This window comes from Caloenas nicobarica, chromosome 23 (assembly GCF_036013445.1).
Source record: "Caloenas nicobarica isolate bCalNic1 chromosome 23, bCalNic1.hap1, whole genome shotgun sequence".
Lineage (NCBI taxonomy): Eukaryota > Metazoa > Chordata > Aves > Columbiformes > Columbidae > Caloenas > Caloenas nicobarica.
The window spans coordinates 3,397,893-3,674,260 of record NC_088267.1 but is presented as its reverse complement, the minus strand read 5'-3'; the positions used below and the strand labels follow the sequence as shown (position 1 = coordinate 3,674,260).

Sequence of the window (276,368 nt, the reverse complement as noted above, 5' to 3'; positions counted from 1 at the left end):
AGCTAAAATCACACCTTGCACACTGTGTAAGTCTTTGAGGTCTTCAGCCGAGATGGTAGAAAGCACAAACACCTTGGGAAAAACTGAACTGTTTTGCTCTGTTACCTGCTTGTCAGCATATAGAGTGAAAATGGTTACTTCTACAGGTAACTTTATCCTTTTACTTCTTCAGAAGCATAGTTTCATGTAGCTCATATCCAGACTTAATTTGTCATGAAAGTTAAAGCAAATATTCTTTTGCGGGGGTTGTAGGTGGAAAGTGACTTTTTTTTTTTATAAAGGGAGGTACTGAACATAAGGACTTCGTATCATAGATAAACCTAACAGTACAGCCGTTTCAGCTTTGTTTTTAGAGAGCGTAAACATGATAATAAACCTTAAATCTATTTTCTGCTCTTGCAAGTGCAGCTGGTGGGTTTCCCAGCTGGACAAATCCACTTCTGTGGACATATGCCATACCACCGCTGTGACATTTCTGCGCCTGTTCTCCAGGGTGATTGCCTTAGCTACCTCTGCCTAATGTTGCATTGAGCTAGGCAAACATATTCTCAGCTATTTTTCTTGTAAAACAGAAAAATGCTTACTGACATCCTAGGGATACTGGGAGATTAATGAAAGCATCTGGCAAGCAAGAGGCACCACAGCTGCAGTGGCTGCTTCTGAATCTGTAAAACTTTGTCTTGGGCTTCCGTGTGTGCCTTAGCTTGTCATTCAGATTCTCTGGTTTTGTATGCACAGTGCAAAATTACCTGCAGTACAACTTGATGCTGCATAAATCACTTTTTCTTCTCTGTTTCACTCTCAGGTGTTCAAGTTCAGTGCAACAGCTGTAAAACTTCAGCAAACCCTCAGTATCACTTGGCTATGTCAGATGGGAGCATACGCAATTTTTGCAGCTACAGTTGCGTAGTAGCTTTTCAGGTGTGACTTCTAGGATTTCTTCTTAGCTGAATTAATAGAATAATAAATCGATGGTGGGAATATCTGTGATATCGGGTAAAATATGTAATATTGTAAAATAAAGCCTCTTTCTCGATTTGCTTTCCTGCAGAATTTGTTCAACAAGCCCGCAGGAATGAACTCCGCAGTGGTACCACTGTCACAAGGTCAAGTTATTGTCAGCATTCCCTCGGGGGCAGCGGTTTCGGCAGGTGGCACCACCTCCACAGTGTCCCCCAGCTCCATGAGCAGCTCTGCTGCGGCCGGGCTCCAGAGACTGGCTGCCCAGTCCCAGCAAGTCACTTTTGCCCGCCCTGTTGTAAAACTCAGGTGTCAGCACTGCAACAGGTTGTTTGCAACCAAACCAGAACTGCTTGACTACAAGGTAATAAAGACTAGAGCTTTTCCAGCTCGTATTTCTCAACAGAAGCCTAAGAAACTGTAGCTTATCTGCAGTGGTCTCTCTGTACTGATCTGGTACTTACTGTGACCTGGTATGGAGGAGTTTGGAACTGATTCAGGTATCATTTAACCATTACCAAAATTAATACTGATACTAGCTCTTTGATCTTAAAATAGAAAACAAACAAACAAAAAAACCACTCCAAAAAACCAAAACCCTATGGTTGCCTAGCTAGGTAAGCACATACCTGATTCTTGGTCCCAGAAATAATCCTTTTAATTCCAGGACAAAGCACATTGGTGAGACCTTTCTGCAGAAATTTGTGCTTTGTTATAAAGCTAAATGGGGAGACTCATCGCTAGTGCTGCCAGTTGTTGGTTTCCAAAAGCGTGAACATCTTTCTGAGTTTTTATTAACAATAAAAACGTATTCTCTGGGACATGAAACACTGAAACCGAAACATTCTGGCTGTGTTGCAGGGTAAAATGTTCCAGTTTTGTGGGAAGACCTGCTGTGATGAATATAAGAAGAGGAGCAGTGTCATGGCGTTGTGTGAATACTGCAGAATTGAGAAAATTATGAAGGAGACAGTGCGATTCTCAGGCGTAGATAAGCCGTTCTGTAGCGAAGGTAAGAAAGGGCAAGACTGTGTCTGGGACAAATCGAGTCAGAAGTGTTTTGCCTTAAAATTATTTGTAATACTGAGAAAAACCTAATAGTTTTAGGTTAGAAAACCGGTTTTATGTTTAGAAACACAGAACTCTGTCCACACTTTACATCTTCATGGTATGTTTCAACAAATTATTACAGACATAACTAAATACAAGAACCAGAAGTGCTGAGCAAATGTCATTTTGATATTGAAGGTTGTATTTGGTTTTTTGCTATTTTCTCTTAGGTTGTAAACTGCTCTATAAACATGACTTGGCTAAGCGCTGGGGAAACCACTGTAAAATGTGCAGTTACTGTTTACAGACTTCCCCCAAACTGGTCCAGAATCACTTTGGGGGAAAAATGGAGGAGTTTTGCTCAGAGGAGTGCATGTCTAAATTCACGGTTTTGTTTTACCAGGTAAGCAATATTCTCACCCAGCATCCTCTAGAATATGAACGTGTTAACAAAGAACCTTTGTACGTTAGGAGCCAAGTGAACTACCTGTAGTTGACTTCTGTGTCATGGCACATATTGCATATGTGTGAGAGATGAGTACATCCCTCTTAACTTTTGAGTACCAGTTTTCTATATAAGGAAAACCTAATATGGGTTGTGGGAAGACAGACACAGTGTTCTGCTGCTTTGTGTTACAATGCAAAAATGATGCACTCTTGACAGATTTCTGTACACTATATTGGCTGCGTGGAGTGCAAAGAGGTTGCTTTTTACAAGTGTGTTTAATTTCTCCCTCGCTCTGTTTTCCTAGATGGCAAAGTGTGATGGTTGTAAGAGACAAGGTAAACTCAGTGAGTCCATGAAATGGCAAGGGGAGATCAAGCATTTTTGCAATCTGCTTTGTATTCTGTTGTTCTGTAATCAGCAAAGTGTTTCTGACCCTCCAGCCCCAAACAACACAGGTAAAACAAGCTGCGAGTAGTATCGCCTTTTGCTGTGCATGATAGCGATAGGAACTTCTATTTGGAAACTTGATTCAGTGAACTTTTTAGGATATATCTTCTGCTGGGGGGGTTGCCCATTGCCATTGAATAGGCTCAGTTTTAGATCTCTCTCTTCCTTTAGACAATTTCAGACTTCTGCAGGTATGAAATGAGATTGCTTCATATACCAAACCTAGATTGTGATTTTAAAGAAGAACAAACAAAAGCACTTGCTTTTCAATCGCTTTCAGAAAACAAAGGCCCGTCTTAGTGGGGTAAAATGTACTGATACCCATTAAAGACATGTTAAATACCTAGCTTGTCTCCTGTACTTCATAACACATAGCCAGACATGGTAGAATGTTCATGTTCATTTAAGAAAAAAAATCAAATGGTGAAATTAGTAGACTTAATGGTTGTAAATACAGACTTCCACATGTGCACTTAAAAGAGCCAGTTCCGTGTAGTCTGTAGGCAAATGAAGAGTTAGCATTTCTGTGTCGTTAAGTGTTGATTCTTGAAGTACCAATGCTGAGATCAATGTGCACTGTAGCTGTCTCCTTGTTTGTTATTTTAGCAGATGGAATGGGAAGGAGGGTGGGAATGAAGCCCACAGGAATAGGAACTGTGAGTTTCTGTAGGGAATGAAATGCAAAGGGAAGAAAGGAAGAAAGGCCCACAAAGACAGGAAGAGGAAGCGAGACAAAGGGCAGAAATAGCACTGATCCTAAAGAGGGGCATAATCTCCCACTGAGTGATGGTGACTGCAACAGTAAGGTACCCAACGAGCACTAAAGAATATTAACTGAAATTGTATAGTATGCGCCAGGCCACATTCAGCTCTGAACTTTGTGCGCATCTCCTGCTTACAGCAGGCTTTTTCATTTGGAGATAAATCGGGGGGGTGGGTGTCGCTTCAGAAATGCCGTTTTGTAAATTATCTTATTGCTTAATTTATTTTTCTTCTGTTCATTCTGTCCATCAAAACCTTTCTACGGCACCAGCTTCCTCCTCAGGCCCCCCTTCTTTGAGAAAGGACTCAACCCCTGTCATAGCAAACGTGGTGTCCCTTGCGAGCACCCCTGCCGCCCAGCCCACAGTTAACTCCAACAATGTTTTACAGGGTAAGACTGCTAAATACCATGTCTAGATTTATAAATCTCTGTTCTCGAACATTTATATTTGTTCAGGGACCTTTTCCACTGAGAACAGCCACTTCTTCATTACGCTTCACATCAATGCAGATGGTTATGGTTTTGTCCTTCCTTTACCTACGTATAAATAATGACTTAAATTTGTATACACACACCAGGGAATGGGATTTAATGGAAATTCTTCTTGACCTTGACAGAATATGGGTTATGTTCCTTGCTGGTAAATACACAGACTATTCCTGTATGTTTTTTTCTTTTACAGGTGCAGTCCCTACTGTGACAGCAAAAATAATAGGAGATGTAAGTTTTACGAGAGACTCTTTTTCTCACTTTCGCCCAGATTGTATCAATAACAAGTAAAGTATCCAAGAATTTTTGCACTGTCATTTTTGTAACTGCTTCTCCTGGTTGTTATTGGGATTTAAAATTCATCCAGCTTGCAGATGCTTTTTTAAAAATTATGGTATAAAAGTCTTTTCGTGTCCACTGACAGATCGATTAGATATGTTAAGACAATATGAAGATTTTATTATGTAGCTCTCACGTTCTGGAAGACTGACATTCTTGCTTTTAGCTGAAGTGTCATTTATGGATTAGAGTATGAATTTTCCCTAATGAAACAGATCCTTATATTTGAATGTGTTACTGGAAAGTACAGTTAGCAGGACTTGAAATTAGTACAAGCAGGAATAGTCAGTCTGTGTGTAATCAGGATGTGATACTGATATTGCCACCATTTGTGTTCATTTTCAGTGGTTTCACATCAGTTTACCATGGGTTTTGAGTATCTGTATCAGCCAGACTCTTAGTCATCAAAAGTGTCTTAACTCTTCTTTATATTCTTGCTGTCAGTAAGATTCCAAGGTCAAAAGTTTAGAGAGGTTATTTGACTACAGAAGCTAGCCATTCCTGCAGATTTGTTCACTGCACTGTTAACAAAAAGCCTATTGTTTGATTAAAATAGAGGTGAAGACACAAAATACATTAACAAGCTGGTTTTGCAGTAGTTTTAAAATTGTCATTTTTATCAGCAAAGAGAGTTTTAAATTCTTCAACGTCCCATAGTAGGGAAAAAGTACTGATCTTATTATATCCTTCAAACCAGTACTGATTTTGCACTCATTTGTATTTTTCCGAACAGGCTAGTACTCAGACAGATGCCCTAAAGCTGCCACCATCACAACCACCCAGGCTTCTGAAAAACAAAGCGTTGTTGTGCAAGCCAATCACACAGACTAAGGCCACCTCATGCAAACCTCACACACAAAACAAAGAATGCCAGACAGGTGCGGATCTCAACTCTTACCCATTTTATAAAATCCTCTATTGCAGTTGAGAGAGTAATGCATGATTTATGTATCAGAAGATATTTTTAATATACTTCAAAACCTTAAATAGTTTTGAGATTGTCATACAGCATTTTCCAAGTAGCAGTTTGCCTTGCAGATGTAAAACATTTGCTGTTCTTTGAAAGCCTTAGCGCTTCACGTATGATGAATCTTGAGATTTGCTTTAACTCATCTTCAGCATTCTGCAATTATCTTAACTGTGAAAATGAAGTGTAATAGTTAAGTGACATGCAAAAGGCTACAGAGGGAGCTTGTTTTCCTCAGGACAGGATTCATGAGTTCTTAGCTCTCATAGCACGAGGCACAAGAGCAGACTCATTTTAATAAAGTGCATTATTTCTCAAATACTGTTTCAACTCTCACTTTGCTTTAATTATTAGATATAGCTACTAAGAACCTCTGAAAATGAAGTCCCATTTTCTAAGTGCACACTGAATCACAAGCAGAAGTCCAAACAATTATCATGGACGCTCTGGAGTGTACTGGATAGTCATATGATTAAACGATTTTTGTTTTGCTCTATATTTGATAGAAAAAGAAGAAGTTCAACCCCAGATCATTGTGGTACCTGTTCCTGTACCTGTGTTTGTGCCAGTGCCCCTTCACCTCTACACCCAGTACACACCAGTTCCACTTGGGATGCCAGTACCTGTAAGTTATAGTTCTAGAGAACTGGTTTCCAGTCTTAGTTCTGGTTCTGCCAGTTTGTAGCATTGTTGCAGAAATGAAACAAATTGTCCAGTCTGGAGTTATTTTAAAATTAAATTTTGTAGTCCCAAAATATATGTAAGATTAAATGTATCTGCTGTTTCCCTTCATGTGTTCCATAGGTACCAGTTCCCATGCTCTTCCCAACTACCCTGGATAATGCTGATAAGATCATTGAAACTATTCAGGATATCAAGGAGAAGGTTCCTGCGAATCCATTTGAAGCTGATCTCCTTCAGATGGCAGAAATGATTGCAGAAGATGAGGAGAAAGAAAAAACACACTCTCATGGTGGTATGTAGTGTTTTTAAAAAGGAAACTAAATGCAGCGAGATGAAGGTTCTCTCATGGAAAACAGAGAGAAGTAGATGCAGGGCCTGTGCTGGCTGCTTCCCAAGTACACATGGCATGTTAAATGGTCCTGTTGTCTTACGAACATTTATTTTCCACAGTGGAAGTGTTCATGCAGGTAAAGTGCCCACCTAGACAGGACTATAACGCTTTTATCTTGTCTTAGCAATTTTGATGACTTATTCTTTTAAAACAAGGGGGCCTTCTGGGCCTACAGCTTACAGCTGAACTGCATATTCTGAGGTAATTTTGTTTCTGTGTACAATAGTCTCTGTTTTGAAAACATGTTTTCTTTTAAAAGTAATTTACTCTTCCTTCATAGCTCCCATCTCAGGTGCTGGTTGTACTTGCACCTTTCTGAAGCTTTTGTAATTTCACAGAGGTTTATCAGTCAATATTCAGTAGAGCTATGCTTCAGCACAGAAACCACGTTAGATGCTGAGCGCTCACAGTGCCTTAAATGTCTTTGCATTTCCTTTCCCTGATCCTAGGTGCTGATTTGACTTTTGTTGGCAGTAAAAGGTTGCTGGAGGTAGTAATCTCCAGATCAGCACATCATGCATTAGCAGAAGGAGTCAAAGTCAAGAAGACAGGGCTGCTGCTTTACAAGAATATTTTCCTGTCGGCTTTTTTCTGGTGGATTCTTGGAGGGTGGTGCAAGTTAGAGGGTGTTGGATAGTGATCATCCCATGAAGTGGAACAAGCTGAAAAGAAATGAACAAAACATCTTACTTGTTTACAGATGACCCAAATAACAAACACTGAGGGATGGAAATGTTTGGAAAAGCAAACATGGGTTAGTTCTGCGTTTCTGTTTCTGCTGTAACAGCATGACCAAGGTAGAAAGCTGTGAGGAGAGCTCTAGTGGAGGAGAAGACACATCATGTGTGTTAGTATTATGACCTAGTTACATAGTTTTTTGGTGTTCAAAGTATTTTGTATTAGTTGTGTAAGCTGTCAGTCATTTGTAGATACAGGTTTCTTTCTTTTTCTGTAGGATCTCAAACATCTGAGCATGAACTCTTCCTGGACCCCAAGACATTTGAGAAAGGTCGGTTAGATTTTTTTTTTTTTTTGGCAAATGGACTTTGATCCTGCTGTATCTTCTCTTGTGTACTCTTTTTGTTTGCCCTTTCCTATAGCACATGGTATATCTGATCACTCTCCTTTCAGACCAAGGCAGCACTTACAGTGGAGATCTCGAATCAGAAGCAGTGTCCACTCCACACAGCTGGGAGGATGAGTTAAATCACTACGCCTTGCGGTCGAACGCCCTGCCAGAGCCAGACCCTGAGCTGAAGCAGTTCTCCAAGGGTGACGTGGAACAGGACCTGGAGGCAGATTTTCCATCAGGTCAGTGTAATGTGAAGAAAAATGCGTTGTTGTATAAAAGTACACACAATTTTCTGAGTAAGCGTTGTACCTGGACAACTGTAAGGTGTTCCATAGTATCTAAGTGACACTTCTACCTGGGCTGTTAAATCATCTCAATAAACTCTTAATGGTGTTGATTTGACTTCAGACTCATTTGACCCTCTCAGTAAAGGACTGGGTTTGCAGTCACGTTCTCGAGCAAGACGGAGACACAGAGATGGCTTCCCACAGCCAAAGAGGCGGGTAAGAAAATGCTTCTGGAACGCAAGTTCCTTGCATTTGAAGCAATAACTTAATGTGCATGCTTATTCTCAGAAGAAAAAAATACTGCTCCAGGGTGAAAATGAGAATTCTATTTAACTATGCCGTGTATTTTTGCCCGTCCCGTTATAGGAGATAAGATTTTCTTTCCTCCCACTCTGCAACTAGGTAGAATAAATGCTCTTTTTAGCGCAGAACATTTCTCAAATGTGTATTGTTTCAAAAAAATGCGAAATAGATGTCGTTTAAGTAGTGTCATAATCTACAGGAAAGAATAAATTATTTTTCTTGTGTACCTAGAGAAGGATATATTTCCGTGCGTATTTATTGCAGGGAGAATTATTGTATTTTGTTGCACCTTTTCTGTAAATGTGGTTTTGTCCACATATTGAAGATGCATATATATTCATTCAGATCCTGTCATACGAGAGTAGGATGTTGTTATCATGTCAGCATAACGGCCTTCTTATGTGAGAGCAAGTTAAGCATCCCTAGATGAAGAGCCTATTAAATATTTATTTGTTTTGATTGGTTTGTTTGCCTGTAGGGACGGAAGAAGTCTGTAGTTTCTGTAGAGCCCCGGAATCTGATGCAGGGCTCCTACCCAGGATGCTCCGTTTCTGGGATGACCCTAAAATACATGTATGGGGTAAACGCCTGGAAAAACTGGGTCCAATGGAAAAACGCACAGGAGGACCAAGGGGACCTGAAGTTTTCAGGTGATTTTTTCTCTCTCGGTGGAAACAGAAGTACTTAGTTGAAGAGCACTAGGCGTGATATGTTATTCAAATAAAAATTAGGATTTGATATTACTGAGTTTTAAAATATTTTATGGAGAACCGTCTTAGGTGTTTTCATGCATTTAAAAATCATAGCTATTACATTCCGTTACCTATTAAAACGGGCTCTAAAATACCAGATTTCTTTTCAACATTAGAAATGTTAGTCTTTCAACCTCTGCTTGTGGTCATTTACATGTAGTAATTCACCTGTAGAAGAGATGCTTTACACAGCTGCAAAGCTTTACCAAACTATTACCTGGCCATAATTATAAGTTGGCAACACCAACTTGGCGCCATCTTTTTCATTTGTAGCTAACACATTCACAAAGTATTTCTTCGTCAGCATAACTGTTTGCTGTAAGAAACATTATGCGCTACAACATTAAGAACTTAACACCTTATTTCTAGGCTTCACAGCTGGAGAGAAACTTGCCAGAATTGTTAGCCAACAGATAGGAAATAGTTCACCAGTTTAGTCATACAGGGTACTCCATGGATGAGACAGAAGGTTTAATAGTTCTGCCCACATTAAATAATAAGGAATGTGTGAAGATTTGATCTGTTGAATCAAGTTAATTTTTCTAATAATTTTCTTGGCCACAGTTCGTCCTGTGAAGCTGAAGGAGGACATTCTCTCGTGCACTTTTGCTGAGCTGAGTTTTGGCTTGTGCCAGTTTATTCAGGAGGTGCGGAGACCAAATGGAGAGAAATATGATCCTGACAGCATCTTATACTTGTGCCTTGGAATTCAGCAGGTAACCCAGAGAATTAGTATATTGCTGAGGACATATAAAACTTGCTCTGCTATTTATGCTTTATATCCATAGTCCCATGTAGCTACTTGGATTTTGTAGAGGAGGCAAGAATGTCTTTTTTGTGCTTTACCTTTAGTCTGTCTTAATCCCATATTTGACTAATTTGTCTGGACCTTTTTATGATCAGAGTGAACAGGCTGCTTCTGTACTTGGGAGGAAGGTGGTGTGGAGGGCTCAGTGTTTCTACGTAGACACAAGTCTTTGGGTTTGGTACCTTTTTGATACTTTTTCATGTATAGGAAAGATTTGCTCTTCAGAAATATTTGGTTTATGATGGAATATTTTAGATCTAAGATAGTTGCACAATGTTCTTCTAAGATATGAATTTACATGGAAGAGGTTACCCAGCAAAGACTGAGCACCATCGGTGGCCAGGCAGATACCTGTTTTGTGGGCAATATTTACAGAAAAAAACTCAAACAATGGGAATAATAGCATTGTAGTTAAGAATGCTAAGCCTCTATCTGTTGCCAGGAGGTACTGACATGTGAAGTTTCTTACTCTGTCTTTTATAGACAGACTTTTTTCATGAATATTTAATACTTGGAGGATGATGATTTTCCAGAAAACCGCTGCCTAGATCTCTCATTTCATACTGGGGAGGTCCCAGTCCCTGCAGCAAATTTGATATCTTACTGAAGATTTCAACAAAGTGTTTTGGACCATAAGACACTGGGACATAAGGAAAGAAAAGAATCTGATGTCCTGTATCTTCTCTGCATTGTTATATAATCTCAAACTGTGTGTCTTCCTTTTTTTCTCTTGTAGTACCTGTTTGAGAATGGTAGAATAGATAACATTTTTACCGAGCCCTATTCCAGGTTTATGATTGAACTTACAAAACTTTTGAAAATCTGGGAACCTACAATTCTTCCAAATGGTAGGACAATTATTTTGTTTTGTGTAGCTGCATGACAAAGCCGTATTATAAATTAATATTTTCTCAATGCCGTGGAGAAGCACAGGATCTGAGGCATTCCCACTAGTCTCCTCTTTCTCCACCATGTCATTGTTTGTGCTAGACTAGCAGCATGGATTTCATGTCTGTCCCTCCCAGTTACAGATTACACTTCAATATATCTTTGCCTCTGATCAACCTCTCAGCTCCTTTGAAGGAAAAGCTTCCCATTCCATTAGTCAACATGCTAGTTCTTCTCTCACGTTTTAGCTAATCTTTTTGAATACAGGTAGCCAGAATTGTATATAGTATTTGAGATGAGTTACCGCAAATACCATGTACGGTTGCACTGGTATTTCATTTAGAAAATGAACTTGTTATTTAATACAGGACTAATCCAGTTACTTATAGGCTGCTGCATACAGTGATGGGGTTTTTTCACAACAAATCTCTTATAAACCTCCATATCTCCTTTTCCTGACTGACTTATGATAATCACAATTTGTATATAACGATAGTAGACTTTAAACTCATGCTCCATGTCTTAGGAATTATACATTTTTGCAGCTGGCTGACTGTGGTTTAATACAGTGAAATTAGAACGTAGTGAGATTCTGCTCGTGTCTACAATCTTCCTTTATATCCTTCTCTCCATTCTTCAGGTGTTGGAAGGTCACGCTGTTCCACAGCTTGGTTCTCCACGCTCCCTCTTATGTTTGTGCATGCAGTGTTCTTGTTTTTATCGGAATTAAAGTTTTTCATGATAGGTCTGAATTTGATCTGGTATGCAGTTCATTCATATAGAAGGTTAGCTGAAAGAGAACTTAAACGCATCTCTGGCAAAATCTGCCTAGTTAATTTTACTCATTTCTGCCTTCCCACCCTGCTCATGTACAATGTTTTCATTGTTTTGGGAAAATTCTGAAAATCTGCTGGATTAGACACAGTCTGTAAAAGCTGTTCATTTGTAACTGAGTGTGGGGACAGCCCTAAAATAGCATCGATAACTCTCTTCTTTTTTCTTTGCCCATTGTTTCTAGGTTATATGTTCTCAAGAATTGAAGAGGAGCACTTGTGGGAATGTAAACAGCTGGGTGCATATTCCCCTATTGTTTTATTGAACACACTTCTGTTCTTCAACACCAAATACTTCCAACTAAAGAATGTCAGTGAGCACCTGAAACTATCCTTTGCCCATGTTATGAGACGCACCCGAACTCTGAAGTATAATACTAAGATGACATATTTACGTTTTTTCCCACCCTTTCAAAAACAAGGGGTAGATTCAGGTAAGTGAGCACTTTCTGATCATCTGAATTTTGGCAATCATATTTGTACTGTCTGCTCCTTTCCTTTTAAAAAGAACTGGGGAATAAATATACAGTAAGCAGAGCTATGAATATTCTGCTTTGCCCAGAAAAATTATATCCTCCATATTTTTCTGCTAGATACTAGTCATTGTGATTTTCTAGAAGAGGAGTGGGCTGTGGACAGCCTGTAGCATATGTGACCTTTTGCCCATCCTGCAGATCAGAGCATTTGACCTGCGTGGGAGAAATAATCCGTTCAAGCCATGTGTTTCTGTGTCCCGACACTCGGTGCTGGGCTGGGGCTGATTCTCGAAGGGGCTGTTTTTCACTGAACTTCTGTGATGCCATTTTTGTGTATCCAGATAAATTATCTGTAGGCAAAAGGAAACGCGGCGAAGATGAGGAGATCGCAACAGCAGTGGAAATGGCTGAAAATACAGATAATCCCCTGCGATGTCCAGTCCGACTCTATGAATTTTACTTATCAAAATGGTAAGTGACAGAACTTGATTTTTGATCTGTATGTAGACTAGAGCAGGCATTTGGGCAAGGATCCTGCCCTGACATCATGTTCCTTGTGAAAGAGAGTAGGAAAAGTGTGAATTAGGTAAAACTGCTCATAGCTTCTGCCTGCTGAAATGTGAGGTTAACTTTTATTTGGGAGGTAGAAAGGAGACTGTTTAGCAAGGACATAGATATAAATCATTTTGTCTCTCCTGTTTCTATATAAACTTTAGTTAGTTCATTGAGCAGGTGTAATACGATGTTCTTCTCTCTTCAAAGAAAATACACATGCAAAATGAAACAGCATCTCATTAGTGTCAGCTAAAACTCAAATAAATCACCCTCAAAAATGCACCTACTGAGCTTACTACAAATAGCCTCATTACTTAGGGAAGGCATGCCTAGCAGCTGGCCTGGCTCTTTGTCTTCCTCTTCTTACCTTCTTGTCTTCATTTGCATATCATTAGAAGCTTTTAGCTGTCCTTGGGCTGGGAAAACATTTTCATGCTCCTCATCATATATCAGAGCTGAGCCCCTGCAGTGGTGCAAGCAGCAGTAAAAATTCAGTTTGCTGTTTAATGTGAATATTTCAAAGTCAGGCTTGCTTTGTTTCTTTATAAGCAACTGATGCTAAGTGACCTGGAAACAACTTAACTGTTCCTTGGGTTGGAGGAGGGGAAACCAACTCACTAACAAAAATATTTTAATTACGCTGTTTAAATTACTGCTATGTTGTCTCAGTGTAACTTTTGTTTTATTTGCTGTTTCTCCTTAACTTTTTTGTGAGTAGGACTGTTAACGCCGCCTCCTGATTACGTGCTCTTCCTTTCTTTCTGTTGACAGTTCTGAAAGTGTGAAGCAGAGAAGTGACGTGTTTTACCTTCAGCCTGAGCGCTCCTGCGTACCCAACAGCCCCATGTGGTATTCCACGTTGCCAATAGACCCGGGAACCTTGGACATCATGTTAACGCGGATTCTTATGGTGAGGGAGGTACACGAAGAACTTGCCAAAGTCAAATCAGAGGACTCTGATATTGAGTTATCAGACTAACTGAAGTGGGGTATTTTCCTTTGAATACACATCAGAAGCACCAAACTGTGAATACGTCCAGCCTTTGGAAAATGTGTAACAAATAAGCCAAGACAATGTCATGTGCAGGCGCATTTTGAACCACAGTAGATGTACAAACTGGAACTGGAAGGAAGCAAGTGTGTAAGCTGCAAGAAACAACGTCCCGTGGCACCAATAAATCCTCTGAACAAATTCAAGATGAACTCACCTATTTGAGTGGTGCATAAATCCTTTATCTGTTTGGGATTTTTAAAAGTCTTGAGATGTTTTTAAGGAAAACGGTTGTGTAAAATCTACCATAACACTGTTGGGCATGGAGAGCTACACTTTGGCTCCCGCGGCCTCTCAGCCCGTGCTGCCAAAGAACACGTGAAGATCCTAGAGCTCTTCATGGGGACAGGACAGAAAGTGGCGATATTTAGACAAGCAGACACCTTCCGTTTTAAATACGCGTACACGTGTGCTTTTATATTTTTTTTTTTTTTTTTAAACTGGGATCAAATGTTAGGAAGGCAGAGGCTGCGGCGTGTCTGCAGGGAAGCTTTGTGGAGGGACGGCTCTGGCTGCTGTTAGACGGGCACACAAAGCCAGAATCTAGCTCTCGGTCCAGGCTCACAGCAACGTCCACGCCGTCAGTCTCGCCGTGAAGAGGTGCTGTAGGTCAGAGTTCCGAGCGATCATGTTACAGGATGAACATTTCTGGGGTATGTACAGGAGGAGAGTGGCTGTTCTGGGGTACGTGCAGAAAATCCCTTCCCTAGCCCAGTAGCTCTGCAGTCCGTCAATATAATCTATCAAATACTGTGGTGCGCGGAAGTTTTTCTTTCCCTTAAGGCAGCTTTCCTTTCTCCTCTTCCCCTACTCCTATGGTTTGGGTTATTTTATAAGGCAAATCTGGAGGGCCTTGTCATTTCAAAAGATAAAGATCCATGCACTCTCTCTTACCACCTTTGCAACGTGTGCAGTGTTGGACAAAGGATGCAGTATTACTTCTGACAATGGAACTGTGGTAGAAAATTACCATGTTTTGTCCCACCCCACCCAAAGAGATTTAGTCATAGTGTTGGAAATCGGAAGAGAGATTTTTTTGGGGGGGGTTTTTTTGTTTGGTTGGTTGGGTTTTTTTGAGGCTTGGCTGTTACTGCATCTTTTTGAAGATAAAAGCTCCCACATTGAGTTTAAGGGACAGGACATTATCAGATACTGTCTGTATCTCCATTTTATCAAGCTATAGATGTGTGTTTCTGATGACCAGTGGTCACAAATCCATTTGAAACACAAACTATTTTTAAAGAAGAGAATTGTATGGTTTTTATCTAGCTCTGGTCAGTTATCCATCTTCTGTAACAGGGGTCTGATGTTTGATCTTGTCACTAAAATTTCAAGAGATGAAAATTAGCAGCCTTGAACTATATTTCCTTTTTTTTGTTTGTTTCGTTTGTGGGTTTTTTAATTATTTTTTTAGCAGTAACAAAAGTAATTTAACAAAAATAAAATCAGAAAGTAGTCTGTTGACGTTGTGTACTCGGTAGTCCTGTCCCTGCCTGTAACAGATTTCACTGATGTATTTTTTAATACAGAAAACTATGTGAAAAGTAAACCTGCCCCTGATTCTGTCTGATCAAAGCCCACCTGCGTCTGTCATTTCTGATCAAAGATGCTGCTTTGTCCGTGTCCTGGGAGACGTTCTGGCCGTAATACGGACCAGGGACCTGCCCAGGCTCAGTGCTGCTCCTTTGGGCTGGTTTCATGTTCTGTGAACACCGACCTGTCCCTCCCCAGAGTTATATTAAAATAGTGAAATAGCAGGCACGGTGCTTTGGATTGGGGTGGCTGATGGATCATTTCAGGGAAAATAAAAATCATTCTGGAAAGATGAGCATGTAGGGCTGTGGGGGATAAAAGAAGTCAGAGCTGTGTCGGTTGCGGGTGTGCCCAGAAGCTCCATGGCAGCAGGACTGGGGAGGAATCCAGGAATTTCTGTATTTCCAGGGCACAAGCTGTGGGGAGGGCAGCCTTTCCTTGGGGCTGAAATACAGCACCACAGCCGAGTTTGCCCTTCATGGACATTTACAGAAATATTCCCATAGAATAAAGTAGTGTATTTGCATCTTCTGAGCAACTTACTCATTTTTCTTTCTCTGAAGACCCTCAGTCTTTCTTGTCTCTGAACACTTTCACGTACATTAGGGTTTTTTTCCAGGTACTCGGAATGAAAGATATTTGCCTTTTGTATCCTCTCAGCAAGGAAAGTTAAATCACTCTAAGCTTGACTGGCTGAAAACAAAGTTGTTAATCATTGTGCAAACTTCTTTTACTTAGAGGCTCTGAGATAAGAAAGGTTCCAGTGCAGTTCAATGCTATAAGGAACAGAAGGAGTAGTTTTAGTTTCAGTTTCTTTGGTCAGATCTGTTGACTCGAGGAATTGCTGCTTGGCCTGGCTGGAGTTCACATGCACTTACCAGATGTATTACCTTGAAGGATTAAAGTGCGTTTATAGATTACACACACAGAGGATCAAAGTTCTGAACATGTAGACAAAGTTATTTATAATAAACATAATCTGAATTGTGCTGACCATGCAACAATGTTTATTACTTGAAATATTCTTTTGAGGAGAAAAATTGTGCTGTAGTCTTGGTGTGGACAGAGAAATGACAAAGATGAGCGTGAGGAAGAAAAACAGAAGATGGTGTTCCCTGGGAACAGGGTTTCCATGGTGGCTCCTTAGAGACTTGAAATGGAACAGCAGCAAAGTCCCTCGTTTGGCGTTTCCCCGGGTGTGCTCCCAGCACAGCACCAGAACTGCCTCTGAACCTGCAATAGAGTCTTTGGATTTTGGTAACAATCTCAGTAACTGTCCTCAGTTGCTTGAGCAATGGTTTCACTGTTGTCTTTAAAAAAAACCAAGGAAATAGAAAGAAACACTCACATATAAAATCCTCACAGTGCTCTTCTCAAAGCCCCGGCACCGTGCTCGCTGTCTGGGCTGCAGTTTTGCTCCCATCAGCACAACAGGTCCCCTCCCTCTTTTTCTTTCATCTACTTTAAACATTCCCAACTGAGCAGAGGCAAAATTAAGATTTGCTGTCTTCTGTTACACAGCTCTCACCTGCAGGGTGACCCTCAGTAACACCATCAGAGCTGAAAAAAAATCTGCAACGGCTTTTCTGTTTTTCGATTTTCACCAATAGATGCTGCTGCCATGGAGGTCATTAGTGCTGGTGCTGCTTCAGGGGGTGCTGTGGGGCTGTAGGATGGATTTGAGTAATAAAATCTCAAAGGAACTCAGGCACATTGGATTCCTCCAGCCACACTACTTAAAATTTCCACTGGCCATAACATTCACTAAGCTAATGGTTTTTTACCAGAGAGATGTTTTAAAGTAAAGAATCAAAACCTGAAATATCTTAGCTTGTCACTCACTTGGAGGGAAAGAGGGAGTTTATTACAATTGAACAGTCAAGCCTAACAAAGCATCGAACACCAAATCTCAAAATGCACCTCAAGTGCATGATTTAATTAACACAAACCTGGTCCAGCGCCCCACTGGTCAGACCGCGAGCCACGGCTGCTGAGCCTGGGGGTTTGTGGTTGACTGTGAGATACGCCAGCAAACCCTATACCAAGGGTCTTAGATCTACAAGCCGTGGACTTATTTATACTCTCTTCTACATATTTACACCACAAAAAAAAGCCAGGACAATTTGGAAAGGTGTTTTTGACCTGCTGGGAGTCTGACTTCTTCCTTTAAGAGAAGGGTGTGGTTGATAACTCTCAACTTTCTCCCCAATTAAGCATCTGACTCTATTATAGCCCAGGATGCAGCGTACATGTCATGTCACTGCTGTTGTATAGATGAAGCCTTATGTTTGTCCCTTGCCTGTCTGTACCTCGGTTGTACCCACCTGTAAATTGGCCAGACTTTCCTACCTCGTTTGGGCATTAAGAGGCTAAATTCTGTAGGATGCTTTGCAGCCCCATGATGAAAGGTGCTATATAACTGCAAAGTGTTACTTCAAAAGACTTAAATAGGTCACCAGTGCATCATAACCTATATTAAAAAGACTTTTTCTTATACGAGAATTTATAGAGTTCAATGTATGGTATTAATAAGTGAATTATTGAGACCCCCAAAATAGTTTTTGTTTGAATCGTATCTGTATTCTGGAAAAGTGATTAAAAACCTTTAACCTTAATAAAAGAGTACACCCTCATTGCCTGTATGATGTCTGTTCCCAGGCCACCGCGAATCCCAAAGCGCTTGACGGGTACGTGGGCCGCGACCGCGCACCAACCACCACAGCAGCCCCACCTGCAAAGCACCTTTATTGGCCTCAATGCATTCATTGCTCAAGCGGATCTGCAGCTCTTGGGAGGGTGGACGAGTCGTGGTGGGGGTCTGTGGGGGCTTCCCGGCTCCAGCCTGGCCTGGCAGGAGCTGCGAGCGCTGGCACCTCCTTGGCATCACTTGGGAGTGTTCCTCTTGAACAGGTTGGCACCGGCTACTGAACCGACTGTCCCCAGCCCAATTTTGGTACCAAGAGAGAGACCTGCAGCTCCTGCAAAGAAAGAAAGAGGCGTGATGCTCCAGGAGCATCGATGCTGCCTGCGGAGGGACTGAGCGCCGGGCAGCGACAGCCAAGGAGCTCTATGGGCTGTGCCGGCCTGGAGCGGCTCTGCTCCCCCAGCACAGCCCATCCCTCCTCGGCTCTGGCCAGCGGTGAACGCAGCCGTTGTTCTCGGCAGAAGAGCAGACACCCACCTACAGCCCCAGCATCCTCAGCCTTGTGTGCCCCACCCCAGCAAGTCCTGACTCTTCCCACCGCATTGTGGATTTATCCCTTGGCCACAGTTTTGGGTGATTCAGTCCAATGACCGGTTCAAGGGCTGGTTTGGCTCTACAGCACGCCCAGCATGTAACCCTGTGCAACCCCCTGGGGATGCATCCGGCACAGCTCAGCCCCCCAGCCATCCCCACTCACCAATGGACTGCAGCACGGCCACGGTGCTGCCGGCAGCCACTCCTCCGCCATTGGCGATGGCAGCTGCCGACATCATCTTGGCAGCCAAGGACCCAGCGGTAATGCCAGCTGAAGTAAAGCCCAGCGCACCGATGACTGCCGGGACGCCAACAAGTAGCACTCCTGCAGGGAGGACTGGCGGTGTCAGTGTGGTGTCTGGGACCCCCATGTCCCCCTAACACCAGCACCGGATCCAGCCTCCCAGAAAGGACAGAGGGATCGGAGTGGGGAGCAAGGGCTGTGGGGCGCAGGGACGGGGACACCCCATCCTCGGGAGGAGAGCCGAGCCGTGCAGGGCTGCAGCAGCAGGTGCAGATGGATTGCCAGGCACAGGCCAGCGCTACCCGCTCCCTCGCAGCCGCACCCAAAGTCTCCCCAGCACCCGCAACCCCCCAGGCTGGCCGGGTCCCCAGCTGCTGTCGGGGAAATGGGACCGCCAGACCCTCACCTCCTCCGACAGCCGCTCCAATGGCCACTCTTGCGATGTTTTCCATCCCTAAGAAGGAAAGCGGCAGGAGGGGGAGCGGGCAGGAAGGCCTCTCCCGGACGGCCGCGCTGCTCCCGGGGCCGGGAGGCGGGGGGAGAAGGGGCAGCCCCGGGGTGCCCAGCGCCCACCCTGCCCGCCCGAACCCGCCGGACCTACCGGCTGCGCTGCCCGTCCTGCCCGTCCTGCCCGCCGCCCCGAAATGATGCCGGAACCGAAACAGTCCCGCCCTGGGGCCGCCCCCGCTGGGCGCATCATCGATCGCGGAAGGAGGCGGAGCTCTGCTCTGGGGAGTCTTTATTTGCGGGGGTCAGATACAGTGCGGGGGAGGGAAGGGGTGCACGGGAGAGATGCAGGAGGTCCCAGCGCGGGGCTCGGCGGACAGCAGTGAAGGTCCCGGGGGGAATGCGGGGGCTCATTGCACGCCAGTCCCGGCGGGAGCCCCGATGGCAGCCCCGATGGCAGCCCCGATGGCAGCCCCGATGGCAGCCCCGAAGGCAGCCCACGCAGGTATGGGGAGTCCTTTCACCTCTGAGGAAGAGGAGCAGAAATCAGCCCGAGCGGCCCCAGCCCCCACGTGGGGCCCCCACTGCGCCCCATAGCCCGGGGGAGCACCCCAAGGATGAGCAGCCGCCCCACCGCACCTCCCCGTGGGGCCACACCGGGCACCCCAGAGCGGGGGGGACCCCGGGGATCCCCACTCCCATAGCCACCCCAGGCCCTCTCCTCGCTGCCGGTACCACCCAGGGAAACAGAAACATGGGGTGCGCGGGAGTGACCCATGGATCCCGCAGCACTGCACTGGAACCACTCACCGAGGAACTGGGCTAGGGCCACCAGGCCCTTGGTGATCATGTACACAGCCTTGGCAATGGCAGACGGAGATGCCATTATGGCGGCCAAGGATCCGGCTGCAATTCCTGTTTTGGTGAAGCCCGGAAGGTGCAGAGCTTCTGGCACAGCTGTAGTGATTTCTGCAGCGGAGAAAGGCAACAGTGATGCTTCTGTGGGCACACGCATGTCCCCAGGCTGCAAAACCCTCATTCCCGTGTCACTCTTCCGTCACACGTGTCCCCCAGCCCCGAAAGGGGGGTAGGTGGAGGTAGAGCTCCAGCTCGTCCGGCACAACCTGCAGCAGAGCGGGTGGTGCAGGGTCCTGGGGCCAAACCCATCCATGGGTCCTGCACACGGGTCTCCTGGGACAAGTTGAGGGGCAGCATTTTGGGGACGGGGCAGCACCCCCTGAGAGGGCTGTGTGTGTGCAGAGCAGCAGCGTGAAGCCCCAGGAAAGCGATTTATTTTCACGTGGTGTCAGCCATCCCCGTGCCCACCAGCACCTTACCGAGCACTACGGTCATGCCGACGGCAGTGCCAACAAACTCTGTAACAAAGGAGGGGTGGCGAGCGGCCAACCAGCTGAAAGCAAAGGTGGGCGGCTGTCCCTGGAGAGGCAGCACTGCGGGGGCTCCTCCAGCCCCTGCTGCACCCCCGGACCCCCCCGCCCGCTGCAGTGCCTGTGCCCCTTCCCCGGAGCGTCCCGATGCCTCACCCCCCTGGGACAGCGGCTGGAGCCTTCCCCGAAATGCCGGGGAAGTGAGTCCCTGCAGCACAGCCCTGCGGCTCCATCCCCGCGCCACGACAGGCCTGACCCCCCCAAACCTCTGCTCTAAAGCAGAGGGGCATTTGCTGCACACCCAGGGGCCAGTGCCCCGTGTGCCCCGTGCTGTTGTGCTTTGGGGTCTGTGTCCCCATTCCCGTGAGCTTACATATGGTGTGCTGGCTGGGGGGCAGCTGGAGCGAGAGGTGCCCTGGGTCCGCTCTGAGCCTGGTCCCTTGGGGAATAAGAACAACAGTTTCTTCGTAGGGCGGTGAGCAGCCCCTTGCTCTCCTGCCCAGGCACCCACAGCCGCCCCCCCTCCCACCCTATCCTGCCCCGCAAGACCCCCCGGCCACACCACAAAAGCAGAGACCCCCATTTCTTCCCAGCCCAGGGCTCCCCATCCCCTCTGCCAGCCCAGCGGGGTGAGCAGCCCCCGCTTTTGTCCCCGTCTCTGAAAAGGGGTGCTGTCCCCAAGCACGTGTCGTGGGGCCCCAGCCCGCCATGTTACCAACCTCTCCGTCCGCCGTCCACCAGGAAATCAGAGACGTTGGAATGCGACTGCCGCTGCTGGGTGGAGCATCAGATGATGTTGGGACAGCAAATTTCCGAGAAACAGCTCAGCTGAGTTTTGTTTTCCCCAGATTCCCAGTCCACGTCCCAGTGTTTACCCTTGGCTGCTTGGCTCCCCCGTCCCTGGCAGCTGCAGCTTTTTTGGGCATTTCCCAACCAGCTTTGGGGCTGGTGGAGCTCCACGGTTCTTGTCGAGGATTACGGGCAGCGCGGGCGGTCTGGGCAGCGCAGGGATTTCCCTGGCTGCCCCAACCCCCAGCCAGAGCTGTTTGACGAAGCCCCTTTCCCCGCTCCCATCCCTCACCCCAAGCCCCCTCGGGGCAGGACGCAGCTGGGGCCGTGGCACATGCGCCGCTGCAGCTGGTTGAAGGGGACCAAATCCAGTTGCAAGTTGATCTGGTTCCTTTTTACCAGCCCCAGGGACGCACCATCTCTCCGGAGGAGCTGCCTGGGCTGGTGCTGGTGGCAGGTGGGTCCGGGCGCAGGGGTCCCAGCCCAAAAATACATACTTCTTAACATTCCATAACGCCGGCCGACTCCATATGGGCATATGAAGAAGTATGTAGGGTTGGGAGGGAGAGGCGGGCGGCGCGGGGCTGGGCACACAGGGCAGGGGGGCACACAGGGCAGGGGGGCACACAGGGCAGGGGGGCACGCGCTGCTCCTGCCAGCGCTGGGCGGTGGGACCCTGGAAGGAGCTGGTGCAGCATTGCGGGGGCTGCTCCTCTGAGGAGACGGGGCCGTGGCCAAGTGCCGTGTCCCGAGAGCCCACGCGGATGGCAGAGACGGGTGCCTGCACTCGGAGCCGCTTCCATGGGGAGTCCCCATCAGCCCTGGCTCTTGACAGGGTCCCCACTGCTGCTGCGCTGGGTCGGGGGCTGGAGACCATAAGGGGGGTGCATGGGGACCCCCAGCTCTGGCACAGCATGGCCAGGGCAGGGTGACAGAGGAGGCGAGTGTCACCACAGCCAATCTGTGCCTTGACCCAGTGACCTTCCTACCCCTAAACTCACGGCTGGAGCGGTGACGGTGGGGCGCAGGGAGCCATCCCGGGGGTCCCAGCCCCGCACCCCCAGGGAGCGGGGAGCAAGGGGTGCGCAGGGGCTGGGCTGCGGGCAGGAGGGACGCGGGGCTGGCCGGGGCCGGCGTGGCCGTGACTCAGTGCCGAGAGCCGCGGCCACACACGCTGCAGCTCTCTGCAAGGAGCCGGTGGGTGCCAAGAACGCGCTCACGGCGCCGACCCTGCTCACAGCACCCACCGGCAGCAGAGATGCTGTGGGACGGTGCTGCACGGTTTTGCTGTCGGGGTACGGGGGACCCCAGGTCTGCCAGGGCTGTTGAGGTGCAGCAGGAGCCCAAAGTTTGTGGCTGTGCCCACCCCAAGCCCCCGGAGCCAGCGAACAGGGTCGGGGCGCTCACGTCCCAGCCCGGTTCGGCTCCAGCCACTCCGGCTGACCTCGGGCAGCCTCCCAGGACAGCAGTGCTGGGGGTACCCCAGCCCAGGGGGACACACACAGCCCCGTCCCAGGGCACAGGTCCCCTCAGCCCTGGGCTGGGCTCTCCCGGTGACCTTGGAGGGCCGTGCCAGCACCGCGGGATGCTCACGGCACCCAGGGCACCCCATGCTGCCCGACTCCAGCACCACCCTCGCCCCTGCCCGGCCCCACAGCCCGTCTCTGTGCCCGGACATTCCCGGTGACCAGTGCAAGCCCCTCTGCACCCCCGGGGTGCCCCCACCGCTGCAGCAGCCCCCAGCCCTCCCCAGCCCCAGCGCTGCCCTTGACGGCTGCAGATGCACCCCTGAGCTCAGCCCCCTCCCACGGCTCCTCTGTGCCCCCACACCACCCGGGACCCCCCAGTCTGGGCACCCCCGGGGACCCTGCCCCAAGAAGAGCTCCCTGCCCCGGGCAGAGTGGTTTGTGGGCACCAGGGACAAAGGGCCTGGCCGGGGGGAGCAGAGGAGCCGGGGGGTGCCGGGGCCGGCCGCAGTGGCACCCATGCACTCGCACAGCACCCAACGGCCCCAGCCTGGCTATAAAAGGAAGCATCTTTTTTCCCTGCTCCCCCCAGCACTGCGTGCCCGGCCGTGCTCTGCAGTCGCTGCCTCGCAGGGGCCTTTCCAAGTTTTACTATTCAGCGCTGCGTCCTCCCCATCTCCCCCTGGCTCATCCATCCCCGGCAAACCCACTGCAGCAGCCACTCCAGCTGCTGAGCGGCTTAAAAAATTTTAAAAAAAGAGGCCCAGCGAGGATTAGCAGGAGCAGCTTGGCCCCCATCCTGCCACCCCCTCACCTGTTTTGGGGCTGCAGGCGCATGGAGCCCTGGTGCCCCCAGCCGTGGGGCTCAGCGCTTCCCTCCACGCGTGGCCAAAACACGATGCCGAGGTGCCCAGGAGTTGGGGTCCCCTTCCTGCCCCATCCCGCGCCATGGGGTGTCCCCACTCCGCATGGCCAAAGACACCCCAGCTCCTGGGGAGGGGGCGACCGGCCCCACTGCGGGGCAACCCGTGGGCAGATGGGCCGGGCTGCGCGCTGCCCACGGACTGAACACCCACCACCCATGGCCCCCCTGCAGCCGGGACCTCCAGGGGTGCCCCAGTGCCCCCCTCAACCCTACCAAGGGTTTGCTGCTGCCCCCACTGCTCCGCCCGGGCTGGCCCAAGCCACCGTGACCCCCAGCCCCGGGGCTGCCCCCTCCCTGCCCATGCTGAGCCGCTGCTGGGGGCTGAGCATGAGGCTGCGGAGCAGCAGCATCCCCAGACCCAGCGGGGTCGGCACCGGCTGCGCTCGCTGAAGGTTAAACGCATCGGTGGGGAGAGCCCCACTGACCCCCGCAGCCCCTGCACGGCCACTCACCGTCCTGGAGGTGACACTGGCCGGCTGCAGGCTTGGCCGGTGGCAGCGGTGACACCCGGCACGAGCACGTCGCTTCTCCATTCGCCTTGACTTTGCCACAGGACTCCTCCGGCTCGTCCGCAGGAGCTTGCAGCATCCTCCAGCTCCGCGGGAGAAGTTCCTCGCCAGGGAGGAGGGAGGGAGGGATTTAAGGCAGCCCCTGCCTGGGATGCGACAGCTCCGGGCGCAGGTGAAGCCGCCCCGCTGGCAGGACACCCTGCAGCCCCCTCCTCGCGCGCCCCATCCCGGGTGGGTGCCCCGGCCCACGGCTCATGGTGTGCCCGGCTCCGGGGATGCTGCACAGCTCATCTCTGCCGAGAAACCCCCTCCCTCCCGGCCGAGGCAGCCGGAGCTGTCACCCGCACGCAGACAGTCGGGCACCTCCGTCCCGCGTCCTTTGGGTGCCCAGGGGGGTCCCGGAGCAGTGCCACAGGGAGAGCTGGCACTGCTGGGCCCAGCAGCTGACCAGGCAGCTCAGAGGGTGAAGTGGAGCCCGTGAGGCACTTGGGAGGGTGAAACCTGTCACCACTGCAGCCACAGGGGCTCCCCTGGGCCAGGGGGACCCCACAGAGATGGGGATCCCCAGGCCACCCCAAGACACCCGCTCTGGGTGTCCCCAGCACCCACGGGGCAGTTGTTCCAGCACCCGGAGCAGCAAAGCCGGGGGGACAGGGTGGCTCTGCACCCTGGGACCCCGCTGCCCCCCGGGCTCACACCCACCCTACCTCTGCCTGCGGAGGGCTGGGGGGGCGAGGGGAGCCCCTGCTCTGAGCTGTGGTGGGGGCAGGACGCTGGGAGACAGGAGGCTGCGGTTCCCAAAGCGAAAAGCCAGAAAAAGCAGCGTGGTGTCCCTGTCCCGGCGGTGTCCCTGTCCCGGCGGCTCCCTGCCTGCCACACCACCCTCCCCACCCCGGGTGCGCTCTGTTTGCCTGCTATTTTTGGCAGCCTCCTAAGAGCTCCTCTCAGGCTATTAATAATGAGAGTGCGAAATTCGTTTGGCCTCTCCTATATAAGGCAAGGTAGAGGCTCAGAGGCAGCTAAATATACTGGCGCGTGCGGGAGCGAGCGGGGAGGCTTTGGCACCGAGTGTGGAAAAGAGATTGTTTGAACAATGGAAAGACGGACTCACTCGGTGCACAGAGGCCGGAGGGATGGACGGAGGGTGACAGTGGCCATGGTCCGGTGCCACAGCACCCGCATCGCAGCCAGTGCCCCTCAGAGAGCGGAGCAGGCACCTGCAGCAGTGATGCTGGGCAGAGCCCCTGCTCCAAACCAGCCGTGCTCTCCCCTTAACCAGCACGTCATTTCTGTCACTGTGTCACCCCCATGGCCGCAGGGCCTGGCAGGTGTGGGAGCTGCTGTCCCTGCGGCCGCCAAGGCCGGGAGAGCCCAGTTGGAAGAGACGAAGCAGCAGTTCAGGGAATCCTGGTGACTGGAGGCGATGGGGAGCAGCACCAGATTCACATGGTCGGAGCAAGGACAGCGCAAGGGGAGGGTGAGAATGTGCGCGGAAAGAAAAAAACCTGCTCTCCCACCAGGCTCCAGCCAGAGCCTTTTGCTTTTTTAACTCCTCCTGGTCACGGGCGCTGCTCGGGGCGGGACAAGCGGAGCCGAGGAGCTCGGGGTTGGGTTTGCGGCTGCTCTGATCTCCCTGACTCGGTATCCTGGTCTCAGCCTTGGGCGGCTGCAGCATCACAGTGCTGGGGGCCACGTCCACGCAGCCCTTTCCCCAGGGGTCTCAGCCACCTCTGTCCCTCGCTGAGTTGTCCCATTAGGAACCATCCCACACGTGAAACTGGAGAAAGAAGCTGAGCAGCAGCAAAACATCTTCCCTGTTTATTTGCAAGAAACATTTTGTATAGAAAAATTACTTTTAGTCTTGATCCAAGTAACACCGCAATCAACAAACATTGTTAAACCAAAGTTCAGACAGGTTGGGCAGCCCCGCTACACAGAAGAATAAAGAAAGGATTGAAGAGCAAATTGTTTTAAAACTAGTTCGCAACATTTGCCGCAAACATCTTAACCAGTGTTTGAATACGTTAAAGAAAACAAAATCAAGTGAAGCTGATGGTTCGTCTAACAGATGTCTCAGCTTTTAACTTCCACACACGGGTAACCCGTAGCCAGTGTCTCTAATTGTGCAACCGCGATGCAGAGCAATGCAGAGACCGTCCCCAGCAAGGTCACTGTGCTCGGGGACACACCAGCGGTGACATTGATGACTCCACCAGGGAGGAGGAGAGGGTGGCGAGGGGCTTCAGCATCCTGCCTTTGCTCTATGCGCACACACCTTGGGAGAGCTGTGTGTCCACGGTGCGTTACAGCAGACAGTCCACCTGTCCCCCAGCTCGGGGGGTCTCTGTCCCAGCCTGGGGTGTCCCCTCGGCTCCCTCCTGCTCCCACATTGCTGCGGGTCCCCGCTCCCTGCAGCCCTGCGTGGCACTGAGGGTTAAACGTGGAGCGAGGAGGAGGAGGAGAACACAGCCAGGGAATGCTAATGGGAGCCAGGAGTCTAACGGGAGCTTGTGCTCTGCTGTCACAAACCTGCTGTCACAAACCTGCGCTCAGGGATGACAAATGACTAAGGAGCGAGGAAGCCGCCCTGACCGGGCTGCTCGGCGCAGGGGGAACGCCAGAGCTCACCGCAAAATGCAGCCTGGGCGGGCAGTGCTGCACCCCGACCCCGGCGTGTGGCACCCGCAGCCAGACGCGAGGATGGAGAAAAGAACCTCCGCTAAACAAAGGTGTGGGCGGTAACAGCTGCACAGATTTTAATTCTTCCCTCTTCCGTAATGAGAAGCCAGGCTTGTTTGAAAGCAGCATCTGCCTCTCCTGAGGGGTTCTGATCCCTGCAGCAACCAGCGCCCCATGGCCGAGCCCCCACCGGCTGCAGGGGGACTTCCCCAGATGGGCAGGGACAAGAGGCTCAAAAAGCACAAGCCCCAAGCACCAGAATGAGAGAGAATCCAACGTCTCTGCTCTAACAGCACAACCCGCTTCCAGGCACAGTCCCGGGACCACATCCGATCCCTCCCCGCACCTTCAAAACCGCATTTTCTCGCAGTTTGTTCAACTTACATCCAAACAAAGGGAAACGCATCAGAGTGGTGCCACCCAAGAGTTAAGCGTCCGGCCATCACTCAGCTGACAGCAGCGGCTGCAGCCGGCACTGGGCTGTGTCCCTTTGAGACCTCACGTCACATCGAAGGGAGCATCCCGGTGTCAGCCCCATCCGTGTGTGGTCCTGGGCGGGAAGGAGCTGTTGGGAGAGCGGTTGCAGGAGCAGCGGGAAGGGGACGCTGGCGCTGAGCCACACGGACAAGCCGCCGGGTGGCCCTGCCGTGATGATGACAAGCGAGAGGCAAGTCCTGCACCTGGTAGAGCCGGGAGGGCTCGAGGCTGATGCTCGGGAGAGCCGTGGGCTCCAGCACTGGTGCCCGAGGACGACAGCTGATGGCCGGGAAAATAAACTTAGCAGCAGCCATGACTACATTCAGCGAGGGAATGTTCCCTCCCATTTGGTAGTGTTTAATCTTCATCTAGCTCAACACAAATCAGTAGTGCAGCAATATAAATACAACCAAGGAAGTTAAAGCCTTTTGGCTTTCAGAGCTCAAAAAAAAAAAAAAATCCAGCAAAACAAGTTTCCAGTTTTTAAGTTAAACACAAAGAAAGGCAATGAACCACCCACCCATCCAGAGGAGCAGTGGCATCCTTCATGCCAGCAAGAGGCTGATTCCTGCCCGAGGACAGGGGTGCAACTCGTGAAAGCAGCACAGTGAGATAACGGAGGGGTACGGGAAAGGACCCCCCCGCCTGCCAGAGCCCAGACACGCGGCCAGCGCCGCCAGCACTCACCACACAATGGCCTCAGGTACTGAGTTCCCTTTTCCACCGACCAAAGGACACCAAGCGTGCACGTCCTGTTGCGTTAGGAGCACATGGGGCTCTTCAGTTGTAACGTGATGCCACTAAGCTGCCAGGCAGAGGGAGCAGCCAGTGGCTGGGGACCCAAGATAGCAACCCCTGTTTGCCTGGCTTGTGCAAATTTTCAGGTAAAACAAAACAAAAACGGACCACAGTACATGGCATTTCATAACTGAGATATGGTTGATGTCCAGACTCACGGATGGCTTGGCGACCCACAAAGTGCTGGGGCCGCTGAACATGTCACAGCTTTAGAATTCAGCCAGATGTTCGACACAGGTAGCACAGGGGGGTGTCCTCCCCCAGTGCAGGCTATCACCACAGACAGGTCAGCCTTCCACATCCCAACGGCCACCGTGTCACCAATGCTCCCGGTGAGAAGGGCCTGACGGTAATTTGGAACAGCTACAAACACCCCTCCTACCCGCGAGCTGACAGAGTGTGACCACAGTGTCTAGATTCCCCCTCCTCTACACTCCAAAAGCAGCCAAGTGCATGTGAAAGGGCAAGTGTAAATTAAAATAGTGCTTAAACCATTAGGGGAGGTGGGAGGAAAAGAAAAAAAGAGCCGTTCGACAGCAGAAGTAACCCGTGGTAGGCTGTAGGAGCCTGAAGGGAGCTCAGAGCACAGCTCGAAGCGCGGCCTCAACCTTCCTCCTCCGAGGAGCTGCCGTGGAGCCAAAATCCGAAGTCCCGGGTGTTTCCTCCGTGCAGTCCGAGTGGGCCAGGAGGGTCCTGCAGTCGCAGTCGCTCCAAGTGGTTCTGTCCTGCCACTCTCCAGACACCAGCTCTGTCCTTTTCCAACACTTCATCCGGAGTTCACAGTTGCTTTCTCCTCCCTTTGATTTCCCTTGAAGTTCAAATTCAAGTACAACCAGTTTTAACTGAATGAAAAGAAACCCACAAAAACAAAGTTATTTTCTGTGAAACAAGTTAGCAGCATTGTCCTCATCGAACCGGCCACCAAGGCCGGCGTAGGACGGGCACAGGAGCGACCTCTCCCGCCAAGCTCGGCGACGGCCGCCCCAGGGAGCTATAGGATTTCCTCCCTCTGGTTCTTGGCTTTGGGCGCCACTTGTCCGTTGCGCAAGGAGCCGTTCTGGCTGCGGAGCAGTCTCCCTTTCTCGCGGTCAGGCCAGGTGAAGATGGCTTCATCGCTGTCCAGTTCGGATTCCGAGTGCATCAGGCTGGTGTTGAGGACCTGGGCTTTCTGTCTGCCGCCTTTGAAGGAGACAGATTCCAGGGTTAAAAATAGTTTTAACACTGGTCAACAACCTCACCTTACTCCGTTCCCTCTTTAAGTCTCCTTTTCCTCTCACGCCAAAGGGGCAGCCTAATCAGACTTCCCTGTTTCTGTCACTTATTCCCTCAAACGCTGAAGCCAAAGCGAGTCTGTTTCAGACACCACAGAGGTCAGGACAACACTGGGAGAGAGTGCAAAGTCCAACAAACAGGTAGGAAAGAAAATGACATTATCAGAAAGGGCTGTGAGTACACATGGGAGCTCTGTCTCCCTGACCTTGCTCAGGGCACTGTCTAAAAAGCTCTCTGAGGGCTAACGGCTGTAGGAAAGAGAACAGGCAGGTGTGTGAGGGAAGATTGCTGCATTCTTACTGCCCTCCCTACTCTCATCTCTGCTTCTCCTGCCTGCAAGGGAGGAGAGATAAATTAGCGGGCTGCATTTAGATTAATGCACAAGGACAGGAGAGACACATTTACCGATATTGTCAGCAGAGGAAATATTTAAATTTAGCTTTTCCTTAATGGAGAAATGCAACATTTCCTCTGTTAGCAGAATGCTCCCTGGACATATCTAGCAGGGAAAAAGGCTTTAGTCAGCAGCCAGCCTCAGAAGAAGCAAGATGAGTTTAGTTACCAGAGAGCAAATGGTTGAGGCACATTTGCTACAGACTGCAGAACAACGAGCCCTTTATTTAACAGTGGGGCTCTTCCGTGCGAGGTGACAGATGGTCAGATTAAAGCAGAATTGGGTGCTGAGGGAGGAAAACACACCCTTTTCAAGGATATCTGTATTTGTGCAGTCGGGACAGGCGGGTTCTGGGAGGATCTGTCCAATCAGCTCTTGCTGCAGTGCCCTCCAACGCTGCTTTGGGCACTGTTCACTTCGCTGGATCACCAATAAATGGGATAGCACTAGGATGAGCAGTTATTTTCCACTAGCACACACGGATCAGGGACTATCTTCCCCACACAGTTACAACAGATTTTCCCACATTTCCCTCCTTCGCCAGTCAGTCAGCAGGTGACCGCAGCTCGGTTCAGGTATCAGATACAATCGCAGCAAAAACGCTCCAGCCTGAAATAACTCACTGATCTTTGCAAAGCCCCTGACGAGCAGTCTCTACGACAAAAATGCAGCCAGGAAAACACTGGTAAGAGCCCTGAGGACAAGTGCCCGGTGTGGGCCAACAGGCCTGTAGCCACACAGTTTGCTTCACCCTGGGATTTTAAGCCCACTGAGGAAGAGTGTTCTTAGTCAGCACTCTGGAAACGCTGAGCTGTTCCTTCTCATGTTTTACCTGCTTTGGGATTTGGTTTTAACTCCAGGCTTTCTTGATCCGTTGCATCCAAAATCTTGTATTTGCTTTTTCTTTTGGATTTTCCTTTTCGTCTAAAAGGTAAGAGAAGGAATTAAGAGGCAGTCCATTTCTAAAAAAGCCAGATGAAAAAACAACTCTGATTTTCAAAGCTTACTTGCTTATTTCAGATTATGTTCATATCACAAAGTAAAACATTAAAAACATTGCTTTAGTTGCACATTTAAGGGTCAATCCAAATCTTGCTTCTCAATTGAATCCAGAGTTCTAGGACTTCAATATTTCACGAGAAACACTGAGTAATGAAAACTAACATCACAGGGCCAAGCAGATGACCTGCTGGGACGATGGGTTCAAATCTTGCACCTCCTCATGCAGCTACTTGGCTCGGAAACACCGATACGGGGGATTTACAGCCTTGCTCCTACCTCTTACAACAGCAGATCACCATCCAGGACAGGATTCCAAAGGCAACCACAATGAGAAAACATGCGATGATCACATACAGCACGCTCCACTCTGAAAGCAAAACACGCCAGAGATAAATATGTTTGGGCACCTCAGAAAGCTGACAGCGTGTGCTTTAGGTGATATTCTTGGAAAGAGAAAGGTAGAATTCGAGCCTAGCATCCGTCACTGCCAGCAACACTGACTCACCTACGGAAGCCAGAGGCTCGAGATCGAGTGTGTGGACTCGCTGCACAAAGGCATTTTTCAATGTCTGTTGATTTATAAAACTTGCTTTTCCTGTGGCAGGTGTGACTTCTACACTAAGAATGGTCTCAACTCTCAGTGTGTGTTCACCAGGGGTCTGAAGGAGTCACTTCCCTATCAAATATCGCCTGCCTAGAAGGTAACGTGTAGCAAGCCCACGGCAGGGACTATCTCCTCGTGTCAGCATCGTGTCAGAGATACCGTGAGAAGGCAGGTACCCGTTACTCTGCCCCGCGGCTTTCAAACGCTGTTTGCTTTCCAAAGATGAACAGTTCCAGGGAGGCCGCACATACCGCAGTTACTTTCACCGTCCCCCATCTGCGCCCTGATGAAGTTCTCCATCCAGAAAGGGTCACAGACGCAGCGCTTGGTGAAGGAGTCACAGCGCCCATGCTCGGAGCAGTTCAGCTGACACGCTAGGGACCAAAACCAGTAAGGTCAACTGAATGGCTCGCACGTGAGGCAGAAATGGGACGGGACAGTTCAATACGGGCAGTCCCTGCAGAGCCCGTACCACAGCAACTTGTACTTACTGACTGTATTGATTTCTAATGCCCGGAAGATGAGGAAGTCTGACTGTTGTTTCCGTAGTTCGTTTTTTAGAGTCCAGGCTACCTCTCGTCCTTTGAATATCTGGTGTGGAGGCTGGTTCTGCACAAAAAACACCATCTTCGTGCTGCAAGTCAGACAAAAATGATTAATCTGCTGCTTCTCCAAACATCAGGCAGAGCGCCATTCTCCCCAATCTGTCACTAGAGGGGTTTATTCTGAATCTCATATTTATTTGAAGGCCAGACTCCTGGCTCCATCTTGAAAGCAATAATGGTAGAACTGGTCATCGCATTAACTTTATGATAGAACAACTTGCTCCACTACGCTTGCCAGGTTTGTAGAGTCCTGTATATCCTTCAGATTCACAAAGGGATGCATGGATGTTTGAGATTTTTTATTACCAGTGAGCCTATGAGTCAACGGGATATTAGTGAAGCTCTCAGAATATGTGGAAAAAAAAACCAAAAACACAAAAAAACCCAACAAACCAGCAGCTGGGCGAAAAAAAAGTCTTTTTTAAACAGTACAAGTTACTTTGATCATCAAGGCAAAAATGGGATCTTAAAGCCATCTGTCAGAAAATAATCTCTGCTCTTTTATAACACTTCCCTCTTGTCTGTCTACTTAATAAACATCTAAACAGATGAAGCATTCATTACAAGAATCCCTTACTTGCCTTACTCAGTCAAGAACAGTGGTAACTGGCCTGGTCATGGCAGGGATAGAAAAGTAATATTACAACAAAAAGTGCTGGCTCTTCTGTTCTGAGCTCTTTAGATTTGCACAGACAATGAATTCTGATTTTACTGCTACAGCAGGCAACTTAGACACAAAGGAATCGACACATTACTCAACTCAGGAAAATCCAAAGTGTAACTGCAGACTTTTTGCTGACTTGCTGCATGACTTTAAGCATGTCCCTTGAACCTTTTTCAGTGCTTTATCTACCCAAGACCTGCTTGGCAACACATACTGGCAGGAATATCCATGTTAAGCAGTATCTCTATATGTTCCGATTGCCCAATCTGCTTCCCAAGAGAAAACCCCCCTTGGTTTACTAAACCCTCAAGCGATTCCCCTCCATGTACCCCCTCAGATGAACCCTACCTTTGTTCCGTGTACGGCTGGATCTTCTGCACGGTAATGTCCGAGTCGAGGACCCCCAGCAGAACCCCGATCTGTCGGATGAACATACCCTTCTGCCTCTCGGTCAGTTGGCTCACATTAACATCCAGAATTATCTCCACAAGGTTATTTTTCCTAGGATCTAGTGAGAACACGCATCGTACAGATCTTTAGAACTTCTATTTAACAGTCTGGGTACAAGTCAGGTTTCTAAAATTACAGAATCACACTGTAGGAAGAGATAAAGTCGATGACTTTCACAAGTAACAACAAGCAGGAAGAGTCGGCCCCATAAAAACACAAGAAAATACAATCACATCCCCCAAAACTTTTGACTTTTACAGTTCTGAGCTGGACTAGACTACACATTTTAATCTCAGTACACCGTATCCAGACAGAGGGCTTGCTAGTGTGCTGTAGGCACACGTAGTACAGCACAAAACCCAGACTCACCAGGTTTCACTTCCACTGTGGTCCTTTCCACATCACTCTCTCCTTTGGCATCTGTTACTCTGAGGTGGAACGTGTAGGTCCCTTCTACCAGATTGGACAGGAGGAGGACGGGATGATGGTCTGAATTATTTAAGACTTCCTGGAAGGCAGCGCAAAATAAGCATCAGGAAACAAAGGATCAAACTAGCTCGATAGATCATCATACTTAAGGATATCACTACAAGGCAACAGGTGCCAACAATCAGCCTTGCGTTTCCTCAGGAGCTGCCAGCGCTACCTCTCACTGACTTTTGTGGTGCTGCCATTTAAGAAAGGAAAGCTCACCCCAGCGGCAGGGCTCCCCTCATCCCGGGTCCACAAGTAGCTGACAATTCCCTTATCGTCAGAGGACTTGGATCCATCCAGCTCAGCTGTGTTTGTGGGCAGGGTGATGACAACATTTCCAGAGATCTTTGCAACTGGCGGCTTGTTTATCTCTAAGCAAACAGAAAGAAAGCAGTTGGAGAAAAATCTGGTAATACCCAACCAAAAATTGCTGCATTAGATCTTTAGAAATCTCTGTCTAACCCTGGGGAAGAAGAAAGTAAATGATGTACTGCAGGATTCAGCTGAAGATACTGCTCCTCCAGAAAGGGCAGAGCCTTGGCTTAAAGACATTTCAGTGCTATCTGCAGTATTTTTTACCTATTTTTTATTTTGGCATGCTTCTGAACACAGGTTTTGCCGAACTGCTCAGAGCTAACCTGCGTCAGGCAGCTCAGCACATGGCTGGACGTACCTTCTTTGACAATGACGTTGACGGAGCTTTGGCTCTGCAAGTTCCTCTCATCTTTAACTGTCAGAGTAAACTCATATGTCCCAACTTGGAGGCCAGTTACAGTGGCAATGCTGCTGTTGGCGTTCTCCAGCTTGACGCCATCAGGGCCCCTGAGCAAAGCACAAGAGGATCTGTTTGAACTTGGCACAGGTCACGGGAGCTTGTGTCACACCAACCAGGAGGCTCAAGCTCAAGCAGAGTTTATGGGGATGCAAACCTACAGTTGCCTGGAAATACAGAGTCCACAACAAAATGCAAAATTGTTTTCTCCAGTTACAACAAGATAACCAAAAGCGAAAGCGCAACACTCAGAACAAAAACCAAGATTTCTGGCAGTTTAGTGTTTTGGTTATTTTTAAATCAGGAGAGCACTGATATCAGCATTTAAGTAAAGTTTACAAAAAGTGGTACTTTCAGCAAAATCGGCTTGTAAACTGCACAATGAGCCAATTTTTTTAAGGAAAGGTATAAAGAAAAATAGTTTCTTCATTTCTAAGAGCTGTGCACACTTTGCATTAGAAGACAGAAAAAGCTACCGCAAGTTGCTCATAGGCTTTTTCCTGAACTCCCTGAAGCACTTCAGGGAATTCAGAGTCTGAAGGGAAGCAGGACAACAAGAAGAGGAGAACACTGCCTCATCCAAACAACGAGCCAGAAGGCCCTGCTGTTATTTGATTACAGATGATACACACCGTGTTTTTTCCCAAAGAAAGGAGACAATCTTCTGGTCATCTGAGCTCTTGCTGCCATCTAGAGTGGTGCTGTCCACAGGAAGAGTTAATTCTTTATCAGGACCAGCATCCGCCTTTGGGGGCTTATTGTTCTCTGAAAAAAGATTACAATATTTTTCATACACATACCATAAAAAGTGGAGCTTAAAACCCCAGCATTAAGAAGTTTCTCCATGATCCCTAGTGTGCTTATTGCCTGTTATCTCAACCTTGTACTCAGAAAAAGTGAGGTTAAAAGCAGTTAAGAGTTCAGATCAGCGTTTCATTCACACATCTGCAATAAAATGAGAAGAAAATCTAGGAGTTCTGATTTTTGCTCTCATTCTCTAAGCATTGCTCCACTTTTCCTGCTCCTGTCCCAGGACCAAGCACTGTGGGCAGAGACAGCTGCTGAGAAATACGATCCTGCCATCACAGCGGGATAACTTCAATTAGACTACATTGTGTAAAATAAGCGAACAGCCTAGAAAGGCAATATTCCTAGAAACATTATTTTGTTCATTCATCAGCAACATACCAGTCCAGAATGGTCCTAAATTAAGCAGCTTTTCTGAAAGCAGCACAAAGCTCCCGTGAGACCTAGAGGATGCTGACAGATTGATGCTCGCCTCTAAGCCTGGAATGGAAGCAGCAAAAGCAGCAGCTCACCTGGCTGGACTATCACCGTGACCTCTGCAGTGGACTGGTGCCCAGCAGAATCCGTCACTATCAGCTGGTAAGTGTAATCACCTTCTTGCATCGCAGAGAGCTGTAAGACTGGTGTCCTCACCCCCTTCGAGAAAACATAATCATGTATTCAAAATAACCCCTACACGGATAATAGAGCAGAAGATTCTACTTCTAAAACAACTATCAGCAGCAGATCGAAGGGGCTTCAGTCTGGCTCCACACCTGGCAATTACACCATCATTGATTCCGCTACCACTGATGTTCTGAGAAGTCAGCAACCGAACAGAGAAAGAACACGCTTCCCTAGCAGGTTAAAGTGTGATCGAGTTGTGCTGAGAGCTGCTGTAAAAGGCATCAGAATCCAAAGCCATCAGGTTTCCATTTCTCTTCATCGTCCATTCTTGAGCAGTATTTAAAACCGCATTGCTCAAGGAAGGTAACAGGATACCAGTGAAAACCTGTGGCCAGACTGGCGCACCAGCTCAGGCACTAAGCCAATACCAGCTTCATGAGGATTTAGTTTTAAGTATATATTTAATCATAACCCTACAGAGCCAGCCTGTCATAAGTCATTTGCTAACAGTAATTTTAAAATTATTTGATTATAGAAAAAAAAGCCAGCTAGTGCAAGATCCAGCATGAGTATGGGAGACCCACACTGACCTGCATCTCCATCACCTTCCCTTTGCTGTTTGGGCTGAGCAGCCACTCGTAGCTGACGATGCTGTGATCATCGGTGCTCTGATTCCCGTAGAGGGTGATGGAGTTCTGAGGCAGGGTGATCACTTGGTTTGGGCCCGCGTTTGCCACTGGAGGATAATCCACTGCTTTGTTCACAGTCAGGTTTGCAGTGGTGGAGTTGCTGGCACCATCCGAGTCCACTACTGTTAGACTGAAAAAAACAACAAAAAAAAAAAAAAGCAGCGAAGACCCATGGTTATTGAGCTGAACACAAAACACTGGCTGAAGTTAACTGAAATGCAAAAGAAGAGTTAGAAACCTAAGACACTTTCAAGAATAGAAGAGTTATTTTTTTTAAGTGAAAAAACCCTATGGTTTGAGGCAACCATGCTTTTTCCAAATAGTAATTTCCCCCAAAGGCCCAATTATCAGCCTCAAAGTGATGCAAGAAATTCAGTCATGTCCACCTCTAACTTGAAATCTACCAACAAGTTTCAAAATAAAACCATCCTAGTGAAAGATCAGCAGCTTTTACACAGTTGTGATGGAAAAGACCTCCCTGAGCATGAGACCGCTTCCCAACGGGAGATGTTCGTTAACACGGACACAGAAGTTCATTAATAACCCACCAGTGCCCTGAACACCGTGTGCCTCTGCAGGTAGGCCGGCACCACAAAACAGAGCAGCTTTCTGCTAAATCTGGATCTGAGCATCAACCTGATTAGTTCATATACCAACTGCTTAGGAGGAAAACAGTGTCCAGTTATGGATACTCAGGTTTATTTTATTTTAACTAGATCTGCTGATGCAGCATGTGGACATCATACCAAAATGCAGAGCAAAGGAAAAACACAGAACAAACATTAAAGTAAAATCAGCTACTGTCTATTACTCAGGTATGTGCAGAAAACCATTAAGCCTCATTAACTTATCTGGGACAAACACATTGCATTTGAAAACTGGATTTAAAGACTGCATTTCTTCCTAAGCCTTTAACCAAACAGTTTAGATTTGACATTTCAAGAGACATTTTGTAGCGCTGGCAGACCATACGTTCCCTTCTGCCATCATCTTAGACCAGTGCTACAACTTAAGAATAAAAAGCAGCTGGATAGCTTATCTCTTCTGGAGTGAAGAGCTATGAAACTACCTGAAAGTGTAGGAGTGGAGAGAGAGAGAGAGAGAGAGAACATCACAAAACAGAGTTCTCTTCGTGATACACCTTTTCTTTTTTTTTTTTTTTTTTTTAAACCAGACTAACACTTTAGGAATCTTCTACATTTTAAGGGACGAGAATTGATCAACTCTTGCAGGTATAACCCACCTGAAGGTGTAATTCCCAGGTACCAGATTGGTCAGTGTCAGTATGGCAGTGTCACTAGAGACCTTTTCCTCCCGCAGAGGACCCTTCAGTTCTTCCCAGTGGTAGCTGACAATTTTATCATCATCAGTGCTTTCTGTTTCAGTTGCGGAAGAAAACAAACATACGAGGAGTTGGAAAATGCTTCACAAACCCCAGGTGTTCAGTCCCCTACTTCAGTCCTGGGCTTAGCAGCCAGAGGTGGGTTTGGTTCAAGCCCAGAGGTCTCTGTTGTGCCCAGATACCCAAACCGTATCCTCTTCTCTACCTTGTTTCACAGGGATACTCAAACACTCTTAATCCCAGGTTTGTATGTGTGCTGGGGAAAGACAAAAAGCCCAAACCAAAACACTAACAAAATACTAGTTGGGGTAAGACAACCTGAACGTATGCAAAGAAAGCCCTGAAAAGCTCTAGTGCAGGCTGGGATCAGGAAAGGTGGTGTGTTAGCTAATAATGTTTGAAGCTTAACACAAGAGGCCAGTAATTTTGACTGACAGTAGTTTTTCTTATTCTAAGCAGCAACCTCTAGAGGTTTTCCTTTTTTAGGAATTGGCTCAGGCCAGTGCCCTTCAAAAGGAAACAGGGAGAGATGCTGTCATGTGCGTATTCCCCTCTCCTGACAAGAGAGGCTGATTCTTTTCACTAAAGCATGTTTGACCGTGTCACAGCCAGTTCCTCTTCAACTTTATCCAAAGGGTCAGCCCAGAACCAAACATGCAGAAACTAGGCTTGCTAGACTACTGCTCTTTAAACTGCGGGTACTCACGGCTGCCATCAATAACCGTGGAAATGGTTGGCAGAGAAATCTCCTGGAACTGCGGGGACACGATGGCAACAGGAGGCTGATTCACCCGAGGCTCTGCAACAACAACCAAGCTGTTACAATGACATCTACAGGCAGATCGCAATAAGAAAACCCTGCCAAGGCACTCTGAAAAACCACTCTGCTGTTGTGCATCATGAGCAGCAAGCAGAATATACGTTGCACATCCTCTTCCCAGCTCTATTTACCCGTCAGTCCTGCAGTCAGTGAGTCCAGAGCGTGGAATTGCCGCGCCACCGATCAGACTGACTGCAGAGAATTGCACAATCAACCACAGCGACTCGTGCTATCAGCAAGTTGTACACCAGTGCGGGGAAACAGTGCTAACGAAAGGGATTTAAACAAGCAAGGAGGCGAACAGCCACACTAGTCCTCTGGAAATGGCTGCACTGCATCAGTTCTCCCATACTGGGGCAAGCATTCCAGCACAGACCATTCAAACAGAGCAGCACCTAGAGCTTCCTGCCAAAGTTTGGCTGCTGCTCTGAAAAATGAATGATTTTGATGCATGCTGCCAGCTGCAGATTCACTGCTTATAAGGAAATGATCAGCAACAGCATCCAGAAGGCCAGCCACACACTCTTGCTAACTTAGGGAGTGCAAGAGCACTTCTTTGCCCACAAAGCTTGTAGAAAAAGTCTTGCTGAAGTGTACAAAATTAAGGGGGTTTTTTGCATAAAAGGCAATGCAGAACCTGTGGTTGCCTCTTTACACAGGCCATCTAAAAACTGAGACGTGGTGATACATTGAGCTCAAGTTGCTGTATCTACACCAGCCCATCTGCAAACCACGTCTTAGAATGAGATTGGAGTTAACCTTCCTGGGGTTGGGAATGACATTCTTTACTGCACAGGGAAGAAAAGAACCTCCAAAGGAGCTTCAAAGCTCTGGCTTGCCTTCACTTTGTGTTCCTGCTGCTATATGCTTTTTACCTGGTTACAGCAAGTTTTTACTGAAGCAGTGGCATTTGCTAAGCACTTCTGTATCAGTGTTCCAGCTCTTTTAGTGAGCACCTGGCCTGTATGCAGTAGAGCAGAAATAGCTATGTGTATTAGCAATAGCTTCACATCTCAACAAATAACTTAATACATATATATACTGAGTTCACAGCACAACGAATTTTCACTGTGTTAAACCAGGGCCCAGTCAAATACGCAAAACACCGTGGTACAGGTATCGTGGTTTGTCAGGGAGAGATGAAGTTAAGAAAAGACAACCCCACCAACTCACTTGGATTCACCGTTACATTCACGTAACCCTCTCCACGGGCGTTTTCACCATCAACGACGACTTTGAATTCATACAGACCAACGGTAAGCTGGAAGCAAACATGAAAAATTATTTACCTTCAGGCCGGTACCACCTTCTCAGAAGCTGTGAGAAGGTCCAGTTACCACGCTTGGCACAGCAGCACATTAGACACTGGCAATTATGCTCCAACCTACACATAAACAGCAAGGGATGGTTTCCATGCCAAAACGTATTAGATATCTTTTAGTTTACAATGGCTATGCAGAAACCAAAGACTAGTAATTTTGTTCTACCACAGGTGACACAGGATTGCCAGTCAAGCTTTATTTTCTAACAACAATAGGCAAACAGAAGAGAGATAACGGAGATTAGTTCAGGTTGTCTGGGCACAGGAATCTGTACTAGCAGGTTGCTTTTGCGCTGAGAAAGGCTGCATGTAAGAGAAAAAAACCCCTCTCTTGTGTATTTTTACAAAGGGAAGTATTTCTTCCCTTCCTTCTTAAATCCTGAAATCAATTTCTTTTTTCCCTTGTGCCAGATCAATCTCCTTTTTCTAAGATACTCAGAAGAGCTTGCAGCCAAATGCTGGCTGCCTGCCCATCCTGCAATTTCCTGTTCATCCTGAAATCAGGTACAAGTCTTTCCTGGCTGCCAGGGACCCTGTCTTCTCCACTTGCCATTTAACACAACAGGATACAAAGCAGCAAAAGCTTTACCTTAGATAACTTAAGAGTCTGCGAGTGCTTCCCTTCCATTTCTCCACTGTAGTCTTTTGGATGAGTAATCAATTCCCACTCATAGGAATAAGTGGTTCCTTAAAAAAAAAAAAAAAAAGGTCCAGACATTAGTTTTTACAAGACTGCCTTTCTGCCATGCTAAAGAAAAGCAAAGGCATTAAACATTTACAAGGCACATTCTGCTGCACTATAGAGAAATGAGACAGCTTGGAATTTGAGTCACAGCTTTTTGGGAATATACCCAGGGAAAGCGACAATCTGTGCTTCTAAAAACACATTTACTCTGGAGCCAAACCCCATCTCTCAGCCTCTAAGGCATTAAAGAGCTTTGGAACAATCACAGCTCCAGGATAATAGGAGAGAAAAGCCTTATCACGCTCTCAAATCCTGCAGACACAACATAATGCCAGTTTTTGAACAGGAATGCATCTATCCCTGTTGCTGCACAACACATAACACACTTGCCTCTCCTCTGCAATCTCCCACTACCACTGTGGACAGAGCTCTAGAGAAGAACTTTACAAATATCTGTGAATGATTTGCATGATGAAACGAGGAGTGTTTAGAAATGTCTTCCTCAGCATACCAACCCCAAATCAGACTCCAACCCACCAAATGAGCGATCGCTTGCTAAAACAGCTTGTCGCCCATCGGTAAATATCACAAACAGATGCTGAGGATCCGCTCCTTCCTCACACACTCTTAGGGAATACGCTGTCTGCCAAATCTAATGACTGTGTAGCACTCTCAGGGCTTTTTGTGTCTTGCTGTTTTCTGTGAGAGGTAATAGCACAGGATGAAAAATTCCTACAGGAAAGTGTTCTCTGACAAAAGACATTTGCAAGACTATCCTTATTTAATGCTGTTTATAATGCCTACTCGCCATTGTCACAAGCCCTCAGCAAAACCCCCCGGGAAGCCTTACGAGGTGGTGGCTCAGGAAGCACAAACGCGTTCAGCTGAACTTCATTCTTTGGCAGGGTCACTTCAACGCTGTCTCCAGCAGAAACCACCAACTCCTTCATAACTGAGGGGGGAAAACACAAAATTGAAAGAGAAACAGGAAAAAAAAAATTAGATACGTACATAAAAACCACCTTGGCTTTGGAGCCTGTGGAATAAAAACAAAGGTATAAAGAAGCCACAATATTTCTTTTTTGAAAAACTGCTTGAGGTTGATTTTTTAAAAGTCTGCATAGCTACCACACCAAGTTTGGGAACTCAAAATACAAACCTGTTCCTTTTACTTATATTTTCTTTTCAATCCCTGCTTAGTTTTCTTGCCATCCCATTTCAAATAAATTGACAGGTAGTTTGTTTTTAAAGACTTTAGAACTATGGCCAGTGACATTGTTTTTCTGCCTGTTATTAGCATTAAGGTGACTAGAAAGTTTACCATATTTCTTACAAGTGCCTCTCACCCTCCTCTTCCCTTCCCATTTGCTTTATTTGTGCCTTTTTATTATTGGGCCTGGGAATTAAGCACAGAAAACAAGAATTAAAGTTGCTTTACCCTAGTTTGACCCTGGGAAAGACAATGTTTCAGAGATATGCACAAAAAATCCGAGTTAAAAAAGCTGGAAAAAATGTCATTAAACATTTAGCCTTTCTTCCATCCAGCTACTGGAATTAACCAGTTAACTAAAAGAAAACAAATTCATCAAATTCTTTTTTCCCCCCTTCTCAATTACTCCAGATCCTGGGATATAACAACTCCAGTCTTTCAGCTGAAAAGAGTTCCAAGGCACAAAGAAATCTGATCTCAATAGGAAAACACACAAACCAACCAGACAAAAAAACCCAACCAAAACCCTGTTTAGCAAAACTGCCTTTCACATCATCTTTGTATTACTTAGCAAAACGAGGAGGTTCTGGCTACATTACTTTTCCAACACAAGCCACTGAAGACATTTAAAATATATTTTGAAGTTTTAGCTGGAGTAAGCCCTTAAAAACAATACTAACTTGTCAGCACCAGCATCCAACAAGCTTCCTGCCAAAACCATCTCCGGATGCAGCACTTCCTTCACACTTTCCATTTGTTCCCTTGTAAGGGAAAGGAACTTGTGAGATTTACGGTGCCAAAGTCCCATTCTCAGACCTCACGAGTTAACGGGGTCCAACGACCACCTGCACTGAAGCACGTACCTCAGCGCTTTTTCAAAGGTACCGTGATTTCTGAAATTCTATTTTTCAATACCGCAATGGGTTGTCATCAAAGCCTGACCAGATGATGTTCTCACCTGGCGTGGTGGCCGTCGTACTCGGTGACGGTGACACAGCAGCGCTGCTCTGGGTTGTAGAAACACTGCCGTTTGTGGGGACACCACTTGGCACTGAAGTAGCCGTCTGCAGCTTCGGTGTGCTTTTTCCTGGCATGGGGCTGATCGTGGGCAACACGTCCGAGGCGTGAGGATGGAGCAAAGCGTCCTCTGGCTGCCCAGGCTTCTCGGTCTTCCCTGCGGCTGCCAAGCCCTGTGCCACAGGACTGGAGAATGCAGCCAGCACTGACTGGTCTGGTGCAGGTGTTCCTGTGGAGATCTGTAAAGGAAAAAGTTGGCTTAGTTTGACTTGAACATTGAATGGCACTTTTGTTTCACTGTGTTTAAGTTGCACTTCACCTCCACCAGTTCGGGAGGCTGTAAAGTCCCTGGTTTGTTTTTCCCAGAAGCAGGATGTTTTACTGCTCCCTCTTCTCTCTTTGGAATTGTTTCTCCATGTTCTTCCTCCACAGCTGATACGCCATCTCTACCTCAGCTGAACACCAGTTAATACTATACATTTAGTTACAGCATCTTAAGTCCCATGGCTATTGATGTGGCAAACCTGACAGAAGGTCTATGTTCAAAATTGCAGTGAGCGGAGCTAAAAGAACAGAGAGGTGGGTAAGACAGGAACAAGAAACAGGGACCAGGAACTGGGGTTCATTTGGACCATTTATTTTGGCCATATATTCCTTTTTCTAAAGCTGTGCAGTTGGCGAGCACAAAGCAGGAAGATTGCAATGGCATTTTTATGTAATAATCAAATCATCGCAGCAAGGGGAGTATTTATTTCAGAGCTACTCTTCAAAGCAAGGTGACCCGACGCAAACATCTCCCTGCGTGCGCGCCACGGGAGATGCTGCCGGGGCAGAGACCTGCGCTCGCGGGCAGAAAGTCCCCACACATCCATACACGACGAGCCACCTGATTGAAAATAATCAAAGTGGCAGGAACAATTTCCTTTCTTTCATCAGAAAATCCCTTTTATGGTACCTAGCCCCATTCCAGTTCTTAGCCTGCCAGGCAATACTCTTGACAATTTGCCTTCCACTGACTCTATTTTGAGAACATCTGCTAAATATTTTAAATGGAGCAAATTATCGTCTTTGGCTTGGGAAGTGTTTTGGAGCTGAATTGCCCACCACTGCTCCCCACTCAAAAGCTCATATTGGAGGAAATATTCTCAAGCTTTCATACTATGCTGTTGGCATTCAGTCCAGGAAACAGCAACTGGAAGAACGCTCTAGACCAGGGTGGACAACATCATGCTCAGTAGATGGCCTGGGCTTCAGAAAACATTAAATGCCAGTTGTAAAAATAAAGCCATCCTACACGTACTGCAACAGCAAGCCAGGCCAGGAGTAGCAATGAAGGCTTCTCTGCAAGAAGGTTGGGGTTTTTTTTCTTCGGTCTTTGGCAAATAATTTCTTAACTCTACCGTTAAGAGAGATCCTCTTCCTCCCAGAAGTCTTCAGGATGAATTGACAGCCAAATGTCTGCAGAGAGCTCGAATTAGATAAGCTTTGCCTGGGGCAACGTAACAGTCAAAAATGCCTCTAATGCTTGCAAGCTGAGACACTTCTTATCTTTACTCCATAACCCCAAATTCTTTAAAGCAAAGAACAGAAGATTTCATTCTTGGAGATAAATGAGGAGCAGATGAGAAGTTTGCCAGCTGTCCTATCTTATTAGCATAGGAAATCGAGAGAAGGGGCACATTGGCCTGAGTGAATGAAGGCAGAAGTGTCAGACACTTGATTCCCATCCCTGCTTGCCTTTGGCTGGGGATAAATGACCTGGTGCCCCTGAGAGTCCTGCGTCTGTCAGACAGAACTAGAGCAGCGGAATCTGCACTGAACCTGAGCTACTCCAAAATCCAGCCCAGGTGAAATTCTATTGATTTCAGCATATGTGTAACTCTACTTATTTTGGCCCAACCCAACTCCCTGCTGGAGCATCTCCCTCCTGCAAAGACTGGCCACCTCCCAACTCTACAGCCCTGGATGTTATATCCTTGGCCTAAATTAAACTGCTCGCAGATCAGCAGCACAAGGACAGCTGCATAGCTTGCCTTATATTTTCCCTGTGAAAGCTGGATGGTTCAATAACCAAGGAATTAGCCCAGGGCTGCATAGAACTAGCTTCAGCTCAATATGCCTGTTAAGGTGGATTTTTTAAAATTCTTTCTCCTCCTCAGAAACTCTATTCTAAACCTCAAAAATGTGACAGCCGGGAATTCCATCGCAGCAAATAGATTTTAGTAACAAGTTTTTATTTTTATGAACCTGCGTTCTGTCAAGAGATCTGGACCTTTATACTAGTAAAAAATCAGTCAGGAGAAGAAAAAGTTAATGACACTGGAGAGTGCTTCCTAAAGATGGGAAACCCTGGATACCCAGCAATATTCAGAAGCTGATTAATCCATGTTATTTAATATTTGCAACCAGTTTACTGGACAGGCACTGAGCAGTAATGATGTGACAACTCAGAACTCAACACTGCAAACTTAACAAGCAGGGAGATAGAATGGGGCCACTGTGTAAATATCAGATATCAAGAGGAGGAAAGAACAGGCAGGGTGGAAACGCTCAATACTGCAGGGGAGAGAGAAAGCCGAGATCTTGAGTCAGCCCTAAATGCTGCGGGGTTCTGGAAAAATCAAACATTTGCAAAGTTTTTGCGGGTGATTTCACAGGCCGGTCGGGCTGGCCTGGCGCACTCAGCCGTGTCCCTTGGCCGCTCTCCACATCCTGCTCTGCAGGGTGGGGGCTCCGGGCAGTCACAGCCCCGCCTGCAACCAAGGTTTGAACACAAGGGAAATACATATATATATTGAACACAAGACATTCACTCAAGTTCCCAGAAGGCGTCAGGCTTCAACAGCGCCAAATCCTAGAAACACGGCAAAATGTATTTAAGGAACAGCTTCACAAAGTAGAATTCTTTCTATTTCACCATCACAAGTGCATGGGCTTTCTGGTATGATAAGGCTCAAAACACTATTTGCAGATTTAAAAATAGAAAAATCATTTAACAATTGAAATGTGCCAGTTTATCTTTAAGACTAACATCTAGATTTACTAGATTAACATTGTACATGTTTGGAGTAGAGACTAACTGGTTTCACTCAACCAAGGCCAACGTAAGCTTTGTGGATTTGAGAAGCTGAAGTAGTCTTAAAAACTGAGCGAAAAAGTTGGCATTAAGATGCCACCTCAAGCAAGCAGGCTGACGTGGAAGTGCACTGGAAAGTCCATGCATGAGTCTATAAAATAACATATTTAACTGCCTCAATTCACCACTCAAAGGAAAACAGCTTATTTTATTTTGTGGATTACAGGTAACAGTTTTCAACTCCCAGGCACTTCCACTGACATCACATCTCACTCTTCTTCTCAGTTGGCAAGTACACTGTGCGATTACACAAAGGACAAGCATCATCATGACATCCATCTCCCCTCACCTTCCCAAAGACACTTTATCCCACCGAGGAAAAGGGAGGGAAAAACCTCCACCCCCCCAAAAAACCCAAACAAAAACCCCAACCCTTGGCCTTGCCACATTGACAGGAGGCTGAAAACAGAAATCCTGAAAGGTTGACTTAAATCTGCTGAAGCGATAGGAAAAGTCTACATAAAGCAGACTGAGCAGGAAGGCAAGAGCTGGCCAAGGCCGCCCCGTTTCTGCCCCAGCAATCCCACTTACCTGTGACAAACCAACAGCGTCTGCGTCGCTCGATCTATTCACATTATTGCTGGTAGGAGGGAACGGGCTTTTGGGTTTCTGCTCTCTTGGGTTCTGTCCATCTGTCAGCGAGTCCTCTTGATTTGGATGGCCTTCGGGAACAGGCTTGTCTGCCACTAAGCGCCTCAGTACCTGATCCTTCAAGCGCTCTGCTTCGCTTCGGCTGCTTCTGGATTTGCTGTGTGGTGTTCTGGCCGTGGCCTCAGCGCCGGAGCTCACTGCTCTGTCCCCTCTCAGGACTTCCACCCTATTCCCTGCCAAGCTCCACTTCTGCAATGACCTCCGCAGTCTTTTTCTCCTCTGGACAGGGATGTCCCAGTCCAACCGCTTGTGAAACCAGGTCTTCACATCACCTTCTGTCTGAAACTTTAAGGAGCGCTCCATGCTTTTTGATTTCTTTAAAAATACCAAAATAGAGTCAGAAGCACCAGTCCTGTTGGCCTGACACATGCCACGCATAGTGCAGTTCACCTGGACACACAGATTTTTCAAGAACCAAAAGGCATCACAGGTGGGGCTCTGGCAGCAAGCGCTCTGACAGGACCGGACGGTATGAAATCCTTCCAGAAGCTGTAAACGATGATCTTCCCACGATCTCAAACGGCCACCAAACAGGATCTTCCCCGGCTCGCATTTAGATCTGTTCCAGATTGCATCTGGGAAAGTGGAGGGAAAACGAATAAAGACAATTCTCAACCCTTTAAAGCATTGCACAATAGATCCTCATCACTATTGTTAAGATTAATTTAGAGCACAAAAGTAACACGTTTTCCTCTTCCATGCTGGCTGATGCTTGAAGTCAGCCACTTGACTGAAATTCTCCATTTGAGGTTACATCTCCTAGAACAGAGGTCTGTGAGGCCTGTCCTCACCACCTGCTCCACTGGAGGGCTTTCTATGACAGAAATTACCTGTCAAACACGTTTTTGAAGAGTCAAGTTACTTCAGATCTCAGATCGATGGTAAAGCAGCAACTGCTTTGCATATGGATTTGGGTTTTTTTGCATGAAAAATTAGAGTGCTTGCAGGGATCAACGGATTAAAGGCTTCCAAAATTCAGAGCTCTGCAGATTAAGGACTCCCTAAAAATAGACTAATGACCTATAGGACTGTTACACTGTGCTGTGTTCAGCATCCAAGGGATAACAGGTCACTGAAAGATTACTTTACGAACGATGTCGCTGGATGCTGAGTGGTGCAGCTGGAGGCTACGCTCCAGAGCTGGCTCCCTGCCTGGCAAGAATGGAGCTCCCGAACACAATGCAAACTGGAAACTTTTTTCTCCATTAAAATAAAGAAGTCTGAATTTAATTTAGAATACCTCAGTCCCCATTTCTTCACAGCATATAAAGAAAAGTTCGCAGCAGGCTCACAGAGTGGGATGTTTTGCCAGGGCCAACTGCGACACAGAGGCAAGGGGGAGGTATTTTTCTGTTCAAGCCTGGAGCTCACAAGCAGCGCTCAACCTCAGCCTCCTGAAGCAACAACCCTGGAAAACTCAGTGAGAGCAGAACAGCACAGATAGATGCAGGGGTCTTCCACTCCGGCTGCCTGAAATCTTTGACTTCAGGACTTTGACCTCCAGCCACAAGGACACTTAACTCCACACTACTGAGCTGACAAGGAACTCTGACCCTCCAAATCACAGCTGCTACCCAAAGCTGGTGACAAAGTGCTGCAACCTTCCCCTTCCTCCTGCACCTGGGGAAGAGTCATATGCGTGACATTCACACAATTCATTTAAGCACCACGGCAGCGAGCAGAGCTCCTCAGCCTACACTTGCAGTTCATCTCTGGAAAGATGTGTTTGTTTTTCTTGGCTTTTTTTTTTTCTTCCCAAGTTTGGCAGTACAAAAAACGCTGCTCTCCTCAGGAGTTCCCATCCTGACGATGCAGCTCAGGGCTCTGCTGAACAGCAGCGGAATGGAACGGACAAGAGCAGTTTCTATTAATAAGCTCAGGTTCACAGATTTGCCCAGGCACTTAATCCCTCCTGATATCGGATTAATGATTAAAGACTTGACTCCATGGACTTTTTAAATCTGTCACATGTAACCAATTATGTCAAAATAATTCCTCTTGCGTAATTCCGCATGATCACACCAATTTCTAGGCAGTCATAATTCCTCCTCAGTTTAACAAACGCTGCTGCCTAACTGACACAAACAAGACCAAAAGAACAAAAACTCCACAGTGGAAAAAGTGTCCACATCAGGATAACTATGTCACGTATAATTATATTTGTTTCCGCACATGCATCACCCTTTGAGGTTTAAGCTCTCCAAAGCAGATCAGCCCTCAAACACTCACTAGGCAGCAGCCTGGAGAACATGTCCACATAACCTAGAAGCAAACCTTCTGAACTAAGATCTGGTAAATGCTACATGCACACATGGGAAAAACACCACTTCTTGGTGAAGATGTGGCCTAAAAACACTCCCAGGACCTTAACGCATCTCTCTGAAAAGTCAGAATCCGAACTTCTTCAACTAAAAAAAACCCACAATCCATTATGTGAAAATTTCCATACAAGCCACCAACTTGGTTATTTACTTGAGCAGCAGGTTGGTTACTCAAGTTTGAACAGGAAATAAAAAACTCCATAACAATTGGCTGTACGCAAATACAGATTATTGACATACCGTGTTTAGGAACAGTCTTAACATTTGAGGGCTTAAAAAAAAAAAAATTCTTGCCTTCCCAACTTGCTTCAAGTATTCCTTAGATGAAATTATTTTCCCTCATGCCCCACATCCCTCCTGCCCTTTCGACAGCTCATTTAGCAACCATTAAGGGTGGGGCTTTGTTTGTTTTTTAAACCAGCTACAATGTCTACCAGTAAATAATTTCCCTTTCCTCTCAGAACATTTTAAACAAGTGAGAGGGATAAATAGCATAAAAAATACAGCTACGGTCCCAGAGACAACAAAAGAATCACCTGCTGAGGAGCACAAGGCACACAGGCAGGCGCACAGGCAGAACAGCTGCAGACCTCTCCGCTCCCTTGCTGGCTTCCCCAGGCAGTGTCGTGACAGGAATAGGGCACTAATGCTGAACTTGGCTTCCAGCCTCTTCTCCATGGCCTTTGTGAGCAGCAGTAGGGTTCTGGAAACAAATAAGATAAGAAGCACAAAACATTGACCGACAATTGATATGTTCTTGCACAGACCAAATCGACGCTCTGAAGAGTGCGGAGCATTTGTGGGGCTTATCTTATCTGCTGCGACTTAGTCCAGCTGCTGCTAAGTAACTATCGATGTACGACACTAAAACGAAATCCAAAGTAGCCAAGTTTCCCGTGTTGAACCACAGAGGACCGCCACGCTGGCCTTTCCCATTACCCTTGTGATTTCCTCATCCACCACTTTCAGTGGCAAAATACCTACTATCACAGCCTAATGGATTCAAAAGACATGTTTGGGGAAATTTCATTTTGAAATATGCCCCAGAGAACGGACACCCGGGCAGGACCACGAGCATAACAGAGGCTCCGATTGACTCCCACATCTGCCTGGCCGTGTCATCGCGGGCATGTTGGTGCTGGCTGGTACCAGCCAGGAACACAGAGACAAGACAACAGCAATACTGAGAAACATGGAGCTAAAGACTCGTTTTGCCTCGTATTTTGCTCTGCAAGGCACAGGTTATTAAAGCACTGATGCTCCTTCTCAGCCTTCCTAATGCTAAAGGCTCTTTTACAGCCTTGTGTGTTACTGAAATCAAAATTAGCTCTGGGCAATGCAACATCAAAACATGAATTATTTCATAAGTAATAAACGTGATCTGTTTCCAAAGGCTAATGAGCTACCATTAGACACAAGGAGTTAAATCTGCCATTTATGAAGACTCAGAAGGAACGTTATTTTAGATCAGTGCTTTGCTGAAACACTCAGCGCTTGTCAAAATCCGAGGGAATTCCACTCAACCGGCCGGCCGTGAAGGGCGAGGGGCAGGAGCCTGACAGGGGCGGACGCGGGAGCGAAACGGGGGATCCGAACCCCCGAACCCGCGGCGGGGGACGGAAACTTTCCACCTCCCGGCTCTCGGCCCCGCCGGCCGAGGACGGCTCGGTCCCCGCTGCCCCGGTGACTCAGGGCCGGGGCGCAGACACCGACCGGCCGGGCCGGCAGGACCCGCCGGGGGCGGAGGCCGCAGTACGGAGCCCCCGCAGCCCGACAGTGCCCCGGGGCCGCGACAGGGCCCCGCCGGGCGGGCGGGAGCGAGCAGGTACGTACCAGGGGGTCATGGCGAGGCGAGCTCGGCGGCTCCTCGGCGGGCTCAGGCGGGCGGCGGGGCCGGGCCGGGCCTCCAGCGCGGCGGGCCCGGGGGCAGCGCGGCCTCCTGCCCCGCGGCCATGGCGGCGGCGGGCGCCCGCTCACCCCTCACCCGGAAGCTGAACCGCCGCCTCCCGGAACGGGGAGCGCCTCAGCGAGCACCGTCCGGTGAGCGCCGGGACTGCCGGCTCGCATCGGCTCGGGGCGGGGCGGCGCCGCCCTCCCGCAGCCAGCGGGCCAGGACGCCGCGCAGCCACAGATGATTTGCCCGCAGGCCGCACGGAGGCGGTAGCTTCGGCGACTGGCCAACAAGGCGGCAGGCGATTGGTTAGCGGTGAGGAAGCGGCACGCGGATTGGCTGAGAGCCGGCACGTGGCCGCGGGCGGCCGGGCGGAACAGCGGGGAGGGCAGGGACTGAGAGACAGCGGGTGCCACGGGCCCACCTGGCCATGGCCGCGGACTGCGGAGACCGAACCGCGACGCTGAAGAGGTGTCTCGGTGTCCTCAGAGACGCGAGAAACGACAGCGAGCAGTTCGCAGCCCTGCTGCTGGTAAGGAAGTGCTGCGTGGCGGCGCCATCGCCTCGGAAACAGGCGGGGGAGGAGCGGGGGGAGCGGGGGTGGAGAAACCGGCCACTGGAAACGGGAAAGCTCTGGCGCTGGGGACTTGGGGACAAGGTGCTTCAGTGCCCTGTGTGTCCGTCAGCAAAGTGGAGGGAGCCCGGCCTTGGCTCGGGCCTGCTGAGGGCTGGTCAGCACGGCCACACTCCTGAAACAGCGTGGTAAAGCCCTGGATTAGCACTTAGACCAAGTGCCCAGCTCAGTGAGTCCTGCTCAGTACTAATGAAAGTTGTTTAAGGCTTCTAACCTGCCTGTTCAATCCTGTAGATTTAGCAGTGCTGTGCACTCACCCCTGGTTTGCCTTGCAGGTGACCAAAGCGGTCAGAGCTGGAGAAGTTGACGCCAAGACCCGTCGCCAGATCTTTAATGCAATTGGGTTCACGTTTCCGAATCGCCTGCTGGTCTCCGGGCAGCCCCCGGCCGGCTGCCCCCCACACACCTTCCGCGCGCTGGGCCTGACGCTATTGGCGTGTTTCTGCACCGACCCAGAGCTAGCTGGGCACTCCCAGATCCTGAACAAAATCCCGACCTTCAACGACATCCTGGTGTCCCCCTGTGATCCAGATGGCACGTCCATGATCGATGATGTGTACCAGTGCCTCAGTGCTGTCATGGCCACTGCCAGGGGCCCCAGAGAGCTGGTGACCAAAGGGACGGTGTGTGCCCTGTGCCAGGCCTATGTGAAGAGCAGTTATGGCTCCGACCGTGCTTTGACCCTGCTCTTGGGGCTGTTAGCCGTAGCAGAGGCGAAGTGCTGGCAGAGAGACACTCCACACCTCCTGGCCGTGCTGAGCAAGCTCTCCGACGATTTCCTCAAGGCTGAAGACATGACCAAATTTGAGCTGTGTGAGGTTCTGCCTCGCTTCGTCCCCCTGTCGCCGCCGCTCACGCAGGACCCACAGGGCCGCGAGTGCCTGCACAGGCTTTACAAAGGGCTGGCTGACATCTTGGGCAGTAAACTCAGCCAGTCGCAGCGGGACCCTGCTCTGAAGTTCGCTGCCTGCCTCGTGCAGGCCTGTGGGTCAGAGTGGATCCCAGCAGGGAGTGCTGGAAGCAAGTTCCTGGCCTTGCTGGTGAACTTGGCTTGTGTGGAGGTCCGCCTGACCCTGGAGGAGCCAGATCCCGTGGAGGCGGAGGGGAAAAAAGAAGTGGTAACAGCCTGCTATGTCCTTATTGAGATGGGGATCCAGGAGTGCCTGAGAGAAGAGAAACCACTGCTGGAAGAGGTGCAGAAAATACAGCTCATGAGGATCATGGAAGAGGCATTTGGAGCTGTAATATTCTACTTAAGACAGGTGATGCAGACTTTCGAGCAAAGAGCATGTTTTTGTGGGTTTCTCTGGGAGGCTTTGATAGCTGTTTGCTGGGACACTTCATGGGTGCTCAGCAGCTCACAGCCATGGCTCTGTAGAGAAAGATGCGCACATTGGCCCACTGTGGTTTTCATACCTGCGATGGCTCAATGGAACCGCAACCTTAATATGTTATTTTCCATCTGCTTTCTTCTTCATGCAGGTTAAACAGGAGGAGCTAGAAGATCCTTTCATATTTGCTTCTGTTCGAATCCTTGGAGCCTGGATGGCAGAAGAGACATCCTCCCTCAAGCAGGAAATCTGTGAGCTCTTGCCTTTCCTTGTTCATTATGCCAAGAAGCTTTTCCAAGAGGGCAGCACAGCTGTGAGTCTTCCCCAGCCAGAGCTGGTCAGCAGCGAGGGCTCTGAATTACCACGGGATGCTCTGAGGTGCATATTTTAAGCACAGAGTTGATGCGTTTTAGAACAAACTTGCTCAAATCTGTTTCTATTTTCCCTTCTCCCTGCAGTGCCTATTCTGTGACTTTTTCCCCCTAGCTGGATGTAAATGCAGAAATTAGACCCATTCTACCTCATGTTCCAAATTTCTTTCACCTTCCAGGTTTTTGCTACCTGGCTTTTGCCATTTAACAGTAGAGGACAGGCCCCGGGACATCCTCATCACAGCAGGGGCACCAGCACTGCTGTGCGAGTACTTCATCCATCAGTGGGAGCTGCTGACCTCCGAGCCCGGGTCCCCAGCTCCGCTGACAAGCGCCGAAATGAGTCTACAGACCCTGTGTGGGATTTTCCTTAACCTGGTTGTGACTGCACCAGATCTCATCAGGTAACAGAGCCACAGGAGCTGGCTTTAAGCTTCTCAGTGGGAAGAAAGAGGGAGTGTTGTGAAGTGAGCTTCAGGGGGACGTCCCTTTTTCAACACCAGCTACGTTACTTTTTTTGTCCTGTATTTAACCTCGATGTTTTCAGGTGCTTCTAGCTCTGCTCAGGAAATGCATCTCAGGGTTTGTTTTCTCTCTAGGCGAGACAAAACCTTTTCCTCCTTGATGGACATGTTGATGAGGTCTCTTCCCCTGCTGCTGCCCCAGAAAGATCACCTGGTTCTAGCAGCCAACTTCGCCACGCTGGGTCTGATGCTGGCCAGGATCCTCGCCAGTCCAGCAGGTAAGAAGAGTTCCCGCTGGCAAAGCTGCGTGTTGCTCTGCGTGGGCAGAGACCGGGTCTGGGTGGCTGGGCTGGAGAAAGCAAATACAAGGGGAACAAGGTCTAGTTTCTGTCATTGGAAAAGTACAAACCCAAAAATCTGGAGGAGCAAGGAATATACAGAAAATTCAGCAGGATGATGGGTTGGGATTAAGAGATTTCCAGCTCAAGAGGATGGTATTCCGCTCTCCCCGAAAGCCCTGCTGCAGACAGACCCACCGGAGAGTCCATCCTTTGGCCAAGCAAGCTTTGTATAGAGTCATCATTCCCTTTTTCTTGCAGTTCTCCAGGGGACCCAACCCGTCAAGGAGTTTTTCGGAGCCACCATTCGCTTCCTGTCACAGGCCCACACCACCCAAGCGGAGCCTGGCAGCGACGCCTTGGCCATGGCCGTGTCTCCCGCCTACGGCGGTGCCTGGGCCGAGCTCCGCGAGCTCTGGCTGCTGGGGACGCAGGCGCTGGCGGGCTGTGTGCCGCTGCTGCCCTGGCTGCCGCAGGCCGTGCTGGAGGCTCGGTGGCTGGAAGCCCTCGCAGACCTGCTGACCCGCGTCGATCCAGCCTCAGTGGATTTTGAACTCATCGCCGTGTTCCAGGGCATGTTGGTAGAGCTGGCCAGAGCCAGCAAGGCGTGCAGGGATGTCATCGCGTCACACCACGGTGGAGAATGGGCCAACCTTTACGGGATGGCAGCTTTGGAGCAGTGTCTGTCCGAGCAGTGAGGAGCCAGCAGCAGCCTGCTGTGGGAAAGGAAGCCGGATACCAGCGCGAGATCTGTTCAACACCCTTTGGTGCCAGATAGGGACAAAACAAAAAACATTTAACTGGCAAATCTTTATAAAACTGGAGTGATACAGCAGAGCTCAGCGGGATTTGTGCTGTCTGCAACCTGCTGCACAGAACCATTGCTGCCTCAGAACATTTCAACATGCACCTGGCTTGACCTGTAACATTTATTTTTGTAAACAGCCTAGTTTATTATTAAAGGTGTTTTCTGTTGACTGATTTTTTCAAACTCTGCAGTGTTGGGTTTATTTCTGCCCAGGGCCCTAGGAGCTTGCCTGCCTCTCCCTTTAACATGCTTCGGATTTTGTCATAATGAGCCCTTAAGGATGTCCCCTTATTTTCTGTCAGAGTCCTCCAGATATTGGTAACAGAAACCTGTCATTACACCTAGAGAGGTGCAAAAGGTGGGAACAGGAAGAACTTTAAAATTTACAGAGAGCAGTGAGAATAACTCTAGCCTGGCACAGACCTGTCCCCCTCAGGGTAAAGATACACCAAGGCCCTTTTGCCGTGGTGTGGGATGACCTCCCTGCTCTTATGGGCAACCAGTACCATCATCTCAAATTTATGCCTAGAAAACCGTCAACAGCACCGCTCACTGTCACCTGTTTTGCCCTGTAAAACACCTGCACAAGGTGCAGCCATGGGGATTTGTGTTTGCTCAGGCTCGCTCACTGCGCGGCTGGGGTGTACGTGGGGAGTTTTCCGCTCCTGCAAGGCAAGGGGTGTGACCCACAAAGGCCTTGGCTCTAGAGCCTTTGGCTATGGACTGTAAAAGCAGAAATGGGTGAATTACACATTGCCGACTCCCTGCAGACTGAGGAGTAGTTTGCTTTGTGGAACAGAAAGACCAGATGTAAGAATGTACATACATGTACGAGGGGGGACTCAATCACTGTGCAGCCTGGGCTGACAGCCCGGGAGCCTGAACATGTAAAAACCCCAGAAAGAGCAGTGAGGTGGTGTGGGCATTTCAGAGCTGGGCTGGTGGAGGATGGCTCGGCTGGGCCCGGGAGGATTTTCCACCAGGTGTCAGTCGAGGAGCAATTTGGGAGCTGCAGCCTCGCCAGGGACCAGCTCTGCGGGCAGACCACGGCACTGATCCCAGCTGCACCCAAAACTCAGGCTGGCAGGCTGTGAAATCGTCTGATTGAGACAAAAATCAAGCAAGGAGTTGTCTCAGAAAGAGGCCTGATTCTGGGTGCATTCCTGCTTTATACCATAGTTTTAGTCCGTTGCTTTATGAAAGCAAACACCTCACACAACTGGAGAGGGGGCGTCTGCTGTTGCTCAGGAAAAGTATCTTTCTGATCTTTCCAACTGAGCCCTGAAAAGTTAATGCAAGTTGGAACAAGGGTAGGTCCTACCAGAAGAAAGCGATGCGAGTCAAAGAGGCAAATGAGCCTCCTGGCCCTGGAAAAGAGCAGAGCTCTGCTGGAGCGTGGGCTGGGAGAGTGTCCCCAGCCTGCCAAGAACACCTCATTCTGCACCGCGGGGAAACAGCAGCACCTTGGAAGAGGCAGAAACACACTTCAGATTGTCAGAAAAAAACCCGTCCAAACCCTCAAACACTTTACCTTCCACTATTCCCAGTCCCGTATGTTCTTCTGCCTCTGGTCAAAGGGTGTGGGCTTCCCATTAATGAAAGGCTATCATTAGCGTTAATGAGCGATATGTGCCTGTATCAGCAGGACAGTGCTCACCTCTCTCCCCCAGGTGCTGTGCTGGGCTCGCTGTGGTTTGCAGCGCTGGCTTGAGTGTCGTTCATCCCTGTGGGCAGCAGTAGGAGCTTCCACAACACGCGAGCAGAGATCCTGGTCTGCAGGACCCTGCCCTAGCCCAGAGCTGTCCTAGACCAAGAGGCTTTGGGCTGCTGGCCTTTAATACCCAGGCAGGATTTCTGGGAGCAAACCAAGAGCCTAGGGAAGTCCTCCAATTTACCCTTCACCACATCCCAGTGGGCTTTGGCCACCAGCAGGTGTGTGGGGAAGAGCACCTGTCCCTCATTCTCATGGTCTTCAACGGGAAGTCCCATCAGATGTGGGAAGGACCACCCATGCCAGAGCTGGACCCTCCCAGAGACCCTGATGGCTCATCGTACACTTGTTTCTTTGCATAACACAAACCACACTCCTCCGGGTGGCTCAGCCTCGTGTGAGGGACATGGTGCCCCAGCAGCCTGGCCAAAGCTGCGAAGGCTATGGGGTCCCTCCTTGGTCACCCCCGACTTTGTGAGCCCAACCGCAGGTTCTTCCACCAGCACCTGGCACCTGAGGGCATTGATCCCCTAGTGCCAGAGAGGTGGATGATGGCATCACCTGATGTCCCTTCTCTGCCACAGCACTTTCAGATCCCGGCACAGAGCGGGATTTCAGCCAGCAAGGCCCAGAGCAAATTGTGCTTTATCTCCTGGTGCATTTTCAACACCAGGGTGAGCTCTCCAGGTTGATTGTTCACTGTGGCTTGGACAAGATGGATAAGACCCCAGAGGAGCAGATGCACATTCTGTTTCGCTTTGACAGCTTAAATGTCATAATGCCACTGCAAACCCGACCATGCCATACATTATCTTACAGTGTTTATTCATATCACCCCAAAAGCACCAGCAATAAAATTAAATATTTCATAAGGCTGTTGTTTGGCTGCTGCGTTGCAGAACCAAGCGCAGCCCCCTCCCACAAACCTCTTGCCACAAGATGTCACAAGGGTGCTGGGGGTGCGAGGGGGCTGCCCTGTTCCCTGCCCACCCATTGCCAGGGTCCCTGTGCATCTCCCCAAAGCCCTGCCTGGCTCTCCAGCCCCACGACAAGGAGCTTCCTTCCCCACCAAAAGTCCCATATGCGGGAAATCACAGGAGCAGCCCGCGTTTCTCTGAGGTGTTGATGGGAGCCGGGCTTCTGGGGAAGAACCAGTTTATCTCTAGCTGGGGCAGAAACCTGTGCTCACGTACTTTTGTCTCCATGCCCCTGCTGCCCTGCTCGGCAGGTATTTTGGCTGCTGACCCGCGAAAGCAGAGGTCACTGCCCCACACCCCTCACACACCACATTGCCACAAGCCCAATTTGCCTGACATCTTCAGTGGCAGCTTTGCCTTTTGTTTTTCCTTCCCTTTGTCTGTCAGTGTTGCGGGTTTTCTCTGCTCTGTCTCATTTTTGGGTGGAAACACGACTTCTCTCCAAGCTGCTGCTGGGGAGCACCCTCCTGGCCACCCCGTGGTCCCACGCACAGGCCAGCTCATGGCCCTTCCCGCCTGGATTTTTCACAGTTTCATCTCTTTCAAATGAATAAGGACTCAGCGTTATACGGACTAGACGAGCAAGAGATGTTAAGAATGAACTGGAACATAACTGCAAAATACAGCATGTCCAATCCAATTTTTCCTAGCAAATGAAACAGATCTGGTGGAAAATAAATACAGAACTTTCAGGAGCAGCGCCCTTGAACAGCATTTGAGGGGGGTTGAAGATATTTAAGTAGATCAGCCCTTTACACCTCTGCACATCCCTCCTCCCTCCCTTAAATGCCATCTTTAATAGAAATAAATTAGAATAAATGATCAGCCTTTGCCTCCTAAAGACAGGTGGCAGGATAATATTAAAAGAAATGAATAAAAATTCATTTAATGAGCATTGTTAATTAAACCTGGAAATCAAAGAGGTCTGAGTTGTGGGAATTCAGAGGAAAAATGAAAATGAAGGGAGCTGTAGCTCGGGGCAGGAAGAGTGGAATTAAATTAAATGCAATGTGGGATTGTGTTTGTTAATGTCTATCACACATCACGGTGTGTTACAGATGGGGGTAAAGGGTTTGTTCTCTGTTCACACACAAATTACACTCTGCCACCAATGGAAAGTCCCACGCAGCAATGGGCAGCCTGCGCCCCACGGGTGGCACGGCGAGATCGTGGGGACCCCGTGGGGACACGGTGGCCCCAGAGCAAGGACGTGGGGCCCGTGGGCTGCGGGGAGCATGTGCGAGTCTGCGAGTGAGTCCGTGAGTGCTGGGGTGCAGTGGGGTGTGTGTGGGCCAGGGCTGTTGTGCATCCTTCTGCATCCCCCCGCATCCCTGTGCGGGTGCATCACCGCACCGGCGGGGGCGTGGGCAGCCGCCTGCGTGTGCGAGTTACCGGTGGGGAGGTCAATGGGGATCATTCTGTGCTCGCCCCGCCAGTACCCGGTACCCGGTGCCCGGTGCCCGTTGCCGCGCTCAGTCACCCGGTGCTGCGGGCCCGCCTCACCCTGCCCCGGAGGGAGGGCCCGAACAGAGGGAGGGATGGAGAGAAGGGAGGGATGGAGAGGAGGCAGGGATGGAGGAGGGAGGGGAGGGCGGGGAGGCAGGCACGCTGCCTGTCGTTGCTCCCCCGTTTTCCCTCGCTCACTCTCACCCGGCGCCCGCCCTCCCGCCCGTCCCCTCGAGCCTAGAGCCAGGCCCGGAGCACCCCCAGACACTTTTCAATCTCCCCAGGCAGGGCCTGTGGCTTCGCGCTCCCCGTCGGGAGCCCCAGGCTCTCCCACCAGGCCCGGCCCCGGGCCCCGCTCTGGCCGCCGTCGGGCGGAGGTTGCAGCTGCAGCCGGGCCCTCGCTGTGCTCACAGCCAGGGCACCCGCTGCCTGCTCGGGCTAATAAAGTCAAACCGTAGAGCATCACCGCGGTCCCGAAGCCCGCCCGAACCCCCCGGGCCCTTCCGACCCTCGGGGCTCGGCCCCCGGTCCGGCCCGGGGCGCTCCCCGATAGGGCTCTCGGGCAGCGCCGTCCAGGGCGAGGGGAACGGAGGGTGGCACCTGGGGAGCGTGCGGCACCGTGCGACACGGGAGCAGCGGGAACGTAGCCACCCGACGGCAGGGGAGCGGGGCGTCTCTTGCCGCGCGCCCCGGCCGCCTCCCGCTGCGCCCGCCGTCGGGAGCCGCTGGGAGCTGTCGGGAGCCGTCGGGGCCCCGCGGGAGCGGGCGGCGCGTCCCCGGCCCCGCGCTCTGACGCGCGCTCCCGGGGCGGCAGGCGCGCCCCCGACGCTATAACTGGCGTGCATGGAGTCGGGGCCGGCGCAGAGGAGCGGGCGGGCGATGGGAGACGCCGCTCCGGCGGGATAGAGGGGCGGAGACGGGGGCACCCCCGGGGCCCGGCCCGCCCGGGGCTCGCCGCGGGCCCGCACAGATGCTAGTGCACAGCTACCCGGGCATGGTGAGTGCGGGACGGGGCGCGGCGGGGCGGGACGGGGGGTCGGGGCCGGGGGGTCAGGGTGGCGGGGTTCTGCACCCGCCTCACCACCGCTGTCTCCGCCGCCGCAGGACCGCGCCGAGGGGCTGCCCGGGGCACCGGCCGGGGCCCGCCTGCCGCAGCTGCCCGCGCTCAACCAGGCGCCCTACGGCTCGGCGCCGCCGCTTTGCCACACGCCCGCCGCCGACTTCCAGCCGCCCTACTTCCCCCCGCCGTACCCGCAGCCGCCGCTGCCCTACCCGCAGGGCCAGGAGCCCGGTTACCCGCACCTGGGGGACCCGTACGCGGCGCTCAGCCCGCTGCACCAGCACCAGCAGCCCGCCTGGCCCCCGCAGCGCGGCCGGCAAGACGACACGGGGCTGCTCTCGCAGACGCACCGCGCCCTGGGGCTCGACCCCCGCCGCGAGTACCCCACTGTGCCCCGCCTGCTCCACGGGCTGCCCGATGGCGGACACGGCCTCGCCGACGGCCCGCTGGGCCTCCACGGCCTCGGCCACCACGGCATCGAGGACATTCAGGTACCGGGGGATGGAGGGAGGCCGGGGAGGGTGCCCGACGGGGCGGGCGCGACACAGCGGGGACCGATCCCGCCACCGCCTGTGCGCCTGTGGGGGGGTCCCAGCAGGGGCAGGTCGGACCCTGCGGTGTCCGTACCCCCGGGCAAGGAGGACCTCCGGGGCGGGACCCCCGTCAGCGGGACTCATCCGTGACCGAGCGATCCCTCCTGGCTGGGGACAGCCGGTGAACCGGGCCTCGGCCACGCTGTCCCCCCACTCCGAGCGGTCGGTGCCCATCCGCACCGGGAGCCGCCGGCTGACGGCTCTTGCTTCGGTGCTTTCAGGCCGTGGACGACGGCGGGATGAACCTGCTCGATCAGTCCGTGATCAAGAAAGGTAAGAGTGCGGCGGCACCGCGGGATGCGGCACCGGGCCGGGCTCCGCTCCTGCCCTCGGGGCTCCCCCGCGTCGGGTTCCCCCCGCGACAACCGTTCCGCGGGGCCGCTCCCCCCGCGTCGGGAAGGGCTCGTTGCGGTCCCCGGCGAGACTGCAACGAAAGCGGCGGGTCCCGGCAGGCCAGCGTGGCCCTCCGTGCCCGGCCCGCCGGGCTCCCTCGGGCGGTACCGAGGCCGTGTCGCCTTCCCGTTACCGGAGACCGAGGGGCCCGCACGGACGGGCCCGGCTATCGGGACTCCCGGGGGCAGCCCCGGACGGTTTGCGTAGGAAGCCCGGGGATACCCCGGCGGGGCTCAGCAACGTCTCCCGGCGCTCCCGGTCCCGCCGCCCCGGACCGGAGCCCTGCGCCCGGCGGCGGGGGAGGCAGCCCCGGCCACGCACCGCTCCGCACCGCCTCTGGCGGGGAAGGCGCTGAGCCACGGCAAAGCGGGCTCGTTCGGTGGGGCTCTACCGTGGGGAAGGACGAGTTTAACGGGAGCGAGGAGGCGGCGCGGCCGTAGGAACCGGTGCTGCCCGTCCCTGTGGACCGGGGAGCATCCCGTAGACCCCCGGGTGGCCGCCCCCATCCTCGCTCCCCGCCTCGGCAGCAACCCGGGCCTGCGGGGACTCCTCGTCTGCGGCTTCAAAAACGGGGCTTTGTCCCGGGGACCGGCGGCGACACCGGCCGCTCCCTCCGGGGCCGGAGCGGGGAAGCCGGGCTGTGGGCAGGGGCACGGCACGGCCCCCGGTGTCTCCCGCCGCCTCTCCTAATTTCATGCCGATTCTCTCCGACCTGCTAAACAGCCCCTCTGCTTCCAAACAAAGCCCCGTGGTTAAAACAGCTCAACTTCGTAAAATATTTTTCTAATAAAAACTTCACCGGGGTATTGCTGGGAGCAGGGGGGACGTGAGCGATTTATGCTGCTGCTCGGAGCGATAACTCGTATGAAATATTCAAGCGCTGCTCTTGGCTTCTCTCTGCGATTTTTTACAAAAAGATGTGGATGGAGAGGATGTGTTTAACTGCTGCTCCGTGGTACGGAGCCCGGCATCCCCCGAGAATCCGGGAAAAATATCCCAATCGTGCGGGTCTTCCCCGCCGACATGGGCGATGGCGGTTGTTACACGGAGGGAGCAGCGTTCACGGTGCGTTACAGCCCCTTTGCCATGAAAATTGTTATTCTAAGAGCGCAACTTCATTACATGCGGCATTTCTGTGGAGCATTAATGACCGTAATTATTTTAGCTTTAATTAGAACACATGAGAGGCATTTCATTAAATATCCTTGCATGAGAAATGGTTGCAACAAGCTGCGGGGTGCGTGTGCGCTCTGGTCCGGCCGTGCCTTCGCTGTTTTGTGTGTCGGCAGCACTCGAGGTATCTTCAGAAAATACTCTGCAAAGAGAACATTTGTCTGCAAGTTCGGTTGAAGCTATAGTGGTTTGGGAGGCTCTTCCCTCCTTTTCAAAAGGCGCCATTACTTAGAAATTTTCGTCTCGCGTTGTTGTTCAGTGCCAGATTTGTGCCTGCAGTTTCTCTAGTCTCTCTTTCGAAATAAAAAGAAAATAACCCTGGCTGAAAAGTAGGGTTTGTGGGTGCAGGACATTTGCAGCTCCTACGTCTACGGACACTTGCTCTTCCCGCTCCGGTTCTCTTGTTTTCCCGCTGTTGTGTTTGGAATAAAGAGGCAAAGTATATTTTGGAGAATAATCGGATTCCGACGGCAGCTTTTGGGGACGATCCGCTGCCGGGGTGTCCCCGTCTCTACTCGGAGCTCAAAGCGCCGAGTTTGCTGGAGCAGCCTGAGAAATCGATAAATCCAAAGCAAAGCGTGTGTTTGTTGAGGAGCGCGGCGCGGCCCCCCAAAGCGGCCAGCAGCGATCCCGGGAGCCGCAGCACGGCCGGGACGGGGGCGCCGGGGGTGTTTCTTGTAGCGGAGCCGGAGTCCGGAACTCTCTGGCCCCGCTCCGGGCGGCGGCAGCACCGGGGACCGCCCGGGGCCGCATCGTGCACCGTGCCCCGGGCCCGGGACGGGTCCCCGTTCGTCCGTGTTTCCATGGCCGCGCTTCCCTTTCTCTGCCGGCGGTCCTGGAAGAGATGCCCTAAACCGGACAATTGGAGCTCAAAAGAAAGCTAGGGAATTAGGGAAGCTGAAGTCGGGGGCCGGGAGCCACGGGTAATGCTGCGCGGGTCCCCGAATCACCGGGAGGTTTGCTCCCCGCGGGAGCTGCCGGGCGATAGCGGCAAACGCTGCTGCCCTCCGCTCGAACCGGGCAAATTATTTATTTTGCAGTCTGGTTTATTTATTTATTTTAAAACATATGTATATATATATATACACACACACACACATATATATATATATATATATATATATATATATATATAATACGGGGTCGTTTCTACTTCGCTGTCTGCTTGGAGCTGACTCCCGAATCCACAACGGGGGATATGAGCCCAAGGAAAAACACCCTCGGAAAAAAATAAATAAAAATATCAGAGACAAATCCCGAGCGGTTTCCAGGCGGGCAGAGAAGGCGAGGAGGTGCGCGGACAGACAGCGGGTTTATCGCTGCCCTGCTCTCCGTGGGGAGTGAGGGGAAATGTTGAAAAGCACAGTTTTGTCATAAATCGTTCCGATATCTCAAATACCGCACCGGGGATGGTTAATCCTTGAATTCCTGACGGCATGGCCCTCGGACAAAAACCTGATATAAATCTGTGCATGTGAAAACAGATAAATCTCTCCTTAATTAGCTGCCGAGATACCGTTGTCCTGGTTCAACAAAATATTAATCACCTGCCCCAAAACCCTTTAAGCCACCTTTTAACTCTTGTTTCATTCGAGCCAAACCATTTCTCCCTGACTGCATGTTTGTTTTTTTCCTCCCCTTTCCTTCTTAAATAAACTTCAACGGTTTTAGCGGTTCATGTCATTACAGGCGATTTTGGGGGAGACCCGAGGGATGCAGCGCCCTGATACATCCCGGATGTGTTTTCCTGAGTCCACAGCTCTTTTTGCTGCAGGTGGCCCCGAATTTAGCAAGCGGCAGAGGGAGAGGAGAGGGGGACATATCGCCTCAGCAAGGGCTCGGGGGGTGGCCCCGGGGTCCCCGTCCCGCAGCCGCAGCGGTGGCTGCGCGGGTCCCGCATCGCCGTATCCCGTCGGAGGGGGCAGCGCCGGGAAGCAGATCCGGGCCGAAAATCCACGTTCAAAGCTCAATTTGCACCATCGCTCTCTGGCCTGGCTCTGGTTCGTTATTCCCGTGGGCAGCCCCCGGGCTGGAGACGCCGGGAGCAGCCCCGGGGATTCGCCGGTCCCGGGGGAAGCGGGGACGGGAGTTGCCGGTTCGGCTGCGCGGATGCGGGATGCCGGTTCGGATGCGGAATGTCGGTTCGGCTGCGGGGATGCTGCGTGTGCCGGAGGTAGAGCCGGGGATTTGATTTCGAGCACAGAGAGCTGTGAATAGCACTAAAAAAAAAACGGAGGCTGAGCTCCCCCGTACTGCCGTGACAAACGGGATAGATTTAGTTTTGAGAATTAAATGGATAAAATCCTGCACAGGGTAGAAGAGTTTTTGTGAATATTTTTTGCACACACGTTTTTTTGTTTTTCCTCCTTTTCAAAAGTATTTCAGAAATTATTTTCTGTCTCATTTTTATTGTTGTTGTATTTGTTCGTTTTGTTTTGTTTTTCCTTTGTTGTTGTTTTGTTTTTCCTCCCAAAAGTTTGTATAACACCAGGAATATATTTGACCTGAAAACAGTAACATTCACTCTGAAAAAGTTTAGTCCGTGGCTCTGGCTGCTTTATGCTACAGCAGCTACAGGCATTTTCTGCTCTCTTCACCTGATGCCTGGGACAGCTACTCCAACCCTGACCTGAAACCTCTCAGGAAAAAGGGCTGGAGACCCATCGATGCCCAAGCAGCCGCTGCTCCTGCTGCAGGTCCTTCCTGCCCCTGAGCGGGGACAGCCTGGTTTTCTGTTTATGAAATCCAGCATTATGCCATTGCATTTGGTAGCAAAAACCCCTGCAACTTGGTCATAAAATAAGGAGGAGGTTTATTGCTTCGGCATCTTTTAAGGATCAGCTGAAAGCTTCTGATGGAGCCTTTTTATTATAAAGAGAAATACAAATCTCTTTTGCTGGTACCTGGAAGGAGCCTGGGGGCTCAGCGGGGTTCAGGAGCAGGCCAGGGGCCCTGCGAGCAGCGGGAAGAGCTGCAGGGCCTGCACATCCCGCTCACGGGCAAGCGTTTTGGCCACAGCGTTTTACAACCTGGAGCAGAGCCGGAGCAGGGCGCGGCCCCCGGGGGCTCGCACCGGCACCCAGGGGTGCACGGTGCCCAGGCGCTGCATGGCTGGAAGGGATGGAGCTCTCCTGGCTTCACATTGAGGCAGCAGGATTCGGCCCCCGACCTCTCCTTCGTGTTTGTGACTCGTTTAAATTTCCGTCCGAGGCTTTTCAGCTGCTCCGGAGCAGCAGCACTAGTGTTTCTGCTCAGGAATGTGGACCTGTTTGGCTGGGTGTTGGACAGATGGACAGAGATCTGTGCCTCAGAGTGCTCCAAGCCCACATTCAGAAATATTGCAAGAAGTAGTTGTCAGTACTAAAGAATGCAGCAGAGGAGGGAGATAAAGACCGAGATCTTTAGATCCACTCGCCACCGCACACGGGCTCCAAAATCTCCCCGCAGGGTTTGCATGCGGGGCTGCCGTTGGGACCGGGCGCTGGCATGGTGGCAGCGGTGCCACCTCTCCTGCGTTTCAGCACAGACAGAAATTGAGCTGGAAGAACTGCCACGTGCAGCCAGATGTGGCAGGAAAAAAAAAAAAATCCTGAAAGAATGGTAGATTAGATAAACATCATTTCCTGTGACGAGCAAGGTAATAAATGAGGTCATCCTGTAAAACACCCGGGGCTGCAAAGACACGTCTTTTATAAGAGTGTCCCTGGCCGTGGGCGGAGGTGCTTGGACTCGGTGAGCTGCAGGGTGCTGAGCGCTCTGGCAGAGCCCTCCCAGCGCTCTGCAGCTTCATCTGCTGCCGTAGTTTGCCTGAGTGGGAAAAGGGGCTCAGCTGGGGCAAGCTGGGTCTTGACTGGAGGTTTTGCTGTCTTGGCGCTGCTCACGCAGGCTTTGCAGTTGAGACAAGCCCTCGCGCACACCACGAGATCCAGCGTTCATCAAAACAGTCACACCTCCCAGCCGGGCGCTTCTCCCTCCGCACACAGGCGTGCGTGGCAGGAACACCTACTAATCAAACAGTGAAACTTAAAAGAAAGTTTTTACTCTGAACTGCATCCAGATCACCATTCCTCCATTAAAATTATATTTTTAATGTCCTATAATTGCGCCAGGATAAAACCAGGTGTGTGTTCATGTAAGATAACACATGCGGGTACCGGTGAAGGCGCTGGGCTTTGTCTCAACCTCCCCAGTGCCTCCCAGGCGTGTGTTATCTCCAAGTTTCATGTACCTTGTAACGACTTACTGTTTAATTAGATGTTTTTAAATGAATTTTTTTCTTTATTAGAAGAGCAGTTCTTAAAGAGTAGGTTCAGAAAAGCCAGCTTGGGTTGCTTTTTGCCACAGCCTCAGCTCCCACGGGGGCTGATTTCTCCACCGGTGGGTTGACAGTGGGGCCAGTAGAAGCAGCCTCGGCCAGGTGACATACAGCCCATGGTGTTTGTCCCCACGTCAGCCCTGCAGAGGAGGTGGCACTGAGATCTCCAGTGTGCAGACGGTGCCACGCAGCAGGCGCGAGCCTCGCCGGGGCCCCACGGGGCACCCACCCACGGCAGCGCAGATACAGGCGGAGCCACGGGGACCCACGTGTGCCCCCAGCCCAGGGACACACCAAATCTGCAGTAGAGCAGAGGCAAATGTAGACCATTCCTCCCTCTTTCATAATACTCCAAAATATGTGATCTCAAAAAAAGAAAAAAAAAAAGTTTGTAATCTGTCCTAATTATTTGAAGAGCCTAAACAGGGTTCTCTGAAGTCCTAGACTAGCATCCTAACCAGTAAACCAACCCACCCTTTCCTGTGTGATCCTGGGGTATTACTCATTCTTGCTGTCCTTCCATTTGTTTGTTTATTTTAATTCTTAATGGAGGAACTAATTAGCAAATGTGGATATAGCGCTTGGAGCTGCTGCACGCTCAGCTCTCATCTCCGCGCCCTGTCCCATATCCAGCTCTGCCGTGTCCAGGTATCGCCTTTGGTTTGGCGAGAGGTTAATTGTTGTGGCTTGACGGAGAAGAACAGAGAAGCAGAATGGAGCAGGAAAGGATTGCTATAAATGAGCCCAAACTACCCATCGCAATTCAATATCCCAGAACATGGTGTGCCCGCGGCTCAGGAGCGAGGGGCTCTGGAGGGGGACGAGGGGACCTGTGAGCAGCTTCACCCCTGCAGCCTAAAAAGCCGTCGCAGCTTCTGCAGTGCCTGTGGTGCGTGTTTGGGATTCCAGCCCGGCCGAGTCTCCCCACCCTCTATCTCAGGCATTTATCTGGCATCAGTCACCCGAGTACCGAGGCGCCAGGCAGCAAGGGATGGGGTCAGGCCATATTCCCTCAGGACCGGTCGGACAGGTCTCGGGGAGCAAGTGGTGTCCCCAGCACGGAGGTGGCTTCATGGAGATGGCGCGTCCCCAGGGCTCCCTGGGAGCCCCGTGATGGCCTCGTGTGCCAGGCAAAGTGGGGCTGCAGCCCTGGGGCTGGCGGGGTGCAAGCAAAGGGTCTGAACAAGGGCAGCCAGGGTTGCTTAAAGCACAAGGTCCAAGGTAGCAAGAGATGGGGGCAGACATTAAAGAAACATCACCAGAGGGTTTGTACACGCAGCAAGAGCCGCGCTGCGGTCACCTATGTGCAGATGTGTCCCCTCCTGCACAGCTGGCTGGGCTCTCCTGATGCTGTTTCTGGGGCTGGTCAGAGTTGGTTTCCCCATAGGAAGACGTGGATGTTGCTCCTTCCCGAGGTTCCTCCCTGCACCGCGGTGGGTCCCCATCGCTGCACGGGGATTTCGCGGTGCGTCCCCCGGCAGCCCGGGACGGGACGCGTGTCCTGGCCAGGGCACAGTGCTCACCCAGCTGCAATGTCTGCTTTGCTGGACATCCCGCCAACGCACAGACATTAGAAACCCAGAGCATGTTCCGAGCAAGGAAAAGTAAAAGCATTCTGGCTGTGACAGTGGTCCCTGTCCCCAGGGTGATCTGGCAGCTCCAGAACTGCAGGCGAAGCTGCAGATTCAAACTGCTGCGCTCCGAGGCTCAGATCGAAACCCTCCCGCGTACTCTGCGGATTGGCAGCAAGTTCTATAAGAAGGGAAGTATTTTTCTATTATTATTCCTGTCTAATCTTTGCTGAAGGGTCTTTTGCCCTTCAATAATCTAAATACATTTTAACCAATTGAAGGCAACATTACGATGGCTTACATAGGATCCACCGCCGTTCGCAAAAGACACTACGTCTTTGTTCTCCCTTTTTAGATTATGTAGATCCAAGCCACACAAATTCAGGCACTTCTATAGGGAATACAGGGAAAACCTCTCAAGCATGTTACTGTAAAATGGATTATACTGTTTAAACACATAAAGATCCCGTAGACCGGTTGCCAAAACGTAATGGGGGTTTGTGCCGCTAAATGAATAAACCTGTGATGGTTAATGCCACAGGGCAGAGCTGGGGAGGGTGTGCGAGTCCGGGAGCACTCGCTGCCGCACGGCTGAGCTGGGCTGGGGGTGACATCAGATCAGAAACTTTCCTCGGTGTCAGCACGAAGCAGCACAGGGCTCCAGTGCCTCTGGCTTCAATCCTCGGGCTCTCCAGCCTCCTGTTTCGGTTTCGTGCCTTCCCGACACCTGCGCGTTCTGTGTGCTGTACAAGCGGAGACGGAGCGACTCGAGTCCCTCAGGAGCAGTTAATAATTTAAATGGATTTAAAACAGGTTTTTTCTAACATAGATGAGAAGGGGCTTAGCTGTATATTAACAATGACAAATCAGAGGGAGTGAAATAATCAATTACTGCACTAAACTAACTTTTTAAATGCAGTCGTGAAGGTAACGGGCATTCCTGAGGTTACTGTTCAGGCTGTTATGTCCAAGGCTCCCCAGGCAGCACAGCCCAATCTGTAAAATGAAGTACAGCAGGGAAATGTGTGGGAACTCACAAGAAGTTGTTATTTGTGAGCAGTTTCCAAAAAATTCACAAAATATTCTGAGCAAGCAGTACATTTGAGGCCAAGTCATTCCTATATGGTAAAGCAGCGAAACGCGTTAGCTGAAATTATTAATTGCAAACCGCTTACTAATCCCCTTCCCAGTCCTGAAGGAGCATGGGGTGCTTTTGCAGAGGTCTGAATAAATTTCGTTGTTTCATTGGATGTCTATTCCCACCAAGACACAATGCACTAGGCAGGTACCATCTGTAACAGATGTTGTATCTGCTGGTCTGGGGAGGCTGAACCCTCCTGCCCCATCGATGGTCCCGAAGCTCCCCAGGAGCAGAGACCCGCAGTGACACGCCGCAGGAACTTTGCTGGGTAAAACAGAGGCACAGAAAGAAAAATGCATCAAATATCACATGGCACCTTAGCATTCAGTTCACAACCTAATGTATTGATTTGCATTGGAAACAAAATGTTAAGTACAGAGCTTTGCATAGGCATGAGACCTCTCCTGATCAGCTTTCTCATGGGAATAGTTTGAGGCTGCTGAGTTGTATCCCTGTCCTCTCTTCTTCTGAGGGTCCCAGATCCATTTCCCTATCGGGACGCAGTGATCTGGAAAGCCCAGAGATAAAAAAACCCCAAGATTCCTTCCATCCTTCCATTTGAAAAGGCCTCTGAGCCGATTACGGGGCTTCCTAGCAAGGCTCTTTGACATGGGGACCTGCTTCAGGTTGTGCATTCGAGATAAAGAAAATACCTGTATAATCCCCTCTGGGAAGAAAGGATAATTACAGACTGCGGGTTTGAAATACAGCTGATGGCACTGACCTCCTTCCCTGGACCATCAATAAATACCTCTCTGCTGAAGCACCAGGAAATTGAAGCAGCTGAACTCCGCAGCACCTCCTCGCTGGAAAAAGGCTTTTAAAGCCATGGCAGGAGCAGCTGCCTCCGGCTCACACCCACATGCAGATACTTCTTTATGTATGTATCTCTGTCTTATAATTTACATCGGAGACATTCAAACGAAGGTTAGACGAGTGCACTGAAAGCTCTTCCTGAAGGAGCAGGAATCCCTCGCCTTTCTGGAGCGCCTTTCGTCGGGGGCCACGCACAAGCGTCCGTCAGCCAGAGCGGGACGGAGCTGCAGGACCCCAATCCGCTGCATGGGATAAAACCCGGGGGTCTCGGGGCTGTCGTCACCAGACCCGCAACACTGTGGAAGCAAAACCTCAGCAGCTGCAGTGAGGAACTTCTGAAACGTGCTTGCACTGTGCAGGCGTCCCCTTTGCAGGGCAGCACCGCCCGCAGCACTTTTTTTTGGGCTGCTCTGAATCTGCAGCGATGCTCAATGTGGCCAAACTGAGCGGTGCACGGCCCTGGGGAGGAGCTGGGGGGCTGAGATGCTTTTGGGGTGGCTGGGGACAGCACTGTGCCCAAAGATGAGAGATTGCTTTGTCCCAGGTGGTCTCCTAAAAGAATTAACTGATACCTCTTTAAAATGCCATCTAAGCTGTAGCACACTCCCACTTCTGAAAGAGATGCTGCAACAAAAGCTCCAATATCCAGGGATTCAGCACTGCTGAGGAGGAGGATTTACCTGTAATGTGTCTAAGGAGAGAAGAAAACAGACTTGTAAGACAGGCAGCAATTTGCATGTTCCCTCTGGACTTGTTTTTCCTCTTGCAGAACCCCGAGCTCCAGCTTGGAAATGCAACTGGACAAATAACACCACGATAAGCGACTCAGCTTCCAAGTCCCACACATTTTCCCGCTTACGAATAATTTTGCAAGCAGGAAACACATTTCTCATATGGAAATGAGTCAATACTTTTTCTTTTTGTAGGCAAAATCTATTTTTCTTTAAAAAACCAAAAAACCCAAAAGCTGCTGGTGTGCAGTCAGCCCCTGAGCACCACGATGCCCCAGCTCCCAGCAGTGCCCACATGCAGAACTCGGGCTGCAGATGTGCTTTTTGCACTGGATATTTGCATGTAAAAGTGACCATTTTCAGGAACTGTAGCGGTAGTTTCAGACACAAACGTTTGTGAACACAGATGAGGAAGGAGAGGGAGCGCAGGAGTTCAGGGCTGGAGCATCGTCAACCCAGACTGCGCTGGAGAGGGATGAGGAGGCAACAGAGGTGAGTCAGTCTGTGCTGAAATTCCTTTGGAGAACATGTTTCTCTTGCTCCTTTGTACCTGGAGTTTAAAAAGGGACTCACCTCTGGAAACCAGAACAAAAGCATCAGAAACTTCATGCTTTATCCTGGGACAATTGGAAGGCACCAAGCTCCTTCCTCCTACCTCCTGACAGCAGCAAGGCCATGGCATCCCATCACACCTGCAGCGTTGTTGGAGATACCAGGAGCTGGTGCTCACAGAATTGCTTTTCCACCCCATCTGCCTCTCCAGGGAGCATCATCCCATCCTGTGTCCGGTGCTGGACCAGCTCCTTCTGGCTACATTTACTACCCACAGACTTTTATAATGTATTGTGAATGGTACCTGCCTTGCAGTGTTAAAGGTGGCAGTGAGATGCTGAGCCTCATGGAAACGCTTCTTGGGACATTATGCAGAAGAAATGAGGGTAGTTTTCCTTCCCACATTCAGCAAGACACGTACGCTTATTATTGACACGCTGCCGTTCTCAGTGGCTAACTTCAAAATACAAGAGCATCAGGAGACAAGATGATGCAGTGACAAGTATTTCACAGCATTAAAAAGGCACTCTGTACTTAGAAAAGCAGAGGCCATACTTAATGGGTTTTTGATAGCTATTGCCCAAGTGTTAGGAAGTGCTGTAAAGCCCGAATTGCCTACAAAAGCACTCCCACAAACCAGAATTGCATGCAATCAGATCATGCCCATATGCCTGATGTTTGGTAAATCATTTAACTTATTCTGTGCCTCAGTTTTCCCCAGCTGCAATAATGATCCAGCTCACACATGCACTGGGAGCTGGTCCTGTACCAGTGCCGGGCTGGGGATTAGCAACCTGTGAAGCTCCCTGAAGTCTGTCAGCACAACCTTATTTTAAAATCAAATTTCCCTTTCAGACCAGAACCCTCCAACCCTCTTGCTGTGCAGTCCTGCAGTGCTCACCTGCATCCAGCATCCCCAGGACCAGGGATCCATCAGGGCAAAACCCTTCACTGGGGCTTTAGTTTGTGAAATCCGCAGCCGAGCTCGCCTCTGCATGAGGAGCTGAGTACCAGCAACACCAGTCGAGGCCTTTTGGATTTGCTGAATTAGAGGCAGCAGGATGAATGAACCAAGCAGCCCTCCCATGGGGGGAAAAAAAAAACCTCTCAGGAGAGCCTGGCAGCTAAAGGAAAGAGCAAACAAGCCTCAGGGGGACACAGCGGAGCAGCCAAGCCCCAGTGACCAAGGCGTTTCAGGGAGCAGACCAAGATTTTTTTGTAACTTTCCCCCATGTAGACACATCTACAGCCTCTCCAGCGACTCACCCCGCCAGGACTGTGCCCAGGGCAAGGATGGGCACAAGAAGAGAAAAACACTTTATACTCACCATGAGGTTCTGAGCAGTCACTAAAAGCCCGATGTTCCTTTCCTGCCCTTCCTTTGACTGAACCAACCCAACCAGAGCCCTGCAGAGGGAAATGCAGCCTCTGTCCTGCCCTTTGTAGCTCCCTGGCGGGGTGACCCCAGCTGAGCCCTGTCCCGCTCATCGGGAGGGGGCCGAGCACCTGGGCGCTGCAGCCGTTTGGGCACCAGCACCTGACCCTTTCCTCGGCAGCCTGTGTGCGACAGTGACAGTGATGTGACATTTCTATTCCCAGCTACAAAGCACCGTGTGGGGCTCGGCTCCGTGTCTTGTCCGGCGGCTGCCCCGCTTGGGTACAATGGCACCGAGTGCCTCCCACTCGCCTCGGCACCCAGAATCCCCATCATGAACCCTTGTCCCTGCTCGAGCGGTTGATTTCTCTGCCCCGTAGCGTGGATGAACCTCCGACACGATGCCATGCGAAGCAGCCGGCGGCATTTCCCCGCGGGGCCGGGCGCCCGTGCGTCCCCGTCTCGGTTCGGCGGGTCCCGCGGTGGCAGCGGTGCCGGGGGTCGGCTGTGTCCGTGCGCCGGGGTTCGGGCCGCGGCCGCGTCCCGCTCTGATGCTTCCTTCTTGTCTGCAGGCTGGCTCAGGTGCTCCGATCACCTGCTGCTTGCGGGAACAGGAAAGCAGCAACTGAAGATCGAGGGGGACTTTTGGTTTACTCAGATGACAAGAGACAATTTTGGTTCCCCAAAAGCCAAGGAAACAAAGCTGTCAGGCTTTAATGGTAGCTTGTCTCCCTCCTGCAGCATGTTTATGGGCAAACAAGCTGCAGATCAGACCAGGCAAACAGCAGCAGGTGAGGCCAAATAACAATAATTAATAATTAATGGCGAACGTGGCTGTGTTTATTCTTGTTGTGTTGAGGCAACGCTGTGTAATGGCTAAAGCACTGTTACAGGACTCAGCAGACCTCTAACCCCGCGCGATGCTGGGCCAGCCACCCGTCCTGGTCCTCCCTTCGCTCCCCGTGTGCCAAATGTGCCGGGGCCAATGCTCCTGTGCCGTGAGCGGTGCCTGCATGGTTTGCCTGCGGCACGGAGCGGGGCTGACGCGGCTGCTCTGGGCATCACCCATCACAGCGGCTGGTCTGGCTCACAGCTCTCAAGGGGATTTGTTTCTGAGAGTCGGATCATTTCTAAAAACGTGTTTCCAAAGCGTTGTGGTGTCTCCGTGCTGTGCATCGGCATCCATCCGCGCCTTCCCACAGCCTGGTTTTCTGTAGGCTCCGGTGTTAACCCGCACCGGTGCCGCAGGTTTGTCCCCTCCCCAGACGCCACGTTCCACGGACGCGTGGCGAGGCACGACCCCCCCGGCTCCTGCATGGCTGCTCGGTCCCTCCCGTGTGCCGGTCCCCAGCCACGCATGCGGCTCGGGCGCACGCCAGCGCATGATCTCAGGCATGCACAAATACGCGAGTGTGTGGATTGCGCAGAGCTCTTTCGCGGGCAGACAAAGCGTTTGACACCACAAGCAACACCAGCTCCCCGGCGGGGGCTGCTCCGGGGTGGCCCTCGCTGCAGCACAGACCCCTTGGCTGGGGACCCGGCCCTGACGTGACACACGCCTTGGCAGCAGTGCAGGGATATTTGTGAAACACGCCCTGACTTTTCATTTTGAGGGCGTCCCCTGGAGACGAATCTAACCTGTTCTGGGGCTGTGGAAGAAAGCTTTGAAGTTGCTGCTTCCTGGAAATAGCTCTGGCTTCCGACGGCTCGCGGTGACATTCCCGTGTTTGTCCCTCAGCCAGGCACCGTGGTGGCAAACGCCAGCACCGCCGCGGCTGACTCCAGCGGGCACCAGCGCATCCCACCCCTCGCTCCCTGGCTTTGTCCGAGTTTCACCCTGGGAGGAAACTCAATGTACCTCAGTTCCTTCCCATTCATCTTTTAGTCTGAAAACATTAGTCATTTTTATATAACATGTGGTACTTTTTTATCGCCACACTAACAAGCTGTTGAGCCGTATTTACAATATGTTGATTGTAAGCACCCCTAATAGGTCCAGTCTACATACCCTCCCCAGTTAATTTTCCGGTTTTCTGTTTCATTTTGGGCATGCGTATTTCCTTTATAAAACCTGCATCTTGCCCCGGTATTTGTTGCTGTGTTGCTTGCAGGAACCATCTGAATGTGCATGTGAAACAGTCATTGCCGAGGAACCACAAAGAATGCCAGGGCTGAAATGATCTGGAGAGATGGCTTTGCAGTCCTCTTTGGATTCTTTCAAAACCTATTCTTTTTCCAGAGTTAAACTGGTTCTTAATTTCAGAACATAAAAGCCAAAGAGATTTGGCACAGCTTTCAGCCACAGTTTTAAACTATAAACCTTTATTGCATCTAAGAACGTTTATACTGGAATGACATATGGGAAAACCGTGCCCACTTCACCTGGGTGCGATGCTGCAGCCCCCATTGCCTTTCCAACCTTTTGCATTAATTGACTTTTGCCCATGAAGTAAAAGGAAACCTGTGTTGGATTAATTGGATTTGATCTCCTCAAGCTCCTTTAAGCCAGGGATGATGGAGGTTTAGGGCTGCAGCTCGTTGTGGGGCTGATCCCAAAGTCAAAGAAACTCTTTCACGGGTTCCTGTGAGCACCCGCTGGCACCTGTGGCTCTCGGCCACCCCGGGGTTTATGGGGGTCACAGCTCAGCCCTGGCCGGCGGGACGTGACCGTGTGCCGCGGGATGTCATCAGGCCAGCGCCATGAGCCAGCGCCTCGCCCGGCCACCCCACCTGCCCGCGTGCCCAGAGGGGACAGGGAGGGGACACCAGTCACAGGTCCAGGTAGCGATGCTGCGGACAGCCCGTCCAGGAGACCAGCCCAAAACCCGGGGTTTAATTACGGTAGAGCTGGGCGGCGTGGGAAAGCAGGTGAGAGCAGCGTCCAGGCTTCCTCCTTTTTTTTTTTTTTTTTTTCCTTTATTTAATTCAGTTTCATCACCCCACCTCTCTTCTTGTATTGAGGAAAATATGAAACTACCTGAGCCATCTCAGCCACCGTCTCCTCTCTCCCCTCCTTGTCCCCCAGTGCCCATCCCCTCGAAGGCCAACGGCACCAGCATCCCCACCCTGGCCATGAACAAGGACGGCTTGATCGGAGGGGTGACGAATCCCAACGAGGTCTTCTGCTCCGTGCCCGGCCGCCTCTCGCTCCTCAGCTCCACCTCCAAGTACAAGGTGACAGTCGGGGAGGTGCAGCGGAGGCTTTCGCCCCCTGAGTGTCTCAACGCCTCCCTCCTCGGCGGAGTTCTCCGCAGGTGAGCTGCTCCCGCGCTCCCTGCTGAAGCGCAGGGGGTAACGCCGAAACAATATTTGTGTTCAGCACCAGCTCTTACCTCTCAGATTAACGGAGGTCAGAAGTTCTGGTGTGCGACATATCGGGGAAACAGCGTTTTTATTGCTTTTTCTTCCAAACCTAGTAGTTTAAACTGTGATTAACAATAGTTATTTTAACTTTTTTTTTTTTCTTCCCCCTCCTTGTTTTCTCTTTTCAGAGCAAAATCCAAAAATGGGGGTCGGTGTTTAAGGGAAAGGCTAGAGAAAATCGGACTAAACCTGCCTGCAGGAAGGCGCAAAGCTGCCAACGTCACCCTGCTGACATCCCTTGTGGAAGGTAAGAGCGGAGGACGGGAGTGCCGAAACTTCACTGCCCTTCGTTTGCAGCTTTCCACAAACAAGAACACTTAAGGTATGCAGCGGTCACCACTGACTGAGACTGGAAATATCCCCGTGTCAGCCTCCGTGCTGATTCAAGCACATCTGTCTTCCAAAACTCAGACATTTCTGTTGGACCAGTCCCAGCCCGTGGGGAAAAGCCGTCCGCAGGCTGGACGGGGCTGTGAGCTTCCCTTGGGCTGGATCCGAGTGTTCAGTCACTTCTGTGAACTAGTTCTGGTAATGCTTAGTCAGGCTCGCAGAAACCAAACACACACAAAAAAGCTTGAATAAAGCTGCCCAGAACTTAGCAGCCGTTCAGTAGCACCGTGCACCCGCTCAGGACACAACCCTGGCGCTGCCGACAGCGTCACCCCCGGGCAGCACCGGCCTCGTCTCTTGAGGCTCGATCGCCACGCTCGGCTCTGGGTCTCGTCTCCCGTAAGGAGATGCTCCATATCCAAGTGCTGCCCAACTCCCCTGGGACAGCAGGGGATGAGCGAGACCTCGCGGAGATGCCGCACAGCTCTGAGGACTTGCAGATGAAGGTCAAGTTCGCTGGCAATGGAGAACGTGCTGCGAGGTCCCTCTGCTTAAGGCCGCCTGTTTCTTTGCTCCCCTCCTACTTTTTGCACGATGGAAACGGTGATGTCGCCACCGCATCTCGGGAGAAAGGGCCACAGGATGCAGACAAATGTGATGACAGCACCGGCTCCCTTCGAGCTGCGGAATCCATTGTGTTTGCACCCAGCGTGTTGGAGGCAGCTGCCTGCAGGTTCTGAATAGAAAATCATCTCCATTGTTGCCAGCAAATTAAATGACCCGCTTCATTAGGCGGAGGTTGTTACTGAGGGCAGTTGGTTCGGGCTGAATGAAAGGCTGATTTCCATCAAAAGAAAGAAAAGAATGAAAGAAAGGAAGGAAGAAATGTCCATTTTGATTTCAGGTGGCTGCTGATGTTTTGGTTACCGCTTACCAGTTCATAGCAAATAAAAGAGTGGTGCCATGTGTGCTTGATGGATGTAATTTCCTCCTGCACATGGGTGTTGTGGTACTGGGAGACGTTTCACCCCGAGGAAGGTGCTGTGGCATTGTCATTACTCAGCACACAGGGACTGGCGTGTCCTCCTGAGCCCCAGGCACCTTCTTTCTGGGACATTTGCTGTCTTGGCTTCATTTGTTTTCTCCCCTCTGCCTTCCCAATGTCTGTTGATTTAAAAAAAAAAACCAAAACACGCTGGGGTTTGAGTGCTAATGATACAGTTTTTCTTTCCCTGCCCCACAGCTGTTCCTCTGGATGCAGAGGACAGATGCTGGGGAGCACTGCGGGGGCTGCAGGTAGAAATGCAGGTTCCTCTGGCCGCGTACACCCAGCGCTTGTCCTCTCTTGGGCACCTGCTCCATGGGATCAGTTCCCAAGTGGTCCCAGGGGAGCTGTGGGGCTGTAGTTCAGCCTCAGAACCATCCCCGAGCTCTCAGGAGGAGGTTGTGCACTCAGACAGGCTTCTGTGGCCCCTCACTCCGCTTCCCTGGGCTCTGAACCACTTCCCAATGCTGAACCGGCCTGTCCCCTGTGCTGAAACCCCTCTAAGGCAGCATCAAACTGCTTTTCACATGTTCAGCTGCGCAGCCACTCTCACTCGCTCAGGGAGGGAATAAATCCTGGCTCCAGCCTCGGCTCTCACCCTGAGGTCACACAGTCCTTTTGCATTGTCACAAGAACTGTTTTTCAGCAGCTACTACTTCCCGATCGTTTTTTAACACACAAACAACCACAGTTCTGATTCTCCAGGTTTACCTTATTTGCTCTTTCTTTGGAGGAGGAGATGAAGTGGAAATTATTATCATTAGATGGGCGGCACAGACACTTTCCCCGTAACGTGGCTTCGCGGACTGAGCTCGGGGCGCTGGGGAGCTGTGATGGGATCTGGGTTAATGCTGTTAGGATGGATGGTCTAATACGTACGAGCAGCGGGGGGGCAAGGCAAATTAGCTCTGCCTGCCCAACCAGGATTTCGGGTGTTGGGCATGATCAATCGCCATCAGTTCTGATTATTTCCATGGGGACGTCTGGAGATGGATCAATCCCATCCATGGGGGTCATGTCCACGGGGTGATGGATGCTCTGCCCCCGCGTCCAGCCCGAGGCCCCACTTGCTGCAGGAGGATGGAAACCCCTTCCGTCTGCCCCGTTCTCACATCCCCAGTTGGTCCAGCAGCCACTGGGCTAAAGTGGCTTTTTCACCCTCCAGCCCTGTTTAAATCTCTGCTCAATTTGGAGAGGTGAAGCAGGCAATTTTGGAAGAAGTAGGGAGAGGAGGATGCAGCAAAGGTCCAAGTGAGAAACACCTCAGTCACCCAGAGAGCTTTTGGGTGACAAATGAGAAAGGAGTGTTCCAGTCCCTGCAGGAATAACCCACATCAGTGAAATGCCTGAAGTTGCTACAGAACGTGCTCTCCTTTCACATGGGTTTTTAATCTGTCCTGCTCGTAGGTGAAGCCGTTCATCTGGCTCGGGATTTTGGGTACGTGTGTGAAACAGAATTCCCAGCCAAGGCAGCGGCAGAATACCTGTGCCGACAGCACTCCGACCCCACGGAGCTCCACACCAGGAAAAACATGCTGCTGGCTACCAAGTGAGTACAGCTGGCACCGGGCCACCGCTGCCTTCGGTCCCCGCAGCCCAGAAGGGCAGCGTTACCCCAAAAGCTTGTTCTTCGGCAGGAAGGAGATGACTTCATGCACTGCACACAGGTCTGAAAGATGTGCAGCAAGGGGAATAGCTGGAGTGAAGGGCTCGGTCAGAGAATCATAGAATCACTTTGGTTGGAAGAGACCCTCAAGATCATGGAGTCCAACCGTTACCCCAACCCTATCACTACCCCATGTCCCTGAGAACCTCATCTCCGTCTGTTCAACCCCTCCAGGGATGGTGACTCCACCACTGCCCTGGGCAGCCTGTTCCAATGCCCCACAGCCCTTTGGGGAAGAAATTGTTCCCCAGATCCAACCTCAACCTCCCCTGGTGCAACTTGAGGTCATTTCCTCTTGTCCTGTCGCTTGTTCCTTGGGAGCAGAGAACAAGGGCTTCCCCAGGCTGGAGCCCAAAACTTCCAGCAGGGAGGCAGCTGCTGGGGCAGGGAGCAGGAAAAGAAACCCCAAATACACCTATAGCATTATAGAACTCATAGAATCGCAGAACCCACATCCCTGCAGCTTTCCAACAGCATCTGTAGTAACCCAACCCTCTCTCTTTCAGGCAAATTTGTAAAGAGTTTGCAGACTTGATAGCCCAGGATCGCTCGCCACTGGGGAACAGCCGCCCCTCGCTCATCCTCGAGCCCGGTGTCCAGAGCTGTTTGACTCATTTCAGCTTGATCACCCACGGCTTCGGGGGCCCGGCCATCTGTGCTGCCCTCACCGCCTTCCAGAACTATCTGGTGGAGTCCCTCAAGGGGCTGGATAAAATGTTCCTGAACAGCACAGGGAATGGGCACACGGCCGGAGACTCCAAAGCGTCAGAAAAAGAAGCGAAGCATCGGAAATAACGCGCTGGAGGGGGAAAGATGACCCAAGGCACTGTTTTCTGAACTGCTACATTGGAACTTGGGATGAAACTCATACAGCAAATAAAGACAAAAAAAAAAAAAAAGGAAGATTTAAGGAATTTAAGAAAACAACTCTGATGGACATAGTAAGATTGAGAGAATAAGCCAAGGTGATGGCTTTTACCTTTTTTAAAAATTTTAAAATCGTGGATGCAGGAAGCCAAGTCATGTGCAATTTTGTTTTGTTTTGTTTTTTTTCAAAACCCATAGTGAAATCCTGACGTGCTCCAGGAATTTGTTCCAACTGAAAAGCTGAGAAGAAAGAGCAAAAGCCTCATCAATGCAAGAAGCAGAGGCTAGAGCAGCAGAGGGCAGGGAGTTGGGTCGCCAGCTGTACCTGGATTTATCAGTTGATTTTGACAGGCAAACACACAGAAAAACCTCCCTATATCCCCATGACCCAGCCCTGTCCTAGAGCCAGGCCAAGAGGAAATTGCCAGGAGAACTGCTTTGGATTGAAAGCAGCTTCAGACTTCGTTTACAGTTTTCAAATCGAGACTCAAGGCGGATTTTCCCCGATGGCTGCCAGGGCAGGAGCCCTCCCAACTGCTACAGGCACAGCCGGGGATAAAGCAGCTTCAGTTAAACCCAGGACTAATTCCAACTCCACAACCTACAGATAACAGCACACGAGTTTCTAAAATTAATGATAATTAATAAAAGCACAAGGAGCAGAACTTGAACCAGGCCAAACGGAACTGTTCTAAATCTGTATATATTTATTTATGTGTAATTAAAATCTGAAAGTTTTAAGATGTCCAGTGCAAGTTATTTATATAAAATTGAGTTGAGTTTTTTGGTTTGCCCTTTTTTTTTTTTTTAAAAGATGAAAGTCTTTGGATTTTCTGCCATTAGAAATGGGAATGAAGTTTTGGATACACAAAACTGTAGCATGGACAAGATAGGCTGTCATGATAATGACTATAGAAGTTCTGCAGGATTTTGTACTTGCTGTTGTTTCTCTTAATGCTGCAATAGATGTACAACACCCACACCACAATGTCATTCTCATTATCTTAATAAACCTCTTTTTATCTGAAGAAAGCACCTCCATCGTCTTTGTGAGCAAGGATCCTTCTGCCTCTGTGGTTCTATCTCGAAATATTATGTGGTTTTAAGAAACAACATCCTGCAGGTTTCCGGCTGATGTTTGCCCGATCAGTGACAAATGGAGAGTTCAGGGAACGGCAGGAGCTGGTGTTGATGCCCTGAGCTCACAGGCTCCGCTGATGCTGGAGGTGAAATGATGCGTTTGCAGCCATTCCTGAACTACCCCGGACAGTCAAATCTAAACCTGTCTGTGAAGAGCTGCAGAAGGACCTCACGGCATCAAGGCAACGAGTGATAAATTAGCAGATAAAATAACTCTACTAATCTACATGCAATGAAGCTCTAAATTAGCTGCTGTGTTTGTGTCATTAAGGACAGGACTCTGAAAACAGCCACCTTGTACTCAGAGGAGGTTGGAAATACAAACAAAATGATGGAAACGGTTAAAAAAGGATTAACAAACCAGAAAACAGATTATGCTGCATGACATACGTGTGCTTGCGTGGTGTTCCTCTGCCATGAACGCCTCTTGCAGATCTGGCCAGCCCCACTGGTAAAGCCGCAGAGAAAAGCAGCCAGGGAGATCTGGGGTGGGATTAGAATAAAAGAAAACGAACAGGGAATTACGACACTAAAACTAGGGACAGGACCCCAAATGATATAGTCAGGAAGCAGGTTTAAATAAATGAACAGGGGACAAGTAAGAAGCCGTGGCGTTTTGTGGAAGCAGATGGTTAAATGGCTTTTGACACAATGGAAAAGGGGTGATTTTAGAGAGGATGTTTGCAGCCTTCCCCACACATCCATTGCAGATGGACACAGGCCTGGGTCATCACAGCACTCGTTATATTGGACCTTTCTCAGAATTGTGCCCATCAGTTTTGTCCGGAGGTTGCAGAATAGGCTGATGATAATAAAGAAATAATCAAAGAGCCCCAGAAAGGACCACAGGATTCCACAGGGATCTCCCTTTTAGAAAAAGGTGAAAGGAAACATTTTATGTACTAACATAATTTGTGGGATGGCTCTGAGTCAGAAACTTGCATCTAAATAGTCCCTTCAAAGGCTTAGGGATGCATTTAAATTGGGAGTTGGATTGGAAATGTCCCTTGGTATGAAGTTCGTGAAAGCAAAGACCTAAATGACGGGCTCTGCAGGTCTGGTTTTGCTGTGGACCTTCCCAAAGGAAGAGTCAGGGAACAAGGAGGAGCCAGGGAGCAGAATGGAAATGCTACAGACACATTAGAGGCTTGTTTACACTTCAAAGCTATTTTGGATAATGCAGGGTGTGAGCCGAAAGCACAAGAACTACTCCTATTTAAAATTATTCCAAAATAGGAGTGTCCCGTTCTGCATCAGCATAATCCATGTTTAAAATGGATTATGATAAAGGAGAGTAAGGTGCTTTTGTGCTAAAATACAGGTTTCCCTCCATGGAGTTATTTAGGATAACTATCCTGGAATAATTCAATTTGTAGGCATTCTCTGGTGCATGGTATCAGAGAAGGGCAAACTACACTCCGATACGTGATGAAAGTGTATATGTGCACACTGTAATATACAGGCGCGAAAGATAATTGCATAACGTAATTGCATTATGAAAACCTGCCTTGGTTAGGGCACTCTTTGAATATCAAGGAATTCTTAGACACAGCAGCGATGAGCAACACAGACGAGGAATCAGGATATGCCCACAGTAATTACATGCCCCGTCCATCGGGTGGAAAAACACCTCCCTCCTCATTTTCCTTTTTGGGTGACTGCGAGGCTTTTGAATGTTTTATGAGGAACAGTCTGGTGCCTGACAGGCCAGGATGCCACCAATTACCTTGTAATTGCGAGGAAGTCAGATGATTTGGATTCACTTGTTGATTCCGCCACAGATGCTCGATACCACCCAAAATTTTGGACCCCTTCATTTATGCCGACCAAAGAGATACATGAGGAGAGTGGAGCTTTCTGAGGTTGTGCCAGGCCAGTTCTGGTTTGTAATGAGTTAGTACCGGAGTTCCCTTCCCAACTCACTGCCAAACGAGGCCATTCCCTGATGTGTTCTTTGCCTTTCCATCCTAAGAGAGAGAAAAAAAAAAAAACTTACACAATTCAGGGCTTAACTCTGGTATAAATTCCCACACTGATTACAAATATTATCGTGGGAAAAGACGTGGTATTTTGTCAGAGAGTAAAAATAGATTCAGGCTCATGGTTTCTATGCTTGTTATAAAACACTCTGGAATTTCAATCCTAAAAGGGAACTGAAAAAAAAAATATTTTTTGAATGAATTGACAAGTCCAGAGAAAGCACATGATAATCCCTGACGACTGAAAAAGAGACAGACCATTAACAGAAACTCTTCATTCCCCACCAGTCAGCTGTCCCAAGGGTAAACTGAGGTTAACACCGAACTGACTCTCTACTGCATCACCAACGTAAACAGGCAGAGGTTGTGTTCGCATTCTGCATGGCTTCGGACAGACTAAATCATTACCTTCCAGCAGGCTACCTTAAAAGCAACGGGGTAATAACAGCTCTCCGTACTAAAACAACACAATAAACAGACTTTGCTGACCTGTAGTTAATGCATTCTTTCATATATGAGAGAGTCCATTAAATTCCAGACTTTACATACAGAATCCGAGGAGCCACAGCATCAGTGAGCAGGGGAGGTTTTTCCTGTTAGTGCAGCTGAATCAAAACACCAAAACTGAAAACATTTTCAAATCAGACAGTAAAACAAACGTTATTTGCAAGATGCTTGCTTCAGAGATTACTGATTGAGCAGCCTAGACAGATAGCACAGCATCGTGTGCAGCCTTAATTATCCTAACAGACTTTGGGACAAACAGCCTAAACCCATCATTACACAGAACCTGGACATGCTGAGCCAGAAGGTGTCATTTTGGTCTTCCTGCCTGACCTCCTTTATATTGCAAAGAATTCCCACTGGGGCCACCTGAGCATCGCTGCATTTGCACCAGGATACCATAAACAGCGATAATAACTGCAGACAGCGGCTGCACACCCAGGCTTTGACCCCACGATGCTGAAGCATCCTGGGAATATCCCTGATGCAGGCAGCAAACGATGCCAGCGTTATTCCGGATGGCTCCTTTGAATGTTTTCATCCTGACACCTTCAGATGCTTCTCATTTGATCCTTCTCAGCAGAGAAAAGGCTAAAATTGTATCCTGAAATCCAGAAGTCTTTCCCATAAGGATAGCTTCATTTTAGTAGCAAAGGTTACAGCCAAAGAAGATTTGCTAAATGGAGACAACTCAGCTTTTTTGGGGGGTGTGAAGTGAGTTCAGAGAAAGATCAAGCTATTGCTCCAAGTCAAGGAGTCCTGCAGCGTGTCAGGATGTCTGGATGCTGCAGTCTTCTCACCTGATGATGGGTCTGTCGCTGCAGAAGTGCCTTGGGGTCCCCTCTGAGTTCTTCCACTCTACAGATCCCTAAACTGGTTACAGACTCCCCAAGAGGCGGCATTTTCTTGGTGTGAGCAGCACTCTACAAAAAATGATAACCAGTCCACCATCCTCCTCTGTCTGCACCCAAAATTTCATGTGTTCTGCGTGGATCTATTTATTACCTCACAGAACAGATAAGCTTCAGCTAATTCAGCAATGGTGTCTTGGACTTATTTGTTCTCAGGTGCATGCTGTAAGTAGTAAATCACATTCTTTCCAAAAGCCACTCTAGGTCCTCCATAGTCAGACTTGTACTGTGTTACAGACCTGACCAAGTGGATCCATGGAGGTTTTTACTCAAGTTTCAGAACATTGGTGGCTGAAATATAGCGGGCTTTTCTTCTGGAGTTCGTGAGAGCTTCGTCACGCCTTGGAGACTTTACTGTTTCTACAAAAAAAACCCCAAATCAGTATCAACGATCTGTTTCGGACAAAGTCTACAAGTTTATTATTTTATTTCCAATGATGAAAAGTCATGTCCTTTAACAATCCCTGTTCTACTTTGCTGCCTGTCGCTGGGTTGCAAAAACAAAGGCAAAAAGCATCAAACTAGGGAGGAACTCATCAGCTGGTTGTGCTAAGTAGGAGAATGGTGGCCAGGCCAGTTTGCTGGGTTCGGACAATGCAAACAGCTTTTCTCCACCCTCTTTGTAATGTGCTGCTGCTGCTTTGACTCTGAAATGGGCCCTGGCACCAGGGAACTGCTGCAGCCCCGACCTCCCACTCCTGACCCATTTCCATTTCATTTCCTCTCCCCCAGCCCTGTCATATGTCAGGAGCATATTATATATTATACCTTTTAGAGTTTCCTGCTCATTTGGTCATCACAGGCAGCCTCCAGGAGAACGCAGTAATTACCACGTTAAATCAGACGAGGCGTTTAGCGCAGATAACTCTGCGTCTGCCCCATCCAGGGGCTCTGCGAGGGAGACAGGGTTTGGTGCAGTCCTCTGGAGCCAGAATGGGAACAAGAGCATCTGCAGTCCCGCGTGGGACGGGGAGCCCATTAACGCTCTGGCATGGCGTGGCCATTTGGGTACAAAAACGCAGGTTTTGGGCAAACTGAGCATTTGGCTGTCCCCAGGAAAATGAGCAAGATGAAAGAGGTGGGGAACCTGTCCACCCCATGAAGCACCTTTCCTAACATTTGGAAGAAAGATGGACAGTTGAGAGAATCTCCACCATAGGTCTGGGCTACCCAGGGAGGTTGTGGAGTCTTCTTCTCTGGAGACATTCAAAACCCGCCTGGACACCTTCCTGGGTAACCTCATCCAGGTGTTCCTGCTCCAGTGCGGGGATTGGACTAGATGATCTTTTGAGGTCCCTTCCAATCCCTAACATTCTGTGATTCTATGTGGTTCTTACCTGGTAAAGTCTGAAGACTTTGATGAAAAGATAAAAAATAAATGAACATTCCTGTTTTAAAGTATTCTCCAATTGCTGTGAGGGAGTAGTATCTCTGTTCAGTTTAGTTTGGGACAAAGATTTTTTTTTTCTGTTAATGCCATGTGTTAATAAGCTTTTTCACAGCTTTAGAACATAGACAACCTCTTGGTTTAGTTCTCCACATTCCAAAAGGGTCATTTCAGACTTTTCCTGATTTTTTTAAGCGAATTCTGCTGTGGGATCACAGAAAGCTCTTTGAAAATAGCATCCCATGGTGCTGTAGCTTTTCCTCCCCAGCACAGTGTTGCTGATAAAACATTGTGAGCATCCTCACTTCAAGCACACAGTAAACATCAAGTGCACTTTTGCAAGGGAGAATGGCATTATCTTAAAAAAATTAAAGGTGTACTTTATGTCCTTGCTCATTAGCGCTTGGAGTAACTAGTAGAGGATGGACTCCAGTTACTCTTTTTGGCAAATCTCTGGCTGTCTTAGCCTTCACTTGTGAAAGCATCGATAAATACCTGTTTCATGGGACAAGTGACCAACACTTGTGAAAATGATTCTTCTGAGGGAAAAAACAACCTTGTACATCCGATGTGCCACTGCCGGGGAAGGCGTTAATCTCTCCTCCGTAACACCGAGGTTCTGCACCCATCGCACGATCCGCACGGGGATGAAGAGCCCAGACGGGTGTGGATGGAGGCGGCACATCCGCGTGTGTGCAGGATCACTGCCCTCTGCTGAGATGCGCAGGTCGCAGCGTTGGGGCATCGGCTGTGTTTCAAGTGCAACATTTAGCAAGAGATCAAGCATCGCGTAAGCCCGTGGGCATTTTGGTGGTGCTGTAATAGGATACTGTCAATAACCCTAAAAATACTGACACAAAATCTGACGGAGCCTGCTTTGTCTTTGGTAAATTAACTATTTCCATGTTTGTGCATAAAGGCTAGAAATATTTGACAACATCAAGGAAGCCTCTACTAAGCAAAGGGTACTTTACCCAAATCAAAATACACTTAGGCAAGTTGTCATTTCAGACAATTAGATTATTAGGTTGGCCTCACCTTGTATGATTAGAATTAATTTATAGACCCAAACTTAGACTACATTTGCTGGATCTATCCACATTTTAGCTTTACACCTCTATAGATTTGATCAGCAGAATTTAGTTTTTAATAAATCTTGCTAAACTTTAATGCTTTGCTCTACTACACAGGGAAAAGAACACTCTGGCAATTCTGAAACGGATCCTTTTGAACACCCTCTCACCATTCCTCAGCAGCAAAGGGTTTCTCTATTCCTGCCACAGCTGCCTTGAGTTAAACTACATGAAGAAGCTTATTGGATAACTACCTAATTGCACATTAGCACAGAAACAAAACGCTTAAACTGTCACTTCACATTTTCCAGACAAGTAACTTATTTTTAACATAGTCCTCAGCAAGTCAGGAGTACACAGAGATTCAAACCAATGTAGTCAAGAACATGGGAAAAAAGAAGTTACATGCTTTAATTCCACCATTTCCATTTGGCTTTTTAAAATCTGTTAAAACAACTTATGCCTGTTTAGTTTGATCAGTGCTCACATGAAAATTTCCTGCACTTAATTACTGCTGATGGCAGACTGATAACAACACATGGAAACTCCATGTAAGGCTAAACCTTTAAAGAAAAAAGAATTTTAAATGGTTTAAAGGATAAACTTTTTACAGGTAGGATAAATTTATGTTTCCTTACATACACAATATGCACAGTGCTTCACAGGTAGCAAAGTTAGGAGTTTTCCTTCATTAGACACCAAGCTATTTTATACAACAGGAATATTCTGTGCCTACTTCAGATTGGAAAAAGGAATTAACCCACTCCTAAACATGAACATAACCCATAATGTCAGCCCTGGCACTGGCTAATGCTTCTTGTAGGAATCTACTTTCAAGTGATTATTCTATTGTGTAGTCCCTACATTGGCTCACTGATTTCTGCGGGCGGAGCTGCCGAGGGCCTTGGGTTTGTGCAGCAAAAGCCATCCCTGCCCACGGCATTTCACCTCCCGTGGCTGAAGTGTCTCTTGGCTTCTTTAACCGAACAGGGTCACCGATTTCTTGGGCTGGAAAAAACCTTGGGGAAACATTCAGGTGAATGAACTTGGGGCGTTCTCCCCCACCAGCAGTCCCAGATAAAGGTCTACAACAAAATGCAGTTTTTCTTCCATGAAAAGGTGTAATTAAGACCAAGAAAATGAGCTACGAGCACCGCGCCTACACTCACAGGCTGCTTTCAGCACAGCACTCCCAACCGAACCTGGCCTCAGGCATGGAGACTGGTCCCTTGAAAACCGATCTGGGAGCAAACCCCAAGCTCTGGGATGAGCTGGTGCAATGATCTGTTGCACATAGGGCTCAGGAAAAGAGCAGCTTTAAACAGGAAACCTAAAACGAGAAAAAGTGCCTTGTTAACTCTTTAGGCCCTGAGGCTTTGGTAGTAAAACATATGGTCAGAATTACAAGCCAAAGCAAAGCAGAACAGCTCACTGAGGGTACAACGCCCCAGGAATATGTTACCTTGGTTTACAACATTAACTTTTTATAATATGAAGAACAAAAAAACCTCCACAATTTATTAGTAGAAAGCAGTACTTTCTTGCAGTGCTCAATTCTTTCAGAGATTTTTTTTTTATGAAAGAGAGGCCTGCCATGATAAACATAGATATTTTTCAAATGGAAAGGTGAATTCTTCCCAAAAGGTATTCCCAGATTCTAGGCAAAATGTGGTTTTCAAAAGCTTTAGCCCTAAAAGTTGAAGGAGGTAGGTTTTCTTCCCCTTAAGAAATGCAAATGGGAAACTTAAAACATTGATTTTTCAAACAGATTCCATGTATTACTGTTAAAAATGCAAGTTGAATGCTTCTGAACTTAAAGGTCAGCACCATAGACCTTTAAAACAATTTGAAATTACACAGTATCACACCTTTGCTTAGGGAGTGTAAATTATTGGAAAGTCCTCAAAACAACCTACTTCATTAGAGCCTGGAGTCCAGTCTCATCGTGGGCCAATTCTTTTGTTCTGCTGCTTTGCAATCAAGGTCTGGATTTATTCATTCCTAGAGGCTGCTGCTCCGCTGGCTCCTGCAGCCCCTTGTATCTCTCACTCACCAGGGGATTCAGATCCTGGGCCCTGCCCTGGGGCGAAACATATGTTCAACCTGCATCCAACACGGGGGCTTGCAAGGGAATAATTGTTTTATGTTTATTAATCACCTGCATGCAAATAGGTGCCAATAAAAACTCCAGGCAGATCCTCTGCCAGACTCACATGAGCTAATGGCACCACAGCCCAGTTTTGGTGCCTGCAATAACGAATCTCCCCAAGAAGGAGGAATTACTGCTTTGATATGCAGTGACAAAAATATCACATCAGCGCAGCCACTCTGCAGTGACGAGAAGAGACAAGAAACCTGCAAAAACATTCAACATCAGTGGTAAAATAAATTAGAGATGCTGCATATTAAGCTAAACAAATACATTAATGCAACATGAAGGGGTGAGATTTCAATTACAGAACTAGAACACAGACTCTACCCATGTTAACTGTGACCTGCCAAGAGAAAACAATCAGGCTGGGGGCTTCTTAGTGTAAAAAAGTTTGAAAAGGTTTTTAAAAGACAAAAAATTCAGCAAAATGTCTCAGAGAGTTGTTTGCCATTGGCCTTACATAAAAGCCGCTGCAGCCATTGACTACAACAAAACCAGCTGATAATTAAACCAATTCTGGAAAGAATTAAACTAAAAAGCCTGATGGGACTTCAGTTAAGAACTGGAATTCAAGGGCAGCCTTAAGAGGCAGGATGAGCTGCAAATCTCTTCTGTGACATTAAGCAAGTCTCAGTCTCTAATCCAGTCCTCACCCGCTCAAAAGATGGAAATACTTGGTCTCTAAGACTGACAAGTTTTTGGGGAAGAGACTGTCATTCTCAAACTATTATGGAATTGATAAATCAGTTTATATTTAAAATACTTAACATACTTATGAGCCTACTGTGCCAGCAGGATAATATTCTTTCCCAGTACCAGAACCACAGCCAGGTGAGTTAAAAGTGACATTAGCATCTTAAAATTCCATTCTATTTGAAAATCCTTTCTTTCACCTTTCACTTGGATTAGATTGAAACAAAGTATAACAAAAGCAAGTCTTTGAAAACTGATTATTATTGTTTTACAAAGCAAACAGCAGTACCATCTTCAGAAAAATAAAGTTGGTGCTGTATGTTTAGCATGAAACACCTGCCTGGTGGTTTTTGAGTTTGAATTATGAGAAGGGATGACAGCACACTGTCATCTAGAAAATATTGTACCAGCTTTCCCACACCTAAGAACACTTTGAGGGAGGTAGTAAAAATCTCAGAAGAGGAAAGAAAAGTAAGTAACCCAAATGTGCACCCATTAACAGTAAATCCAGGTTCACCTTCACTGTGGAACAGTTTACTTAAACACTCTCAGAAAGGATCAATGGAATAAAAAGATAAAACTGGCTATATAAATGTCAATCTTTATTTGATCTCCCAGTGCACTACATGACTTGTGTGCTTCAAATGAATAGAAAAAAAAAAGTGAACAAAAAAGACGACTGCTGAAGAAAGATCTCAGGGGTTAGGACGTTGCTTTTGATAGGGGTATATTCTCCACTTCATGGATGCCATCCTTGTCAATGAACCGGGCATTGAAAGAAGCCAGATTTAGGATGAAGCGTTTCTGAAGCTGTTCAACAAAAGACAAGACAAAAGAGATGAGATTCATTCAAAGGTCAAATACAAAACGAGAGCATTAATGTAAGGGATATGCTGTTGCACTTCTAAATTTCCATCCTGGTTCTAGCAACACGAAATATCAGGAACTAGAGTGTTTTTTCACTGCTCAGGAATCAGAGCAAGTTTGTTCTCTGCTATCCATGTTAGACAAGACGAGACTGGAGATGCAAAATAGACAAGCTTGTTAACAAGGAAGACATTGAAGCAGGAAGACCAGTCGGCTACAACGTAGGGCACAAAGTGTACGCATCCAAAAGATCCTTCAAGCAGAACCACTTTAGAGTATTTCTCCCTATGTTTCCCCAGATGTTTCTTCCCACTTACATTCAATCCAATCTCTTAAAGACAAGGATGAAGAATATTATCCTACAATAAAAGCCTTGAAGTATGAAAGGTTGTGTTTACACTAAAATTGATCCTGAACTTTAAGGTTAAATCTTTACCTCAGATATCACTTCACAAGCTGGAAGAGAAGTACGCTTGGAAGTGTATACACAATAACAGAAGGATGCTTGCATTATGTTCAGAAGAAACATAAAAGGAAAAAGTCAAAGGCTGGCTGTGTCAATATTATGCTAAGCATGGAAAAAGCAGAAGAAAAGCAATTAGGCTTCAAGTTTACGTTCTGGAGGACATGAACCATGCTAAGACAACGCAAGTGCCCACAAATCCTTTTCCTTAGTAGCTATTCCACATCTGGTCAACGTGCATTTATTGCCCCTTCTGGCAAAGACGGCAAAAAAAATGCGACAAGACGAACAGGAAAACATCAGCAAATGAATGCAAACAAATGTTCCTTTCTCAAGATCGTAAGGGCCTAAGTTTGGCAACTCACCTCTTCTAGACATTTTTTTAGGAGCTCCACAGCTTCCTCACGTGTGATACCTGAAAGAGAAAACATCCACAGATTGATTTAATTAGAGGCCATCTCACTCAACAGAAACTTTATTAAATTTAAACAACTTTTCAGCTGAGCACCAAACCCTCTCCTTCCCAGCTCACAGAAAACACTTTCCAGATGTACCGAGGACGCCCTGCACCGACGTGCTCACGCTGCAACAAGCCATTGAGAATCGATTTGTTCCACTGAATGGGAAGCATGACGGAATTCTGCCTCCCATGGCCAGGGACTGAGCTGCGCAGAGGTCCAGCCGTCTCTCTCTCCCCGAGTTTATTACAGTTTAAATCAGCTCCATCTGTCCACAGCCGGCTGCAAGTCAGCGACAGTAGGAGGAGACGGGTTTTAGTGCTACGTTCCCTGCTGGGTATTAGTTTTAAGAATGGGAAAGGCACGTGTGTGATGCCTTGGCTATTCTCACCCATTTGGATAAAATCCAGCACTCTATGGGGACAACCAGCCATGACAATATATTGTAGGTCACTATTTTCCTCTTTTCACAAGGAATGGTGAAAACGGAGCAGTATAATTTTCAAGGGACAGGGCAAGAAAACAACTAAGCTCTGTGGATCTCACAAAACTTATTTCTAGAGTTCATTCCAGCCCTGTGTCCACTGCTTGGGTAGAAGGCCCATTAGAATAAAACTGGCAGTTCACGGCTCTGTTTCTTGCAGGAGACAGATGAAAGGATTACTAAGCAAACATCTCTCTATGAGATTAAACTCAGCTTTGCACGCAGGAGTAAAGGAGTTTTGTAGCTAAAGCCAGAGATGCCAGATTAACAATATTCCAAGCTTTGAACATTACCTCATCTGTAAAGTGGGGATAGGGCCATGTTTATTCCTTGCCAGTGTAAGAACTGGATTATGATTCTAAAATTACAACTTTAGACAGGTACAGACATGTACAAGAATTACGATCAAGAGCTACCATGAGCATAAAGCTGTAAACCAAGCCAACCAATCTTCACCACCACCACTGCAGAGTACAGAAGGAAAACTTGCCAGGAATATCTTTTCACTTGTTCGCTTTTAATGTATCACACAGAGCCAATCCAAGATATGGAGCAACAGGATTTGGAACTGCCCTCCAAAAATGGATACTCTGGGAAAATGCACATGTCATAGCCAACAGACAAGCAAGAAGAAGGTAAAGTTATCAAAATGTTATTTATTAAAAACAGACTACTAGCAGCTAATGGTCCAGGAAAGTCTAGTCATGTTTTAGAATAAATTGAAACTTCCTCCACTTACAGTCTGTTATGCTTCAAACAGGAAAACACGTTAAGGAGTTGACTCGTTTCACATTACCCTTTCAGCAAAACCAGAAGGCAATCTTTAAAGCTACATTCATTCTAGCAAAAAGTCAAGTTCAAATCTGTAGCACCTCAGCGGTTGTGCTGGACCATCTGACTCAGCAAATGCCAATCTCTCAGTTTAAGCCTTTAATTTATTAACCAGTAACAGAAGAATTTTCTTCCCCATAGACTCCACTTACTTGGCTTGTAATAGCGGTCGAGAATGCTGAGGGTGAGGAATGCGCCGTACCCATGTGCTGCAAATGGAGCTTTCGCCAGAGCCGCCAGGTAATCCATGTAATAGAGCGCGGGCCCGTCGTGCTCATCGTAGCCGGCCAGGAGCAGGTTGACGTGGTAAGGGGTCTGCAGGCAGAACCGGGCGTTCGTTAGAGTCTGCAATCTTAATTCCCCTTGCCACCTCCAGACCCGCAACATCACCAGTTGCACAATCCTCTACCATAAAGCACTACTAGCAAATACATGAAGACTTGTCTTCTGGTAACATGCAATGCAGAAATGAAAACATAAAACTCTGATTCTCCTGAAAACTTTTTTTTTTTTTTTTTTAAGAAGCTTTCATGGCAGATTCAAACTTCAGGAAACTTTAATAATGTTTTCATACCAGATTCTTTCATCTCGACATACAACTTGTGGATTTTTACTGTCAACATGTGAGCACAATGTGAACATTTTGCAGTTTATAAGAACTTCTTTGCTCATTGAGCACAGTGTTACACTGCCTTGTTAATTGATAGTTAGATTTTTATTGCATGCACCAAGTTTAACCTTTAATATTAGGCTAACCTGACCAAGTGAATTAAGAAAATCCAAGGAATAGGTTTATTTCTGTCCAAAACTGACTAAGATACTGCTTTTATATGCTTCCAGGATTGTCATATTTACATAATGTTTCTTATTAATCATACTAAGAAGATATCTCTTAAAATGCTGGAAAGTCTGATCAACAAAGCAACAAAATAAAAAAAAAAATTATGCAACCAACAATAAATTAGAACAAGCAAACACAATTTCACCCTAAAGCCAAAATGTTATCATAGGAAAAAGTTAATTTTGATACTAAGCACAGTGGATTTGCACTCAAAAAATTATTACATGATACTATGTTTTGACTTTGACAAGATAGTGAGAAAGAATAAAACCAGCTACAGTTTTATATATATCAAACATCACTGTAAATTGTGTGATTTAATCTTCAAAGCATTCAAGACCATTTGGAACCAAGTTACCATGCAGCTGCATTAGTTTAATTAGTCTGTATTTCATAATTTATTTATTCTGAAACATCACACAAGTTGATATTTAAGCGCCATGACACAAGATCACTCAAATTACTGTGTGACTTTGAATTACCAACATTGGCATATGCGAGATACTCAACCATAAATAAATGGTGTTATACAGACTTGCACAGATCTCTAAGCTGTTCTTCAGCTGTAACTTCTACCGCTAATGGTCTTAGAAACAACTTCTTAAAACTCAAATATAAATAAAGTGTCCCTCACACCGCCTTATTATTCAAGAAAGGTAGGATTTAAGCACTAGAAAATATACATAATCTATTTAGTATTTCCATGATTACTAACTAAATTTGCAGACAGGACCTCTTAGGGCTCTTAGTGAGACCAACATCTCCATGCTGGACTGGTTATTCCTCGTACACCTCGATCCTTTAGTCCAGCCCAAAGGCAGCCCCTTGGCTTAACTAAATCCATCCCAACAGTTCAAAACTCTTTACAAGACTGGTGTGATTAAAGGGCTACCAAATGAGTGGATAACTGACACTCCAGGATAGATTAATTTTTGTTTTTTTTCCAAACTTGACCTCCCCGTTAGAGGCGACATTTCTCATCCCAAGCAGCTTTGCACTTTACGCTGTTTGATTTAAAATAACTACAGCGATTAAGAGATGTGTGAAATTCTTCAGAATTTACAGCTGAACAGTTGCGCTAAACACACTGAAGCAAGTGGCTCAGCAGCAGGAGGCCGGGCAGTGACAGCAGCGCTGTGACATCTGGCGGAAGCCAAAGTCACAGCAAGGGGGCAAGGTGGGCACGAGGAAGGTCCTGCCAGGCACGGGCCCAGGGCCAGAGCCCGTCACCTGGAATTAAACATGGCAGCACGACAAAAAACTCAACTTCGTCCTGTTTGGAGGGGCGTGGGGGGGTATTTTTCCTATTCCCCCCACCACACAACCTCAGTAGTGTGTGAATGTACCAAACCAGGCGCTTGATTGAGCAGGTGGATCCAGTGAGATGCTGGAGCAGGTCACGGTGGAAGGGGAACTACAGCACCGCTCACCTACGGGAAAACCAGCTGGCTCCAAAGCAGTTTCTAGGTTTGCCTCAATTGCAACAGATAAATGGAAATCAAAGATGCTTTTCAGACACTACTTCGCTTTTTAAGTGTTGTTACACTTGATATTTTCCACCAGAAGAACTTGGAGGCACTGCCTTACGAGACAGCCATCCCCAAGAGAGCAGGAGCTCGGACTGGAGGAGCCACAAGGTTCATAAAAGAAATCCAACTAGATAATACAGAGAAGAATCCACATGGTGATTAACACCACAGAACAAGCTCTATTAGGGGCTGGGCCACAACAACAGTATAATGCCTGAAAAAACTACTGTTTCAGTGTTAGAACTTTTTATTTCTAAACTATTTCCTGTTTCTAACAGGAGGTGGTGGCATGTTTTACCTTTTCATTTTTATCATCCATATAATTAAGTTAGTAGCCTCCAGGAATCCTATATACAATTTAAATAGCTACAGAGAGCTAGCGTTAATCCTTCTGGTATCCCACAAATTATGACAAAAATGTAACAAAAATTCACAGGGAGAAAAAAAAAATGATGATATGGTTTGGATCATCAATTTCTAAATCCCACAACCAGATCACAAAGGGCTGTGTTTAAATAAAAGGAGATGGCTGTGGTGTGACAGCAGTGTCAGAGTGCAGCGCTTGCTCCAGGGCATTGCCATCTGCAGCAGCACAACATCGTGTCTCCGGTAAATAAACACATCTGCCTTTGCCAGTGTCCTCCCCACTGTGCTGCCCATCTGGAGCAGGGGAGCTGGAAGGGAGGAGGGGACACATGGGGACGATTGGGGCTCAGGGGACACAGCACTGAGGAAGACGACAGTGCCACATCAGTGCCACATCCTGCTGGCCAAATTTAACAGGTAAATCACTCCTGTTAGTGGTACTTTAAATCGTACGTAAGAAATAGGTGCCTCTGCTTAAACAAGCAGGACTTTCAGTGTCAGCCTCACCTGCACCATCTGTGCAGGTCAGACACCCCTGGGACGAGGCACCAAACGCCATTGGCCCCTTCACACCAGCCCCAAAACTGCAGAGTTCCGCAAAACACACCCACTGGAAAACTCGCTACCTTCAGCTGTCACTTGTGTCAGAAATGGGATCAATGATCCTTCTAACCTTGGATCCTGAAAAGTCCATTTTCCCCTTCCTGACATCTTTTCATACTTCGAAAAAAATCACCATGAGAAAAATTAGTAACTGCACTTTAGTAACTTGAAAATACAGCTCAGACTTGGATTTGATATTTACTGAAAGCCTCGTGTCGCTGTTTACAAAAAGGACTTGTTTTGCTAAGTACATCAAACAGCTTTGCTCTACTAAACCATTCTCCAAGAAGATTAAACGGATTCAGCGCATTTGCATGAAAACTGACAACCTTATCTCAATGTTAAAGAGGCTTAACTGACTGAGCTGTCTGCAGTGCTGTGACAAAATGCTTTTTGGGCCTAAGGCTGGAATTTCAAGACCATAGTTGTATCAGTTATTGATAAGTGATAAGTTTTTTAAATATGCAAATCAAGTTATATTTTAATAAAACACCCTTTCAAAGTGAATTGACCACTAAAGACAGAAGCTGCCACCTTTTTCATCAGACTTCATTACTTGAAAATGTAAATTTTCCCCTGCAAACCTTTGCCAAAATCTTTCAGCTGTTACTCACTCGACTCCGAAGATAGTCGGCCAGGTTTCGGCGTGTAAAGTTTGCAGCTGCAGTAGGAGACAATTCATAACCTGGAGAAGGAACAAGACAAAGGAACAGGACAAATCCATACTCATGTTTCACTTCCCAACTTCCCATTCCTATTTTGAAATGACAAGATATTCTTTAATGACTAAGCGCCATTAGTCTAATTCCAGTTTATTAACGCTGCTTCCAGCCTGTCAGTGAGTAACCATTCTCCTTCACTCACCATTTCTCATTTTGTAGAGCTGAACATTTTTCTGGATGTATTCTGCGAACTGCACAGTGTCTCCAGCCTCCCCGACGCACAGGAGTAAGATCTTTTCACTCATCTTAAACATTTTGTCATGGTCTGGGCAAAGAAAAATAACATTAAGAGCCATGGTCATGAGAAAGAATAAACTGTTTTGCCAATATCATAACATATTATGATTTCTTTCAGAAGCAAGAAAGTTAAGAGACTTTGAGAACTACATTATGTCCTGGAACGTCACCAAAAGAAACAAAGCTGAGACACACAAAGTGCTTCCTTCGGGTGTTTCAGAAATACATTGTCTTTCTTACACAGCAATGGAGACTAAAACTTCACACAGAATATTGTGTTCAGACAAAGCTTAACATTATATGTGGTGCTTCCTGGGCTCAGGAATAAGAATTTGGTTCTGCGACCATTCTACTTTAAATATTCTACCACATCAAGCAACCAAAAACATGTTACAGTTTGGCTAATGTTCTTGTGCTACAAATTCCACTGAAGCTTTTACTTCCAATACTTCATTTTTTTCCCCATAAATTACCTTTTACCAATGAATCAGACACAACCAAGCATTTAATCTCACCCACTGCTATCTCTGTGCAGTTTTTTAACTCACCTACATTGCAGTACAGAGCACGGCTTGGCTTAACGAGCCAGTGCTGACCTGAACCGCTAAGTTAACGTGACAAACCAACTCCTATGGGCTCAGGTGTGCAAACTTCACACTCAGCAACCGGCCCTTTGAGCCCTCGGCTCACTCTGTGTGCAAGAGCCCGGCCAGCAGCACCCCCAACCAATAAAACCTCAACTGAAACATTTATCTCCACCCAAACCTGCCTATTTTAACCGCCGCAGTCAGAGCCAGAGCCAGAGCCTCGGAGCACCCTGACCACCCACTGGGAGCTCATCCCCGGTCCCCCGCAGCCCAAGGGCGGCCTGTCCGGCCTACCCGGGGCAGAGAGAACACCCGAGCCCCCCGGAGCAGCGGCGGGGCTGCCCGCGCAGGCCTCGCCTCTCACCGTGCTTCATCTGAACGATGCTGGAGGCCGCCACCGTGTCGGCGGCCACCAGGACGTAGTCGGGGCCCTGGATGCCGATCAGGTACTCCATGGCGGCCCGGCTGTCCCGTCCCCGCGGGCCGCGCCGTGACACAGCGAAGCGCCGCCGCCACTTCCCGCGCAGGCGCCGGCGCGCAGTGATGACGCCGGCGGGAGGGGCGGGGTCACGTGGCGCCGCGTCACGTGGCGCGGAGCGGCGGGGCGGGGGCCGCGCGGAGTCCCCCGGGTTGTGTCCCGGTCACCGGACCCCGACGAGCCCGGGACCGCACCAGGCCGGGCTGGGGGGGTCCCGCCGGCCCCGCGCACGCTCCGTGGGGACGGGGCTGCTCGGACACTCGGAGGTTTCAGGCAGTCCTGGGCGTTGGGTTTGGGACGGGCGTCCTGCGGGCCTGGGCGTTCGGTGCCGTTCTCGGCCAAAATGCACCGTGTGTGGTGTTAAAGAGCAGAGTCTCGGTGCGGGAAGTGGAGCGGTGACAGTGGCAATGACACGTCCCGCTTCTGCCCCGCGCTCTGGAATAAAACCAAACTGGAATAAAAGCGGAATAAAGCACTCAAATAAACCAAACTGGAATAAAAGTGGAATAAAGCACTCAAATAAACCAAACTAGAATAAAGCACTCAAATACACTGAGCTGGAATAAAGCACTCGAATAAACCGAGCTGGAATAAAGCACTCAAATAAACTAAGCTGGAATAAAGCACTGGAATAAACTGAGCTGGAATAAAGTACTGGAATAAACGGAGCTGGAATAAAGCACTCAAATAAACTAACCTGGAGTAAAGCACTCAAATAAACTGAGCAGGAATAAAGCACTCAAATAAACTGAGCTGGAATAAAGCACTCAAACTGAGCTGGAATAAAGGTGGAATGAAGCACTCAACTGAACAGAGCGGGCTGGGCAGTGCCAGCCCCAGCGAATGGCCGACTGCTGGATGGGCTGGTCTGTGGAGTCTGAGAGGAAAGAAAAACACGAAACCCTCCTTGTCTGGCAATTTCCTTGGGCACAAATTCTTCTGGAAATACAGGTCCGGCGCTCCTGCAGCCTCTGAGCTGTGCCGTCGAGGGGAACCGAGCTGTGAGAGGCAGCGAAACGCCAGAGCAATGGGTGCTGGGTTTGCTGCCCATCTCTCTGTTTGGGGGATTTCCAGCTGTTCCAGCTGTGTACGGAGCCAAACCCGAGCTGTGTGCCGGGCTCCCTGCAGCTCCTGCCGCCTCCGCAGCCGGGAACCACAACTGCGCCCTCAGGTCCAGAGTCCCTCCTGCTGCCCCGATCCCACCGATTGAGCCGAAACAGGATTTTTTTTGGTCCCCACCATGAGCTCAGGTACAGAGCTGGGGTGGCATCTCTGCTCATCCCCTGGCCAGACGTGGGTTCTGACAGCCGCTGAGCCACAAATCCTGTTCTCTGCTATTCCCTCCTTTTCCCCCCAACTCTCAATCTACTTAAATTTCTCAGCAAAAACTGCCTTGTCTTAGGGGGCTGTGCAACGCCCAGAAGCTTCCAGGTGTGTCCGTGATGTAGATAATTAATAACAAGAGAAACAAACCAAATACTCTTAATTGCCTGGACATTGTCTAACTGCTGGCGCCATCCTGACGAGCAGAGTGACTCCAACTGGCACTTGGTGTATTGATTACCCTCTGCCTGAGCCCCATCTAATACGTTCACTAAGTGCTGCTCCACAAAAGCCCAGCCCCGCGGTAATGAAAGGGGCCACCGAAGCATTAAGCCCCCCCGGCAGTTGCCGTGAAGGCAGCAGCCCCAGGAAATAAAACTCTGGATGCTCCAGCACCTGGCAAATGCCCAACTGCACCTACACCGAGAAAGTCACTGTGTAATTACAAGAGCTGGGCATAACCTTTGTGTGGTTTAAAAAATACTAAACGTGCCAAAAAGCAACAGCAAATTGTCTTCGGGAAACAGTATAAATGAGTGTAAGCAGCAAATTCACCATTTTGACTGTTTTCCAATTGCCTGTAGCTACACTTGTTAAATTGAGTGCTGCGTGCATAAATCAAAACAGGATGTTTTCTTTTACCTAACGATGGCCAAGTTCTGTGCCAGTGCTTCAGTATTTTCTATGTGGATCCAACCTGAAGTTTTAAACACATTTTTCCCTATGGATCTTTGTACATATTGCATGTGTATGTACAGCCAGCCGGTCTAACTCTGCAGTTATTTTTTGAGACCTTTTTAAGAGAAGGTTAATGAAAAATCAACAACTACCGTCCTTGTTGATTTTGATTGGGCCCCAGGGTGCAATTAAACGTTAAGGTTGTTATTGAATTTTCTTGACAGATTGAATTTCCCTGTTTAGGAAGCACGCGTACATCCAGAACACACCTACCGCTCTTCCCGGGGCGAAGGCGCTTCTGACATTATCACGTCGGAATAAGGATGGGAGGACATCTCTGCCTAGCAGGAATCGGGGAAGAGTTTCCACCATTGAAGGGAACCTGTCCTTATTCCTGCCAAACTTGTTGGGAAAGGTCAGTGCCCGGTGGTGTGGGTCCCCAGCAGCCCCCACCGCGCTGCTCCCCTGGTCCCAGACCATTGCAGAGTGTTTACCCTCCACCTGCGATGGCAAGAACGGGGTGTCCGCTGGAGTGTGCAGGTGCAAATGGATTGTAACCGGCCGTCTGGCGTGTCAATAGAGCTGATTAGCGCTTGTGTGCGGCTCTGGCGGGATTGATCTCGCAGGTGAGAACGTGGCGGAGACCAGCTGGGGCCCTGCTTGGCGCGGGATGCTCCTGCCCGAGTTGTTCTGCAGCGACCATCACTGTCTCCTTGTAGCGAGCAAGAGGATATTCACCCCAAGCAGCTGGGATGCCCAGGGACAGGGACTGTTATTTGTTATTTCCCGGTTTTCCCATTTCTGGAGCTCCCCAGCATCGTGGCTGCTTCCCACTGTGTTAACTTTTAGTTCCCTCTCCCAATTTGATTTGCTGCTCAAATCTTCTCGGTGAGGCGGGGAAGCAACAGGCAGATATTGCAAAAGCTCCGTGACACAAAACCAGGCTGAAGATCCCAGTACCGTGTGTGGCTTCGAGTGGTGTGTGACCCACAACTGTCCCGCTCCACGGGGTCCAGCGGGATGATCGTTGCATAACTGCTGCTAATTGTAAAATTAAACCATAAAAAGAAAAGCTGCTTCAAGTAATTGTTTTGTTTTGTTTTTCCCCGCTGAGGAGGCTCAAATCAAGGAATCAAAATGTTTAACAAAACAAACAGATTTCTGCAGCACTGTGGGAGATCTATAGACAGCAACATCTAGACAAAGCTCCCCCCCAGCTCCTCTAGCTCTGTCCTGTTTGAATTCCTCCTGGTCACTGAATTATTACTTTTCTTACTATTTCCTGTGCTTTAAAAGTGGGGAAAGCACAATCAAATTATCGTCATGCTCATTTGGTTAATTACCCATTTAGTTACTTATTCAGTTCATTAAAAAGACGCTGGCCACTGTCACTTTGGAGGAAATTCAGCGGGGCAGGCAGGATATAGGACGAAATAGGCCATTACTCCAGCCCAGTGAATGGCAATTTATATCCCTTCTTTTCTGCTACACCATTTCTGTGCACAGTTTGTTCTGGATTTTAATAAAAACAACAACCAGCAAACAAACAAAGCAAGCCGGAGATCACCGTTACTACTTGGAATCCTTTTTGGTTTAATCCAAAGCTCTGCAGAAGACCAAACCACCTATTTTAGGACTCCTTTTCTTTCAGTTGAGAAAAATGTGCTGCTCCACAGGTCATACGATGCCTGTAATTATGACCCTGAATAGATAGAAATGTTGCTTCTTGAGACAAATTCTATCTGACAGTTTTTACAGTACGTTCGTTCAGAGCAAAATGCCCTGTCCCCTGTCACCCGGATTGAAATTATTAAGAAAGACAGACATTTCACTGACAACTCTAGCCCCAGGGGGGAAAATATTCCTTCTGTTCCCCTCTGAAGGTCAGAGCTCACATAATGCAAAACACTTCGAACATGCGCGTACACATGCTCACGCACATGCGGAATAAAACTTGCTCTTCAGCGGAGCTCTGGATGGATTTTGTGGGAAAGAGGAACCCGCTCCGCATGCATCTCGGAGGATTTTGGCCAAAAAAAAGACGAGCCTTCAATTTTTAAGTTCTTATTGCTGTAAATTATCTCTTTGGTGTGAAGCACATCAGTGGATGGCCGTGTGTGCTCACATGTTCGCACTCCCCTTAAAAGATACGGACCCAGACGTGGCACATCAGGCGCTGGCAGCTCCGCTGAAAACGAGGGATCTGTGGGAAAGTCCCACTGCCCTGGCATCTGCTCATTCCTTCTGAGCGTCTCCTGCCTTCTCGTCCTTACCGATAAAAGCCCATTTGCAACTTGGGTGTCCCACTTCTCACTTAAACGGAGCCGTTTTTTGTGCGGGAGGAAGGGCACGGCCCGGCCCTGGGGTGCAGAGCGCACAGGGACGCTGCCGCACGGGCTGTCACTCGCCGGGTCTTGCCTGTGGGTCGCTGGGCTCGCTTAATCTCGGGCTGAAAATTGGACTTGAGCCAAGGTGAGCGGAGGTGGGAAACCAGCCTGCGGTTCATTAACCTCCCCGCCTTGCACAAGGGAAAGCGGCGGCTCCGTCTTCCCCGTCCTGCCGGTGATTTCGGTGTGATTTGTCCGCGACCTGGTGTCATTGGCACCCGGTTTCCCTTGGCCGGACGCAGCTCCCAAGCACCGACCCGGCCTTTTTTTTTTTTTGCTTTCTAAATCAGGGTGCTAATAGGCAGCTGGTTTGCAGGTCCCCTCCCAGCACCCCAAGACAGAGCCCTTCTGAGACACTGTCCTGCACCTGTCTTCCAGAAACCTCTGGATTAATGTCACCGTCTGCCTGGGGACCTGAGGGACCCCGATCGCACGGCCCAGCTTGTTTCTTTGCCTGGCCAAGTGACCTGCCCCAGCTCGCACGCTGGCATTGGTAGCAGAGCTGGAAACAGAGCTGGGGAGCCTTTGTTCCACATTCACTCACATTAAAAAGGGTGGAAATCCCGAATTCTGTACTGCCTGCTCCGAGCATCCTGTCCCAGCCAGACCCATCTCCCCATCCTTGCTCCATCCATCACACCCAAGAGCCTCGCAGGGGCTCTCGGGGCCACCAGCGCTGGCCTGTCCCCTGTCCCAGCACGTGTGCTGGTTCCTGTCCTTGCTTTTTGACACCGCATCTTCCCTCCGATCCGCAAGAACCTTAAAACTTTTCTTCCTTCTTTCTCTCATTCCCTCTTTTTCTAAGTTTAATTCTGAACAGCCGGCTGCGTTCAGCCTCACTGGTTTGTTATGGCTTATAATTTGTGTTAGGATTAATTAACTAATTACCGACAAATGTCCGTTGGCAAGATTCTGCTTCTGCTTGTCAACTTGAAGTATTTAATTATTTTAATCATTTACTTTCATCTTCAGAATTTATGCTCTTCCAAGAGCGTTTCTAGGCATCTTTTAATTATTATTCTGATTTTTTTTTTTTCAGAGGGGTGGTGAGCTGGGGGGAGAGAGGTGGGGGATGGTATAATTTCTTATTAACTATTTCAGTGAGGTAACTTCCTCAGAAACTCGTCCTCAGTTTTCAAACAGGGAAGGCAGGAGCACGTCAGGACAGATTTGAGCTGCGGACGGGGATGGGAAACCTGGGTCTGCCCAGGTCTGTGAGCCGTGGGCACAGGTTCACCGGGGAGCCGTGTCCTGGCAAGCCGGGCAGGTTTGGGGAACACCAGGAGATGAAATGGCAACTTGGTACCTTCCCATGCCTGGGCAGAGACCGGGAGTACAGCCTCTCACTCAGGGCCGAGCAGCCAAGAGATCTAACATCTCCTTGTCTTTCACACATCAGAGCTGCAGCACTTCTGTGGGATTAAAAGATGAGAAAAGAAAGCGCGATAAGCTGATAAAAGATAGCGAAACTCGGTGTCTTTCACTGACATTTTCCAGCAGACTTCCAGGGTTTGTTTTTTTTTGCTCGCCAAATGCTTTATGCTGCCAACAAATCAAATTCTGAGGTGCCTGCAAAACTCTTCGTTTGCTGGCCAGGTACCGGATGGGCACAGCCCCCCGGCTCCGAGGGGCACACGTACCCACCCACGGCAGCGAGAGTCTCTCTAGTAAAGACTAATGAAGGATTCAGCCCCGAGAATATTTCGTTCCTGAAACAAATGAATCCCTCGGACCAAAGCGCTGATGAGAGTGCACTATTTAAAAGGTTTCTTGAGGGTACAGAATTATATTGAAAATAATTAGGGGCAAGGCAGCAGTATAATTACTACTTATCATATCACTCTTAACTTGATCCACACTGATCTTTTGGAAGGGATCAGGAATGCAGAAGATGGACCTTTCTTAAGTAAGACGAGCCCTTAACGTTGCCGGTTTACTGGCTGATGTGGGGGGCAAGAGGCCGATTTCCCCGTAGGAGTCACCTATTGAGGCCAGTGGGTTGTACAACAACAGCGGGTCTGAGGGAGAAAAAGGCGTCGTTCTGCGTTGCTGAGTGTTGCAGAGCAAAGACATGGGTTTGTGTGACCCCATCGCGTTCACTCGCCGGCACTGCCCAGTGTCCCGGTGTTAAAAATACAGCTGGAGCACCAAGGCTGCTCTGAGGAGCGGGGCATGGCATGGCAAGAGGGGACGAGGATGTTTGGGAGAGGCTGTGGGACTGCGAGAGAGAGAAGACGGGACTAAAAACCCAGGAGAGCTGGGCTGGAGGGGCTGGGCGAGCCGGCAGATGGGGAAACTGAGGCAGGAGGGGAGCACAGGGGACAGAGGAAGGCGCTGCAGAGCTGTGCACGGCCTCTGCGCCCCCAGCTCCTGGGTACCCCCTGAGATCGGCCCTATGGGGGTACGGGGGCTGCCAGGGGTCCGGAGGGTCCCCCACTCCCCCCAGCCTACGGGAGCAGCTCCGGGGGCAGCGGGTGCAGCAGCCGGGTCCGAGGGTCCGTGCGGTGGCTGTGGGAAGGAGAACCTCGTCCTGTGCAGGGCTGATAGAATGAACTTCGGTTGATGCCCCTGGCAGTTTTTTACAGCTCAGCTATTCCGTTGAGGGGCTGGGGGCGGCGGGAGGAAGCCGGGATCGCTTCACTGACCAGCCGGAACATCCAGCCAGTACATTAACTGCCCTGCTGCCCTGATCTGATGTGGGTTTACAGACAATAGCTACCGGCTATTCAGGCAATGTATAAATTAACATATTCTGCACAAACTAGGAGCATATTTAAATTAAAGGAGGGTGCCCTTTATTTGTCAATCATTCAACATCCACATTTTTACATTCCTTTAAAAAGACAATTTCATCCTATTTAATCCTACCTCAAACCATTTGATTTTCGCAAGGGGAAAACGTCGTTTGATTGCTCGAGTGTTGCTTTGCCCCCCTTCCCCTGCCTCTCTCCTTTAATTAGAACAATCCCGATCTGCTCTCCTGGAATTTCTTTCCCAGTTCAGCTCAGTAACTTGTGACCTTCGAGTCAGAGCAGCTCGGTTTCTGGTCAGGCTGGCACGCAGGGCTCAGAGATGCAGAGATAAAGAAATCACCTGGCGAATGAGCCCCCAGCACATGGGTGCTGCCGCCGCGCATCGTGCAGAGGAGGTTGCCCGGGCTGTTGCACCAACAAACTTTATCTGCCGCTGTTCCGACATTGGTGTCTGACACTGCGGTAAAGCAAGAAACAAGCGTTGGAGGTGTATCAAACGGGCGGACTGGACAAAATGGTCCACAAAGGGGGAACAAAATGACTTGAGTGATATCTTGCAAACCTGCAGCAGCCTGAGTTCACTCATCTCTCATGTGCCATGTCCAATAATTGTAAGAACTACATGATGCTGGCGCAAAAGCCAGAGAGGAGTTTCCTTTTTTTGCATTTCTGAGAATCTCAGGGTTTCTTGGAGCTCTACGGCTCTTGCAGACATGAATTACGTAGCTCAGCAAATTATCAAAGGGCTTTTCTCTTGACAGCAACTGTCAACAATAAAGCACCTTTCCCTGCTGGATAGTCTGATCTAGTGATGCCTGACGGCTTTCGGCAGGACAATACTATTGGAATATTTGAACTCCATCTCAGTTATTTTTCTGTCCTCGAAAAACATAACTTAAAGGAGAAAAATGCAAAATAGCCTATGTCCTGAAACCTTCCTAACTGCCACATCCCAGCTTTTGCCACAATGCTGATAGCAAATAAAATATATTTGCAACGAAATGCCCGTTTGGCAAAGTTTGCCCTCTCTCTGCCTGTAAGCCAGATGCCGACACCTCGCTCTTCCCCGCCAAACGAGGGCCAATGTGTTTATTTAAGACCCAAATCAGCATCGATCAGAGTCTGTCAGTCACTCTCCTGGAATAAAACGCTGGGGCTGCGGGGGGGTTGGAGCAGGGACGGTAATGGACACACGCTTGAATGAGCTTGCAGCCATTTCACTAAATGCCCGAAGGCTGGAATGCTTTTTTTATTATTATTATTATTTAGAAAACAAACATTTCATTTGTTAAGAAACTGTATTTAAGGTGCTGAAATGGAGCTTTCTTCAGCACTGAGGGGACTTTCCCGTGACCTGGCTGGGCAGCTCGGGGAGGATTTGCAGCACTCGGTGCTGAGCCCGGTGCTGGTCCTGCGGCGGTACCGGGAGGAAGAGGAGGAAGAGGAGGGAGCAGAGCTGCTGTGGCCAGGCAGGACAGATCCTGCCCGGCTTCGTGGGATGAGACGCAGGGTCCGACGGCATCACGGTGGGACCTGCTGTGAACAACGTGCCCCGGAGGTGTGAACACTGCAGTGACCGACCGGGAGGCTCCACATCACCAACGACCCACCCGACTGCCCTCAAAATGGAGCTGGCTCCCCCCGGCTCCCCTCCCCTCCTCCTCCCACCTGCCTTTCATTTTTCCTCATGCATGGAAGGTATTAATTACCCAGCTTGCGCTAACGGCTCGCAGGAAGTGCCCTGCGGCAGTGCCGGTGCTGCAGCATCAGTCCCGGCGCGCACAGCCCCGGGGCTGCCGGCGAGGAAGAGGAGCACGGGATGAAGCTGCTGGGGCATAGGACATTTCCCGTGGCCCTGCGGAAGGGACCCCAGTTTTCCGAGCCCTCGAAGCAGCTCCTTTTATCTCTGGTGTCCAGCTAAAGAAGCTCCTGTGCCCTGGGGGTGGCTGCGTGGGGTTCATTAACCTCCAGGACACGAAACCACAACCTCTCACCTCCCCACAATGAGCACGGCTGCTTGCTCCCATTCACCAGCTTATTACGGGCTACCGCTGAGCTGTGCCTAACCTTGCTGAGCTGTGCCTAACCTTGTTAACCTGCCGGGAGAGCCTGGGGGATTAACTCATCCCAATAACACATCCCAGTAACTCATCCCACGATTTTAGTAAAGGATTTGGAAAGCAGACAGGTAGGGCAGCAAGTCAGAGGGGCATTTATCCCCAGCAACCTCTGCCTCGGGACTAAAACCTGGGGTGCAACTCCCTGGGGAGCTCCTGTGCTCAAATTTGGGCGCTCTCCTGTTCCCAGGCACCGCTTTATTTGCAGCAGCCTAAAACCAAAGACAATGTGCTCATCAAACTGGTCTGCAAACAGATCGATACGGGGCAGCTCCAGCCCGTCTGAGCAACGCGCATGTGGCAGGAGCCGGGTCTGAGCCTCAGCCCCGGGGATTCCTAAAACCCGCTGGCCCCGGTCGGCATACAGTGCTGGGATCCTTGGGGAAGGACAGTGACAAAAACCCCCTCTCCTGGGAATGGCCGTTAATGCATAGACCATTTCATGGCCACGGATGAGTCCCTGGGTCAGAGCCCTGGCTCTGCCCTGCCCTTTCCCTGCGCTGCCATCTCCATCCCTGCTGGCGGCACCAGAAAACTGAAGCGAAGCCGCTCACCGCGTGCCCACCGGCGCGGGACCTGCCGGGGCAGCAGGAGCAGCGAGGCGCGGGAGCAGAAGGGCATTAATCACCTCGCCATGACGAGGGGCTCACTGAGCACAGGCTGCCTCGGGGCCTTTCTGCTCCCGTACCTCCCGCGCCCCAGTTTGCAGCGCTCTCCGGCAGGCGCATGAGCCCTCGGTCCGGGGAGCGCTGGCTGGTTTGCATTTCCAGCTCCTTCCCACCCCCTGCCAATCGCCACGAGATGATGTGTCACCACGGTGGAAATGTTCGGTTTCTTAATTGCTTTTAGTGCTTTTGCTGCACAGGAGAGCCGTAAAAGCAGAGTCTGCCTCCCACGTTGCTCCCGGCTGTAAGTCACCTTTCTGGGGCTGAAACTTTAGCCTGACCCTGCGGACCGGAGCCTTCGGTCCGTCCCTCGGGGAGGATGGAGGTGGTGGTGGCCAAGGGCTGCCCAGAGGCTGAACCCCCAGGAAGGGCCATCGGAGGACGGGGCAGGGAGGCAAAGCTGCTGCAAGTGACAGGCAGAACATGGGGACAAGGGGACACTGCAAGGGAGAGGGTGGCCTGGGCCATGTTGTGCTGGGGAAGAGCTCCCACCTCAGTAAGTCAGGTGTCAGAAGATGCAGAGATGCTTTTTTTGCCATCTTGAAACAGGCAAATTTATTCACTTGGAGTCATCCTTTTATTGCGTGGAGATGGATGTGTACGCACGCGTTATTTTAACTTCACGGCTCTGCCATCCGTACATAAAACAGCCCAGGGAGCCGAAGTTGATTCATCTGTTTGCCACAGAAGATGGATCAGTTAGCAAATTATTTTATTGACCGGCAGCTCTGCTCAAGGTCATTTGTTTCGGTGGACAAGGCAGCATGGCTGGCATGGCAAACGGGGCTGAGGAGGGAACCTCCATATGGGAGAGGCACATCCAAGCCCCTGGGAAACTGGCCTTGGTGCAGCACCACGACAGAGCCCTCGCAGCCCGGCTGTGCTCGCTGGATAAGCTCGGCATCTGGGCTTTAATGCTGCAGCTTTCTCAGCTATCTGGAGGCTTTTATCCCTGGCTGCTGCTGGGAGAGAAAATCCCTCCTTCTTCACCAAAATGTGGTTTGAAATCTTTTTGCTTTGTTCTGAAAGGACAATGAAAATAATTTCTGATGGGGAAGGGAGGAAATAGAATTAAGTAGCTCAGTCCTCATCCAAACTTAACCCAGGTCCGTAGCCCATAGGGGTGAGGGGTGTGCGCAGAAAACCACGCTGCAGAAAATCCGGTCCCTGCCCAGAGCTGTTGATCTGCACCTAAAATGAGGCAGGGAGAAAAATGCCGACTTTCCTACAGCCTGGGGGTGCCCGAGGGCTTTCTCTGCAGGGAGCGGGTTTTGTGAGCATCCCTGCTGCCTTGTGAGGTCCCCGCAATGTGCAGGGACCCCCGGCTGCCCGGGCACATCCCTCCTTGCCCACTGTGTCCCGCACGTCTCCCAGAGCTGTCCCCTGCTCCGGAGCATCTCTGCTTCGTGCCGTCCTCCCTGAGCCTCCCGTGGAGCCGGGGCCTCGCTAACCCCGATCGACTTCGCCTAAACATTTATTAACTGATTGCTGCAGGGTTACCACAGGCTTCTGCTCACGTTTGGGGGAGAGATGTCCACGGCGTATCCTCGCATGAACTCCCGCCGTACCTCCATCTCCACGCGGTCGGTTCTGCATCTGCTGCTCTTGCTGCTGCTGTGGCTTTTAACCAAAGACATATGAGGCCCATTAACAGGGGTTTGCTTGTTTGCAGAGCCTGATCTTAGGAGGAACGGGCTGATTTCAGCTCATAGTTAAAAATCTCAAGCCTAGATACAACTGAGTGCAGAAGCAGAGACCGGGGAGCTGGTGCCAGCCTGGCTCATGGGCACACGCGGTTGCAACAAGTTCAAGACGAATGCGGAGGAGGTTGGATCTGCAGTGGACACAGAACGGATCAATTACAGCAAAGCTATGGATGTTTCCTTTTGTCTGACTTGATGCTGAGCCCCTCCTACGGGGGGTCTCATCCCACCTGCAGTTTGCTGGGCCGGAGGGAAGGGAGCCGAGAGGAATGGCCGGGCTGCAGGAAAAAGATCCCGATGAGCAGAACTTGGGTGGTACCTCTGCCCCTCGCCTCTGACTCAGGAAAGGGACCTAAAATAAAAGCTGAGCTTTTTCCAGCTGTAGCCCCACCCTGGTCTTCACGCTTTTTTCCAACTTTACAAATGTGCCAGATTAAAAAAAAAAAAAAAAAAAAGAAGAAGAAAAAAAGGGAAAGTAGCACATCCCTTTGTGCAAGGCTTTCTTAAAATCCCTGTTAAGTTCCTGTACATGCTGACAGTTTTACAATTTACATGACAGCTGGCTTGCTTGGAGGAGATCTCTGTTAATTAAAATAACACAAAGGGAAAGAAGCGAAATCGTGTCAGTGGATAATTAATTCGGAGCAGGGCACCAGGCTGCGCGCTGATCCCGCTAACAAAACTCTGCAGGAATTCACAGCTTTGCGGGGCCTGGCCCCGCTGAGCCTCCCGGAGCCGCGCTGGCTGCTCGGCCCCATCCTCGCACCGGGCTTGTCCCCTCCCGGTGGGACACGTGTCTCCGCATGGGACCCTCGGCCCCACCGTGCCCTGGTGTGAGGTGCAGCATCCCCGGGAGAGCTGGGATCTGGACAGGTGCTTTCCCGAGGTGTCTGGCTCTGCCTCTCTCAAAATGATGCTTTCTGCTCCTGCCCCTCGCTCTGCGCCCAGCATGAGCCCGTGAACATCCATCGCTCATCCCACGTGCAACGGGGGTGGCCAGAGCATCTCATCCCCCGCCAACCTCGACGCCGGGGCTCTCCAGGACCCCAACCCGTGGCCGAGGCAGCCAAGGCCAAACCCTTCCCGGCGGCAGCGGGGTGGGTGATCTCGCCCCTCCAGCCCCAATGTCCATCCCAGGGCTGCACCCAGCGCCCGATGCAAAACCGGCCACTCAGCAACTCACGGTTAAAGTTATGCTTAGTTAACTATTCTGCGGCTCGCTCTCGCTGCTTTAGTGTGCTGATCAGGCGGGCCTGGAGATGGGGAAAGGGAAAAAAAAAACACAGAAAGGAAAGAGAAAGAGCAGCCCAGGGCTCCAAAGCAGCTGAGGTGTCAAAGACAGAGATTTAATGAATGTGCCTGCGGTTCACCTGAACAGATGAGCACAAGCTAGAAGGAGAGAAGGAAGAAAATGGAAAAAAGAAAGGATCATTTTTCAGATTGGCAGTTCCCCTCCCAGACATCTTTTAACAAGAGAGGGAAAAAAAAAAAAAGGCTTTAAAGGGCCAGGCAGCTGCTTCCCTGCGCTGCAGCGGGGAGACACCCTGACACCCACCACAGGGGTCGGGCTGCGTTGGTGCGGGGGCTCCCAGACCCCCCGGCTCCCCTTGGGGACGGGGGTACCGGGGTTCTGGGGGCTGGTGGCACAGAAGGGGCTGGAGAGGTGTCCTGCAGCCGCGACAGTGAGTGCAGGCAAACCTGCCGGCTCATCCATCACCGGCGCTGGCCCCGGTTTGAAGGCAGCAATAAGCGTCTGCCTGCAAAATAAATCTGTGTGCTGAACATGTTAATAAACAGAGGGGGTCTGCAGCCGCCGGCCTGGCTCAGCGTGTCGCCACGCTGTCCAGAGCTGCCCCAGCAGAGCCGCGGGACGTCCCCGTCCCCACCGCCCCGCTGCTCCATCACTTGGTCCTGCCCCGGGGAGCTGTGCAGGGGACCTGGGCGAGCGTCAGCTCTCGAGTTTGTCTGCAGTTTACCGAAAGAGAGACTTTCTTCCTCTTTTCTGTTCTCCTTCATGACCATTCCCCGTGCATAAAATTACTCTAATCAGTGCCAAGTCCAAGCAGTTGGCCATGAGTTTTATCCAATGTTTCTTTTTCAGATGTCTAGAGGGAACGTGAAGCGTCCCGAGCCAGCAGCCTCCCTCTGCTCCTTCATCCAGCGAGGGAACAAGATTTGCACACTCCTCCCCAGCTCAACAGGCCTGTGGGAATGGGGCAGGAGTACTCCAAAATAAAAAACCATAAAGCAAAGTGGCACCGCCCTGGTGTTCCTGTCCCTCCTGGCTGGGTGCTGGGACCTCGGGGTCCCCCCGAGCCCGTCCCCCTGCACGGCCAGCACTCGCTCCTGCGCTGCGTGGCTCTGCAATTAGGGCTATCTGGATTTCTTCGTAGCTGCAGGACATTTTTGAAGCTGCAGGACTTTGATCTTATTTCCTAAGAGTTTCTCTTTCCCTTCCTTTTCATGTGCTTTTCCCCTGGTTTTTGTCTCATTACTCAGGTGAAGGCTGATGTTCCCCAAGGCGGCCGTGCCGGAGCCGCCGTCCCCGTCTCGCTGCGACCCGGAGGCAGCGGGATGGGGGACGGGGCAGCGTTTGGTCCTGGAGCAAGTTCATCTCTGGGCCTCTCCCGGGCAGAGGCTGCCAATTACGCTCAACACGCCGAGCGATGTCAGATCAGGTTCTTGTCAGGGAAAACACCGCACTGGGGTCCTTCTTCCCCCCTTTTTTTTTGTCCCTGGTTGCTTTTTTCTTGATGTTTTTAATGATTCTGCAAAGGAGCCCTAACGCTGGATCCCGCTGGGCAGGGACGGGGACAGCCCTGCATCCCAGGGGATGCGCCACCAAAGTCTGGGCAGCCAAGGGATGCTCCAGCCTCTCGGGATGTGCTGTTGGCTCAGACTATCAAAGTCAGGCCCCGATAAAGAAATAAATCTTGTCCCCTAAACATTAGCATTTCTTCTTAAAACAGGCCCAGCCTTCTCGTAGCTGTAATCCTCCCCAATGCCAATCTCTGATTAAAACTCCGGTGTTGAGTGAGTCGTAATCCTTCCTACCTCAGGGCTATTTTATTATTATTATTATTTTTTATCCATTAAAACCTGTTTTCTCTAAATGAAATAAAATAGGAGTAGAGATAACAAAACTCATTGCTTTTTCATATATATATATATAAAAGAAAGAAACATTTTGCGTTCAAATAAAAAGTTAATAAATGGCCGAGCCCCAACAGATGGGGGTGTGTGTGGAATTTGCATTTTTCAGATTAACATGCACGAGCGAAGATAGAAAACGCACTCGCCCCGGGGAAATAATTTGAGAAATCTTTGCATATTTTATTTAAAAGCATGCCGCGTTAGGCAGGGTAATAATGCAGAGCGATGGTGATTAGGTTAGGCCTGGAGGGATCGCAGCCTGGGACCCTCCCTCCTCTCTCGCTCTGGCTCTAGTCCCTCCAAGCCCCCCCAAACCTGGGGTGTCACCCCCAAACACCCACCCCCATTGCAGGGTTGGTGCATCGGTGGATTTAGTCCCGTGGAGTTGGGGTGGTCTGTGCAGCTCAGGGATGCTCCAGCCCCACGCGTGTCAGTGACTTGAGGAAATCCTCCCTCTGCGTTCAGCCCCCCAGGACTCTGCGAACCCCTTGGGATTTAAAGCATCCCCTTGGGGAACCAGCGCCCCGGTGCCGCAGGATGCTTGGGACATCCTGGCCACAGAGGTCAGGGCTGGCAGCACCAAGGTGCTTCTGCAAAAGCCAGCTGAGCTGGTGCAAAAGCATTTGTACCATCTGCCATTTGAAGCCAGGCAGTAAATCAAGGCTCATCCCTTAAAGTGCATCTCGGCCTGGGAACGCTGTACGTGGAAGGTGCTTTAAAAATGCATGGCCTTTGCTGTGGGGATTCGTGCAGCTTGAAAGAAATTGGGTGATCTCTCATAAACTGCTTCCACTGGAGCACTAACAGCCTGCTCATCACTTTTATAGGTCTTCAAACCCCCTGAAAGCGCTTGGCAAAGGTGTTTTGTCTCCCGTCGCACAGCGAGGGAAGGGGAAGGTGAAGGGAGCTGCACGGATCCGGGTGCCTGCAGTCCCCCCAGTCCCCAGAGCTGTGTCCCCGTCAGGATGAGCAGCCTTTGCCCCGGTCCGCGGTGTCACCCCTGCACGGCCACCAGCTCGCAGGGATCTTGGGCTTTCAGACCATCCTTTGGGTTCCTTCCCGTTAATTAATCCCTCGCCCTGGCACAAGCCCGGGCAGATGGAGGTGCCGCTCGAGGAGCCCACCCCTCGGCAGAGCAGGAGCTGAGCCTGGGAGGGCGGCTGATCCTCCAACTCCATTAACACTGGTGGTGTGAGGTTGGGTTAAATCCTGCGGTGCAGGAGTCTGAAGATGCAAGTCCCAGCAGCTGTGCAGTTTAACAGGGTGATAATTGGGCAGCAGGAGGGGAAGGAGCATAAATGGGAGGCACAGCAGGAGCAGGGGCTTTTACACTGAGCTGGAGGCTTCTTCCTTGGCATGGGGGGTGGGGCTTGGCAGCTGCCCCACAGTCTGGGGGTGTCTGCAGGGTGGATGCCTCCTCTGTCCTGGGTGAGGAATGGGTTAACGGTGCAGATCCTATGGGGCATCTTTCCCCAGGAGTCTCATCCCATTCCTGCTGATGGAGAGGTAAATGGAGGAAGAAGCCCAGAGGTCCGTCCAGCTCAGAGATGAGCAAAGTTTTGCTTTCCTGTCCAGCTGATGCATCCCAGCCCTGCAGCCTCCTCTGGGGTTGGGGATGCCGGGCGGGGGGCCATGCACCGCTGCCCTTGCTGGGGGATGCAGACAGAAGCTTCAGAGGTAGCAATGGGAGGAATTCTGCAATTCTACCTAAAAAGGATAAAAGCACCAAACCCAGGGCCACGATGCTGCTTTAGCCTTGAAAACCTTAATCTCTTCTTTAATGTGGGCCTCTTCATTCTGGCATTTAAAGCTTAAGGTCTTGTTTGTCAGGTCTTTTTCAAGGTGATGAGACCTTGCAATCGTTTAAGAAATTCTTCAGCTGGTGGCTGCAAGGAAGACAGTCCTGTGTGATGCAAGAAAAGAGGTTGGAGCAGCCAAACCAACGTGCCTGAGAGCTGGAGCGCTGCCCTTCCCTGCTCAGCCACATCTGGGGGGGCTCCCAGTGCCCCTCGAACCATCCCTGTCCCCTCGCTGCCCACCAGCACCTTCTGCAGCCACCAGACCCAGCTTAAAACATGGCAAAAACCCCTCCTCCTTGGCAAAAAACAGGCTCTTGGAAAGCTCCTGCCACTTCCCCGGCTTTGAAATCTGACCCAGAGCCTGGCTCTCTCCCTGTCTGCTCCCATTATTAATAAACTTTGAAGGGCTCCCTTCTGTCCTTAATGAGATTAGTGTTATTTTCATGCGTTGCTGCAGGGCAGAGGACTGAAAAAGTGGCTGATCTGTAAACTAAAGGGTGCTAATCTATAGAGGGTGGGTCCCCCGTTCTCATGGCCTCGGGGGCTGGGTGAGAGTAATCAATTAAAAGAGGGGATTAGAGGTGCCGTGGTCACCTACTTTATTGAGGTCACCCTGACACCCTCCCGAAAGCAGGCGGCCGTGGGCACGCTGTGCTGGGTCCAGCCCGGTCATTGAGGCTCTTAGAATTTAAAAAAAGCCTTAATCACCAGCCCCTGTTTACACTCTGGACCCAAAGGAGCAGTAGTGGAAAAGCTGTTGTTAATATATTAATGGGCACAATTTGCTTAGCGGGTCTGTCTGGGCTTTGTAAATTAATGCTAATTTAAAGCACAACCTCACTGTCTTTTTTTTTTTTTTTTCCCCCAACTTTATTCAAGCACTTTTGCTTTGCCTTGAACTTGGGAAGGAAAAAATACATGACTTGGCCAAGTATGGTATTGCTCCTTCTTTGGTTTCATAGAGGTTGTTTTAAACGTGGATTATTTTAAAGAACGAGAGGGTGGCCTGGCTCAGACTGTGTCAAAACACGATTCCAATGTCCACAACTGTGCATAGAAGAGATTTTCACTTTGAGTTTTTTCCTCTCCAGAAACACCTCGGGCAGCTTTGTGCAGGGGTTGAGTCGCTCGCTGCTCTCACGACCTGCCAGTTAAAAACGAGCCGTGCTGCACAGACACCAGCACCCGTGGCGCGTTCCCAGGGTCTCTGTCCTTCCCTCTGTATCTGAAAACAGCCCAAAGCCCTGACTTGCCCCCAGCACATCTTTGGGGAGTGGAGGGAGCAGTTTGCACGCAGTGGGACTTGGGCGCTGACAGTAATTAAAAGCCTCTTTGCAGTGAGCAGGAGCCATGGAGCATCCTGGGCCCTGGAGCATCTCGGGCTGTGAAGCATCCCGGGCTATGGAGCATCCCGGGTTATGAAGCATCCCGGGCCGTGGAGCATCCCGGTCCATGGAGCGTCCCGGTCCATGGAGCATCCCGGTCCATGGAGCATCCCAGCTGGGAGTGGGATGCAGCACATCCCTCACCTGTCCTCTAACATCCTTCACCCAGGATGTCCCAGCCGGTGTTTTTGCATCCTCAGATGGCTCCCAACGTCCCACCTCCAGCCTCTGTGGCGTCCTCACCAGTCGGAGAATCGGCGCTGCTCCCCCCGGGCAGCAGGTCCCGCTCTGTGCTTTCTTGTTTCCACCCCATCTCCTGCATCGCCCCTGGGAGGGGATGCCCGCTCCATGGGGCTCTTGCTGCAGAAAGGCCCTTCTGGTGGGCTCGAGGGGGGGACACTCCTCCACACCCCCTCCAGCCCCACCGCTAAACCCTCCCCTTGGCAGCGAGTTTAATCCTCGCAGGCAGAGGGTCCGGGCTGCATTGCCATGGGCGCTGGATTAGGGACCGGCCCCGCCACCCGCCTTTGTCCTCCCTATTGTGGAGCATTTTGCTCGCCTCTGCTTTAAACCTTGTAACCATTTTGCTGCCTTTTAAAACGGGCTTGAATAGGGGGTGGGATGGAGAGGGGTGAAGAGAAGCATTCAGGCTGCAGCTGCCCCGTCTCAGCACATTCCCCGTGACCCCCACGGGCACCACGGCGGCCACCGAGCATCATTGGCAGCTCGGCCGCCGCGGGACAATCCACCTGCTTGCTCAGGACAAGCACTTTCATGCCTATTGGGATTAGAGATTTTAAGTGTCGTTCCAAATTGTGCGGATAAACAGTCTTGTGAAAACTTGTTATCGTGGCGAAAAGGCCCCCGCCACCACCCTCAGTCCCCAGCCTTTTGTTTGGGCAATTTTTATTGCCGGATTGGATTTGATGAGGTTTAAGGTTTATTCTTAGGACTCCATTGAAGAGCTGATCCTTTGTCTCCTGCCGTGGAGCGTGAAGAATATGAAACGTAGGCAAAAGTAAATCTGCTTTTCACACGCATTAGCCCCCAGTACATGCGGGGACCACCAAACACAGCTGAGAGCAGCAGCATCCCCGTCCCTGCGCCCTGCGCCTGCTCGGGCTCTGCTCTGGGCTCGTGGGCTCCGCGCCCTCTCCCCGAATCCTCTTGGCTCCTCCAAGCTGGAGCAGACGGTGGCCGGTGGTGACTTTCTGCCAGGGCAGCCCGAACTGTGGGAGCCAGGCGAGGGCTGATGCGGTGATGAGGATTTAGGAGGTGTCAGCTCTGCAAAGAGCCCAAAACACGGCTGGGGGAGAGAGAGGAGAGCATCCCTCCCTGCCCACCCCCTCCAAAAAATCCAACCCCACTGGCAGGTCAGTCCCTTAATCGCTTCATTTATCACCAGTCGCTTTGGGAGAGATTAATCAGCAGGGTAATTCCTGGGGAAAGGTTGCTCCAGGGGCCGCCTTTCATTCTGGGAGAAGCTCCCTGCGAATCTCACCTTTATTGCTGGGAACCTGCTCCAACATGCTCCGCAGCCGCGCAGCCGCGGCCGCCCCAGCGCTGGGGACATGCCCGTGCCCCCAGCCCCCCCGCTGCGTCCCCCCCGTCCCCACGGCCGTGGGGCTGCTGCAGAGCACGGGGCGCAGCTCCTGCCTCGGCTTCCAGGCAGCCCTGGCAGCACCGGGAGCCGGCGGCGGGCGCCTGGCACAAGCCAAGAGGCTGAGTTTCTGGAGGGCCTGGAGCCAGAGGCAGAAAATCATGTAAAATTTGGTGGATTGGGCTTGTTCCAAGCTAAAAAAAACCCCTCAGGGTATGCCAAACCTGCTCAGAGCTGAGCCAGAGCAGTGCGGACCTGGAGGAGCACGGCCGGCTGTGGGAGACGCCTCTCCCAGTGGCTCCCAGTGTGGTACTGGGAGGTCTCTGACCCCCCATGGCCAGGAGGTGCTATGGCCTCGTCCCCTCGTGCTGCGGGGGGCGCACGAGTCTGTCCCCCATCCGTCGCGTCGCTTCCCACTGTGCATCCAGCACGATGATTCCCCAGATACCCGGTGATGTTCCAGCTCCTCCTGTTTGGATAAAATATCTGTAATTACACGCATGCCTAATTTGAATTATTTCCACAGTGCGATCCTCGCGCTTTGGACCCCACTAAGCAACTTGGCAGGAGGTTCCCCTGTCATCCAGGAGAAGGTGGGTGGTGGTGCTTCTGCCCCTTGGGTGGTGACCAGCACGGCCACCGGGTGACCCAGAGAGGCCCTTTTCTGGGGTCCGGCAGGTTCCCAAATGTACTTTAAATGTCCGATCCCATAAAGGGGAGGAGGGAGGGGGATGTCTACATTTGCTCTTAGCCCCACCATGGTCACCCCCATTTTGAACCCGGGAGGGTGTGGGACGTTAACTGATGTGCCCAAGGTCTGGTTTGTAGCTGTAGAGACGATGGATGCTTTCCCACGAGTGATGCTGCTGTCAGACATCGTGGGGCTGGTGGAGAAGGTGCTGAGTGAGTTTCTTTGGCCCGTGCCGGGTGAGACGTCACGTTCGATTCTCGTCACGGTCCCTTCTGGCCCTGCAGCCGGTGGGCTCAGAAGTGGGGCTGGCTGGGGTACAAGAACTGTTACATCAAATGTTCAAGGTTTTAAAATTTGGGTTTCTTCCAGTGTGCAGCCCAAGTGAGCCCTTTTGAAAGTTTTCCATGACGAGCCAACCCCGACACCAACGTGTCCCAAAGCACCGGGGGCTGCGGGCAGAGCCCGTGTGGGCAGCAGACACCTCCCCACCACGTTTTGGGGGGCTGGCTGCTCCCCAGAGGGTCAGTGTGTCCCGGCAATGAGCATGTCCAGCCCTGAGACGCCCCCGTCCGCTGCCCGGCCCCTGCCCGCCCGCTGCCCGCGCTGTCAGGCAGCATCGTCTCTGCATGGCGGGTTTCTTTCTGCGCGGGAGAGTCGAGCATCCCCTCCGAGCTGCGCTCAGCAGCCTCTCGCTGTCACATCGTGTTATTTGCTCCATGAGAAGTGACTGATGAACCTTCCCCCTGCCTGCAAAATTCCTGGTAGCCACCCGGCATCGCCGGGGCACAGGGGGGCGGCGGGCGAGGGGACCCCAGACCCCAGCGCCCATCGCTGCCCCATCGCCGCCCCCATCGCCAGCATCCACAGAGGTGGCCCGAGTGGCTCGGAGACTGGGGCGGGATGTTATTTGGGGACTGGGAGCTGGGTTTCAAAGCCATGTCCCTCCTGGGGATGGCGTGGGGTGGGCATCTCCCCCCCCGCACTCCTGCCTGTGCTGGGTTTGGGGGTGAAGGACTGGGCAGGGCTGAGCCCCTAATCCGGGGCACGGCATCCCCCCCACCGCATTGCCCCCAAATCTCCATTCGTTCTCCATTATTTTTGCCTCCCCCTCTTCCCCCTCTCTGTCTCAGCTGCCTGATGAATGAAGGATGGATTTTTAAGCCTTTTTTACCCCCAAGGCCCACAGCGCTGGCTGGGCTGCTATCGCGGGGATAAATGCAGCTTTTGGGCCCAGAGCGGCATCGGCAGCGCCGCTCCCCCCGCGCCGGGTTATCAATCCCCGCTCAGCATCACCAGTGCTGGGCTGGGTCCTCTCCACTGGGAGCCCTTTTTCTACCCTCTGGCCACAAGAAAGACCAGTGTGGCTTAATTCTGCACAGTATCAACACCAAACAGACTCAGACCAACGCTACTGGCTCCTCTTAATTCGTCTTTGTATTCCTCGTTTTTCATGAATTTTTAAAAAGTTTCCATTTCTCTCCGTGCCTCCGTCTTATCCGCTGGGTTTTGGTGGGTTTGCCGGGGTGTACGTGCCCTGGTGCCTGCTCATCCCCCCGGAGAAAACAAAGGAGAAGGAAAGTCAGCTGGGATCTCCACACCCTGGAAAGTTTTCGGATGGCTTGAGAAATAAACTCTCCCATAGCTCGGCAGATGAAAGGGCCGGCACGGTTATCAGATCCACGCCGCTCGGGCGCTGGCGCGGCGCGGTGACACGGTGCTCGCCCGCCAGCATTGCTGAAATGTAAAAATGCAGATGGTGCCACTTGCAGGGCAGGGCTGAAGCCGTGGGGTGGAAGGAGACTTTTGGAAGGCAAAACAAAATTATCTGAGCGCTGGACGGACTTAAAAAAAGCCAAATGCATGCACTTGTTGTTTCGCTCTGGTGCAAAACGCAGCTTCCATCCATGACTGGGAACTGGCAGCTGCCTTGTCCCTCCTGACCCTGTCCAGAGAGTGGAGAAATTACAGCAGAATAGAGAAAAACGGAGATTGCAAGATGGAAAGCACAGATAGAGTCCATGAATGCAGCCAAGCCAGGCTCGTTCAGCGCTGGCGTTTATGGTTTGACTCCAAACACAGATAAGACCGGAGCCTCCCTCCACCACCCTGACCTGAGCCTCCCTCTGCTTCCCACGGCACGCGGGGTCCCCGGGGTCCCCGGTGTCCCCAGGGAGCGCGGCGGCAGCTCCGGCCATCCCGGGGGCTGAGCCTGGCTCAGGCTCTGCAGCCCCAGAGTCCGTGCCGGCGGTGCCGCGGTCCCACACGTGTCACAGCTGAGCTGGGGCCCATCCCCAGCAGCCCCCAGCCCAACATGCAGCAGCCCCAGGGGTCGTCTCCCCCGTCCCGGAGCCAGCAGACGTTTGCAGCGAGCCCCATTTGGGGCTGGGTAGGTGTTTCTTGGCCATCCAAGCAGAACCTTTGTTTTTAAGCCCTCAATCAAATGCTCATAGACAGGCAGCTCGCGTGGCACTCGGGTTATTATCCCCTTGGAGGAATAAAGTGCAGCATCGAGGCTCCTGGGATTCAAACCGATGGTTGCAGGGCTCTAGATATTTCAGTGCTGCTGCTGAAACCCAGGCAGGCGTCCCCTCCAGCCAGACAGCCAGTGCATCGCACAGGGAGCGCGCCGTGAAATAATGATGTACAACTGGCCTTGGGGCACTCTCTGCAGCTTGATTGGCCTCAACGGCAGAAGAATAACCGAGAGTTTATTGCTTCTTTTCTCCTGATCTTCACTCCCAGCTGTTTTCTCGGGGAGGCCTGGATCCCCGTCCCGCACCCAAGGAGCCGCAGGTTGCCGGCGAGGCGCTGAGCGGGGCTGGTGCCCGGGATGGGGCTGTGCCAGCGTGGGGTGCATCCCTGCGGGAAAATCCCCCCAACCACCACCCGAGGCAAGCGATGAGACCCGGGCACCTCTGGGACCCCCGTCCCCCTCTCCTGCGGGTGCTGGGAGCCCCTGGAGCAGCACCCAGCACCCAACCCTACCGAGCAGAGAGCCCCCTTGCTCAGCCTTTCCCCAGCACCCAAACCCGCCCCGCGGTGCTGCACCCGGCGCTGGGCTCTGCCCGCTGCCATCCGGCTGCTGGGAAAAGGAAGCAAAGAGCATTTTCATGCACAAAGTTATTGGCGATCCCCAGCTCCCCGGTGCCATTTGCAGAGGGCAAAGGTGAGATGGTTGCAGATGATTTTTTTTTTCCCCTTTTGTTTTGAGGAGCCGTGCTACAAATAGCCTGATTTCTAAGATTTCTCTATCATTAAAATGTAAATGAAAACAGACGCGAAAACAATCTGAATTTCCAGCCGAGTTGCTCTTGCTTAATATTCTACCCCGAAGGGGGATGTGCGGAAGCAACAACATTTCAAAGGGAATCATTAAAGAAGGCAGGCTCAAACTGTGTTTTCATCAGATACCGCGGCAGAGCCGAGCACTCGGGGTCTTGCCCATCCCGCCGCTGCTGAAAGGACGAGCAACAGCTTTGGAAGAAAGAAACGTCCAAATGAGGGAAAGGAAAACGCGCAGGCCAAGCGAGGGGAGCAGCCCCGGCCGGTTTCTCCCTGCCCACCCGCGGCAAAGGGAAGAACTTCTGCTGTAAACCAAACACACGAGACCTGCAAGTTTCCGAGTCACAATAAACAGGGGATCCCGGGATGCTTTAAGTGTGTCCCAGTCTGGATCTCTGGATCTTAATGGCCTGAGATGATGAATTTTCTTTTGTGCTTTCATAGCGTCAGTTATCATGTTATTCAATTTTATTTTTAAAGACTTTTTTTTTTTAAGACCACAAAAACTGGAAAGAGTTAGATTGGATTCAAATTACAAGGTAAAGTATTTCCCTACAAAGCTTCATAAATACTTGATTTTTTTTTTTTTAATGCTCTTATTTTAACTTTCAAAGAAAGGCAACATTTGCCAAATCTTGCTTGGTGCAGTAAAACCAGTCCACTGTTACAGGGGTTTAATACAATAAAAACAATAAACTTTCAGAGGAGACTTAAAAACAAAGGGCCCTGTCTGCCGAGCAGGGAAATTCAAGCTCCCACGCCCCGGGCTCCGTCGCTTGTCGTCCCCCTCGTGCCGATCACGAGCCCCAACGTGGCTCCATCCAGCCCCCACAGCGATGCTCAGTGTCCCGCCGACCGGGCGTTTGAAGCCAGAGCATCTCTGAGCCCCCGCAAGCCGCGTTATCCATCTGCCAGCTGAGGATCCAACCCCTTATTTACTGAGGACTGGAAATCCCGGAGGTTGGGGACATCCCTGGGCTGGTCCTGGGGCGCATCCCTGTCCCCAGCCCCATTGCACCCACCCTGCGTGGGACCGGGGGGGGTTTGCAGGGTTACACTCCCCGGGGGGGGCTCTCCCCAAGTCTGGGCTCAGCCTGGCAGCTTTTTATCTCTTTATTGTTTCCCCCCACCCTGCAGTTGGTTGGGGTTTTAATTAATTCACAAATCTCATTTGGGCACCGGTGCTGGGGGTGGAAAAAAACCCCTCTGTCTGAAGCTGATTTTGCAAATCAGCACCGGCCATCGCGAAGCAGCTCTCGGGGCTCCCAATAACCCAGGAGGAAGCCTCGTGCTTGCGGAGCAGATCCGCCACTTTGATGTGCTCCCGCAGTTATTCTTTCATTTCTTGAGCAAATAATCCGGATTTTCACAATATTTACCTTGGAAATAATTATTTGTGTAAAGCATTTGACCAAGATAAACAGAGAAAGGCTGGGGCTCTGCAGGGCTGGGAGCGCAGGCGGCCCGAGGGCTCAGGTTCCCCTAAACCTGCCGGAGCCCAAGCTGCAAAATGGGACTTAAAACCGAGAACACGCGTGTCCTGAGGAACCGGTGGAGGGCTGGGGACAAACCTCCCCATAGCCCCAGCTGGAGGGCAGTCTAAGGACAGAAAAATACAGCTGCTCTGCCCTTCAGGAATTGCCAACCCTGAGTCTGTAAAAGGGGCTATAGCATCCCTGAGTTCCCACCGATTCGCGGGCTGTAAAGGAGAAGCAGAAAGAGAGGGGAGAAAAACAAAAAAAAGGTGAGGGAAGGTTCAAAGGCTGGCTACAGCTTCGGGTTTTCATCTCTAGTTAATCTCTGCAAGGCCCGAGGCAAAGTCACCTTTGGGTCAACACTCAGGTGTTTTTATCTGCGTCCCCATCTGCCCCAGCTGCCCCCCAGCCCCCCCATCTGTGGGGCCACAGGGCAGGGCGGGGGGGCTGCCCCGGGAACCTGGTCCCCCCACTTCACCCCACGCTGTCCCCGGGCAGGGGGTAAATCCTGCACCCACACTGCACCCCAGCACCTGCTCCCCACGGCAGGAGATGGCAGCGGTGTCCAGCCTGAGTTTCTGAAAGCAAAAAGACTTTTAAATTGAGAAATTAATTTAAATGAACTAAGTGCGGGTGTCGGTACAGCACGGCGTGTGCCCAGGGATGGGAGATGGTGCTGGGACCTGTGCCCCGACCTGCTGCTCCCGGCGCATCCCCGCTGCACGCCCAGGGAAATGAAGGAACAAATCGCAGCTCTCTCACCTCCAAGGCGTTTATTAAGGTGTGTGACATGCCCACGATCACACGTCTGGGACGCGAAACAGGCAGCAGGCGCTGGACACGAAGGAGCAGGACGTGGAGGCAGCCAGAGCAGCGCCAGCTTTCGGGGATGCTGCCGGACCCCTCTGGTGAGCCGAGTGTCCCCACGACTCTGGGCAGGATGGGGACCGCGGTCTCCTTGGTTCCCTCCCCGGCTGAGCCCTTGGCTGGCAGAGAAACCGCCCCGCTGCTGCTCCTTCCGCGTCAGCAACTTAAATAGAGTCATACATGTCATACTAACACTTAGCAAAATACAGCAAACAAACACAGCATCTCCTTTTTAATCCCTATTTGACGACTGCTCTTTGTATTCTGTATGCAGTCCTCACTGGATAAAATGTAGATTAGAAAAAAATATTCTCTTTGCTTTCAAGTGATAAATTAATACAAACACCAACAGCACGACTTTGCAAGCAGGTTCCTGATCATGCACCATGTTAAAACATCTCCCGCGACAGACAGATGTGCATATACACACACTGGCTGCAAGGAAAAACCTAAGTTAACTCTTCTCTAATACTGAACCTAAAAAAAAATACATATTGGATTTAAATCAGTTGACACTTAAATTTACTCTTCAGCATTCTGAGGTCACTTTTCAGAATGATTTTTATTTCCCTTTCTCTCCCCATCTCTCTGCATGAGTTTAGATCTTATCTGCAAAGCTTCTATATGTGCTTCATCAGGTCGTGCACCTGGGTGAGTCCCGAGAACGGCTCCGGACGCCTTGCTCCCACCGAAAGCACCAGCAATGTTTAAGGGCGGCTGGGTTGTTTCGGAACGGGCACACGGGCGGGGATGTGGGAGGTGAGCTGGGCTCGTGCCTGTGCCCCAGGACGCACTGAGGTGCTTTGCCAAGGTACATTTAAAAGCTTTGCTGCCCCGAGGCCCTCGCTGCCGCAGGGCTCGTCCCACCACAGCCTCACACAAAGGAGATAAATTAGATTTAAAAGATGTGCCTCGTCACCCCGGGCTCAGCAAACCCCAAAGTGCTGATGTCTGCCCAGCCCAACACCACAGCCCCCAGACCGGCAGGACATGGTGCAGCAGCAGAATTAATTCCCATGCAGAGGGAAAATTGAGATGATGCTTTGGGGACTCTCAGCTACGGTGGAGAGAGACGGGAAGGACAGGGTGGGCAGCAGGTGCCCGGTGAGCGCTCGGCACCGGCGTGCGGTGCAGAGATGCTGCTGACCAGCCCCGCGCCGGCCCAGGGGCACCTTAGGGGCTGGGGACGGCCGCGCCGGCGGGACACGCCGGGCCGTGCTGCATACAGCGGATGAGCTCCTTGCGGTTGTCCAGGATGGTGTCGAAACTCTCCTGCAGCCGGTTCTGCTGGTCCACGACTTTCTGCTGGAGGCCGTGGATCCAGCGCAGCAGGGCCAGGCGCCGGTACATCACCAGCTGGATGTGATGCTTCTCCTTCTCCCGCTCCTTGAAGCGCTCCTTGTCCTGGAGGTGCTGAACGGCCTCCGCCAGCGCCGGGAACAGGGTCCCGGGCTCAGCCGCCCCCGCCTGCGGTGGGCTCCCAGGGCGGGGGGCAGCGGCGGGAGGGTCCCAAGCGCTGCCGCAGGCGCTGTCGGGGCTGTCAATGCTGAGGGAGCTGCTGGCGTAGCCGTTGTCCTCCACGGGGGAGCTCGGCGCCTCGCCGCATCCCCCATCCGGCTCCTCGGCGGCGCTTTGGCCCCCCGCCCCGCCGACCTCCGCTCCCTCGAGGGGGCTGCGCACCCCCGGCTCGGGGAGACGCGGCCGCGCGGTGCCCGGGCTCGGGGCGGTGTCCCTAAGCCGGCCCTGGACCATCTGTCTCTGCGTTAATAACAGCAGATTATCGGATGGATTTGTGGTGTTTTCGCTCCGGCTGGAGCCCTCCTCCGGCGGGGTCCCCAGCGCTGCCCGGCTCCAGTTCTCGTTGCTGTCACACACCTCTCCCACGAAGTTGGAGTTGGAGTCCTGCCCGCAGCCGGTCCCCGGCACGGCCGTGCCCAGCGCCGGGTCCCCCCGGCCCTGCCGGAACGGGGCGTTCGCCGCGGCGCCGGGCACGCAGAAGGCGAACATCTCGCTGATCTCCTGCCTGCAAGAGAGAGGCAGAGCCATAACACGTCTGTTTGGCATGTGGGCCGGCACAACCAGAACTGCGATCGGCCACAGCGAGATAAAATACTACTTTATTTGCCTCTCCTTAAAACTGCTGAACCCCAGTCATGGGCCAGGCCAAAAGCCAACTGCCCGAGGCAGAAGGGCTCAACCTTTCCTGGTGTTTGGCCGCTGCTCTCAGTATGTCCCCAGGAAACATCGTCAAGGGGCAAGTCCTCACCCGAAGCAGAAGCTTGGGGCAAGCACCGCACCCATCTCTCCTCCCTGGGAGCTCTAGCCCAAAAACACCCTACACGGCTCCCCTTCGGTGCCTGTCGGAGGCCATCGCGGCATCGCAGGGCGCAGGCACGCAGCCAGCACGCTCTGCTCCAGCAGCGTTTGTGCTCATGGTAGATGCAATTAATTCGGTGCTGGTAAAGGTTTGCTTGGAAAGAGCTGCTTTTCCAGCAGCAATAAAATTCATTTAAGCAGGTGAGACTGCCTGGGCTCCCCTGCACAAACTGAGCCGTCTCCCTTAGGCTCGGCTGTGGGTCGGGTCTGGTCTCCGCCAGCACCCAAACCAGTAACCCCGCTAGGCAGCTGCCCTCTCTGCAAGATGGAGAGCAGAGAATGCCAGAAAAGGAAAGGTTAACCCAGCATTTCTTGCTGGGTCATTGGCAGCGAGAGCCGATCTCTGAGCTCTCTCCCAGCAAGGCCACGCTCACAAGAATCACACGAAGGAAAACCCATCGAGCGTTCCAGTTTCACCCCTGGAAAGCCGCCCAGAGGCAGGAACGGGTCTGGGGTGCAGCGTACCCAGCTTGGGGTGTGGGGCAGGGGCTGCACCAGTGCCGGGGTCCCAGGGCAGAGCCGTGAACATCCACTGTGTCACCGTGCAACCGTGGCCCCATCTCTCAGCACCGTGCCCCGCGGCTGGCGATACCGCACGGCATGCAGGACGCCCGGGGCAGAGGATGGGGAGCTCAGCCCCACAAGTGCTGTTTACCAGGGCAAGGATGGCACCCGAGGGAGGAGGGCGAGAGCCAGGGGCTCCCGAAGCCCTGAGGGTCCTCCCACCCCGACCCCGGCCCGCAGCCATCGGGCTGACATCCCCGTAAATCCGCCCCACCCGCCGGATGCGCCGTGCGAGGATGCGGCCCCGGGGGCACCGAGCCCAGGAGCATCCCCGCAGCCCCCGCGCCGCAGCCGCACTGCGCCGGGAAACCGCCGCGGGGAAAGGGGAGAAGGAGGAACCGGGGGCGGCTGCGACCCCCGAGCCCGGCCCGGCCCCGCCGCCCCCCGGCCCGGCCCCGCACTCACCGCGCCCCGGGCTCGGGCCGCCGCCGCCGCCGCGGGTGGGAGCGGAAGCGGCCCCGCGTGGGGAGGCGTCACGGCCGCACTTCCGAGCGCGGCTGCGGGGGGGCCGGGGCTGCGCGCCCGGGGAGCGGCCGCGCTGGGGCCAGATGTGGGGCTGAGCATCTCTGTGCGCGCCGTGCCGCTGGATGCAGCCACGGCATCCCGCGGGAAATCCCTGCGTGTCTGCCCGGCCTGGGAGGGGGAAAGGGGAAATTCCCACCCGTGTCAGCCCGCGCGTGGGAGAGGCTCCTGGGGGCAGGGGGCGTCGGGCGGGAGCCCCCCGTCAGCCACAGCCTGGCGCAGGGTGGGAGTGGGGCTGTGCACCGGGCTGGGATGCGTGTGGGTGCACCCCCCGTGGGTGTCACCCGGGGTCCAGACACCCCGGCTCCTTCCCAGCTCCGGCCCTGTCGGTCCCGTGAGCCTCAGCAGGTCCCCGCAGGGACGAGGGGGGCGGCGGGAACCCCACGCTCAACGGGGCCTTTATTCCCCTCACCCAGAGCCAGGGTGTCCGTGCGCTGGGAAAGGAAAAGGCTCAGCAACATCAAACGGCTCCCACGAGCGCCGCGGGTCACATGAAGCACCATGAGTGTTTTGGGAGATAAAGAGGCTTTGTGGGGCTGGGGGGGGATGCACGGCAATGAGGCCTGGGAGCCGGGGCGGGGGCAGCCGGGGTGCCGCAGACCCCCCGTTACTCGCAGAGCTGCCCTGGTCAGGGACGGTCTCATGTCCCGCTGAGTCCAGCTGATGTGGCCATCGCCAGCATCCCATGGGAGCTCGGGATGGACGTGGCATGAGCACAGCACCATCATCCCGCGGGCTCTGCCCCCCAACCCACCCTGCCCAAAGAGAGTCTCACCCATGGAGGACTCAGCACTGCCCGAAGGAAGAAGAGGGGATGAATGTGCTTTCGGAGTGGACAAAGATCCTCTCCAAAGCTCCAGACTGTGGGAGGTGGGATGGTGGGGAGAAATGCTGAGAGCAGATGTTCCCCCCTGATATTGCAAGGATTCAGAGCAGTGGAATAAGGCTAATAAGTGAAAAATAAGTTCTTTTAACTTCCCATCTGCCTGACAGGCCCCTAGGCAGCCTCTCCTGCTCCGGGCTGCTCCAGCCCCAAAGGCTTCGACACCTCCATCAAGAAGAAATCCATGAGGTGGGACCGAGAGCTGTACCCAGGGCGCTGCGACTGCAGCACTCCTCCTAGGAAAGCCTGAGATTAAAGAAACAAAACCTTCCTGTCACACAGGAAAGGCAGAAACCGGCTTAAGACATGTCGGGCAGGAAAGAAAAAAGTTTGTCCAAACAATGGGCTCAGCTCTGCTCTGCCCTGAGCTGAGTGTTTACTTGTTGGTGCTGCTTGTTAGCGCTCGAATTGAAACAAGATATTTGTGACCAAGAGCTAGGAGGAAAGTTTCATCCGTTCAGGGACCTTCTCCTCCCATTTACTGAGAGGAGGCGCATCTGAAAACAGGCCCTTTTCACCACTGGTTTACACTTCAACGAGCAAAAGCAAACTCCAAGCTCAGCCCAGGTTTGGCTGGCGGGGCAGGAGCAGGTTTGCTCCTCTCTGGGTTTACTCATCCCCAGCCCAGTGATGCCCGCGGGGCCGGTCGGGGTTGACGTGCTGGAGCAGCCACAGACCCGCTGCCTCGGCTCCGGCTCCGCTGGCGGGACCCTCCCCTGGATTTTGGGGGTTTCCTCCCCCAACCGGTGGGAGCCGGGTGGGTGCCGGCTTCCCGGAGGGAGCTGGGAGCAGCGGGTGCAGGGGTCGGTCTCGCTGGGGTTGGTTTTGCACAGGTTTAGCTCAGGTTCTGCCCAGCAGCCCTAGTCCTGGGATTATCTGTATCTGATGCGGACCAGAGGGATTTGCTGCTTGCAATGAAAACAGCCCCATTTCCCCGCAAAGTTGCGCCCCCTCAGCTGCTCCTCAGCCCAAAGACGCTGCCAGCAGGGACAGCTTGGGGTGCAGGAGAGGGGACGTGGGGACACGGGGATGGCTGCGCTGATCCCTTCAGGGACAGGGGGAAAGGCAAGGTTTGGAGGTGGAGGGGGGTTTGCAACGGATTTCAGAGTCATCTTCCCCTCCCCTTCCCCCACTTTGTTCCAGAAATAAATTAAAAGCTCTCTCTCCAGGAAATTAAAACTCATTTAAGAAGACTGAGTGCAGGATCTGATGCACTGGGGTTTCAGAGGTGGGTGTCCCGGTGCACCTCGGGGCTCAGAGGGGAGAAGGGTGCTGGGGTGACCCCTCAGAACCCCTCCAGAAGCCACCGCCGCCAAATTTCTCCACCAAAGCAGGTCCCTGGGACCCTGGGTGCAGCCTGGCTGTGGGACCCCCCTTGCACCCAAGATGGGGAACCCATCCTGAAAGAGTTAAGGGTGAAACATTGCAGAAATTAAAAAAAAAAAAAAAAAGGAAAAAAAATTACAAAAGAAAAAAATGCCATGAACCACATGCGACCTAACCTCCCCAGCGGCTCATCTGAGTTTAATAACGGAGAAGGGAAATCTCCCAAAAAGCTCTCAGAGAAATTAAAGTAAACAGCATGTTGACCCCCAAGCCCAGGCTGCCCCGCCGCTGACTCGGCCCGGCTGCGCGGCCACTGGCTCCTCGGCCATCGCCGTAATTGTAAACATGTTTGGGTAAATACGAGGGGGGGGTTCGGGGGGTCCCCGGGGAGCCTGTGGCCGGGCGGGAGCAGCTCTCAGCAGAAACCGGGGCCGAGCATCAAAGACGTGGCCACGGGGGATGCCGTGGACCGATGGCTCCGGGTGGCGTGGCCGTGCTGTGTCCCCAGATGTGACGGGCTTGGCACAGCTGCGGCTTGGGGACCGAGGTGGTCCGTGGGCCTAGGAGCCACCGGGACCGTCACACTGTGGGTTTGGGGCTGCAAAACCCAATGTCAAGAGCACTGGCAGGTCCTGCTGATGGAGGGAGGAGGAGGATGCTATAAAGGGTTTCTCCTCTTGGCCTCACAACATTTAAAAACAACACTCCTATTTTTGTAGATGTCGGTCATTTTTGTAGGCTGAGGGAAGAAAAAGCAACCCCGGGCTGTGCGAGTGCTGGGGCTCCTCGCCGGGGAGGGGACGGCAAAGCCACCAGCCTCCGAGGGGGTGGCGGAGCTGAGTGTCACTGACAGCCTGGCCCTGCTCTGTCCTCAGCCCTGTCCCCATCCCCATCCCCGTCCCCATCCCCATTCCCGTCCCCATCCCCATCCCCATCCCTATCCCCATCCCCGTCCCCATCCCCATCCCCATCCCTATCCCCATCCCCATCCCCATTCCCGTCCCCATCCCCATCCCCATCCCCATCCCCTTCCCCATCCCCATCCCCATCCCCGTCCCCATTCCCGTCCCCGTCCCCATTCCTGTCCCCGTCCCCATCCCCATCCCTGTCCCCATCCCCATCCCCGTCCCCATTCCCATCCCCGTTCCCATCCCCATCCCCGTCCCCATCCCCATCCCCGTCCCCATTCCCGTCCCCATCCCCATCCCCGTCCCCATCCCCATCCCCATTCCCGTCCCCATCCCCATCCCCATCCCCATCCCCATCCCCATTCCCATCCCCGTCCCCATCCCCATCCCCGTCCCCATTCCTGTCCCCGTCCCCATCCCCATCCCTGTCCCCATCCCCATCCCCATCCCCATCCCCATCCCCATCCCCGTCCCCATCCCCGTCCCCATCCCCGTCCCCATCCCCATCCCCATCCCCATTCCTGTCCCCGTCCCCATCCCCATCCCCATCCCTGTCCCCGTCCCCATCCCCTTCCCCGTCCCCATCCCTGTCCCCGTCCCCATCCCCATCCCCATCCCCATTCCCATCCCCGTCCCCATCCCCGTCCCCATCCCCATCCCCATCCCCATCCCCATCCCCGTCCCCATCCCCGTCCCCATCCCCGTCCCCATCCCCATCCCCATCCCCATTCCTGTCCCCATCCCCATCCCCATCCCCATCCCTGTCCCCGTCCCCATCCCCTTCCCCGTCCCCATCCCTGTCCCCGTCCCCATCCCCATCCCCATCCCCATTCCCATCCCCGTCCCCATCCCCGTCCCCATCCCCATCCCCATCCCCATCCCCATCCCCATTCCTGTCCTGCGGTGCCCTCACATGCAGCATCCCCGTCTGCATTTCCTATGGGGATTTTTGGGGAAAACTCCCCTCCAGGGCAGGGGAAGGGGTTGGAGGGGGCTGGATCCGGGTGCCCCGCAGCCCCGGCACCGGGCTGGTCCCCGCTCCCTGCCGTCTACCTGTAAAACAAACCATATTTCGATCAGACTCAAAGGCAGTGACGGATGCGCTGTATTTGGTGAAAAATGCCAGGAATCCACAGCCAGATTGGATTTCAGAGGAGCCAGGAATCCCATGGAGGCCAGAACATTTGCACGGGACTGGGGGGCAAAGCCCCCCCCAGGCCTGAGGGTCAACCCTGGGATGGTGCTGGGGGGAGGAGGAGGAGGAGGAGGAGGAAGGGGCTGCGCGGCCAGAGAGCCCAGCAGAGAAGGAAGGGACAAGGCATCGGTGACGGGGACCCAGCTCTGCCCCAGGGACACGCGGCCCCATCAGAGACCCCCCTCACCAAACCCCTGTGTCCGGGGAGAAACCTCCTGCCCAGACCTCCTTCCTTTTTGCTGTCCTGACTCCCAAACCTGGGGCTGATCTTGGTTTGGGAGAGGGGGCTCTGCCAAGAGAGCGAAGCTGGGGTCTCGCAGACGTTTCCTCTGGGGTTTATCGGCTGCAGAGCTACAAACGGGGAATATTGACGGCAGCTCCACCCCTTCCAGCAGCCCGGGACCCAAAAATCACCATTTCCTCTTGGCTTGTGAATCACTAATAAACTCCAGACAGAAAGCTCTGATTAGGAAATTGTTTGGGAACCGGAGAGGAAGGGGGAGGGATGGGCGCTCACCGCCTCGGCCGGGGGCTCGGGGCAGCCTTGTCGCTTGGTGTCACCTCCAGGTCCCCATTTCGGGGTCCCCACGGCTGCTCCGGCCACGAGCGACACCCCATGCCAAGCCTGGGGGCTCCCTGGGTCTGGCCGTAGCCAAAGCTCACCAGGGGGTGGAACTGTCTGTCTGCGAGGATTTGGGGATGAAAATCACTCTGTACATATTTTTTTCTTTGATGGGACCGTCCCCTCCCTCCCTGCAGATGAAAGGCTCAGGGCAGCTCCCTGCAGCCCCCCCAACTGCTGCGCACTTGTCCTGCAGCAGAAAGGCTCCACATTTGGACCTCATAACGCAGAAAACTTCAGGATTTTGAAATTTCAGTCTTGGACACAAATCTGATACATTCCATAAATGCTTTAATTTATCCCTTTGTCACAATATTCGATAAAAGGTTTCATTTCAGCTGCTCTGCTTTGATTAATAACTGTAACAGATTCTAACCTGAAGGAATCATCTTATATTGCGTTCGTGGAAATTAAATGTTTGATTGCACATAGTCAGGATTTTCTGATGTGGAAACTGCCCCACTGGAGAACTCTAATCAAAAAACACTTTTTTTTTTTTTTCTCAGTTCTCCCTTCAACTATAACAAGTCAAAACATCTGTTAAAATTCAACCGGAGCAAAATAGGCTGAAAAATTTAGAATTCTGAGTGTACAATTAACCGAGTGCCCACGTTGCAGCCAGGTGGGACGGGGGCCAAGGGCTCTGCACGCCGGGTGTGGGTCTGGCCGGGAGCGGGGTCCTGGGGGGGTCCCACTGCCCCGTCCCCCTGTCCTGGCCCGGTGTCACCGGGAGCTGTGCGGTGCCACCCACACCTGCCGGAGCTGCCACTGCTGGGGACGATGGTGACATCCCGCCAAGGCTTGGGGCATCGCTGGGTTTGTGCTGGTACTGGCCGGGATCCCCCCAGCAGAAAAGACCTTTGAAGCAGAAGGCGCCTTTTGAACCGAAAAGGACGCTTTCCTTATGTTTGACATCCTCTACTTTTTAATAAAAATAGAAACACTGGAATTCCAGGGTTGGGTTCCTTTTCCTTCCTCTTTTGTCCTTTTCCATGGCCGATGTGGGGTTTAAATGTCCCTAAGCCGTGAGAAAAGGCAGAGGGATGGAAAGCAAGAGGGAAAACCCAAACCCCAGAGCATTTGGGAACAGGAGCACTTGTCTGAGCGGCAGCTGCTGCTTGTCGGTGCCGATCCCCGCCATGCCGCAGGTGCCCCTGTGCTGGTCGGGGAGCGGTGGCACATTTTTGAGGTCAGAAAGCAGAGTTTTCAGCAATTAGAGCAGCATGCCAAGATAAAGCCCCGCTTCCTGGCAGGTCCGTTCCCATCAGCCGGTTTGGGTCCCGGCGAGACGGACCCCGGCGTGGGGCTGTCCTGGCGGGAGCAGCCCGGCAAATTCTCTCTGCATGGGTGAAATTCCCTCCGCTACCGAGGTTATTATCTCCCAACAGGAACCAACAATATCCTTTCATTTAGGCACTAATTTGAACAATGTGCGCGGCCCGGGGAGGAAGGGCACTCGCTGCTCCAGAGCCTTTGATAAATCCGGGCAGGAGCCAAACCAGAGGGAAAACCAAACCTCGTGGTGATGCGAGCGGCTCAGCAATGTGGGGCCACGGGCTGGTGCTGGTGCGCACACATCCCCAGCAGCTCCCCAGGGGCTGGTGACAGTGGCCACCTCGCCCTGTGCGGTTTGCCGTGGGATCAGCGCAGTCTGCAACTGATCCCAACGGGGATCTCCACTGCCACGTGGCCAGCAGCAGCACCCCCATTCCCATCCCAACCCATTCCCATTCCATCCCATTCCCATCCGATCCCACCCCATTCCATCCCACCCCATTCTTGTCTCCATTCTCATCTCCATTCCCATCCCATCCCCATCCGTATCCCCATCCCTTTCCCATTCCCATGCCTGTCCCATTCCATCCCATCCCACCCCATTCCCATCTACATCCCCATCCCATTCCCATCCCACCTCCATCCTCATCTCCATTCCATTCCCATTCCCATCCCATTCCCATCCATATCCCCATCCAATTCCATTCCCATTCCCATCCCACCCCATCCCATTCCCATCCATGTCCTCATCCCCATCCATATCCCCATCCAATCCCATTTCCATTCCAATCCCATCCCATCTGATTCCCACTGGCCACCCCAGTGCTGGTCCCTCCTGGGCAAACCCCGTGGGGGTTTGCAGGGGAATTTGGGGGGATTTCTACTGTATTTACTCTTTAAGGTGCAGCCGTGATGAATATTCACACCCATGTGGGGAGAACAGGCACGTTCCCCAACAGGGATATCGGTTGGAACATCATCTAATTGATTACGTGGAAATTGCTCCTGGTAGAAAGGGAAGCCCTCGCCTCGCTCTCGGTGAATTAATTTAGCTTTCGCCGTTCTTCGCTGTGTTCAATTAATCTTGTTAAAGTGATACAATTTTAGCTTGCACTTCACACACAGGGGTATGGGGAAGGCCCTGGCTGATAACGAGCGGAGGTTTGTTAATGAGGGGCTGACGGGGGCTCAGCCCCTTCGCACAGGGGGTCAGTGGTGGGACAGGGGCTCCTATCCCGATGTGTGGGATCAGACCGGGGACCGGTGGGACCCCGGGGTGCCGTCCCATGGCCACCGGGATGCAGGATGCTGGCTGCCGCGGCGGGTCGGGTCCCTGGGCTGCCCCCAGCCCCAGACAAAGAGCGTTGGCCCCCACGGCCCCCCGGCAGCTGGCGCGGGGGGACGTAATCCCACAAACGAGCTGCTGCGGGGGGCTCAGCGGGAGAGCAGGGGGACACGCCGCCGAGCCCCCGCCGCCCCTCTCCATCCCCGCTATTGACTGCCTAAACAGTTCTTTGGTGATTACAATGTAAATATAGCTTTTCATGGAGTAAAGGCCTTTTATGGGCTGCACACACACTTAACCACTTAACCCCGGCACAAAAAGAGCAGTGAATGAGCTGGTTAGAGGCTGCTCGTGCAGAAAAGCGGCCCCTGAATAGGATTTGGGGAGCTCTGTGTATCAATTGCTGCGCTCCGGGGGCCTCAATGGGGCTTCCCGCGTTCGAGCATGTGCCAAAGGGCTCGCGTGGGGATGGATGGAGCGTCAAAAAAAGAAAAAAAAAAAAAAAGAAAAAGAAGAAGAAGAAAAAAAGCATCTGCTTCTCCTTTATAAAACAATGATTTATTCATAGCGACTTGGGGAAGGGGCGGGGGGACACGGGGAAGTGCCAGAGTGATGCTCGCCCTGCTCCATGCCCGGGAGATGCTCGGGGTTGAGCACAGGGACCCCCGGGGACCCCGGACACCAGCAGGTCCCGTCCCCGCACCCGGGAAGGGGATGAGGAGCAGATCGAGTCCGGCTCTGGCCCTATTTTTAGGCCTGTGCAGCTGGAGGGATGAAAGGAGAGGGGAAGGCAGAGGAGCAGGAACGGGAACGAGAGACAAACAACGGCCCGGCAGATGTTGGGAGCGATGCTCTTCCCCCCGCAGGATGCGGCTCCTGGTGATGCTGGGTCTGATGGGGGCTTTTCTTCCTTCCTTTCTTTTCCCTTTCCAGCAAAAGGGGACGGGGCGACAAGTCAGGCTGGGGGCTGTTTGCAGCAGCACCTCGGGTGCCGTTATCAAACTTTGGGGCTCACGTTATCTCCTCTCCAAAGATCTCACACACTCACTGAGCCGCCCCACAACTGCCCCATCCAGCCTCACTAGGCTGGGGAGCAAGATGGAGAAAGGGAAAACTTTTTTTCGTTTCTCTAATCTGGTGTTTAGTTGCAAAAAATTGGGAAAAACGTGGCCTCGAGGATGCTGGGTGGCTGCAAGGACACGCGAACGCGTGCACGTCTTGCCCTCCAAAGGGAACACACCTCTCGGTTGCTGATCCTGCGGCACCACGTGCACGAACATCGTCAAATATTGAAAAATCACTGGGCCACTGTAAGGGAAGCAGCACAGAGTGTGTTGCGTGAGAACAGCCTTGAGGAGCAGGGAAAAAAACTTAGATAAAAATAAAATTAATCTCTTGCAAAGCTGTAAGATTTGCTTCTCACCCCTCCCCTCTGCTGCGCAATCTTTTATGGCATTTTCTTTAATTACAGCTGGTTTAGGTCTCTGCTGCCTGGAGAAGCATAGCTGGAGTTGGCCATAAATTTGGCTTCCGGATGATACGAGAGAAAATAATAACCCCCAAGGACTGAACATCTGTCCACACGGAGCACATGCAATGTTGTAATTAATATTAATGGCTAGTAAATATAGAGTGAGACTTGTGCTCTACAGGTCACCTAATAAACCCAGCCTTTGCACTATCAGTCCTATAAGGCTTTTTTTTCCCTCTCTCTGCTCTTGATTTTTGCTTCTCAGTGAGGAAAGCACTCACCTGTTAATAATAGTGGGCTCTTGTTTTCATTTTCCTATATTCTTATATAGTATTTCTATATTTTTTGGGTTACCTTCTCCATTTCAGTTAGGCTGGGGCCATTCCTGCCCGTTCCTGCTGCTCCGTCTTCTGCGTTTCCTTCTACGACAACGCAGAACCCAAACGAAAAGCAGCAGATGCTGCAAATGTCACCTGTGCTGTTCCAAAACCGAGCACGCGCTGGAGACATTTCCATGGGCCCAAACCTGAGAAAAGCCACCCCCGCTAACGAGGCGGGTAAAGAATTGTGACACGGCTGCTGGGGAGGACACTTGCCGGGGTGCCTGGGGGGCTTTTTGTCCTTTAACGCTCATGTCGGGTCTGGGACGACTGATGAAGGTTCCAGGACAGACGAGGTGCAGCCGCTCACACGAGCGGTGCACTGCAAACACACCGCACCGCAAACACACCGCACCGCAAACACACCGCACGCTTCTCGTGTGTCCACTCGGACAGAATTTTCCACATGCTGGAAATACAGATGATTTTAGCCTGGATCCATCTGGTTTCCCAAATAACCTGTCTGTTTGATAAATAACATAAATTAAATTAGACAAGACAAACAAATAGTTGTGGGGTTTTGTGTGTTTTGTTTTGTTTTTTTTTTCCTCGCTCCCTTTCAGTCTCTTGGCAAAAAGGGAAAAAAAAAAAAAAAAAGGGAAAAGAAAACATAATTCAGCGAGTACCTTGAGCCCCCGAGGAGGCGTGTGGTGGCGGAAGCTCCGATTCTGAACGTGTCTGCAATGCCAACCTTTCACACACACCCAGGGCCCTTCCTGACTCTGCTGCCAAGTTGTTCTTTAATTTCTTCACTGTCATTTATGTTCCTAAGAGCTCATTTTCTCTGCAAATCAGCAGGTGACATCACAGAGCTCCTCTCATGGAGGCTCCCGCAGTGCAGCCGAGGATCAGGTTTTATTCCTCCCGCCCCTCGTGCGGGTAGGGGAAACTGAGGCAGGGAGAGGGGCAGTTCTTACAGCTGCCCAACGGGGATGAAACCCCTGGTGTCTTACCAAGCTGCTGCCATTTTTGCGTCTCAGGCAAAGCCAAAACTGAACGTCACCAGCTGCAACTGCCAGGAGATCACCCAGGATGTGAGGAGTGGGGAGAAGCAGGGAGGGAAGGAGCTCAGAGCTCGTCCTCCAGCCCAGGACCCCCATTCCCACCCTGTCCCCCTTCCCTGTCACCAGCCGGGGCCAATCCCCCCTGCCAGACCCCTCCTGGCACCTCCAGCAGCAACCAGGGGGGCGGATTTTTCTCCCCGTTAGCACAGCAGCAGCATCTCAGTGCCAGGAGGGGCGAGCGGAATCGATAGGTGAAAATGAGAAGGCAAAACCGAGTTAATGTGCCAGACAGGAGGTGGGTGGGGGAGCCCTGGGGGGATGAAGAGGGGCTCAGTGAGCAGGGGCACCAGGGGGGGTCACCCCAAAGCCCAGCGGGGAATTTCCGGGGTGCAGCGCAGCGCTTACCAGCAGTATCCAGCAAACCCCGAGCTCCTGCAAGGTTCTAACAGAGGAAACATTTCCTCTGAACAACAGCAGCCAGAAATCTTCCCACTCTGAAGCATTTCAAATTATAAGCTCTTCAGGGCCAACAATATTTTTGCGCTCTTGGCTCTGGAACAAGCCAAATACATTTTGAAGGGAAAATTCTAAGGGGAAAAGCAAAACAAATGCCGTGGTTGTGGCTCGCAGATGCTGAGGAGAGGCCAGCGCGAGCACCAGGACAAAGCCACCCCTCCCAGGGTGCTCTCCGAGCCTTCTCATGCAAAAATATAGCAATTAGAGGTCTATATAAATTTAATCCTTTGCAATGCCAGAGAACATGGAAAACTGTAACAATTTCCTCTGAAGTCAAGAGTAGAGTTCAAGGTTTAATCATCCTTCCTGTCCCTTTTGCCAGAGGAAGAGCATTCTCTTGCTGCTCTCTAGTGGCAGCCGTTACTCACAAAATCGAGAAGATGCTGAAATTTTGCAGCTTTGAATGTTTTTGCCCAGTCAATCTGTGCTGAAGAAAAAAAAACCACCAAACAACCAACAACTAACACACATACACACAACTGAGTGAAACTAATTCCAACTACCTCCAAAATTAAAAACGTTTTATTGTAAAATTGCACTCCAGCTAGTACCATAATTCTTTATAAACATAATATACAGTAAAATATTTTACACGTGGCACACCAAGTGTATGCTTATGATGTTACAAAATGTACAGTTTAGAATAGTTCTCTGACAGAGTTGACAATCTAAGTAGGTGACATCGAGTCCCAGAAAGAGGTTTAATCTCACAGAGCTGGCCTGTCTTACCAGTACCCAGTCTCTAACACATTCAACGTGCAATCAGAAATGTCATGTATTCTGTCTTAAGTTCCTTTCACACTATTTAGAATACTTGTGAACGATGGCTCATTATCTAATTGCTGCATTCCAGAGAAGGCCTCTCACTACTGCTCACAAATGGATGGTTTCTCCTGGATGGACGCAGCTTGCATGAAAACAACGCAACAGATGATTTAAGAGTCTTTAGTAGGGGAAAACAAATCAAACAAGTCCCTCATCCAAACAACCAACCAGCCTGGACACATTTCTTTTTCCTCTCCCACATCTGTTATTCACATTCTTCCCTCTCCACACACCGACATTCATCTGGATGCATAAGAATATGAACGATAATAAAAAACATGGAAAGAAATCCTTATCATATTGCCTCATAAAAGACTGGGACTTTTTCAAAAGCATACATTTCAAATATAAATTAAAGCTCCTCAAAATGTCAAGCTAATAAATGCTTAACCTTAGAGAAAGACAGACATGGGGAGGAAAGCAGCGCTACCTTCATACTGCAAGTGTAAACAGCATGTCCCGGCACCGCTAACGCTGCCACCTTCTTCCCCAAAGCTGCAGAAATACCTTTGAGCTACCTGCAGTGTTTCTGCAGCACACCTGCCACACACACGGTGTTTTCAGGTGGAACCAGCACCACTGAAACACGCGAGATGCTGGGAGGACAGGGTTCCGTAGTGTGAGTTTCCTTAATGCCTGGGAAACACCAGGTTAGCGTTTCGTTCCAAACCAAGCACGGATTTTGTGCTCTCATTTGTCACGGAGCACTGAGAAAAAAAAACAAAGGGGAATAAACGAGACCATTGCCTGGAGATGCCTGGAACCTGTGAAAAAAGCGGCAGCAGAACGTACAGCGATTTGTTCGCCTTCCTGATGATCACTGGCAGATTTGCAAAACAAACCGCAACTGGCAAAAGACACGAGATAGAACCTCTGGCGCTAACCAGGGATATTCAGCTCTCCAGGTACTGGAATATGCTTCGGCTTTGACTCGTTTCCTCTGTGCTCTCCACCCTGGGCCGCTTGGCGAGAGATGTTATTGCTGCAGCAGGACCTCTTTTCTTCACCTGCAGGGGAGCAGGATACATTAGAATCCACAAAATCTCCACAAAGCTTAAATTCTGAATTACTGGAGAATTATTTGGTGCAAGAGCACATACTAGACAATCACAGAAAACACTTTAAGCAGCAATGCTCTTAACTACTTGGCAGTGCTTAGTGCCTGTACATTGAAATAATCTACACGTCAGCAGCACATTCCACACAAATCTTTACCTGAAGTTTTGATTTCTCCTTTGCCTCTTCACCCTTTTCTGGGGAAAGCGTGTGGAAGACAAAATTCCTTGAATTTCGAGGTGCGTTTGGATTCAGATCTGACATCGCTGCCAGTTTCTGAAGGACAGCTGTAGGTCTGTTCAAGAGAGACCCATTTTTGACCTGAAGAACAATGAAATGCTGTGTTAAACCACTCGCACAAACAAGACAGCTCTTTTATCAGTAGGTTACTCTTAACAGAAAAACTCCTCCCTACTAAAATGTTATTCACTCCCACACAAACCAGAAACGGCCAGAATCTGGGGTCAGTTGACCGAACAGACGCAGTTCGGAAATACCATTTTTCAGCCCCGTTCCTGACCTGGGCGTCACTGGTGGGTCTGAACGTCTCAAACGGGCTGCGGGGTAAGAGCGTTGTGTCTTGTACCACCACCGCTGGGCTGGCTGCAGACACAAAGCGGAACACGTCAGCCTCTGAACTTCATCGGAAATAATACAAATTTCATATCGAACTGAAGAACTTAGAATTGACAGCAGCCAACCTTTCTTGCTCTTGATTGTCACTTGAATAAAAAGTGAGCTTACCTTTTTTCTGCAGGGACTTGGCAGTTACTTTTTTTGCTAGTTTCATGAATTGGCTGTCTTCACCGATTTCTTCCTCCTCCTCCTGCTGTTTATTTTTTTCCTTCTGTAGCAGAGAGAAGGCACATTGTAAAATTGAAAACGTTCATATTAAGAAGGAACATTCCATTCGGTATTTTGAGTAGACAGAGTCCTTTCCTCTTCCTTCTGAATTAGCTCCTCTCTCTGTACAAAACTTGTAGAAGAGAAGGAGCAGAATTCACAATGAAAAATGAAGACATATTTATAAATTATATTTTTTCCAGAATTTAACTTCAGGAACTAACAATTTCACATCCAGCAATGGTAGAGACTGAGCAAGACGCCTTTCTTGAAGCTAATTAATACCTGCTCACGAAGCCACTGCTCTCGTTCAAAACGCTCTTTCCTCCATTTCACTTCTGTCTCGTCAAACTGTTCATTTTCATCATCATTATCTGAATCTCTCTGAAACAAGTCAACCTGTGAAGCATAATCTAGACAAAAAAAAAAGAGAAATAATTGGGTATCAATTTTTAAAAGAGGCATAAAATACAGACTAGTATATATACTATCCCATCTATTAAGCAGGGATCAGAAAGGCACCTATGTTTTTCCAGCGGAATCTCCTCGTCCTGCCAGGGCCGTCGCTGTGCAGGTCCCCGTCCAGCAGGTACCTTTCCTGGTACAAGCGTAACTGGCGCTTGTCGTCATCCAGCATCGCTTTCCTGCCGGCATGGGAGAGAGCAGGTTAGGCCAGCTTAGACCCCAGAGCCGCGGCTTCACATGCAAAAACATACACTAATACTGCCACTGACATGTGGAATTTCTGTATTTGATTTTCTAGTTCCACTTCATTAGGGAGCTCCTCGTCAATCATCTCTTCTTCGTATTCGTTCAGGTCTTCGCCATCATATTCATCCTCGCTTCCCACATCACTCCCAGACAGCTCTGCTTCATCTTCCATGAAATCCTGCAGTTTTCTGTAAAAGAATGTTAAAGAGTTCGGTTTGGTAGACCAATAATCACACAGACCTTCTGAAAGCAAGATTTCTCTTTTGACATAAAATTAACACCTATCCCAAATAAGAAGTGATGATTCATTTTTAATTTTTGAAAAGACTAAGTAATTTTGGTCAAAAAAACACCATGTTGCTGTCAGCCTGGCCTTTTGATTTCCACATACAATGGAAATTATAACGGAAATCCGCTATAGCTCAGCAGCAAAATAGTTAAATTCATGCAACCTGACAGCACCAAAGCAAAACAACAACCACCAGAGCCAACGCTGTATAAGCATTAGCTATTAATGCTGGGGAGGGAATAATAACAGACTAAATTTTTAGCACTGTTAATATTCTATTCTGTCTGGCAATCAAGATACAAAAAATATGTACTTACAGTTTTTTCTTCACACTCCATCTGTGTCTCAGCAGCTCCTCTTCTTCATCGCTAATTTCTACTTCTTCAGGATCACTGTGTCCACTTTTTTCATTCTGTCAAAGAGAAAGTTTTCAGAAATTAAGGGATTTCTGAAAGCGGATTGCTTTGTAAGGACAGCTTCTTCTGTTCTTCAATCAATAAGCACAGACTAAAACACCACAGGTTTTTCAGAGCATTTTCGACGCTAAGATGCCTTATCCAATTTATTATAATATTAAGTGGGCACTTTAAATGATCCAAGCACTGCTCTTCAAAATGTTTCAGTAACTTGTTCTGGAAATCACAATACTTTGCATTGATGGTTATATTAAAAAAAATCTAAGCAGATAAAGGGAGTTCTCATAGTCAGAATGCTGCAGCGGTTGCCTCGCTCCATCAGTTCATACCTCGTCACTGTCAAAGGCGTTGTCATCTGTTACAAGATGAAAATCACCAAATTCTTCTTGCTCCTCCTCATCTTCCTCTTCCCTATGGGAAAAGTGAATGAAAAAAATGCAAGTATCCAACTTCCACCTGGTATCGTTCCTGTAGTTTGGCAACAGCCCAGAACAGAACCCCGAAGTCCTACATTCTGACAATCTTTTCTCAGTTTGATGGCAGTTCTTCAACATTTCCTTCACTATCAGTGAAAGACAAAGAAGAATTTCCCTTCACAGTAGCTGTGGGAAACAGTACATGCTACCAGTTTGGAGTGATTGCTGAGCAGTCTGCAATATTCCTCTCCCTTCACCTCCAAAACAGGCCACGCTTTTGCTTACAGCACTTGGAATTGATGTCAAAGAAGAAAACACATTAAGAGTAAAACAAGACAAAACAAGCTTGTCACTACAAGCTTCTGCAAATTTTAGGAAGAATACTACTAACTTGTCTGTGGGAAAGGAGCCTGAACAAAGTGCCAGAGCTTCTGCCATCGGATCTTCTATGTCACTGTCTTTTTCTGCCTTGGAAGACACAGAAGATGCCCACGTTGGAGAACCTGCTACAAAAAGTAGTAAGATGGCAACTTAGGAGATAGAAATGACAGCCAGCATGCTAAAGTGTGAGAGCTCTCAGAAGTTCCATGTTCTGCATTAGTGCCCAGAACTAAATGGTTCCTTAGTGTAAAGCTTATAACTCAAGTAAGCAGCAAAGCTGACAACAGAATTCAGGACCTACTCTGAGACGTGAATTTTCCTGAGCAAAGATGAAGCAATTCTTCCATGTTCTGCTTTTTGTTGCTGCTGGTGTTTGGTGTGTGTTCAGCTTGACTGCTGAACTGCCCAGAACACAAGTCCAGCAATTCATCCATGTTGGCGTCCATCGCGTTCTCATCCATACTGGCCAGAGTCAGCTGGTGCTTTGAGGACTGGTATTTATTCCTGTGTTGTCCAACATTCAAGAACCTGAAAGAAAGGCTGTAGTTAGAAAAAGCTTGCTGATCTGTATGTCCTAGTTCTGTTAAAGGGCACAAACCACCATCCTTTACAACTACTACTTACCCATCTGCATCAAGCAGCTGGCTCTGAGTGTCATCTTCTAGAGAAAATTGAAACTGTGACTCCCCAGCCCCTGGAAATAAACTCTTCGGCTCAGGGGAGGCGTTATACAGGTCCTGGGAATCTTCTATGGGAAGAGAGGGCTCAGACGCCTTTCCTGAGCTCTAGCCAAAGGAATGCAAAAATATACAAGTTATTCATTTTGCAATTCTAGCAGCCAAAAGGAAGAACGGGATAAAACTATTTTAAAGGATTAACATGACGCAAGTGTCAAGTATGTCCCCACTGCCCTGATAAATCACAGGAGTTCACTGACATCAGACATTGTGTAGCCCACGTAACTACGCTTAAAAAAATATTTATGATGCACATATTTTAGATATCAAACCCAGATGACAGCATCTTTTCTTTGATGTTTTAGAATGTAAGTTTTTATCATGTCATTTTTATCGATTCCAATGTGGAGACATTTGAAACTCCAGGGACAGTTGGCTTTTCTGAAATCTTACTCGTACACAAGCACTTGGCTAGATGCTGCCTCTGGTATTATCTTTTTGATAGATATTACAGTCAGGACAAAACATACTTATTCACTACTGCTATTAACACAATTGTTAGTATGTGATGGGAACAGGACTGAGAACCTTACCTTGGAAGCCGAGCTGATAAAGCTTGTTTTGAAAAAACCTGGGGAAGGTGACCTGAAACCTCCTGCTGCAGATAAAAAGTTCCCTCCGCGTGACATCTGTTTGTTACAGGGTTGATAGGATGGAATCATGGAGCCGATCAGCTCAAAGCTGCTGTTATGGCTGTTGTCTTTTGCCAGCGTTGGCAGAGAAAATGAGTCATCATCCTCTGAAAAGAAAATAAATATTGAAATAGAGTGCACAACTTCTCTTTTGGTGATCCAGTAAAACCTCAAGATACTGTTCTGCAACACCAACGCCTTGCTAAGAATTCAATATTCTGTGCCCAGGCTGGATTTCATTCTTCACAGAGGCATATTGCACTTTTTTACTGAATTTCATCTTGATTTCTGACTGTTCCTGTATTTTTTCCAGTATCATTTTGAAGTTTATTTTCCCCTAGTTTTTTTCAAGCCCTCCCATTTCTTCCATCTATCTAAACTTCTATAGTCATACTGTACAACTATACAGATGATGAAATACCAAAAATATTGAATACCAAACCCAGACAGAAATGATAGCTACAATAATGGTTCTACTTTACCTAACTTGGTAGGTCCTTTGTCTGCAGCTTCTTCCATTTCAAGTTTCTCATCAGGAAGAGAATATCTGCAATTAATGACATAAAATGTATTTGCTAATATATACAAGATTAATTGCTATTTTCTGTCAAACCTAACTGCAAAAAACAAGGTAACATACAAAAATACATGTAATACGCTTTGATTAAGAAACAGATGATACCACTAAATAATTACAGTCATTAAGTTTTTTAAAGGAAATATATATGAATGCACATATAACTACTGGAACAAGACAGAAAAAAATACTTATAAAAAGTACTTTAAGTCAAAACATCTGAAAGTATTGATCAAATTTAAAATTGTCCAGGCACCATTTTTAAAACTTGGTTTATTTACCCCATTTTTGAGGAGCTGTCCTTAAAAAGCATCAATGTAGACTCTGTTGACGGTGGTTTGGGAACAGAATCACAGTGCCCAGGTTTCTCCAGCTTGTCCCCATCAACTGATTCTTTGTCGCTTTCTTTATCACCATCTTCAACTTGTTTCTCTTCTATATCTTCATTATCTTCCTCTGCTTCGCCAAGCAGAAATTCCACATTCTAAAAAGCATCCCCAAACATAGCAGATATGGTGATTATTGCTTTGATCCGTCAAATTCCTTGCATACTTCAAGAAAATATATGGAGGATGAAGCTGAGTGACATTCACTGTTCTTACACGCACCATTCCACTTTGAAGCAACCAACATAGGTGCTTGAAACTCGAACATGCTAACTGTAGCAATTTTTTAGCTTCTAGGAAGAATTCTTGGCAATTTTCCGAATATTAATAGTGTACAAAAGCCTAATTTCACTGAGGAGAGGCCACAGAATTGAGAAACTGGCTAGATTATGTAAAAATGTTGCATACAGACCTCATGATCACCTTCTTCCTCTTCCTCCGACTCATCCGTCATCTCTTCCTCCTCCTCCTCTTCATCTTCCTCCAACATTTCCTCGTTATCCAGTTTAAACAGCGCTTGCCGCTTCTGGCGTTCCTCCGTCCTGCGCAGCTTCATGGCCTCCTGGAGTTTCGCCTTCAGCGCCTGCAGCTTCTCACCTGGCCAGAAATGAACACGAGAATATCCGAGACGAACCACAGCGAATCCTTCACTTCATTGCCTTCAAGCATCCAACCCAACGTAACTACGCACTTTAAAAGGGAATTTAAAAATTACTTGGTTTGAATTTTTTTTTTTTTTAATTGATCTGCCAGCTGCGAGAGCTGCAGTTGGTTTCCAAGAGCTCGATTTAGAGAGAGCGCAGAGCCTCGTGAATTATCAAGATGCCTCATTATCCACCCAAGCAGCGCTCAGAATGCACACAGGGTCTGTCTCCGCCGCGCCTCTTGGGAACAAAAGCATCCAACTGCCAGGGGCAGACGCGCTACGACACATGAAATAATTAAAAAGCCGCTAAAAATAACGTGTGCCCATAGAACCAGATCTGACTAAGGCTGTTCTACACCGGCCAGTGCTATTTAAGAGGTTTATCGAGATTCTTTTGTAAAAACAGGGCTACCCGCTAGTGAGACCCTACTTTAGAGATGAAGATCCCTCGTGTGTGTTTTATCGGGCAGTGTGGGGAAAGGGAGAAATGAGAGAAAAAGCAGACAAAGTGTTTTCTGGTTCAACCATCGCTATTTCTCCTCCTGCACCCACCTGGCTTGGCGGGGCCGGTGTCGCCCAAGGTCTCCGCAGCCAACACCACGGGCACCACGTCAGCTCTCAGCTCCTCTTTGCCTTCGGACGTCGTCTCCTTACGAATAATGGGCATGTTTATGGTCCTTTCAGCTTTGGCTTTCGACGTTTGAAGAGTGTGCTTCAAGAAACGTTCTTTCAAGGCTTCTAATTCTTTAAAATACATATGAATTAAGTTTCAAAATGCAAATTAAATTCATTTGATAGCATTTAAAAGCATTGAGTGTTAAAGCTTTATCAAGAGTAGGTGATTTTTTGTCAAAGGAAAGAATCTGTGCGAGTAAGAGAACGCGCCTGACCGTTCTGTCACCCAAATGTCTCTCAGGGACTTTCCAGTCAAAGTCAGATGAACTCTGCTTACTCGGACAGCCCTGACAGGATGACAACAAGAAAAGCAATACCTTTATTTGATTCAGATTCATCGAGGTTAATGAAGGATTCATCACCAGAGCAGATCCTTGGCTTGATGGTCAGGTCTATTCCCAGTTCGCGGAGTTTCTCCAACTTGGATTTCCTCACTTTTTCAGGCTGTGCCACCGATCCAGCCCCCACTTGCCGACAGCTTTTTTCACATTCTGATTCTAGTGCCGTTTCATCTCTTTGCTCAAGGGCATCTCCTCCAGCTGCTGGAGGAATTTCATTCTCTTTTTGTTCCCCGCAATCAGCGCTTGGGAAGTCAGAGTGCTGCTGCTGTTCTGCGCTATTACCAGTCCCAATGGTGTGAGAATCATCGCTGTCGTCCCTGTGCTTTTCCGCACCGTTTTCTGCCAAGGTCTTCCCCACATCAACACGAGGCTCGTTTGCAGCAGATTCAACATCTCCACCAAGGCTCCTTTCTGGTTCATTAGCTGCTGGTTGATCACCTTCCGCTCGCCCATCTTTGCAATCCATGCTCACGTTCTTCGTGTCCGCAGATTCTTCATCTAGGGATAGCTGGTATTTAGTGGACCTAATGAAGGCAGAAAGAAATATATCAGCCGTGGCTGTTGTAGAAGGGGAGAAGAGGTTGAGAACAAACTCAGAGAGAAAGAAATAACTTTCTAGTTATTGTCATGAATGTGTAGGAAGAGGGGAAGAAGTCTTGAAAACTTCGTCTTGAGGAGATAAGGAAGCTGAAGCGTAGAGTGGTGTAGAGTTTGTACTAGTTGGTTACATTATCACAGTATAAAATTCCTGAGAGATTTTGTGACAACAGTAGCTGAAGTATTTCACTACACATCAGGCAAAAGAAGAAATAGCCCAAGTCCAATAGCCCAGTCTAAACCACATTAAAGTAACTTTGCATGAGCACGTTACTTCATCTGGGGAGCAGCACTGCCTCATGTTAACAGCGACACGCTCCAGGTGTTCACGGAATTAAAGAAGCCAAAGAAAGTTTCTTAATAAAACTTCCCAGCCCAAGCAACAGCTAAAATGAAACCAGAAATGGGATGTGACTGCACGCAGCACAGGCGCGTACATCATACAACGCCTGCAGCCTGCAAAAGTCTGCTTAGCCTCAAAAGCAAAACTGGGATATCCTTAGAATTTATGAAAAAATACAAGGAAGGTTTAAGTCCTTACTTCAGCAATGCCATCGCATTTCCTTGGCATATCGGTCGAGGTCTTCGCTTGAAGAAGTCATGAATGCTTTTGGTCTCAGGCACGTGATATGGGAGAGACACAGATGATTCTACCAGAGAAATGAGGTGAAAGAAAAACTAAAATGTCATCCGAGGCATGCATTTATTTTACTTGTATTTTATACAAAGAATTTAAGTTTTACCTCTAATAAGTCGTTGGGTCTCACTATGTAGTTGCTTAATGGCTTCTTTACTTAACCTTGCTGCTTTCCGCTCCTTAAGGAAAGAAAAGGAATCTGAAGTTAGAAAACAAAATATAGGACTCTATCTATACTTTCTAAACAGATTATTTTTCCCTTTTAAGCAGAAAGGAGCCAGAATAAAGCAGCCAGATTAAAAAAAAAAAAGATTAAAAATAGCAAATCAACAAAAACATTGGACAGTGTGCATACAAAAAACATTTGAGTCACTACAACAAACAACAGAGCTTTAAAAAGAATACTTCACCTTCCTTTTTGGTTCTTTTAATACAGGTTCCTCATTCTCATCATCAAATACACGTTTGTAGCCTTCTCCCTCAGAAAACCGTTCTTTGTTCTACAGTGCATCAAAAGAGATTCATTTATTTGTCTAGATACACAGACACTACCAAGGGCAAACAAAGCAAAGGGAAAAAATAATTGCACAAATCATCACTGGTCAGCAAAACCAGGAAATATTCTCATAAACCAACACAAATCCCGCATAATACTTATGGTAGATTTTCAAAGCTTCTACTGTAGCATTATCTTCACAACTTTCCAAACAACATCGCTCCATCCTTAAGAACAAAAAGCAGAGGAATATTCTCTCCTCTGTCACAGCAGTAGAAGCGCAACATGCTCAGGTACAATACTTCCCACTAATCACCAATAATCTTGCATCACTATCAAATGTTACCTTATATTCTTTTATTTTGTTTTTCACTGCCTCTCGTATTGATTCTATTGACTCTTCATCCTCTGGGGGGGAATCGTTTTCCTCTTCTAAGCCATTATCAAAAAGCTCTTTGTCATTGAGAAGACATCCGCTGTCATTAAACGGATACGTCTCGCCACCATCTACCTGCTTGCCATAAGAATAAAGTATTAGTGTGATTCATTCCAGATGCCATCTTTAATCCAGCTGCAACACCAATCGAAAACGTTTGTGCACGTAGCAAACCTCAAGGAACCCAAAAACTCAAACACTTTCCACCTGGGTTCCACACCTGCTACAGGAACGCAGGCACTGGGAGAGCCGAAGCACTGGAACATGACAACCACCTGCAGCAATAAATTTAACTTGGTGGAGAAAACATCTGTGATTTTGTGCCAAAATATATACCTCTGCTCTAGGCTTCTTTTCCTTTTTCAGCTCTTTAAGGGACTCAATTCTTCTCTCCTTCTCCTTTCTTCTTCTAGATTTTCCTACAGCTTTTTTTGCCGTCTCTTCTTCAAAATCCTCTTCATGTTGTTTATGTTTTCTGTACTTCTTCCCAGATTTTAGGGGTCTCTCTTCTTGCGGCTCATTCTCTAGCAAGCCAGACTTTTGGCTCGTTTCAAGGTTTTCAACCTGCAATTGGTCACCAGCGTCACTGTCATCACTATCTAGCAGACCCCGGCGAATCCGATGAGATTTCTTGTTCCTCTGAGTGGTAATATTCTCTTTTTCCTCCTCGTTTTCCTCGTCTCCACCCAATGCATCGTTCTGCACAAAAGAGCCACCATCCTCTCCATCTTCGCTCTCACTGTCTTGAAAGACCTTCTTGCTTTTTGCTTTTTTACGTACAAAAATCTCTTCCTCTGAATCTGACAAAACATATTAAAAGAAATTATGCATGCAATAGAGAGGAGATTTCCACAAGTTAATTAACAAACAGTCAAAGGTAAAATTACAAATCTGTTGAATTTTACAGATATCATCTATAGCAAATTAGCTTGCATTCATTTTCAAAATCCAGTTCTCCCTGTAGCACAATATATAATTGACCCAAATGGATGTTATAGGGTTTTAACCTTTAAAAAAAAAAAGGCAAACCAGAAAATCCTTTACCCATAGACAAGTGACTTGCCTTGGAATAATAAAAAAACCCACAGTAAGTAACTAAATATGTACATAAATTAAGCGAATCATAAAAAGACAGGAAATAAGCCATTAAGACACTCACATCCCACTTTTCCCTTTCTGTACCTCAAAAAAAAACCACCCCACGTGTCAGAGATTTACAAACGTCTACCCATGTTCTCAGCAACAAGAAAGGCAGTTTGGATTCATATAGGTCAAGCTATGTAAAAAGGTATTTATAAACAAGAAACGCGCTGCTCAGGGCAACACCCAGCACAACGCACCGACCTCTGTCCTCCAGCGCCGCTGTCCCCGGGGTGCAGTGCCCCGGAGAGGCCGTTTCGCAGCTGCCCTGCCCGCTGTCCGAGTCGCTGTCGGGGCTTTTCTGCGCCTCTGGATTCAAATCTTCTAACGGAAGCTACAAAGCAAAATCAAATTTTCCTCACTGTGATAAGCGTTGTTCACGTGGTAATGACTTTCAGCGTCTGGCTTCACTCCAGAAGCGCGGGTAACCCCTCGTACATGATTGATACACATCCATTGTCGTTATATTTTAAGAATTAACTGGTATTTATATAAAGTGAGATTACATCAACCTTTATTAGTATTTAAAGGTGAGTTTGCACGCGGAACAATCAGTATACGGACCAATCTCCAGTGATTATTATTCAAACCCATTAGAATGAAAAGGATAATTAGAAACATCAAACTTAATTCTCCCACATCTGCAGGTCGCCTAAATCAATTAAATTGGGACCCTTCCCGGCGTGCACCGCGCCCGCGCCCCCCAGCATGCACCGCGCGCACGGGGATAGGCCGCTGACAGCCTTCCCAGCATGCACCGCGGGCGCAAGGCGGAAGAACGGCCGCCAGGCACGCTGGGAAGTGTAGTCAGCACGGAGCGAGGCCGGTGACGGCGCGGTACTGCCCGGCCTCAGGGGCGGCCGAGGAGGCGCCGTTAGCACCGCCGCAGCCACCACCCTGCTCCCCGCTACCCTTCCCGACCCTCCGCCACACCACAGCCTGAGGAGATCCAAGGCCGCGAGCTGCCGCCGCCGCCGCCACCAGCCGGCTATGCAGAGCAGAACGACAAGGCTCACCTCAACAAGGGCCGCTGCCGCCGCCATGGCCCCGGCCGACACAGCCCGGCACAACCCCAGCGCTCCCGCCAGACAACCGCGTAGGAAACCGCTTCAAGTCTTCGCGCGCTGCCGCAGCCACGCCCAGCCCCGCAAACAGCCAACGGCTGCCCAGAGCTGCCCCGGAAGCCCCGCCTCTCGCCTCCATTGGGCTATTTTTTCCGCCTAGCCCCGCCCTCACCGCCTGACCCAATCATGACTCGCGCTTCGAGGCCACCCGCGCGCCTTATAAGGCCGCCCCTGTAGGAGCGCCCTCGTGTGGTTGGGGTGGTGCGGCTGCCGGGGGCGGGAAGCTGCTGGGGCGTTCGGCCTGGCCATGGCTCCGGTCGCCTGGTGGGCGTCAGCGGGTGTGCACAGCCCTCCCGGTGTGGCAGCAGGCTGCGTGGGTGCCTCGGGGATCTGTGGACCCTGGTGCCTCAGAGCTCAGATTGCGGCCTACAAGGTGCCTCAGTTGTGAGGGCAGCCTGGGCCTGTCCCCGGAGCCAGGGTGAGCCAACGCTTGCACCTGGTGCCGCTCCTGTATATCTTGCAAACATTTGGTAGTGGGAGTGCAAATTGGACCGGTGGGCGCAGATGAGTCTGAGTGCGACCGAGTCTCACACCTCAACTCGTTTCTCTGTCTGCTCTATGTAAAGTGCTGCCACCACATGCCACCACCGAGCCTGCAGGTCTTGGGCCTGGATACCACCGAAGAGCACAAAGGTTGAGCTCAACCCCGACGCTCAAGAGGCTTCTTCAGAGCTGTAGGAAGTCACAGGGCAGCATAGAACAGTTTGATCTAGCTTCGGTGGCAGCGAGGTGCGTGTCACCTTCTTCCCCTGCCCAGAACAGGGAACTTTGGGGTATTTGCAACTCGCTTCCTACTGCTGGCAGCCGGAGGGAGAGCAGCGAGCTGGGCTGGACATCGGGGGCCTTGTTCTGGACCAGAGTTTGGGATGTTTGGCACTCTTTCATCGTTACATTTGCTCTGTAGAACACACTTCTGCAGTTAATGTTTTTTTCTTCCAAGTCAAACAGCAGTAATATGCTGTCACTGAAGGCAAGCCCAGGAAAAATAATATTTATCAAGTTAATTGCTCTGCTGACTTTTTTTGAATTTATAACGCACTAAGTATAGGCTTGAATTGTACTCAGCATCTTACAGGACCAAGCCTTTGTATTGCAGATTTCTTCAGGCAGAGACTGTATCTTTGTTATTTTAAAGTACTGTTTGCGTAGCCCTACAGGGCAATTATATGAGAATCTCATGTTTCATTTAAAAATGTTTTTGATGTTTCAACTTGGAGAATATCAACCCTGCAGGTTAAAAAAGGCAAATAAAGGGGCCTCGGCATTTATTATTTATAAAATGTTCTGACTTCTGACCTTCTTGTGAGTCAGCTGAGACTTGTTGGCTGAAGAGAACATGAGGGGTGAGCGAGGGAGCAGCTCGTGGCAACGGCAAAGCTGCTTAAAAAGGCAAAAAGTCAAGAACCCCCTTATTTTGGGGCACTTGGCCTGAAACGTTGGCCGGACTGTAGTCACAGCCCTGAGGTGCTCGGTGCTTTGCCAGACTTCTCCAAATGCTGCTTTTTCGGGTGTTTTAGATCCCATCGGGGCTGTTTAGCTGGCCCGGGATGTTAATCAGGCTGTATTAACGAGGCTGGGCAAAGTTCCCCGTGGCGGGGCCGTGGAAGGCGCCGGCGGAGCCGCCCTCACGGAGCGCGCCCGAGTTTTCCGTGACCGTTCGGTTAATTATTAAACCTGCGAACAGGTGCCGGGCTCCGGGGGAAGGGGGGTGGGAATAAAGGCGGGAAGGGACGCGGGGACCGGGCCCTGAGGGGCGGGAGACGCCGCCGCCACCGTCACCTGTTGCCGCCGCGGGGCCGCGCCGGCGGCGAAAGGGTGCGGGCGGCGTGCGCGCCCCCGCCGGCAGGGGGCGGCGCGCGTGCGCGAGGCGGCGGCGCCGGGCGGCGTGGAGGGGCCTGGGCCGCTTCCTCCTCCTCCTCCTCCTCCTGTTCTTCCTCCTCCTCCTCCTCCTCCTCGCCCAGGGGGCGCGCGCGCGGTGGGGGCAGGCGGCGGCGCGTGCTGGCGGCGGCGGGGGCGCGCGCGGGCTCGGTCTCGGCGGCGGCGGCGGCGGCGCAGCGGGGGGATTGTTTGCGCCGCCGCTCGGGGAAGCGGAGCGCCAGGACCGCTCCCCGCCGCGCCCCCCCGCCCTCCTCCTCCCGGCGCCCCGCCGCCGCCGTTCCCACGCCGGGCACCCACTCCGGAGCCAATATTCCCGAGATCAAGCGCTACGCGGCGGCGGCGGGGCCGGCGGCGGGGCCCGGGGCGGGCGGCGGGGCCGGGGGAGACCGCAGCGAGGCCGCCGCCGCCGCCGCCATGGAAGCGCTGGGACCCGGTGAGAGCCGCGGAGGGGGCGAGGCGGCGGGGGCGGCGCGGGGGCCCGGCCGCGGCCTGGCGGGCAGCGGCGGCGCTGGCAGGCGGGGCCCGGCGGGCCGTGGCAGCGGCAGGAACGAGGCCGCGGGCCCCGGGGGCAGCCTGCGCCATCCCGGGCGTTCGCGGCCGGGCCGGGCCGGCAGCCACCGCGGCCTGGGGCGGGCGGGCCGGGCTGGGCCGCAGGCCGGGGCCGCCGGTGACCCGCAGCACGGCCCGGCGGCGGCTGACACGCGAGCGGGCTCGGAGGCGGCTTGGCAGCCGCTAAAGAGGAACTGCAGCAGGTCGCTGAACTTTCCCGGGAGGCTCGCAGGTGCCCCCGCTGCCACCTGCCCCGGCTGGCGGGGACTCACCCCGGTACCGGGGCCGGGGCGGCCGGGCGGTGGGTGCGATAGTGGCAGCGAGGGGCCGGGAGCGCACGCAGGTCGCTCAGCGCACACAGCGATGTGCTCCCTGTGCCGGGGACCTGGGAGCCGTGCAGTAACACGGTTTATTTTTGACATTGAGCCGTTGTTGAGAGTCTAAGATGATACTTTCTGAAATATGTCCCTCATTTTAAATTTTTTTAACAAGCTCTAGTGGTATTTTGCACGTGGCATTTTCCTACTTGTGTCTTATTCCGTAATTATTCTTCTGTCAAACGTCTCCAAGATGTATTTCTTGAGCTAAGTGGTCTGCGCGTCTTATCAGGTTCCCCTTCAAACTATTAGTGTAATCGAAGTAGTGTTAGTTTTGGTGTGATAGGAAGGATTTATTGACACAAAGGTGCAATTCCAGAAGAATGCAGATTTGAAGATAGCGGAGGGGTGACTTGGCGAGCCTGCTGTGTGTGTGTGATGTAGCACGGCCTCTCTGGAGATCCTCTTCTAGTTCTGTAAAACTGCTTCCTGTCTGAAGTAACTTGGTTGGGGGTGCTCAGTACAAAATTGACACAGAGTGGAAGAAATTAAAGGGCTAACAGCACATAGAACCCTATTCAGGTAAAAATCCTGGTAAAATCGGTGTGACTTGCAAGGGAGCCTGGCTTTCAAAGGGGAAACCAGTTCTTAGCTTATTCTCTGGAATCGTTGGGAGAATAACTTGAGAAAGGAGAAGGTGTTTTATCTCCTTTCATCAAAAGCCACTGAGGTCAGTGTTGCCATGCCTGTGTACAGAACTTGTCAATAGCGGGGGAGGAAAATGGGTAAATATAGTTGTCATTTAATCTCTTGCAGGAGGTCAGTGCCTGCACTTCAGACTAATTAGCACGGGATTAATGGATCATCTCTCTAGTATCCAGATAAGCACAGCAAACTTTGATTGCCCTTGATGATTCACGCTTGACCAGGCAGCTGTAGTTTTTTAAAGTAGTATCTGAACCCCAGGACGGGTGTCGTGGGGACATTGGTGCCCCCGGCAGCTCTGGAGAGCTCACGGGTCGAGTGGGCTACAGCTGCTTACATGCTCTAGGTGCTACTTCTGCTTAAAAACACTCTGGGGTTAGTGTCCTCAGATGGATAATTGTAATTGGTAGCGTAGTAGCCGCTGGACGGCCTGTAAGCCCAGTGTAGAAGGCTCCTGAGGCTGTGATAGATTTTTAAAGCCTCTTTTTAATGTTATCTTAACACTGTGAGGAAGACTTAACTAGTGACTAGCTTGTGTGTGGGTACTTTCTAAAGCCTCTAATAATTTCCTCCTTAGAACTGTTCCTGAAGCTCTTACTTTTGTATAAAGAAGTTATCTCTTCTGTTAGGAGTCTATAACTTTATGCTTTCTCCCTTATTCTTCTTTTTAGAAGAAAGCCTAAACCTTTCCTCACTCCTTTCTTCATATTGGAATTTTAAATTGGCTGAAATTGTGCTCTAGGGGAAAGTATTTAACTATTAACAAAAGCGATGTGTTCACGATGGAAAGGAAACGACAAAACTGTTTTAGCTTAGATCCAATATGGAAATATGGTTTTCATTTCGTTTAGAATAAAAATATCCCTTACTCATTTCCAGATAATATCAATTTTCAGATAAAAATTGAAGATGTATGTCCTACGTGTGCCAAGAGTGACAGCATTAATGTCTGAACTTTAAGCCTAGAGTGAAAACAATGAAAAAATGTGGCTTGTGTGGCTATTGGCTAGTTCTAGAAATGGTGGTAGGAATATATTTATCTTTACATTACATAGAAGTACATAATATGTAAATGGTTGCATTCCTTCTCAGCTCTCTGTGAAGTTCACAACCACAGTCATGAATGAATGTCACTAGAATTTTCAGAATGAATTATGGCACTAACCTATACATGCTTTGGGCAACGTGGTTTTTTTACCTGTAAGTTCCAAGCGACTGGAAGCCTGAGCCACTTGGAACGCTTCCATTTGCAGCCTCAGAGCGCTGCTTAAGGCTGCTGGAGCACACCTGAGCGGCTGCTGCGCACAGTGACATCTCAGACGTGTCCCCTTGCTGTCCCCAGGGCCCCCGGCCAGCCTGTTCCAGCCGCCGCGCCGCCCCGGCCTGGGAACCGTGGGGAAACCCATCCGCCTCCTGGCCAACCACTTCCAGGTGCAGATCCCCAAGATCGACGTTTATCACTACGATGTCGATATCAAACCGGAAAAACGCCCCCGAAGAGTGAACAGGTATGATGTGTGTTCTTTAAGAAAATGCAAAAAAGGAATTTTAAAGTGTATAAGATTTTCTGTTCTTCAACCAAACTCAAATTCCTCTGCAGAGAGGTGGTGGATACTATGGTGAGACACTTCAAGATGCAGATATTTGGTGATCGGCAGCCCGGATACGATGGCAAACGGAACATGTACACTGCGCACCCGTTACCTATTGGCCGGGACAGAGTGAGTGTTGCTGTTAGGACTGTTAAGTTTCTGTGGGAAAACTGCTACAGTGTCATTTGAAAAGTGACGTAAACCCAAATGCTGTCACGAGTGTTAGTGTCATCTCAGAAATGATAGACAGTGCCAGTCAGGGATTTCTGGGAACTTATTGGTGTTTTAGTGAAGTTTGGGTTTCTAATTCCCAGCTCTTCAGTTGGAGAATTTGTCAGTGATATTGTGAACTAATATGTTGTGCTCTTTTGGCTACGAATAGATTTTTTTTTTTTCCCACCCTGATAGAAACTTCCCGTTTCTCTGTTCTAACCCTTGTTCTGTTGCTAAATGATAAAGTAGTTGTCGATGACAAATATGCTCATTTGGTTTGGCTGTGCTGTTGAGATACGTCCTGCTGGTCCATAAGAACAACGAGATTGGCTGCACGGGCCCTTGGCGCTCATCAGCACCCTGGCTCTGACAGGCTGCGATTCAACCAGTCCTGCTACAAAACTTAACCTCCATCTACTCTCCTCCCTAGGGATGTGGTTCTTGCTGGTACAGTGCCATGGGAAATACACAGGATGAGTTCACATTTACTCTTTGGGCTGACCCTGTGTGAGAATCATCTCAAGTACTGTGCTACAACTCTGAGATTTGTGTTTCCCACTGAGTCTTTTTTTTGGACCAAAAGGTTTCCTTGCCTTCCCGTTTGGTTCACAAGACATCTTGCTGTTAATTGGCTGACTTAAAAAAAAAAATGACTCACAGTTTTCCAGAGCTTTGATGTCACCATACTAATTACTGCTTAAAATTTACACTTAAGGTTACCTCAGTGTGGTTTCTCAGATGAATAAATTACAAGCTTTCAAAATCCTAGGGAAACCAATTGTAATATTTTAAGAGAGCTACACAAACTAATTGTCAAAAATATAGATTCAAAGGATACCCTAGGAGAAAAACATAACATTGCTTAGTGTTGTGATAGTCTGCAATCTGTAACAAAAGCTTGTGCGTAATTCTCTTCTGTATCAGGTGGATATGGAGGTGACGCTTCCAGGAGAGGGGAAGGACCAGACGTTTAAAGTGTCAATTCAGTGGGTGTCTGTCGTCAGCCTCCAGCTGCTGCTGGAAGCTCTGGCTGGGCACTTGAATGAAGTTCCTGAAGATTCCGTGCAGGCGCTGGACGTGATCACTCGGCACCTGCCCTCCATGAGGTGGGTGCTCGCGGTGCATTCTGCCTGGCTTCATCTCCTATGTCTTACCGTTTGCATTAGTTATTACTTGCTGCTGTTCTGGTCTTGCACTTCCCTACAGTAGGAGGGATGAGGGATGCGGTTGTGTAATTCAACACCTGCCTTACAAATTTGCACTAGAAGAGGGAAATCTGATCTGAACTCAGGACTTGTATCTGCTGGTCATGTTTCTAACAGGAATTTGCTATAACCTTTCCAGCTGCGCTGGCGGTAGAGGCTTTGTGTGCGTACCATAAGTTACCTCAAACAGTTCTAACGTACTGTAGAAATGTGTTCTAAACACTGTAGGAAAAAGGTGTATCAAAAGGAATGATCAAAGTATAAATGTTCTTAATTTTTTCAGGTACACTCCTGTGGGTCGCTCCTTTTTCTCCCCCCCCGAAGGTTATTATCACCCCCTGGGCGGTGGCAGGGAGGTCTGGTTCGGTTTCCACCAGTCGGTCAGACCTGCCATGTGGAACATGATGCTCAACATTGACGGTATGTAGGAAATTCTGTCTCACTAATGTAAAGGAGTTCTTTCTGCTTCTAAATTAAATGTCTTCCTTTTTATCTTAGTGTCAGCAACTGCTTTCTATCGCGCCCAGCCTATCATTGAGTTCATGTGCGAGGTCTTGGACATTCAGAACATCAATGAACAAACCAAACCTCTTACAGACTCCCAGCGTGTCAAGTTTACCAAAGAAATCAGAGGTAAAGGCTTGTTCTAAAGCTGCTGCAACAAAATACTGGAAATCTGCTCATATTACATCGTAATGAAAATTTGCAAGGCACTTGGGAAACTGGCCTCTTCCTTTTTGCCTTCATCTTTTTCAAAGTTGACTCCTATGCTTGAATTTATTTAGATGACTTTTGTGTTGGCTTTTCAGGTCTAAAAGTAGAGGTTACCCATTGTGGCCAGATGAAGAGAAAATACCGGGTTTGCAATGTTACTCGGAGACCAGCCAGTCATCAAACGTACGTATATGAGCACTTTCTGAGAATCTTTTAAATCTTGGACATCTTAAACAATATACCTAGTATGTCTATGCAAGAATAGTTGATTCTGGAGGTGAAGCAGCTGTGTGGCTTTACTGGAATGTTTAGTCTTAGTGGAGTAGAGGAATAGTGTGGGTTTAGACCACTGCTTTATTTCCTTCAACACAGGAAAATGGACGCTGTATCCTGACTTTTAAATATAGTTATTGAAGGCTATAGTTTTTAAAATGGCTATGTAAAATTCAGTATATAGTCTAGAAAATATTTTCATAAAGAAGAGATCCAGTAGGTAAGGAAAATAAATGTTTCAAGTCTGGAACAGATTTTTTTTCCATACCATTTTTTCCTTTTAAAAAAAAATTCTTGAAAAGTCTAACCAGAACAAATATCCGTTGTAGGTTTCCTCTGCAGCTGGAAAATGGGCAGGCTATGGAGTGCACAGTAGCTCAATATTTTAAGCAGAAGTATAGTCTGCAGCTAAAATATCCTCACCTTCCCTGTCTCCAAGTAGGACAGGAACAGAAACACACATACTTACCGCTTGAGGTAAGAATCTAAACTTTCTCTTGCGCGTGGTATATCCTCTGTTAAACGGTATCAGGCCACCTCCTCTGTCCCCGTGCAGGTGTGTAACATCGTGGCCGGCCAGAGGTGCATCAAGAAGCTGACGGACAATCAGACATCCACTATGATCAAAGCAACTGCGAGATCTGCGCCCGACCGACAGGAAGAAATCAGCAGATTAGTAAGTGTGTTTTCCAGCTAAACAGTCTGTCGTTGTCATGTCTTACGGCTCTTCCAGAAGCATTGTAGTGTATGTAATGATAAGCAGAACGACCAAGAACTGCAGAAGTTAAAAAATCCGACTTCTTTCAAACAAGTCCGTTTCAATAGAAAGCCTATTCATGGCAAAGAGGACAGAGTCACCCGAAACATTCAGTGTAGTTACAGAAATACTTTTCTTCTCACCAGGTGAAAAGCAACAGTATGGTTGGTGGACCTGATCCGTATCTGAAGGAGTTTGGTATCGTTGTCCATAACGAAATGACGGAGTTAACAGGCAGAGTTTTGCCTGCACCAATGCTGCAATATGGAGGCAGGGTGAGTTTTCATGCTTTGTGAAATACCTCGTCCTGAGACTTTAAATTCACCAAGTGTTCTCTAGATCTTCGCATAAGATTTCGTTTCTATGAGCACTGTTCGGCTATAGTCAAGACAAAGCAGTATTTTATGTTTAATTTGCCTTTGGTTTCTACCTAGAACAAGACTGTGGCCACACCAAACCAAGGTGTGTGGGACATGAGAGGGAAACAGTTCTATGCTGGCATTGAGATTAAAGTTTGGGCTGTTGCCTGTTTTGCTCCTCAAAAACAATGCAGGGAAGACTTACTAAAGTAAGTATTTTCCTGTTAATTCCAGATACCTATTTCAACATTTATTCTCCTCATATTTCTGAAAGGTGATGTGCAGTACAAGTTGATTTTAATGCATCTAGTAGTAAAAAGAGGAAACAACAGTTCTGCAGCGTCTTAAATATTTAGAACTTGGGAGGAGGCTACAAAAAAGTTCATAACCTAATTGGCCAGCCAGGCAAAGCATTAATTCCCTTACGACCGATGCTGTGCTTCCTGCTCCGGAGGCTGCATTCCACTTGTATTCTGTTGTTTTGACAAATAACCAACGATAGTGTTTCATTCTAAAACCTGAACTACTCTTTTTTTTTCCCATGTATTTCATTTACAGGAGTTTCACAGACCAGCTGCGCAAGATCTCGAAGGACGCAGGGATGCCCATCCAAGGCCAGCCCTGTTTCTGCAAATACGCCCAGGGTGCGGACAGCGTGGAGCCCATGTTTAAACACTTAAAACTGACTTACGTTGGTCTGCAGCTGATCGTGGTGATTCTACCTGGCAAGACGCCTGTGTACGGTATGGAGAAGGGGCTGTAAAGTGTTAATTAGTGGCACAGCAAGTGGGCATCTTGTTAAGCACTTCAGCAGTAGGAAGGAGACAGAGCAGGCAACATGTTCTGTTTACAGGGGGGTTTTGGAGGTGGGTTTGTCAGGCCTGATGGGAGAGCTTGTGTATTACCAGAGAGCAAACAGAACCTGTGTCAGTAACTTCTAAGGATCTGAATTACAATAACGTGAAAAATATAAGAATAAGCAGATGGAACTACTGGCTGTTCAGGTAATTTAAAGCATAAACTTATTTTTCTGTCACAGCTGAAGTAAAGCGAGTTGGTGACACTCTTCTAGGAATGGCCACTCAGTGTGTTCAGGTAAAGAATGTGGTAAAAACCTCACCGCAAACGCTGTCCAACCTGTGTCTGAAGATAAATGCAAAGCTTGGAGGAATCAACAATGTGCTTGTGCCTCATCAAAGGTGAGATTAAATCTAAAGCTCTCCTTGAAGTCTGGATTGTCAAGCAAAATGGTGTAGTTAGTTTCGTTTGCTAAAATGGTATCTTTCAAAATACTGCGTGCTATAGAAATACCCACAGTCTGAAGTGGACAGAGGATGCTTCTGCATTCAGAACGTGCTGAGGAGCACCTGCTGCTAGAGCTGTCCGGCAGTGTGTGAAAACAAGCTCACACAGGCTTTTCTTTCCATGTCTCTTTTTCCTGCCTTTGGGTTCACTCAGTCTTACGTGTTCCCCTTGCCCCCGCCCCAAGCGTACTGTGTTTCCTTCCAGATGGAAAGAAATGAGTGAGGGGGAGTGACTTGTGATAAATGCTTGTAACTTTGCCTCTGCTGCTTCCCTTCTCACTTTCTGTTCTCTCTGGACTTTGAGAGGTGGAGGCAGACAACTTTGTCCTTAGACATTCCAACAGGATTTTAGTTCTGTCGAATGGTTTGGTTGTCACTTTTTTCCTTCCTCACCTGCCTTCTTTGTATTATTATTATTATTATTATTTATTTAATAAGCCTCAATCCTGTTGAACAGGCCCTCGGTGTTCCAGCAGCCGGTGATCTTTCTGGGCGCAGATGTCACTCACCCTCCCGCGGGGGACGGGAAGAAGCCGTCCATCGCCGCGGTGGTGGGCAGCATGGACGGGCACCCCAGCCGCTACTGCGCCACGGTCCGCGTGCAGACCTCGCGCCAGGAGACCTCCCAGGAGCTGCTCTACAGCCAGGAGGTCATACAGGACCTGACCAACATGGTGCGAGAATTACTGATCCAGTTCTACAAATCCACTCGTTTCAAGCCCACGAGGATCATTTACTACAGAGGGGGAGTATCAGAAGGACAGATGAAGCAGGTATTGCCTAACGGTTTCGTATTTGCTTGGGAAAAGGGATTCGCCCTTGAAAATATGTGTATTTATGTGGATTGCATTTGTTAAGGGGACAATTAGCAGTTTCATTGAGTTTTCCTGGGCAAGCACAATGTGCGGTTATCCTGTCTGATCATGTTCCTTGCAAAGCAGCATTTGTATGTGGAAAAAATGCAAATAATCTTATATGTACTGAATTTAGCACCTTACAGTGAAATATTCTACTTGTAGGTAGCTTGGCCAGAACTGATAGCAATCCGGAAGGCCTGTATTAGTTTGGAAGAAGATTATAGACCAGGAATAACCTACATTGTTGTGCAGAAAAGGCATCACACCCGACTATTCTGCGCTGACAAAACTGAAAGGGCAAGTAATGTTGACTACATAAGAAGGAGGTGATTGCAATAGGAAAGTAAGATTGTTGGTTAAGTGGGGTGGTGTCCATCTTGTTCACTGAAACCGAATTAATCTGTACAAGCAGTAGCGGTTTTGTGCAGTAACAGGCTTTCTCTACCAAAATAGCCCGTTCCTCACTTTTTTTATTGCTCTGGATCAAGCGGTCAGATGGAACAGTGAGTTCCCAGCCCCTTTTGGAGCAGGTGTTACTCTATCCCTGGAGCTGTGCCTTGGGTTTTTATAGCCTGGGATTCTTGACTAAAAACTGAATTAGTTGTTCAGTTTGTTGCATGTTCTGTCTCTAGATGCATCTGTAAGATTTGCCTATGGCACAAATGCACAAGCCAACTAAGAAACCTTTTTTTTTAGGAAAGTTCTTGATCTCGGGTTTGCTTGAAAAAAGCAGATCTCTGGGGTGTGAGTGCAAACAAGGTTATGAAATAAATTTATCTCAGAAAACCTGCGTTTTCAGATCACAAATGACTTGGCGTAGGCTTGATCCCACTCTGCAATTTTAATGGTACTGGCAAGTATTTTATTCTTCTCTGATGACGCACCAATTGGATTTGGTGAAGTTTCTAAAAATGAACTCGCAGAGAACATTTTCATTCCTCCTGTGTAAATGACCTTAATATTTTTCCACCTTTTTGAGCAGTAGATTCTGAAACAGCTTTGAGCAGAGCCTACCTTAGGAGCTATTTTTGGGTCACTTCCAAAAAAACCCATAGGCTAATAATAAACTTTCCTCGATAGGTGGGTAAGAGCGGCAATGTACCAGCGGGCACTACTGTGGACAGCACGATCACGCATCCTTCTGAGTTTGACTTTTACCTCTGTAGCCACGCAGGGATTCAGGTAACGGTTCAGCTCTGCTGTGCTCAGGCTGAGGGACTAAATCTTTATCGTCTTCCCCCTGTATAATGTTGCTTGGCAGCCGTACAGGTGCATCAGTTCAGTGCCCGCGTGGCACTCGCTCTTCAGGGCGCTGATGGAAGGTACAACCTTCAGGTGCCACCGCGGGTTTTGCCGATGCTCTGCAGCTCCTCTGTTCTCCGCAGGGAACCAGCCGGCCCTCCCACTACCAGGTCTTGTGGGATGACAACTGTTTTACCGCAGACGAACTCCAGCTGCTGACGTACCAGCTGTGTCACACCTACGTCCGCTGTACGCGGTCAGTCTCTATTCCGGCTCCCGCGTACTACGCCCGGCTGGTGGCGTTCAGGGCCAGGTACCATCTGGTGGACAAGGATCACGACAGGTAAGGAACCGCGCCTCGTCGTCTTGGTGGCCGGAAAACGGCCCTGAATTACTGCTCGGTTCACGGTTCTGTGCGTGTCTCTGCGTTTTTCAGCGCCGAAGGCAGCCATGTGTCGGGACAGAGCAACGGCCGCGATCCTCAGGCTCTGGCAAAGGCGGTGCAGATCCACCACGATACTCAGCATACCATGTATTTTGCCTGAGAGCGTCTGGGGAGATGGGGCAAAACCCCCAACCCGCGCGGTCCTGAAATGTTGCGAACGGCTCCTGCTGCAGCCGGGGCCCAGCTTGGCTCAGGCTGCCCAGTACCAGCAGCTCTGAACAGTCGCACTGAGTCTGTGCTTCACAGCGATGTCTGATGCACCAACACAATTGAGCCATTTGTTTCATTGTTTTATGTCGTAGAAATTCATAGACTGTCTTTTCTGATGCATTGGACTGAATTTTTACCTCAAAGCGCAAAAGGCCGATCATCCTGAAATTTTTAAAGGACTTGGCACGAAAGGTTTCTATTGAATATTTTGCTAGCTGTCGTTTTTAAGTTATCTTCTCATCCCATTAGTTTATCACGATGACCGATTCCCTGTCTTCATGCACTGCTTAGTGAGTATGCGTGTTCCGGCAAAACGTTTTACTCCAATGTAATTGTTCTATTGTGTGGGGCCATAGATTTTTTTAATGGAGATTTTAGACTTCACTACTGTAAATGCCTTTTAACAAACATAACTTTCACAGGTATTGCAGTTTTTTGTCGGTTTTACTAATTATCTTTTTAATCTCTGCAGACTTTGGCTGCAAAGCAATTGCACTATACTGCGAGTTCAAATAGGTGGTTCTTGTTCTGTGAATGTGTAATATAATCAGATAGTGATGCCTGTCAGTAGATTTTAATTATAATGGTTACAAATAATACTGCCATGGTATCGTAACAAGTTCTGAACCATCATTTCCCCCCTCTAAAACTGATAAAAAAACAACAAAAAAAAATTAGCTTTTAGGTATTTTGCAAACTTTTACAAAAGTGCCCACTTTATGCTGCTGTGTGGTTTGATAAATCTAAATGATTTTAAAACTTTTTTCTCATAGGAGGTTTAACTTTGGCAATAAGTATTTGTTTTTTAAGCCCCCCTGACAGTGTAGTTTTCTAGCTGAGGATTGTGCATGAGTTTAACCAACATTCTCGTGTCGTTTTCTGAACACGCAATTTGGCAGTTTCTGAAACGAATTAGAAAAGACACGCTTCCATGCTTTTTTTTTTTAAGAATTATTTTTAACTGTTTTATATTCACTGTTGGTTTCCTGTCTACAACATCTTTTTATAAGCTTGGAAACTGGGTGTTACGTGTAGGAAGGCTTGCCAACCTGTACAGTCTAAATGTATCGTGTGACAGGCAACCTAAGGACTTGTACCAGCATTTTAAACTTTTTCTTCTTTTTTTTTCTTCCCCCTGGGAATGGAGGTTGCGCACACAACTGCATTAATGTCTAACCAGCATACGGCTCATTTACTGATTACGTCCCAGCCGAGAAATTAGGGGATTTTTAATCTGCTTGGCTTTTTTCAGCTGTAATAGAGAACAGGGGCTTGGTTTCACGGAATTCTCCTGGAATCCACCAACATCGTATGTTAAGACTCGATTCCTCGTAGTGTAAACCTGAGTTAGCGCAGATGAAAAGCTTGTTCCTAAACCAATTAGAGCCAACGGCGCCGCTTTGGTAAGAGAATTTGGAGAACGCCAGGGTTGCACTGTGGTCTGTGCTACCCGTGCGGGGTTTGCTGCTGAGCTGTCTGCTGGTGCAGAACCGAGGAACCAGCCCCTCCGCATTTCAGCAATATAAAATGCTGTTTCCTTCAGTCTTTAAGCTTGTAAATAAATTCAAGTTTACATTTCTAAATGCTGGTTTTTTTCAGTTGTACCAGAGTACACTGAACTTAGTCTTCAAACAGTTTTATAACCTTCTATCAAGTAGTACGTCTCAGTTTAAACTTTTTTTCTTTTCTGCTGAAAATGGGACTGAAGTGAACTCTGCTCCTGGCACCTACTGTGGACAGGTTTAGATTGAAAAAGAAAAAAAAAAATATTCTTTTAAGTTTGTGGTTTTGTTTTTCTTTTTTTTAAAGAATACCTCACTTGTGTAATAAAATCAGGACATGTGGGTGAGAGACTGACCGCTGCTTCAGCTAGATGGCTGCTTTTCTCAGTACTCGTTCAGGGAGAACACAAAAAAACCCTTTTTAGAATGAACTCTGACTGACCCAACACACATGGAGAACTTTTGGCACCTTGAAAAGAAACTGCGCACCCTTTTTAGGTTCTAGGATCAAAGATCGCTATTTTGCATTTGTGCACTAGGCAAGAATGTGACTGGTTTAATCAAGGGTGCGTAAGAAATAACTTAATTTTATCACCGGTTTGTTAGTTGTCCAGTGCCAAGCACTCCCAGCTCAGATCGAGTGACGCGAGAGCCTCTCCTTTGTTTGCCTGTGACTGGACTGAGTATTTAACCTCAGACTAGGGGGCCGTTAGATCTCGACTAAGGCCAGGACCTGAGCTCAGTGAGGTGTTAACCCGCTGCGCCGCAGGGCTGTGGCTTTGGGGGCAGAACGCTCGAGTTCAGGCCCATGACGAGGCCGAGACTGGAGTTTGGGCAGCGCTGTCCTACGCAGGCCTGAGTCCAAGTCTGGAGGTTGGGCTGGGCGATCTGGATTAACCCCTTGGGACTGACTGAATCATGATGCATGTGTCAATCAATGGGAAGATGTGCATTCTGTAGCTGTAGTTCTTAGGGTGGTTTGGGTTTGGTTTTGTTTTTTTTTTTTAATAAATAACGCCTGTTGGCCACTGTTTAGCTCTGTGGTGTGAAAGGTTTTAAATGTAGCAAAGTTTAAAGAGTTGGGGAAGGGGGTGGTTGACGTAAGACGGAGGCAGAAAATCCCATTTTTCACCCCAGTTCTGCTTGCTTTGTGACCAGCTGGGCTCTGGCCATCGCTCGTTCGCCTCTCGCCGATCCGCCCTGGCCGTAAGTACCGCGGTGACGCGCGGGCAGAACGTGTCACCCGGCGCGGCGCTCACCCTGACACAGCGCCGGAGCCCTTAGATCTCCGGCTACAGCTTCGCCCCTCGGGCGGGGACGTGGGCACCTTAGTTCAGAGCCAGCGCTTAACAAAACCGACCCCCAAAGTACCTTCGTGGATGTGCTGTAGGATTTTTCTTGCTCAATAGCAAGGGAGTAGCTCTGCTTTCATTTTCGGAAGGCAGGGCGGGAGGGCATTGTATCAATACTGTCTCAACTGCAAGGTTTTTTCCTTGTGCACTGGAGGAAAGATCTTGTAATATCACGTACAGATTTTCTTATACCTTGCTATTGACATTTTCATATTTCTATGTCTAGAGGCTGAAACTTCAATGTAAAATGTTTGCATTTGTTCATTTTGACTTATGATGTAATTTTTGTTTCTATATTGTTAGACTTGTAATGTTTAAAATTGTATTTTATTAAATTTGGACTGGATGTATGTCTATAGCAATACGAGGTACTCTTTCTAAACTGTTATGGGTGGGTTGCAGCCCCATGTTGCGATAAGATGCTGGTTGTGTACAATTTGCAATGTATTTTTTTTTTTTTAGCCTGCAGGGATATTTTGTGTTCATGTGTCCAAAAATAAGAATAATAATAATAAAAATTGGCATTCTTGTGCCAAATGTTCTGTTTTTCCTCGTTGATGTCTATTAAATGCAATGTACAGAGTGAGCAACCGATACTGTTGCCTGTAAACAAATGTCTTAAATTATTTAACTTTTAATTAAAACTTGTACACCATGTGTAACCTGTGGAACTCATTGCCACAACATATTTATTTCTGATGTGCAAGGATTTAGAAGGTGTTAGAACTATGGATAACATCTCGTGGTACTAACGCGGGGTTGAATTCCTGTTTTCAGAGCCTGCGCCAACCACGGGATGTTCGCAACGGGCGTATTTTCTTTTTTATTTTGACGTTCTCGGAAATTCTATAGCAATGTCTAGAGAAAATATGGTGTCAATAGACTCTGTATCTGCCTGGGGATGTGATTCTATATTAGAGAGTCGCTAATTAATAAATGGAAGAGCTGTTTGCTTTATTCATCTTCTGTATTTCAGGCGAGGGTTTGTTGTTGTCTCAGACAACTGGACTTCACTGAAAATACTGGGGTAAGGATAGAAAAAGCTTTTGGATGAGGCTGTAAGGGAACTCGAGACACAATTGCTTAAAATAACCTGCTTTTCCAGCAGCTCCGCTCGGGGCTCTCAGTTATTTTTGCAGCGGAGATCCTGTGGGGTTGGGAACCAAGGTTGTTCAGCCCAAAAGCAAAGGCCGAGTTTATCCTCTTGCCTCCTGAAAATGACGTAAAATTATCCTGGACCAAACCCAGGAGCTTTAGTGACCTTGTCCTGAAGTAAGAAGTGAAAACATTTCACTAGTTTGAATTTCTGGGGTTTTCTTCTGTGACCTGACGCCGTCCAGAGCGGGATCACAAACCCCATCTCCTCAGCCCTGAACTGACTTGGTGCCCAAAGTTGCGCTGCGGGGTCGGTGTCTTCACCCTGCGCACTCACGGGGGAGGCCGAGTCCAACTTCTGTGGTGAAAACCACGATGTTTCTGCCCAGTTTTGCTGGGTTTGGGTGGAGTGGGGCCACAGGGCGCACCTGAGGAACCACAGAGCAGCTGCCAACCCCAGAGCTGGTTTGGCTGTTGCCTCCTCGGCGTGGCAGCAAAACGAGCCAGAAAAAAGAAAAATAACCCTGAAGCCCCTCTCTGGCGAGGCAGTGGAGCCCGGCGGGGCAGCGGAGCCCCCCGGGGCCGGTGTCCCGGTGCCACCCGCTGTCCCCGCCGGCAGCGGCCGCGCCGCCTCGCCCGGGCCCAAGATGGCGGCGGGGCGGGCGGGCGCCGCCTTTGTTGGGCGCGGGGCCGGGCGGCGGCGGCGGCGCCTGCGCGCTGGGGCGCGGCCAGAGGCGGCTGCGGCGGGCGGCGGAGCAGCCCCGGCCCCGGCCCTGCCCGGCCCTGCCCGGCCCCGGCCCGCGGCCCACGGCTCGGAGCGGCGCCCGCGTGGATGGGATGGAAGCGGGACCCTCGGGAGCAGGTTGGCGGGGGGCTGCGCACCGCGGGGCGACGAGCGGGGAGCGTGCGCCGGGGGCTGTGAGGGGAGGGAGGCTGCACCGGGGCCGCACAATGGGGCCGGGGGGGCTGTAACGGCGGGGGCGGGGGCCGTGCGGTGCAGGGGCTGTGCGGCGGGGACACGGGGCGGCAGGGGGCCCTGCGGGGGGGCCGAGCGGCCGGGGGTGTCTGTGCAATGGAGGTGCAGGGAGCGCTCCCGCCTGGGGGCCTTGGGGGGGGCCCGTGCGGGGCCGAACACCCGCAGGAGGGGGCACAGGGTGTGGGGACGCTTCTGGGTGTGGGGCTGAGAACGGGGGAACCCCCAAAGCGTGGGGACCCCCCCCAAGCACGGTGTGAGCCCTGTGCATGGGGCCTGTTGTGCACGGAGGAGCAGCAGCAGCGTCCCCCCCCCCCAGGTCCCCGTGTCCCCCCCCCAGGTCCCCGTGTCCCCCCCTCAGGTCCCCGTGTCCCCCCCCAGATTCCCGTGTCCCCCCACCAGGTCCCCGTGTCCCCCCCCAGATTCCCGTGTCCCCCCCCAGATTCCCGTGTCCCCCCAGGTCCCCGTGTCCCCCCCCCAGATCCCTAGCCCCCAGTGCGGTATTTTGAGTGTTTTGGGGGACAGGAGCAGCTGACGGTGCTTATGCCCCTTGGCAGCAGGATGCCCCCCGGGGTCTGAAGAGCCGCTCCCCAGAACTCGCCAGCCCGACTGTCACGTCGGCAGATGCTCCCTCCCGTGCCTGGCTGGGCATCGTGAACTCGCGCTGCTCTAATTCCCACAATTTTGGTGCCTAAAACAAGGCAGGAGCGGGAGGGACCGCTGGCCTTTCGCGGCTCTGGTGCTGGCAGGTTTGCTGCCCGCCGTAGCGCGGTGCCGCGGTGAGATTTTGACACAAAACTGCCGCACCTTCGCAGTCAAACTTTGGTCCTTCCTTGCTGTATTTCATTTTAAGCGTGGTACGGAGATCCCTTCGTGTGCGCGTTACCTTCTGGCTGCCAGCGCTTTGTGTTTGGGGCTGATTTATTGGCCTCTGTGATTTGGCGGCTGCGCGGGGGTGTCGGGGCTTTGCCGGCGCCTCGGGGCGACGCGGATCACGATAACGCCGCCGGGGCGCCCGCACCCTCCTGCGCCAGCCCCAGCTCCTGCTAAGCTGCTTTAAACCAATCTCTGGGATGGGGCTGTGCTCAGAGAGGCCAGTTTTGGGTTTCGGTCCCGCTGACGGCACGGGGGTCCCCAGGGTGGTGGGTGCTGCGCTGGGAGTGGGGCTCTGATGCTGAGCTCTTGGGATTTTCCCTTTTCCTCCCCAAATCTGGCTGGGGGACATCTGCTCCCGCCCGGGTCACCCCGTGTGCAGGGGAGGCGTTCACGCTGTGTCGCAGGAGCCGCTGCGAATCCCACCCTGCCCTAGTGTCCCTTTGCGGCCGGCGGAGCCCAGGGACGGGCCTGAGCCTCGTGTATGAGCTCTGGCGATGCCGGGCTGCGACCTGTCCGGGTGCTAATGCAGAAACCCAGCGTGTGCCTGGACGTGCCCGGTGAGAAGATGCCTGGAAAGGCGGTGGGGGAACCTGGGACATAGTCCGACCTGCAGGCGCTGCTTGGGGAGGCACGTGTGTGCTAGTTTTAAAAACTGAAGTCGTTTTCCCCCCATCTTTTAGTTTTCTTCATCCTTCGCAAACTTCCTAAATGCTGTTAATCTTTACCGTTGTCTTCCTGTGCTTAAACCCTGCAAAAACCCCAAAGCTGTTCCATCTGCTGGATCTCTTTATCTTCAGGAAACATGAAATCGCATGTGCCTGTTTCTGGGACAGGATTATACCAAGAAACAAAGCCGGGAGAAGCACCTTGTCTGGAGACATGGCACGTATGATTTATCTCTAACCGTTTTCTGCAGCCTCTCTCGAAACCCCAGGAAGAACAAAACGGGGACAAGTTATTAAGATGGTAGACATTAAAAGGAAGACAAATCAGGCAGAAAAGCTCCGTTCTTTCGGCAGAGTGATCTGTGGCGGAGCCATGTGCGGGTTTTAACCTCCCCACCGGGAGCTGGTGGCTCCGCAGGGCTGTCCTGGCGTGGTAGGATGCGGAGAGGAGCCGTTGTTGCCTTTGTCCTGTCCCCCCATCGCCAGGGCTGCCTTCGTCCGCGGCTCCCGGCCCCGCGCAGCCACCGGGACGGGGCGGGCAGGGGTGTCAGCCTTTGCCCACTCCCCAGGCCGTTCGCGGGGACCCCGGGTGAGCCCTTGGTGCATTTGGCAGAGGTGGTGGCACTGCTGGTGCCTGCCGCTTCTCACACCCCATCACAGGGACCGAAAAGGGGGATGCGGAGCCGCTGGGCGGCCAGAGCAGCTGGTCGCGGCCCCTGCAAGTGGGTGCGAAGGGGCTGGCGATGCTCTGGCTGTTTCTCGTGCTCCGTCGTAGCACCCGCAGCTTTGCTCCCCGGCGCAGCCCAGACCGCGGGACCGCGGGGACGCCGACCCCGGCTGTGGCGGTGTCCGGGCAGATTTTTGACTTGACGCTTTTGAGTTAGTCACCTGCGATTTCCACGTGGAAAGCTGAGGTTTGACGCGGCACAGCGCTTGGTGTTTGTCATCGAGGATACAAAGAAGTAAACAGCGTGCAGATGTAAATACCATAGTAAAACAGATTAGAGCCCGTTTTGGTGCATTTCTTGGATGCAGCCACCACAGCACCGGGCAGGAGCAGCTCAGACGTTCCCTTGGAAGGTGAACTCTGGTGCTCAGGACGGGTTTAACGCTGTGCATCAGATGTGGAGACTGGGAAAGCCAATTGCTCACCCTGCCAGTGCTGCCTTTCCTGCTGGTGCAGCTTCAGCTACTGATGGGGGGTTTTCCCTTCCCTGGGGGGTTTCTGGGGCTGCTTTAATGTGGGAGGTGGCTCAGGGCGAGGGTGGACCATGTGTCCTGTGCTGTTTGCTGTGCTGCGGCCCCACTCGCTCCTCTCCCATCCCTGGCTGTATTTCGGTGGGGACGGGGCCGTCGCAGACCCGCTGCCATAAAACTCCCTTTTGTCTCGGCCCTGTTCCCCTGGCCCCTCAGCTGAATGCAGCACTGGGGAGGTTTTAAATGACATGGTAATTTCATGCCGTCCCACTGGTGGCTTTGCCTGGGCGCAGGCAGCTGTTGGGCAGCGGGTCCTGTTCCCCAGCTGTTACAATAAATAATAGAAACAAAGCGTATTCCAGCACTGATTACCCCAAACAGACTTTCACCTGGCCAGCGGTGCCCTTGTCGCCGTCTCTGCCCGTTGCTGCTTCACGTGCCCCCGGCAAAGGGATGTTGGCGGCTGCGATGCTCCCGCCGCCGGCGTGTCCCCAGGGCACGGCTTTTGTGTGCGAAAGTCTGCGATTCCTCCCGGGCTGCTGAATTTATAATGGCCGGCGGATTTCATCCTGCTCACTGCCCGCATTGTGCTGCAGGAACAACGCTCGCCCCGCAGCCCCTGGCCCTGGCGCCCGCATTTACATGACAAAGTGCGAGCCTGCGCAGCTTCCATGGAGAGCCAAGGTATGCAGGGGATGCCGAGGATGCAGAAGGGCCCGTCTCCGTGGTTTGGGTCGCTTTTTAACGAGGCTTCTCCTGCTGAAGTGGAACCGGCACATCCAGGGCCGCGGGTACGAGGTGCCAGGGGTGCCGCATTGCGCTGCCCGGGGTTCCCTGGCCCAGGCGGCTTTTGGGAGGATTTGCACTGAGGGCAATCGTGGGGCACCCCAGGGCAGGGATGCGACGCTGGGAGGGGTGAGCCCAGGCTGGTGGGCACCGAAGGGCCGTGGGGTCTCTCCCAGCTGGACTGAAGCAGCCAAGGGAGGTGAGAGCCCATCTCACGCTGGAGCTGCTGGATGCCGCTGAGTGTCACCCTGGGTCCCCCTCCCTGTGCTGGCTGTCCCCATGTCACCCTCCTTATAAATAGCCGTGTCCCGGGTAGGCACTGCTGTGCCCGGCCATGCGCAGGCGCTGGGAGATAATGGCTGTTTGAAACTCCTTGAATCTCAAAGTAATTTAGAAGGGAAAAGTCATTATCGCTCCCCGCTCTGCTGGGTGCGCTCCGGATGGGCGATGTGTCTGCAGTCGCCAAAATAAACCCCTCCAAGTCAGCCCAGGGCTGGATTTTCCCATCCTCCTTGCTGGTCTGGTGTCCTGCCCTGGGTTTTGCGGAGCATCTCCCAGCTGCCACGGTGCTGCTCCCTCCAGCCCCTTTACATTATCTGGCGTTCGCAATATCCCAGGGCTTGCACCAAACTCCTGAGCCAAGTTTTGCGTTGCTGCCTCCTTCATCTGTGATTCATGATCCCAATTATGAGGCTTTGCATCCATAAAGCATCTGGTGGTCCTCTGGTGAGAGGGTTTGTGTGGCGTGGTGTTATTTTGGGGCTGACGGCTGCAGCGCTGGGGCTGTGGGATGGTTCAGCGCCACTTTGCAGCAAAGCTCCTGCTGACCCCAGATCTGCTCCAGCTCCTCTCCAGCTGCTGAGCTGCGGCTGCTGCCCTGTGTTCCCTGCATCCACGGGGACACCGTGAGCACCTGGAGATGCTGCCCTGCTCACGCACAGCTACCGGGATCATCTAGGGAGTGAGAAGGTCCCAAAGAGGAGAAGCCATGGGCGCCGGCCATGCCGTGAGTGCTGGTGGAGAGCCCCGTCCTGCGGCACATCCCACGGGTTGGCCGCGCGGTTCCTCTCTCGAGAGGCAGAGCGGGGAGCGGAGACTCCGGCAGCGCCGGCAAATACCTCTTTGATTGCGAACCGTGGTTGAAAAATGCATCAGCTTGCAGCCAGGGAGCCGGCGATTGCCAAGAAATGCTCGTCATGTGGAGACATGAATTACACCCTGAGTAGCTCATCTGAAAATCATGTTTTTAAGAGGAGCTGCCCCCGGCGCGCGGCGCAGCCGTTTGTCTCAGGGGTGCTGGCAACCAAGCGGCTCTGGAACAGCTGTGTCAGGGGGTCAGAGCCCCACGTCGGGCTCGGGGATCCCCGTCTTGTTCCAGGTCCTGTGCGACCTCATCCAGGAGGTGCTGGGGCCAGGTGAGCCGCAGGCTCAGGCTTCCGGCAGGTTCTGGAGCTCCCGGGTTGCTGCCTCAGGGCAGAAGCAAGAGCAGAGCTTGGCTTTGCAGGAGTTAATGCTGCGGTTCGGTCCCTGGACGCTCACAAGGGTCGTCCCGTCCCCTTGCTGTCCCGTGGCATGGTGGCCTTACATCAGCACAGATCAGCTGCAAAACCGAAGAGCAGATCTGAAGTCTGCTGCTCTTCTCTTTCTCTGCTTCTGATATTTTTAGCCTGGTATTGAAATTTGGGTTTCAAACCAAAGCGGCTGGGAGCGAGGGGTGCTAAGAGCACCATGTGTTCAGGAGCCTGAATTGGAGCCGGGACGCTGTTTGGGGGCTGACTGGGACATTTGGCCGCCCAGATGGAGCGTTCCGAACGTCCCCCGCGCTGCACTCCCGCAGCCGGCCCAGCTGCCGGCACCTCGCGGGCTCTGAGACACAGGAGCTGCAAACTAGGAAAAGTGTGGACGGGATGGGAAGGGCAGATCTCGCACATCGTGACGTTCCTTGCATGAAACATGAGCGCGGCTTGGAGGCGGCGCAGCTTTGAAGGCGCTTTTGGTGTGGACGTTTGGTACGACCTATCCCTTGGTGTCAGGAGAAGCGAATGTGGCCGCCTGTCCCCGCGTTGGGTCAGGGGATAGAGTGATGTGTGTCACAGATGCGGGTGTCCCCTGTCCCCCTGCTGTGTGTGGCCCCGACTGAGTCCCTGAGGCGAAGCAGAGCTGGGTTCTGTGCCGGCGGATGGCTTGGCGCTGTCACAGCTGGCGGAGCAGGGACTTGGCGCTGCCCTGCGGCTCGGCTGGTGCCGGCGCTTGCCGGATGGTGCCCGGGGAAGCTCCTTCCCCTTCCCGCCGCGCTGCTCCGAATTCTGCCACCGCTGCCATTCTTCCCACCGTGTCTGCACCATCTGCCTGTCTGTCTGTCCGTGGGGTTTTTGCAGCCCCGCTGACCCATGTTCTCCCCCGCAGCTGCAGGCGCGTACCTGCCCCCCTTGCAGCAGGTGTTCCAAGCGCCGCGTCGGCCCGGGATAGGAACCGTCGGGAAGCCCATCAAGCTCTTGGCCAACTACTTTGAGGTGGACATTCCCAAGATCGATGTGTATCACTATGAAGTGGATATCAAACCCGACAAATGTCCACGCAGAGTCAACAGGTAAGGCAAGTATTAGAGGTTTCGGCACTCGTTCCCTACTTCCAGTTCCCTCATGGAGGCTCCATAAGTGTCCGTCTCCCTCGTCACCATCAGGGTGACACGGTGGCAGGGGTGGCAGCGTTGCCTGGCACCCGTGGGTGGCTGGACCCATCAGCAGCGCCAGTTCCTGTCCCTGGAGGCCCTGAACCTCGGCACAGTCCCCTGCGTCTTCACGGCAGCTGCGCTATTTTGGCAACAATCCTGTATTTAAAAATAGCAAGGCCAGAGCTCAGGCCATCATGTACTTTTCTTTGTTTTCCTTTTTGACATCCTCTGCGCTGCCCATCCCCTCCTGCCCCGGCAGCCCGGGTGGTTCGTGCCCCGAAGCAGATGCTGTAGCTGCTGTTCCTTGTGCTCTCGCTCCCTCTCACTCTCCCAGCACACGGGTGGGTTTGCAGCAGCTCCGGTGGCTGCGCGTTCCTGCACGCCGGGTAAAGTCATTCTGCCAAAGCCAACGTACCATGCTGGGGCGAGGCTGCTTGTGTGGGGGGACTTGGCTCTGCTCTGGGGTGCCCTGCGGCTCCGAAGTGCCTCGAGTGGGGACACCCGGGACTGGGCAGGTCACAGAAGGTGTCGGGCTGTAAAGAAACCAGCAAAATGAACCTCACCCCTCCCTTCCCTTGCCCCTCTCTCTTGCCCTGCTCGCGCACGTAGGGAAGTCGTGGAGTACATGGTGCAGCACTTCAAACCGCAGATCTTCGGCGACCGAAAGCCGGTCTACGATGGGAAGAAGAACATCTACACGGTCACGGCCTTGCCCATTGGAAACGAGCGGGTAAGAGGCTGCGAGCCCCGTACAGGCAGCGCGAGCAGCTGGGAACAAGCTGTGCCCGTGGGGACGCCATCGTCACTTCCCTTCTGCACCCAGGTTGACTTTGAGGTGACGATCCCGGGGGAAGGCAAGGACAGGATCTTCAAGGTGTCCATCAAATGGATGGCCATCGTCAGCTGGCGCATGCTGCACGAGGCGCTGGTCAGCGGACAGATCCCAGTGCCGCTGGAGTCTGTCCAGGCGCTGGATGTGGCCATGAGGCACTTGGCTTCCATGAGGTACCTGCAGCAGGGGACATGGGGGGTGACACGGGCTGTGCTGGGAGGGGACCAGCTGCCCTTGGTGGGTGTCCATGGCTGGGATGGCCTCGAGGGTGTTTGGGAGGAGGCGGCCGTGGCTGCTCTGCTGCTTGGTGCCGTCACCCTGGGAGCTCCTGCAAAAGAAATAAATGGGGCGATGGGGCTGGTGGGGCAAGCTGCGGCTCGGCGGGGTTGGGGGTGCTGTTTGACGCCGTCTGTGCCTGTTCACAGGTACACTCCCGTCGGCCGCTCCTTCTTCTCCCCCCCCGAAGGTTATTACCACCCACTGGGCGGTGGCAGGGAGGTCTGGTTCGGTTTCCACCAGTCGGTCAGACCTGCCATGTGGAAGATGATGCTCAACATCGATGGTGATGTATTTTTCGTGCAGCGGTGGGGCTGGATGTGTGGGGGGGCTGGATCTGGCCAGTTCTCGGGCCAGGTCCATCTGCAGGGAGGGAGCAGAGACGCATCGTGGTGTCCATCCTGCAGTGTCAGCCACCGCCTTCTACAAAGCCCAGCCCGTCATTGAGTTCATGTGCGAGGTGCTGGACATCCGGAACATCGACGAGCAGCCCAAGCCCCTGACGGACTCGCAGCGAGTGCGTTTCACCAAGGAGATCAAAGGTAGAGGCCTGGGGACCATCCCCAGACACCGGCTGTGGCTACAGCGAGGTGGGGGTGCAGGGGCTTCACGTTTAAAATATCTCCTGGGTCACCATTGCCTCCCTCATGCACTCGCAGGATGTCTGCTCGCATCCCTGCTCTGCAAGCGGTTCATTATTGAAGGGAGGTGGCGGTGGCGTCCCGGGGAAGTCGGGCACGGGGGACTCACTCCCGCTGTTGCCAGTGACTCTGTGCTGTCTCACGGCAGGTCTGAAGGTGGAGGTGACCCACTGCGGGCAGATGAAGAGGAAATACCGCGTGTGTAACGTGACCAGGCGGCCGGCCAGCCACCAGACGTAAGGCTGGGGGGAAGATACCCTTGGAAAAACTGGAGCTGTTCTCCGTGCGAGCGGCCGCTGGGGTCGTTAGGGAGAGCCGGGTGGGAAGCAGCGGTGGCACAAGGGGCTGTGTTGGTGCTCTGCAGCAGTTTTGGGCGCAGCAGCTCCATGTCATGTGCGGTGGCGGCGAGCGGGATGCAGGGGAGGGCGGGAGCGCAGAGGATGCTGCGTCTGGCAGGCGGCGGCTGCGAACGCGCCAGGAATTGTCCTAGTTTTTACCTCCAGGTTTGGTTTTCTTCTTTCTTAAAATAGACACTGCCAAAGCAGGAATTTTGTCAGGGGATAAAGCGATTCCCTGCATTGAGATAACTTGCCTGCGCCTGGGAGCAGGCACCCCTCACCCGGGAAGTTGGGTTATTATTTTTTCCCTGTGGTTTTGAAGGGAGATGTGCCCTCCTGCCCTGCGCTCTGCCTGCCATGGAGCCGCTGCCTCAGACCCAGATAGGCTGGTTAAGCTTTGCCTGGAGCTCAGCTCGGCTCTGGGGAGAGCACCAAGCACAGAATCCTCCCGAGTGCCAGCGCACTGTATTTCCGTACCTGGCAGCGGCATGCGCGGCATGTCCCGCAATAAACATTTGCCTTGATGAGCTGGATTAGCAAGGGAAAGCTTTATTTAAGGACCTCAGTCCCACACTGAGGTCAGAGTATTTCTGACTCCATTTCTGAAAATACCGCTGTTGTGCTTTTTGTTTTCTTTGACGGGAGCTCGGGTGGGAGCCTGCCAGCTCCCTCTGCCCAGGCAGATCCCGCATGCGAGCTCCGGAGCTGTGTTCTGAGCAGGCGCATCCCTCGTGTGCCGCCCCTGCCAGGTTTCCACTACAGCTGGAGAGCGGTCAGACCGTGGAGTGCACCGTGGCTCAGTACTTCAAGCAGAAATACAACCTGCAGCTGAAGTACCCGCACCTGCCCTGTCTGCAGGTTGGCCAGGAGCAGAAGCACACGTACCTACCCCTGGAGGTGAGTGTTGGCTTGGCGCTGCTCGGCTTTTGGGCACCCTGCAAAGCGAAAGCAAAATGCATGGCAAGATTCTGTTATTAATATGTTGTGGGTGCTAATTGCCTCAATGTTGACCTGGTAAAAGCCATTTCTAGTAAGTGAGGAAGGAGACCACGCTGTAAAAATGCTGTTTTCCTGCAGCTGCAGGTTTGCGCCCTGTTCCTGTGGGCCAGCTCAGCCGTGTCCCCCGTGTCTTGCCTGTCCCTAACACGTGGCTGCCGTCTCTCCCCTCCCATACAGGTGTGCAACATCGTGGCAGGCCAGCGGTGCATCAAGAAGCTCACGGACAATCAGACGTCAACCATGATAAAAGCGACAGCCAGGTCTGCCCCAGACCGGCAGGAGGAAATCAGTCGCCTGGTAGGTGGCACGAGTCCCTGGGGAGGACGTTGGGGCTGCGGCTCTGGTGGTAGGTGTTGTGTCCGTGATGAACCTCGTTGTCCTGCTCCTCAACTGCTCCACACTGGGAGAGCTGCAACTTGCTGGGAGAATGCTGGAGGGGTCAATGGCTTGGGTTCATCCCCCTGCTCTCTCTGAATCCCTGGTCAGAGACACCTGCGTGTGTGTGAGGGACAGTTGGGCAAAGGAGCCCGGCTCAAAGTGACCGTGGAAACTTGTGTGCAGCAGATTCAGGTCCTTGTGCTGGTGGAACCTGACCCAAAGGGAGCTGGAACTGAAAATAGGAAAACAAATGAGAGAAATGACCCTGGCTCTGTGTGTACGTGGGGACTGAGCGGTGTGCGACTGCAGGTCAGGCTGGGCCGAGCCAGGAAACGGCAAACCCAGCTGGGCAGGAGCTGCTTAGTGGTGCTGCTGGGACCCAAACAGGCATCTCTGGGCTTTCAAAGCCACGGACGTTTGATTTTCCTTTTGGGGCTGCTAATAACAGTCTCTTGCCAGTGTGAACCTTCCTGTTGAAGCCTTAAATCCCTGCGCTCGGTTGCATTGGTCAGTGCGTTCAAAAATCGGGTCCCCCGTGAGTCAGTTTGGAGGACGGGGTTTGGCCCTTTGTGTTAAACTGCCTGCCCTCCCTGACGGAGGAGACTTCAGCTCTGCAGAGAACGGGACTTCGAGTGCCCGTGTCTCCCGGGCAGCCGAGGCTGCGCGGGACGCAGCCGTTGGTCTCGCTCCCTCCCACGGCCTTTCCTTCCCTCCGCAGATGAAGAACGCCAGCTACAACCTGGATCCGTACATTCAGGAGTTTGGGATCAAGGTGAAGGACGACATGACAGAGGTGACGGGGAGAGTCCTGCCGGCCCCCATCCTGCAGTACGGCGGCAGGGTAAGCGGGGCTGCCTTGTGCAAAGACGCTTTCACACCTGAAAACGCTGTTCCTGAATAAAACTTGTGCTGACTGCAGGTTTGTAGGTTAGAGCTGGGGTTTTTTATCAGAGCACCTTGGCTTTGGGTTTGGTGTGTTTTTTTTTTTTTTGCAACATAACTGTTCTGAAAGTGTAGCCAAGAGTCACTCAGTGACAATGAGTGTTTTGATCACGTTTAAGGAGCTGAGATTCCGAATTGCCCATTGCCACACAGAACCTGGCAGCGGCTTCGCTGCTTCGGCGAGGGCAGCGGGTTTGGTGCTGGGCAGCACAAGCCTGGCGCAGGGCCGGGGGCCGCAGCAGCGCTCTGACCATGTGTTTGCCTTGCAGAACCGCGCCATTGCGACCCCCAACCAGGGCGTATGGGACATGCGAGGGAAGCAGTTCTACAACGGCATTGAGATCAAAGTGTGGGCCATCGCCTGCTTTGCCCCGCAGAAGCAGTGCCGGGAGGAGGTGCTGAAGTAAGGAGGGGCAGATCTGACACTGCCTGCATTGAACCATACTGAACTCTTCTCAGCTGAATCTCCTCAGGGAGACAGAGTTGTGAGGGGTATTTAATTAACAGTTTCCCCAGTGCCCTATTTGAACTAATGTAATTCATGTATGGGATTTTATTACAGAGAAATCTTAGACTTTCTGAAAGCTTTGGTAGGTTAGAGATTCTCTGCTACATCATCAGCATGACACAGAGCAGGGACAGTTTATTTGATTTAGGGAAACGGTCACCTTGGTTTTGAATTCTGCTGGGGATTCAGGTTGCTCCTGACTGAGAGTGGATGCATCAAAGTGTGTTTTATGTGTCTGTTCTGGTGTTTGGCACGGTTCAGGTTTGGGCTGTGCCTGGAGCTGCTGTGCCGGGGGCTCGGGTCTCACAGCTTCTCCTCCCGTGCAGGAACTTCACAGACCAGCTGCGCAAGATCTCCAAAGACGCGGGGATGCCGATCCAAGGCCAGCCCTGTTTCTGTAAATACGCCCAGGGCGCGGACAGCGTGGAGCCCATGTTTCGACACCTCAAGAACACCTATTCGGGGCTTCAGCTCATCATTGTCATCCTGCCGGGGAAAACACCAGTGTACGGTGTGTCTGGGGCCGGGGCGAGGAGAGGGGCTTTGCTGCGGCTCGGCAGGGCTGGCTCTGCTCCTCCTGCCATGATTTCTCTCCCCGTTTCCGAGGATGCTGCATTGCTGATTGCCTGTGTGTTCATGTTCATCTGCTTCTGCCCGCAGCCGAGGTGAAGCGCGTTGGGGACACTCTCCTGGGAATGGCCACGCAGTGTGTCCAGGTCAAGAACGTGGTGAAAACCTCCCCGCAGACCCTTTCCAACCTCTGCCTCAAGATCAACGTCAAGCTTGGCGGGATCAACAACATCCTTGTGCCTCACCAGCGGTTTGTACAGCCTCTCACGTTTTTGGGGCTGGTTTCCTGAGTCCCTGGTGGTGCTGCCCACCTGGGCAGCCTATGGGCTGCTTGAAGTAGCTCTTCGAACTGTGGTTTTGCAGCCTGTCCCACCTTGTAGTGAGGTTTGGAGATGTCCCTTGTGTGATCTCGCCTTGGCTGGGCTGTGCATCACTCTGAGATGGCCCTAAGAGGTTCACGGCTGTTTTCTTTTCTCTCCCACCAGCTCTGCCGTCTTTCAGCAGCCAGTGATCTTCCTCGGGGCCGATGTCACTCACCCACCAGCGGGAGATGGGAAGAAACCCTCCATAACGGCTGTAAGTTCCCTGTTTGGGGCCAGGCCTGGTGCCCGCCGGCCCTGCGGGGACACAGGAGCAGGGACAGGACTCGTGTGTCACCACTGTCCCCATAGTGACACTTCTCAGGGTGGCCCTGTGCCCTGTGGGGTGTTTCAGTCCCACTCCTGGAGCGGTGGGTCCCCCATCTCCTCCTGCCTTGCTGCAGAGGGGCTACGGTTTTGGGGAGCAGCTGGGAGAGGTGGCAGCTGCCAGCAGATGGGGCTGGTGACCTGATGGACCCTGCAGCACAGCCGGACGGGGGTGCGGGGTCTCCAGAGTCATCCCTGGTGTGCGGGGAGCTCCAGAGATGTCCGCAGGTGTCCCCATCCTGCCAGGCAGCTCTCAGAGGGACCTGCCCCAGGCGGGAGAGCTGGGGTTTGGGAGACGGGCAAACAAGGGTGACGGGGCTTCTTCGGAGCCATTTGGGGAGGAAGGTTTCCCGTCATGCCAGGGGAACCAGGGGCGCCAATCGCTTGCGTGCGGTGGGGCTGGGTGGCTCTAAGACGCTGCCTCATGCTTGCTGCAGCCAGGACAGTGTCAGGTTCTCGTGGCGTCTGTTTTAATTAAGCATGTCAGCATTTTCCTATTAAGTTCTTAACTTTCCAGGACTCATAGCTCAGGTTTTCCTTGGCATGTAAATGTGGCTTTGCAGGAGTGTGTTTTTCTTAATTAGAAGGGGTTGGGAAATGCATTTGGCTGTTTGCTGTAGGTGTGGGTGGGACAGAACAGTCTGTTTCCTGGCGGCAGCACTTCCACTCTGAAAACACATTTTCTGGTTTTTTTTTGTACAGGACCACTGTGAGGTTTTTTTTTTTCCTTAATTTTTGTAAAAGGTTTTTTGAAGCTGCAGGGGCGGAGGAGGGTCGAGCCTTCAGATGGCCTTGATCTTGCCCTTTGTCTGTTGTTAACTAGACAGTAGAAGGTGGTGGGTGGCTGAGGCCAAAGGACACCGATAGCAGAGCTCGCGGTGCTGTGACAGAGCTCAGCAGGGACATCGTGACTGCTGGGGGGGCTTGTACGGGAGGTGTCATTGCCGTCGTGACACAGCAGAGTGGGGTTTGGGCTCGCACAGTCTGTCATGGAAGCCCGTGGGCTCGGCAGCTCTGCCCGCTGCGGGTTTGGAACGTCCCGCGTCTCCTCCGTCCTGCGGTAACGCGGCCTGGGGGGTGTCCCGCAGGTGGTGGGCAGCATGGACGCCCACCCCAGCCGGTACTGTGCCACCGTGCGTGTGCAGCGGCCGCGCCAGGAGATCATCGAGGACCTGTCCTACATGGTGAGGGAGCTGCTCATCCAGTTCTACAAATCAACCCGCTTCAAACCCACCCGCATCATCTTCTACCGTGACGGTGTTCCCGAGGGGCAGCTCCCCCAGGTGAGGGCCCCTCGGATCCCCCAGCCCTAGGGGACGCTGGGTGCCAGCGGGTCCCCTCACCGTGTGTCCTTGTCCCTCCAGATCCTTCACTATGAGCTCCTGGCGATCCGAGATGCCTGCATCAAACTGGAAAAGGATTACCAGCCTGGCATCACGTACATCGTGGTCCAGAAAAGGCATCACACCCGGCTCTTCTGCGCAGACAAGAACGAGAGGGTGAGTGCAGGGAGGTGCTGATGGCAGCTGGTTTGTCCCCAGTCGTAGGGAACGCTCACCGCGGGCAGGCAGAGAGCTTGCGAATGAAACCTGCTGCTTGGATCACATCCCTGCAGATTAGGCTGCTTCCAGAAACTCCGACAGCTGTTTGCTGTTGTAATGACGAGTTGCTGGGTGCTGGTGATCCTGGGGACTCTCTTGAAATAGCCCGTCAGCGGGAAAACATCTGCTGTTTTGGTGGCGGCTGCAGCTGCTGACATGACAGGGTGAATAAGCCCTCGCTGGCTTGCAGCTTGTTGGTGTGTGCGGGGCAGTAGCACTGTTTGCTGCAGCTTTTCCTAGATTCGATCTGAATTTAGTGGTTAGATCTAGTCCAGCCAGACTCTGGCTATACCTGAGCATGAAGATTTAATCTTGAGAACCGAGGACAGTTTTTGATCAAGATGCAAAACCCCATGGCAGAAACCGTAGTTCATGCTCTCCCCCGAGATCCCTGGAGTTTTGCTCACTTAATCCTCCTTTCTGCGGTAGGCTGGGCTGGTGCCAGCCCTCACTCTCCTGCTTTCTTCCTGACACTGTTTGCTCTGTCTCCACGTCACGCCTGGTGTTGCTGCTGGCAGAACAGGCCAGCAAGCTCGTTCGGGCAGTGAGCAGAGTACGATGAGTCGCTTCTGTCCCCCCGGACAGGTGCTTGGGGAGCGGCTCTGCACGGCGCTCTCAAACCGAGCCACTGCGCTGGGGACCCTGCAATGTCCCCTGCGCAGGGCAGGTGTGTTACAGACGGTGCTCCTGGCAGCAGGAACCAACCTCTGCAGCGCTTGGGTCTCTTTTTCTGTCCCCCGTAGATCGGGAAGAGCGGGAACATCCCAGCAGGAACAACCGTGGATACAAACATCACCCACCCCTTTGAGTTCGACTTCTACCTGTGCAGTCATGCAGGCATTCAGGTACCGCGCCATGAGCTGGCTCTTGCGATACCGCTGCTTTTCGTGGGCTGTTGTTGCAGATCACACTCCGGTGCATCTGACCCGGCCCTGGTGTAGCGTCCCCGTGGCACCGGGGACGTGGGTGGTTCAGTCTGAGCTGCCGCTGCGGTGGTTTGGCAAGCGGGCACTGGGACGGCACAGCTGCTGCGCTGTGTGGCATGTACTTGGTTTCTCTCCTGGAGCCAAGGATCTCTCCTCTGAGAATTTCCTCCTCCAGAGCAGCCAGCTCAGCAGCTGGTGGGCTGGTGTGTGAGCGTGCCGGGGCGCCTGGCCGGCACTGGGATCTGCCGTCTGGCTGCAGGCAGGAGGGCTGGGGCCAGCGGCCCCAGAGCAGGCGCTTGCTTTGCAGCTGCTTTTCTCCAGGCAGCCAAGATGAGTCAGAAACCAAACTGAAAAAATTGCGCTCTTTTAATCTACAGCTGCTCCCGCCAGGGAGGCTTTTTGGCTTCCCGTCCTCCCGCGAGGACAGCGGGGAGCTGGCTGGTGTGGCGGGGAGCCGGTGCCGTATGCGGTGCAGCGCCTTGGCACGGCGCAGCGGCGTTAATGCCAGTTTGCACCTCAGTACAAAGGGCTTTCCTGCATCATGGTGCCTGTGCACGTCGTGTTGTCGCATTGAGGAATTGTGGGCGTCTCTCCTGCCCAGGCTGTCTTTGATCAGGAGGGGGTTGATGAGGTGGCGAGGTGACGCCTCTCACCCTGTCCCCTCTCCCTCGCAGGGCACGAGCCGACCGTCCCACTACTATGTGCTGTGGGATGACAACCGGTTCACCGCGGATGAGCTGCAGATCCTCACGTACCAGCTGTGCCACACCTACGTGCGCTGCACCCGCTCCGTCTCCATCCCCGCCCCGGCGTACTACGCGCGGCTGGTGGCGTTCCGAGCGCGGTACCACCTTGTGGACAAGGAGCACGACAGGTGAGGGGGCTCTGAGACCCTGGGGATGGGCAGGGGCCATCGGTGTCCTCTTAGGGCCCAACCTGGGGGATGCGGGGGGTAAGGGAGGGTGAAATCCCACCCTGAGCTCATCCCAGGCCTGGGGGAGCATCCTTGGGTGTTTGAGCACCCCGAGGTGCTGTGGCCTCTGCAGCATCACGCTGAGATGACTTCCCATGCTGCCGGCACTCGCAGACTCTCATCTCCAAGGGGGTTTCTCAGCGTTCCCGGAGGGAAAATATGAAATAATTACACCGCTATTTCCTTGCTTTTCAGTGGCGAGGGCAGCCATATATCTGGCCAGAGCAACGGCAGAGACCCCCAGGCCTTGGCAAAGGCTGTGCAGGTTCATCAGGACACTTTACGTACCATGTACTTTGCTTGAAAGCCTAACTTTTGTTACCTCACTCAAGAAAGCTTTCAGATTTGTAGGAGCCATACAAAAAAGGAAGCATTGGGACACCTTGGGTTTTTTTCCAATGAGAAATCACTGCAGGGCAGGCAGCGTCGATTCGAGGCAGGAGACCAGCACCACGGGACAGAAAGATCCAACACCTTCGTAGGATTGGAAAGAGACTGATGATGATTTTTTAAATTTTTCTGGCTTTGCAAAATTTTGACCTGACCAAACACATAAAGGCATTCAAGGAAGGGATAAAACTCCCAGGAGGCGGAAGCAGGTTTTCATTTTTAAGATGCAATACTATAGACTCCTGACTGTGAAAGGCGGATTTGGTCCTCCGTTGCCCACCGGGCGCTGGTAGGTATTTTTTGTGGGGGTTGGGGGGAGGGGATTTTTAGAGCCTTAAAACAGACGACTAGATTTATAAAACTAATATTTTAGAATATGAGATGCTTTAATGGGTTAAGGGGGAAAAAACAACTAGTTTATAGGAGAATTCTAACACTAACAGTTCCCCACCCCTGAATAATTCCCCCCAGATAAGGTAAGGCACCCTAGCACTTAGCTCAGAGCTGAGAACTGTCTTCCTCGTGTCACAAGCTCGTTAGCTGCTGCCATTGAAGCAACAGTCACAGACTTTTCCATGGGTGAGTGCCTTACTATGATGCTGCAAAATTTCCATGTTTTTAATCTTGTAAGGAAAATAGTAACCTTGTCTTGATGGTGGTCCATATTTCCATCAGAAGGAGTTAATTTCTATGGTCCTAAGTTGCAGTTTGTGTTAGATCACGACCTCATGGTGGTTAAACTCCATTGAAAGATGTGCACTTTCATATAGGACACGTTTAATGGCTGCTGACCCATTTTTGTTTCCAATGTACTACTTGTTATTTAAAACTGTTTCTGACAAATGGGGGCATCTTCATCCCATGAGGACAGAAATCTCTTATCGATTTATTTTTTTCCTTTTTTTTTTCCTGAATTTTTATGATGGACACCGGGATTTTTTTACTAAACATTATTTTTATACGATTACTGAGTCTGTTGCCAAAACACACGAGTCATTAACATTCTCAGAGTTTACATCCCTGCAGTTCCCGAGGCCGCGCGCTCACGCCGGAGGTTTCTGACGTTTCCCATTGCTGAGCGTTGGGCACACGTGTGCCCGGGGCAGCTGCTTTCGGAAACACCACGCACCCCAACTCCAGCACCCCCAGCCTGTCGCCCTCTCTGCTGCTAGGTTTTGCTGCTCTTTGTGTCATGGTATCACTCATGCACAGGGGTTTTTTTTATTCTGAAAGCACACCAGATTTGTTCTTTAGTCAGAACGATGAAATCCTTGTTATCGTCATAGAGGAAACTCCTACTGATTTGTGTTTGTAACAGGAAAAAAAGCCTTTTTCCCGACAGTAACGTTGTGGCTGCTTTTCAGACTCATTTTCTGCACAGAATGACCATTGTGCACGGTGGGGCAGTGGTAGCAACTCATTACCAGTATCATGTGGGCAGATTATCGGGGGTTTTTGATATGAAAGTGTGCACAGCGCTTCCTGCAAGAGAAAAAAGGCTCCTCCGAGCTCGTAAGGGGAAGAGCTCTGTTATTATATCATGTCACTGCCCGAGGTGAACGCGTCTCCCAGGCAGATCCACCCAAGCGCTGCCCCGTGTCCGTGGATAGAAACTCACCCTTTGGGTTTGCACTTCCCGACGTTTAAACTTGCCTTCATAAAAGCACCTCGCTCGTGTTGCCCCATTGATGTGTCCTGACGCCAGGAAGTCACTCGACCCCGTTTTCTTTTTGGGCGACGCGTTTGTGAAAAACAACGACATCGATAAGCTATGCAAACTCAGTGCTGAGCCCGCTGAGGTGGCGTTGGGTGAAGATCCTGCGTTTAGCACAGTCCCGTTTCCCCTCCAGACTGCAGTGTTGGGCTCCTGCGCTCCCCTGCACCTTGTGCCGACCTCAGTGCTGTGCGGGGGGCAAAGCAGGTGCTGGGGGCGGCCGGTGGGCTTGGGGAGCTCTGGGGAAGGCTCTTAGCGAGTAGGGAACGCACCAACACTGAGTGTCGACAGGAGAAGTGACATTCCGATACACAAGTGCCTGCATGGTGACACAAATCGGCACCTCCATCTCATCCTCCGAACTCTGGCTTGGGCTCGCTGACGGCAAAAATGGCCTCGGAGGGGCCGTACCCGCTCCCCTGGTGTTAGGAAGCCCCTCGCTAAGCATACGATGGGGGTTAAGGTCAAGGTTCTCTCTGCAAATCGGTTTGTTCACCAGCATCACGACGGAAAGTGCCCAGCTGCTGCCCTGCAGCGAGGGGCAAAGGTGGTTTGGTTTCTAGTTCTTATTTTAGTGTTTTAGTTGGGTCTAGAATTCTGAAATGTCTTTTAGTAGCTGTGGCATTAGCACATGCCGTTTTTAACCATTTGAAAAGAGATAGTGTGGGCATTTACGGAAACAGCTTGTTGCTCTGTAACAATTTTTTTTTAACCTTGAGACTTGAAATGTAAAATGGACCTTTAAGATTTGCACTCATTTGTAAGGTGGCTGTTTGTAGAAAACAATGAATGAAGACTTGCTGATGTAGCATCTACTTTTAACAGTAATTTTAACTACACAAAAGCTTCACAGCTTCTGAAACGCTCAGCTGTTGACTTGCAGATCGCGTTCTGCCCTTACTGCACCCTCTGCGCTGGGTTTTCATGGTTTTGAATCGATAAAACAGCCAAACATAGTAGCTGCTGTGCCCTTGAAACCCTGTTTTCCATTTTGAAGAAGTTCAGAAGGGGTTTGAGTTACCGCACATTTTGTATAACGGACTATGCACTGCACCTTCCCCGCGGCTCTGGCGTTCGACGTTTCTACCCTTTTCTTGCATGTTGAGGTGCTGCGCGTTTTGCTGCCCGTACGGATCGGGGTTCACCCAGAGACGTGTTGGGTCTGTGTTCACCACATGCCTCCTGACACCCCGACTGGTCCCAAGTCGCGGCCTTCGCCATGTGTTCCCGCTGCAGCTGGACACGGTGCCAGGCGCGGGTCGGTTTGGGAGAAAAGGAGTGATTTTGCTTCACCCATCATTTGTTGGGCGCCGTTGGTTCCCTGCATTCATATCTGGAGGCGATGGGCCGGGGAGGGTCTGGTGGTCACAAAACGTCCGACCTGACATCTCGGTGTCGAAGCCCAAGCGTTCAGCGTTGCCTCACGGGAGGTTTTCTTCTTGGAAAACGAGCGTGGAGTAAAAGAATGTGACTCTTTTCAGGAAGGGAAGCCAGACAGCAATAAACCAGTGAAATTCATATCTTGCCTGAGTGATTTGCACTTCAATAGTTGTGAACGAAAATTGATGGGACTCCAGTGCTTTTGTGTTCGTTTCTAGCCCCTTTCGTACCTCCTTTATACAAGCCAGTGTTGAACTGCACATAGGGTGTTTGCCAGACACTCTGGGTTGTTATTTTTCTTGTGGGTTTTTGTTTTGTTTTTTTGCTTTAGCTTGAACTCTGTACGGTCCATTTGTTAAATAGACGTGAACAGTTGATGTACAGTACTTACTAAACAAGCAGCAGCACAAAACTTATTTTATTAAGAAAATATGGCTTATATTTTAAAGGTTGAATATCATTTTTTTTCTTTTTGTATGCGTAAAATTAAGACTGGTAAAGAGTAACCAAGTCCTTGGATTAGGCCAAAAGAAAATACTGTAAGATCATAACCACCTCTTTATTAAAGAAAACGGTATGATTAAAGAGCTCCAGAACATTGTATTTATATTTGATTTGATTGCCTTTGTGGATTTCTTTTTTGCCTTGGTCCTGGTTTTTGCTTGCAACTTTGACTTTGCAGTCCCAAGTGTCTGTTACCCTGTAACTGTTGGCAGAAGACCTAAATAAAAGCAATGTGAACACGCTGCAGTGACGCTCCTGAGTCGGGTTGGTGGGGAAGGGCCGCGCGGTCCCGGCCGCTCACCCAAGATGGGCTCAACGACAATCCAGGAAACACCGACCGGAGCTGAGCTGCACCTGATGCCGTGGAGGAACCAACACCCCCTTTCCAGACTTCAGTTTAATGAGAGAAACACGGAAGCGAACAAATGCGTGCTCAAAACTTGCACGTTGTATTGGCTCCAAGGTGCTCCGAGAACAGATTTCAAACTCCTTTTGGGTTGGGCTTAAACTCGATCCTCGGTGCTGCGTCAGGTTTTGCATTCTTAGCTTTGGAGTTCCTGGCAAACGTGCTGGTTGGTGGTTGTGGCTCAGGGTCCAGCACCAGCGGTTGGTTCCGTGCTCGGAACTCTGGATCTGCTTGTGCTTTACCTCGTGCATCGATGCTCCTGCAGACGAGGAATTATTTAGCAGCTGAAGCTGTAACTGGGGGTTTGTCAGTAACGCAGAGCAATTTTAAGGAAGTGCTTGCTAATGGCATGTACTCATTAGCTAATTTCTGTTCGCTGGTGCAGGCAGAATGTTGTACGGAACTGAGCATCGGTACAGGTTCTGCACAAACCCTCCTGCCGCTTTTAATGTTATATCACCTTTACATCCTACTATATGATAGAAATCTCTTGCGGTTTCAAGGGGGGCGATTCCCTGAGGGGGGTATAACAGAAAACTGTGCCTTGTGTGACTGGATCTGAAGTCCTGGAAAACAGGTCAGAGTCCCTGGTTTTGCGTGTTCGATTGGCATTTGAGCCCCAGCCCTTGGCTCTGGTTACGGTGGTGGCACCAGCGGTGCCTCCCGGCCGCTGCAGCCCACGCGTCCCACAGCAATGCTGCCCTATCTGCTCCATCTGGAGGATTGCGTTTCCCCTTCCCTCTCAGGATTTCAGTTAAGGAAATCATCTAGTAGTTTACTGCTGATTTGCATGGGTTTAGAGTCCTTACTGTGTAACTTACCCGATAACTAAATTTACACTTTTAAGACTAATTTAGCTGGCAGTCTCCAGGGTGGTCGTTCTCGATAATGATTCTGAAATTGAGATTATGGATCTCAAACTGCTCTTCTGCTGGCCTTGAGTTCCAGTTCTGATAATACCTCTCCCTCTGTGTGGCTGGGAAAGGTGACATCATTTCTTCATGGTGAGTAGGAAAAGACCTTTAAGACCATCGAGTCCAACCGTTCCCCCACCCCTGGCACTGCCCCATGTCCTGAGAACCTCATCTCTGTCTGTCCAACCCCTCCAGGGATGGTGACTCCAGCACTGCCCTGGGCAGCCTGTTCCAATGCCCCACAGCCCTTTGGGGAAGAAATTGTTCCCAAGATCCAACCTCAGCCTCCCCTGGTGCAACTTGAGGCCGTTTTCTCTGGTCCTGGTGCTTGTTCCTGGGGAGCAGAGCCCGACCCCAGCATTGATGCTGATCTAGTGAATCACAGTTTTTATTCTTCTTGTTAACGCCTGGTGCTTTGTGTCTTATAGCTCCTCTGCAAATGGGAAAAATAAATAGAAGCCTTATGTCAATCCTTTGGTTGTTATGGGAATGTTGAAGGATAATGTGCATTTATTGGGTTTTCTAGGCAGTTTAATGTACGTTGTCAGCTGCTGTTCCCCCTCCTTCCCTGAGAAGGCCGTTTGAAAGCCCTGCGATTCGCACGTGCACCCTCACTATCTGTAGCAGCGGTGAATGTTTTAGCCTGGTTTTATCCGCCCAGCCTGCAGCTCTCCCCATGTTCTCCCCATTCCACAGGTGCCCACGCCGCGTGTCTCCAAGTGTCCCAGCAGAGGGGACAGCGGCGCGTTCAGCCCGTCCTGATGTGTGCGGAACGTTCCGGAGCGTCAGCTGCTGCGTCCTGCACGTGGGGAGATTCTTGCAGCGTGCGACGTCCTTGAGCGTGCCGAGGGCCGTGGGTTTGCTTCTGGGAGGTTTGGCGAGGATTAAGAAAACAGCAACGTGTAATAATTGATGTGGAACTGGGTGAGAAACCTGGCAGCCCGTGGTGCTGCACAGCGCGGCCGGCGGGCTGGGACGGAGGGAGGAACGCGGGGGTTTCGGCTCCAGTCGCAGCTGAAAATCCTGTCTGAGGTGACGGGAAAAGCCGAGTCTGAGGGGCCCGGCTCGGCCCCTCCGGTGCTGCCGGCGGCTGCGGGCCCGGTGTCCCGCCGGGGGCACATGCAGCCCCGTCCTTCCCGCGCAGACACCTCCCGGGAGCCCGCAGTGCCGCCCGGGCTCCCCCCGTTCCCCGGTCCGGCCCCGGTAGCTCCGGCCGTTCCCGCCCTCGCCCCGTTGCCGGGCAACCGCGCCGGCTCGCGCCTCCGCCGCGCGGCCCCCGCCACTTCCGGCCCCGCCTCTCTCGTCCCTCCCACGCGCGTGCGCCCGGAAGCCCCGCCCCATCCCGGAAGGGCGCGCGCGCGCGCGGCGTGCGGGGGCGGGATTTCCGGCCGTTGCGGCGCGCGCGCGCGCGGCGGGGCAAGAGCGGCAGCGCGAGCTCGGGGCTGCGGGCGGCCACGCAACTTCCGCCCGGGGGGCTCCGGTCGCCGCCGCCTGAGGGGACGGGACGGGTCGGGTCGGGAGCTCCGGGCGAGGGGCCGCGGCCTGCGGGGAGCGGGGCGGCCGCCGCCCAGCGCAGCTCAGCGCGGCCCCGGGCCGGCCGGCGGGCCCGGCTTAGCGGCGGAGCCCGCAGCCCCGGGCGGCTGCGCCCAGCTCCATGAATGGAAATCGGCAGCGCAGGTGAGCGCGGGCGGCGGCGGCGGGGCGGCCCGGCGGGGCTGGGCCGCGGGCGGGGCAGCGCGGGGGGAACGGGCGCCGGCCCCCGCCCGCCGCCGCTCGGCCGGAGCGGGGTTCACCGGCCTTCCCCGCGCGGCTCCCGCGGAAGGGCCGGTGCGGAGCTGCGGGCGGGAGCGGCCGGGCCGGGCGGGTTCGCCCCGCGAGTGAAGCGGGCGGGGAGGAGTCCCGTCCCGCCGGCCGGGCGGGGGGAAGCCGCGGGAGCCCTGGTGCTGCAGCTCCGGTAACCGGGGAGCGCGGGAACCGTGTCCTGCTCCGCTGCCCGTTCTCCTGTGCCGAACGCCGCTCGGAATTATTTTTTTTTGTATTTCATAACGGGTGTTTCCCAGGCAGCGGCCGCAGGCCGGCTTGCATAACCCGGGAACTGCGGCGATGCCGGAGGTGCCGCCGCCACCGGAGCCGCTTTTCCCGCGGAACGGCCGGTGAGCGCCCGGGCCCGCGGGGGTTCGGGTCGGTCCCGGGGCTGCACAGCAACCCCAGACCTGGGGGTCTTTGGTCGTTTGACCCTTTTACTTGGGAAGCACGTGCTTAGTGTTCATAAACTGGGTGTTTAAACTGTGCTTTTAGAGTTAGAGAAGCAACTTTAGTTTATCAAACGTATCTGCTGACGGTGAAGTGGATCGAGAGTTCAGATTTGGGCTGTGTTTAAGCTGGCGACATAGCCGGATGGCAAAGGGAATGTCAAAACTACTCAGAATTCCATTTCTGTCATTTCAAGTAGTGCCACAGCCAGTGAAAATAAGAGCGTGAGGCTAAAGGTGTCAATGTACAATATATTTTCATCTCTTCATGTGTAGGTACCTTTGGAATGTGCGTGAAGGTTTAAGTTATTGGTGGGTTTAATGGTTAAACTTTTGACCTGAGCTATGGCCTCGCTTAATGAGGTGTGTGGTGGAGCTGAGACCTTTTTGGGAAGATGCTGGATTTTAGCAATCTGGTGGAATTCCGATGGCGTGCTCGTAATCTGTATGTCTTAAGCAATCTCTAATTGTAACCTGGTGTAATTCTAGTTGCCTTATAATAAGGGATAGATTTACAAGAGTAGCACGTAAACCTTTTAGTTTAACTTTGATGTGGGTTTCCCTGTTTTTAGGCTGTAACGTGTTAGATTTGAGCACCGCGTGCTCCTGGTGGGCTGGCTGGCTGGATGCTGCTGTGGAACGAGGGACGTTCCGTGTTCAAGGGAACCTTCTGGCCATCGGACACCAGGAGGACACAAACCATCCTCGGCAGAGTGGACAAGGGTTAAAGTTCTGTCGTAAAAGGGAGAAAGACGTTGCGATGTGCTTCCTTTTCTGTGCGTAAGGGGAAAATATGTGATAGAATAAGCAGAGTTTGTGGCGTAAAGTAGGGGAACAAAGACAGGGCTGGGAGTATTTCTGGAGCCAGGACGTTTTAGGTGAAGCAGCGCCGTAGGTGGCTTCCTAGTTGTGAGATAGGCTTAGCCTGGGAAATCTAGCAAGCGTGCCTCTTCTGGTCCAAATAATTTGAACATATTATAGTTTAAAGTAGAAGGATGTGAAGCGGCTGTTCGGGGTGCAGGTTGTGGTGAAATCGAGTAAACGGGAATTGCAATAAAATGCTCACTGTAAAAAGGTGAAGCAAAGTAACAGCAGCTCTCGGTAGATTAAATTCGGTGTCGTGCATCGCACTTCCAGCAGGAGAGCGCTCAGTAAACTCCCAACGGGCAGGAATATACCGCGGAGCTGAGGATGCTCGGCGGTGCAATTGAGTCCAATCCGTGCTGCACGCGTCTTCATTTACATTTCGGAAATTGTTCCTTCAGAGTTCACAGCTTGTTGTGTTAAGTGTCAAGCTGGGTTTTCTTGACTCTAGCATGGTCTGGTTTTCATGAAGCGCTACAGACATCTGTAATCTTGTTCGCTTTTCTAGACAGACTTCGGGCTGCTAAAATTCTGAGAAAGGGCTTTTTTTTCTTTCGTTGTTAAGAGCAGTAATTCGGCAGGGCATTGGAAGTTACGTTTCTGTGGGTGGGGTAGCGGAGGGAAGGGGATGAATCACAACTCGCGCTGCCCCAGAACGGTGTGATGTGCGTTAGTGGGACTTTTCCTCTGGAGTTGCAGCGGCAGCTGTTTGACTCACAGTCTGACCTTTGCAAATTGTTTCATCCTCGTAGCTTTATTTCCTTAGTGGTAGGGGTGTCAGAATATTTCTCGAGCTAATTTCCAGTAGAAGTGTAAAGAAATGACAGGAATATACGGCTTCTATGCGTTTCGGCACATCTGGTACGCGTTTAAACGACGTGCTAATCGAACCGCGGTCTCCCACCGCATCCAGCTCCAGCAGAGTCAGCCTAAAACTGACGTTTTACAATCTTGCTGGATAATGTGAAAATTCAGCTGATAGTCCAAAGGCTCGTATTGAATTTGGAGCGAGAAGCAGCAGCGAGCAGGCTGACTTGCCAAGTGATCGGAGATAACTTGAGAACTGAAGTTATTTTTCTCTCTTGTTAGACTAGACTGTGCAACTGAACTGTCATGCAAAGCATTTACCTCTTAATTAAAGGCTACAGTTCATGACTAGTCTTCACAGTTTCTCATTTTGTGAGATGGTCAGTTTACCTTCCTGATTTTGCTCTCTGGAAAATACCTTCAAGGGAAAAGAATTGCCGTGTTTTGGGGGTTGTCATGTTCTCCTAGAGCAGTTAGGTATTAACTTCACAATGTGCATATAAGCTGCTTTTTTGATCTAAAGTTCCTTATTATTAGATTTTTTTTAAATGGTTCAGAAGCAGTTATTATCTCATAAATCCTTCCAAACGGCTTCACTGTATTTTCTGTAATGTCATTAGGACAGAACAAGTTAGCGCACTAGTATGTACTTGTGCAGTTGGCCGTCGTTGAGCATGGCATCGAAATGTTGGCTTTTGAGGAGTTTTAACACGACTTATTATCTGAAACCTTTTTTTTTTTAAAAAAAAGCCTAAATCGCAAGTAGGAATGTTTAGAAAACGGGGATTGCATTACTCATAAATAATGTAATGCCACCCAGCAAGGCCGCTGCTGCAGAAATAAGGCAATTCATGATTTCTGGCAGAAATAGAGCTCAATTATTGAAACCAGCATTTAAATATAATCTTTCCTATCTCTTCTTTTTAATCTAGCGTTAACGTAATTTTCGGTAGCGATGGGGTTTTCTTGGAGCTCCTCAGGCAGGGCCTCCGAGCCCAAGCGAGGCCAGGGGCCCTCTGAAAGGGAATCTTTTTGATTTTTCTCCCCCCTCCGTGGAGACTTTTCTCCCAGCCTGAGGACAGGATCCGCCAGACAAATCTGCCTTGTGTTCCTGAGCCGGACTTTAAATAATATTTTACCTGTTAACGTCTTCCGTCATGTGTTTAAGGCTGTTCAGTCACCCGTTCAGTTAGAGATTTAGAACGTTTTATAAACAGAAATAAAACTATTAAGTAATCATCTATTAATATTTTTTGGTTTTATAACGCTGAAGCCCAGAGTAGGAATGAGGATATTTTTGTGCTGGAAGCTCGGTCCTGATGTCTCTTTCTGTAAGGAGAGGATCATGTAAGGAAATCTGTAATTTCTATTAGCATCTTGCTAGAAATCAGCATTTGGCTTCGCGCTGTAAAACTGTCCTGTGTGCCAAAAGCTTCAATTTTCCGTAAAATGGGTTTTGCTGAAAGTATTTGCAGGTTTGTGCACTCGCTGCTCAGGCTTTATTGCGACGAAGGCTCCGTTTGTTGCTGGGTGGATTGCAGCCTGGCTTGGATGTGCGCCAGGTGCGTTCTATACTGCTGCATATTAATTATTTTTTGTTAATATTCCTATATTGCCATAGAAATCACAGTCAGGTTTGGGCGTGTTTAATCTTTGTTATAGCATCTATAATTCCACGGAAGAAAATATTCTGATTCAGAGCTCATTGAAACCTTTAGCGGGACTTCCATATTGGTCTGGAACATGATCCGTCGTGGGAATTTTCAAATTGCGGGTCTGAATACCAACAACCGCAAATTCCAGCTGTTTTTGTGTTTTGTTGAAGTAAATGGTTCTGTTGGCGGAGGTGCCACATAATTGCACTTGAAAATTATTTCGTTGTCCGTGTATTTTTAGTGTGACTCCAAACTTTAGCTCTTTGAAAAAGTTGTGTTGGTGTGAGGCTTGTCTTCAGAATGTTATTTAGTGACAGATCTTTTATCTTCTTGAAACTTATTCCCTTGCTGTGTAAAAACCTTCCAGGAATCTGCCCGAAGCACCAGTTTTAGTTCCTGTCTGTGTATTCATTGTTCTGTGTTAATTAGTTGAGTGTCAGCATTGGGGACTTTCTTTAACCAGGTTTATGAATTGAGCAGTATCCTGGCATGCCAGCCAGCCCTGGTTTCTGGGTTTTTTTTTCCTGGATTTTTAAGAACATACCAGGTATGTGTCCACATTTGCTGCTCTAATGGCAGAGCAGTAGTAGGTTCTTAAACACAAAAATGTTTCTTCTCTAAAACTTCTCGCGTGAGCAGCTGATTTCTGGGGACACCCCAAGAGGTCCCAGCCTCTCAGAGCTGTTTGAAACGCCAAGGATTTTGGTTTTGCGGCGGTTAAATAACGTGAAGGAGCCAGTCTGCCGATCAGTCGTTCTGTTCTAATTGGAAGAGTATTACTTTTGGTGGGTTTGGTCGGTGTGCTTATTTCCACTGGCTTGGCACAGGGCTTAGGCATGAGGCTGGGTGTGCGAGGGGAGCAGCCGCCGTCCCCGGAGCGCCGTTGGTGTTCCGTGTGTTTGAGTCGCAGGTTCGAAGGCAGTGACACAGACTTTCACAGCGTGCAATCTGGCAACCCCGTGTGTTTTGGAAGCCGGGGATTCTGCGTGGGCGCTGGTGTATTTGGGCAGCGATAGAATTGAGTTACAACTTGTTTTTAAGTTAGGGAGCGTGTGCATCACACACAGTGATTCCCGAATAGTGTGTAGACCTGTGATTCTTATTCATTTGTTGGTCGCTTCGTTCCTCTTTGCCAAGATCTGGGTTCTGGCTCCTTCCAGACGAGTGTGTGTGGTGCGGCTGAACAGGTGAGGCCCAAGAAGGCTTTTGTCTGACACGGGTGTTTTCTGGTTTCCTCCCGCCGTGTCCCACGGCAGAACCTGCAGCCCTGTTTGCACGCTTGGCTTTGGGCACAGTGTTTCTTTTATCACCCGGGATTTCAAGGTGCACCCGTGTTAGTAACTGCAGATCGTTCTCTATGTCGGGTTTTTGCAGCTGAGCACTAGGATTCTGTGAATCGAAGCAGAGTTATATAAAATATATAAATATAAACTTTGGCGTGTATGTCTTTGTAATATTAAAATAAGATATTGAGTCGTTTATGTCGCTCAAATGTTTAGTAGTAACTTTTTACACGTGCTTATATTCTGAAAATATATCTGGAGTAAATTGTAGAGCAGCTTCGACTCGCGTGACAGTATGAAAATGAAGAAAATGCTGAAGAGAACAGATGCTTGGAACAAGTTTTGCATAAGCATAGTCCGTGAGGGTGTTTTAAATGATGCTGCTTGTTCTATGTTTTTGTTTTATCTTATGGCGCAAAGCCAAGCCCACTCAGGATTTTTTGGTAGGTTTCTGGGTAGAGCCAGGCGAATGTTATGGTGGCAGTAGCTATGATGCTCACCTATTCTCAGAACATGGTTTCCTTCAAAATAATGCAACTTTTTTCCAGGAATGGTGGAGGTTAATCAAAAGGCAAATAAGACATTTTTACCAGCACTTGACATTTTAACTCTTCTATGAAAATGAGTGGGCTGGAATTGCTGTCTGCGTCACTGAGTAGGAGTAGGGGGAGAACTTTTAACTAACTTAATCCAATGCTCTGTAAATCGTGACATTTGTACAATGAGTAATTTTTTAAAACTCGGGCTACAAAGTATGTTGGTTTTGTTGTTGTTTCTTGACTGGGAAGAGATATTTTTAAGTGGAAATACCAGCAGAAATTCTTGAAAGTGAACTGTGTCTACTACTGTGTTTGGTTTTGTAAAGCATGAGTAACCTGGATCTTGTGCGGAGGATTCTCATCTAAGTGACGCAAAGTAAATTAAATAGATAACCTGGTGAGAGTGTAGCATTTATCACTAGACAGATGTTTTTAACTGACTTTCAAAATACCCATATCTTATTGCAGATTTTGATGGTTTCTCTGAGCAGCCATGGGTGTTCCTCTCTAATGTATAAGTAATCAAGAGTTTTTTAATCCCGTGTCTTAGTCTGTGTCTTTCCTCTTCAGGTCAATCGGCTTTGTCGGTGCGGTTAGACAGGAGGTAATGGGTTTACCCTTCATCCATTTCCAGCCGGCAAAGTTCACGAGTAATCTGTCTTCCAGGAATAAGCTAATCATGGCAGTGAAACAGCATCAGTCCGGAGCTGCTGCCATATTTTTGTATTCTGCGGCAACTTTGCTCTTAGTAGGGTGTCCAGAAAAGACTTGTAAAACTTTGTGTTTTCACGGCAGACAGGCTTTCCGCGATGGTAAAGCGTTACAAGGAAAAGCACGCTTGGTTTTGTTTGTTTAGGAAAGCTGGTTTTATTCAGGCTAATCGCAGAAGCTGCAACTCGTTAGTAAGAAAAGAGTCTAGATGGAGGTGGAGGCTCAGGGAGGGAAAACGGGCAAGTGTTGGTTTGGGACTGGGCAGGTTTGTTGTGCACTGGTTGATCCCTTCGCTTTCCTTCCCCCCGCGCTGGCTCTGGCGCTCCAGGGAATCGCCCGAGACTGAAAAAGGGGAGAACGTCACTAAGTCTCCGTGAGGGACCAGGACATGTACCTGCGAATGGTGTGCTTTTCATCTGCTGACACGGAAGCTTTGTGACACAGCTCATCTGCTCACCCGCGTCCTTTCTGTCTTTGGCAGGACCCGTCGGGGCGCAGCCCCTGCTCATGGTGCCCCGGCGCCCCGGCTATGGCACCATGGGCAAACCCATTAAACTGCTGGCCAACTGCTTCCAGGTTGAAATCCCAAAGATCGATGTCTACCTCTATGAGGTGGACATCAAACCAGATAAGTGTCCTCGGAGGGTGAACAGGTAAGAAGGTGAAATTCGTCTTGTAAATTAGACCGATGGAGTACTGAGTAGGTATTTTGGAGTTGCTTAAGTAATTGTTGTGCTCTTAGCCAGTGGAAGGGTTTGGATTCTGAGAGTTTGATAACATGAACTGTGAAATGGAGAATTTCTCTTCCCTTTCACCAAGTCCCAGCTGAGAGGTGAAAGTGCTGCTGGGGGAGGAAGGCAATACTGAGCATCTTCCTCAAGTATTTTAGGTTAATATTGCCCGGTCAGGAAATGGTATGCAAGTAAGCTTCTGCTTTGCAAGAATGCTGCTTCGCATGTGCTTAAGAAGAAAAGTGTTTAATTTCTGTAGAACAAGGGAATTATGATGTGTCAAGTAAGATACAGTTATTGTGCTACTGAAAGAATTCAAATCCTGGAGGCATATTCCAGTTACGGGTGTTGTAAAAGTCTCTTTGGATCTGACATATCTACTACTTGTATGAAGACGCCTTTTTATAGCAGATGAACAATTTATGGTGTTTTGTTTCAAGTGCTTGTATCCAGTTACTGCTTGTTTGATGGCTTGTTTTTTTTTAATTGCCATCAACAGATAATAAATTCAAGAGAACCTATAATTGCATGCAAATTTGATCAGACTTTTACTTGATTTTGTTGTAAGAACTCAGATTATTAAGGACTTAAAGCCAAGACTTCTTTTTTTTTTAGGGTACCTCGTTTTTATATACAGTGTAGGCAGTTAAGAGCAGAACATTTCCAGGTAGCCAGCACAAGTAACTGTGCTGCTTCTGTGCACCAGCACTGCTTTCGCTTGTGAGTTTGTGCTGGTTTTTCATAATACAACCTTGTGGGTTTCTTCCAAGGTAAGTGTGTCCTTGCTTTGTATAATAAAGGTTATACAAAGGCCTCAGTTGTTTCTGGGACTTTCAGAAATTATTTCAGTAACAATGTTTTCCAATATTTGAGCATTTGCGACGATTGTGATTTTTTTTCTTTTTTCTTTAGTATTCATCTGTTATTTTAGTTGAAGTATGTGAAGCACCTTTCTGGAATACCAGTGGGTGTTTTATAATTCACTTGAGTAACACATTGTTTGAAACTACTTCAGCAAAACACGGGGTGTGTGGGAGCCATTCCGGTTCTTTGAAAACATCTGCAATGTAAATATCAACTTTTCCAGGGAGGTGGTGGACTCAATGGTGCAGCATTTTAAAGTGACAATATTTGGAGACCGTAGACCGGTTTATGATGGGAAAAGAAGCCTCTATACAGCCAATCCGCTGCCTGTGGCCACTACTGGGGTAAGAGAACTGGAAAAAATATTTGAAACAGCTTCTTAGGAAAGAAGAGGAGGCAAACACCACTGCTGATATTGCTGAGTTCAGCAAAACTGGAAGTATCTTACAGTATCTGTGTTGAAATGGAGTCCTTCTAGAGTCTTTTCTGCAAATTCTGATGTATGTAAATGTGCATGTAATAGTTGCATGCAGGACCTGTCCTAGAGTTTAGCAGCCCCTTTCTACAGCAAAATCTATTAAATACTAATAATTACAGACTGTAATACATTATCTTATAATCAAATACTATTAAAAAAAATCAAACCACAGTTTCTCTGGAATGAAGAGCTTTCTGATTCGAGATGACAAAGTTATGTGATGCCCTTCTGCTTGCTGAGGACCCAGTTCTCTTTATTTTGCGCATTTGATCATGTACCTTTATCAGATGTGCTGTGTCCTACATACCTGAGTTTTTGAGTCTCTGGCCCAGTTATGAGAAGGAATGAAAACTCAGGGCTACCAGACTGGAGGTTAAACAGCTGCTTTTTGGTTTTTTTCCTCCCCCACCCAGGTGGATTTGGATGTGACATTGCCAGGAGAAGGTGGAAAAGATCGTCCCTTCAAAGTGTCAATAAAGTTTGTTTCTCGGGTGAGCTGGCACTTGCTGCATGAAGTTTTGACAGGAAGAACCTTGCCTGAGCCTCTGGAACTAGACAAACCTATCAGCACTAACCCTGTTCATGCTGTTGATGTGGTGCTACGACACCTCCCCTCCATGAAGTAGGTTCACTGTCTTCCTGCGCTCTGTCTTTACCTGAGGTATCTCCCCTGGGAGACCTTCATCCTTGTTTATTCACAGGTGAAAAGAAAAAAAAAGATCATTCCCCTTATGCAGCACAGCTGGTTAGCTGAACTGGGGAGATTGCAGCTAATTGTGTAAAGTGTGTATTTCTGGAGCCATTTAAACTCCAGAGCAGGTGATGTATATGAGAAGATCAAGAAACGGGAGACACTTATAATAGGCCTTAATTGAAATACTGAGAGATCATGGGATGCTGTAGCACTGCTTTCATGTTTTCTGCTCAAGTTGAGCCAAGTATCATGCACTCGATGGCAGTGTCTGAAAGCACGAGTCTTTAATTCATTGATATACCCGCCAATGATCTGCGCCTCTCGTGTTTTGAATACACACTTGAGACTTGATACCTGCCTTACCAAAGTCTGTTATTCTTTATCTTGGCACCTGAAACATTAGAGAAGGTCAAATTGATTTTGCTTCATTTGGACAACGAAAATTTCTTTTAAAGTTTGATTGATGGCTTTGCACTGGTATTTTTCATTGGATGTGACTGGCTTTAAAAATGACCTGTGGTTCTATGGAAGCCGATGTTCACCCTGCATCCGCAGGACACGTGGCAGATGTTGACCTCGGTCCCTTACAAATGTGAGGAGGAATGGAGGTTTGTGAACAGCAGTTTTCTACCCAAGAGAAACAGCAGTTTCTCTATTTCTGTGTTTCCACCATAGCTATTCCTTCTCTCGGTGTACATTTACTAGGGAACATTTGAATACAAACATGCAAAATGATATTTGAGGGTCAGTCCAGTATATACAATGGAGATTATACTTTCTTGAAGTGGAAGATCCAAAAGGGTAAGTTAGGTCTTGCTTTGTTGTAAAAACTGAAAGTGGTTGCGTGTTGCTAAACCTAGGAAATCTTTTTATATAAATTTAAAGACGCTGCAGTGGGAACGGCAGCATTCAGAGTGTATTGTTTAAACTGGGTTCTAGGCACAGATTCCTGGTGCACAAAATTAAAAAAAAAAAAATAATAATGCTGTGCGTTCTAATCTTTATTATGGAGTTTATTTGGAAAGCGATAGTCTAAGCATGTGGTTCTCTTTATCCCCAGGTACACCCCTGTGGGCCGGTCCTTTTTCTCAGCTCCGGAAGGCTACGATCACCCCCTGGGTGGCGGCAGGGAGGTCTGGTTTGGATTCCATCAGTCCGTTCGGCCTGCCATGTGGAAGATGATGCTCAACATTGATGGTAAGTTGGGATTCAGGGTTAAGAATAAAGGCAATAACAAACAGGCCTCTAAGAGTAAAAATGACCTTGCCATTCAGCCATTTTACTGGCGCGTGCTTGAGTTTGGAGTACCACGTTCTGTGTGATAACGTTTGGTGCCATCTGTCCAGGGGGATTTAGTAACCAGAACCACCTTGTACATCGATTTCTTAATTCATATTTTAAATACTAAAGAGTTAGGGCAGCAGTAGAGTGAGATGGGGATAATGAAGTGTGTGTATGTATACACTGCTTCTGTTCAGCCAGTTCAGAGGTACATAGCAAAGGCTACCTAGAAATTCTAGTCTTTTTTTCTGGATTTGTCATCATGTCAGTGTCTGGGCAGAAATTTATGTGCCATATTAAAAAAAAAAAGGAAGGAAAAGCCCAGCATAGTTTGTTTTCCTACTTAATTGGTGCATCCCCAGTGATACAGGCACATGGCTCAGGATGTCTGTCCGCAGTAGGTGTTGTTCTGTACTTCCAAGACAACTCTGGAAAATACACCGCAAACACTTTTGTGAATAGAGCTAATCGAGATGGGCTTTCTTATGCAAAACCAGATCTGCTTTGCACCGCTTTGTTAAGTCCCAGCTGAATTGCATCCGAGATCAACTGGTGCGTGTGTCAGACTCCTCGGTTCTGTAAGCGGAGTCTATTTAGTTGTTAAACCCTTATTGAAAAATGTCAGTGTTTGAGCTGCAGGTGCTGCCTAAAGTTTTAATTCGCGTTCTGTTCCTGCTGTCGGTTTGAAATGCTTTATAAAACCAAGGTAAATAGTCTGTCTTTTTTGCACTGGGTTAAGCACTTTAAGTCAGGTTGCGCTTAGCATTTGTCGTGGAGCCTAATAAAATGTTGTGGATGATACTGAGCTTTCACAACAAAAATTTCTAAGTCCGTATGTTCTAGTTTACCTAAATTGTGGATGATACTCATATGACTTCAGATCAGCTTATTCTTGTAAAACTGCCTTTCAAAGAGCAGCTGTGGTGTAGCCGCTGTTTGAAATAATGAACGTAAAAATCTTACCACTCTGAGAAATAACCCATACGAGTATCTGTACGCTAGGTACTGAAAGAACTACAATTCAGATGGGACATAATTTCCACCAATTTATGATGTATTGCACTCTTACTTTCTGTGAAGCAAGTTTTCTTACCAGCATTAGAAAGTGTAGGAGTAACTCATGCAGCAGAAATTTTTCAGTCCTTTCTGTGAATGAGAAACTTAAGAACTTTGTAAGCTCCGGTTTACGGGGCAATCCCTTTACGTCGTGGTTTGAGGCTGCGAAGACGACTTTCAGATCTCATCGCTTGACTCTGGTTTAGTCGTTTAGCTTGTCCGAGGTTCTCTGCCAAGTCTGTTTCTCTCCATTGCTCGTGTTGCTGCGGGAGACGAACCTCGCGCTGCTCCCGTTCGTGCGGCGATTGGCGGCCGCAGCGTCGCGCGGAGCTGGCAGCGCGTTCCGGTGACGCACGGCTGGAGAATGTCTCGTATGAGCACAGCGACGGGGTGGTTTCGGTACACGAGGGCTGGAAAACTAGTGAAATGCTCGTCAAGTGTTTCTTTTCTCTTGTTGCTGTTTGAAGTTCTAAGTGGATGGAGTAGTTTGTGTTTGTCACCGTTCTTACTAAAAGGTATCGTTTCGATGGCTTGTCACTTTGGCAAGCGGATTGTTCATGGGCTTCCTTCCGTGAAATGAGTCAAATCTCCTCTTGAAAAACCCTTCAGTGTCACTTGATGTGGTTGTGTCATTAGTATGTGGGCAGGGTAAGAGATTTACGTAGATGAAGGGTTGCAGGCACTGCTACCCTACCATAATTTGAGTGTAGTCAAAATAGTGCTCATGTTTCTACCAGATATTGTTTCAGTAACTGACCGGTTTGTATCATTGACAGAATTATGTTGCATATTGAATAATCTTAGCTTTTCTTGTTAAAAAAAGTTCTCAGTAGAGGTATATTAATAGTATCTCTGCTCACAGCTCCATACAGAATCAAAAGAGAATGTTGCTCTGGGACATTACAGCTCTCTAGAAATAAATGTTATCTGGGGAAAAACCCTTTTAAAACCCTGAAATGGGAAGTAGTTGCAGGATGACTGTGCTGCAGACTGATGTGTCACTGTGGGCCCTACGCTGGCTTTTACATATGGAGTTGTTGCAAGGCTTGCTAATCTGTTTTTAAAACTGCGTGCCGCCCAACATTGGCTAGAGGGTTATGTTGAGTTTTAAAAAGCATTCATTTATCTACTGCTGCACAACATTCTGACTGTTTTTGGTTTGGTTTTTTTCCACTTAATATTTTGTTCTCTTTAGTTTCTGCCACTGCCTTCTACAAAGCACAACCTGTAATTCAGTTTATGTGTGAAGTTCTTGACATTCATAACATTGATGAACAACCAAGACCTCTGACTGACTCTCACCGGGTAAAATTCACCAAAGAGATAAAGGGTGAGTAGAAATGTATCTATTCTGTCCCAGGTAATGCAATCAAGTTAATTCTAAGGGACTTAGACTGTAGGTCTCCCGCTGTTTAAATGCTGAGGCAAAGCGAGAATTTATTTCAAAGCTACCTGGTACTTAGGGACCTGGTTTGATGTGGTCTGTGATCCACAGTCCATAAAAGCCTTGACAGGACAAGTCACCCAACTGCTTTCTCGAGAGCCTTTACTAGTGGACCGTAGGTTGAATCTTTATGGTAACAAGCGTTGTTTTCGAGTGCCTCTTGTTCCCTGGGCTAGGGAAAGCCGTAACAGTGTGCCTGCCAATGCTACGCAGCACTTGTGCGATAAGCTCGGTGCTTCCAGCAGGTGTTGAGTCTGCTCTGTGCACGCACAGCGAACAGAAATAGCCGCTGAAAGCCTCCTGCAGCTGCCGTCGTTGTTGTCATTATCGTGCATAAAGAGTCAAGTCTGCTGAGCTTGTGCTGTGTAGGCTGGGTGCTTTTGGACGAGATCTTCAGCCGTTCAAAACGTAAAGTTAAATTCGGTCAGTGAAATGAAAGAAAATTACTGTCTGAATGTGGACACAAAGAGAGGTGAAAAATAAATAATAAGGTAGAAATCTGATTTTGCCCTGTTAATTTCAATTATATTGGAACTGCTAGTTTTAAGAGGTGTACAGCATTGAGAACGAGAACACAGAATATGGTGAAAGCAGCCGTCTGTGTCTGAGATTAGTCATGTGCCTATTAAATAAAACTGCTACAAGAAAGTCGGATGACGTTGAATGTGAAATATGTTATGATTTGGTTTTGAGGATAATACCTGATTGGTCAGCAACCAAATTATAATGAACGCAAAATGTTTAGAGAATAATAAATAACTTCTTATGTTGTGCCGTTTGACTCTCAAAGCTTTTGGATTAGAACGTGTTCTATTATAAGAAGCCTTGTGTCTCCTGTGCAAATTTTTGTGTAGTTATGACATCGGGGTTTTTGGTGCTTTTATGCAGGTCTAAAGGTAGAAGTGACTCACTGTGGAACGATGAGGAGGAAATACCGTGTTTGTAACGTAACAAGAAGGCCTGCAAGTCATCAAACGTAAGATGCTTTTTGTCAGAGCATAAAATGTGTGATAGCTTAACACCGACCGTATAACAGGACCAGTATTTTATCGGTTTGGGGGATGTCAATACTTGTCAACTAAGATTTCTGTGCCTTCTATTAAAATGTGTGTCTTTTCAGCTTTCCTTTACAGTTAGAAAATGGCCAGACTGTGGAGAGAACAGTAGCACAGTATTTCCGAGAGAAATACAACCTCCAGCTGAAATACCCTCATCTTCCTTGCCTACAAGTGGGACAAGAACAGAAACACACCTACCTGCCTTTAGAAGTAAGGAACTTATCTTGAGAAATCAGCTCTTTGTTGGTAGGCTGTATCATTTTGCCAGATGTTCAGTATTTCCCTTTGCAGTACCAGCATGTTCACATATTTACGTGTTCGTTATTCTTTTACTTCAAAGACTATCTACATTGTAAAAAGTGCTTTAAAGTCTAGAACTATGAGAGAGTTGCAGTTGCTTATACACATTGGGGGCATGTTCTCTCGTGATAGCATCGCGCTGTGTACGTACGGTATGTTTGGGTGTTCAGAGTGCCCCTGTTGTGTGCTGACGCTTCTGGTTTTCCGTTCAGGTGTGTAACATCGTAGCTGGCCAGCGGTGCATCAAGAAGCTGACGGACAATCAGACATCGACTATGATAAAGGCCACGGCGAGATCTGCTCCAGATAGGCAAGAGGAAATAAGCAGATTGGTTAGTTCTTTAATTTCAGCTCGGTGTGATGCTACTCACTAAATGATGCTGGACATCTCCTTGATTCCTGCTGATATTTGAACACCTTTTTTGTTTGTTATTATAGCATGCTTACATTCTAAACGTCAGTGTCTTCTCTGACTTGAAATATTATACAACTTGAATATTTTTAGTTGAATACTCTTATAAACAGATAGCTCTTATTTGAAATGGTCTGGTTTTTGAGCTGACAAGTTAGCCAAACTTTTAAAGTTAAAGTAAGGCTGGTCTGGAAAATACAGTAGACATGAATGTGCAGTAATAAAAGGAATTAATTTGTTTAATCTTGGGTGTGCTTCTCTCTAAGGGAGGGTGCTTTTTGATCTATCCCATGAGTAAATAAATCGCTTTTAAATAAGCATGCTACAAATGGGCACACGAGTAACTAAGGGAACCAAAAAATCTCACCCAATATATGTCATGGTATTAGTTGTTTTCACTGGGGATAGGTTAGTAGTGTTGAGCAGTTCAGTCTGAGCCTTTTTCATTGTCAAGGGGAACTGTCGTAGAACACTTCTGTAGCATTCCTCCTACTCTGTCTGTTAGACAACTTACAATTAATACCTCTGTAATACAGAAAAACTCTTTTTCTAGGTGAGAAGTGCAAATTATGATGCAGATCCATTTGTTCAAGAGTTCCAGTTCAAAGTCCGGGATGAGATGGCCCACGTGACGGGGCGCGTGCTCCCAGCTCCCATGTTGCAGTATGGAGGACGGGTGAGATTTTTTTGCTTTTTCCTTCATTTCTATTTTGAAGAGTGATTTCCTGCACACGTTCACTGTTTTAGTTAGTTCAGTTGCGTTGTGCAATACAGGGATGAAGTTTGAATGGTAAACTTCTCTCTGTTGCGCTGAAACTGAGAATAGCACAGGCTTTTTCTTTTCCAGTCACTTGAATATGTTGCTTTTGTTTCTGCAGAATAGAACGGTGGCAACCCCAAGCCATGGAGTGTGGGACATGCGAGGGAAGCAGTTCCACACTGGCGTTGAGATCAAGATGTGGGCTATCGCTTGCTTTGCAACGCAGAGACAATGCCGAGAAGAAATACTGAAGTAAGGCATGTCAGTGTTTGGGCTTTGGACTGTTCCGTTTATGAAGCCATCTAAGTGGAAACGACCACAGGACTTGTCATGAGCCTTTTACTTGGCTTTAACCATTTAAGATGTTAGGGAGAGAATCCAAGCTATTTTCCTTGCTGGAAGCTACAGTCAAAGCACGATATCTGGGTACACTGTGGGGTTCGGTGCTGTGACATTGCTGCTTTCTGCCTAGTTACTTGGAGCTGTCTGAACTTGGTGGGTGTTTGTTTTTTTTTTTTTTTTGCAATTCTGGCCTATAGTGTTTCAAAGCCGTACGGCCTCAACATAACAAAGGTTTTGAAAAAGCTGCTTTAAAAGGTATTTGGAATTGTCTTCATTTGAGTAACACGGTTCTTGTGTCCTCTGTGCTTTGGTTGTTGTGTGCCATTGCTACTGTGAAAATTCAGAAAACCTTCTCGTCTGTAGGGGTTTCACGGACCAGCTGCGCAAGATCTCCAAAGACGCGGGGATGCCGATCCAAGGCCAGCCCTGTTTCTGTAAATACGCCCAGGGCGCGGACAGCGTGGAGCCCATGTTTCGACACCTCAAGAACACCTATTCGGGGCTTCAGCTCATCATTGTCATCCTGCCGGGGAAGACGCCGGTGTACGGTAAGGGAATATTTCTGTTTTACCTGTTCGGTCGAGTATTGTTCTGAGACATTTGCGGCCCAGCATATGTTAGAAAGTTCTCGGGACTGTTTTTTAGATGTTAGAAATCAATGTTTTGTGTCTGAAGATAAAAGTAATTGGAAACAGGTGTGAGCATGCAGATAAGTTGGAAGTTATATTGCAGAGTATGTACGTTTAAATTATTGTGAGTTAAGCTAAGATCAAAATATAGCAACAATTTCAAATATTGTTATCCTAATATTTGCTTCTCAGCGGAGGTGAAGCGTGTGGGAGATACGCTGTTGGGAATGGCCACACAGTGTGTTCAAGTCAAGAACGTCATTAAAACATCTCCACAGACCCTGTCAAATCTGTGCCTGAAGATTAATGTTAAACTGGGAGGAATCAACAACATCCTTGTACCTCATCAACGGTAAGAATCTTTGTGGAGACTGATCTGAGTTTGTTTTCTCAGCTAGAATCGCGCCACGGTGACACGGCAGTGTGTTTTGGAATGACTGCTGTGGCGGTTTCCACGTTCGCATCTTGTGCACAAAGATTTCTTTGTTCAGGCTTGGCCAGAGCAGCTGATAAGGCGGCTTCTCTGTGCAACAAAACCCCATCTTGAGCAATAACCTTGCGCCAACTGTTCGCCTACAAGTGTGACTTAGCACCTTTTTCTCTTTGAAGACCTTCTGTGTTCCAGCAGCCAGTGATCTTTTTGGGAGCTGATGTCACTCACCCTCCTGCCGGAGATGGAAAGAAGCCTTCCATAGCTGCTGTAAGTTCTATTAAATCAGCATTGTTTTTTTTCATCTCGGGTAAATGTTAGAATAGCCAATGCAATTCATGGACTATGTCTATGTGAAATGTCTTTCAGGTCTTATGCTAGTTCTTTGTACACATTTCTGGTGTTATTAAAAATCATGTCTTTAAAAGAAAGATGCTGCTCGATACTTCAGACTGCTGGCTTTTTGATTTTTAAATCAAGTTAAATGGCAGTCACATTAAATAATGTATTTCTGCAAAAATATTCTAAAGGAAATAGTGCAACTGTGTGATGTTAGTTAATAACATTTTTGTATTTCTAAAGGAAAAAAAATGTAATTAAAGGCCTCATTTGGTAAGAAAGTTTTTGATACTTCTTACCTTTTGTGTTGGTGCAGTCCAGGAGATCAAGGTGGTGGTTGGTGCTTGGTCAGTCTCCTCTTGGTTTGTCCCCTTGATACTTTGCTTGGCATTGATTGCAGTTACAGAAACCGCATACTTGTTTAGGTAACTAAGGCAAACTGAAGTGTTTCTCTGTGCAAAAAGTGAGAAAACTTCAAAGAAAGAAGAGTCTGTGTCTGGATTGTTAGAATATGCATTAGTGGGCTGTCAACAGCGGAAGACTCCAGTTTTGCAGATGATTCAGGGCGCTTGGAGGGCAAATGTTATACCTCTTGTCCAAAGGTATTAAACTGTGTTAAACAGTTAAAAAATATTACTGTGCTTATTGTTTTAATGTAAACATCTTTTATTTGAACAGTCTTCCTCTTGGCATTTTTTTTGCCTTTTTAAAATTTGGTCTAGATTTGATCTAGAAGCCTTTACTCACACGATGTTCCCCTGCAGGTTGTAGGTAGCATGGATGCTCATCCAAGCCGGTACTGTGCCACGGTGAGAGTCCAGCGGCCCCGGCAGGAGATCATTCAAGACCTGGCCTCCATGGTGAGGGAGCTGCTCATCCAGTTCTACAAGTCAACACGGTTCAAGCCCACGCGCATCATCTTCTATCGGGACGGGGTCTCTGAAGGACAGTTTCGGCAGGTTGGTTCATTTCTGGGTTTCCTGAAGGATCGCGTTGTTGCATAACTACCCCACTTCTCGTATTTGAATAAGCTGGACTGCTTGAGGTGCTTGTATCTATGCCAAGATACCACAAAAAACTGAGACTTCTTAAGAGAGAAATTCTTGAGCGTGTGGGGTAAGAAAAGTTGCAACTTCTTTCCTCTCTGGGAAGGAGAGGTCTTAGAAATAGATTATTTCCCAAGTTCTAAGTACTTCCTGAGATTACTAATCGTGTGGCAAAGTTACACTTGGTGTTAACTGCAAGCTAATTATTAGGTGGTGTGTGTAAACTACAATGGAAGGAAAAAAAAAAATGGAAGGAAAACCTAAACTGCTCTGTTCTTGCACTTGTAGGTTCTGTATTATGAACTGCTAGCCATTAGAGAAGCCTGCATCAGTTTGGAGAAGGATTACCAGCCGGGAATAACCTATATTGTGGTACAGAAGCGACATCACACACGATTGTTCTGTGCCGACAGAACAGAAAGGGTAATCGTCGTAGCTTTATGTGAAATGCTCAATGTCAAGCACTTATGCTGCTGGAGAAAATACCGGCAAGGGCTTCTCTGTCAATCTGATTGTCTTTGCATTCAGGGAAGATGTTGAATTGATAGGCACAAAATGTGGCCCTAAACTGAAAAACCATTGACCTTAAGTATGTTAAAAAAAAAGTCCCCATTGGGCTTCGTCATGTTGCACACTGGAACTAGTCTGTCGGTGAACTATAGCTAATATTCACGTGACTAACTAGAACCAAGTCCACAGCAATCGTAATAGGAGAAAATACAAAATGATGGAAACCTTAACTTTTGAGTGAGTCAATCCAGACTCAGGCTGACAATTCTAAATACAAATATGCGCAGCTCTTCTGGCTTTGAGATGGAGAGTTGCGCGGTGCCATGGGTGCGCTGCTGGGGTTTGGGGTGGCGGGGAGCCACGCGCTGTGCGTGTCACACACCCCAGGCTGCGGTGCGGACACGCTCCAGACAGTACCGAGGCAGTTCGTTCACTGAAACCTTGCACGTATTGAACAGAAACCGGTATTTTTAATTACAGTTGGGATGTATAAACAGTTGTTAGCTGCACTTTTTAACAAACCCTTTTCTCTAGGTTGGACGAAGTGGCAATATCCCAGCTGGAACAACTGTAGATACAGACATTACACATCCATACGAGTTTGATTTTTACCTCTGTAGCCATGCTGGAATACAGGTATGGTTGTTTCTTTGTAAGTAAATGTGAATTTAGAACATGTTTTTCTCCCTCTTGTGATGCTTGTCTTTACAGAGAGTTATTTAGTAGAGAAATGTCATTTAGCTCAGTTTTATCTGAGTTATCACATTGTTGTGTGACTAAAGCACTGATGGTGGAAGTCAGCGTGTGTCTGTGGGGAGCCTCAACACAAGTGACATGTAAAAATCTGATTCAGGATGATGCCAAAGAGCAATGCAGCTCTTGAGCCTGTGGGCAGGACGACATTGTGTGCGAGTACAGAAATGTATGTTTTGCGTAGAACTCCACATGTCACTTCTGAAGCACTGGAACCGTCTCTAGTGTTCACACTTTGACTTGGGATGCTAAGGAATTGGAAAGAGTTAAACACAGCAGTTATTTCTCTGGGAAATGTGTCTTGGTGAGAAACAGTTTTAATTGAAGGTAGTTAAGAGGTGGTATGATCATGGTTTAGTCATGTTGGGAGCAGGTTTTAAGCATTGAGGGTTATCTAGAAGGCATGTGGGGTTTTTTCCAAGCAAGAATAATTAGAGTAACATAACCATGTCAATGGCAGGCTTCTTATTTATCTTTAAATACAGGGCTGACTTAAAACTGAATTTTCTTTGGCTGCAATTACGTAGGAATTCAGAATAGGTAGTCTGGCCCTTTCTGAACTTCATCTGACGTGATTGTATGGAAATCCAGCTAAGTGAATTGATGTTCCCTTCTTCTTAGGGTACCAGCCGTCCCTCACACTATCATGTTTTGTGGGATGATAACTGTTTTACTGCAGATGAACTCCAGCTGCTGACTTACCAGCTCTGCCACACATATGTGCGCTGTACACGATCGGTTTCTATACCCGCACCAGCGTATTATGCTCACCTGGTAGCATTCAGAGCACGATACCATCTTGTGGACAAAGAACATGACAGGTAAGTGAAAATGCGCACTGGAGTTTTTGTCCCCGTTAGTCTTTGCTCCATTGTCAGGCATAAAGCCATCTGACTATAGATAATTACTGCTCGTTTTGCAGTTAATTTTTGTTACCCCTGGGACTAGTCTTAAGATAATGATTCCTGACAGCTGCTGCTTAGTATCAGACAAGAGTGGGTTGGTGGATTCTACTGAATAACACTCAAATTAAAAGAATTAAGTTCAGTTTAATAAAGTGCTCTGTTCTTTCTTTGACGTGGTCTGAGGGAATCAAGCCATGCATTTAGTTTTTTTGCCTTAGAATTAGAGTAGTCATGAATGAAGGAAATGTTAAGTGCCTTTCACTTACCTCATTCTGCCTTATACGTCAGAAGTATTTTATAACCTTCAAGCCATCAATGTATTTATCACAAGCTTATTTTTATTTTTAGATGAACAAACTGAGCAGCTCAGGTAAAGGCATTTCTCAAAAGCCTCGAGGTTGCTGGGTGAATAGAAAAGTGCATTTTTCCCAGTATTCGGTTCTAGTGCTATTGCCATGTTGCCCTCCCAAGCACTGAGAGCAGCTTTTAATCCAAATTAATACAATTTACAGCCCTGCTTGTGGTTTTTTTTTTTTTTTTCCCTCCTCCTCCCGCAGTGCTGAAGGAAGCCACGTTTCAGGACAGAGCAACGGCAGAGACCCCCAGGCCCTGGCCAAGGCCGTACAAATTCACCAAGACACCTTACGCACGATGTACTTCGCTTAAGTCTATAATCCGGGAGCGTCCTCGCTGAAAGGAGGAGCCAAGCAGTGAAGCCACATGCAGCGTATGTTTGGGGTTGGTTTGTGGGCTGTGCCTCCCGTCGTGCTGAAGGTGACACTGTGCAGGGGCGAGAGGCTTCACCCTTAAATTGACACGAGGAAGATTGTTTACTTCATCGAGGAACACAGCACTATTATGCAATATGAAACCAGCCAACCGCTTTTTCGGCGCGGTCTCCTGTAGGAAGCACCGCCACCATTTTTTTTTTTTTTTTAATTATTGTTTTTTAATTATTTCTCATAGTTTAACCCTCTTATGCCTTTACCTCAAGTTGCTCGGCAGCACAACTATCTTTGCAAAAAAAAAAAATAATAATAAAATAAAAAAAATCTACAGTGTAATTTAAAAAAAAAAGCAAACCACCTTTATAGGAGCAATCAACAATGATTGTTTGGGGGACAGAAGTGTGCAAAAGAAAAAAAAAATTAAGCTTTTTACCCCACTGCATTGAGGAATCTTTCTCGCAGTATTGCCATCAAGCGTTCGAATGTGAACATATCCAAGTACATTTGACTGTACAGCGCTAGCTAGAAAAAAATCGAGCGGGGGGGAAGATATTTTGCACACTAATCCAATAATTTGAACGTAATTTAGCCAACTGCTGCCTTTGTGTCTCTGTTCCCAGCTTTGGAGTTCTCAGCTCCACTAATTCCCCTTCCCAAAGCAAACCCAGAGCAGGCAGGAGTGAGCCCAACAATTCCTGCTCCCCGGTGAATTTACTAAAGCTGCTGTTTTACCTAGTCCAAGAGTTTCAATTATTTTCTATCTGGCAAGTCCAATATGTCGAAGCTTCACGTGAGCTCAGATGTCTCAAATTTTCTGGGATTCCACATAGTAAACACCAGAACTGAAACTTCAGAGCTAAGGTCTTTTTGGAAAAAAAGAAAAATGCTAGTTTACTTGCTGCCTCTCACACCTTAATGTGATTTCATATGTATGTGTTTTTGAAGTTTAGCTTCCTTTTGTTTCTTTTATATTTATTAGAGTAATAATAATGCTTTAATTTAATTATTACAGAACATATGGTCAACATCAACTTTTATTTTTTAGAAATGTAACCGTGTTTATTTTTTAAAAAAAAACTGACAACTTGTTTTGCTATCTTTTAGTGCAATAAGCGTTCTAAAGGAAACTGTGTCCATTGAGCTGTACTCAAGCAGTGTTTGCACCACTAACTGTGGCAGAATGGACACCTCCATGACTTTAAAAGGACAAAGTTAAAAGCCTTAATTTTGAAAGGAAAGTTTTCTAGTCAGAAGGAATCTTGAATTTTCCTTTTTTAAATCAAAAAATAGCAAAAATGCTTCTAGAATTCTGCAAGCTTTACTTGTCACTGCAGTGTTTTGATTTAACAAAGGAATCGGCCATATTTTGGGCTTTGAAATGCGGAGAATATTTGAATTAAATGAAAGGGTTTTTTATTAAGATCTAAGTTTTTATGTGCTTAGTTAAATCTATTTGACATCAGTAAAATGTCTGGAATTGATAAAAGTTTTTAGGCTTTTTTCCTCTTTGATAATGACTTTCCTTTTAAAATTAAGTTATTGGTAACTTCATTTCACTTTGCAAATAAAGAGGGCTGGGATAGTTCTAACATGTTAAATCACTGAAATGTGAAACAAATTGATGGGGACTCTTTCATTCCACTTTAAAGGTAAAACAATATTTAAGATGTCAGAGATGAGCATTTACTCAACGAGGGGACTGGGGAGTTTTGCACTTTGTAAACTCGTGAACTGCATTTTTGACTGTTTTTATTTGCACTGGTTCATAGTTATATACTGCAGCTGGTTTGTACGGGCATTGCTGTTATCCCAGCCCTCCGCACCTCCTCCTGCTCTCACATGAAAACCAGCGGCTCGGTGGAAGTAGCTTCTCTCCTCTCGTGAAATCCGCTCTTTGCCAATATACTGTATTTCGAGCCTAAAATCTGAGCCCGTTTTGCTCCAACAGGCATGAACCTCCCCCGGTTTTTCCGCCAGAAAACAAAGTACTGTATTTTGTGCGTTTGTACGTGAAATGTAGGTAGTGCCGTTCACAACGCTGTCCCCAAGAGCTTTTCCTGTCTGTCTGTCCGTTATCTCCCCCATCTCCGGGAGGATAACGTGAACAGGCTGCCTTTGCAGAGCGACCGTTGCACTGGACATTGCGGTGACGGGGCCAGCGGGGGTGACCCTGGGGGTCCCCGCACAGGAGGTGACCCCGGGGGTCCCCGCGGTGTCCCCAGCCTGGCCCTTCTCTCTTTCTTGGTCTGCAACGTGCCCGTTTTCTCTCGGAAGCACTCTAGCTAGTAGTTCTGTTTAGAAAAGGTTCAGGTTAGGCTTTTTACAGAAAATTGATTTAAAATAGTGAATTTTTAAAAATTTTTTTTACAAAGACTTCTCGTGGATTTCTGGCATTTAGGTGAAAATTCCTTTTTGAAAAAAGTCTTTTCGCACTCCTTTCAAAAACACTGTATGCTTCTCATCCTGCCCACGCTCAGTGACTATGATCCAAGAAGCATTTTTGCTCGCTGCTTTCACCAAAAAATAAAGAAACTTCATTGGGAAAGTGATCGAAATTACTCGTTGAGCTAGCATTCTACCTGGTTTTCATGTGAAGAGTATTTGGAAGTTTTAATCTCTCTTCTTGGTTTTGCAAATATCTACGTAAAGTGCCGATACTTATTTGTATTACGATATCAAGTTACTGGCGTTGTGAGGGCCACACATTTATGATGCTGTAGCTGCTATATTTATTTAAATGGAGATGGACAATTACTGCACTAAGGAACGAGGAGATAAGCAAGGAATCAAGGTTAGTTGGATATCTCGTTTTTTTTCAAAAGAGAATTAATGGTGTGAAATATCAAGTGTAACAAAGGGTGCTGTCATTTTAACTGAGATTAAATAGCCAGATATTCTTCCTTTGTTTAAAAACATATATATTTTGATGTTTGCAGTTGGGGGGTGGGGGGGTCGGGATAAATGGTACCTCATCTGTGGTGGCAGTTTCCAGTATATTTTCAGAGTATATGGATTTCTTTTATTTTTATACCTGCTCTCCTTTAAAAAGAAGAAAAAAAAAAAAAAATCTCAAATTTTATGTGCTGTTTGGGGAAATACCGAGTGGCGTCCCAGATCCCCCATCTGTATATAATCCAAAGAGGAGCGTGGGCGAAGGCTGACGGTTCTGCTCGCTTTGCAGACGTGCCGGCCTCGTTTTTATGCGTGTCTAGACCAACGGTTCCCGTCTCCTAAGACCCTGTTTGCACCGAGACCTCACTTGTCCGTAACAAGTGCCACTAATTGTCCCCATGGCGGGGAAGGAGCAGCCGCGGGCGCTCGGCCGCCCCCACCGCAGCACCGGGGCTGGCGCCGCCGCTTCTACCCCGGCAGAAACCACTGGTAGAACCAGGTGTGGAGGAAAGGCGAGTGTTTTGGTAGATGAGGCTTTAGACGTGACGTCCGCTACCGGAGTGACTGACTCCACTGCCACAGAAGTGGCTTTTAGGAGGAAAATGGGTTTCTGGAAGTTGTCGGTCAAATTATTTCAAGAGGCGATTGGTCCTGAACTATTTTCACTTCTTCGCCTACAAATTTTTGTCCTATAAAATGCTCAACATAAGATACCAGGTAGTCATCTTCTGTATAAATTCCAACTATGAATACTGGTTTTCTACTAGTCTCGAAATCCACTCTGGTTAGGTAAGGTTATGGTTGGACTTGATGATCCTGAGGGTCTCTTCCAACTAAGATGATTCTATGATTCTATGAAACTCCAAGCTCAGCCAACACTTCAAAAAGCTTTGGGGCCTTTTTTATTTTAATGCTTTCTTCGTATCTTGTCCTCTTTCGATAACTTCCCCGTTTTGTGAACCTGACTCTAAGCACTTTTGTAACCAAGGAATGAAGCGCTCAGATGATGTACGCTCTAAATTCAGTTTGCAGAGGTCGTCATTTCTAAATGGCCACGTTCTCCGGTCCGCTGGCCCTTTCCGTGCTGCGGGGTCTTGGGGCTGCTGCTGGTGGGCGAATTGGATCTAGCGAAGAACTCCGTAGGGATATCAAAGGGAAAGATTCCCGTCCGTCTTTTCTACCCAAAGACGGTACTTCAGATCGATGTGGGCTATCAGGGTATCGTTTTGTTTTCGGCACGTGTTTAAATAAAACTTCACTCGGCCAGTTCCCTCGTGGCTTTTTGTAAACCTGAAAAAATAGCGGTTAGAGCTTGAGCCGATCGATGCGTTCTGCTAGTAGAAGATTCTGTACTTTCCGTAGCTGAGGTATGAACGAGGTGGGTACAGGATCCTCCGTTTTACCTGCTTAGCAGAGTCTCACGAATCCTGATCTCTATAACACTAAACCAAAACCAGATTGTTGTCCCTGAATAGGCAAAGGTGCATTTGGAGAGGCAGGACCTGCACGGGAGAGGCTCGCGAAGGAAAATGCCGAAGCGCCAGTTTTCCAGACCATGTGCCCTGGCTGAGGTATCCTCACCTAACACGGGTAGTTAACGGAGGGTCCTGTTAAAACAAAGCAGTTCCACTGTTTAAAACTTGGAGTGATTATGATTTTTATCTTTTTTTTTTTCAAGCAAGACAGTCCTCAGAAAGTGCCTTTTTAGAAGACGGTGCTGTAGATTTTTATTTTCCAGTTGTGCGTGGCTGAAAATTTACGCTAAATTATTGAAAATGCCAAGTGTTTGACGGTATCTTTCAGGTACTTTCAAGCACCAGCTTCTCTGAGTCAGGACCAAGAATAACCAGGAGGGTGTTTCCATGTGGAGGGAGAGGCACTGAGGAGCGATCACCAAATTCGGCTGGTAGGGTCAGCTTGGGGCGAGTCGATGCGAAGAGCTAAACCGCATCGAGCGGGACTCCGGGGACGGTGTTAGTGCTGAAAGGGATTCCATCACTAGCGCAGGACGTTGTCTCATCAATGTAGCAAGATGAAGTTGGAAAAACTAAAGCTCTCTGAAGACTTAGGAGGTGAGGAGTCCTGCTGTGAGCAGAGCTCAGGCGGCTCGTGATGCGCCTGGATCCCTGGGGTTTCTGATTCCCAGCGGGGAGTTGGGGTCTGTGCAGGGGCTGTGGGTCCAGGGCGAGTTTGGCGACGTTCCTGTAGCCGGGAAAAGCCGTCGACTATTAAACACTGCACCTCAGTAACCTTGTAATGCTGCATAAAGTAATAATAATAGCAAAGTTCTGCTTTGATTACACTGTAATGTGCTCGCACATGCCTGCAAAAAACACACACTTTCATTTTTGTAACGGTCTTAATAGCAGTTGTCGGAGTTTTTATTTTACAATCAGCCTTGTCCCCAGTTGTGTTTCTGTGTATTTATTGGTAATCTGTGTGCAGCTCATGCGTCTGTGTCTCTGGTCTCTATGTTGCTTTTAACACTTATTTTTAGGCAGGAGAAGTTTCTTAATGTTTTGTTTTTCTTCTCCAACGTCAGCTTAACAAGCCACGTTTGACAGGAGACTGGATAAAACAGCTTGACAGACAGACTACTTTAATTGGTACCTTAAGTTTAAAATGAGTTTGTGTTCGTTTTATTGCTGTTCATACACTATTGGGCATTTAAGATGTAGATTAACTTGATGTCAGGATACTTTTGAATATCAGAAGCTTAAGCGCAAAACTCCTACTGTAATTGCAAGTGGTATCTTTGCAGGAATATTTGTGTGTCCAGCCTTTTTCCGGGAGCGAGCAGAGCTTTTTGACATCTATTAATTTGGACACAATCAACGAAATACAAGGGTGCAGAGTCCCAGAGTGGGGCACTGACCCCTGGTCAGAGCTGCCCTCAGCAATTCGTTGAAAGGGACGCTGTCAGATTAATGCACAATATGGCAATTAATTCACAATATGGCAATTAATGCACAATACGGCAATGGATGCACTACACGACCCCAGAGACAACTGAGTATCTTTTTGCTGTGTAGGTGTCTTCTGATTCAAGTTAAGAGAAATGAACTGATGTTTCATGTAGTTTGTTACCAACTTTTTTGTCTTACTGCAGTGCCGGATGCCACTTTGTTGGTATTTAAGCTCGCAATGATGTTAAATTATTTTATATTCCCAATTTCTTAGTGTTCTTAGGCTAGGATTTAAAAGCATTTTTTTCAGTCTAAATTCTGAGCCAAAACCATGTCTTCTATCCCTTTTACTACTAGGGTATTTTTTATCTTTTAGACTAAAAAGGGCCCAAAATCTTGCACCATCAGCTCGTTTGCAGCAATATTCTCATCGCTTCCCTCGCCTATCACCCAGTTTATTTTCTATCTGCATTTAGCTAATACTGAGATTTAGAAGGAAGCTGCTGCCTCCTCTTTCTAACTTGCATCTGCTGGTGCTCGTTTCTGTTGGGCACAGATCTCTCCTTACAAGTCTTGCCTTGGTGATGATGAACTGTAGCACACAGGGGTTTAATTCCAGTAGAAATGTTCTGTATGTTCTTGTTGGATTCATTGGAAGGTGCGTGAAAACAAACAAAAACCCCAAACCAAGCTAACAACCTAGTGCACATGGGCCGTTTTAATTCATCCTCCTTCCTGGCAAAGTTTGAGACTAAGGATTTGTTTTAATTGTCGTCCTGGGATTAATCCTAGAACCGAACTGACTCAGCCATACGTTTTATGAAGAGGAGTGGTGTAGTGGTCACTGTGCTATTAAACCAACAGCAGAAAGCTCTAAAAAATGCAAGGTGGAAACTTGTCTTTCTTTTGAAAAAGCTGAATATACTGAAAAAATCTCATGCTGCTAGAGCCTTGTGAACCTGTATCTTTGCGTCCACAGTTTACCCCACACGACTACTTCAAAAAGCTAATGCATGAGGGGAAAAGCGTTTTCCTGTATTTCTGAGTGCCTGTGGCTGCCGTATCGTCAAATCAAACTCCGCGCTTTGTATCTGAACCTTGCGGCGACCTGACTCGGTCCAAACCAGACACACGTTCCCGTAGATCGGTGCTATTTGAAATAACGGAGCCAAGGGGGTTTGTGAGCAATATCTGACCCCTCCGCAAACCACAGACGCTCGGGCAGGTTTCTGGTTGCGGTTTTCAGGCCGTCGCGGGGCTGACGTTGCTGCGGCGCCGCGGTTGCTCGGCTCTGGCTCAGCTCTCACCTACCTCCCGCTCCCTTGGCAGGATCGCTCTCCCTCCGCTCCCCGCGCAGGATTTACCGGGTTTGAGGACGCTGCAGGAGGTGAACGGGCTCTGGTACCAGGGGGGTGGAAGCAGCTGCCTGTGGAAATAAAGGAGCGGGGAGGAGCAGCTTAGGTGTCCTCAGGTGGTTTGTGTCAGACTTGAGCTCATGGAGAGCAAGCATGTGCCTTTTTCTGATCAAGAACAGAACTTGCGTCTGCATTGGTAGTACGGTCAGTGTTGTTCTTGAGCTGCTTATAGAGCTTCAAGTCCTTGGTCAGAATGGAGTCAGTTTTGCGTTGAGTTACTTAAAGTGAGCCCTGAATTATTTGTGAATTAGAGCTACTCAGAGGCGAGAAGCTTTTAAAATAAGCGCTTTCTGGAGAGTAAATGTCATCAAATAAATATACTTCCTGGTAGACTTGCAAGTTTTTTTTAAACAAAATTTAACCTTGATATGTTTCTCTAATGAGAATCATTAATTCTGCCTTTATCTGAATGTTGCCTGTCCAGTAATACCTTCGCTCTGCACTGTGCTCCTGCAGCTTTCCGCACGCCCCATCGCTCCCCCCGGTCGGCGGCTGTAGGGACACGAGGAATGTTGCCGGTGAATGTCAGGGAGCAGCGCAGAGCTCTGGGTCAGTGGGAACGTGGAGGTCGAGGACTAGACATCGCGCATAATTCTTCAAGAAATGGTTTGCCAGCAGCTGAGGGTTGGGATGTCTGCGGAAAAAATCGTGTGGTCTCTTGGGTTTGGGAAGAGTTTGCGAAGTGGTACAAGGGGAGGAAAGATCCCCCCGTGACAGCGAGGGGCTGGTGGAGACTGCGCTGCGCAAAACGGGGCACCTGGGTCCTTAGATGCTAGTTTGGGCTTAAAGCTGCTGAAAAGGTGGATTCTCAGTCAGAAATGGAAAAGTTTTCCCAATAGGTTCTATTTGATGCAGTTTTGAGATATCGATGAGTTTCCTACCCAAGAACTCGGGTACCAGCGCTGGCTCCGATGTGGGTTCCCTCGCTCACCTTGGGCGAATGATTCTGCCTCATTCTTCACCCTATCTAGGAAACGTTTGATGATTCGCCTCGCCTTACGAAAGCGCTCTCGGGTGTTCTGAGGGTGAACCATGTTGTGGAAGTGCTAAATTCTTGGTACAAACCTGTGCACCTTGCAAGTTTGCATCTTCAGTGAACACGGTTCTGTTTGGGGTCGGTCTCTGCCGTGAACCTGTGCCCGTGCGAGGCCGTTGCCATCGGTCCCGTCATGTTTACCTGTTGCTTTCTTTTAAGATAATCCATTTGTTGCAAAACAGACTGTCAGAGGGCAAGTCCATTTATTTTAAAGGTTGGGGTTTTTTTCCATTGCTGAGAATTTTAGAGGTCTTTCAAACACATTTGGCAGTTGGAAAATGAATACCTACTGTAATACTATCAAGCAGTGCAGAAAAACATGACTATATGTTTAGAGTTTAGGGCGATGCTAGCCCATAAATCGTAGGTCCACAACCCATTTAAGTACAGGTGTTCAAAAATTAGCTATTGAAATAGTTATTAATAAACTTTAATGATGCTTACACTTGCAAATCTCTTAAACGTATTCAAAACCAGTTTCTTTGATAGAAACCCGTGTCTCGCCGTTTAGTGTTCACTCAGACGTAATAGCAAAGCAATACCCACTGGAGCAATGCTCAGTTTAAAGAACCTTTGGGAGTTTTCGAAGGTTGTGATGTGCCAGCAAAGGGGAAACTCAAGCAGTGCTCTTTACCTGGCGAGGAAAACGGAATGCCCAGCAAACTCAGTGAGAGGAAGACTGCTGGAGATGAAGTTTGTCTTCTGACTTCTGGCAGCGTTGCCACGAAGAATGGCTTCTCCTGGGTACTGGGGGTTGTACACCACTTTCCTCCCGTGGCTACAGTTTTTACTTTTCTTTGGACTTGAATTCTATTCTTCATTGAAACGTTCTCATTTCTGCTCTTTACAGTGTTGAATCTAGCCCAGAGGCAACTTGTTGTTTTCCTGTAGAAAAACCTGCTTCTAGAAAGCTGCGTTTTGCGTCTGGTTTGCAGGCGGTTTTGCAAAGCTGGGCTCAGCACAGCAATAGGTTGGCAGAAGGAGGTTTTGGTCTGAAATGTTGATTTTACAGGCTCGTTGCCCAGCCCCTCCTGCCATGGCCGGTGATCCTGGTGTGCAAATCCACCGTTCACGGGCTGGGGGACACACGTGGGGCTCGCAGGGCACAGACCCCCCGTTACAGTCTTGATTCTTCCCCAGGTTGGTGAATAAATAGTGTTGTCGCTTGTCGTGGGGAAAAACCGGGTGGTTTGCATGGCTTGGAGGCGTCTGATCATAGATAACAACGTTGTCTATCAGCAGGTATTACTTTAAAGCTTTCACGGTAATTGGTAGCATTCGGTTATGAGCCAATGTGGGTATTAAAGTATCTTCAGGAGCAGGTGGCTCAGGTGGCATCATGTGTGCCATAAACATTGCTGGCGAGCAAGCCGGATTTGTTTAGGAGACTGCTGGAAGCAATGTCGTGCTTATAAATTTTGCATATTTAATACCATGTGTTTAAATTTAAGAAAAAAATGTGCTGTTTGGGTTTCCTTTTCAGAATAAAATTCTAATAAAGCGGTCCGGTGGATTGAGATTCCCTTCTGCGTGTACGTCTTTGCTTTTTCTCGTACGCCGGTACCTGCTCCCCTCCCGTTTCGGTGTTAGCGTTGTTTCAGCAGGAACCGGAATGCATCCCACCGTGAGGGTCCTGGGGGTTCTCAAAGCAAAAGGGAATTGTTTCAATAATAAAGTAGAGCCGTGACTTGAGACACTGCACAAACGCATTGTAGACGGATGGCAAACTAACTAGTAAAAGCCTTTATTTTTACTTAACCATCTTGACCATGTGTGCCTATTTGTATCGCGGATGTGGGCTGCAGCCGTGTGGGGTGGGAGGGAAACCGCGTGTCGGTGTGTTTGGAGATGTACTCACGAAGCAGAAGCCTCTTCTCCCTTTCCAGAGAAATTGTTCTTGCCAAAATTTTCTACCTGTTGCAAGAGTTGCTTTCTTTCCAGCACAGTAAAATGTCAACTTCTTTCACTGTTCCTTCCCTCTCGTAGGCATCTGTAACCTCTGTACGACTGTGTATAGTACACACAACAGTCACCAGATCTCTGCTGGCTTTAGATACCATCAAGTTGGGTGTATTGTAAACCAACCGTATTCATTTGAAAAATAAAATTTTTTTTGAAATGCAGACGGGATCGGTTTAATTCTTCTTCTATACTTTGCATCATTTTAATGTCGTCCCAAAGCCGCGTGTGTCTGCAGGAGGGGCCGGAGCTGGGGGTGTTGATGAGAAAATGGTGTCCCTGTGTCGGCCTTTTCCGTTCCCTTTGATTTTATGCCATTTAATTTAAGAAAAAAAAAAAAAAAAGGGAAATAACTTCTTGAAGTGCTCGGATGGGTGTTTAAATCCTGCGGAGCTGCCTGAGCCGCCCTGGTGTCCGCGGGTCACAGCGGGCTGGGGGGTTGTGGCACTGCTGGGGTGACACCGGGAGGACACCCCGGCGCTCGGGGTTCACTGGTTATTCTGTTGGGTTATTTAATAATAATAACAACGGGGTTTGGCGTTGCCTCGCGGTGCAGCTGTCACGAATAACCGCAACGAAAGGACACGAGCTGTGTTGTGGCCCCCCCCGCGCCGCCCGGGCCACGCCCGCACCGGGGCCTCGAACCGGCGGCTGGCAACGGCGCCGCGTGTGCCTGGCAACGGGCCTGGCGAGCGGGACCCGACCGGGGCCTGGCGGTGAGCGGAGCGGGGCCTGGCGGGGAGGGGAGCGGGAGCAGGGCCGGCCCGAGGAGCGGGCCGGGCTGAGGATGGGCCCTGGGGCCAAAGGCTGAGCCCCTTCCCCTCTGCCCTGCAGCCCCTTCCCCTCTGCCCTGCAGCCCCTTCCCCTCTGCCCTGCAGCCCCTTCCCTGTTCCCCTCTGCTTTGCAGCCCCTTCCCTGTTCCCCTCTGCTTTGCAGCCCCTTCCCCTCTGCCCTGCAGCCCCTTCCCCTCTGCCCTGCAGCCCCTTCCCTGCTCCCCTCTGCCCTGCAGCCCCTTCCCTGCTCCCCTCTGCCCTGCAGTCTCTTCCCCGCTGCCCTGCAGCCCCTCGTCCCTTCTTTCCCCACTCTACCTGGCCAGGGGGTTTGGGGACCCGCAGTCTCCTCAGGAGCTGCTCTGATCCCGGCAAGTGGTCTCTGCGATTCCGGCCGGTTTTGCTGGGTAACAAGCGAAGTGGCTGTGAACAGGGCTGTTCCTGCAAAGCCTTCGAGTCCCCTGGGGCTGCAACCCTGGGCTGAGCCCACGCGGCTGTAACAAAAGCAGAATCGGTAATGTAAGCAGCCATTTCGTCCCAGCTCAATAAACGCCGTGTGGGAGGTGGTGCTGTGAGCGGATCCTGGTGTCTCAGCGGGCAGCACCGTTCCCCAGGGACAGACAGATGGCAGGTCAGAGCTTGCTGCTGCTTTTCTCTCGAAGAGCTTTCCAGTTTGTGGATGCATCTCCCATTTCTGGTGTATTTCCATGAATAAACGCTAAAATCTCCTGCTCCCTTTCAGTCACCCGTTTAGCGAGATGGCCACGCTGAGCGTAAAGCCGGGACAGCGGTTCACCTTGCCAGACTGGCACACCAACTCGGACTTTATCTCTGCTGATGCTGAACGCCAGCGTTCGACTTCCCACCAAGTCCGGCAGGAAGGCCGAGCTCTCCGCAACGAAACCAACAACCAGGTGGGGCTCCTGGCAGCGTGGCTGCTCCCAGGACTGTCAGAGAAGAGGGCTGAGGAGTACGGGAGGGCGTCTAGATCTGGGTGTCTGGATGAGGGAACAGGGGAAGGTTTTACCTCTACAGACCCTGCTAAATATGTACATTTACTTCCTGTAAACCCACGTGCATGTGTGTGCTGTCAGGTAATCCCTGCATCTCTTTCAGCTTGTATTGTTTTCCACGCTCTCCGTTTGTGTAGATGACTGTTAGACCAAATGGCAACGTGTTGTGCTCAGTCAATCCTGAAAGCAGGAAGAGGCCTCAGCAAGATTCACAACTGCCATTTAAAAAAAGAGTAATGGCGTTTGTCCTCTAATTCCAGGCAAAATGGGATGAGCACGACAACCGAACCCGCCTGGCTGAACGTATCAGCAGCGTGAACAGATGGAAGGAGACTCTGGACAAATGCCTCACAGACATAGATGCAGAAATCGAGGCCTTAGCCAAAGTATGTTGGGAAGGCAGATGGCTGGAAATCAACTTACACTCTCAACGTGGGATGTTAAATAGTTGAGGCTTGTCTTCTGCAGTGGACAAGCCCATCTGGAGTTTAAGGGGGGATTATCACAGGGGTGCTGGGATCCACACCTGGTGGAACAACTTCCTCGGAAAGCGGCTACTGTGTTCTTGGCTGAGCCAAGCCGTGGGATGGAGCTGCACACTGCATGCTCATGTTTGGGGTTTGGGTTGTGGTTGGTTGGGGTTTTTTAAAGCTTTGAATGACTATGAGAAGTATGTTAATGCCATCATTCAAAAAGGTTTGATTTTAAGTAGAGAATAGTAGTAGGGTGGTGTCTCTTTGGCTCTTTTAGTTCTAAACCCAGAGGCTGCTGCTCTCTCACAATTTTCATTCCAGACTTGCTAAAAGGCTCCAGAACTGCCAGAACAGGCAGTGCGAGGCCCTCTTAGCAAGGGTATTGGTGGGTTCCCCTTCCATCCCTGAAGGAGACCCCCACACACACCTGGCTTATTCCTGCAGGTGAAGGAAGCAGCAGAACGCGCCCTCCAAGCAAAGAACTTGTCTTTGGACGTTGCCATTGAGTGCCTGACGCTCCGCGAGAGCCGCCGCGCCATCGACGTGGTGCGGGACCACGTGGAGGAGGAGCTGCACAAGGAGGTGAAGCTGATAGAGAAAGCCAAGAGAGAGCTGCAGGAGAGAGTGGACGAAGCCTTTGAACAGCTGTGGTGAGGCGGACGGCTGAGGGGGTGATGAAAGCTGTGGGAATTGGGAGCTGCCTCTGCCCTCCCCGCTGACCCCAGCCCTGCGTTCCGCAGCCTCTTGCAGGAAGCTCGCCAGCAGCTGAGCTTCGACCACCGCTGCAAGATGGAAGCGCTGGAAATAGATCGCGTGTGCTTATCCCTCAACGTGGACTCTCCCAACATCTCCTACAAGGTCAACCCAACACGCGTCCCAGACGGGTAAGGAAACAACCTGCCTTTGCGTGGCCCAATCCGTGCTGGTGCTTGAAAGCACCCTGGGATGCTTTTTCCTTATGTGCTGCATCCCGGCTCGATGGGAATTGGCTGCTGGGATTTGTGGTGGCTCTGGAATTGTAAAGCCACAGACTTTTGGGAGGTATCTAAACTGTCAGCACGAAGACAGAGGAGCTGGCTGCCCGGCCGCCCTCGTGCTTGGCCATGGGGCGGCAGCTCCAGCTGGTGCAGTGAGATCAGGCAGGATGTGACCTCCAGAATTCCTGAACTGCACAAAGCCTTGGCCTGCAGCAGGTGGTTTATTATGAGCTGTCTTGCAAACACGCGACTTATTTTCATAACTGCTAATTTGTTCACAGAACAACTGGACTTGATGGGTGGGAACAGAACAGCCAAGGCAACAAGGAGAATGCTGAGGCAGAAATGAAAGCCTCGACTAAGCTCCGAGAAGAAACCGTGCTCACCATTGCGCAGGTAAATCCCTCCTTTGGCTGCAAATCGGTGCTGGGGAAGTTCTGATCCAGCGTGGGAGAAGGGGCTGGCACGTGCTGTGGCCGGGGAAGGGAGTTTTGGAACAGCCAGAATTGGCTCATGGGCCTCTCGAGAGCAGCTGCTGTCGTGTTTTGAAAGAGGAGCTGGATTGTGCTGCAGAGTTGCAGCAGTCTCAGCAGCCTGGAAGACACGAACCTGCCTGTCGTTCCCTGCCACACGTGTGGCAGCAGCCAGAACCCAGCTGGGTTTGCTCGTAGGCTTGTCCCAGCCTTGCGGGAGGTTGTCCCCTGCGATGGTCGTGTTGGCAGCTGCTGGGAGGGAGACACATTCTAGGGGTGTGTGACTGGAGCCTGTTCTCTCCTCAGACAAACAACGCGCTGGAGGCTCAGCGTGTAGCGACAGAGTTTGCTTTCCGCAAGAGGATTAGAGACCTGGAAAGAGCCTATGATGAGCTGAAATGGCAGGAGCAGAATGTAAATGTTGCTTCTTCTGTTTTCAACCACAACCTCGGGTGGGAATTGAATCCAGAGGGCTGGTTCTTATGTGGAAGGCTGCCTGACCTGAGCGTGGTTTCCCCATGTCATGTGGCATATGTATGATCCCTGCAACGTCCAGTCTCCTTCTGGCATCACAGTTGCTGTTCTGGCATTTCCCAGCAGCAGTGCCAGGTTTTGGCCTTTTTATTTCACCCCTGGTCTCAACTGCTGTGACCACAAAACAGCAGCAGTCCGTCTGAAAAGCCCGATTCACAAGCAGAGGGTTCAGTACTCAGAAACCCAGCAGCCCTTGTTTGAAATCCACTCCCAGCCCAGCAAAAGCCCGGGACATGCGAGGCTGTTCCAGCTGTGCCTCTGGCTGTCCCTCCTGATACATCTTTGTCCTTAGACCTTGGAGGAGATTGCTGAGATGGAGGAGGATATCCGGCGCTTGGAGGAAGATCTTCGAAGGAAAATGCAGGATCTGAAGGTGGCACACACCCGCCTGGAGACCCGCACGTATCGGCCCAACGTGGAGCTCTGTCGCGATCAGGTACCAACCTCGCCTGGCGCTCCCTGCCAGAAACCGACCGGGATGGGGCCGCCTGTGGGTCTGAAAAACGGGGCTGCACTTCAGAGACCGTTCCGGAGGGGCTGGGCGATGGATCCTGCAGTCACGTAGCAAAGCAAGGAAAGAAATGTCATAGCTAGGCTAGAAGGGGAACGAGAAAACCGCAGGCCTTTGTAAAGCAGCACTTGAGCTCTGTTAACTGCTGCGCCTCCTCCCTCCCCACCTCGCAGGTCCAGTACGGGCTGACAGACGAGGTCCATCAGCTGGAAGCAACCATCCGTGCGCTCAAAGAGAAGCTGGCAGAGGCACAGTAAGTCTCCGGTGCTCTATGTGCGGCTCTGGGCCTGGCACACTTCCAGAAGCTGCATTTTGGAGCTTGTGTCCACTCAGATCGCGAGTGGAAATAGTTTTTGGGCTCGGTGGGGAGCAGGGTGCAGGCAAGGGACGAGAGCTCTGGGTGCTGGGAGGGTGAGCGGGGTTCCCACGGTCCCTGCGGGACTCTGACCTCAACCAGCTGCAGACACTGTGAAAAAAGGGTGAAAAGTAAAGGAAGAAGCAGAAGGGCTGGCGCGGGCTCCCAGGGCAGACATCGCTGCGCTCAGGAGCAGCGCGTGGGTGCGTTATTCGCAGCCCGAACCACCCTGCTGCTGTGCACCAAGAAACACCCCATGCGTTTGTTCTTCGTACAAACGCTGCACAGATATTTCTGCTGCCAGAAAGTGGGAAGCTGTGTGTTTCCTGTCCAACGCGGGACGCGAATGCAGCGCTTGAACCCAACTCCTCGCTTCTGCTCGTTCCCAGGGATGCCCTGAGCGCTCTTTACAGACAACTTCACCGCATCCAGACCGATATGGGCTACAAAGCCAACTCCCTGGTGCTGGACAACAAGTGCATGGACAGCCGGAGAAAACTCGGCGTCCCCGCCGAGAAATTTGTGCCGGAGGTCGACACTTTCAACCGGACCACGAACCGCCCGCCCTCCCCGCTGACGAACGGGCAGCTGGAGCTGGCTTAGCGCGCCGGGAGCGTTGTGCAACGAGTCACGCCGAGGGGAAAGCCACCAGTGACTCAGTTCCGCAGCGAGGAACGCCGACATCTGTGTTGTGTTAGGATAATGTAATTCTCCTCCCTCCTCCTGGCTTGTTATATAACTGTCTGTCCCCCCCCGGTATGATGTTTATTGCCTCTTGCACTCCAAGGAGCATTATAAACAATAAAAGAGTCTGTCCCCAAGAGCAGTTGTCATCTGACGAGTGTCGGGAGCATTTTGTGGTGATTGAATCCATCTGGGGTCCTTTAGCGTTTTTAAATCCTTTAGAAGTGCAAGGCTGCGCTCTGAAAAGGGGCTGTGTAATGGTGGCAGCAGGCCAGATCTGCTCCGTGGGCGCAGCGACTCAAATCTGCTCGCTTTAATGATTAAACTAAAGTTTGGGTTGGGGTTTCCCCTCGCCTGCTAGCCCGGCGGAGCTGACGCAGCTACAAAGAGCGGGAGCTGGAGCCCGTTCTGGCTCTTGTGGCCACAGACTTGTTAAAATTCAATTGCAGCGTTTGCATTCTGCCGTGGATTTATTGTTTCTATTCCGGGCGCGCTCTGGAGTCCTTGCAGAAACTGGATTATTGCACGTGCGGTAGGACCCTCCGAGGTGGGAAAATGATGCTCAGCAACCACCCCAGTGGAAAGCAGCCTGGATTTGCCTCCTGGCTCTCCGATTAAATTTTTATCGTGAGAAACCGAAGAGGGGGAAAAAAAAAAAAAAGAGAAAAGGCAACTTTCGCTTCCTGTAAGTAGGAAAATAAAGCAACAGGCTCTGAGCAGCTTTTTTCTGCCCCCGCCGCTCTCCGCCGGGCCGCCAGGGGGCGGTGTCGCTGCCGGTGTCGGCGCTGCCGGGGACAGCGCCCCCTGGCGGCCCGGCGGAGAGCGGCGGCGGCTCGGGGACAAGATGGCGGCGGCCGCGGGGTCGGGCTCCGGCTCCGGCTCCGGCTCCGGTGCGGGGCGGGCAGCGGCGCGGGCTCGGCCGGGACCGGCTCGCTTCCGGGGCTGTCTGGCCGGAGCGTTGTTGGGTGACTGTCTGGGCGCCGTGTTCGAAGGCAGGAGCGTCGTGAAGCTGCCCGATCTGCTGAGCTTCCTCCGGGGCCTGGAGCCGGCGGCCGGGCCGCCTGAGGAGGGAGAAGCGGCCGGCAGCGCCCGCAGAGGTGGGCGGGAACGCGGGGAGCGGGACGGGGGTCGGGCCCGGAGCACACCCCCCTCCCCGCACCCACCGCCTCCCAAACCCCCCCAGCTTCGGCCCCAGCACCCCCAGGATCGGGCTTTGGGGTGCGCGTCCCCCCTGTCCCCGCTGCCCCAGGCCTGGGTTCCCCCGTCCTGCCCCTCACCTCGGCCGGGGCACCTCCCCGGGGACACCCGGGCCTGCTCCCAGCCCCGCTGTGCTGTGTCCCCTTCGCTGGGGCTTTGTCACCCCCAGCTCTGGCTCCCCAGGGCTGTTCCTGTTCCTCAAGTGCATGTGGAAGGACGTGGGTCGCTGCGCTCGAGCACGGGGTGTCAGCGACCTACCAAAAATAGATAAGGAGTGCAGTAAAAGAAGCACGAGAATGGTTATTTAACTCATGGCAAGCGATGATGCGTTTGTATTGGGGTTCTGAGCTGTGCAGCGAGCCGTGTACACCCTCCTAGTAGGATCTTAAAGGCACTTGATTTTGTTGTGATCTTGCCTAGAAATGCGACTGTGCTTTCTGTTCTCAGCTTGTTGAGAAAGAGGCTTGTCTTGTCCACGTGTGTGTCTGGATATCAAACATTTTGGCTCGGCTCGTGTTAGTCTTGAAACATTTTCTGTCCCATTCTTGCTATGGGTGCATCTCTTGCTCTGCGCCTTCTTACTCTGATGAGCGCGGCCAGCGATGAGCTCAAAGTGCTGGGGAACTTCTGGTCGTGTTTTAGCTCCAGTCGTACAGATCATTAGGCCTCGGGGAGCAGGGAAGTGCTGACAGTGGGGGAGGAGGGTTTGTCCCTGGATGGTCACGTTATGTTTTGACCTGCTGTTGTAGAAACGCTGTCGTACACGGATGACACGGCCATGAGCAGGTCGGTGGTGCAGTCCCTGCTGGCCAAGCGGGAGTTCGATGAAGTCGATATGGCCAAGAGGTAAGGACGGCAACCAGGGCGTTGGTCTTTGCTAGTGAAGGCAAAACTTTATTAAGATTAAGCATTCGCTGTTATTTTTTGTGAAAGGGAACAGGGGCTAAGGCAGAGTCATTGTTTAATTATGGAGGAGAAGAAATCAGAACAGCGCTGGCTAATCCTGTAATTTGTTGTGTGCTTTGCACTGTCCAGGAACACGCAGCAGTATTAGCTCTGGTGTGGGTGCAGGGTCTGCTCTAAAATGAAGCAGGATGGGACATGCTGTGTTGCAGCTGTGTACGTATATTCCCCTTTGAGGAAGACAGTGCTTAGACATTCCAGAAGCCTTTCCTTTCATGTTTATTTGTTGCTATTTGTGTTTGTATCTCCCTTAATTTGGTTAGTGAACTTTAGTGAGGTCAGCTTCAGTTTGTTTATGATCCATTTCCCTTTGGAATCCACAGCCCTGGTAGCATTTGGTTCCACTTAAGGGAGAACATTTTTTTGTTTAGAAAACTCTTCCATTGAACTTGAACAAAAGACTTTCTTTGTGGCTGTGACCCACAGAAATGTTTCCAGTTTGCTTCTATTTCAAGACGAAGTTCAGAGGGAAGTGAGTGGGTTGAGAAAGGTGATGTTTATCCACCCTTTCCTCTCTTCACACCAATTTTTAGGAGTTGGATTCTTTCCCTACAGAACTGAATCACTAGAACCCTGCCTGTCCCTGGATTACCCATGTGTTACTGACTCACTTTCTCCAGTTGCTTTATAAAACCTCTACAAACGGCAGTAACAGACCAAACATCCCCCGGATTTGTTCTCACCCGCGTAACTGCTGCTCTTGCCCGCGCCAGGTTTGCTGAGGAGTACAAGAAGGAGCCCAACAGGGGCTATGGGATGGCTGTCGTCAACGTCTTCAAGAAGCTCCTGAGCCCCAAGTGCAACGATGTGTTTGAACCAGCAAGAGCCCAGTTTAACGGGAAAGGCTCCTACGGCAATGGCGGTGCCATGAGGGTGGCAGGCGTCTCACTGGCCTATTCTGACGTGCAGGATGTTAAGAAGGTACCGTCCTCAGCTCCTCTGGGCACCACAGCTCCAGGAGTCCCTGCTGTCGGGCCAGTCTCGCCCCAAGCTCTCCGGCAGGTTTCCTAACGCTGTGTTTTCATCGTCAGTTTGCGAAGCTGAGTGCTGAGTTAACCCACGCCAACTCCCTGGGCTACAACGGGGCCATCCTGCAGGCGCTGGCCGTGCATCTGGCCCTGCAGGGAGGGCTCAGCAAGGAGACCTTCCTGGAGCAGCTCATCGGCCACATGGAAGATGTAGAGGCAGATGATAAGTCTCTTACTGATGCCCGAGCGTAAGTAGATGTGAGGAGCACTAATTCTGCCATGTACAGTTTATTTGGGCTCTTTGCATTATCTCTTCTTCATTTTGCTCTCATTTCTAGGCTGGGATTTGAGGATTTACCATTTTCAAGGCGTCTGAAGAAAATAAAGGAATTTTTGGAGCTCAGCAGTGTTCCCAAAGCGGATGTATTGTTTGAACTAGGTAAGTACCTTTCTTACTACAAGTATTAGGAAAGAACTGGACGCAGGACTAACTCAGCAAGCCTGGTTCATGTGTCCTCCCCCAGACTGCCACTTCGGCCCCTGCCGCCTGTCAGGCACAGAATGTTCTGGAAAGGCTGTGCTCACCAGTCAGTAATTCTCTGAATCTTGACACAGTGACTCCCTCTCTGTATGGGTGGGGAAAAAAATATCTGACTAAGAAAAATGATAATGCGTAACATTTCTTAATATTCTGAGATCTGTTGTCTTAACGGCTGCCAGATCTGTGTGTTGGGTGGGCATGGGTGCGTGGGCATTGCCAGACTGTACTGGTGTAGCTGGGAGTCAGTCTCCAGGGTGCGAGGAGTACGGGGGAGATTCCTCTTCTGAGATGCAGACGTTTGCACCTTGTTGTGATCGAATCAGCGATACTGGTGTTGGAAGTAACTGGCCATCAGAGGCTGCAGTTAGGAGGGAAAAAGTGCTTCTGCGGGAGGGCAGAACTGAGCGTCCTGCGGCGCTGAAGGTGATGGTTCTGTTACAGGCAACGGCATCGCTGCTCTGCGCTCTGTCCCTACTGCCATCTACTCCTTCCTGCGCTGCATGGATGCTGACCCAGACATTCCTGAGCACTACAACAACCTGCAGAGGACCATCATCTACTGCATCTCTCTGGGTGGAGACACAGACACCATCGCTACCATGGCGGGAGCCATTGCAGGGGCTTATTACGGGGAGGAACAGGTACCCGCAAGTTGGGAGCAGAGCTGTGAAGCGTTTCAAGAGACGCAGAAGCTGGCGAATAGCTTGTATGAACTCTACTGCCAGCGGCTCTGAGCTCCGAGAGAGCGTTTGCTGAAGGCGAGGCGGGCGGTCACCTCTGCCGGGAAATGCTGGTGGATCTGCACCCTCGGCAGACGCCTGGAGCTGCGGGTTGAGGCTGGGCGCACGAGACGGTTTGGAGGACGGGGAACATCCCTTCAGTTCGGGTTCAGCGGGGAAGTGACTCCATGTGGGAGCATGGACAGTGGGTGCGTCTCCTCTGAAGCGTGCAGGAGTGTCGAGTTTTTCATAAGATTCTGCTTCTTGCTTTGTCCACCATTGTGCCATTTGGTCATTGCAGTTACTCGGTGCGTGTCTGAATCCACTGACTTTCTTGCTGTTTTCCTCCACTCCCGTGTGCCCTGGCCTTTGTTTTGGTTGTTAGTGACCTGTCCTGCAGTGCTTTGAGAGGCTCTGCACCCCTCTGAGAACACCAGGTCACCCTGTGCTGAACGGGAGCCACCGGAGAGGACCCTGGCACCGTCCTGATCTGCTGCATTTCGTGTTCCCTTACGTAGCTGGTGTTCACCATGCTGCAGCTACTCCTTTGTTCCTAATCTGAGCATCCTGCGGGTTTAATCCTGTCCTGTGTCCATCCAGAGCACCAAGTGAGATTGTTGTTTGAATCTGTGAGTGGAGGTAGTTGTGAAACTTGAGTGTTACACAAGGATTGAATTCCTGGTTCTGCGGCACTCAGTGACAAAAATCACTGCAGCGGGATGAGGAGTTCTTTCTCATGGTTTTAAAACTGTACTTGGTAAGAATCATCTGAAAATAAAGGGGAAGGTGGGTTAACTGGAGAAGAATTTATCAGGGTTTAAAAGAATTTGTGCGTTGGAAGCTGGTACTGGTGGACAGGAATATTCTAGCAAAGCCGTGTTGTTCCAGAGGTTCAAGTTTAAAACCTTTGCCCAATGGAGCTGGTCAAAAAGAGAGCAGCAGCTTGGGTATGGCACGTCTAAAAAGGGTTAAAAGCTTTGTAATAATTGAAAACAGAAAGAGGCAAGCAGTCATCATGTGGAATTGTTTATAAATTTGAATGTGACAATGTAGTTCTCTATAATCTCTTGTATTTCCTGTGACACTGGGACGTGACCGTTCTGCTCAGAGCTCGCTCCCTGTTGGTGTCGGCACGTGATGGTTCTGTGCACACCTGGAAAATCTGGCTGCGATGGGTTGGTCCAGTTTTTCCTGGAGTGCCAGTCTTCTGTGTGATGCTTTAATGGGTTTTCCTTGTATAAATGGATTCTTGTCCTGAGAACACGTGGAATTTTGGTCTATCATATATTTATGTATTGTGCTGCAGATCCGAGATGTAGAATGTTGGGTTTTTCACATTATTCTGCCAGAGGTGTGAACAAATTGACTGAATTATTTAAAAGAAGGTATTTTCCTTTTAAAGCAGCTTCATAATTTTAAAAGTTTGGAACTCATGAAGAGCAGAAGAGCTCATTTTAGGCCAGAATTTAAATGTATACTGAAACATTTAGCTCTGATGTCATTGGAAAGAAATAAAATCACTTAGTTATCTTTGTTAATTAGCCACTGCTCGTGTCTTTTCATTCAAGCTGTATACTAAAGGAGTTGTTTGAAAACCTCTCGGCTGTTTCTCTCCATGCTTCACTTCAAGACTCGACCTGAAACTAGCGGCTTCTCAAAATCTTTCTCTAGAAAGCAGAGTGGAAGCTGTTGGATGCTGGTTGGAGATGTCTTGCTTGTAGCCGAGACTCGTGCATCATTTGGGGTGAGTTTTAGCGCTGGAAACGTGCTATGAATCTCCGGTGGCCGCTCTTGCCCGTGAGCAGCGCAGGGCGGCTGCAGTTTGGACAATAAAAGCTCAGGAGTGGTTCTCGTCACCAGCTGGCGAGTCGGCAGCAGCGATCGCGTGTGTGGCAGGAACGTTGCTGGCATCACAGCGAGGAGCAGCGCGGAGGGAGCTCGGTCGCGCAGAGTGTGCTGGGTGCCCCGCGAGCGCAGCAGGAGAATCGTCCGCTCTTCACCCTCAGCTCTGCAAGGAGCCTGCCTGTGTGGCAAGCAGGCTGCTCTGGAACACCTCCCATCTCCTCTTCAGGTGAGAAAACTCATCTTCCCGTCTTGATTCTTTTTACTCTCAGCCTCTGAGGGTGATGTGCTGCCCGGTGATTCACCATTGCCGTGTGCCGCGGAGCTGACGGCTTTTGCCGCTCAGGATGGAAGGTTGGCTGTAGGCGAGGTTGTGTAACGTAGCAAAAAAACTGCGATGGAAAAAACACAGAAGGGAAAGGGAATCCCCAACACTTGGACTTAAATTCCTCAAATTATTAATTGCCAGTGCGGAAAGGTCTGGATTTCGTCTTTTTTTAGAAACGAACTTCTGGAGACAGAAATATTTTCTGTAATCACAAGAAGCGCGCGATGCCTTCTTGCATAAGCATATTAATTAGCAAGCAAATCTGCTGGGAACAAGTGAGCTTGGATGTGAGAAGGGAACGAATGGTTTTGCTGGCAAGGTGGAGCAAGCCCGTTAATAGCAGGACAAAGGCACAGCTGAGGCCACCTTTTATACAATAAGTTTTATTGATGTTTTGTCAATACAATCAAGTACTGTATTTTAGTTCTGAAGAGAAGGCCAGTTTCTGATCACAAAGAGTGCATTTTAAACCAACTTTTACTATGACAGACAGTGCATGTAATAAGTATTTACAAAACTAAAAACCTCTATATACTAGGTTAGAAATGAAGATACTAGAGGCAAATTAAAAAAAATAGTAAGAATTTGTATATAAAAATGCACATTGTAATGCAGTTTTCATAATTAAAAATAGACATACTTCATCCAACCCAACCTTTTTTATTATTGTGATTGAAACCAAAATCCCATGCGCTCACACACACGACAGAAAATAATCCTTTCTGCTGGCGAATATCACGTACTCAGTACTCCAGAAAAAAACCCAATTCTTCCTGACAGTGTCCGGTTTAGTGAACAGCCTCCCTCATCCTGTGCATCGTTTCTTCTAGCCTAACTATGTGCGTGTAACACCTTTGCCTTTCCATTACTGTGTAAATGTAAAGGTTATATAGCTGCGGAAGGTTGATTATGGTTTATGCTCTGCACAAGAAGGGAAAGTGAAATTGCGAAACAATATCTACAGCACTGAACAAGTTAACCTCTCGGTGTGGTTACAGTGAGTATTTGTGTCATTGCTTTTGGCCAGCTAGAACAAGTTTCGAATAAAACAGAACAAAAAGAGATGGAATGTAGGTTAGAACACAGTATAAATAAGTGGATTTGCTGAGGAACAGGATGAAGCTTCCACCCTGGCGCGAGGAGCTCCTGGCCCTGCTGCCGGTGCCTTGCGCGGCTCCAGCTCATCGCTGTGCTCCCCAGAAAGATGCTTCAGTAAAGGAGACACAGGCCCCTTCCTGCCGCCCTACCGCATCTGAGCTTCCGTTTTTAATTTTAGGGACTTTTTTTGTACAGCTCCTGTTCCTGCCAGGGAGTAACTCAGTATGATCAAAGCCCGAATGGTCCCGACACCCCTCAGCCTTCAGGAATTAAACACGTCTGGGGGATCAGACACTGGGGCAGCCTTTCACCTTGAGAAGGTTTCATCTTTACTTGAAATGTGCAGCTTCATGTGGAGTAAAATCCCCGGGATGGGGGACAGCCCAGCCCCAGCCGCACTGGCCTTTCAACTGTACGTTTCATTTTGTGTTTCTTTATTTCAGGGATAGGAGTGTTTTTTAAAAGGAAGCCCTGGATGGCAAGAGGCAGAAACACAGGACAAAACCAACCAAACCAGAAACAGAAAAAGAAAAGTTGTTTAAATGTCTTGTACAGTCCCTCTGGAGAACAATCCCCAGTCCCATTCTTGCTGTGTTTCTTTGGCCGTAGAACAGGCTCTAGGGAAATGGAAGGGTAGGTGCTCAGCTGGTGACCAAATTGTTGCTGTTTTCTCAGGGATGTGCCTTTGCGGAGGGACGTGCCGTGTAACACACATGGATTAACAGCAGCAGCGTGCTACTCGCCTGGGATGAGAGGAATCGCCTAACTGTAAGTGCAAGTGGCAAAGACTATTCTACCATGAGGAAATCTGCAAAGAGCAGGGTTCGGTCGCTCCCTTTAGCAAAGGCCAGAGCAACCAAGGGGTCAGTGTTGGGCAGACCTTTCCCAGAACCTGGTCGCTCATGTTCAGGTCAGTGACATTTCAAGCATTAGTGAGACAAAGTGGTAAAAACAGACAAATGTGATTTTTTTTTTTTTTTTCTTAACCTAAGTCACAGATTGGCACCTGAAATGGTGCACTTTTACAGGTACATATTGCACTAGACTTGTCAATAACATTGTTAAGTAGATAATAGCACCGTTGTAAAAGGACTGAATGGAATGTTAGAACAAACACTATTTTTTTCTTAATTAAAAGGTCCCCAGAGAAAGGGGGGATACCAATGCAAAAGTTTACACATCCCAGAATAGTGAGACAGTAAAAGCAGGTTGTCCGTAAGTGGCACTTCCAAGAAAGCATAACTAAACCTGTCAAACCAGGCTAGAAGCACCGTAAGCTGGGCTTGCAGAGCCGTCCTCGTGCTGTCAGGGAATAAGATGCTCCCAAGGCCAAACACGTCTTTGGGCTGCAAAGAGACAGGACAGACCGAGCCCTTGGACTTGCCCTTAGACGAATTAACCCAAGAGAGGATCCTTGTTCGTCACAGGGGTCCCAGCGTCCCTCAGCAGCTTTGGAACAGCTCGTCTGTCATCCTCCCAGAGACCGAGGCCTGGATGGTTTTATTCCTAAAGATGCTGGGGGGGAGAGTTAAAAATAATATTTACTTCTTATAAGAAGGTGCTTATGCAAAGTGTCCCACTTTTTATGATTATAAATCCAACCACACTGAGTCCGCAGTGAATCGGAGAGACTGCCCTCAAAGCACAGTCTGAACAAATCGGCATCTGTGAGACTGAAACTTGGGCACCTGATGGTTTGGGAAGGAAATTTCTCCATCCGTCACGGATCTCTGCTTTGTGTTGAGTGCCTGGGACCCCCGTGCTGGTTAGCAAACACACCATCCATGGCAACAGCTGTATTTATTTAACTTCTACTCAAAATGGGAAACAAGGGCACTTGATTACAGACCGGGAGGGTCTGGTCTTCCCAACGACCCTCTCTGGATCACAGAGCAGTTGACTGCAGAGCCAGATCCTTGCCATCCCAAGCGCGTTCCTGTGTTTGATGTACAGTCACTAGGGTAAGATTTATTCCGAATACTCTTTGCTGAGGAAGTCACTCCCCTCCCTCCCACAAAAAAGAAAGCAAGCTAGATAGATGTCTCCTTTCCGATTACCCTCTTGACTCATGGATCAAACAGCATGAAGCAAGGTCCCACGACAACGGCTTGCGTGTTCTTCCCAGTGATTTTTCTTTTTTTGTATTAATTTTTAAAAACTTCATTATCAAAAAAAAAAAGATAGTTTATGGCTAAAGTGGGTGAAACGGAAATGTGCCGAACAGCCGTTATGTGGGGCAAAGCAGGAACCCCGAGAAGGAGGAGTGGATGTATTCCGTGGAGTACAGCCCGTTGGCCTGGTCCGAGGGCATCTGTACCCAGACTTGGTCGTTCTCCTTGAGTTCGAGCACGGCGCTGCCCGAGGCCTGGTCCAGGTAGCCCTTTTTGTACTCGTCGTAGGTGTAGGTGGCGGGGACGTTGTTCTTATAAAGAGCCACCCAGACGTTAGTCCCTTTGACATGCACGTGGTAGGCAAAGTAGTAGATGCCGGATACGGGGCAGGTGAATATCCCGGTGACCGGGTTGTAGCCATTGTGCCCGTTATACAAAGTCCGGTCGAACTTGACCGGCATGCCTGACGCCGGGAAGGGGGAGGTGAGGATGGCGGTGAATGCTGGCGCGATGCGGGCGGCGAGCTCTCCGCGGCCGTACTGTGGCTTCCCCGGCTTGCCGTTGCCCAGCACGGCGCCCTCCACGCCGCCGTCCGGCAGGTGCAGCCCCGCGATGCCCGTCTCGTCCAGCACCCCGGGTGCTCCCGGTGGCCCAGGCGGCCCTGGTGGGCCTGGCGGCCCGTTCAGCCCTGGCGTTCCCGGCATTCCTGGGGGGCCGATGGGTCCGGCCATGCCGGGCTCGCCCGTCTTCCCCTCACCAGGAACCCCGGGGAGCCCGGGCTCCCCTTTCAGCCCCGGTATCCCCTGAGGCCCCATGGGACCGGCGGGTCCTTGCAAGCCCGGGATGCCGGAGGGGCCCCGCAGCCCTGGCTGCCCCGGGATCCCACCGTCCCCTTTGGGCCCAGGGCCGCCCGTTAATCCGGGCACCCCTGGGAGGCCGATGAACCCCGGTTCTCCTTTGGGGCCTGCTGGGCCGGGGGGTCCCTGTGACCCAGGCAGGCCCCTCTCTCCCGGCACCCCTGGCTTCCCCGCAAAGCCGTTCAGGCCCTGGTCCCCGCGCATCCCCGGCATCCCGGGGGGCCCGCTCGGCCCCACGTCCCCTTTGGGGCCGGGCAGCCCATGCTTGCCCGGCAGGCCCATGGACCCTGGCAGACCCGGCGGCCCGATGATGCCGGCAGGGCCCGGCTCACCCGGCTCCCCATCGACACCAGGTTCGCCCTTATCGCCGATGGCTCCCGGCACCCCGGGCTGCCCGCGGTCTCCTTTTAGGCCGGGCAAGCCCGGCTTCCCGTAGCCCGTTGGGCCCGGTAAACCAGGGAGGCCGCGGATCCCCGGCTCTCCCTTCGGTCCCGTGGGTCCCTGTATCCCTGGCACCCCCGCGATGCCCGGGACACCGATCCCGTCGATGCCGGGGGGGCCCCTGGGCCCTGCGGGGCCGGGCTCCCCACTGACGCCAGGCCCGCCCGGGGGGCCCATGTCGCCCTTCTCCCCCGGTGCGCCCGGCAGCCCGTCAAGGCCAGGTTTTCCAACGCCAACGGGCCCTGGGGGCCCTGCAGGGCCGGGAGGGCCCCCATTTCCCCGGGGCCCCGGTAACCCCGGCTTTCCCACGCCATTTTCACCCTTCATCCCTCGCTCTCCGCGGGGACCCGGCTCTCCTTTGGGGCCAGGCTCACCCCGAAACCCGGGCAGGCCGGGGCCGCCCTGGGGACCTGGCTTCCCGTTGACCGAGATGCCAGCGGGCCCTGGCAGCCCCGGGGGGCCGGGCAGTCCCCGTGGCCCTTGCTCTCCACGCATACCAGGCTCACCCTTGGCTCCGGGCATCCCTTTCATACCCGCCTTTCCAGGGAGCCCGGGGATGCCGGGTTTCCCGATGCCGGAGAAGCCGGGGGGCCCGGCCGGCCCAGGCTGGCCATGCATTCCTGGCTTCCCTGTGCCCGGCTTTCCTGGGTAGCCGGGGGGGCCGGGGGGTCCGCGTGGGCCGGGCTTCCCTGGTGGTCCTGGCTCCCCTTTGAGGTCCATGGGCAGCAGCGGCGGCATGTCTGCGGAGAGAGGAGACATGGAGTGTTACTGGGGCTGGCGGGGGACGGAGGACGTGCCTGGGGTGTGATGTCCTCAGGGTGTCAGAGCCCGGGGCTGCAGCGCTGCCTGGGTCTGTATTTGCAAGCCTGTCCTTCTCTAGAAATGGTTTAATTTAAACATAGCCACAGCGGCTTCCCGGGCCACCACGTCAGCAGGACTGTCTTGAGGCAAGACCTTGGCCAGAGCCCAGGGTGCTAATCCAAGCCTTACTCCATCCATCCCTCCACAGAGGGTGGCAACAAGAGCAGCGATTGCCGTCGGCTCTGGCACTGTTGTTTCGTGATGACCTACTGTGGTTTTGTTAGGAGCTGGATTCAAACCTCCTGCTGCCTCACTTCCCAGCAGCCTCGAAAGCACCGTGGGATTCAGTCGCTCCTGCCTGGGCTCAGCCGAGAGGATGGCAACAGAGTGAGCCAAGACTGAGGATAATCCCTGCACCCCATCCCTCGAGTCCAGGGCCTCGGGAGACCTTTAATCCTTTTGGATTAAAAAGAAAACTCTTGGACATGTACTTGAGAGACCGACGAGGTGATTCGTGTATGGGTTAAGACATGCCCGCGGTGCTTGCTGGCTCAGCTCTCGTGTCTAGCAAGGCAGAGAAAAACTCACCAAAAAAAAAAAAAGAAAAAAACCGCTGAGGATGGAGGAAAAGCCAATAGCTGCAAGGAAAATGAAACTTCGGTTACATCCAAATGAGTCAGCCCAGCTGGGAATAGGCCGTAACCACTTGACATTTAAAGAATTTATAGAGGTCTTTTGCAAACGGATATAAGAGAGAAACTAATGGGCTGAGAGACTCCAAAGCCGAGGAGAGCCAAACTACATGCCCACTGCAGCTCGGTGCTCAAAGCGCAGACATGAGCATAAATAGCGGCTCGAGCCCGGCCCAGGCCGCCTCTCGCTTCCCACGTGACACCAGGAGCAGGCGAGAAAGAACAAATGTGACAAACTCTTTTTTTGGGAAGCTTGAAATGAAGGAAATACTTGGCAGTCACGTGTGCATGGGACTATGGTGAGAAATGCAAAGGGCAGAGGAAAGGGCCTTGACACCTTGGGCAAATTTATACTGAATTTGCCTACGGTAGATCATTCCAGTTGGGAACAGATCCGTACGGGCGAGTTCCCGGGATGGGAAGGGATCCTGAGGGCCGCCAGGCCGGGCACTGGGCGAGCACAGACACCCGCAGTGCCAGGAGCTGCCAACGCGGAGATTTTCTCAGTCAACGGGAAAAGATTAGGGGAGATTTGAGACACGTGAAAAGAATAACAGCAGCAGCAGGCACCGTTCCCGGCGCATCAGCGGCGGCTTTACCTTCCCTAAGCACAGCAATTAGCTCTGGCCACTTCCAAGCCTGGTGCCTGCTTGTTTTTCTTTTGGTAATGGAAACATTTTCGGAGCTTATCTGTATATCAAAGCCTGGCCCACATCCTAGGCTGTAACAGAGGTCACTTGGCTGTCTTGGTTACGGAAATACTTGTCTGTCATGACATTGCCACTGGATTTTTGCAAATCTCCTGCTCCTCACCCCAGAAAACGGTGTAGGAAAGAAGACGAGGGAAATGTGAAGTGTTGCACTAAAACAGATTTCTGGGGTTTCAATTCTGGAAAAATTTTTCTCCAGAAAATTATTTCAATGTGTTTTCTCCCCATCCCTTTTTTCTTTTTTTTTTTTTTTTTTTGTCTTGCAACGGTTTGAAATAAATTAGTTTTCTAGGTCATTTTGCATGGAATCAGAACAAGGATCTACAGCTGAGCCCACGAAGGAAGGAAAAAGCGCACACATGCTCTCACACAAGGCAGCGAAGAGGAACGCCAGGCGAGAGCTGCCAGCTTGCAGGCGGCCAAAAAAGCAGACGGGAAAACCAAACCGGGGACGTTAGCGGAGAGAAACTGGGACATTGCAGCCCCAGCGGTCTCCGATTTCAAAAGACTGTGTGTTACCACAGACGCATGTCTCGGAGCTCTGCGTTTCACAGCAGCAGCGTGGGGTTGTGTGTTCCCCTCGAAGCACGAACAAAGCTGCCGGGAACGCCAAGGCCAGGAGCCCGCTGGGCAGGGGAAGGAGATGGGGCAGGGGAAGGGGATGGAGCTCTGCACCGCCCGGGGAGCGCCGACACAGCCAGGCGGATCCCGCAGCCCCTCTGGAGCCGCATCGGTCCATCTCAGGTCCCCACCACACCTGGGAGAGGGACGTGGCCGGCAGAGAAATGATCCAACAAGGTGGGAAGCGGTTCACAGCCACAAGCAGTCAGCAGCGGGTCTGGCCAGTGCAGCCGGATGACGCTGCGGGAAGGAGAGGTTGGCTGCTCCTGGCAGAGCCCGGCCCAGCTCATTCCAGCGCCGCTGCCAAGCGCCGTCTCGTGAGAGCGAGGTTCACGGGCTCGCGGGGACGCTGCATGGGACCAGTGTTGCTGCATCTCATCTTCCGCAGCAGCGCAGGACCCCACCACAGCCATGACAGATGGTGCTGCACCGTTTTAACCAAGCCAAAATAAAACCCAGCCGTGCAAATATCTGCTTGAATGCTTTTAGCATTTGCGATCTCCTGCCCTCACCTGCCTTTGTGCTCCTGGGGAGTCTGGTTTGAGGCCAGAAAAGGTGTCTGGCACCCTGAGGAACGCAGCCCTGTCTCTCACTAGCTGGCACCCACAGGCACCCCGCGCAGCTCCCACCGGCTCGGGGCAACCCGCGGGGACACGGCACGGCCTGCGCCGTCGCGGGAGTCAGCTGAGCTCCCCGAGCAGGGCAGGAGGCCAGCGGGGATTTTCCTTGCCAAATCTGAGGTTAAGCGGAGATGGGAGCTCAGGCCGCAGCTGCCCCCATGCCTGCATCCCCCCATCCATCCCCTTTTCTCTTTCCCAGGGGTTTTAGGTGAGTCAGTCCAGGGGATGCCCGTGCTCTGTTCTGCCTCAGTGGCTCCTCTAACCCCTGCCTGATCTAACGGGGCAGAGCTCACAGCAACCGGCGCCTTGCAGAGCCTGGCATGCTCGCTCCTCTCCCCGACATGGTTAGCAGGCAGCACGAGCCGCTCCGATGCATAGGAAGAAAGGGAAAAAAAAAGGAAAACCAGCAGGGAGATACTTGAATCCAGTCCCACCAGCAGCTGAACCGTTCCTGCACTGCGCTGGAAGGTTTTGTCTCTGGCCAGGATTCAGAGAGCAGCTTTACAACAGCTGGGAAGGGGGCAGGGAGGGGGGCTCGTGGTTCGGCTCCAGGTTTTACTGTGTGTTTTCTGACACGTGTGCTGAGCTGAACTCCTGATAAGCCACTCAGCCCAGCGGTAAATCAGCCCCCGGCAGCCCAGCCTTCTCCAGTTTCTCCTCCCAGAGCCAAGGCTTTGGCTCCCCGGGGGGTCCGGGGCTGTGTGAACCGGGGGAGCTCCAGCTGCTCCTCCCAAGGGCCAAGCACCGGCCCAGTGGCTCCAGGCACCTGAGCCCCAGCTTTGCCCCATCCCTTGCCTGACGGCTGCAGGACACTCCAGCCCCATCCCACCCCCTGCCAAACGCGTCCCTTACCCAGGTACTGCCCTTTGCCCTCGCGGAAGGGGGGTCCCAGGGGTCCCTTCACCATGGGCTGCATGTACTTGACTTGGCCGTAGCCCCCAGCGCCTCCTCCTGCCACCGAGCGAAGGCCGAGCACCAGCACCAGCATCCCCAGCAGCACGGCGGCGTCCGGCAGCATCCTGCTCCCGCGGCTCCTGCGGACAAGGCGACAGTGAGAGCAAGCACCCAACACCCCATCTGCACCCCCTGTCCTGCCAGGATTGCTGGCACCCCGGGAAGGATCCCGGTGGGAGCAGGACTCCCCCAAATTTGCCTTTTTCTGGACCACAGTTGCCCTGAACACGTTATCCTTCCTGACGTGCTGGCTGGGAGATGCACAATAAATACACGGTTTGTGAGCAATAACTGACCACGCACACCCAGCGGAGCCTCTCAGAGCTGCCCCAGCACCTGTTTGTCTGCAGTTATGCCCACGTCAGTCAAAAAAAAGAGGGGGAAAAAGGCAGGATGGAAACCAGAGCTCGCTGAGCCAAGCGTTGCTGTCGTATCTCTCCTCTATCAAAACCCGTGTGTGCTCTGGCAGAGGCTCCCGTGGGCGGCTCGCGCTGCGTCTCCGAAGCGGGTGCTGTGTCTCCTGGTGGGTGCTGGACCAAAACCACGATGTTGCAGCCCAAGACTCACTGTGTTTGTGGCTCCAGCACAGCCATGGAACTCACTCGGGATGGGAGCCCGTGGCCAGGAAAGCCCAGGGCAGGGCTGTGGCGGTCAGGAGCAACAGCCTCTGCCTTGAGTGCTTGTTTATTTAAAATAAATACCCTCTATAAACATACTTTTCCTCTAGCAACTTTTTCTGGGCCAGCTCCATGCGCGGGGCTGCAAACAGATTGATTTGCAAAGAACATTTATTTTCAGAAGCTTAAATAACATGTGATACCAAAGAGCTTTGCTGGTTTTCCTCCTCCTCGCAATAATTGACCCGTGGTGGTTACTAATGAGAATTAAGCTCGCTGCCTCTCCCACCGGGGAGCAGGGGCAGGGCTGCTGGGCACCGGGATTTGATCAGAATTTCCTGAATTGCTTTTGCTGAAGCAGCAGTGGGAAAAAAAAAAAGTCTGCAGCCTGGAAAAAAAAACAACCCCAAAAAGCCCCCAAATTAAAACAAAATTAAAGCAAATTATGCAAAGGGCAGGGGGAGCCCTGGTGTGGGATTGTTCCTGTTGCTCCGAGCACTTTGGCAGGTTGTTGGAGGTGACGAGGTGGCCGTGACCGCTGCTGTGCCCCGGAGCTGGCGCCGCGTCCCCCTGCGCGGTGCCGGGGCTGCAGGAACCGGGACGGCTCTGCCGCGGTGGCACCATGGAGCCCGGGCCCTGCCAGGGTGCAGGCGGCCGCGGTGGGTGATGCTGGGAGAGCAGCTCTGCTTCGCGCTGCCCGTCCCACCGCGGCGGCTGCACCGGGGCTGCGCCAAACCTGCCACAGCACCGGGGCTGCACCAAACCCGCCACGGCACTGAGGCTGCGCCAAACCCGCCACGGCACCGGGGCTGCACCAAACCCGCCACGGCACCGGGGCTGCACCAAACCCGCCACAGCACCGGGACAGGAGGCCGCTGTGGCTGGGCATGGCCAGGGACACAGGGACGCTCCTCGGCAGCGTGGACAGGGCCTTGCCGGCGTTACTGTTTTTCTGTCTTTGGGGTCGAGTAGAGGAACGCTTATTTTCATGAAGCATTATTTTACAAGGATTTGTTTGAGGGAAAAAGAATCCCATTTTAAGGGATTGCAGCTGTAAAAATACAGTTTCTGCTAAATAAAACGGGAGAGCAAACCCCTGAATCAGCTATTTATTTGTTTTCCTTACCTGGTATGACCCCTGTGCCTCCGTCTGCAACCCCCTCCCTCCCCAGCTCTCGTCTCCCACCTGGGTTTTGTTCGCCCCGTTACCCATCCCCTCGGCTGGGCTGTTTTCACACGATGCTGCTCGTGGCTCCAACAGGGGAGCAGCACGTGGGGTGACTCTCCCGAGGGGCCGTGGGGACAATGGGGGGGACTCTGGCCTGAGACCCCAGGGAACGGGGACTCCGGTGCTTCCCTGTCCCCCACAGCGCTGCCCGGCACCGGGGCTGGAGGCCTCGCGCTACCCGGGCTCTCCAGGCACTGATTTAATAAGAATAAAATGGAAACATCTGGAGTCTCGTACGATGGATAAAGTGCACACGACGTGTCTGCGAAGAGGCTCTTTCATGCCTGAAATCTCCCACGTTGTGAAATGGTAATTAATCATAAGGAGCGGCCGCACGGCGTCCTCATCTCCCAGGGCAGGTTGCGAACAGCGGCTGGTTCGTGGTGCGGATGGGGCCGCGGTGCCCGTGACGGCTGCAGTTGGGTGTCACCTGTGGGCAGGTGTCACCTGTGGGCAGGTGTCACCTGCAGTCGGTCGGATGTCACCTGTGGCTGGGTGTCACCTCCTGTCCCCCTGCGGGGCCGGGGGCCGCTCTGGTACGGAGCAGAAATCCCACCAGGAGACACTTTTTCCCACCTGGAGCAGGGAAGATGCTTTGGGGGCTCCCGAGCGCTGCAGGATGGGCTGTGCCCCCAACTGCAGCTCCAGAGCCCCCGCCACGACGCGGCGTTCGACCACAACAGCTCCTTGAAGAAACACCAAGCCCGGCAGGAGCAGCGGGGCCAGAGGGTTCATACGGGGGGGAGCTCAAGGGCTCCGGTGATGCGGTGGAGCAGGGACGGGGCTCAGCAGCACCGCGCTGGTGCGGGGGGGCTTGGCTGTGCCGGTGCGGCGCAGCACCGAGACCCCTGGCACGGCTTCAGAGCCACCGCGCGAACCGCGCGAGTGTCTGCTCCGCTGGCAGCCGGGGAGCAGACGTGTTAAAAACCCCTGGCACACCATGAAAGCGCCGGGAAAAGGGGAAAAAAAATCTCACACTTAAAGCATGAGAAAGGAGACAAGAAACATCACCTTGTTCTCACCGGAGCACGGGGGCTCAGGCAGCGCAGCCCGGGCTGACCCGTTGTGCAAAACCAGCCCGTGGCATGTGCCGGTGGGTCTGGTGAGCTCTGGTGGGTGCCCGGCCATTCCCGGGGGAAGGGGCTGCTGCCCCGCACTGTCCCCCCCCACAGCACCCATGTCACCGCTCCCGGCACAGCCGTGCCGCACACCGGGTGACCTTCCTGCGAGCAACGCGGCCGCTCGCTTCCCCCGTGCGCACAACCAGGGGCTTGTTCGCTAAGCTGCCGCTGATTTATGACTCCCGTTATTTAAATATTAATTATGGGCCTGGCAGGCAGGCACCGCGCCTGCTCCCTTCAAGGCTAATTATTTTTGAAGTCAATATATGTGATCCACAGGGGATCCGCGATTGCGGTTCGAGGTCAGTAAAATGGAGAACTTGTTTAAACGCGGCAGTAAAAGCGTGATCGGTGTGGGGAGCAGCGTGCCGCTCGCTGGCCCTCACCCGGCTCTGTCCCCGCATCCCACCCGGGCCACGCCAGCCCCTGGGGCTCGAGGATGAGCCAGGATGGGGACCACGATGCGCTTCACCCCGTCCCCGTCCCCGTGCCGCACCGCGGCAGGAACTCTCCCCAGTGCTGGCGAGCAGCGGTGGCACCTCATGCTCTCGCCTGGCGCGGGTGGACGCTGCACAGAGAAAGGACCGAGTGAGCAGCCGGCGTGTGTGGGTGGGCTGGAGCAGTGCGGGTTTGGACGCCGCCGTGTCCCATCGAGCTGCTCCATCCTCCGGTCATTTACAATAAAAAATAAAGCAGGGAGGTTTTCCAAGCCCAACACGGGGCTGGACGGACTCCAGTGGGAGGTAGGTGATTTGGTTTGCGCGACGCATGCTTTAAAAATAATAATAAAATGAGTCAAAAACGAAAAGTGAGCTATTGAAACAGAGTGAGCACGTTGTTTCCGTAGGCTGGGCTGTCAAAGCCAAAGGCATCAGGCAGCAGCTTGGCCGAGCAGCGCCGGAGCGCGGGGAGAGTCTTGGCACCAGCCAGTGCTTAACTGCACGACACCCGATCGGATCCAAGCGCTGCTGTACGCGCCACACGGCCCCGGAGCCTCGCCTGCCCATCAGCCGAAGGAACAAGAAAACATTTTCCTTGACGAAAGAAAAACACCCCACCCCATCTGCAGGCAGCCTCCCGCCACCCCCGCAGCGCCTGCGCCGGCCCCTGCGCAGAGCGGGCTGGGCACAGCATGGCACAGCACGGCATGGCACAGCACGGCGTGGCACGGCACGGCGTGGCACAGCGCATCACTTTGTGGCACAGCCGTGCCCGGCTTGCTGCGGGCGGTGACGGTGTCCATGTGAACGGCCCCGGTCCAGGCAGTGCTTACAGCCAAATTAACCCCAAGGCTGGGGGCTCTGTGCTAATTAACTCCTGCTGCGTCCACGGCTACCGCAAGGCGTGCGGAGGGCTGAAGGAACGGCCACGGACCGAGCCGCTCTTGGTAGCCACGAGCCAGCTGGCACATGGGCGGCTTGGGGGACCCTTGGCCGTGCTGGGGTGCGGGAAGGAGCCGGCACTGGGGGGGCTGCGGCCACGGGACAGGGGTACAACATGAGGTGGTGGGGTGCCGGGCTCCGCTCGCTCCACTCGCCATGAACCAGCTGGTTGGCACCAACCTGGGGATCCCTCTCTGTCCTGACTCGCCTCCCAACACACTGAACCACGTGCAATGCCATGCTGTGCCACACACCAAGGTCTGGCCAGCACCTGGCCGTGGCGGGGCCCTGCGCGGCGCCCGTGGCGCACGTTGCCCGTGTGCACGTTACCCAGAGCTGAGGGGTGCGGGGTCCAGCGGTTCTGACAACAGGGTCGGTGCCGCTGCTTGATCCCGCAGCCGCCGGGTCAGGGATCAGCTCAGGCGGATTAACGACCCCGAGCGCAGCAAGGCGTGAGCCCGCCGCAGGTCACGGCTCAGGGCTTAATCCCTCACCTCCCGCTGTCAAAACTCCTCCGCTGCGCAGGGGAGAGCCCCGCGCTGATCGCCGCCGACGTGCCCGGCCGCAGCCCAGGGTGCACGTGGGGGTGAAGCCACTGCTGGGAACGGCTGGACAGAGACCCCCGGGTCTGCGTGGGCTTGGACGCGGCCCTGGTGCAAAACCCAAAGCTGCAGACATGCCCCATTTCTGCCCAAGGCATGAGGCTCAGCCCGGCTCACCACATCCCCGGGGCACCGTGGTCCCCTCACCAAAACGCAGCTGGGATGTCCCCTGGGCACACACAGAGGCGAGTGAGACCCAAGGGACACGTCCCCCTCTCGCCCCAGCCCCGACAGAGCGTTTCTGCCCCCCAGGCTCCCTGGTCCCGTCCTCCTCCCCCCGCCAGCCCCGGCTCCACCGAAATACCAGACTGCGCAGCATTAATAGCAGGGTTGCCTGCCAGGTGCATAGTTTGACCAGTCGGATCACACATGCCAAACCACAGGTATTTTATGAGACGTTTCCTGTTATGAAGACATTTTTGTGGGGATTCATTTCTTTCTTCCCCTCTTCTTCCCCTCTCCTCCTCCTCCCCCCGGTGGGACGCTGGCCTGCCTGGGGGCAGCAGTGACGCTGTCCCTGACGGCCGAGAGACCGAGCAGAGCGAGAGCAGAGGCTGGAGGTGTCCTGTCCCCGCTGCCACCCCGGCAGCTGCCGGGCAGGGTCTGCAGCTGCTCTCCCAGGGTCTGCGCAGGGGCCGAATTGCCCTGTGAGCCCCAGCTCGTGCTGTGACCCGAGCACAGGCTCTCGCACCCGCATCCCGGTGCAGGACGTGGAGCATCTGCCCAGACGCCCCGAGGAGGGACGTGGGTTGTGAGCCCCAGCGAGCTGCAGGAGCTTCGGGCATCGCTCCCCGACGGCCGCGTGCCGGCTGGTCGGCCAGCGCAGCCCCGCTCCAGGGACACGAGAGCTCTGTGGGAAGGGGACAGCGTGTACTCGGGGTCCACGGGTCAGACGCCACTTTGCCCTTGCAGGTCTGGGGCAGAAACAGCATTTTCTAATGCAACGAGTATTTTGCAAACAAATCTGCTAAGCCTGGAGGGACCCGCAGAGAGCGATTCCCATCTCGGGGAATTTGCAGGCAAGTGGCCATCAACCGCAGACATTTAAACTTCCAGCCTCGTGCTGGGGTCACTGGCTTAATTATAATGAACCGTTGTCTGGGGCAGGGTGCTCAGAGGGGCTCAGCTCGCTCGGGGGCTGCTGCCCGCGCTGCAGCCTGGGATGCGTGGGCAGGGATGCTCCGGAGCCCTCCTGGGTCCCCATCGACGCCGGGGCGATGGCGTGGCACAACACAGCCCGGTGCTGCTGGAGCCCCTTGCACCTGCACGACTATCTTGGGGGGACGCGGCTTCTGCGCCCGAGAGAATGCGGTGGCACCGCAGCTGTGCCAGCCCCTGCCCAGTGCTCTCCTGGCTGCCCAGATGCCACGGCAAATTTCTGAGCCACTATGAAAACTTGTTCTCATGTGCGAAACGCCAAGAACAGAACCCGGCCCCTGCCCCGCCAGCCAGCCCAGCTGCCCGGGATGGGAAACCGCTTGGCAGTGTTTATCCCAGCAGTTGTTTTATTCTAATGTCAGGGGTTGAAGTCCTGTCTCCCTGCTTTTGCTGGCTCCTTTGATCTCCGTTTCCTCTCCTCTTTCAGCTTTTCAGCAACACCCCCAGGTGAGCCTGCATGTGCCTGGCTGCCGCCCACGCTCCGCACACCCTCACCTGCACATCCCCTGCGATAATGCAACGGGGACACCAGCATCACCCGCGGAGCAGCGTTTCCTTAGGGTCTCAGCATGCGGGGGGCGACCCCAGAGCGAGACCCTGGCGGGGGCTGCACCAGCCTCCCACCCTCTGCTGCAAACCCCCCGGTGTCACCGCTGCCACCGCTCCCTGTCCTGGCGGGTTGGTGACCCGTCACAGTCCTTGGGGACCAGGTTGGCCACGTGCCTGTGCACAACAGCGTGGCTGCAGGTGACAGGGACCTGCCCCGGCGTGGTGCCAGGGGTCACGTTGCTCCTGCCCCATGGTCAGCCCGTGCAGGTGCTTGTGCTGCCGGTGGGGTCCGCGCACGGGTCCCCCCCACCGCTGTGTCCCCGAGCCGGCTGCCGCTCCGCTTCTGGGGCGAGCAGGGGGAAAATATTGTTTGCGCTTCTCTAATATCTGCCTTCTGTTTTGCATTTGCCGTTTCTTCAAAGATAGGGAGCCGCCTCTGCCAAGATTCCTGAGGAGATATCCTCAGCAATGCCGACCACGCTCCCCACCGCACTCAAAGAAAACAAATGTCAGGCCAAGGGTTGATATGAAATAGTTTAAAAATGAGAAAAAGCTGCCTTAGAGCTAGGTTTACATTAAAATACATTTCAGGAGCGGGAGGCTCGGCTGCGTCCCTCCCCAGCGGGCGGTGCAGGGGGATGGGGTTACCTGCCCTCGCCGCCGCGGCACCGGCTGCTCCCCGGGCACGGGGGGGACGCGGGGGTTCCGCTCCCTGGTATCTCCCACCAGTATCCCCGTCCTGCTGCCCCAAGCACCCCATCCTCATCCTCATCCTCACCCTCACCCCCATCCTCATCCTCGCACCCATCCCAGCCCACCCCATCCCATCCCATCCCACCCCATCCCCTTCATCCCCTGCTGTCCCCAGGGCCACGAACCATAAAGGAGTTTTTCTGGCGCAGCAGCAGCGGAGCTGCTCACACATATTCACACCCCGGCAGGGGCAGGAGCACGGCTTTTCAGGCAGCATTTTAGTTTATGTTATTTAATTTAATTTAATTTCTAAGAGCTGCTGCGAGAGCCCAGCAAGCCTGAGGTGTTCAGTGGAAACTCTGACAGGACGCTACCAGAAACCACATTCCCGCTGCCCAGCCTCGCGCTGCCGGCTTGGATTTCAGCTTTTCCTCCATGTAAGGCTGGTTTCGGCGGGGCCGGGGCCGCGGTGGGTGCAGAGCGTCTGTGCTCCCGGGGCTCTGCAGCACCGCGGGGCTCCGGGGACCGATCCCAGCGCCGCCCCGGCTGCCGCAGCCCCCGCGCCACCCCCCAGCACGTGCCTTTCTGTCAGGGCGGACGCGGGTTGTGCAAAATCAGGCTGATTTTTTTTTCCCAGAATTTTGTTTGGAAAAAATTTGCCATGACACTGTCACAAGATGTTTCAACATCGCTGAATCAGCTGCTTTGATTTTTCAATTTGAGATTTTTATATATAGATAGATTTTTTTTTTTTTTTTTTTTTTTTTTTTTAGTTCCCACGTTTCCTTTGTCTTGGAGCCGAAAGCCTCCCAGGGAATTCCAGTGGCCTCGCTCTCCTGGGGATGACGCCAAAACCCCCGTTCCCCACGAGTCCCGGGGGGCAGCTCGGCTCCCCTCCTGCCCCGGGGCTGCGGGGACACGGGGGGGCCACTCGCCGTTCCCACGTGCACCATCTCGATTTGTCATAAACAAAGAGCTCCCAAGCTCAAGTAACGCCAACGTGCCGCTACCCGAAGCCACAATCTTATTACCAAGCTCCTAATTTCCAGTGCAATCAAATACCTCATTGAATCTGCTCTAAAGGGTTCCAGATCCCCCCGCCTGCGCCTGGCTGGACCCTGCACCCACAAACCCTCTTCATCCCTGACCCGTATGAGGAAAAGGGGATGGATTTCGAGTGCCCCAGACCATCCCAGCGGAAAAAACGCGTCTGGAGCCCGGTCGCTGAACAGAGCGGTAGGAGCAGGCGGGACAGTGCCAGCAGCCTGGGAACAGCACCGAGGAGCCGGCGACCTTCGCAGGCTCCGGGCTCGGAGCACCAGGTCCCCCCCGTCCCCGCGGGGCGCAGAGCATCGGCCTTGGGCGTCTCTGTTACCGTTGACCCTTTGCCAAGCAAAACTGGGGACCTGGAGCTCGAGCGCCAGTGGAAATCAGTGCAGAATATACAGAATATTTTCTTAGTGGAACTTATTTGTTTCTGTTAGAGACGCCAGCCCTTGGACAGACACACGGCCAGCGGCGCTCGAGCCCGTCCCCATGTCCCCGCAGTCTCCTGGGGACACGTTTTGCTGGAGGAAGGGACGGGGCGCTGGGGTGTGAAGCCAGGAACCAAGTCGGGAGGGACAGGGAGGGCTGTGCCGGCCACCGCGGCTGGCCAAGCCGGCTGCCGAGCCAAGGCCAGGGGACGCGCTTATTACAAAACCTTTTGTTTAGGCTTCAAGCTGGAAAAACATCCATCTCCGCTTTTCCAGGCAGAGTTTTCCTCCGGGCTCTGTTGTGCGGGAACCTCCCTCCATCCCGCTGCCCAAAGAGGGGCTCGTCCTGCCCCAGGCCGTGGCGCTGAGCCCGGCGGGACCCCCGGCCTCTGCACGGGGCGCCCCCTTGCTTGGGCTGCTGTGGCACTTGGGAGGGGACTGGCACCCACTCCCACTCCCACCAGACACCACCGCCGGTCCCAACTGCCCCCCAGCCCGGGGAGCAGACCCCAGCCCAAGGCAGGTGCCGACACGTTGCTGCCTTCTAGGAAACGTGGCAGCCCCGGCGGGGCCAAGCACCGGACATCTGCTGCCAGGCTTGCCCGGCATTTATGAGCTTTCACATGTGGCAATGGAACAAGGGGAAAAAATTAAATGGACCTATTCATTCAATTTTTCTAGAGGACAATTATTTAAAAAACAAAAAAAACCCCACAAACCCACACAAACAAAAAGAGGAAAGAAACCCAAGAAGCTCTTCAGCTCTCAACCCAGGAGCTGTTGTGCGGGAAGGGAGCAGGGAAAGGCTCTCGGACGAGCTGGCCGGGCTGGGGGTGGCACGGGGACGGCAGCAGTGACCCCGTGCACAAGCCTTCCCGCACAAGCCCACGGACATTTTCCACCTCAGTTACAGCAAGAGCATTAAAACGTTGTTTTCTGAAGGCACGGCACGTTGAAATGCCAGGCCCTCGGTGGAATTTGGCGGGGGCCAGCACTGGCTGCCGGGAAACCCCAGGACCTGGGGGGGGGTCCTGTCCCCACACTTGGCTCCCGGCGCGTCTCCTGCCCCCTCCCACATCCCCGCCGGGTTTGGCCGTGGCCAGACCATGACCCCGGCGGTTTGTCCTTCCTGCGCCGGCAGAAAGCCAACGCTGCACGAGGCCACTGTCCCACGGCCTCTGCCCTCCCCTGCCCGCGCTGCGGTGACAATACGGTGCCGGGCACCGCGGGTGAAGCTGCAGAGCTGGCGCTCTCCTCCCAGCCCTCCGCCATCACCAGAGCTGGCCCCGGGGCCGTTTCACCGCAGCCGATGTCCCCTCTGTGCAGTGCCCGACATGCACTGTGCCCCGGGGCTGCTCTGCTGCCCTTGTGGGAACACAACGTCATGTCCCCAACAGCGCTGACCCCCTTTTTCCATGTCACCGTGTGCCTGTGCTCCCGGGAGGTTTCCTCCGGCACCCAGACCTGGGGGCTGCTGTGCGGGGTGGTGGGACGGGAGCGGGGGGAGCCCTGGCGCTGCCTCTGCCAACACCCCGGCCACGCGCGCCTTGGCGGGGCTATTTCGGGAGCTTTCAGCACCACCCAGAGAGGTGTCCGATGCTTTTATTTATAAACCCACTGGCTCCTACCCAGCTCCAGCCGGCTCGCATGCAGGAAAGAGCCTGCCGGAGCCAAGACAAACAGAGCCAGCAGCATCCCCGCACGGTAGGAGGTAACGCCGAGCGGGCCAAGGATGCTCCGGCTGAACCGTCCGGCGGGACGGACACGCCTCGGCACCGCGGCCCCGGATCCAACAGCACGAGGTGCTGCTACGTCTGTGCGGCCACCCCGGGTGGACCCGGCCATGTCGGGGCTGTCACGGAGCGGGTGGGGGGCTCCGGCAGGACCCGCCATGCCGCCCCAGCTCAGGTCCTGCTGCTCCATGCCAGCACACGTGTCCAAGCCGTGCTCGGGATGCTGCAGAGCTGCTATGGGGAATCACAGAACTGCAGCTGCTCTGGGACCCCAATGCCATCTGGGGGCAAAGGCCCCACCGTACCGTGGCCCCAGCAGCTCCCATGGGATCCGAGGTGGGCGCAGACAAAAGCACCGGGAGCGTCGGCTCCAGCCGCTTTGGGGACTTGGCTAATGGGGTCCATTTGCTGGGTAGTTCTTGGAATAACAAATCGTATCATCCAAAAAGCAAAACCACAAAAGGGGATCGGCTTGCAGCCTGGCTCACAAAAGCCCCTTGTCTGGAGGCCCCCCACACCCCTCAATCTCCTGGAGAAAACTCAATTTAACCAAAATAAACAGCGTGCCCAGCCCTGTGCTCTCACGCTTTCCCAGCAAACAACGGACCAACGCGGCTCAACCCGATACCGCTGCTGGCAAACTCCATCACTGGGCTCGTCGCACGCCTGCGGCATCCCCGCCGCCCCAGCTGTTCGGCTGTGCCGTGCCGTGCTGTGCCACAGAGCTGCCGACCTCTCCTGCTCAGGGGCTTCATCCAGCCAGCCAAACTGTATGGGCCAAAGCTGCCCGGTGCCCGGAGGCCCTGGGAATGGTGCAGACCCCTTGCCACGGCACAGGTGGCACCAGCTCACCCTGACTGCAGCAAACCCCATCCCCAAAACCCTGCCATGGGGACGGCAGCCCCGGCACTGGCAGAGCCGGTGTGGGAGCAGGACAGAGCGAGCCCCGGTCTTCCCTGCAGCAGATGAAGGATGAGGCTTGACACCTGCTAAACCCTCTAATCCTCCTGTTCATCACTATCCGCTCTCCAGTGGGCTTGGAGCCCACGAGCCAGGCAGGAGGCAGAGATTGATAACCTCTCTGGTCAAACCCTTTCCCTACGGGGCTGCATTGCAGAACAATGGGATCTTGGGCTGTTTCTCCAATGAGGATCGGGACACAGGAAGCAAACACTGTCCTCTGCTCCTGCCCCCAGCGCTGGGCAGGTACCCCAGCCCCAAAACTCACATCATTTGCAACCTGTCACCTGAGCAAGTCTGCTTGGGTTTCAGGCCAGGTTTCCTCCCTGGAACAGCCGCCACCAGCCAGGGGACTCAAACAGAGGATTTGTGACACCCCGTCCCAGCCGTGCAGGATGCCACAACCCCGCAGCACGCAGGCGCTGGGCTGGGAAATGGCCACGCTGGCATTTGCCTGACCTTTGGGGACAAAGACGCTTGAATTCCCATGTCCCCTGGGAGCACAGCATGTGAGGGGGTGGATACTGGAGTCCCATATCCAGCTGTGTCCAAGACGGCTGCTCCAGCATCTCCGTTCTTCCCAGCTGATGCCTGGAGAGCGCCGGGACCAGCACCGCTCTGGTCCATGGGCTACCCCACCGTCATGGCTCATCTGCCGCGGGTAATTCGCCGCCTGCCCAGCAGCGCTCTCGCTGCATTCCTGCCCTAAGTACCGCGGATTTGCTGTGCTTTATGAAAAATGAAAAGAATGTTTTAAATGAAATTAATTCTTACGAACCCAAGCTTTCATAAAAGCGCTGCCTGGGCACGGTTTGGCACGGGCTCACTCTGGTTTGCTGTATTTGCCTTCCCCTGGGGGGAGGAAAATACCAGGCTTGGTATAAAATAATTACAACCTTATTGTATAGCTCTGCTTATAACTGCTCAGAGGAGCTCTGGGGTCTCGTCCGAGCTCGTAGTTTACATTCGGCAATAACATCACACGTGGTCCTTAAGAAACAGGTACGGGAGAAGGCGTAATGGAAAAAAGCATCCACAGACGTGCCGCGCAGCATCAAACGTAGCGTGGCCGGAGGAGCGATGCCGGACACCCGAGCATCTCCCACCGGGGCCGTGCCATGTGCGCTGAAGCTTCCCCAGCCACCACGGCATGGCACAGTGCAGCGTTTGGTGTTGCGGTGCAGATGTTTCTATGCCAGCGGTGGGAAGCAGCAAGTGGAGGTTCGAGAAGCGGGCACGGAGCTGCTGGCGCTCAGCGCAGCCCCACCAGCTGCCTTTGGAGGCAGACAGGGAAATGATGTGACACTGCCCGGCTCTCCCTTTCATCTTCACTTTCAAAAGCCAGTAAATTAAAACCACAAAGCCACCCAAGCCCTGGAGCGACTCTCTGCTGTCCCGCCGGCCCCCGCGCCGGGGATGCTCAGCAGCACGCGGCGCTTGCTCATGGCCGGAGCAGCTCGCAGTCGCTGTGACCTCATTATTTATGTAACGCGAAGCACTGTTCTCATCTGTTCGTGCATCGAACGCGAGCCGGCAGCTGAGACTCCCCCAGTGTGACCCTCAGAGGTCTATGGGCACACAGCGGGCTCTGGGCTCCGGGACCCTCGTGCTGCCGTGGCGAGGGGCACGCCCAACCCTGTTCCCACCCCTGGCTGTGCCCGAGGTGCCGGGGCATGGCCCCGCATCGCCCCGGCGGCTGCTCTGGGTGCCTGGGCTGCTCACCCGAGGGCTGTGGCTCTGCCCGCAGCGGGTGCATTATCAGCCTGACCGCTTCAGGGCACAAAGCATCTGAAATTAAAAGCAAAGAAAAGACAAAAGTATCGCCATTGTAATCCAAATCCAGGACTTTCAGGGATCTGCCTGTGGGTTGTGAGTGCCAGGCTGGCAATATCAGGAAATATGAAGAAATAGCAATAACAGGGGCTTGTTTCTCTCCAACGGCTGGCAGGACACTGGAGCAGCTGAGAAATACCTTTCTGCAGTCATTGACAATGCGTGTTTGAGGCTGAAAATATGCTCCTCTGGCAAAAGCCCACATATTTAACCCCAGCGGGCACCAGCAGCTCACCCCGCGGGCACTGGGGAGGGCAGAGGGACGTCAGCACCTCCCCGGGGCACGCAGGCGCTGGGGAGACATTGCTCTCGGCTGCTGACACCGAGTCGCTGAACAGTGAGCAGGATGCAAGGGTGATAAGTGGCAAGTGTTGAAATTAAAGCCAGACTGAAAGCAAAGGAACTGTTTGCAGCTCCCCTCTGTGCCAAGGCTCCCGCCGCCTTATCAGCGCTTCCCTGAAAAAATGGCTGTGTTACCCTGACACGAAATATTCTCTTTGCAGCAACCCGTATCTCCTCCATTTCACTTGCAGCACCCGAACACTCCATCCCTGATATGCACCCTGGATTCACACCCTCACCCCTCGGAGCTGAGCCTGGAGCAAAGCCAACATCTCCAAAGAAAAAATGCAGCCAGAGCTTCCAAGTTTTGTGGTAAAACCACATGATTTTGATGGGAAGCCATAAATCAGTCCCAGACTCTCTCAGCCTCCGGTAACTTCTTAAAACAAACCTGGGCTGAATTTTAGAACTTGTAATGAAATCTGAAAGCAGGTGAATTGGCTGCAGGCTTCAAGCATCACTGCAAGCGTTGTACACAAAGTGGGCTCAGCTGCTCTGAACAACCCAAATCCCCAGCTGAATGGGCTCAGTGCTCCCTTATAAAGATGGGGCAAGACCAAAGCAACCTCCATCTTCTGCAGCTGTGAGGTTTGTGTCTCTTTGCCCAAGACCACTAAGAGCTCTGCTCTGTCCCTGCAGTGGCCCTGGGGACACCAACAATGTCCCCAACAGCAGGAGGAAGAAAGGAAACACCTTGGCAATGCGACCAGCAGCACCCATCTGCCCTGCTTGCAACTGGGGCATGGGGGATTTTACAGTGAAAAGGGTAAATCCTGGTGTGGCTGCAGGGATCGCGACAGCTACACGAGGTGGTCTGGCTGCGAGTCTTGGGTTTCGGTACAAAACAAAGAGAAATCTCTTATTTGGCTAATGTGCCTCCCAAGAAAGGCTGTATCCTTGTTTGCTCCCACTGCTGCATTGTCTGCGGATAAAGTAAGGGGATAGATCTCATCCGATAGCAGCAATATCATCTCATCCATCTGGACGGGGCTCTTTACAAGACCTTGCTTTAGAATTTAGATCCCTGGGAACTTGGAAGGCAGCAGTGAAACAAAACCCTCCGCAAGAACAATGAAGAGGCTCTCGGCGACAGCCAGAGAGACCTGCAGGGCAGTGCGGCGAGGTCCCAGCGCTCCGGCATCGCTGAGCTGCTGGTGTTTGCAGCTTTGCACAAGTTAGGGAGATCCTCGGGGCCACGTCCTGCCCGGGCAAGGCAGAGCTTTTGCTGGGAGCTTCAGTGCAAGAAATAGGGGCTCAGTTTTTTGGTGCAAAATACCTGACTTGGGAAAGCCCTCACCTCCACCCACAGCAGGTGGATGCAGGGATCATTGTCCTCCTCCCTGTCTGCTTCTTGCCAAGCCTTGTCCCGGACAGAGGCGCCTGGATGAGCCTCTGAGGACAAACATCTCCAGATGGGACAGAGAGACAGGCTCGGCCCCAGGGAAGGTGGCGGAGACGGGACCCGGCTGCTCTGCAGATTTTGGCTGCGGTTTCTGCCTGTGATGTGCAGCTTTGCTCCGTGAACTCAGCTGACACCGGGGCCGCCACAGCGCTGTGCCGCTAACGGGCTCAGCCGACACGGACCCTCACCCACCCGCCTGCGGTTCCTTTTTAATCCCACCTCGGCTTTAATGACACCATCTCCTGCCTACGGCACCGCGGCCAAGCTCGGGAGCTCTGCGGTGGCAGCAGCCAGCGGGAGCTGGGGGTCCCTGTTGGGGTGGATCCTGCGAGGACACAGCGGGATGGGGCAGAAGGGGACCCTGGCAAAGGGTCCAGAGCCAGGCAGACAGAATGTGACTCAGGAATAGCTCTGGTGACAAGGGGAAAGGAAAAGCAGTTTATTATGTCTGTGCCAGCGTCCAGGTTGCCACGCGGGGGAAGCTGAGCCCTGACTGAGAGGGGGGAGCTGGTGGCATGGGGTGCTGCCCCTCGCTTCGCCTGCAGCACCCAGCCCCTCTCCCCAAAACGTCCAGCACAGGGATGCCCTGGGTGCGAAGGAGAGAGTGGGCATGGGTCAATGTCCCCCTCCACCTTTGTTAAGATAGTTAATTAGCCTCTCTAATTAGCCAGTGACTGAGCACATGAGGGAGCAGGAAGCCCAGCACGTGCCCAACAGAGCCGATAGCTGGCACCCCTCCCACGGGGAAGGGGCTGGGAGGGAGAAACTGGGGAAAGACAAATGCAATTTGGTGTCTTTTTATCCCTCCCCCTCCTGGACTATTAGATCTTGTCACAGGCATTTTCTTTAGCACGAGGGGAATGGAAACTCTGCTCCTTCCTGGGCTGCAGACAAGCTGAAAGAGGAGAGGACGACAGAGGGACAGTGTGAGGACGGACGGGACCAGCCCCTCTCCGCGAGGTTAATGCCTTTTGCAGGTGCTGTGTCCCGAATACCCCCATCTGCCGTTCCCCTGGTTGCTGCATGGGCAGACGTGTGATGTCCAGGGCCTCAACAGAGGCGGTTTTGTCACTCACGTCTCAGATCCCAAGAGGAGACAGAACATTAAAACCAGGCGGTTTTATCTCAACCCCAGCAGCCGAGCGCTGGGATGCACCACGCAGCGCCCGCGTCCCGTGATGGATCAGCTCTGAAAACAACACCCTGCTAATCTTCCTCCCCGGCAGCCATAAAACTGTCTTCCCAGTTCCTTGGGAGAGGATTTACAGCAACTCAAAGCATCCCAGAGCGGCTGGTGGAGGCCAGAGCTCCTGCAAGTGCTGGTCCCACCTGGCGCATGTCCTGGCAGCGGGATGATGCCGCTGCACCTCCCAGCTGCTCCACCTTATTTCCCCCCACGCTCAGGCTCCCCAGCAGGGACTTGGCAGCGCCCCTCGCACAGGTCAGTGTCCCCAGGGCAGTGCCTGACCCATGGAACCTCTCACCAGGGTCCCAGCGTGGCTGCTCCAGGTAGCACCCCCAAGAAGGCTGCAAAAGGCTGGGGTTTCCTGGCATGGAAATGGGCAAAGCCACCGCAGAGCAGCCGATGGAGGGGCACCTCACGGGTGCGGGGGTGTGCAGCCTCCCTGCAGCTCCTGCGGGGCGGGGATGCTCGTGCAGCTCATCCCTTTGCTGGGTTGACATATGGCCCCCATGATGGGAGGGCAGATCATAGAATCATTTTGGTTGGAAAAGACTTTTAAGATCATAGAGTTCAACCATTAACCCACCACCGCCAAGTCCACCTCTAAACCACGTCCCTAAGAACCTCATCTACGTGAAACATTTCATCTGTTAACCCCATGTTTGAAGACCACACTCTTCAAAGCACAGCAATCAGGAGAAAACACTTGGAAATACAACAAATATAAATTATGGGGCATGGCTCTGCCTCCACAGGCACAGCCTGCAGATTTGGTGACTGCCCCACGAGCGGTGACACGTGAGGGGCAGCAGCATCTCATGCAGCTGCTTCCCAGCCCTGGGAGTTTCTGGGTGCCTAACTCGCGAGGGTCCGAACCCCTGTGGATCTGAGCACTGGAGGCCACCCCATGACCCCCGGCCACAGCCCTCACCGGGCCCCTCGGCCCTTGGGAAAAGCCCAAGACGTGCTGACAGCACTGGGCAGCGGGAGAGCTGCCCCTGCGCTCCCCCCGCTCCGTATCCGAGTGGGAAACCAAAAACCCGACACAAGGCGAGCTGTGCTGAGCCCCTGCCAAGAGCCACGGACAGAAATATCCTTGATTTCACCAAGGTGTGAATAACTTCTGACACTTCTAGGGCTTATTGCCGTAAAAAAATCCCCCAGCAGTCCCCATTCACACTCCACAAGACTGTGTTTCATATGAATGGAATATATGAATCACTGTAAAGAATTTAAATGCTTCCCCATACAAAGAAAAGCTCTCTCTCCGCCTCTGCTGTTGCGGCCAGGCTCCGCACAGCCTAAAACAAAGGCATGGCAGGGGACGGGGACAAATCCCCATCACCAAACCGCTGCTTCTGCCGGGCAGCTCGGTGGCTGGGGACAGACCAGGCTTTCGGCTGGAGCCGGGCAGCCTCCACCCCTCCAACCCGCAACCGACCCCCCGGGCTTCAGCACTCGTGTTTTCCAAAATCCCAACGAGCTCCTGACAGCTCTCGGGTTCACGTCTCTGTGTGCCTTTCAGGTTTCGGCTCAGCTCTCACCCCTAAACCCCAGCTTTCAGATTGGAACAAGCAACTAAAGAAAATCACTTTATTTCCATTCCTCTGCCCAAACACGCTGGGGCAATCTGCTGCCCCGCTCGCGGCGGGGATCGGCTCAGCCTGGCCGATGGAAACTGGGCGATTCTTCCTGCAAGAATCTTTCCTGTTTTTCAGCAGTTGGGTTTTTGATGCTGTTTTTCCTCTTGGGCAATAGGGCGAGGAGGCAAAATGGAAGTGGCGGGCTAGCATGGCCTGGCTGGGTGTCCAGCTCTGATGTTTCCCCAGTGTCGCTGCCCCAACTCTGTGCGTGCGGTCATGTCCGCAGCCCCGGCAGCGCGAGGGAAGCCAGGACAGGGCTCCAGGCACCTGGGCTACGTTCGGTCCCTCAAAGAGCTGAGGCAGAGGCAGAAAACCCAAGCATGGCGGGGGCCCGGCTCCCACCGCCCACCACGGCGCTGCCCCTGCCCCGGGGGGTATCACAGCCGCTGGCCCCACCACAAGCTCAATGTCCTAAATTCGTAGGATCCGGCTCTGAAAGGAGCAGCTTTGTTTCCCACTGTCCCTCGCAGACGGATCAAAACCGCATTTTTACAGAGGCAATAAAAATCCCAGGAATTCACCGGCCTTATGATTTATTAAACATGTTCCTTATAGCAAAGCTGCCCATAGATGAGAAATATCTCCGGTAGGTTATTGCCTGGCCTGGGGCTACCGTACAGGGGGGATCTTTCCTGGCTTATTGGGAATGTTCAAAGGTGGAGAACCTGGTAGATCAGGAGTCAATTAACAGCAATGCTCTTAAAAAAGTAAAGCACCTTATATTTCCCAAGGTGTTTGTGGAAGGAGCCGTAGCAACCTGCCCCGATCCTGGGTACAGATGTTTGCAGCTGCGGGAGGGGACAACCAGCAACAGTCATCCCAAAGGTCACAGTACTTCTCCCAAAACACTTTTGTTCTCACTAACATATTTCATAACAGCAAAAAGAATGGTCTGAACGTTCGGATACGGCTCAGTCTGTCTGGTTCCCGAACACGGGTACGATTCATTGGAAAAGGCACGCGATTAAAGTGGGTCAGGGGAAAAAGAAGGAATGACAAAAGGGAAAAAGAAATAAAAAGAAGCATGCAGGACCTCGCCTGGAAAGAGACGTTTGGAAGCACCCGTGCAATATCCCTCTGTGCATGGGGAAAAGTAATCAGAATTACCGGGACTCGTGACTGAGAAATTCAAGAGCTTTTCCTCCCGTCCGAGGCGCGGGGCCGCCCAGGTGAGCGGGGAGAGCGGAGCAGCGGAGCCCTTACCTCGGCGGAGCGGAGCGGCGCGGCGCGGAACGGAGCGGAGCGGCGCGGCGCGGAGCGGGCAGGGCGGGCAGGGCGGGCGGGCCGGGACCCCCGGCGGGCGGGGCGGAGCGGGCGGAGCGGAGCGGGGGATGCGGGAGATGCGGAGCGGAGCGGGCAGCGGGGGCCGGGCAGCGCCGGGCTGGGCTGGGCTGGGCTGGGCCGGGCTGGCTGCTGCGATTTCTTCCTTTTCCCTCTTCTTTTTTTTTTTTTTCTTTTTTTTTTTGATTTCCCCCACCCACCGCCCGGAGGTCCCAGCTCGGCTGCGCTTCTCCGTTCCTCCGTCGCAGGAGGGAGACTCTGCGCAAAATAAATCAGTGAGTGCGTGTCCCCCTCGGCGGGGTGGGAGCGGGGGCACCCGGCCCCTTCCTCCCCAGCCCAGGGGGTGGGCACAGCGTGCGCCCCGGCCCCGCTCTGCTCTCGCCAGTGCCCTGGGGATGCTGATGCCGGCAATACCAGCCACAGTGGTGGGAAAGAGCCCCCTTCGTCTGCAAAGCACCCAGAACTGGGTGCTGCCTGCCTCCAACACTGCCCTGCGATGGGACAGATTGGGGTTCAACCCTCTTTCCGTCTCTTGGCCCGTCTGGCAGCCCGGGGCTGGAGCACTTTGCTCCCCTGTTCCCCCAAACCCACCAGCCGTTCCCTCTGCAGGCACAGTGCCTGTGCGAGCAGGAGGTGCTCTCCCCCTTTGCCATGGCAGGGGGATATCACCCCTCCAAAAATGCTGCTGCCCTGAGAGGAAAACTAGGAAAACATGGTGCAGTGCAGCTCCTTGGTTCAGCAACAGTTTCAGATCATGCACTGGGACAGAGATGCCCTGATCCTGGGGCAATGGGGTGCCCGCAGCCCCCACCTACCCCCTTTCCCAGCCACAGTGTGCTGCCCATTTGGGAGGTAGTGGCGTTTCGGCGTCCCGCTGGCAGCCGCGTGCCAGGCACAGCCGGGACAGCGCCGGCATTGCTGCAGCCGCTGGGACCCCGCCATGTCCTGCCCGCTGTGTGCAAGCCGGGGGGTGCAGGGCCCTGGTGTGCCCCAGGAGGCAGATTAGGGTTGCTCAGGCAACAGGCACGGAGAAAGCCCGTCTGGATCGAGGCCGCCGGGGCGCACAAGGGTGTTTGTTTTCTGTATTAAGCGCCTGAGTGAGGGGGGCCATCAGACAGCTAATCCCCCCTCAATGCCTTCCCTGGGCGAGCGACCGCGGGGCCGGACTCTGCTCCCAGGAATGCTGATGTGCTTTGCCCCATGCGGGCAGACGGGGCTGGGGGTCCCCTCTGTGCCCCCAGCAGGCGGGGCTGGGGGTCCAGCCGCAGCTGGCCCCTACCACAGGCCACGCGGAACAGCTCAGAGCAGCCCCAAGGCTGCTGCTGGCCACGGCTGAGCCCGGCTGGACCGTGGAGCACTGTCACCTGCTGCTCAGGGACCGCAGCCCCAGCGGGACGGATGTGGCAGAAGCCGCTCCGCCGCTGTCTCAGGCCCATGACTGCCATGTCCCGGCAGTGCCAGCTCTCCTGCCCTCAGCCTTGTCCCGCCTGCAGCCCCCAGGTGCCAGGCAGAGCACGGAGGGGCCTCTGCCAGCACAGCAGCTCTCGCAGAAACGGACCAGCCCTGTTGAACCGGAGCTCACTGGCAAAGCATTTCCTCTGCACGCAGACTCATTAGCCAGCACAGACATTCCTCTGTCCCACAGACCGAGCCATGGGCTGCAGCCACGCTCTGGGCCGGCTTCTCCCTCCTGTCATCACCCCCACGCCGGCTCGCTGCTCCGCGGCCCCCACGTCTGCCCCTTCACCGGGATGGAGCCTCGGGCAGAGCCGTGACACCCCGGCTGTGCCATCCCGGTGTGACCGCTGGCTGAGCCGCCCTGGCTGCTCTGCTGCACCTGGCCATACACCAGGTCTTTCCCTCTGCCCGTTCACACCAGAGCGCTGGGGACACTCGCTCCATGCTCAGTGGTGTCCCCATGGTGCCATCCCAAACAGTGCATGTGGGGGACCGGGGATAAGCATGGTGCACGTGGCCATGGCTGCCAGCAGCACTGTCACCACAGACATGTCTCGTCCCCGGACACAACTCGTCCTGGGACACAGAGGCAGCGGCGCGGAGCTGGGCACCGGCTGTGCCAAGCCACTGCCAAAGGCTCTCCTTTGAGAGAGGGAAGCTGTGCTTAGCACAGGATCTAGCGGCTCTGCTGCGTTTAACCTCTGGCAGCCCTGCGCTCGCCTGCCGTGCCAGGGCTCCGTGGTGGCCCCAGCCTCCCAGGGGACGAGAGACACCGCACCGATGACCAGCATGGAGCTTGTCGTGCCGGCAGCTGTGAGCGAGCCAGGGAGGGCCCCGGCACCGCAGCAGCACCGAGGCCGGGGTGCACGGGCACTGCTGCACACAGGGGCTGCTCGTGGGGTCTTGGGTTTGCTCCCCCCCAAAAGCCCCGTCCCAGCCATCCTGCTGCTCCGCACAGGAGGAACGAAAGAGAGGGAGGAGAAATAATTCAATCTAGGGCTGAAAAGTGCCTTAACTTAATTTCAGTGGGTCACGGATGTAATCGAATCAGTCCTGTGCACTGGAATATCGTCTCTGTGTTTCCACAAGACGGATAATTGTGGTCTGAAAACCAGCCCTTGGTGCTCGGCAGGAAAATCTGCCGCGGGGGTGGGAGGGGGCCAGGGGCTCGGCCGGCCGCGTTTCTGCTGACCAGGGCCCCGTCGTGCCAGCGGCCTCGTGCCGCGGCGTCGCCATGGCAGGGGAGGCTGAGCCCCGCGGTCCCACGCGCCCGGGTGCGCTGCCATGCCCACGGTGCCGGGCTGTGCCGCGGGCAGGGCTGGGGACCGCGGTGCATCGCTCCGGCTTTGCAGGCGGTGACACGCAGGTGAGAGGTGTCCCAGCGGGAGGACGGCCGGCAGCGAGCGGCGGTGCCGGCACAGCGCGGGGCGAGCCGCGGCTCCGTGTGGAGCGCGGTGCCAGATCCCAGCCTTCGGGAACATTCAGTGATGGATTAAATGCAATCTGACTACCACTGTGGGAGGTTGGAGAGAATTACTTCATACAAATGCACTTCGGAAAGTATTTAGAGTCAAATTTTCAAAAGCCCCTGAACGATTTAAGAGCCAAAATCCCATTTTCCAAAGTCACTTAAACGAGCAAGAAAAGATCAGTAAAGAAAACACACCAACCAGCCGGGGCCGGGGGGTGGCTGCGGTGGCCACGGGCACGGCACCGCGGGGCAGTGGGTCGCAAGGTGCCGGGTCAGGCAGCGGCGCCATCGGCCACCGCAGCCTTCATCCGGGAGACAAGAGGATGCCTTGGCCTCCAAAAGCATCCCCTGCGTTTGTGCTCCCCCAGCAGCCATGGGGATGCCGTGGCCACTGCTGGCAACAACAGCTCTGAGCGCGGACCCCGCCAAGGCAGGAGGGGTCCCTGGCGGTAATGGGAAAAGGCAGAGCTGCAGCTGGGAACCGCACAGCTCCTTCCCTCACCCCACAACCTCTGCAGCTCCTCAAAGCATCTCTGGTTCCCCGTTCAGCATCCTAATGAACCGCAAGGGCAGCTGGGACCCTCTGAGGCAGCGGCCACAGAGACTCAACCCCCTCAAAGAGTAAATCCCAAAGCAATTAGCTTTGCAAGCTTCGGCCAGGCTGGTGGAGGTTCCACATTCCTCGGTGGCTATAAAGCTCTTTACTGGGATTGTTTTTCTGCGAAAGCCCTGCCCGGGGTACACATGGCCACAGCTCCAGCTCCCAGCGCCTTTGGTGCATGTCATTAAAAAAACACTCTCAGCACGTTGACTTTACTAGAGCTAAAAAGAAGTGGGTTTATACACTTCCCCTGATAGAAAGCATAAAGGATCTGAGACAGAAATCTTGCTCCAGGATCCTTTACAATTCCTGGAGGACATTTTTGGAAAGGGAAGGGTTGTATTTACTTTGGCAGCTGTGGCTGCTCCTATATACATACGCATGGAAAAACTGCACTCACCTAACATTTCCACGGCTCCCTTTCCTGCAGAGCCAGCCCAGGTGGGAGCTGGTGGCTTGAGACCTCTGTTTGGAAATGGCACAGAAAAGCCAAAGGTGGCTCCGGAGGCTGCTGGCCCTTGCTGGGCAAGTGCTTGCCCAGAGAAAGCTGCCGGGCTGGGCTGGTGGGAGCAGGAACGGGAGCAGCTCCGCACTCGCCCACGGCCACGGTCCCTGAGGCAGCCGGGAGCTGCGGCAGAGCAGCAGCTCATGGAGGTGCTACCCCTTGGACATGGGGCTCGTGTCCCGTCGGGGCATATGGGGAGGTGGCTAAACACAGCTCCCCGGGGAACAGCAGCGTTTGCCAGCGTGAAATCAGCTGCAAAATGTGCTCCTCTCCTGGCTTCACCTGACCCAACCAGCTCCCCGAGGCAGCAGCTCGATGGGAGTGCTGGGGGAGATTTGGCAGCCCCAGGGCTCACCACGGGCACAAACGGAGCCAGGCACCATCCCCACGTGCCGGACGTGCCCCCCGCCACCCTCCTCCCCAGGTACCTCTCCCTGCCCTGTGCCTTTCTGTGGCTGCTGTGATTAATTCACTGACAGCACGTTGGGAATAAATCCACTCATTGGCACATTGTAAATTAGCCACGTGCTGGAGACGCTCATTCCAGCCCACCATAAACACCCCTGGCTACGAGCTGGTAAATCTGCCTCCAGAGCCAAGGGGGAGCGGGGTCCCTGGGTCCCAGGTGCTGCTCCGTCCCTGGCCTGGGTGACCCCGCAGCACCAACCGTCCCTGGAGCGCGGTGGCTCAGGAGAGGAGCTGTCGGGAGCAGATTTGTCCAGCTGCTGTCACTCCCCAGTTTGCATCCCTCCTCCCCACACCACTCCTGCACCAGTGCTGCAGTCTGCACACTGCTCCCATGGGTGCTGAGGACCCATCCCATGGGACAAGGGTCCTGCAGGTCCCACGACCCACCTGGAGCATGCAGCAGCATGAGAGGCGGTTTGCTGCTCCCAGTGCTCTGCTGTGCTGCTGAAACGTTTATGCAGTAAACTAGCTGTAAAAGAGAAAAAAAAATAATGTTTTATTATCCACCAAACAGCTGCTGCTTCGTTTTATGGGGGTCATTCTCTGAGGAGGTCCGGCCGGCGGAGCAGCGGCACAAAGCCCAGGTCCCGGTGGGTTCCAGGCTCCTGGCACCCCCCAGCTTGGCTCCCACCGCCCCCCCCCACCCCCCAGCCCCAGGCTGGGTGCCCAGGGACAGGCAGCGGTGACAACACGGCCCGGGGAAGTGCACTTGTTGCTTTATGATCTTTATCCGCCATGCTATTGTTGGGGCTGTCAGCAGGTCGCTCTGGGGAGGCGGTGGGGGGGGCCCTGCTCAATGGGTGCCAGCACGGGGCTGCATCCTGCAGCACCCCGAGAACCGGCTGCCAGGCCAGACAGTGCGTGAGCAGCTCCGGAGGGCAGGGCAGGGGAGCGGGGGCCTGGGCTGGTTCCCAGCGCCTTCCCCAGGAGGGAAGCGGGGGCACAGCGCAACCCCCTGCTCCTGGAGGAAGCCGAGTGCTCGGGGAGGTGGCATTGCCGGGGCAGGCAGGGCTGCAGGATGCAGATGCCAGCCCGACGTGCCAGGGGCCGGGGCTGCTGCAGCCCCCAGCACCGCATGGAGCGTGTCCCCCGCCCAGAGAGTCCGCTGTGGGGCTGGGGGTCCCCGAGCACGGCCAGGGAACGGGGTCCCCATGGCAAGGGTGAGCACCGACAGGGACAGGCAACTGTAGGGACACGGCAGCCCCTGTCCCTGGTGCTCCCCTTCCTCCTCCTCCACCACTTGTGCCTCTTTGCCTGTGCTGGTGGGAACCGTGGGGGCACAGCTTGGGGACCCCCAGGCATGTGCCAGCACCGGGGGGTGCGGGAGCTGCGCCGTGCCACGACCGGCCTGAGAGCTCCCAGCAGCTCCAGCCCTCTATGAAATAATTTGTTATTTTAGTTGTAAAACAGTAAGTGGCCCCTTTCCAGGCAGTGCAAGGGAAACGCCAAATGAGCCCCACTCCCAGTAATGACTGAACCATTCAGCCAGTGGGCAGGGATGGGCAGGGGAGTGGGCGCCCACCTCCCCCTCACCGCCGTGGCCAGGCTGCCAGAAGGACCGAGGTAATGACTAATTACCGAATTACCGGGGCTGCCACCTCTCTGAGCAGCTTTTGTCCCAGGAGAGCGTGCTGAGGCCATGTGTACATGTGCAGGGCAGTGGCACACAGACTGGGAACGCTCACCACCATGGGCAACCCAAGGGGCAAGCACTGGGCACCGGGGAGGAAGAGGAGGAGGTTTAACCCTTTCCATGCCCAGGGGTAAAATCCCCCTGCACATTGGCACGTGAAGGCTGGTGTCACGGGTTGGGACAAGGCTCTTGGGTGCTGTGCTGGCCAGGGCAGGGTGCAGGCAGGGCGATCGTGGGCAGGGTGCAGGCAGGGCGATCGTGGGCAGGGTGCAGGCAGGGCAATCATGGGCAGGGTGCAGGCAGGGCGATCGTGGGCAGGGTGCAGGCAGGCTGATCGTGGGCAGGGTGCAGGCAGGGCGATCGTGGGCAGGGTGCAGGCAGGGTGATCGTGGGCAGGGTGCAGGCAGGGCGATCGTGGGCAGGGTGCAGGCAGGGTGATCGTGGGCAGGGTGCAGGCAAGGCAGCCCCGGCCGGGCAGTGGGATGGGCACAGCTGGGGCTGACAGCCCTCACCTGGTGGGGGCTATTTGCAGGTCCCTATATAAGGGACCAAAGGCTTGCATGGCTTGGGCTGCTGCTGAGCAAGGTGGGGATATTGCTGCTGGGGTCTCTCCTTGGGCTCCTGGGGGTTCTTTGCCTCTTTCTCTGCAGGGCTGTTGTGATGCTGCCTTCCAGCCCGGCTCAGAGCTGGTGCCCTGGGCAGGAGCAGCCCTGGGCCCCCGCGGGCAGGCAGGGCTGAGCCTGGGCTGGGCAGCGGCCGCGGCAGCATTGGGCTCTGCCCACGGCCAGGGATCCAGCCTGCTGGAAAACCCTCGGGGGCCCCTGTCCCAGCAGGGACCCCCACCCTGTCCACAAAGCCAGGTGCTCTGCCATGACCCCCCGGCTTTGAGCGAGGCGGCGCAACAGCCAGCGCAGCTTGACTTTTATCCCAGCCCAAAATCAACATGGAGACTTTTCTGCAGACGCTTGGGGCCAGGTGGACCAAGTGTGGGTTGGGGAAGGGTCTTTTCCTTCATCTGCTCTTACAACAATAAAGCTGAGAGCCTGCCAGCTTGTTTGAGGGCAGGCTGCCCCAAGCAGGACACCATGCCAGCTGGGGCTCTGCTAACGCATCTGCCCGTGCCTGCTGCGGGATGCGCAGGGCTGAGCCTCACCCAATTAACGTGGGTTAGTTAACGTGGGCTTTTTGCTGATACCCCCCGACACCTATCCTTTACCCATTGCAGACACAGGAGGGATGTGGCTGCTGCCGCCCTTGGCCCCGGGGCTGGACAGACCCACGGACACAAGTGGGTGCTGGCGGTAGTTCTGGGTGCATTCGCTTCATCCTCTGTTTGCTGGGAGGGGCTGGGGGGACTGGAGCAGCTGGAAACTTTGGGCCAGGGTGAGACAGAGTCCCTTGGGATGCTGGGATGGGCGAACGGCCAGGTCCAGCCATGCCATGGGGCACCTGAAGCCCTGATGGCGTTGCCAGGGGTAGGCGTGGGTGCTGATCACTTCTTGGCGTCTTCCTTGGCCCCAGGGATGGCAAGACCTGAAACGCCCCCTCCTGTCACCACGAGCAGGAGCCCCGGGGTGCAGCGGGGCCCTGCTCAGGGATCTTGTCCCCCTTCCAGCAAAAACGGGGCTGGCTCTGTGTGCTGGGTACAAAGGACCAGCGGAGCGCTTCCTTGGGGCGGTTCCCTGGGGTCCCGCGGGGTCTCGCGGCGATGCCAGGGCATCACTCTAGGAGTCTGGCAGTGCCGCAAACGCTCCCGGGCTGTGCAGGCAACACCCCTCCCCGCTGTCAGGTTTTAGAGTCGAGTCCTCAAAAATGCAAAAAATGCAATGGGAATCAAGGTTGGCCTGAAGATTTTTGATCTTTTCGCAATTGCTGCAGTATTGCTGTAAGTACATCCAGATGGCTGCGGACCACACAGAGGCAGCGCGTCCCGCTGCCGCCAGCACGGCCACCTCCGGGCCACCCCGTCCCACCTCACCTGCGATGCTTGGGGACCTCAGGGGCCTTTGGGACATGCCGAGGGGCAAGGATGTGGCAGGTCGAGCTATGTGTCATCAGGTTTCACCCTAACAGGTGACTGCACAGTGACCTGTCCCTTGGCGCTGGTGGCTTGTTGCGTGGCTCTGAGGGATGCTGCCCAGGCTCATACCTGGGGCGAAGAAGCAACCACCCACAAAGCCTCGCTAAATGTAACGGGGAGCTGAGCATCAGGTCACTGGAACTATAGATCAGCTGCTGGGAAGTGATGCTAAACTGTGTCCCCAAACTGCTGGCTCTGTCCCCTTGGCTCTGGTGTGCTGAGCTCCTCAGTACAACAGGTCTCAGCCTGGCTCCCAGAGCTGGTTTGCTGTTTATTTGGCCTGAGCGTTGCTCTTGCTGAAACTTCAAACCAGAGGGAAAAGGGTCGGTGTGATGTATTACAGGTTAGCGGCTGTGTCTGCAGACCTGGGCTCGTTTTGGTGTTTTTCCCGGTCTCGGAGCTGCGGGAGGATGGAGGGCGTGATGGCTGCCTGGTCTGGCCGCTTGCAGGACCGTGCTTACCCAGAACTCCATCCCCAGGGAATAAACCTGTGGTGGCTTTTGTCGAAGAACAAGAGCATTTCTAGGGAGACCAGAATTTCCTTTTCCAAAAGCCAGTTCCCATTAAGGAAAACGTGTTTTGACCAGAAACTGGCGCCCAGTTCTCTTCTCTGTGGTCTAGCCCGGAGCAGAAGATAAAGTGCTGGTGCTGCGAGGTGGGTGCCTTGCCCGGCTCCGGCGCTCCCCAGCGCAGCTGAGCCCATGGAGGACGAGGGGCTGCCCCCCACCAGCCAGCATCACCCCAACCCCCCCGGCTGCCAGCACGGGGCTCACGTGGTACCCGGCAGGGGTGTTCCTGGCACCCGGCGTGTTCCTCCCCATCGCCCAGGGGAAGGTCCCGCTCCTATCCCCGCTCGCCCGTCACCTCTGGTCTCAGCTGAGCACTGGGGGCCCGTGGCCGTGCTCTCCCTCCCCTCCACTGCCCACCAAACCGAGGAAGTCGCAACCGCAGAGCTCTTGAAAGCATTTTTTTGGTGGAGACCACCGGTACTGAGAGATTAAAATTGCTGTTGTTTCTTCCATTACTCAGCTTTCCTGAATTATGGGGTGTAATACTCGGGGAGTGGGAATAATTAGGGGAGAACAATGGCAGACTTGAAGGCTTAAATGCGCCTGTGTGGTACTCCCAGCCCGGCCAGCCTGCTGTCACATCTCTCTAGGCCTCCATTTTCCACAGCCTGTGCCAAGCCCTTTCCACTCCGGGTACCCACTCCTCGGCTTCCTCATTCCTTGTGCTCCGCTCCTCAGCCCGGCTCCCCTGGTTAACGCTCCGTTCCCCGGCACCCGCGGCACAGGACCTGCACCCTGCCCGGCCAGGATGCTGCAGCCTGGGGATGCAGGAGGGCAGGGATGCAGGAGCCCGGGGATGCAGGAGGGCAGGGATGCTGCAGCCCGGGGATGCAGGAGGGCAGGGATGCTGCAGCCCGGGGATGCAGGAGCTCAGGGGATGCTGGAGGCGGGGGCAGGGGGATGCTGCAGCCCAGGGCAGCCCTGTTGCCTCTTTGCTCTCTCCAGGCTCCTCTGCACCAGGCAGGCAGAGGTCCCACCGGGTTGTTTCGGTTCTCCATGCTCAAGGAAGCTGCTGGGTTTCTGTCCTCCATGGGGGATGTCCCTCCGGCTCCTCGGTGGCATCTTGCTCAAGTGCCTTCCCAGCAATGGCTTGCCGCTGCGGGACCAGGGGAGCAATAATGCTGCGGCCAGGGAGCTTGGGCAAGAGGCTGCGGTGCTGGCACTGGCTGTGGGGCAGACGCTGGCTCCAGCCGGGGCACGGAGGTGGCCCTGGGGAGCTCCCTGCCCGGCGCTGGGACGGGAATGTGGAGCCACAGCCTGGGGCAGAGCCGGCCCTGTGCCCAGCAACTTCTCTCTGAGCTCTTGGATGTCAGCGCTAGTGCTAATTAAAACAAAATCAATATTTTCTTGCTGAAAAAAGAGACATTGTTCTGGTGAACACTTTCCCCAAGTGAGCTCGCCTGTCTCCGCTGCCCGCGCGTGATGGGCAGGGAGAAGCCAACGGGATCCCGGGGCTGAGATGAACGTCTGGGGCTTTGCTTCATTTGGGGAGGGGATTGGTTTTAAACTTTCAAATCATTATGCTCCTCTCTCCATTAACTGAACCACTTGGAAAACTCGACGGCAGCCAGTTCCTGGCCATTCAGGCACCTTGTTCTGTCCTGCTCGTGACAAGCTGCTCGCCACAGTGGGGACAGGGTTGGGGATGGGCTGTGTCCTGGGAGACCCTTGGAAATCTTGTACCTTTTGCAGAAAGTCGGAAAGGCTGGGGTCTTTGTTTCTGGCTTCAGTGTTTAGTGTGTAAAACAGCTGCATGGGCTGTAGCCCATCCTGCAGCACCCCAGCGCCGTTTCGGATGGAGCCCGGCCCCGCAGGGACCTGTGTCCCCGTGCTGCACCCTGCACCGCCGGGCGGCAGAGCACGGCTTTGGAGGGGAACGGGGCTGCTGCTGGCAGGACCATAGCAGCTGTGGCTTTAATTATTGGGGTTTGGTTGTGCGAAGCGGAATGAGGAACCGAGAGCAGCGAAGCACAGGGAGAAAGGTGGAAAGGATGGTCACACCATCACCCAGGGCTGTTCCTTCCCATCGCAGTTTGGCACGAGCTGCCGCTTATGGAAATGAAGCACCGTGAGCATGGACCTGGATGGGCGTGGAGGGGAGGAGGACACAGAGATGAACTGAGGCCAGTCTGTGTCTGGGAACGGGGATGTTTCTCTCTGCATTTCCATCGCCCAGCACTTTAACAGAATTCTTCACTGCGGAGTTGACTTTCAAAGGGCTGGACCAGCTCTGCAGCCGGGCAGAGCGTGGGAGGAGGGTGTCTGTCCCGCTTAGGAAACACAAAACAATACAAGAGGAACAATGGAGCCTCCTTCCCTTCACCCAAAATATCAAACGCCACCAAAATGTGGCAGAGTTCCGAGCAGCGCTGCTGGGGCAGCTCTCATGTCCCGCAGCCGAGCTGCAGAAACCTCCTCCTCTTCCTCGGCCCTGGCAAGGGATGCTGCAGGAGCATCACCAAAGGGCTGCCCTGACCTGACACTGCTGCCAGCGGGCAGTCCCAGCTTTGGAAACCATGTTTGGGCCAGGGCAGTGGTTGTGCAGCATGGCTGTGCCTTGGGGAAGGGTTTTGCAAGCTGCCTGGATCAGCTGAACATGCTTTGCAGCTGGCACAGGGGCCTGGGAAGGTTTATAAAAGCATCCATGTACCCAAATTTGTCACAACTCTTATCAGGCGGAGAGCACAGTTGTGTGGTGCCAAGTGTGGGAAGATGCTCAGCTGGGTTTGCCAGAGCTGGCAGTCCCGATGTGGGGACGGATCTGTTCCCCACCCCAAGCATCCTCACCTGGCCCCGGTGCTGCTGGTGGTCAACAGCTCTTCAGTGTGGGGCTGGAGCACCCTGAGGGGCTGGGGCTGAGCATCCTGGGCGTGTGGGGCTCTGGGGGGACCATTTGTTGAGCTGTGAGCGGGTGGTGCCAGCCTGTCCCCTGCTCAGGGCTGCCAGCACTGGCAAGGAGCTGCCACCCCCGGCGCACAAGCCCTAGTGGGTGAAACATCCTCCGCACGGCCCCAGCAAGCACCCGGCACCCCGGCCAAGTACATCTGGCTGAAAGCTGTGGGAGCTGCCCCGGCAATGAGGACACCAGTCCGGAAACGCTCCCTCCCGGAGAGATTCCCCCATCCCGGCTCCTCTCCCGGCACCATCCCTGCCCCTCAGTGGGTGCTGGGCCAGGGGGGTCTGCAAAGGGACAAAGGGACGGTGCCCAGGGCTGCCACCCACTCACAGTTTAGGTGGCAGGAGCAGGTGCTTCCCACTGGTGAGGGGAGAAGGTGCTGCCTGGCTTCGGGCAGACACAAAGGTGGGAGCTACTGGAATCAGGAGCACTTCAAGCTAGACTCTGGCAAGTCACATGTGGGGCTCAGCTCCCACCAGTGTGCACCCGCAGGACACCAGCCGAAGCCCCGCTGTCCCGTGGGAGGAACCGGTGCTGGAGGAGGGCGAGGGCTGGAAAAGCTCCTTCCACCCACCACGGGCACCGTGGCAGCTAAAGCTGCTGCAACGCGTCGCTCTGGGAGCCCAGAATGGGGTTGGGATGCGGCACTGTGGCTGGAACCCCGGTCTGGGTGATGCAGGGTCCCTCTGCTGCCGTCACAGGGG

At 51.5% G+C, this 276,368-nt stretch overlaps 14 protein-coding genes and 1 long non-coding RNA gene across 29 annotated transcripts in view; 8 read left to right on the top strand and 7 right to left on the bottom strand.

The window, feature by feature from the left end:
* Positions 1–16,276, top strand: part of ZMYM4 (zinc finger MYM-type containing 4) — a 32,692-nt gene extending 16,416 nt beyond the window's left edge. For all 4 annotated transcript variants that reach the window (XM_065650729.1, XM_065650728.1, XM_065650731.1 and 1 more), the window contains 20 exons: positions 1–146; positions 806–921; positions 1,052–1,324; positions 1,822–1,972; positions 2,241–2,413; positions 2,763–2,913; positions 3,939–4,058; positions 4,351–4,388; positions 5,230–5,374; positions 5,970–6,088; positions 6,268–6,439; positions 7,494–7,547; positions 7,670–7,849; positions 8,019–8,113; positions 8,679–8,850; positions 9,517–9,668; positions 10,497–10,608; positions 11,667–11,915; positions 12,299–12,428; positions 13,284–16,276. The exon at positions 1–146 is cut by the window's left edge and continues 5 nt beyond it. In XM_065650729.1, coding sequence (XP_065506801.1) covers positions 1–146; positions 806–921; positions 1,052–1,324; positions 1,822–1,972; positions 2,241–2,413; positions 2,763–2,913; positions 3,939–4,058; positions 4,351–4,388; positions 5,230–5,374; positions 5,970–6,088; positions 6,268–6,439; positions 7,494–7,547; positions 7,670–7,849; positions 8,019–8,113; positions 8,679–8,850; positions 9,517–9,668; positions 10,497–10,608; positions 11,667–11,915; positions 12,299–12,428; positions 13,284–13,491 — 2,956 coding nt within the window. In that variant the 3' untranslated portion in view covers positions 13,492–16,276. The remainder of the gene's footprint in view (positions 147–805; positions 922–1,051; positions 1,325–1,821; positions 1,973–2,240; positions 2,414–2,762; positions 2,914–3,938; positions 4,059–4,350; positions 4,389–5,229; positions 5,375–5,969; positions 6,089–6,267; positions 6,440–7,493; positions 7,548–7,669; positions 7,850–8,018; positions 8,114–8,678; positions 8,851–9,516; positions 9,669–10,496; positions 10,609–11,666; positions 11,916–12,298; positions 12,429–13,283) is intronic.
* LOC135997834 (interferon alpha-inducible protein 27-like protein 2A) lies at positions 16,246–24,993 on the bottom strand. Of its 11 annotated transcripts, none has more exons than XR_010607491.1 (8): positions 21,133–22,811; positions 20,787–20,852; positions 19,836–19,994; positions 19,180–19,551; positions 18,985–19,032; positions 18,498–18,659; positions 16,625–18,074; positions 16,246–16,329 (listed from the first exon to the last, which is right to left on the bottom strand). XR_010607491.1 is itself a non-coding variant. In XM_065650735.1 (8 exons), the coding sequence occupies exons 6-8, from the start codon at positions 19,028–19,030 to the stop codon at positions 17,980–17,982; spliced, it is 303 nt and encodes a 100-aa protein (XP_065506807.1). In that variant the 5' UTR covers positions 19,031–19,032; positions 19,180–19,551; positions 19,836–19,994; positions 20,787–20,852; positions 21,133–21,187; positions 24,046–24,993; the 3' UTR covers positions 16,589–17,979. The 11 variants fall into 11 exon arrangements, 5 of the variants coding, with proteins under 5 accessions (XP_065506807.1, XP_065506805.1, XP_065506804.1 ...); XR_010607488.1 differs by lacking the exon at positions 16,246–16,329 and adding an exon at positions 16,476–16,554; XR_010607490.1 differs by lacking the exon at positions 16,246–16,329 and having other exon boundaries at positions 16,589–16,762; positions 17,828–18,074.
* A 911-nt stretch (positions 24,994–25,904) lies between these two features.
* KIAA0319L (KIAA0319 like) lies at positions 25,905–51,039 on the bottom strand. The gene is made up of 21 exons (XM_065650479.1): positions 50,732–51,039; positions 49,435–49,601; positions 46,458–47,152; positions 42,732–43,029; positions 41,414–41,515; positions 40,468–40,565; positions 39,731–39,818; positions 38,444–38,536; positions 37,639–37,771; positions 36,297–36,525; positions 35,613–35,736; positions 34,926–35,058; positions 34,195–34,343; positions 33,741–33,892; positions 33,417–33,555; positions 32,946–33,105; positions 31,820–31,962; positions 31,580–31,702; positions 31,001–31,091; positions 30,555–30,646; positions 25,905–29,235 (listed from the first exon to the last, which is right to left on the bottom strand). Exons 2-21 carry the CDS (start codon positions 49,574–49,576, stop codon positions 29,048–29,050), a joined length of 3,372 nt encoding a protein of 1,123 aa, XP_065506551.1. The 5' UTR covers positions 49,577–49,601; positions 50,732–51,039; the 3' UTR covers positions 25,905–29,047.
* Positions 51,040–51,182: 143 nt separating this feature from the next.
* On the top strand, positions 51,183–54,867 carry NCDN (neurochondrin). Its single transcript, XM_065650640.1, has 6 exons — positions 51,183–51,321; positions 51,699–52,685; positions 52,906–53,132; positions 53,305–53,529; positions 53,725–53,867; positions 54,189–54,867. Exons 1-6 carry the CDS (start codon positions 51,220–51,222, stop codon positions 54,623–54,625), a joined length of 2,121 nt encoding a protein of 706 aa, XP_065506712.1. The 5' UTR covers positions 51,183–51,219; the 3' UTR covers positions 54,626–54,867.
* Positions 54,868–59,839: 4,972 nt separating this feature from the next.
* Positions 59,840–79,788, top strand: TFAP2E (transcription factor AP-2 epsilon). Its single transcript, XM_065650656.1, has 7 exons — positions 59,840–59,866; positions 59,974–60,420; positions 60,744–60,795; positions 75,615–75,843; positions 76,081–76,199; positions 78,735–78,876; positions 79,500–79,788. The coding sequence occupies exons 1-7, from the start codon at positions 59,840–59,842 to the stop codon at positions 79,786–79,788; spliced, it is 1,305 nt and encodes a 434-aa protein (XP_065506728.1).
* A 10,156-nt stretch (positions 79,789–89,944) lies between these two features.
* Positions 89,945–98,216, bottom strand: PSMB2 (proteasome 20S subunit beta 2). The gene is made up of 6 exons (XM_065650654.1): positions 98,052–98,216; positions 97,006–97,128; positions 96,756–96,826; positions 92,955–93,117; positions 91,395–91,444; positions 89,945–90,509 (listed from the first exon to the last, which is right to left on the bottom strand). The coding sequence occupies exons 1-6, from the start codon at positions 98,140–98,142 to the stop codon at positions 90,402–90,404; spliced, it is 606 nt and encodes a 201-aa protein (XP_065506726.1). The 5' UTR covers positions 98,143–98,216; the 3' UTR covers positions 89,945–90,401.
* A 25,728-nt stretch (positions 98,217–123,944) lies between these two features.
* On the bottom strand, positions 123,945–127,409 carry C23H1orf216 (chromosome 23 C1orf216 homolog). Its single transcript, XM_065650713.1, has 2 exons — positions 127,389–127,409; positions 123,945–126,066 (listed from the first exon to the last, which is right to left on the bottom strand). Exon 2 carries the CDS (start codon positions 126,048–126,050, stop codon positions 125,217–125,219), a length of 834 nt encoding a protein of 277 aa, XP_065506785.1. The 5' UTR covers positions 126,051–126,066; positions 127,389–127,409; the 3' UTR covers positions 123,945–125,216.
* Positions 127,410–135,588: 8,179 nt separating this feature from the next.
* Positions 135,589–137,460, bottom strand: LOC135997832 (uncharacterized). Its single transcript, XR_010607485.1, has 3 exons — positions 136,825–137,460; positions 136,240–136,307; positions 135,589–135,924 (listed from the first exon to the last, which is right to left on the bottom strand). It is a non-coding gene; the product is annotated as an uncharacterized LOC135997832 (long non-coding RNA).
* A 2,498-nt stretch (positions 137,461–139,958) lies between these two features.
* CLSPN (claspin) lies at positions 139,959–151,650 on the bottom strand. Its single transcript, XM_065650673.1, has 25 exons — positions 151,624–151,650; positions 150,812–150,941; positions 149,804–150,267; positions 149,378–149,545; positions 148,946–149,035; positions 148,642–148,714; positions 148,440–148,548; positions 147,278–147,825; positions 146,838–147,029; positions 146,052–146,236; positions 145,535–145,737; positions 145,159–145,223; positions 144,578–144,783; positions 143,932–144,092; positions 143,609–143,835; positions 143,318–143,432; positions 142,840–142,921; positions 142,412–142,506; positions 141,829–141,993; positions 141,617–141,738; positions 141,380–141,507; positions 140,996–141,098; positions 140,772–140,854; positions 140,411–140,572; positions 139,959–140,202 (listed from the first exon to the last, which is right to left on the bottom strand). Exons 1-25 carry the CDS (start codon positions 151,648–151,650, stop codon positions 140,089–140,091), a joined length of 4,017 nt encoding a protein of 1,338 aa, XP_065506745.1. The 3' UTR covers positions 139,959–140,088.
* Positions 151,651–153,958: 2,308 nt separating this feature from the next.
* On the top strand, positions 153,959–168,144 carry LOC135997629 (protein argonaute-4). Its single transcript, XM_065650361.1, has 18 exons — positions 153,959–154,042; positions 156,523–156,688; positions 156,781–156,901; positions 157,910–158,091; positions 158,474–158,610; positions 158,689–158,823; positions 159,000–159,087; positions 159,507–159,654; positions 159,734–159,853; positions 160,081–160,209; positions 160,369–160,502; positions 160,852–161,036; positions 161,333–161,492; positions 162,055–162,370; positions 162,617–162,751; positions 163,535–163,636; positions 163,840–164,039; positions 164,133–168,144. The coding sequence occupies exons 1-18, from the start codon at positions 154,024–154,026 to the stop codon at positions 164,239–164,241; spliced, it is 2,586 nt and encodes an 861-aa protein (XP_065506433.1). The 5' UTR covers positions 153,959–154,023; the 3' UTR covers positions 164,242–168,144.
* Positions 168,145–169,051: 907 nt separating this feature from the next.
* Positions 169,052–189,361, top strand: LOC135997631 (protein argonaute-1). The gene is made up of 19 exons (XM_065650362.1): positions 169,052–169,162; positions 175,204–175,387; positions 176,081–176,201; positions 176,295–176,480; positions 176,733–176,865; positions 176,987–177,121; positions 177,369–177,456; positions 178,308–178,455; positions 178,735–178,854; positions 179,654–179,776; positions 180,147–180,280; positions 180,712–180,896; positions 181,046–181,205; positions 181,441–181,531; positions 182,730–182,924; positions 183,006–183,140; positions 183,986–184,087; positions 184,843–185,042; positions 185,337–189,361. Exons 1-19 carry the CDS (start codon positions 169,138–169,140, stop codon positions 185,443–185,445), a joined length of 2,574 nt encoding a protein of 857 aa, XP_065506434.1. The 5' UTR covers positions 169,052–169,137; the 3' UTR covers positions 185,446–189,361.
* Positions 189,362–191,991: 2,630 nt separating this feature from the next.
* Positions 191,992–214,334, top strand: AGO3 (argonaute RISC catalytic component 3). The gene is made up of 19 exons (XM_065650694.1): positions 191,992–192,126; positions 199,042–199,213; positions 200,379–200,499; positions 201,047–201,255; positions 202,388–202,524; positions 204,860–204,994; positions 205,997–206,084; positions 206,229–206,376; positions 206,679–206,798; positions 207,432–207,554; positions 207,757–207,890; positions 208,344–208,528; positions 208,802–208,961; positions 209,219–209,309; positions 210,143–210,337; positions 210,713–210,847; positions 211,469–211,570; positions 212,309–212,508; positions 213,150–214,334. Exons 1-19 carry the CDS (start codon positions 192,108–192,110, stop codon positions 213,256–213,258), a joined length of 2,583 nt encoding a protein of 860 aa, XP_065506766.1. The 5' UTR covers positions 191,992–192,107; the 3' UTR covers positions 213,259–214,334.
* A 2,276-nt stretch (positions 214,335–216,610) lies between these two features.
* On the top strand, positions 216,611–228,541 carry TEKT2 (tektin 2). The gene is made up of 10 exons (XM_065650308.1): positions 216,611–216,701; positions 224,085–224,244; positions 225,041–225,212; positions 225,572–225,697; positions 226,229–226,434; positions 226,525–226,668; positions 227,043–227,157; positions 227,541–227,648; positions 228,061–228,204; positions 228,453–228,541. The coding sequence occupies exons 1-10, from the start codon at positions 216,611–216,613 to the stop codon at positions 228,534–228,536; spliced, it is 1,350 nt and encodes a 449-aa protein (XP_065506380.1). The 3' UTR covers positions 228,537–228,541.
* A 1,605-nt stretch (positions 228,542–230,146) lies between these two features.
* ADPRS (ADP-ribosylserine hydrolase) lies at positions 230,147–235,246 on the top strand. The gene is made up of 6 exons (XM_065650695.1): positions 230,147–230,415; positions 231,265–231,361; positions 232,192–232,399; positions 232,510–232,694; positions 232,785–232,885; positions 233,429–235,246. Exons 1-6 carry the CDS (start codon positions 230,163–230,165, stop codon positions 233,719–233,721), a joined length of 1,137 nt encoding a protein of 378 aa, XP_065506767.1. The 5' UTR covers positions 230,147–230,162; the 3' UTR covers positions 233,722–235,246.
* A 1,048-nt stretch (positions 235,247–236,294) lies between these two features.
* COL8A2 (collagen type VIII alpha 2 chain) lies at positions 236,295–263,966 on the bottom strand. 2 transcript variants are annotated; one of them, XM_065650391.1, is made up of 3 exons: positions 263,906–263,966; positions 244,680–244,861; positions 236,295–241,123 (listed from the first exon to the last, which is right to left on the bottom strand). In XM_065650391.1, exons 2-3 carry the CDS (start codon positions 244,843–244,845, stop codon positions 239,202–239,204), a joined length of 2,088 nt encoding a protein of 695 aa, XP_065506463.1. In that variant the 5' UTR covers positions 244,846–244,861; positions 263,906–263,966; the 3' UTR covers positions 236,295–239,201. The 2 variants fall into 2 exon arrangements, with proteins under 2 accessions (XP_065506463.1, XP_065506462.1); XM_065650390.1 differs by lacking the exon at positions 263,906–263,966 and adding an exon at positions 263,810–263,876.
* Between the last annotated feature and the right edge of the window lie 12,402 nt (positions 263,967–276,368).

Excerpts from the sequence above, each read along its gene's own strand:
- AGO3 (XM_065650694.1), top strand. Across the intron at positions 201,256-202,387 it reads CGACACCTCCCCTCCATGAA|GTACACCCCTGTGGGCCGGT; the intron begins GTAGGTTCACTG and ends CTTTATCCCCAG. Across the intron at positions 210,848-211,468 it reads GTGCCGACAGAACAGAAAGG|GTTGGACGAAGTGGCAATAT; the intron begins GTAATCGTCGTA and ends CCTTTTCTCTAG.
- TEKT2 (XM_065650308.1), top strand. The coding sequence starts at position 216,611 with ATGGCGGGGAAGGAGCAGCCGCGGGCGCTCGGCCGCCCCCACCGCAGC. Across the intron at positions 216,702-224,084 it reads TACCCCGGCAGAAACCACTG|CTGTCACGAATAACCGCAAC; the intron begins GTAGAACCAGGT and ends CTCGCGGTGCAG. Across the intron at positions 227,649-228,060 it reads TGAAATGGCAGGAGCAGAAT|ACCTTGGAGGAGATTGCTGA; the intron begins GTAAATGTTGCT and ends CTTTGTCCTTAG.
- LOC135997834 (XM_065650732.1), bottom strand. The coding sequence starts at position 22,118 with ATGCTGTGCCAGAGCTGGGGGTCCCCATGCACCCCCCTTATGGTCTCC. Across the intron at positions 20,853-21,132 it reads GGTGGACGGCGGACGGAGAG|GGACCAGGCTCAGAGCGGAC; the intron begins GTTGGTAACATG and ends TTATTCCCCAAG. Across the intron at positions 19,552-19,835 it reads GGCCCTAGCCCAGTTCCTCG|AGGTGAAAGGACTCCCCATA; the intron begins GTGAGTGGTTCC and ends CCTCTTCCTCAG.
- KIAA0319L (XM_065650479.1), bottom strand. The coding sequence starts at position 49,576 with ATGGAGAAGAGGCTGGAAGCCAAGTTCAGCATTAGTGCCCTATTCCTG. Across the intron at positions 33,106-33,416 it reads CACAGTGGAAGTGAAACCTG|ATCCTAGGAAAAATAACCTT; the intron begins GTGAGTCTGGGT and ends TGTTCTCACTAG. Across the intron at positions 30,647-31,000 it reads GTGATCTGCTGTTGTAAGAG|ACGAAAAGGAAAATCCAAAA; the intron begins GTAGGAGCAAGG and ends CTTACCTTTTAG.
- C23H1orf216 (XM_065650713.1), bottom strand. The coding sequence starts at position 126,050 with ATGTTCGCCTTCTGCGTGCCCGGCGCCGCGGCGAACGCCCCGTTCCGG.
- LOC135997631 (XM_065650362.1), top strand. The coding sequence starts at position 169,138 with ATGGAAGCGGGACCCTCGGGAGCAG. Across the intron at positions 178,456-178,734 it reads ACACGTACCTACCCCTGGAG|GTGTGCAACATCGTGGCAGG; the intron begins GTGAGTGTTGGC and ends CCTCCCATACAG. Across the intron at positions 184,088-184,842 it reads GCAGTCATGCAGGCATTCAG|GGCACGAGCCGACCGTCCCA; the intron begins GTACCGCGCCAT and ends TCTCCCTCGCAG.
- NCDN (XM_065650640.1), top strand. The coding sequence starts at position 51,220 with ATGGCCGCGGACTGCGGAGACCGAACCGCGACGCTGAAGAGGTGTCTC. Across the intron at positions 51,322-51,698 it reads AGTTCGCAGCCCTGCTGCTG|GTGACCAAAGCGGTCAGAGC; the intron begins GTAAGGAAGTGC and ends TTTGCCTTGCAG. Across the intron at positions 53,868-54,188 it reads GATCCTCGCCAGTCCAGCAG|TTCTCCAGGGGACCCAACCC; the intron begins GTAAGAAGAGTT and ends TTTTTCTTGCAG.
- PSMB2 (XM_065650654.1), bottom strand. The coding sequence starts at position 98,142 with ATGGAGTACCTGATCGGCATCCAGGGCCCCGACTACGTCCTGGTGGCC. Across the intron at positions 96,827-97,005 it reads GCTCTACAAAATGAGAAATG|GTTATGAATTGTCTCCTACT; the intron begins GTGAGTGAAGGA and ends TTCCTTCTCCAG. Across the intron at positions 91,445-92,954 it reads CGACCGCTATTACAAGCCAA|GTATCACACGTGAGGAAGCT; the intron begins GTAAGTGGAGTC and ends TTTCTCTTTCAG.
- COL8A2 (XM_065650391.1), bottom strand. The coding sequence starts at position 244,845 with ATGCTGCCGGACGCCGCCGTGCTGCTGGGGATGCTGGTGCTGGTGCTC. Across the intron at positions 241,124-244,679 it reads GGGCAAAGGGCAGTACCTGG|ACATGCCGCCGCTGCTGCCC; the intron begins GTAAGGGACGCG and ends CTCTCTCCGCAG.
- ADPRS (XM_065650695.1), top strand. The coding sequence starts at position 230,163 with ATGGCGGCGGCCGCGGGGTCGGGCTCCGGCTCCGGCTCCGGCTCCGGT. Across the intron at positions 232,400-232,509 it reads ACGTGCAGGATGTTAAGAAG|TTTGCGAAGCTGAGTGCTGA; the intron begins GTACCGTCCTCA and ends TTTCATCGTCAG. Across the intron at positions 232,695-232,784 it reads TCTCTTACTGATGCCCGAGC|GCTGGGATTTGAGGATTTAC; the intron begins GTAAGTAGATGT and ends TCTCATTTCTAG.
- LOC135997629 (XM_065650361.1), top strand. Across the intron at positions 156,689-156,780 it reads CGCCCCCGAAGAGTGAACAG|AGAGGTGGTGGATACTATGG; the intron begins GTATGATGTGTG and ends ATTCCTCTGCAG. Across the intron at positions 160,503-160,851 it reads TGCAGGGAAGACTTACTAAA|GAGTTTCACAGACCAGCTGC; the intron begins GTAAGTATTTTC and ends TTTCATTTACAG.
- CLSPN (XM_065650673.1), bottom strand. The coding sequence starts at position 151,650 with ATGGCGGCGGCAGCGGCCCTTGTTGAG. Across the intron at positions 142,922-143,317 it reads GGCTCCTTTCCCACAGACAA|GGAAGAGGAAGATGAGGAGG; the intron begins GTTAGTAGTATT and ends CTTTTCCCATAG. Across the intron at positions 142,507-142,839 it reads ACGCCTTTGACAGTGACGAG|AATGAAAAAAGTGGACACAG; the intron begins GTATGAACTGAT and ends TCTCTTTGACAG.
- TFAP2E (XM_065650656.1), top strand. The coding sequence starts at position 59,840 with ATGCTAGTGCACAGCTACCCGGGCATG. Across the intron at positions 59,867-59,973 it reads TGCACAGCTACCCGGGCATG|GACCGCGCCGAGGGGCTGCC; the intron begins GTGAGTGCGGGA and ends CCGCCGCCGCAG. Across the intron at positions 60,421-60,743 it reads ACGGCATCGAGGACATTCAG|GCCGTGGACGACGGCGGGAT; the intron begins GTACCGGGGGAT and ends CGGTGCTTTCAG.